The sequence below is a fragment of the Miniopterus natalensis genome, chromosome 22 (genome assembly GCF_054644295.1).
Source record: "Miniopterus natalensis isolate mMinNat1 chromosome 22, mMinNat1.hap1, whole genome shotgun sequence".
Taxonomy (NCBI): domain Eukaryota; kingdom Metazoa; phylum Chordata; class Mammalia; order Chiroptera; family Miniopteridae; genus Miniopterus; species Miniopterus natalensis.
Window position 1 is genome coordinate 5,389,256 of NC_142102.1, and position 280,109 is coordinate 5,669,364.

Here is a 280,109-nt window from a genome sequence, read left to right on the forward strand (position 1 = left end):
TTCCGCCCATAAAAGTATCCGGCCTAAGAGGCAGGTGGAAAGAGAACACTTCATGGAAAATTGGAGAAACGCATTTCTTTGTATTTGAATACTCCCAGGACTTTATGTTTGGCAGCAACCCTACCCAACCGTGAACTTCTCAGAACTGAGCTTTAAAATGCACAGAATAAAATGCATAGAATCGCAGTGGAAATGAATTATATTGAAAGAGGGTTATCGAAATATTTGTGATGTCCTAATATGATGTGCTTCTTTATCAGCATGTTAAATAACAAGATCCAGCATTGGGTCTAATTCCTACTGTTTTGAGGTGATGATAAAAAAAAAAAAAGATATCTCAAGGCGTTTGCAACAGCCATGAGGTGACACAGAAATCTCTGGGATTTTTACTGGTGACAAAGAAACAGGCGCTGTGAACACTAAGGTGGTTTGTTCCCTGCACTCGCCATGGAAGGAAATGCTGATTTCAGCTACAGGTTAGAAAAGATAAAGACATAAACCACCCACCCCGCCTGCTCCAATTTAGAAAATTCCAGGCCTTGCCAGTTTGGGACTGGGATTTCCATTTGAACCCCTGCATATACCTGGCTTATCTCTGGTGGGAAAACCAAGCAAGTCTACAGATTGGAACCAACAAAATGTGCCTGCAGCATCCTCACTTTTTTTAAGTGAACTGTTTTGTTGAGCCAGAACATATACCTGGAAATGTGCATGAGTCGTGAGCGCCGAGCTCCACACATTTCCCCACAGGGAACACACTCACTTAACCCACCACTCAGCCCAAGAACCAGCACCCAGCAGCTGCTCACTCCTGCCGGTCATCACCCCCCCAAGGTGACCACATCCTCACTTGTATCACCAGCCATCGGTTCTATTTTTGAATTTATATAGATGTCCCTCCATTCTTAACCAATATGCTGTCACCTGCAGTCCTGGTAAGGACCCTAGAGTCTAGAAAATAAGTCTTGAGTGGAAGGGGGAATTAATCCGCACAGAACTGTATCAAAATACAAGTGGCCTCCGTGGGGGAACCATACATAGAATTTAAATCCACTGCTTGGCTAACGACGGCCGTGCTGTGGACCTCACTCAGGGCTGGTCTCAGCTGTGAGAAAGACTGGAGGTTGGGGGGAAGAGGTCAAGCCCGGGGGCAGCTCACATGCTGGGTGCAAGTCCGGGGTCGCCTTCCCTCCCTCTCTGGCTACAGAGGGGACCCTCCCCTCAGTGTCTCCAGCCACCAGCCCAGAGATGACAATAGGGCTCCTGTGTGCCGCTGGCGGTTGGGGCGGGCATGGCCTCAGGCAAATGAGCTGGAGCACTCACAGATATAGAGGTGCCATACTCGGCTTCCAGTCCAGAGCTCACCAGAATGGAGGACAGCCTGAAGCAGGGCAGGGGGTCCGAGGGGGTGGGGGACAGCCAGGCTGTGGCAGAGCTGCAGGAGCTGGCCCTGAGGTGGTTCATGGAGACGCAGGCCCCCCTCATTCTGCAGGACGGAGCCCTGCCCCCCTGGTTCCATGGATTCATCACCCGCAAGTAAGGCTGCCCCCGTCCCCACGCCCAGCATGGCCCACAGCCCTCCCAGGATAAGATGGCCTGGGGACTTTGGGACAAGCCTGGCCCCTGCTCTCTTCCTGGGCTGGGCAGGGATCCCGGGGGGCGGGGGGCAGGGGAACAGACTGAGGAGCCCGGGGCCCTCTGCTCAGGGGGGTTATGCCTGGTTTCATGCATTGCTGTCGCTGTCTTGAAGTTACTTGAGGGGCTCCACATTTCCACTCAGAACTGGGCCCTGCACACAGTGTAGTTGGTCCTGCATAGAGCACACACTCAGTATTTGGTGAGTCTGTGGCTGGGGCACTATCTGGTCTCCGTGCTGCCAAACCAGGCGACAGCTGGAATTTCCCACCATGCCTGCAAAATACTTGGCACCACTTAGAAACATCCATAGCTGCCTGGGGCTGAAGGGGACATGCCACTGTGACCAGGCTCCGGACATAACAGAAACTCTTGGGCAGAGCACGCCCTACAGAACGGCACACAGTGGTCCTGAGCAAGGACCCCGCAAACCTGAAACTCTCCAGCTATATGGGTTCATTCTTGCTGCAGAGCCATTCAGGTGGGTGGTGAGGGTCAGTGGCTACTGTGCCTGCTGGTGAGGCTGCCGCGGGGGGTGGTACATGTGGCCTCAGGGCTCCAACCCAGAGCTGCTCAACTGGGCCCGGACAGACCACAGACCCGTCTGCAGAGGTTTGGAGGTCTGTGCACTGGGTCTGGCACCCAAGGGCATGGCCCGCGGGGACTGCCAGGTAGGTCTAACTCAGGCTGCTCCTACTGCTCGAAGGACACAGGCCCCAGCTCACGGCATGTCCTCTGCCCAGGCAGGCGGAGCAGCTGCTCAGGGACCAGCCTCTGGGCTCCTTCCTCATTCGCTTCAGTGACCGGGCCACCGGCTACATCCTGTCCTACAGGTAAGAAAGGAAGCCCTGGGTGTGGGGGCGCTCGAAGGCTCCCATAACCCAGCCTTGCACATAAGCACAGAGGCCCACCAGCCCGCACGCTGGGCTGTCCCAGGGCCCTGGCTCCCTCACTCCCTGGCCGCATATTAGGGTGCAGCCCCCGCCAGCAAAGGGGGTGAGTGAGGGGCAGGAATCAGAGGCGAACCCTGAGCCGGGGACAGAAGAAAGAATAGCAAGTTGCTAGGCAGAGAAGGTGTGGTTGGGGTTTAGGGAGCATTTCTACTTTTTAATTTATTTTTTAATTTTTTTTTTTAAATATATCTTTATTGATTTCAGAGAGAGGAAAGGAGAGAGAGAGAGATAGAAACATCAATGATGAGAGAGTCATTGATCGGCTACAGCTCGCAACCCGGGCATGTGCCCTGACCGGGAATCGAACCCTGATCGCCTGGATCCTAGGTCGACGCTTAACCTCTGAGCCCCACCCGGCCGGGCAGGGAGCATTTCTAGTAGATAGATTTGCCCAGGCAGGAGGCCTGTGCAGTGGGCGCGGGAGCTGGGCACCGTCCCTTCAGCACGGCTGGGGTTACCGTGGGGCGGGTGAGGCTGCCTCCTGCAAGTGCAGGTCTGACCTCATCTTTATTTAAGACTTTGATATTTTGTTTCTCATGGATTTTTCGGTATTAATTCTGACTTTCTAAAACAGGGGATCTTTAGTCTCAATGACCGAGTTTTGTGGGGCCCTTTATATTTTGCACCAAGCTGAGTGCGTCCCTCCCCTGCCCCCCAGGGTGGGCTTTGTGCTTCCCGGGAACCTCTCGACCCTGCACAGCCACCCACCCACCGAGAGCGGTTGTCAGATGTCCGCCCCCTCTGCGGAGGGACACACAAAGGCCCGAGTGGTCAGCCCAGTGTGTTGTGTTGCAGGGGCAGCAACCGATGTCGGCATTTTGTCATCACCCAGCTCCAAAACCGGCGCTACGTGGTCGCTGGGGACACCCGCAGCCACGGCAGCCTGGGCGAGCTCGTGCACCATTACCACGAGGTGCAGTTTGAGCCCTTTGGGGAGACCCTGGCCACTGCCTGTCCCCGGGTAGGCACCCCTCTTCTCCGGGGCAAGGGCGGTGGGCGGGTTGCCCAGGCCTGGGGTGTCCACCACTCGGGGCCACATGCCTTTCCTTCCCTGTTTCCTGCCATGCAGGGGCACTCAGCACTGGGTCATGGTCCCTGTTTGAAAAGGGGAGACTGAGGCAGTGACTTCCCCAAGCTCAGGCCGGTGGGCATGTCTCAGGCCCTCGCCAGCAGTCTCTGGCGAGCGGCTGGAGCCTGGGTGGGTGTGTGACCATAGTCCTGCTGTGTCCCCACTGCCCCCAGCCGAAGAACGATGATCTGTACGATGCCATCAGCCTGGGCCTCCACCAGAACAACCCGGGCCTAGGAGACCTATCTGCCGCTGTGTCCCCCACGGGGGTCCCAGACAAGGACGGCAGCCCCCGACCCCCTCCAAAGCCCCAGGTCTCCTTCCTCCACATGGAGAGGAGCCTAGATGTGGGTCCCTGGAACCTGTCTGAGGAGAGCGTGGAGGTAAGGAGGATGGGTCTGGGCCATCAGGGTCAGGGCAGTCAGACCGGGAAGGTGGGTGCCACGCCCACACTCAGGTCCTGAGAGGCCACACTGGCCAGTCCCTCAGGCTATGCTGCGTGAGCCAGACTCAGGGAAGTCCTGGTCCATCTTGGGACCCCTGGGCAGCTTGCCTGTGCCATGGCCTGCCTCTGGAGTCCGTAATCTCTCAGAGCCTCAGTTTACCATTCCTATGGTTCCTGTTATGCTTGAGAGAATGGATACAAGATGCCTGAAATCCCTCTGTAAGCTGCAGAGTGGGGTGCCTGTGGGTCAGTACTTTATGCTCTTCCACAGCAGCCCATGGAAGGGGCTCAAGAGATTTTTCTACATATCAGATCACAGCGTGCCAAGGGCTTCCCTGTGTTTACAGTACAGTCTGAGATCTTCCCCAGGGTCCACAAGAGCCTCACCAGATACCTTGCCACCTCCCTCAGAGGCCTCTGGGATCTTCTAACACCAGCTTAGTTCCCACCTCAGGGCCTTTGCACGTACTGTACCTTCTGCCTACAACAGTCTTCCCACCAGACATCCAAATGGCTCACTCCCTGCATCCGTTCTCTGCTTAAATGTCATCTCCTTGGAAAGGCACCTAAACTATAAAAAAAATAAAATAAATCCCCTTTCCCACCTGTGGTTCTCTCTCCAGTCACCCTTTGCTTGACCTCACTGCCCATCAGGGCCTGACAGCACCCTACTTGGTGATATGTTATGATAGGTATATGACATTGGCCTATTACACTATTTAATGGTGCGGGACATCGCCATTGCCATTGCCCAGGTTAGTGTATACACCCCCAACCAGAGTCCTTGGCACCTAGGACAGAGCCCGCAGCACAGCTGGAGCTGACTAAATCATCTATTGAATGAACACATGAATGATTAACCTGGCGGGGGGGGGGGGGGGGGGGAGACAACCAGTGAGTGGGTGAGTTAAGGGGGTTCGGGGGAATAGGGCAACCACCCTGGAGGCAGGACAAGCTTGGGTGGGAGGGAGACCCACCCAAAGTCTGTTGACCCCAGACTTTGAGTCAAGATAAAGACTCTCCTCAGAGTCCTGCACGGTGGGTGGCTGGGTCCTGAACACATGCAACCAACCCTGTGCTGAAGTCAGGTAAACTGAGGCTAAGTTGGGGGTCTCAGCTATCTAAGAGCACTTCAGTTTACCGGACAACCTTTTGGTGATGTGCGACCTTTATGAGGTTTTCTGTTCCTCTCTCCCCAGCCCCCTAGCAGGGTGCCCCCCCTCCCTGAGAGGAGTGCCTCCCTTCTGGACCAGTCTTTTGGAAGCTCCAACGACATCATCTACACAGACCTTAAGAAGATGAAGCAGGCGCGGCTCGGTCTGGGCACAGAGGTGTCTGGCAGGCATGGGCCAGTTCCAGCTGGCAGCCAGGCCAGCTCCCTAGGCAAGGAGGCCCGGAGGAGACCCTCAAACGGAAGCCAGAACAGGCCCGATGGCCCAGGGCCTGCCCTCCCTGTGGGGAGCCCAGACCAGGGCCCTACAGTGTCTTCCACTTCCCGGGGCCTCCTCCTGCCTCCCAGTGGTGAGGATCCAGGATCCTCAGCTGCGACCCGGAGCCAAGGGTCTCCAAAGCCCGGCCAGGGCACTCAGCTCTGCTCCGGGCGCAGTTCTGCAGACACCTACGCGCTCATCCAGACAGAAGGCTCCCTGCAGGACGCTGGCGATGTGCCGGACCGGAAAGAAGACAGTACCTATGAGCAGATCCCAGTCTGCTGGGGTGGCCCAGCCAGGCCCCTAGTTCCTGAGGCCAGTTTCACACATGGCAAACTCTCCGGGCCCACAGACTATGGCTATGAGAGTTTCACGGGAGCCCCGGAGCTCCTGGAGCCTAGGAACACCTATGAACAAATCCCAGCAGCCAAGAGCAAGGACGCTGGACGGACACACAAGGTGGGTTCTGCGTGTGTGGGGGGGGTGGCTGCCAGCCCTCAGGGAGCAGCTGGTGCTAGGAGGGACCTGTGACCTTCAGGCAGGGGCAGGGCAGGTCACCGCCCCTGCCCAGAGGTACCCAGGGTTTTCCAACCCTAACATCTGCTTGCAGGTGGTAGGAGAGGAGGCCATTAGATTTGGGTGTAAGATGGGGGCTCCCTGTCCCTCCCTCTTGGTCACTTCGGGTGTCTCAGAGCCCTTGAGGGGGCGGGAGGAGCTCCAGGTCTGACTTATCTCGGCTCAGCCACTCCCTGGCCATGTGGCTCTGGGCAAGGCAGTTTTCCTAGCAACTAAGGGTCACCAGATTTAGTAAGATAAACTACAGGACACTCAGTTGCTCTGATTCCAGATAAGTAATTTAAGCATAAATATGTTCCATAATTCATTACTTATCTAAAGCGCAAGTGTAACTGGGCATCCTGTATTATTCAGCAACCTGCCTGGGACTTGCATCCCCTCATCTACAGAAGGGGCTGGTCTTCAGGCTTCGGTCCAGGGGCAGCTGCCTAGAGCAGTGATTTTCAACCACTGTGCCGCAAGAATTTTTAAAACTTGCAATATCTGACTACGTAGGGGTACTGACCTCTTTTTCCTGAAACTGTCAAGTAAAAAAAAATGACAACAGCCAACACAATAGCTGTCCGGCGTGAATGAATCAAAGTTACACCTTTTTTTTTTTTTTTTTGGTAAGATTGGCAAAAAATATATATTTTGCTGTGCCACCGAATTTTGGTAATTAGTTTATGTGCAGTGAGATAGAAAAGATTAAAAATCACTGGCCTAGGAGATAGTGCTAGACACCTTCATAGGCTCAGGACACAGCCTCCTGAGCCGGAAGGGGCAAACCCTTCACCCAAAACTGGAGAGCTGATGGTGGAATTTCCACCGGGATATAGGGCTTGGCCCCCAGCCCCCAGCCAATGCTGAAGGACCCTGCGGGCCTGGGTGTCCCCTTCCCCGTCCAGGGACCCCAGGCTCCAGCATCTTCTCCCTCCTTGCAGCCTGACAAGCTCCGGAGGCTCTTCTTTGCAGACAAGAAGCACAGACCCTGACAGCCTGGCCTCCAGCAGCCTGCACTATGGGTTTCCTGGTACCCGGGCCAGGATGGGGGTCCCTGGGAGGTCCTCAGCTCCCCCGAAGATGCCCCTAAGACCCACCCAGCCTGCGATGGCACCAGGCTGAGACCCAGCGGGAGGGGCCTTCCAGCTGCCTGCAGCTCCTGGCTACGTCCTGTTCGCCGGGGCCTCCAACCAGCCCAGAGAAAGAGACCAAGGCCTGAGAGGAGGGGGAGTCACGCTCCCCACATGAGACCCAGCCCCAGCCAGGGGGCCCTGCCCTTCCAGGCCTCGCCCAGCACCAGCTTGGACGCAGCGCACTAGATCTCTCAGGACAGCCTTCCCTCAGTTCAGGCTGCTCTGCCTGGACGCCCTTCCCTTGGATTCTTTGTTCTGTCCCGCCATGTCCCCACCTCCCTAAGGGTGACCGTCAGCTTGCTGCTTCCCACCCACTGCCGCAGGCGTAGGAGGTGCAAGACAGGCTGACCGTCCCTGACAAACACCGTGGCCCCTCCCTGCCTACCCTGGGCAGAGTGGGCCCGTTCACTCTCCCCTTAGTGGCCTCCCAGCCATGCAGCTCCTCCCTCTGAGAAATGGGTGAGTCCCTGCCTCCCGGGGGGCTGTCAGGACTGAGTATGGCCAGCAGCCTGTGCCTGACACACAGTGAGCCCCATAAACGTTCACCGAGCCCGCTGCTGTCGTGAAGGAAATGCGCAAAATTCTCACCCAGGGTCCATCCTGCGTGGGGCTCACTTGAAGATCTGGGGTGCAGATGTGTCTTCCTCCCACAGGCACAGGCACTGAAATAAAAGTCAGGCCCTGGCTGGTTTGGCTCCGTGGTTAGAGCATCGGCCCTCCGACTGAAGGGTCTCGGGTTCGATTCCAGTCAAGGGCACGCACCTCGGTTGCAGGCTCGACCCCTGGCCCTGGTTGGGGCGTGTGCGGGAGGCAACCAATTGATGTTTCTCTCACTCTCCCCCCTCCCCCATCCACTCTCTCTGAAAAAGCAATGGAGAAATACCCTTGGGGGAAGATTTAAAAAAAGGCAGGGCCTGAACTCAGCGCTGAGCCCAGAGGCGACGTGCTAATGGTGGTTTACAGGAATGGGGACTGGGAATGGTTCCTGACAAAGGCAGACACAGGCGGCGCGGGAACAGGAAAGTGTTTTTCTACCAGGAGTTCACAGATTTGTGGACAGCACACACCAGTGAGGGTTCCACCTGGTTGGGAAAGGCGCACACGGGGACAGAGGCTCACAGGGGGAAGGGTGGGGAGGCGGGGACAGGCGGGGACAGGTGGGGGGGCTGCAGCACAGCTGGGGGCTGGAGGCAGGGTGCATAGTTCATTAAATCTTGTCCTCTTTTGCTCCCTTTGCCCCTGGGCGACCAGGGTGTGTCTCCGGCACTTGGACAAGTCAGTACCCTTCCCCTCCCAGGGGGCATTTCTGATTGGGAGAGGACCGGGTACAGGGGAGGTCAGGGGACAGAGGGAAGGTCTGTGAAGGGCCGTGGGTCCTGGGGCTGAGCCACAGGGGGCCTGGGAAGGGCCCTGCTCCTCAAGTCCCCTCCTTCCCTGGTTAAGGATTTTTTGCTGAAAGGGCCAAGGAAATGTTCGCGGGTGTAAACCCGGGCGGCCACAGCTCCTGTCCTGGAAGCTTGGAGGGCGAAACTGTGTAGACAGCAGAGGCGGATGGTGGGCTTCAGGGCCTGAGATCCTGGCCGTGTCCTCAGATCCGGACGTGGAAGGTGCTGGAAAGAGAGGACGGGCAGGAGAGGGTGAGACGACTGGGGGGGTAAGGGCTCCGCAGCCAGAAGTTTGACCAGGCCCCGCCCGGCCCCGCCCCGCCCCCCCCCAGCTCCTCAGGGAGCAGGCTGTTAATCACCGCTGAGGGAGGGGTGGCTTGGAAGGTTGGCTGTGCCCTGGGGTCCACCCCCAATGTCACCAAAGGCCCCCAGGACTTTATCCCTCATCTGAGAGCTGGCCCTGCAGGGGACAGGGGACTTCCCAGTCACACACTGAGGGAGCCGGGCTGGGATGTGACCTCGTGCCTCCCGGCCTAATGGGCCTGCAAGACACCACTGTCATTATGTTACGAGCAGTGACAGGGCCTGGGCCCCCGTGGGGTCCCAGGAGGCCAGGCCGCTGGCTGTGGGCCCCACCCCAAGCCTGCCCACCCCAGTCAGGCCCGGGCAGCACCTGAGGAAGTCGGGGGCCTTGGCGATCATGTCCTCGAAGTCGGAGAAGCCCAGCTTGCCGTCGCCATCCAGGTCGGCCTCCTCGATGACCTTGTCACATACCAGCACCACCTCGTCCTCCTCGAGCTCCGACTTGGTGAGCCGGGCCAGCGTCATCTCCAGGTCCTCCTTGCAGATGAAGTTGTCGGTGTTGAAGTCTGGGGGGGGCCCGGGGACGCTCAGACCAGGGCTGGTCGCACCATGTACCTCTACCGGCCTCTCCACACACACTCTGGGGACACTGGATTCTTGTCCCCAACAGGGAGGGACCAAGGGGCTCGCCCACACGCAGATCTGTACACCCCATGCAACACTCGCAGCCCCACAGAGGCCCACAATGACCGAGACACTTCAAACACCCGCCCCTGAGGCTTCCTGGGAACCTTGGTCCTCAGTGACCCCACGGTCCTTCTAAAGCTAAGGAATTCAAGGCCCAGAGAGGCCGAGTGACTGAATCAAGGTCAGAGGGCTACTGGGAGGATTCTGACCGGGCCTCTGTGACGCTAAGACCGCATTTTCTCAACTGCACCCGTTGCCTCTGGCCTCCAGCCACAACTCACTGGTCAGGAGACGCAGGCGCCCATTAGAGGGAGCCCATGGCTGGCCTGTGTGCACACAGACTGGGGGATGTGGCTTGATCCTACTTGGCAACAGGCCCCAAGCACAGGCATGGCACAGCGACCTTAACACCCTTCTGGCAGTTTTCCCACCCAAGGAGCAGATCTTCGCACAGGACGCTTCTGCCTAGAGGGCCCTTCCTGTGCATCAGTCCAGCAGAATCCTATTTAGCCTTCAAGTTCTGGCTCAAAGATCACCTCCTGGTGGGGGGGTGCTTCCTAGACATAAGGGCTCTGCCCTCGGAGCTCCCCCTCCCGCTGGTCAGACCCTGACACTGTGGTGGTGACAAAGGGTATAACTGCTCACGTGAGCATTGCAGGCTCTAGCTCACCTAATTTTCAAAAAATATCTGTTCAGTAGGTACAACAAGAACGCCGCTGCACAGATGAAGAAATAGAGGCTTGGAAAGGACAAGTGACCTGCCTGAGGTCATGTCCCTGGTCAGTGCTGTATCTCAGACAGGTGCCCACCCTGCCCATCTCTGCACTCGCCTGTGGGAGGGGCGCCCAGTACACTTGGAAGAGATGACGGCCTGGGGAGATGGGGACTCCTGTGTCCGTTTTATATGGGGAGACTGGGGTCCAGGAAGGGGTGATCCTTGCTAGAGGTCAGACTCCCACCTCCCCAAGTCCACCCCAGTCCAGGCGAGCAAGGGGGCCTGGGTCCTCCCATCATGCACGTGACCCCCTCTCTGCAGACAACAGCCCTTCCCAGAAGCAATGCCATGGAGTTCAGGACTAGAGGGGTGGCAGGTGGAATTCAAGAAGCTTTTTATGAACCAGCGACCATAGTTGGTAGGCAGTGCGGGTTCTGTCGCTGATGTGCAAACGTGGTGGGTGTACAGATGCTTCTAGACCCTAGTCCTCTGAAATAAACATGACAAACGCATGTTTGAGGGGCCCTGGTGCCTGGCTGATCTAAGTTGCTGGGGACAGGAGGTCTGTCGGTGGCTCTTAGCCCCTCCCTGGGCCTCCCTGTGTCCCAGGGTTGTAGAAGAACCTAGGTTCTGTGGTGTCCGGCGCCCTCTGGTGGCTGGTGGGGCAGCAACTAGGGGGCTGGGCTGGCCGCACCTCTGGGAGCCTCACCACCTAGCCCAGGCCTCCTCTCCAGCCCAGGCCTCAGCTAATACCGCCAGGATGCTGCAAGACCCTTCTAGAACACAGAGCTGTCCTGCCCCCCCCGAAGGCCTGCAGTGGTCCTGGTGGCCTGGGCACAAGGTCCAAACTCCTCAGCTGGCTCCCCACAGCCTGCTAACAGCCTCTCCCACCCTGTCGCACCTCCTTGCAGGGCCCTGCACATTCTGCGTCCTGAGTCCTCACAGGCTGCTCCCTCTGCCCAGTGCTCACCACTTCTCCTGTCCATGGTCTCCTCTTGTCCTCCCGGGCACCACTGAAATGTCACTACATGGGAACTCTCCTCACCCACCTAGGTGGGGTGGGTCTCTCCTCTGCTCTTAGGACCCTATGACGTCTCTCATGCACTGGCCACCCTGCTGAACAGGCATTCTTCTAAGTGTTCTCGGTGTCCCCAGCATCCCCCAGGGCGAGAGCAGCAGAAACTGGGTGGCCCAATGCACGCACCCCCGCATCACGCCTCCTCCCCAGGTCCTCGTTACCGTAGATCTTGAAGGCATAGTTGGCCTTGAGGTCCCGGGGAGCCGACTCGCAGAGCACAGAGAACATGTCCACAAAGTCATCGAAGGTGAGGTTCCCCTCGCCGTCCTCAGAGAAAGACTCCACAATCCTTTCCTTGAAGGGATTCTCCTGGAGAGAGGACCACAGCAGTCACCTAGGGGCAGGTTAACCGGGAGGACTCCAGGGCCTGACAGCTTACAGCCTATGGGACCCTGGACAAGCAACCTAATGCCCCAGGGCCTCAGTTTCTCCATCACCCACTTAACTGGGCTGTGAGAGAACGGAACGAGTTAGAGTGTGGAAGGTGCACCAGGCCAGCACCTGTACGAGCTCATTACGTTGCTTTCAGATGAGCACAGGGAGCTTAGCAGAGCCAAGGTGCGCTCCCTGGAGTATGAGCTCCAGTGAGGCAGGAGCAGGGATCAGTCCCGGTGCCCAGGGGAGCGCACAGAGGCAGCCTCCTGCCTTGATGGGGGGAGGGGGCAACATCGCCAAGCGTGGGCAGCCGTCCGCTCAGGCTGTGTCAGGCCAGCACAGTGGGAGGCAGAAGTGGGGCCACAGAGAACCAGATAACTGGACAGGACAAGCAGCAGGAGTCAGCCTGTCAGCCCCCAGAGCAGCAATCATCCAGCTCCTGAAACTCCTAGACCAGTCCAGAGGCCACCGCCATCTCCTTCCTCTAATCCTGGGTCACTCAGGGCCACCCCTCCTGGAGGCTCAGGGACAACCCCATGGTTCCTGCCCCAGTGCCCTACACACTCCAGTGACCCTGACCCTGGGCTCAATCCCTGTCCAGGCCAGGCTAGTTGACTGCCCAGGGCCGAGACTGGCCTCACTGTCCCTGAGGACTGAGGTCACGACAGGGACACAGGCCCGAAGTGGATACCAAGCAGCAACCCCAAACTCACATGTCCGAGGCCTGGAGAGGAGCTGTCTGCAAAGTCCCACAGCAACAGTTGTGCCCCAGAAGCTTTCTCACTGGCGGAGGGCACTTTGTGTGTACTACGGGTGAGGAACTCATGGCTGAAACCTTTATGTCAAATATAGACGTGGTCTGAGGACCAGCGGCATCAGCCCTACCTGGGAGCTTGTTAGAAAAACACAACCTTGGTTCCCCCACACCTCCTGAGCCCTGAGCCAGCCTTTTCACACGATCCCCAGGTGATTCCATGCAAGTTAAAAGTCCAGAAGTGATGCTACAGGCAACCATGCTGTGAGAGGCCACAGCCAGGTAAGGCGGGGGAGAGAAATGATCTAAAAACAGACAGAAGGGCTGCGAAGGACAGCAGACTGGCCTTTTAACAAAGGGAAAGCGGGGCCCTGGCTGGTTTGGCTCCGTGGTTAGAGCATCGGCCCGCGGTCCCAAGTTCAATTCTGGCCAAGGGCATGTACCTTGGTTGCAGGCTTGATCCCCAGCTCCAGCTGGGGCACGTGCAGGAGGCAGCCACTCGATGTGTCTCTCTCACATCGATGCCTTTCTCTCTCTCTCTCTCCTCTTTTGACTCTCTCTGAAAAGCACTGAAAAAAATATCCTCAGGTGAGGATTTTTAAAAAAACAGGGGCTAGTGTGGTGAGCACAGGCCAAGAGGCGTGCAGACTGGGCAGCACAGGTCACAGCAGCCTTCCAGAGCCCCGCATGTAGCCTGTTTATTCATAGTTAAGGAAACTGAGGCACAGAGAGGTGAAGAGTCGAGCCTCTGCAGCCCTGCCCCATCCAGAGGGGCAGGCTCCCTGTCCCTCCAGCCCACCTGCCCCACCTGTCCCCAGATGCTTCTCCTGCTCTGCCAGAAGCAGGGGCCTCTCACCTACCCGGAGCTCCGGCATCTGGATGATGAGGCTCATGGGCACGTGGACGATGGGGCTCTTCCTGTAGTCCATGGGGACAAGGTTTGGGGCCAGCTCATAGAACCGCGCGTGGAGCCTGCGAGGGGAGCAGAGGGAGCGCTGCAGGGGGCACGACCCCGGCCCCCAGGCCTGTGCACCTGCCTGCACACGGCTGCCGGGCCGCAGGCTGTTCCAACACCTCTGGGCGGTGATTTAGCACAAAAAGAAAAATCAAAAGCTTTAAAAGTCTATCCCTTCGGATCCAGAAGTCTCTGTTAGAAATTTACGCCAAGATCTAACCCCAGAGGTGTGGGTTGTATGTCACGGTGTCACGAGGATACTCACCCCAGTGCTAATATCACGGTGGAACACTGAAATGTCCTACTAAGTGAATTAAGGAGGTGGTGAGACCATTTTCCCATATCTATTTTTACCATTTGCCTAAGGAAAAGCAATTTTAAAGAAATGACAAAACAACATGATCCAAATTTTTGATAAATACGCACGAAGGGAATATACTAACAGGCTATGTACCAAAGGGTTCAATATACAGGAAAGTTAATAGTCGTTCTTTCGGGGGTGGGGGGAATTAGAGGTCATTTTTTTGTCTCTTGACTGGCTTTATTTTCTAATTTTTCTATGGTCATGTATCCCGTGTGGAACAAAAAAATTAGGAGTAATTAAAATAGATGATACAAAGTTTTTAAAAGGTTGAAAAAAATAAGAGACAATAAGGTAGCATATAAGCAAAGACCCAGGGCTGCTTGCTGAGTGGGCTTGTGTGTGCCCACTAACTGGGAGCTGGAGAGTTGGGGAGCTGAGCTCTTACCTATAGGAACAAAGGTGGCTTCATTGGGGGCTGCCCACTCGGGGTCAGCGTGGGGGTGGAAGGGCTGTGCCCCAGGGAGCAACGAGATCCCAGGGTGGGGGTGGAGGGAAGACGTTCCGATGGTTATCAGTGAGTCTGACTCAGTATCATTGAGCTGGGCCCCAGGCTGCAAAGAAGAACCTACAGCTCACCTTTCCTCCTTGCCATCTGGTCAGTGCTCAGGGTGCAGCTCAGAAACCCATCTGGGTGGGGGTAGAGGGAGGTGGGAGTGGCAGCACTGAGAGGACCTTGGGAGCAGGGGCCTGGGTCTGGGGCCCATTTATCAAACCCCATACCCTCGAGTTTCTGCCTCTCGGCAATGCCGAGGGTGGGGTCACGATCCCTGTTTTATAGAGGAACCTGAGGGTCAGATCTCAGCCAAGGCCCCAGACCTGGGAAGTGGGAGCAGAGCCCAGGTCTGCTGATGCCAAGGCCTGGGGGGCTTTGCCCCTCACCCTGCCTTCTCAGGTGGTGGAAGTGGGGTGTCTCTACCCACCAAGGGGACAGGGAGGAAGAGCAGTGTGTGCAGAGAAGGAAGACCGAGGGACACTGCCTGTCCGAGCGGAGTGGTCAGGGCAATGACCACCACAGCCCTCTTGGGAAGCTGTAACAGGCTCTCGCCCCAGCCTGCCTGTCGACCTCCAGAGAAAGTGATCCTGAGCCCTTGCTGCGTTTAGTGCCACCTGATAGCTCAGGCAGGGGCCAGGTTTCCTGGCATTCTCTGTGTCCTGCTTACTGTCTGGTCCTGGGGCTCTGAGGCTGCCACCCCCTTCATCTCTCCTGTTCTAGGCCCTGTCTCTCAACGCCCAAAGAAAGGAGTTGTCCTAGGAAGGGAAGAGACACTTAGTGAACAGCTCAGGGCAGTGGGGCACTGCAGGCAGTGCCACTGGCTTTCAGACCTCCCAGGAGTCAGAGGTCATCAGCACCGGAGCCAGAGGGCCCTCAGGGACCCATGGTCTGACCAACCAGGACACCTACTTGGACAGGCTCCAGGATGTAGGGAATTAGCAAGGGGCCTGGAGTCAGAGGCCAGGTTTTCAGTGCTTGGCTGTATGACACTGGCCACACTAGGGATAAAACTGGATTCTCCCACTACAAGGTAACAGTGAGGATTAAATGAAAGTGTGCCTGAGACCACCCACCCCAGGGCGGAGTACATGGTCAAGAGATGCTCAAAGCCTGGCAGAGGGATGTGGGAGGTTTTTGAGGTCACACCACAGCCTGCACTTGGCTCTTGACAGAGACGACGCTCTTCCTGGGCTCAGCTAGTGCGGCCAGCCCACGAGGGGTGCCAGGCTCTGCCCCGCCAAGTCCCAGAAGCCACACTTACTTGAGGATGTCTTTCTTATTGAAGAATGTACAGTCCTGTAGAGAAAACACACACAGTTGGTTGTGCAGCCCTGGCTCTTCCTTCCTCAGACCCCCACAGGGACAGCCCTGGACAGTGCTGGGGGCAGAACAGTCAGGACCATCCAGCCCACTGGGGACAACGGTCCAGTGGGTCGAGAAACCTCCTGAAGCTCTGGATCTGACCCAGGGGACTGTGTGCAGGTGCAAGGACTGTGAGGATGAGCATTTAGGGAGTAGAGATGGATGCCACTGATCTGAGGAGCCAGATGGGTACCCTGTGGGATCAGAGGGTCAGTGGCTGGGAGACAGCCCAGGAATGAGGACTGATAGGGCCACCACCACAGGGCAGTCCCTGAGAAGGGAACCCTGTGGAGCTGTGCAGTGTGTGTCCGAGTGGCGGGGCAGTAGCCTTGTGCTCAGAGACTGAGAGTACCAGGCATACAGACTGGTGAAGCTCAGCACCTTCCTGGCACCTGAAGCCACAGGAATCGACAAGATCACATCGGGAAGGCAGTGGAGAGGCTGAGGGGTGGTGGTGGTGGTAGGAGAAGGTGGCAGGGAGGAACTGGCAGCATCTGGACAGGAGAAGGGCATCAGCCATTTTCAAAGCCACTTGGGTGCTTGCTAGGTGCAGCCCAAGCTGAAAACCACACCACATTGCCCGTGACTGCCAGGGGCCTGGTCTGAGGGGGCTCTGAATATCCAATCTGATTTAATCTTCCTCGCTAACCTACGGGGACAGGCATTGTCTCCCCAGTTATAGATGGGAAAACTAAGGTTCAGTAAACTGCCACTCTTTGTCCATGGAAAAAGCTGTGAGAGTGGTGATGCTTATTGTGTCTATTGAAAGAACGAGAAAGGAGGGGGGGAAGGGGTGGAAGGAAGGGGTGGGGTAAGAAAACTAAGGGATTGTGGCAGAAGGTGTGTGTGGCTGGAGGGGGCAGGCAGGAGGGGTTAGTCCTTCAGTCTGATGAGACTGAAGAGGCCTGGCCAGGGCCCTGGCTGTGAAGACAGAGGAAGGATCCCCAGGGGAGGCTGAGTTACAGGACTTGTTCTTTACTGAACACATGGCTGCCCGACAGCAGAGTTGAACAGCTGAAGGAGCAGCCTGGGGTCTGGGAAGGCAGCGAGCAATGTTTTAGAGTTTGAGGGGCCTGGGCGATAGATCTGGAAGGCACAGAAGTGGTCTGCAAAGTAACCTGAACCTTGGATCACTGGCACCTGGGGAAGGGGAAATGAAACCCTGCGATTCACTTGGGGAGGGGGTGGCTACAACTTGGGGTCACCCACAGACCCCACGGCTGGCCTGTAGCCGGCTGGAGTCAGAGGGCTGTGAGGCTCTCAGGTTTCACAGCTCTCATTTCTCCCACCCCACTGGTCTGCGGGGTCTAGCCAGGCTCTGGCAAAGGATCAGGACTCAACACAAGGACTGGCTCCAAAGGGTAACCCAATGCCAGGCTGGTCTGAGTGGGAACCCAGGCTCCCTGTCCCCACGGAGCTACTCTTCACTCCTCAGCCTGGTCTACCTGCTCCCCTGAGCCCACCTCTAAGCATTTACCCAAGCTGTGCCCTCCACCTGGCTCGCCTCCTGTGGGCCCTGCTGGGCCTGCTCCAGTGATGCATTATTTCTGAACCTTCCAGCAAAGCAAAAACCCCCTTCCCTACTGGTCTCCCACTCCCACTAGTGCCCTCCCCTGGTGCACACCTCCTAGCATGAGGCCACACTGGCGAGGTCTGTCTCTCCAGAGGACGAAGAGCATGCACAGCCCCCCATCCCCAGCAAAAGGAGTGAGCCTCGGATTAGTGATTCAGATTCCCACTGGGCAGGGTCCTGAGCAGCTTCTCAGCCTTTGTTTATCCGTCTAAAAAATGGGGCCAATAATCCACCAGACTGTGATCAAAGGAGTTGACAGGAAGCACAGGAAGTACAGTGCCTGGTACGCAGCAGGTGCTGCATGAACGTGGGTCCCCATTCTCTGTCAGGGCCTCATGCAGAGCTGGAAAATCTGTTATGCACACCTAGGGCTCTGGGGAGGAGAGCCCAGGGCTGTCCACAGCAGAGGACCCACATTTCAAGTCTGACACCAAAATGCATATTCCTGACGGCGTCCGAAGGCCGCTGTGGAAACCCTGCTGGTGTCATGTCCCCACAGTGCACTACACAAAGGTGACAACCCAGTCAGGTCCTCAGCCTGAGGGAGTGGGGAGGAGGCACCCTAGTGGGGCCTTGAGGGTGAGAGATCACCTGGAGGGGGAGGCGTCATCTAAAGCACTGAAAGGTTTTACATGGGTGGGAGGGCCCTATGGTCACCTATGTGGGGCTCCCTGGCTCCCGAGGTAGGGGACCTGGCAGGGTCTAAGGGCTGCAGGGGGCTCAGGGAGGTGACCATGTAAGGCTGGTACCTGGCTGGCCTTCTTGCTCCATTATTTCCATGCTGGGCTAGAGAAAGAGACCCCAGGATAAACAAGACACCCCAAGCTACAACCGCCTTTGGGGGCTGATGTACCTGACTCCCAACCCAGCGGGCCCCGGCTCGGCTCTGCTTTACGGAGGCTCGCGGTCCGGGTAAGGCTCGGAGGCCCTTCCAAGGTCACGCTCAGAGGCCGGGCTTGACCCGGGGAGCCGGCCGCGACGGGGAGCCGAGGGGAGGGGCGCGGGCTCACCTGGTAGTTGTCCAGCTGCTCCTCGGTGAAGATGGTCTGCTTGTTCCCCATGGTGCGCGGGGCCACCCGGGCGCCGCCTCCCACCGCGGACTCCCGGCTCCGCGCGCATCCCGCCGCGCCGTCCCCGGGAGGGGCGTGGCCTGGAGCGTGGCGGGCGGAGTCAAACGGCGGGGCGGGGCCAGAGGCAGGGCGTGGTCTGAGGGAGGCGTGGCCAGATGGGGGCGGGGTCTGGCTCGGGGCCACGTGGCGAGGGTTGGCCTGAGAGTGGGGCGGGGTCGAGAGGCGGGGCGGGGCCTGCGGGCGCGCCGCCTCTGCGCCATCCGGTCGCCCGAGGGCGGAAGAGGGCGCTGCTGGTGGGTCCCGCGCCGGCGCCCGGGGGTTTGGGCGCGGCGGACCCGGCGCTTCCCGGCGGCTGGGGCGCTAGTGTACACACCTTCCGGAGGTGCAGGGGGAGAAGCCGAGGGACCCGGAGCCCCTGGCCGCGGGGCTGGGGAGCCTTGACCTGTGGGCGGGACCCAGGGCAGGCCCTTCTCCTCCGCCCCTCCCTCTCGGAGAACGGAGGGTCGCTCGGGCCGACTCCTGAGGCCCCATCAGGGCCAGGGCCGGGCATCTGCGGCCCTGGGCCTCTTAGGGAGGAGAATAGGATTGGCTTGCCTGTCTTTGAATCCTTGGACACACGCGTGAAACTTGACACGATTTAAAGGACTTACTGTGTCCAGAGACTTACTGTGACAAAGGCCAGGGCGTTTTCTGAGGCTTTTAAACAAATACTATCACGGCTGGGAAGTGGCCGAACGTGGCTGGACTCAGAGGCAGAGTCCACCTCCCCATCCCTTCGTTTTTATTGGACACGTAGGGTAGGAGCCTCGTCCATAGGAAAGAAATCGTGATATGTGACCAGGAATTCCGAGATTGTGGAATTTTAGAGCAGAGACAGGCCTCTGGAAGACTGTCCCCATCTGCACTCCCCCTTTCTCTCATGTTACAGTTGGAGAAATCAAAACCTCTCCAAACCACACAATCGCTTTTACAAAAATTCTTCCCATCTTAGATTCCACATGCCTGTGAATGGGCCAGTAGTCTGCGTTCAGATCCTGCTCTGGCCCATTCTTTTACAATAGCTGATCTCCGTGCACTTGCATTCCAGCCTTCCAGGTAGAAATGCCAGAATTTCTGCAGAAGACTGAGTTTTCAGTTCTGGGAGTCCCTCCTCCCACAGGCGAAAATTAGAAGCACCAACCTGACTAGAAAACTCCCAAAACAAATCCTTCTTTATTGCTATTGCCGGTGCCCTGAATGATGTTCTCTCTTGAACTAATACAATGCTGTGAGGATCAAGGGGTACAGTTCCCATTTTACAGATTAGAAACCCTGGGCTCAGAGAGGCAAAAAGACTTGCCCAGGGCCACCCAGCTAGGAAGTGGCAGAACAAGACTCCATCTCATTCTCTCATTCCAAATCCCCTGCACCCGTGGGTCCCAGCTGTTGGGTGTGGCCCTGATAATGACAGTGTGTGCATTTGTTTCCAGGAAGGGTGGGTAGAGGGGAAGAAGCATTGATTACCTGCTCTGTGCCCATTTACTGAACGTTATTTCACAAACACGTCTTAAGTCCATAGAGTTTGGTGTCATTATCCCATTTCACAGGTGAATAAATAGTCTTAAAGAAAGTGACTTACCCATAGATGGTAATAGGTGGATTTAAATCTGGGCCCTGTCTAGGGCAGGGGGACCTGTGTTTATTTCTATAGACCTTGGGAATACAGCACAGCACAGAACAGAAATCCTGCCCCCCTTGGAACTTACCCCTGGGGGAGGGAGGAGACAAACAGTAAATAAATAAGTGAAATACGCATGGTATGCCAGGTGGTGAGAAAAGTGCTATAGAAAAATAGAGCAGGGAAGGGGGATAAACAGTAGGGAGGTGTTGCCATTTAAAATAGAGTGGTCAAGAAAGGCTGTATTTACATTAGCCTTCAGGAAAATGCAAATCAAAACTGCAATGAGATACCAGTTCACCCACTCCAGGATGGCTGTGATAAAAAAGGCAGATGGTAAGACGTGACTAGCGCGAAGAAGGCGCAGCGCCACGATCGTACCTAATTGGTGAGTCAATGAATGAACAGCCAGCTGGCGGAGCCGGCAGGGAGACCCGAACCGCGCAACTTCCGGGTCGTGGTTGCGTACGTCAACGTGGAGCGAGCCTGGCGATTGGCCAGCGGAGGCTGCCCGAGTCCCGGCTGGCACGGAAGCTGCGAGGAGAATCCCCTGGGCGGGCTCTGAGGCGGGGCTTCCAGGGCCCGGGCTTCCAAGGGGCGTGGCCAGGCCCCGGAGGAGCGACTGCGCACTAGAGCCGCGCTGTCGCCGCGGTGAGAAGAGAGACGCGATGGCGGGGCCCGCGTGGATGTCCAAGGTGAGCGCGGGGCGGGCGAGCGGCGGCCGCGTGGATCGGGCGGGGCCGATGCGGAGGCGGCTCCGTGGCCCGCGCGCTGCGCGTGGGCAGCCAGCCCTGGGAGGGCCGCGCTGGAGGGAGATGACAGGGACGAAGGGGGGCGCGGCCCTGCCCCAGTCTGTGCCCCAGGCCGGAGCCCAGGCCCGCGTCCGGCGGGACGGCCTGAGGTCGGGCCCGCGCTGCGCTGACGGCCCGGCCTCCTCAGGTCCGCTCGGCCGGGCCGGGTCAGCTCGCGGGCTGCGGTCACCGGGCAGGCGAGGTCCGGTGGGGGAACCCAGGCCGCCTCCTGCCAGGTCTTCGCTCCCCCCTCCGCCTTCGCCAGCTTTCCCCCGGGTCTGCCCCTGCGGCTCTGTCCCCTCCGAAGGACAGGGGCACCTAACACCTTAGAATTGTCCCCTGAACCCTCGGAGAGGGAATCCGGCAGCTCCTCCGCCTTTTTGGTGACGTTCTGCGATCTGGAGAGCTTCCGCGCTCCTGACAGCGGGGATATCGGGGCTGGGCACGGCTCAGACCATCTCTGGGGCTTCTTGGTTCCTGGATGGCGCTCACCAGTGCCTTTAGAGGTCATTCTCAAGGTCACGGAGGAAGTCGGTGTCAGACCGCGAGAGGAACCCAGGCTCCCCAGGCGGCTGGGTGTTCCCAGTTATTAGTCCCATTCTGCCTGCTCTGGGACCAAGGTCACACCACCAGCTATAGGCACAGGGAAGAGAGGCCCTCAGGTCTGCTGGTGCCGTCAAGAACAGTCCCCTAGAAACCTACCATAAAAAACAATCGTTTTTCCTGTAGAATTTGATACTCCAACTCCTTTTTTGAGTTTAAAATGACGTTCACATGCATTTTTTTGTGTGTGAAAAAAGCTCTACATTGGAATATAGCAGTCTTTTGGTTTAAATCCTGACAGTGCCACTGATTGGCTGTGTGACCCTGAACAAATTACTTAACATCTCTGAGCTTTAATATGTCCATCTGTAAAATATCTATATTTGCTTCACAGAGTTGTTTCAGGCTTAAATAAAATAATGTGAAAGCACCTGGTTCCTGCAGAAGGAACACATGCTGAAGCTTTCCTGGCTATCAACAGATTTATTTTGCAGTCATCAAGCACACCATGGTTCATCGACATCAGTAATGGTTTTATTCAGTAACTGGGTTCCGCATATTACCTCTTTAGACCTGGATTTGTGTGTGATGCTAAAACACATAGATGCTGAGAGTGTTGGGTTGTGGAATCAGATGATGAGGTTCTCCTGTGACATGGACTCCCCATGTGACCTTTGACAGCATTTGACCTCTGTGGGACCAGTTTCTCCCTTTAGGGATTGGAGCAGGAGGTGCTTCAAAGACAGGTCATCTGAGGGAAATCCAATGACTGACCTGAAAGAGTATAGTTTCATTCTACCTTCAACATCTTTTGACAACTTACATTCATAAAACTGACTTTACAGTATATAGAACTTAAGTTCTCAAAGCAGAAGGTAATCTGAATATTTAGGTTTCCAGATCTGAGACAGCTTGCCACATTGAGCTAATATATGAGAAAATACTCCTCGGAAGTTCCCAAATATCTCTGCAAACTTGCAGCGTTAGCGGCTGTCAGAAATGGCTTTAACTTTGCCTTGTAATGCATGTGGTTTAATTCTGTGCGTGACATTTCTTTGTTGATATTAATATAGGTCTCTCGGCTGCTGGGGGCATTCCACAACCCAAAACAGGTGACCAGAGGTTTTGCTGGTGGTGTGAGTATAATTATATCTTTTATTTTTTCCTTTTAGAAGTTTCTCAAGAAAGATGCTCTAACACATTATGTAGCCCTTTATATCCATTTATTTAAAATTAGGGGAAATTGGCCATACTTATACTATATTTAAAATTATTGGCTAACATGCATAAATCTATTAGGTCACATTTAAAAGAATTATATTACAGCTGGCTATGTAAGCCTGTCACATTAATATCTGGAAGAAGCCTTGTTAAAAATAGATAGAAATTTCCCTTGAGCCTGTTACTTTATTTCACAATCTCATTTTGGTAAGACATTTTTTTTCAAAACTAGTTACAGGTCGAGAAAAAATTGTTGAGAAGCTTCAAAACCTGCTTTGCATTTTTATTTTGTGAGCTTCCCTAAAAGCAGTAAATGGGTTGCCAGACGGGGTTGCCTCAGACATCTGTAAGTCCTTAGGCTTATGCTTTCCTTATGCAGTCTTTATAGACTCATCTATGTCTCCTGAAACCTGCTGCTTTTGGAATTCCCAGCATTAGAGCCCTGTGCTTTAAAAGCTGATTCCACATTTTTAGAGCATTCTAAGAATGTGGGTCAGTGACTTCCTATATGCTTTTATTTTAGCCTTCTTCCAGAATCTGGGTTGGATTTCCTAATTCCTATACTCCCATATTGCATCTTACTATATGAGGCATTTGTAAGACCATAGTACATTTCTTTTTCCATTTACTTTCTGTACTGTGGAATAAAGTAGATTGTTTTGGTGGCTTGATGACATCATGCCATTTGGGAGAACAGGAAGAAGCCAGCCATTCTGGGCTCTGCTCATGTGAAGATTCCAAGTGTGGCTGCGCTTCAAGCTTAAGGACAGTGAAGCGAGCATTTCAACCGCATTTCTGAAAGCTAATGAGATGACCAATTGCTCTCTGCTGTTACTTAATTTTCAGGCTGTTCAATTAAAAAAATATATTGGCCTGGTGGGGAGGGGGGTATATTTCAAAGAAATATGAAGGGAAACTAATTTTTTTAAAGATTTCTTCAGTTGTACAAAAAATGTAGTTAGTCCGCCTACTCAGGGAGTATCACTGGAAGGCAAAAGACCAGGGAAATTTGAATCAGTGATTTTTTTAAAAAGTAGCACAGGCGGCTGGAACTGCAAAAGGCATGGGACCTTGTCTGGGACAAACCTCCAGGTAGGGGAAAGTCTCTGAGTAATGACGTATAGTTTCTGAGTGGAGAGAGAGGGTCTGAATATTACCTTAACTAATTTAAATCCTCTCATTTCCCTTTACACATTTTTTTCGTATGTTTGAAATGCTGGCTTCATTTTGTTTGAAGCCTTTGCAATAAATTGTTGATGTTACTTTATAAATACACTTGTCACTCTTAAGTGTAACTCAGACTTTGCAGGTATGATCGCATGAACTATTCTTACTGGTTACCAGTAAACTTTACTGAGTTTATTTCAATTACCTGTGTCATTAAAGAGATAGTTTTATAGAGGAAAAACTCAGGAAAATGGAGACCCTCTCTTAATGTGATGTCTTATTTTCTCTGAGTGATAAGACAGATCTCAGTGATATTCTGGAAGTGTGTCAGAAAGTGTTTCATGAAACTGAACAGGTTTGCATGAGAAACAGCTTTCTGGGACCCCGTGGAGAGGAAACACTGTGCTTCCTGAGAAGCCCTCTCTACTGTAGAGAGAACATTGTTGACATTTTTCAATTCTTTTGCTTTTACAGACTTGAATTAATGGGTCCCTTTGTAGCTTGTCCGAAATGAAATATCAATTGGGAAATCTACTGAGTAGTTTTAAGTTATTTTTACTTCATCTAAAGAGCATCACTTGAATTCTTTTCACAACCTCTTGACTCAGGTAAAGAGTGGAACTGTGGAGTCTCTTAAATTTTGCCTCCTTCGATGAGCCCTGGGGAAGTAGGTCTGTTTTCTTAATGGCATTTGGGTCTTCTTGAGACCCATGGATTTCTTTGTCAACGATATCCTTTTTTAAACCTTCAAAAATCAATTCTTATGGTGTTCTTTGATGATTTCTCACATTCAGGTTCAAACAGTAACATTAATTCCAGGAGATGGTATTGGCCCAGAAATTTCAGCTGCAGTTATGAAGATTTTTGATGCTGCCAAAGTAAGTGGACTTTAAAAATCCCTTTAATAGTAATTTGAAGAAAAGTTCTTTAGCCAGTTGGAGTCTGTGAACTCTTAGGATGAATTGTTCACATTTGTATGAAGTTGGTAAGGTCTGTTGTGAATCTTGACGATTTTAACTTGAACATTGGTGTTTGCTGCTGTGTTTTAAGCTGCTGCATTAGCATCAGTTCTGTGGAAAGTAATCAAAGCAGTTCCAAGGTATTCGTGGATCTCTGAACCCTGCCCGGGCTTAAGGTCTTGCAGCCCTGTTAAGTCACCTGTCTACTGCCTTCTGCCTTCTTGCCTAAGAGAAAAGAACTGATACTTCAAAACCCTATATAGGAGATTGAAAGATTAAAAAAAGTTCTGATGTGGTATTATCTGCTGTGAGGTATTATTCTAACAGCCCAGTGTTCAATGCAGGCAGATATTTTAAAACCCTTTTTGTTTTGGGAATTTAGGAAACTTGGACTTTGACATGATGCTTATTATTACTATCTATAGCTGCTAGGTGATATAATGTATAAGGCTAAATCATTGTTTTTTATACCACCAACAGCTGTAAGTTGAGTAATGCAATTTCTTTAAACCAGGGTGGGGGACCTTTTTTCTGCCAAGGGCCATTTGGATATTTATAACATCATTCTCGGGCCACACAAAATTATCAACTTAAAAATTAGCTATGAAAAAGGCTCCTGGATTTATTGAATTTCTAGTTCCGCTTGCAGTTGCCTTGGCAGGGTCAGACCAGGGTTGCCTTGGCAGGGGCGGGATGTTCCCCATCCAATTTAAACTACACATATACTGTTTTTCTATGTAAGCTTCTAATTAAAAGTCCTGCAGAGGAAATGATTTTTACACAGTACCACGTTCCCCAGGTGAACTTATATGTCATCACTCCCTGAGCTGTAAGGTCTTTGTGAACAGGAGCATGTCTTACTCTGCTTATTCCCAGTGCACACTTGGTGTGCCAGCTGCCAAATGTGTGTGTACACGTCTGAGGATGTGGGTGGAAAGAAAGGATGAAGCTGTGGTTTATGCCTTAGAGCTGTTACCTTCATAGGTTATGTACTATATTTTGCTTTTTTTAATAGCTTACTGAGAGGTAACTCCCATACTGTACAATTCACCCACTGAAAAGTGTAGAATTCAGTGGTTTTTAGTACATTCACAGAGTTGTGCAACCTTCACCACGATCTAATTTTAGAACATTTTCATCACCCAGAAAAGAAACCCCATACCCATTAGCAGTCACTCCCCATCCCCCATCTCTCTTAGCCTCCTTTCTCCCATCACCAGCCCGAGCAGCCACTGATCTACTTTGTCTCCATAGATTGGCCTCTGTACGTTTCTTATGAATTGAATCTTACAATATAGAGTCCTTTATGCCTGGTTTATTTCACTTAGCATAGTGTTTTCCAGGTTCACACATGTATCTGTTGTCTGTAGTATTTCTGTGAACCGTATTTCTCCGCTCCTGATGCTATTCTAATTATAGCCACTTTAAGAGTTGTGAGAAACTTAAGTGGGCAGGTGGCAGCTAGGAGTGACTTGACAGGGGTGATGTGGAGAGTCCCTCAGGGCAAGCCAGAGAATGACATCTCTTCTTGCATGCCAGGAACTTTCTGGACCTTTATCGTGTGTGTTTTTACCAGTTGCATCCCAAGATGAAGAAGTTTGTTGGTAATTGTGTGAATGTCACTCACGCTCAGTCTTTCCTGTTCACTGTGCTCTGTGGTGTGGCATCTAGGCGCCCATTCAGTGGGAGGAACGGAATGTCACTGCCATTCAAGGACCGGGAGGAAAGTGGATGATCCCTCCAGAAGCCAAAGAGTCTATGGACAAGAACAAGATGGGCCTGAAAGGTAGCTCGGAGGTGGACGTGATACTGATTTCTGCTCCCAGTGTTATGTTTTGAAAGTGTATACGTTTAAGCTAAATAAAGCTAGCCTTTAATGAAACAGCTTACTCATAGTCAGATGCTATTTTTTTCATTTTGGGAAATATTTTTCCCCAGTAAAAACATTAAGTATTACTGCTAATGTCAAATGAAAGTATACATTTATCTTTACCTAGTTTTATCTTTGCATAATTTTTATATTTTTATTATTTTAGTTAACACATGCTTAAGGTCATGATTCAAAATCCTAGCACATGACAGGCTTTAAATCCAGACAGATCAAGTGTGAAATCTCTGTCACTTAACTGCCTGGGAGGCCTGTACAAATTTCTTTCTCTTGCTTTTCAAAAAGAATTTTGGTTTATTCTTCCACTTTTAAGTGACAGTAATAGAGCTGAGACTTCATAGGGTGGTGGCAAGGATTAGATCATGTCATGCTTGGTCCTCAATCAGTAGGTGCTCAGTTAACATTCCAGAAATTTTCCCTGAGATGTCCTTCCTTTACCTGAAACTGAGGGGCAGCTAAAGTCAGGCAGAATGCACGTACAAGGCAGCCCAGGTGGGTGGGTAGACGACCATGGGAGTAGGTGCTGAAGGATTGCCTGTGGGTGACCAGCGGGATGGACTCATCCACGATGAAGAGAACACCCGACTCAGAAACAGGGCACCTGTCTGTCCTTTTGTCCCTTAGTTCATGAAGCAGCATGTTAGACATGTCATATAGCCACTGGACATTTGGAGAAAGGGCCCTGAGTACAACTCTGATGGAAAATTGAAACCAAAAAAATTATAATTTCAAGTAAACTTATGTACTTGTGTTTATAAAGAAAAGATGATCCTATTGTCATCAGGGCATTCTTCTTTATTACAGGCCCCCTAAAGACCCCAATAGCAGCTGGTCACCCATCCATGAATTTATTGCTGCGTAAAACCTTTGACCTTTATGCAAATGTCCGACCATGTGTCTCAATTGAAGGCTATAAAACCCCTTACAATGATGTAAATATCGTCACCATTCGAGAGAACACAGAAGGAGAGTACAGTGGAATCGAGCATGTGGTACGTTCCTTTCAGATACTTGTTATTCTTAGTTGAGTTGCTTGCTATGCACTTGGGTAGTTATTCAGATTCCCAGTGAAAACATCTCCCAGAAGTAGTTCACTTTGATTTCTGTGAGGTGTGGGCATTTGTCTTGGTCCTGGTCTCTGGCCCATGGTGCTCACACAGATACGCAGGGAACAGCACAGGCCTGGGAACATGCCATGCTTGAATTTTGAATCCTGACTTCACAGGGGTGCTCTTGGTCACATGACCATCTTAGCACCTCAGTTTTCCTCACCTGTGCAATGGGGCTTCTAATACCTACCTTGTAGGGCAGGGTCAACATTAACCCCACTGACACACTGTATGTGTGATGCTAGCCACGGTTGCTGGCACCATGCGAGCACACGACTAATGCTACTGTTGACACACTGACAGCCATCTAGGGCAGAGATGTTGCCACATCTGTTCCAGCAAGGCAGGATTTCCTGTCTTTCAGATCGTGGATGGAGTTGTGCAGAGCATCAAGCTCATCACCGAGGAAGCAAGCAGGCGCATTGCAGAGTTCGCCTTTGAGTACGCCCGGAACAATCACCGGAGCAATGTCACTGCCGTGCACAAAGCCAACATCATGTGAGTCCCTGCAGGGCCAGCACCCTGTCTTGCTTTGTGTGGGGAGCGAAGGTGGGGCTTTCCTACTTCAGTCCAGCTTGCTCACTGATTCGTGATGTCTCTGAAGATTACCTGTAACCACTGAAGGGTGTGGCACTTCCCTTGTGTCTCAGTCACCTATGTTATGTGCCTCGCTGGGTGAATGACTGGAGCAGTTTGGGGGAGTGCAGGAATTCAGGTCCTGAAAGTTTAAGGAGGGGCTTAGGATTATCAGAGGAGCTATAGCGTCTGAAACCGCAGTAGAAGTGGCCCAGTGGGAGTGTTTCTGAAATGGCCACATGCTTAGGGGCTTAAAATAGTCAGCGCTCATAGTGCTAATACTGTTGGTTGTATCATTCTAGCAGTTTATGTTCTCAGCCCCAGTCTGTTAAAGACCACCTGTGAGTGTACAAAGACACAGGACAAGTTAACCTTTTAAAGGAATTTTAGCATTTTCTTATTAATAGAGAGTTGTTAATCTTGCTGGATAACACTACTGCCTAAAAAATTTTACTGTAATTGAAATTACACATCTTGTCTTCTGGAACTTAATTTCTTGAACTTGCTTTACTTCTCTGATTTGATGCTTTTCTTTCTGCAAGTTTTTGCTTTCAACTGTTTTTATTAAATACAGGCGAATGTCAGATGGGCTTTTTCTGCAAAAATGCAGGGAAGTTGCAGAAAACTGTAAAGACATTAAATTTAATGAGATGTACCTTGACACAGTATGTTTGAATGTAAGTATATACTCATACTTATCTGCTCCTTTCTGTGGTGTATAGTGTGTCCATGTGCTATGCAGTTTTGATGGCCAAGTGCACAAATTTGTTTCTTGTAGATGGTCCAGGATCCATCCCAATTTGATGTTCTTGTTATGCCTAATTTGTATGGAGACATTCTGAGGTAAGTCTGGCCGCACTCTTTTAGCCTATGGTTTCTTCATAGATGCCCAAAAATTGTGTTTGCTGTAAGATATGAGTTGAGCTGTAACAACTCAGGTGGTGGTTTCAGTGGTTACATGTTGGTGGGTTTTCCTTCATTTATGTGCCACATCGGCTCTGGGCTTTTGCTCCCTGATCATGAGCTCCTGCTTCACATTCTTCAGAGTTTTATAGGTTGGCTGGTGGGTTAACTTCAATGTTTTCTGTATCACTGGGTAGGTGGGTAGACATTTTTTGTAACTTTTAACATAATTTCAAACTTACAGAAAAGTAGCAAGAATGTTACACAGAATTCCAGTGTACTCGGCCCAGAAGTGTTAACATTTTACCACATTTACTGTATTTCTCCCTCTCTACATACTCACACTCATGATATTGGCCAAATGGTGATTTTCTGAGTCCATCATTTCTTCTTAGATTCATTGGTTTGCATCCTACTACTGGAGTAAGCTTTTTCTTGTCTCGTATGTATCTATATCAATCAGTCAGGACTCACTTCTTTTATTCAGTGGTCGTGTCCATCCTATCATTCATATTGTTGTCCTGACTTGGCCGGGGGCATCCCTTTGGGCTGTCATTTGCTTTCTGGCACAGCCACATGCTCCAGGCTTGTCCTAACTCTTCCTAACCGTAGTCCTAGAGTCAGCCATTTCTCTACGGAGCCCTAGTTCCTTTCAGTGGAGGATGCTATTTAAAAACTGAAGTCTGGATGCTGGGGGAGATGTTTTGCTTTTCAAACAACACCCTGATGTTCTTTCTGCCCCCAGTGACCTGTGTGCAGGATTGATTGGAGGTCTTGGTGTGACACCAAGCGGCAACATTGGTGCCAATGGGGTCGCGATCTTCGAGTCGGTAAGGACCCTGCTGATACTCAAAGCAGAATGTGGGTCAGGATGGCATGAGAACCCAGGAAGGGGGAGCTGATAAATATGTTTGAACTCTTTAGGTTTTCCAGTTGTTGAAAGGTGATGCTTTGTTGAAGTTTTTACATAAGCCTGGTTTATTCATTCATTTCCGTTGTTTTGTATACTTGTATTTATATTTCCTCAGTTAAAAAATTTTACCAAAAGTTAACAGGAAAAGATGGTTAGTCCATAGTTTTGCAATTTAAAAAAAAATTACTTTCACCCTTTATTCCTCTGCGGCTTTATTTTTAAATATGTGTCTGATGAGTTGGGCACAGCCGCTGTTCAGGAATGTCTTCCACTGGTGAGGTTCCCAGAAGAGGGCTGCTTGCCCTGTCCCCCTGACTGTGCTGTTTCCCTGAGGCAGGTTCACGGGACGGCCCCAGACATTGCTGGCAAGGACATGGCCAACCCCACAGCCCTGCTGCTCAGCGCGGTGATGATGCTGCGCCACATGGGGCTGTTTGACCATGCTGCGCGGATCGAGACTGCCTGCTTTGCAACGATTAAGGGTGGGAAGGTACCGTAACACGTCCCTGTGCTGTGAAATGCTTGTCTTTTGTGCGCTTTACCTGAGAGGGGGCAGATGGTGGCGCTCAACAGCCCTGAAGGACTGATGCTGAACAGGCTCTCTCCTCAAGGGCCCCCAAGTGAATGCAGGGTGCGTGTGCACACGTATGCATTTCCTGAAGGGAGGATCCATATGTTTCACCAGAAAGGGCTGAGAAGCGCAGAGGTTTGGGAATCAGAGCCAGTGCACACCAAGTCTCCCGTTGGTGGCAATGTGATCTTGGCGAAGGCCTTTACTTTTTCCATGCAGCTTTTTTCTCCTCCCAACAAAAATCTCTTGTGTACATTATGAGGTATGACGAATACAACAAACTGAGAAATAAGAGGTCTTGGGCCTCAAGGAGCTCCAAAGCTAGCGGTAGATACAGATTCAGATGTGTCTGTGATACACTGGTATTATATGCCGTGTACAAGATGTATAAATGTAAAAGTATTAATAATGTCTAATAGTAATCAAATACCTACATTTTATGTTCTTAGCATATGTCATCTCAGCAAATCTTTACTACTCTGCGAGGTAGATCCTGTAAAGAATTTGATTTTATAGATGAAGAAACTAAGGCACAGAGAGATTAATTTGTCTAAGGTCTCACAGCTCCAAATGGCAGAGCTGGGTTCACACCCAGTCTGGCTCTTGCCCAACAAGCCTCACTGTTTCCATAAGCCCTTGTGGCCCCAGAAGCGGGGAGAACGGAGGAGGTGATGGCTTCACAGGCTGGCCCTTAAAAGCTGATTCATGATCTGAGGACTCTTCTTTTTTTCTTTTATAGTGCAGTAAAATACACAGAATATAAAATTTACCATTTTGGTAATTTTGAAGTGTGCAGTTCAGTGGCATTAAGTACACTGACATTGCTGTGCAAGCATCACCACCATGCATCTCCAGAACTTCTTCATTTTCCTAAACTGAAACTCTGCCCCACTGAACACAGACGCCCCCTGGCCCCAGGCACCCACACTTCTGCTTTCTGTCTCTACAATTTTAACCTCTCTAGGGACCTCACATAAGTGGAATCATATATTTGTCATTTTGTGACTGGCTTGTTTCACTTAGCATAATGTTTTCAAGGTTGGCTCCTTTTAAAAAAATTGTGTAATCTGAAATTACTTCTTACAGCCAAAATAAAGCAACCGAAGCTTGTTTTTAACAGCCTGATAGTCCTACTGAAGGGAGTATGATTTTGTTTATTTATTATTCTGATAGCACATTTGTGAATTTAACCTATAGAGCCCAGCAGAGGGGTACCAAATTACACAGTAGGCCCTTTTGATTTTGCAGGATGTGCTGGTACAAGAGAAATATATGGAGGCCTTTCTGGGAGTGAAGAGAGGATAAGCTGGTAGGAAACAGAGTGGCCGTATGGGAGAATTTCTTCCCTAAAGAAGGAAGTTGAAGAGTTAGTAATTTAAATGTAACCTTAGTATTTGCTTGCAAACCTCCAAAAACATCAAAATATGTCAAGTTTTTTTAAACTTTAGAAATTCCCTAAGGGATTTATGGTTCCCTTGCTTAGATATTAAATGTCCATAATTAGGTGTTTTCTTGGGGCCTGTCATATGGACAAAGGGCCTTTGCCATCCTTCTGGGATAGGTGGATGTGGTGGGAAGGGCCCAGCTTTTGACATGAACTAAATGAAAGGGCATCCAGGCAACTTGCTCATCTGGAATCTTACCAGGTGCTTTAAACGAAATGATCCTTGCTTTGACTTAGTACAAATACATTTTTACTTTTGCTTTTTTCTTTTCTCAGAGCTTAACAAAAGATTTGGGAGGCAACGCAAAATGTTCAGACTTCACAGAAGAAATCTGTCACCGAGTGAAAGATTTAGAGTAAGGCTTCTAGAGAAGGTGTTCGCATCAGTCACTCCTAACGATGCCACGTACAGCTGTATGAGAACACATCCTACTGTGTGCACTTGGTTTCCTTGTTTCCTGATAGTCCATTTCTAGATCCGGCCTTTTAACAAATCTGTGCAGAGGATGCAGGTGATGTCCCTAGGTCTGCTTTCAAAGAACTTTTCCAAGTGCTTGTTTTGTTTACTGTCTATTTGGTATACATTTTTTGTAAACTCTAAGCGGACTGTATCATTTGCCAATGTTAACCATTTTACACTTCAGTTAAAACAGTTTCCCTCAACTGTAAATATGGTACAGAATTAATAAGAAGAAACATCTAACTTTTTAAAGAAAAAGTTTTCCTTAGCTTATGAAAAATGTAATAGAAATTAAGCAGAATACTGACATAATAGCACAAGATGACATTCTTATCAAATGAACGGGCACGAGAAATTTCCTAGGAAAGATCACGTCAAAAACAGTGACTATGGTATATTTCTTTATGATATGGAAAATTAAGACAGATTTGTCCTTCATATGAATTACTGAATATGAATAAAGACTTTAGAACCAAGAAATATATGAGATGTAACTTTTGTTAAATAGATATAGGTAATATATTGGCTATAAAGACACAAATGTATTGTTGGTTCAACTATTTTGTTACCTTGAGATTGTTTGTGAGCTTTCCATGAAGTGAAGGGCCACACTTCCTTTTCACTGGACATATGTTAAGCCTTTGAGCCCCTGAAATGACTGAGTCGGACGTGGCAGCTGACCACTGTGTGCCGTCACACTCCTGCAGCACGCATATCACACTCCAGCCGATCCTGCTAAAAGGCCTGACCATGCTATTAATTTTACATATCTGTGGTCACCCCTCTCCCTTCCCCAAAGCACCACCAGTAAGAGATGAGGTTGCAGAGACAGCAGACTCAGCCTGGGCTGTTCACACAAATGTGCAGCTGGGTTTGGGCTCAGCCTTTGACCTTCAGGCCCCTCCAGCCCCCTGCTGCCCAGCATGATTTTTCTTAATTTTCAGATACTGAGTCACTATCTCCATGAACAGTTACCCTTTGGCTCCAAACCAAAGGCAACTTATGTTGCCCCTCATGCAACGACACAAACCCGTGCTTTGCATAACGTACCCAGGTCACAGGGATTTCTTAACAACAGACATCCCTATCTGGGTGCATTTTTAGGCTTGTCACCAGACTTACAATCTTACCTGTACTTTACTCTGTTTAAGCTGCTGCTTCCTGTTTTATTGGATTGTGCGAATTATTCTTGGGTTCAAACTAATAAAGAATTCCAAAACTGACTGAGGTGTGTGCTTTCTCTACCTTTCCCCGTTAGATGCCTTAGGGCACTGTGGCTCAGCTTGCACTAGGAATGGCTGCATTGCTTCCGGGTTCCGAGTGGCAAGGGTGGTGTGCTGGTGACACCTGTAGAGTTGCCTGCTTTGACTGGACCCTCTGGCACCTCTGCTTTTCCAGGCACTAATGGCCACTCATGTGATTGTGCACAGTCCTGTGGGTTAAATACCCACCACTGTGGACAGGTTCCTTCTTCTCAACTGACAGAAAAATCAGGTATTTGTTGACAGTTCTGTTAAAAAGTTTAATATCCAAATCACACATTAAATACAAATGGACAGCAGTTGTATGAAGCATCAAGTGAGTGGGCGAGTGCGTGGAGGAGAGCCTGGGAATCTCTGGAGTGACAGGTCAGCAGCATCCAGCAGATTCCAGAATAAGTGAGTGAGTTACAGCCACTGCTTTCCCTGCAACACACACAGTAACAAGAGCCGACTTCCCCTCCCTCCCCCACACAGTCTGCCGCTGGCAGCCCACTCAGGGAGCTAGCAGCCCATAAAATCTACCTGGAACTAATGCCAAAAAGTGTCAGCCCTTTACTTCTGGAAGGAGAGCTGGTCTGTCACCTACACAAAAAGCAATGCTTAAAACTAAAACTGCACACCTGAAGCTTCTCAGAATTGTTAGCTAGTGTTGGCATGAAACCTGGTGAACGTTGATGCTGGGGCCACACCTGACCTAACAGACCTGCCGGCAGAGCCCACCCCAGACTGCAGAGCATGTGGAGCAGGACAGGGCTTTGGGAGGCCCCTGGCTACTTTTTGTGCTCTAGGTAAAAGGAGTCGATGATGTCTTTGTACTTCTCCATAACTGCAAACCGTTTCAGTTTCATTGTGGGACCTAAAAGAGAAATCGGGGAAAAATGAGTGTGTGAGGTCTCTCAGAAATCTGAGGAGGTGTGTGGTCAAGATCTAGACTCCGTGAGTCCCGTGTCTGGAATTATGCCAGACAAACAAGTAGCCTCTGAGATGGACCTAAGCGACCCTTGCTACTCACATTGCACTAGCATTGGTTGAAGTGGCCAAGAGAACACAGACTGATGGACTGTTACTTCAGAGAATGGTTATGAGAGACCAGTTTCTCTCATGTACATAGCAGTGAGAGCCACATCCACCTTAGTCTTTACTTGCACCCACTTCTGACTATGGATTCAAGTGACCAGAATGGTAAGACAACAGGTTCTGCCCTGGGCTCTCAGGATCACTGTTTCTGGGGCAAGCCATATGGCGAGGCCACTGGTCTGGCCAACATCCCTGAGTGAGCGTGGAAGTGGCCCCTACAGCTTCAGATGGCTGCTGCCCAACTGACACTTGCTGGAACCTCATGAGAGACCCTAAGCTAGAACCACCCAGCTAGCTGCCTGGATTTCTGACTACAGAAATTAAGACAAGTGCTTACTGTTTTAAGCTACTAACTTTTGGGGTAATTCGTTACACAACTACTGTGCAAGTCCTGTCTGCATTTCAGTGAAAGTTCACACACTGTTGGGCATTATGCTTTGACTGCCTGTGATGGGGGAGAGGGCACCCTGCCGAGAGGCCTTCCCCCAATCACCTGTCTTGTCTTTAGCTCTCCTTCAAAAGCAAGGGTGGAAAAGGCTGAGATTCAAGGTGCTAGACAGCCGAAAGTCCATTTTGTGCTAACTCACTCTTGGCTGTGTAACTGGAGACTTCAAAATCAAAGTCATTTATATAAACTGCTTAGTGAGGACATCTGTCTGGCTGGCTGTGCTCTCAGTGTTAGCCAGACAGCCAGACACACTCCAGGCGACAGCAGCTAGCATTACTGTGGCAGTGCACCTGCATCCAGCCTTGAAGGATCTGAGGGCACCTCACTGAAGAAGCCATTGCCAGCTCCCTGTGCTATGAAAACACCCCAAGAAGTGACGTCATCCACCCAGCTGAGGCCACACCAGAGGCCTTTCCGGTTCTGTGGACCATGGTCCAGAGGGGCTTTATCACTGTACCTGCCACACAAGCTCACTCTGTGGAAGATTATGGTGGTCTCACCCCCCTACAGCCAGGTGACTCCAGACCAAACACTAACAGGGCCTTGGGGTCTGCCAGGTGGCCTCATGTTGGTCTCAGGACACAGTGGTCTCATAGCCAAAGCAAAGTCAAATGTCCTATGTTCAAATTAACAGGTTCCAGCACGTACCTTGTACACACAACAGGCTCTCACAGCCACAGCCCATGCACTGAGCAGTGTCTTCCCAAGTGAAGAGGGTGGGTGCTGGTCACCCAAAGTGCCGTCAGGGACTTCTGCTTGCCATGACTGCTTCCTGACAGGCACCTCCCAGGCTCCATTATGGCCTCCCACCACACAGTGATTGGAACCATGGGAAATAAAACCAAAACAAACCTACCCAACTCTCCACCCGAAATGGAGAAGTCCCTCTCGAGAATGGCCCATTTTTGGATGTGGTAGGGTCGGGCAGCTGCGTTCCTGTTCACTCGCTGGATGCCCTCTTCAATGGCTTGGTACACGGCCTCATCCTTCCTGCCCACAATCTCGGACACCGTGGTGGCGCTGCTGCCCACCTGCTGGCAGAACTCCACAGCTTGCTTGGTCAGATTATCGGTAGGGTCAGAGGTGTCTGGGTCCAGAGTGCACTGCAAACCAGAGATGGGATCAGCACACCTCCACAGCACACGCCCGACTTGGTCCCAGAGGAGTGTTACTGCTGGTGTCCAGGAGGTGGATCCTGTGAGCTGTGGTTCTGGGGTGTGGCTGCCACCCCGGGGGGACTGTGGTGGAATAGAGCTTACAGACCTCAGGCAATGAAACCATAATCGAGAGCAGGGACCATAACTCCTGCCACATCCAGCAGCTGCAGGCTGCGCACCAGCTGAGCAGACTTCGCTGAAGATGGGAAGGACTGTCACAGCAGCATGCTGCTAAGTGTAGCTCCGGGACAGCAGGAATTTCCCTATGGGACGCCTGCCCCCAGAGCAGGAGCACTGACTGCTTATTCCAGAATAAAGTCCTGACACCCACACATGTATGTACTGTCTGAAAGTGGCTTCTGCTTGGGCCAGACTCACAGACATACCTTCAATGTGAGCAGCATGGACAGGAACTTCCTCTGGTCCCCGATCAGCATGGCACTGCTGATGATAGGCAGCTCCGTCTTCACAGCCTCCTCAATGGGCATCGGGGGCACATTCTCCCCACCGGCGGTGATGATTAGTTCTGGGGAGGTAAGGCCAGGCTATGGTTGAACCAGGAACTCAAGCCTCGGCCACAGCCCCCTGGCCAGAGCAGGGGGCAGCACTGTTGGACCCAGGCGGAGGCCAGAGGTACCCCTCTGTGGCAGTGGAAAAGCAGCACCCCCCAGAAGCCCCTCATATCTGCTGGGGAATGGTGGCACTTCCCAGAGGACAAATGCTCACCCAGGGTTCCCACTCCTCTCCTCAGCACCCGAGACTCTGCCTGCTCAGACATTTACCAGACCCAGTTCCTCACTGACCCTCCTACCTCACCCCGAGTCCCCATGTCACTGCTTCCTGTCTTTGCTGAGTGACCACCACGCACCACTTACTCAGCACTCAACTGTGCAGGCACTGTGGTAAGTGCTGCATGTAAGTAACTCATTTGACGTTCACAATAGACCTATAAAGTAGGCATCCTTCCCATTTCACAGACAAGGAAACCAAGGCACAGTAACTTGTCCAAGGCCACATAGCAGAGCTGATTTAAGTGCAGTGCAGTTCCAGAGCCCGTGCTCTTCCCCACCCTGCCATGGGGCCTCTCACCTTGCTTACCCCTGCCCTATGGGACGTCCTCTCCCCTTCTCCCCACTTGTCCAACAGGCTGCCTATTCTGCAAGGACCAGCTCAGCTGCCTCCTCCAAGAAGCCTTGTCCGACTCTTCCTGTCCTCACTAACTCTTGCCTTCTCTGAGCTTCTCTCAGTGTCCATCCATTCATCACGGGTCCTTCTTTCATCCAAATAAATGTGCACTGAGTGCCTATGTGTGCAAGGCCAGAGCTGGGCCTGCCACGCTCTGGTCTGTCCTCTGTGTGATGGCTTCCTTCCAGGCTGGATGGTGATGCACCGGCACTTAATAAACACACCTTGACTGAATTAGCTAAACTGTACTCCTGTCCTCTGATTCTCTCTAATTCAACAAAGATGAGTTGGTCCCATTCTGTGCACAAGTCCTGTGTTGACATCAGGCACAGAACAGAACAAGACACCTGGCCCAGGTGTTTGTCATATCACTCAGGCAAATATAAAAATACATAATATTTATGCCTTCAAATTTTCTGGAAAGACTTGCCTTGTGTCTCTAGGGAGTCTGAATCCCAGCTCCACCATTTTCTAGCTAGGTGTCCTTGGACAAGTTACTTAACCCCTCTGGGTGTCCTCATTAGTAAGTAAAATGATGTCTGTCAAGGTGGTGGCACTTAAGGACTATTTGTATCAGGTATAAACGGTGGTAGCCGTGTAGCCTTCCCCTGTCCCTGCATCCTCACACCTTTGAGACGCCCTGTAATGTAGAGGAAGCCGTCACTGTCCAGGCGGCCAAGGTCACCGCTGTGCAGCCACCCATCAGCATCCAAAGCCTCTCGTGTCTTGTCCTCCATGTTCAGGTAGCCCATGAAGATGGTGCGGCCCCACATGCAGATCTCGCCAGTGCCCTCTGCATCCTGGTTCACCAGCTTCACCCGGCAGCCGGGCACCACCTTGCCAGAGCTGGGGAGGGGAAGTGTACAGAGGCCTGGTCAGAGGGAGCAGGTTCCTCCAAGCCCCAGAGGATCAGCCCCCGAGAGCCCTGGGATCCCCAACCTCTCAATCTTCACTGATGGCCAGAAGGTGTCCCCTCCCAGGCTTTTTGTATTAACAGGGGACCTACAGCTGAGAAGTAGGGCCAATCAAAGGTTTTTAGGTGAATGAATGAATGAATGAATGTCTGTCCCTAATGGGACAACTTTAGGCTCTGTGAAAGGTGAGCAGGTACAGGAGATATTTAAGCCCAAGAGATGATTCTTCGACTCACTCCCCAGAACTGACTGTCCTCTCTGCCCACCAGAGGGCTGGCCCTGTCCCCCAACTCCTACCCCACATGGCACCTGGACCACCAATAATGCTGAGGGGAACTCCTCCATCAGAACCCTGCTCAGGGGTCCCGAGGCTGTTAGTTTTCCACTACAGACCTGTGGGACATTGGCAGAGACCACCACAGTGGGACTGAGGCCTGGCCAGGGTTAGCACTGGGACCCCATAGTCCAGGGGCCCAGGCTCTGGGGCCCAGCCAGCAGACGGGCTCTGAGGGGTGTTAGCAAGGGCACGTGGGCATGCAGGCACTGCCCTGAGCGCACCTGTGCAGCCGGTAGTTGCAGGGGCTGGACATGAAGTGGGGGCCCGAGGTCTCACTGAGGCCATAGCCCGAGTACAAGCGGATGTTGAGGCCCAGGAAGAAGTGCTGTGTCTCCGCCGTCATGGGGGCTGCTCCGTAGAAGCTCTTCTGACACTTGGCAAAGCCCAGTGCCTGGCGGATCTTGGCCAGCACCAGGTAATCTGCCAGTCTGGTTGTGAAGGGCTTCAGGTCGCTGGTAGGAAAGGGAGAATGGGCCACAGAGGAAAACACACACACGCACACAAGCACTCATGTTAAAAGTTGGGTATTTTGTGGATACACACTGGCTGGCTGTTCTCTGTCCTGACTGGGTGGTGCTATGCGGAACCCGTTACTAAACATTTTGTGTCATTTATCCTCTCCTGAGGGTATTTTTTCCATTGATTTTTAGAGAGCATGGTAGGGAGGGAGGGAGGGAAACAAATGTGAGAGAGAGACATCGATTGGATGCCTCCCGCACATGCCCAGGAGGCCAGGGATTGAACCTGCAACCCAGGTACGTGCCACCCTTGACCAGGAATCGAACCTGCGACTCTTCAGTGCGTGGACTGGTGCTCTAACCACTGAGTAACACTGCCTAGGACACTAAATATTTTAAATACTGGCCCTGCCTATAAACATGCATGCACACATAGGTGCACATCTGTCTCGAGCCAGGAAGTCAAACAAACAGATTCAGCTGTGTACAGGCACAAAGGAAACAGCACAGTTGCACACACAGGAGTACACATGTGCAGAGACTGGAAGCATTCACACCTAGACAAGCCTGGACGGACATGTGTGAGCCCATCTGAAGCCCATGACTGAGTCATCATGGACTTTCACTTCATGTCTGTGCATGTGAAATGCAGGTGCAGACATGTGTACACATCTCATGAGACGTGATGCAGTGTCACAGACACTAGTCATGGAAAATATTTCTAAATTGGTACAGGCCAAATTTATGTCACCAACCCTCAGGCAGCAATCGAGAGGCCACAGGAGAGATCTGAGTGGTCATTTGGGAGGCTGGAAAGGCTGGAAAAGCCCCATCACTGAATGTACCTGGAGGGAACAAGTCAGTCCTCACAGTCAGAGCCCAAAGATGGGGTGACTCCTGTGGGGCCGGGGGAGAGGACGGGGCTCAAGCCCAACCACTGCATAGGGTTCCCAGACCTGACAGGCCAGTGGGGCCGGGATAGGCCTGCCTTAGCCGATCCTCGGTTGCATACTGAGGTTGTGACCCAGCCTTCCTACCTGCCCGGGCAGGTGAGGTTGTGCTCCAACATCACTGACATGGCCCACAGTAGCATCTTGCGCCGGATGAAGCCAGACTGAGCCGCCACCTCCTGGATGCGCTCCATGATCTTCTCCCACACCCGAGGCACCCCCATGTGGGACGTGGGCTCCACTTCCCGCAGCGTCTCTATCAGGCTCCCCTGCTCGCCGCCAGAGAGAGATAGGCCTGCTAGTACAGGGCAAGTGGGGAAAGGATGTCCTGTCCCCATGGTCAGCATGCATACACTACAGGCATTCTGCACACAAGCACACAGATAGGTGTGCACACACTCACACATACCTCAGGGCATAGGCTGTGGGCTTCAACTCAGCAGCCAACTGCTCCTTGCTCTTTTCTGCTAATAGAACCCCAATGTTGTTCAAATGCTTCCGAAGTCCTAGGTGGTGACTTCTCCTTATTCTAACTCAAAGGTGACAGATAGCCCATCCCCCCAAGCAGTGACTGGTTCAGGAATAAACATGTGACCCCACTTGGGCCAATGAGATGCCACATGGGGGGAAGTCAACTGGGGGGCTTCTGGGAAAGTCCTGATGGTTAAAATAAGTGCCCATCTGTGACCATCTGAGACCTTCCACTGAGGATGGCTAGTCTTCAAAGGTACTGTGGCTCCACAGAACTACTCTGACTCAACTTTCCTTTAAGTAATGTTGTCAGTTTCCCTTCTTGTTCAGTCATTGAAAGCTGTGTTGATTGCAGCTGAAATAATTCTGACTGATAAACACCCAGGGAGCTGGCACAGTCCCAAAAGCATGCCCAGGGCCCACGAGCTCACACATGGGTTCGCCCTGGCACACATACTCAGACCTCCACACGGGCAAAGGGCAGACTGACCTTTAGTGCATCAGGTTCAGCAAAGCAGACCTGGGCCCCCCACTGAATGCTTGTCCACAGGTCGTATATCTGGGCAGCAATGTGGCTGAGGGGCAGATAGCTGACCACCACCTCCTGCTGGACCTCTGCTGGCTGGATGCTGCCAGCCTGGCTGCCGTACCGTGCTGTCCACGTGATCTGGAGGGTGAATGGGTGGGCACGGAGTGTCTACATGTCAGCCCTGGAAGTGCTCACATCTGCAGGTACCCAGGGGTTTGAGCTATTTCTTTGGGGGACCCCTGGGGTGTTTACTCTCCTGGGCATCTCTGCAGGAAACCCCCAGAGACAGCCCCCCCCCCCGCTAGGTTCAGTCTATCCCATGTATCCCTGAGCGAAGGGCCAGAGAAGACTCCCCAGGGGCTGCTGGGGCCACTGCCCAGATCCACCTGCCACCCAGCCCACCCATAACGGGGCACTGGTCCTACATTGTCGTGACTCAGCATCACGCCCTTGGGGTTGCCAGTGGTGCCAGATGTATAGACCAGCACACAGCACTGGTTGGGTTGCTGGACATCAATGATGGTGTCCAGGTCCTCCTCGGGCACCTGGTCCCCCAACTCCATGAGTTCCTCCATCTGTGGCCGGAGGGAAAGAGCAGACCATCCAGGTCAGTTGGGCGGCCCAGACAGGTCCCACCAGATACCCAGGCCCTCTGCCTGTACCGTGTGCACGTTGGCTATCTTCTCCGCAGGAGGTTCTCGATACATCACTACTGCCTTCAGATGGGGCAGGTTTTTCCAGATCTGTGTTGACAGGAAAAGTAAATGAAGTCTCATTAAAAAAAAAAGAAAACAAAGTTACCTCCTGAGAAGAGCACCATCTCTAGGTGTCAGTCTGCCTGGAAGACACTTTGGGAAAGGTCACTGGGATCCCCAGCTCTGACCTTTGACCCAGCAAGACACTGGCCTTCAGGCAGTTTCCCCATCATAAGGACTTTAGTAGAGTGGGACAGGTAGGGATTGGGGTTGGGGCTGGTAATGACTCCCTGTTAGAGGACAGCCAAGCAGCCTGGAGCAGTTCACAAACTGTGAAGGACTCTCCCACAATGGAGAGCTGTGCCTGCAGAACAGAGGCAGAGAGGGATGGAGGAAAGAAAACAGAACTCAGGTTTCTCACTGACTTGAGGTGACAGAGATCTGAGTTCAGGAAAGCCAAGGTAGACAGAAATTCAATAGGTATACAGATGACATTATAACACTATCAACCTTCTTGACATCAACATTTATAGAACATTCTAGCCCACATCAGCAGAAAGCATATTCTTTAGTGTGCACGGGCGTTCACTGAGATGCAGGCCGGCCTCTGAGACACTGTAGGTCTGGTTCCAGACTACCGCAATCAAGTGAGTTGTAATCTTTTTGCTGGTGGAAGGTCTTGCTTTCAGTTTGTAAAAAATGCAACCATGGTGAGGCACGGATAAAACAAGCTCTTCCTGTGCACCATTATTCTGACGGCCACACCCACCTGCTCTATACCAAAGGGTGTTTCAGGTAGCAGAGCCCCAGGTGATGAGAGAAAAGGAAGTTCTTCCTTTAGAGAAGAATCCTAGCTGATGATGTGAAAGCCAACATTTTGCCATCGCTCATGAAATAATTCAGGCAAAGATAATGAATGGAGAAAGGTTGATGGACGAGCACATGGCCACCTAAACCCACAGATAAACTTCAGCATCTCCACAGGTGGTCTTGCCCAGTGAGGTAGTGCAATATAAAGGGTTACCTACCAGTTGTTCTTGACCAAAAATGTTTATTCTGAAATGTATGAAGCACATGACCTAACATGAACAAGCCCGTAGACAAATCCAGGTGTGGGAGGCCGTTCTGGAGGATGACCCAGATTCCGGAGACTCACACTTGAGCCATGTCAGAGCCACCAGGAGTGTGTTGAATGCAGCATGCTGGGCCCACACCCTGAGTTTCTGAGGAAGTGGGGTCTGGGGTGGGGCCTGAGGATCTGCATTTCTAACCAGCTCCCTGGTAATACTAACACTGATGGTTGGGACCACATGGGTCTGTGGCTTGAGGAACAAAAAGTGGAACTTTTATCTGAATGCAGACACTTAGGAGACACTGTCACATGCAGTATCTGGAGTGGGGTTTAGATCCTGATTCAAGCAAACTGACCATGAAGAGACACTACCCACATGTGAAAGAACTGTGTTACTTGTTTAGATATGACAAAATAACTGTGATTATTTAAGAGAAGTGTCCTTTTTTCAGAGATGCACATTGAAATTTTCAGGGGTAGAAAGGACGATGCCAGAGATTTGCATGCAAATATTTCAGCAGAGAAGGTGAACAGGTGATGAGTGTGATGAAATATCACAGATGATTATTAAATCTGGATGATAAGCAGCCCCCGACCCGGATCTGATGGGAGCACCATGTGAGGGGGGGTGTCACCTCTTGGCTGGGGCCTCTGGGGCTAGGAAGCCGCGACTCCTGAGGAAATCGGGGCCCCACTGAGATCTAGGGTGCCTGGCAGGTCAGTTACCTGCCACTACCCTCTGAATATTTGTCTCTCGTCTGTTTCGTGAAGAGCCTGGGGTTTCAGATGGGGAGGGTAAGAATGGGGGCTCCCAGAGCAGTTCATTCTGGGCAAAATCATCCACATTCCTATCTCCTCTCCCGATCTCAAGCACTGATTCAAGTCAGACAGACTGACACTCAGAATGGGAGGTCCTAAAAACACAGGGTTCAGAATGGGCGGAGATGGGCCAAGCAGGAAGGACTCCCAAGCAGGAAGACAGCCCCCTCGCTGGTTCAGTAAGCCCATTTGATAAACCCTTAACAGTAAAAAAAGCAGGTCCACCGTGCCTATCAAAAGACCCTTCCCCTGGCACAGGACCCCAGCCCCACAATGGGGACCCTGCCCTGAAAAAGTCACAGGAGGAAGCTGGCTGGCTGAGAGTTCTAGCCCAGGCCCTGTCACCCACTTCTTGGATGAAGTGGGGCATGTCCCAGTGTTCTGACTTGGCAAATGGGTCTGTAAGTGCATGGGGGTTATTGAGGATGAAGGGGACTCTGCAAAGGGGGTGGAAATTCCTTTGCAAGCTGGAGGTCCCTGAGTACCCCCCCCAGTCTTAACCCCCATGCCAGACCCTTCTCCCAAACCTTTAGGATCTTCTCCAGCTGCTTCTGTGTGTCAACCACGATGATGTTGGCACGGCAGTCATGGGCAATGTACTGGCAGGCCTCAGGAGAACTGGTTGTATAGATGCCAGTGACGATGCCTCTGCAGGGGACAGGAGGCCTATGTCTGGGCAGGCGCAGATGGCCACCCCACGGCCGAGACCCTGGTGCCAGAGAGCTCCCATGCCTGGACAGGTAGGGCTCCCACAGCAGCTCAGCACAGCCACCCCAGGCAGAGGGGGCCCAGGGAGAGATGGGATGTTGGGAAGGGATGGGGGCCTCTAAAAAGAAATAACGACCTTCACCCTCTGCCCACCTCCATCCCCTGGGGTTCTGTCCCCATCCCACCACTCACCCTGCAAACACTGTGCCCACTGCCGAGAAGAACCACTCTGGGGAGTTGAAGCCGAGGATGGCCACGCTGTGTGCTCGCTCCAGACCGAGCTCCAGCCAGGACAGACAGGCCAGGTCAGCCAACAGGGAAGGGGCCTCCCATTCCCATCAAGCCTCCCTTCTAGACCTCGGAACCCTATCCCAGGGTCCACTCAATCCAAGAAAGCCGTGGGGGTCTATCATCTAGCAGCCCTTGCTACCCCTCCCAGGGCCTTCCCAGGAGTTGGGCCTTCCCAGGAGTTGGCCCCTCAGCCCAGCACCCGGCTCCCAGCCCACCCTGATATGAATGTGACCACAAATGCAAAGCTCCTATCAGGTGCCTGGCACCTGTGAGGGTTCAGTACATGTGAACCTTCCTTGCGGGTCTGGTGGTGCTACAGTGAGTGAGGAGGAGGCCTGTGAGGGCCCAGCACTTGCTCACAGGAGGGCCTGGGGAGAGGAGGGCTGGCCTCGAGGGCCCCTCACCTTCAGGAAGCCCTTGGCAGCCTTGCGGGCGAGCAGGTAGTATTGGGAGTAGGTGATGCGCTCCCAGGAGCCCTGGCGCTTGAAGCCCAGAGCGTGGAGGTGCCGGTACTTGTCTAGGCCCTCGTAGAACATCCGATGCACGGTGTGAGGCGGGTGCTGCGGGCAGCTGGGGTCGATGCGCAGGCCGACCCGCCCATCGGCCTGAGTCGTCCACAGTGCCTGCTCTGCAGGGTGGGGAGAGCACAGCTGGCGTCGCCCTGGCCCAGGGCTGTCCCCAGCCACCCCTGGTCCTCCCCTGGGCAGAGCTGCCTGCCCTTTGGTCCCAACAATGCCTTAGGCACTACCCATAGGGGCTGGCAGACAAGCCAGGGGCTGGGATGGGTGGGAGGCTGCCTGGAGGAGGTCTGACAGCCTTGAAGGATGGGCAAGGAAGAGGAGAGGAAGCAACTGGAGGGAGGTGAACCTTTACCATTCAGCAGTTCCTAAGATCAGGGGTAAGTTCTAAGATATATTACTAAACCTCTTCTCAGCCACAAGGTTTTCACAATGACCTTTTTTTTTTTTTAATCACAAACAGTATATACTTGTTCTAAGAAATCCAAAGCAACTGAAAAAATATGACATAAAAAGGGATAGGCCCTCCTGAACCCTACCTCTCCAGGTCACCAAACTGACACTGGTGGGTGTATGTCATGCTGACAGAAATACACATACAAGGAGTTAGGTTTTATTTTGTTGCTGGAATTTTTTTATCCAAAGGGGGAAAAGAGGATCCCATTACTAATGTATTAACTGAGGGTAGCAAACCCAAAATGCCCTCAGGGGCCAGGTGGGTAATATATCCACATTGTAATAAATAATGTATAACAATCAATAATGGAAGAGTAAGTGGCCCAGGACCTGTGTGTGAAACTCAGCTGCACAGGCCTCGGGCTCGCTCTGGGGTTCCTTGAGACACATCTTTTGTTTCTCTGCTTCTGATAAAGACAAGGAATGGTGTGGGCTCTCACTAAGGGAAGCCACCATGCAGGGCAGTGGTAATCGTGCCGGCCCCAGCAAGTGCCAGGGAGACAGCAGGGAGTGGTGGAGACAGTAGGCAAGGACAGCACTTGCCTTGTCCACGGGGGCAGCTGCTGCACTAGGACCTGGTGCCCAGTCAGAAAGGAAACAAGAGTTACTTGCAATCTGGGTGTTTATGTGTAATCACCTGATTTAAAAAATATATATATCTTTATTGATTTCAAAGAGAGGAAGGGAGAGGGAGAGAGAGATAGAAACATCAATGATGAGAGAGTCAGTGATCGGCTGCTTCCTGCATGCCCCTGACTGGGGATTGAGCCTGAAACCTGGGCATGTGCCGTGACTGGGAATCCAATCGCTATCTCCTAGGTCCTAGGTTGATGCTCAACTGCTGAGCCACGCCGGCCGGGCTCATCTGATTTTTAAATGCTGGCTCAGACTTAAAAAAAACATTATGTGGACCAAGTCAAACACAGCCATGAGTGAAATCACTCATCTTCAGCTTCTGTGGCAGGAATCTCACTGTGTATGTGTGGTGGGGATGGGAGACATAAGACTCCATTGTTTGCCTACATCACAGTGTACTCAATACTTCCCCAATGACACTCCCATGATTCCAGCTCTCAACCCATGTCCCAGGCTTCCCAAAAGAATAAATTTCTCCAAGTGGGCTTACTGAATCAGAAAAAACACCATTTACAACTCTGATAGACAATTTGGACAGAGTTCCTTCATCTAATTTCCTCTGTCCTGTTATCCAACTCCTATCAGGCTGCAGGCCCTTGAATGCAGGGTCAATGGCTCCCTGGGCCCTGAATGCAGAGCTCGGCCCAGATCAGAGGTCGGGGGCCTTTGGGGAGGACAAGTTAGCCTCTGTCCCATCCCAATCCCAGGAGAGCTAGACCGAATAACTATGTGTGTCCAGGGACCCAGGCCTTCATCTCCCTCCAACACACCCACGTTGCTACCCAAGTGGGCCAGGCCAGGCTGAACCACGTCCTGCATGCCCAAGAGCCCCAGGCAGGGTGTGGTGAGGCCGTGCCCTGCTCAGTGTCCTTCTAGCATGAGTCCACTACAGCCCAGTGCTCAGGGGCCTCAGCCTCTGGTGCCAGTGGCTGAGCCCACCCCTGGGTGTGGGAGCTGCAAGAAGGGAAGCGGGGTGGGAGGGCTTTCCCAAGGTGCAGTGTGTACTTTCTCCCCCTCCCTCTCCCCTCTTTCTCTCTCTCATGTTGCTATCAGTCTTGGCCTGACCCAGGCCTGTATTTTATCAATTGCCCATTATGCTGAGGTGCCAGGGCAGGCAGGCAGCTGTGTTCTTTGGGGCTCTAGAATAAAAGCAGCTAAGCAACAGAGGAAGTCACTCATGATTAGCTGGGAGGGAGCAGAGGGAAGCTCGGGTGCTTGCTATATCCTGTGGGAAAGGCGTAAGCTCCACTCAATGTACAGAACAGAGGACTCTCTGGTCCTGGGCAAAGGTGACTCTCAGGACTGGGACAGATGTCTCTCTGAGAACACTCCTTCAGGACCCTGGACCCCTATTGCAAAGGCTAGTCTGGGACAAGTACCAGGAGGGTCCCTATGTAGAGAGAGACCCTGGAACCAGCTTGGTCCCAGGCCAGTCTCTTCTGGGAATGTAAGAGGAAGAAGCCACAGTGCCCTCAGCACAGGAGAGACAAGGACAAGGCCAGCCTAGGCCAGAACACTCTGTCTAGACCTTGGCAAAGTGGCACCAAATGTACCAGCTAAAAGGCTGTGATTCCGGTTTTTGTGCCTGCAGCCTCCTGGCAGTCGAGGGGAGAGACCCCTCCAGCTGCTGGCCCTCCCCAGCCTTCTCACCCGAGGGTCAGGAACTCTGAGTTCTGGCCATTAAGCAGGGTAACCCTGGGAGTACACCTGCCCTCTCCGGCATCAGTTTCCCCATTTGACTTAGACTGGGATGGAGAGATGGACAAGACAGTTTCCATGTGCTCCTGCAGGGTCACTGTTTTAGCTTTTTTGTCCTAACCCCCAGGATTGCTCTTGTCCAGGCTTGGACCAAGGTGGTGGTGGTGGTGGTGGTGGTGGTGGTGGTGGTGGTGGTGGTGGTGGTGAGGACTGAGCTGGGCTTTACCTGCCCCTGTGGGACCCTGAGCTAGGGGTCTACCCACTGGAGTGGACAGAGGTCTGGGAGAGGAATTTGAGTGTCCCAGCCTGGAGCCTGAGGGCACGTGTGCCTCACACCTGCCTCATACAGGCAGGGCCCCTTGGGGGGAGAGCCAGGTAGGGACACCCAAGCAGTGTCTGAAAGTCTTGGTCCCTGTGGGGCACCTCAATAGAGGTGCCCCTCCTCTAGGCCCCAGGGGAACTCACTGAGTTCTGCTCCCATGGCCTGTACCTCCTCAGGGCCCCCTGGAGCTGCACCCCAGCTGCCAGAGTCTGTACCCATGTTATTATGGCCATGAGCCCTGCCTCCTGACCCCTCCCCTATACACAGACCTGCTCAGCACCCTGGGGACAGACATGGGCAGCTCTGGGCCTGGACCAAGCCCAGAACTTGTCACTTGACAGAACTGGACATTTTGATTAGGAAAAGGTTTCTACCAGGATCCCCAGAGACTCCACTTTCTGGGGCTGGTGGGGCCAGGATGACCAAAGGCTAAAGTGACAGTGGGGCCTCTCCCTGCTCCCCAGTCTCAGGCTGTGAGCTCCCTGAGGACAAGTGGAGTATTTGTCTCCTTCCAGCCAAACACCACCATGCCCTTGAAGCATTTGGGAAGGGTAGAAGCGAGGGGCAGGGACTGGCCCAGCATACCCCTTATACTCACTGGGCTGGAGACCAAGCTGGGCTGAGCTCCCAGTGGGTGTGGGAATTATTGAGAAAAGTGGGGATAGGGAAAGGCCCTTGCCAGCCCTCACCGGCCCAGCCCCAGCAGCTGCTCAGTCTGAATCCCCTGTTCCAGCTGGGGTTCATGTGAAGCCTGGAGAGGTCTAGAGAGAAATGTGTCTCTAGGGCCAGCACAAGGATGCCTTTGTGTGGAGGTCAGATTCCAGCAGCTCTGTGGTCTGACTCAGTGGGGCTGCCCCCTGGGAGTGAAGCTACCTGGGGGCCAGAGATCGAGGACCCTCAAGCTTCTTAGGAACTCACAGAGACCTAGGTGAATTCGGATTCATGAAGGCAAGGCTCCAAGAGCTCAGCGAGTAGGAGGCAGAGCCTGGACGGGACCCCTCTGTGCTCTATGCTATCTAGGTTCCACAGAGGCAGTATGGCCAGTTAGGAGATCACCTTGCACGAGATATGTGCCTCTGAGAAAAGCACTGAACTTCTCTGAGCTGGTTCCTCAATCAAAGGAGAACAACAAAGAGCCTACCCCACTGCTGCTATGAAGATAAAATGAAAGAGTGCAAGGCAGGCCCGGCTGGCACGGCTCAGCGGTTGAGCATTGACCTAGGATCCAGGAGATCGTGGTTCGATTCCCGGTCAGGGCACATGCCTGGGGTACAGGATACAGGATCCTCGATCCCCAGCAGGGGGCATGCAGGAGGCAGCCGATCAATGACTCCTCATCAGTGATGTTTCTCTCTCTCCCCCCCTCTCCCTTCCTCTCTCTGAAATCAACAGAGATATATTTAAAAAAAAAGAAAAAAAAAAAAAGAATGCAAGTCAGCCCCTTAAGATTGTGGCACACAGCAAGTGCTCTTATTATGAAAGGGCAGTTTGAGGGGAAGGAGGACTTACCCTTCTCATAATCCCCAATTCCCCTCCCAGCAGCCTCTGCTATAGACAGTTGCCTTTCCTCACTCTTACAGAAAATGCTCTGTGAAAGGGCAGCTTCAAGATCCCTCCCCAGCTGTGCCTGCTCCAGTCTCCTCCCAGACCCAGAGCCTGGAGCAGCCTTGAAGCTGCTGGGGAGTCATGCAGATAAAGGATTCTGGGTCCCAGCACCAGGCTGGTGCAAGGCAGGCACTCAGTCTGTGCTGACTCTGGGTCTCACTGCAGTTGCACCCCAGAGCCAGATGGCCTGGTGTCACTCCCTTCCACCTCTTCACGCCTAGGTTCCTCACTGACAATGGGCAGGGTGGCCGGTGCCCTGTTACCACCCTCTAGCCGGACAATGCCTGTGACAGAGTACAACGTCCTGACTCTGTCCCTGCCCCCTAGGCCAGGCCTGCCCTCTTGGCTCTGAAGGAAGAGGCCTCAGAACACGGCCCCAGACCTCCGCCCCTTCCTCCATCTCTGGTTCTGGCCTCATCACTGCCTCATTCAGAGACCCTTGGCACTGGCCTCCCAGTTAGTACCACTTCAAATGCCACCACCCACGTCCCAGACCCAAACCCCTGTCTAACCATGAGGAGATGCCAGGGGCACCCAAATTGCAAGACATTTTACAACGTACATGATCAGTTCAAACAAACACTGCCCCAGACAGTCAGCTCCCATCCCCAACCAGCTCCCACCAAACACCCGAGGGAGTGGGGTGGCTTCAGGTGACTAAACTGCTTCTCTGAGCAGCCTGAAGTTGGGAGAATTCACAGCCTGGAAAACTGGCACCTGGGGGAAGCTCTTCATCCCTGACAGGTACAGGTCGGTGACCAGACGGCAACAACGTTCTGTGCCAAGGACAGCACGGAGAGCAGAGGCAGTGACCCTCTATGCCGGCACCATTCCCATTTATCTAAACTTGTGCTGTTGCTACAATATCATTATACAGCCAATAAAAATGAGTAAGGTGCAATTATCTGACAGCAAAGGTCATGAAAAGAGCATGTGACTGTGTAAGCCTCCAAAGCAAACTCTACCAGCCCCACTGTGCTCGGATGGCAATGCCAAGGCTGTGCTCTTCTGTGCCTCCTCCTGTCCTCAGCAGACCCACCCCAGCAGAGATACCGGCTCTGAGGAGGCCTCAGCTGCCCGCTATCTCTGCCTCTCCCCTTCCTGAACTTCTAGAAGAAAGTATCTTCCCCCACCACCTTCCATCACGCTGGACGCTGATAGAGGTCATGATGGAAGGGGTGTGATGGGAATTCCACCTGCCCTGTCCCCCAAGTTCTGTCCTGTTGCTCCCGCGTGCTTCTGCCTGGACTCTTGGCCTACCCTCAGCGCCCCCAGCTTGCCCAGCACAGCCTGGTTCTCCACTCTGGCAGGCCCCACCCAGGCTCCCAGCTGGCTTACCTGGAGAGCTGGACTGAGCATCCTTTGCCTTCTCTGGGGACAAGAGGTCAAGTGCATGGCTTATGGACTCTTTGGAGAGCGTGTGCCTGTCAGTCAGGGAGCTGGTGGGGAGGGGAAACAACTGTTAGAACATAGCAGACACACGTCTTGGCCCCAAGCTGGCCCTGGTGGCTGTGCCTCCCCATTGGAGTCAGAGGACCAGAGCTCGGTAGTTGCAGAGGCTGACCCCACCCCACCCAGCCTCTCTCTGCAGGTTCTAAGGGCTCAGCAGAAAGGGAACCAAGCCCGGCTCTGCTCTACTTTGCTGTGTGACTCTGGGCAAGTGCATGGTTTTCACTGGGCTTGTGTCCCCATCTGGAAAGGAAAGTAATAGTCTAGCACTGGAGGATTCTGGGCATCACCCCAGTGGAGTGCTGGCTTTCAGGGCTGGTTGGACTCCCCACCCCTCACTCCCCACAGGTGTTGAGAAGAGTCAGGTTCAGAAACTCAGAGTGGAGCAAGGACATCCCTAGGCTCTCACAGGTCCTGAGCAAGTCCCAGTGAGGACCTCTCCTCCTCAGTGGTGCCTGTGGGTGGGCCTGTCTATTCACTCATGCAGTGATTAGCATGGGACCCGGGAGGCCTCGGGCTCATGCCTTGGGCCCTAACACCTGGCCCAGACCCCCTTGCCTCCCAGGCCTGGTGGCCCTGGACTCCTCTTCTGGTTAGCACAGTCTAGGTGGTTACCAGGCCTCCATTATGAACTCAGCCTCCCTACTCCTTGGCACTACAACTGGGTGGACCACACCTCCCAGGTGGATGAGCACACACCTCAGGACTGAGCATCACACAACTCCAGGGACACTTTCATCAGCTGTGTAAACAGTCACTAGAGTTTGTGGTGTGCAACACGTGCAGCTGGTCCTGGCAGTCCTGAGGGCAGACCCAGGCTCCAGGGAGATGTCTGTCTGTCATGATGGGGCCCACTTCCCAGGCAGCTGGGCCAGTTACCTGCTTCTCACATTCGGCCTCGCGCCTTGCAGGTACCACACGTTCAAACTAAGTTTGCAAACACACCTGGGCCCACCTGGTGGCAGTCTGCTTAAGAACCTGAGATTGGTTTTAAAGCAAAAGACATCAGGAGGTTATGAAGGGAGAGGGATGGAGAGAAGGGGGATGGGTAGGGGATAAGCTGTCCCTTCTTATGGTGATTGGCTGAGGGGATGCTGCCGGAAGGACCAGACAGATGACAAAGCGTGCTTCTGGGGTGAGGCCTACTGTTCCAGGCAGGGGAAACTGAGGGTCTGAATGCCGTGGAACTTGTCTTGCTGACTTCAGACTGTCGGCACTGCCATTCATCTCTTGGGTTGCCAAGTAGAAGCCTCCTCCACTTTGAGAGGAAGGCTGTAACGTTACAAAACAGCCCGAGCTCTGGGCTCAGACAACCACATTGAGTGAGGGGACACATGCACAGCTGGCTGCGGGTCCCCACGGTGAGAGCCCAGGTGTAACATCATGCTCTGTCTTGGTCCGTCCTTAGGAGATACGGCTAGGCGCAGGGCAACCCCAGGGCTTAAAGCTGACTGGGCTTTGAAATCAGCAGCTGGGCAGTCACCCCCAAATTAGCAGAGGCCATCCTGGGCTGTAATCACTGTCTTACCTGCTTCTTCACAAAGAAGTGTGTTTTTAAATCCTCACCATCAAAAGGGACAGGCAGCATTTTTCCCCCTAATAAAATCTGTGTAACTGGTTCTAGTTTTAAAATGGCTAAACAAAGGCTAAATGAAAAGATAGCCACCTAAGGAAGCCAAGGCCAAGCGCCCTCATGACAATGAGAGCCTTCTGTTTATGAGGAGGAGGGGCTGCCAGAGGCACCTTCTCCCTGAGGGCCTTTCCTGGGGCATCGGGCACCCCTCCTGTGGCTCAGACATGGCTGTTGTCCACTCCTCTGCCTGTCCCTCACCTGCCTCAATGACAGGGTGGACTCTGCCACCCTGCCTGTAGTTGGTGTGACAGAAACAACTCACCCCTGCAGATGGCCCATAGAGGGTCTTATCCAACCCTCTCTGCCGGGTGCCTGAGGAATACTGGCTGCCTGATTAAGAAAAGGTCAAACCTAATTTTCCAAGTGGGTGAAGCCTGGCCTTCCCCTTGTCACAACCTTTCAGATCGAGTCCCAGTAATGGGATGTCACCCTTGCTCATCATCTGAAACAGAATTCACCAAACTTCCCTGTGACTTCCTGCTCCCTCAGGGTCATAACCCATTGCAGAGCTCACGGTCCTGGCTCGTGACCCTGAATGCCCCTTCCCAGTGTGGGCAGCAGCCGCACGTCATCACTGGTACTGCTGGTGGTTTTCCAGTTTTTAAATCCTCTCTTGCATCACTAGTGGTCAGCTCCTCCACTGTCAATGTGTTAGCAGCTCACCAGCCTCCTGCTTTATCGGTTCTGTTTGCAGCCTACTAAGAAATGAGATAAGCACGCTGGACAACCGAGCTTCTTAGGACTGCAGATTAATGCCGAGGACACAGCCTCCACAGTGAAATTTATAACATTTTCTTAAAAGAGAAGCACCTGAGGTTTGGGGAGCAGTCCCTACTATTCTTACTCTCCAAGAGCACATGGGGTCTTTCCAATTCTTGCTGCTATCCAGAAGGCACAAGTGGCCGGTACATTATCCCAACAGGTGAGGTGTGGCTCCATGACCATGAGCCTAAACACAGGGATGACCACAGGGGTCTTGTCATTCTGGACAATTAGACCCCTCCCGGAATGCAGGACTCTGGAGGCTGGCTGCAGTCCTGGAGCAAAAGCACCCAATATCACAAATGACAGTAATGGTGGGGAAACAGCTCGAGGAGGCAGCCTTGCCTCTGCCTGCTTTCTCATTTGTAGGAAGGAGGTCCAAAAAGGACCACCTTGCTGAAGACAGGTCTGCACCCCCCCCTCCCCCCGCAGCTCACACACACACTCGAAGGACCTTGCCTCACCCTCTGTTCACAGAAACAAACACTTGTCTAGCAGCTGCCCAGTAGCACAGGGAGCAAGAAAACACTCAAGGGCATGTCTGAGTGAATACGTTGTGAGGGGTGTGGGAGGAGGAGGAGTCTGAGACAGCCTACACTCTTCCTTTCTCTTTACTGTCCATGTTGGATGGGCTTCTCCTTTCTGCATCTATCTAGTCAGAGGAGCTGATGGGAACCATTTGAAGACAGAATCTGCCAAGCGTCCTTCAGCCCCTCCTACAGGAAGCCCTCCTAGATTATCCCCAAGACCCTCTTACCCTTGTGGCCCTTGGACAGTCAGGTTTGGTCTTTGAAGGCCACATGTGGCTCAGGAAGCTTCTTGAGAGCAGGGTCATGCCTGACTCAACTGTACTCAGGCCCAGAGTACTCACTGAGGTACATGACGGAGCTCAGTCAACATGTTGGATTTAAACCTTCTCAAGTTCTGTGTGTGTGACACGTAAGTCGAGGGGAGCTCTCTTTCTCTATGTGAACCCCTCATGAATGAGGAACCATCTCCTATTTATTTCTGTTGCTCTTTCTTTCCTAATTGGCCCTGAGCAGCCAGGCCACAACTCCATGTGCTGTAGGCACTCAGTAAGTGCTTTCTTGAGACAATAGGGCATTGAGGTTCACCAGAGTCGGCCTGTCTCGATTCAATTGGCTTGATTAGCTGTGTGACTGTGGGCAAGTCACTGTACCTCTCTGGGCCTCAGTTCTCTACCTAAATCCTACAGCTATTGTGAGCATAACGCAATACATGAAAAATGCTTAAGAGATAGTCAGCTCTCATCATTGTGACTGGTGGACTCCCACGGATCTTTTGGTGAGTAAGTAGAAGAAAATTCTTTAGTGAGATTAGAAGGGTAACTGAGCGGGCTGAAAAATCCCAAACCCAAGTCTGAGGGTTCAGGTTCCGCACCAGGCCCGGGTATACTCCGAGTGGCAGCGAGGGGGCTGGGAAGCAGGGGACCCTTGTTCCTTACATGGTCCTCAGGATGGAGCTGGTGGACCTGAGCAGGAGCACCTCCGGCATGGTCCCGGAGGGGTGGCAGCACCCTGCGAGCTCACCCAGGAGAAAGTCTCAGAGAACGTGTGCCGGTGTCCCCTGGGGGAGCTGCATCAGCCCCAGGGAGAACCAGTGCCACCAAACCGCCCTGCAACAGAGACACAGCATGAGTCAGGCCCAGCTGGGCGAGGAGGCAATCGCCCTCCTTCCTGGCTGTGACTCACTAGGCTGGGCACCTGACTGTAATTTACTTCCTCCTAAGCCCACACAGCCTCACAGGAGGTGGCTGCCTTTAGGCTCCCATCTCTCTGTTCCCCAGGGCCCATCGACTACCAGGATTTCAGACCACCCCTGGCTGCCCTCCCTGTTACTGGTTCCAGGTCATGCCTCTCTCTGCTTGGGGGGGAGCAATCAGGGGGAGACCCATCTCCCAACCATGGAGACTGTTTCCAATGCAGAGTGTTGCCCAAATACTCCCCGAGTCCTGAGAACCCCAAGCAGGGAGAAAAACAGCCCCTCCACACAGGCTGTAGCTCTAAGCAGCAGCCACTGAGTCTGCAAGCTGCTTGCATGCTGGCCTCTCCAGTCCCCTGCACTCAACCCATGCCCCTCTCTTCTCTCAGTCTACATGCCAGTGTCACCTCCAAGATCAGCCCCACCAGCCTGAAGACTCCACAGAGGACTCACGGGGGTGTGCCAGGAGGTCTGGCTGCCACCGGGTGCTCACCTTCCTCTTTGTGGCCAGCAGGCTCAGGGTTCAGCATTCCCTGTGCTCACTCAGCTAAGGCATTCTCAGTGTGGGAGCTGCACTGCCAGTGCCCAAGTTCGAGATAATGAGACAGTGGGGCTGGGCATGAATGGGGACCCACCCTAGTCTGCCTGGGGCTGCCTGTGAGGTGTGGCTCCAGATACCTCTGACCCACCTGGCATGGCCCCACAGCCTACCTGTGAGCCTTACCTAAGAGGGACCTGTTGGTGCGGCTGGGAGAGGCACGTTGTTGTGATCCTTGGCAGAGCTGTAGGAAGGCACTGTTGCTGCCACTGGGCCTTCCACCTGGAGCCGCCCCTGAGCCCCGGGAGCTGGGCAGGAAGCTCTCCTTGTTTTACCTTTTTCTTACTAAGTGCACTTACTGTGTTGGTTCCTTGCATCCTCTCAACAGGAACTTATAATGTTGGTTTAGTAATAGTCCCATTTTCCAGATGATATGACAGAGACCTTTAGACTTTGCAGTGTTACATGCCCAGCCAAGACAGAACCCAGCACGTGAGACCCAGGTCTCCAGGACCGGCTCTGAAACCAGGACTCCATGTACACTGGATTTATCCAGTATTTGCATCATAAAACTCAGCCAATCGTCTCACCCACTCCCCTGGAGAGCCCTACTCCACGGTAACAAACATCCCTGCACCGTGCCCTTTGCCCCTAATGTCCCCTCTACTTCCTCCCTTGTTGCAGAGACTCGCAGGCTTGTGGCATCAGACTTGCGTCTTCTAAAACTGGGCCTCTGCTTCCTGGATACCTCCCTCACAGCCACCCAAGAGATCCCCACCCTGACTCCAAAATCTCACATTGCCTCTGGGGTGAATGGGGTTGGATGAGGTGAAAAAGTAGAGGCAGCCCACAGGGCCTTAGGGGGAAATTTTAAGCCCCCATTTGAAGGTCAAGGCACAGGGCATAGTGGCAGGGATGGGGACAGAGGTGAGCAAAGGGAGCCTGGGCCCTGCTGCAAAGGCTCAGAGATTGATGGTCAATAAATAAAGATGCATTCAAGGTCACTATGGAGCCACCAGACCCAGGCTGGGCCAGGGGGCGAAAATTAAGTTGAAGGGAGAAAGTTGGCAAGGGGTAAAGGTGTGATTATTTCATGAGAGGCAGAGGGCAAGCATCTTGCGCAATGGGCAGTGGGAACAGCTGTGCAGAGGGACACAAATCCAAGGTCAAGTGACAGATCCAGGCTGTGGACCTCCCCCAGCCTTGGTCTCTAACTCACAGGGGGCTTGGCCATGGCAGAGATCTTCTGGGGACCCATGGTCTCTTGGAAAGGAGGGCAGGGCTGGTCTAAGACATATCCTCCCAGATCCACCAGAAGGGCTCTTGGCTGTCACTGAGGCCCAGTCCAAGACCCCAGTGGGAGTGGAGGCCTCAGCCCCAGAGGCTTCACCTTGGCGCCTGCCATAGTGGGTGGGGGCGGTGCAGCCAGCCAGCTCACTTCTAACCCAGCTGGCAGTGCCCAGAGTGTCCAACCCTATTAAGCCGAGTCATTAAGCCGGAGCAACAATCAGCAAGTTGCCCTGAAAGCCGGGAAGGAGTTGGCAACAGTGTGGTTGTGCACGAGATAACGTGCTCTGGGGGCTGGGACACCTGGATTCTAACCCAGGCTCTGCCTCCATGGGTTGACCTTGGAAAAGCCCCTGGTCTTGTCTGGGACTCAGTTTCCTCAGCTATGTCACAGACAGAGGGCTTTCTGGTTTCTGTGTGACTATGATGGTGCCTGGGCTGGCACCCCACTCGGTCAGAGACAAGGTTCCAAGGCAAGGTGTTGCCAGGCTCCTAGGCCTGTTGGGTAGGGGAAACAATAACAAAGCAGGAACAATAATAGTAACAGCTAGCAGCTGCCATGTACCCAGCACTCACTGTGTGCCCAGTAATGTTGTCCCCCAACTGACATGTTCAATCCTCACAATAGCCCCAACAACATAGCTCCTGTCACTGTCCCCACTTTACAGATGAGGAAACTGAGGTACAGAGATATTTATGTAATTTGTGCAAGGCCTTCTGATTAGCAGAGTCGAGATACAAATTCAGGTAAGGGTGAATCAGAGTTCATGCTCTTAACTACCAGGCTACACCCAATGGTCTCAGGACTAGGGAGTAATGGGAAAGCAAAAAGGAGATATACGAGGGGCATCCCATGGGCCTCTGCACCCATTGCCCATCATTTGTCAGCAGAGCCTGTTAGTACACCCCTCCCCCAACTATACTTTGAAAAATTTTGTGCGAAAGTAAGATACATGTAATAAGTCCTGATGACGCCATGATGTTTAGGTGGGCAGACCTCACCTTCAATGGTGGTCCCATAAGATGATGATGGAGCTGAAAAACTCCTGCCGCCAAGTGACACTGCAGCCATCTCAACACGTAGCACAACACATGGCTCACTGTGTGTGACGGTTTGGGTGCAAACGAACCCACTGCGCTGCCAGACACATGAAAGTGCAGCAGATACAACCATGTACAACATGTAGTACTTGATAATGATGATAAACGACTATGCTATAGGTTTGTGTTTACTATACTACTGTTTTTATCATTATTTAAGAGCATACGCTTTCTATTTATAAAACAAAAAGTTTGCTGTGAAACAGTAACCCCTACAGCAGCCTCATTACACCTCATGGTGACTGTCTCTTGGTTGCACCATTTTCTCCTGTGCTTGATGTAATGTTGTGTTGTTTTAGGCCCAGGAGCAGTCGGCTGTACCACACAGACTAGGTGTGTGTAGGGCTATCTAGGTTGGAACTATATCAACTCCAAGCTTCACGCTGCCCTCTTCTTGATGACCAACACACCAGTTGGCAGTTACCTGTGTCTGTCATCACTACAGTCATGCATCGCTTAATGGCAGGCACAAGTTCTGAGAAATGCGTCCTGGCTCTGAGAGGGCTCCTCTTAGCTCTCATTCTCTGGGCAGGCAGTGCAGGGGAGGCAGCTGGAAGCTAGGGGATTATGGTCGGTGCCGAGCTCACCAACCTTCCCCTGGGCCAGACTCAACCCTGCGGGCTCCCACGTCCTGGACTCCTGCCTCCATCTCGCTCCTACTCCAACACCACTGCCAGATTCACCTTCCCAAACCAGGCTCTCCCTAGGCTTCTGCTGCCTCCCCGTGTCCGGGGCTCCTCTCTGCTTGTTCTCTGGCCCGGCTGTCCTCATGCTTAGCTGCCCCTCATTTGGCCACACCAGCCTATCCAGACTAGAAGTTAGCCTGGCCCTAACTTGCCCTGTCTTATAGGCACATTACTACTCTACAACCACACCCTCAGTCCACACAGTGCTCCTGCCTGCCACCCCTGCCACCCAGGCATCTACACCTTCCAAACCCAGGAGGAGCCATCCCCCCTTCTCCAGGTCCTTTGAAACCCTTCCTCCAGCCTGAGCTTGTTCAGGCTCAGAGAGGCAGGTGTCTCTACTGGATACACTCAGTGGGCACCCCTGATGGATGGTGTGGTCTACAGCCACAGCCTCAAAGGGCACAGACTGTTGCAGTTCTGGCCCAGCTGGTTCTGCCTCTCCTAGCCTGGCCTCTTCCTTCCAGACACAGCCCATGCCCTTCGGCTCCAGCCCTGGGGCCAAGAGAGAGGGGCAGCCTGAGGTGGGGGGTCAGCTGGGAGGGGCAGAGCAGCAGTTGTCACTGTCTCTGACTTTAGCACAATAGAAACAAGGGCTCCGAGTTCTTTCCTCACAGCTACTCTGGAGAGCTGACAGAGCAAGCAGTATCCTCCCCATTGGATAGATGGGGAGACTGAGGCTTAAGAGAGTGTCTTACCCAGAGTCACGGAGAGGGGCTCCCAGCCTTCTGGGAAGAGAGTTCTTGATGCAGCAGGGAGGGCAGCCCTTGAGCTTTTGGAAGCAACTGTTGCACACCGGCTGCCCAACCTTTCTGCTAGGCCAACAGGGGCCAGGCCTTTTGTCTTCTTCTGCACAGAGGTGATACTGAGGCTCAGAGAAAGTCACTAAGCAAGAGAGCAGAGGACTGGCCCTGCAGCCCTGGGTTTCCAGTCTTCTTTCCCCCACAGGCCCTCACTTGCTTCCCTTTCCCGGCACAGGCAGAGCTCTACCTTTTGTGGGGTCTGCAAAGCAGGCCCAGGCCTCAGTGAGCCCAGGTGCCTAGCCTCCTCCAGGGTGTCCAGGCCCTCACCCACTGCTTGTCACCATGGGCCTGAGGCACAGACCTCAGAAACACTGGGCTCCTGACCCCACTTTGGCCCCTCCTTGATTGGGGCAGGGAACCTTGAGAACTAGCAGACCTTGTTACTTATTGTCCAGGACGAAGCTTTAGAGGCGTGCCTATGAGCACCTCGTGGGGGTAGGGCCTTGGTCTCCAGGGAGGAGGGGAGGTGGCAGGACAATCAGTTCTCAGAACAGATCCAGAACCCGTGGGTGAGGGAGTATCAGTCAGCTTAACTCAAGGTGCCCATTATCCAGGGAGGGGCTGGACTTCATGCTCATGGAGGCCTTGCCAGTGAGGAGCCTCTAATTCTGGACGGATAGGAGTCCACTCTGGGTTCTCTGCCCAGCCATGCAGGATCCTCTGTGTCTGAGGCATATTCATACTTACTCCCTTTTGCTCTGTCCTTCATTCCTTCCTCTAACCCGCTCCCCCCCTCCAAAACAATGGCCACGCATGCTGTGGTTCATGCACTGGCAACTTCTCCAAGTCCCTGCAGAGGGCTCAGAACCTGCATCCATCCCTGTTCTCCCCCCACTCTGCACTCTGCCACCCAGACATCTCCAGTCCCTGAATTTCCTGTCCTCCTTTGCATCTCCTCTCCCACTGCCAATACCTTTGACCATCCAAGGCCTGTGTCAAGTGCCCCTCGTGGGCTCAGGGGTTCCATGGGTCTGCCTCCTCCCTGCTCTTGGCTGGGGAACTCCAGGGCCAGGACCTTCTCAGGGTTCCCCACACCTTGGACGGTCAGGGCCTAGGCCTATTTCTTCTGGATAGCAGATTAGGACATACAGCAGAAGGACTGTGGGGAACCTTCATCCACAGTCAGGCAGGCAGGGAGGCTGAAGCCCACAGAGGGGCAGTGGCCTGCCAAGGTCACACAGCAAGCTGAAGCCAGACCTTTTGACTCCCCCTGTCCTTCTCTGTCATTGACTCCACATGCCCGATGAAATAGGGAACATTCTTAGTAACTAGAAAATTCTTCCTCTATCCAGCCATAGCCTCCGAATCATGTGAGTCATCATTCAGTGGAGTCCCCCTTGGCCACGCAGAGGAGTGGACACTGAGTAGCAGCTCCACACAACACACATCCCAGTCCAGTACTTAATCCATCCAGACCTTGCCTTCACGCCCAGATAGAGAAACTGAGGCCAAGAGAGCAAAGCAGCTTGCCCAGGTTCACACAGCAGAGTACAGACCCTGACTCCAGTCCCAGCAGAGACCCGACCGACCACTGACTTACCTGGTCGCCAGGTTTTCTTGGGTGGTCCCCAAGCTCCCATCCAGCCGGCAGTCCTGCGGGGCATCTCTGCTGTCTGGCATGCTGGGGTCCTTGGGGGGAAGCTGCGTTCAGCTCCAGAGCTGTGTGGCGTCTGCCTCAGGCATCAGCTGAAGAGAGCTCAATCTTGCACTGCTCAAGGCTGGCCTTGAGTGGGCAGTGGAGGCGGGCATGGGGCGGGGGGGGGGGGGGAGGCCACTGGAGTGGCCCAAAGAGGCCATTTTCTCTCTATTTTTAGAAGCTCACAACACTCCTCAGTGGTGAAGTTGCTCAGGATTGAAACTTTCCTTTTCTTGGTGGTTTTGTTCTACTCAAGCAGAGGAGAATTTCAATGAAGCCAGTGTTCTTTCTGATGCAAATCCACTCCCGCTCTCCCAGGAAGCCTGGCCAATCCTCCTCAGCACTGAGCTGCACCCCAACCCTGGTGGCTGCTCACCCTGACTGCCTCAATCTGCAGCCCTGCCTCACCATCACTGAAAGGGGCCTGGGTCGGATTTCACCCACTCGGCCCATCTCCCCTAAGCCCACGCTAAAAGCTGGTGGCCCAAGGGAGACCCCTGGGTGTTGCCCTCCAGGAGACATTCCCAACAGTTAGGACTGTTAGACAGGTGACAGAGCATGGCACTAAAGCAGACCTCCCTCATACAGAGTACCTAGGGAGGTGGCCATCCACGGGCACCTAGATACATGCACCATCTGTCTCCCAGCTAAAGGGAAGAGCAGTGTTAATGGTGGGTGTGCTAGGGTCCAGACACAGAGGAGGGGCGGGGAGAACAGCAGAAATCTCCACTCTAAGACTAACTGTGCTTCAGTCCCTGGGACAGCGGGAACAAAGTACTGGAGACTGGGGGGCTTAAAACAACAGAAACTTAGTCTCTCACCCTGCTGTAGGCCAGAAGTCCAACATCAAGGAGCCATCAGGGCCCACTCCCTCCCAAGGCTAAAGGGAAGACTCTCTTCTGCTGGTTGTCAGCAGTCCCAAAGTTCCTTTGCAAACGCTCACTCCAATCTCTGCTGCCATCTTCACAAGACCACCTTCCCTCCGTCACGTCTTAACTAATGATATCTGTAAAGACCCAATTTCCAAATAAGGTTACATTCCAGGATCTGGGTGGACATGAATTTTGCTCTTCCCTTTAGCTGGGAGACAGACGGTGCATGTATCTAGGTGCCCCTGGATGGCCACCTCCCTAGGTTCTCTGTATGAGGTCTGCTTTAGTGCCATGCTCTGTCACCTGTCTAACAGTATAACAGTATAATCCAGTATAACTCTATACAGAAGGTGTTGGTGGGGAGTACTATGTCTCCAAGAGGGGTCAGTGAGTCAAGCCGAGCTGCTTGGAGGACATGGGTTTCAGGCTGGAACAGGGTGTATTCTGGGGACCAGTAGAGTGTGGCAAGGTGGGGCCCAGCCCATGGTACACTCTCCAGAAACAGTCCATGGATGATACAGGTATTCTTACCTGGAGACTGGGTACTCCTGAAGTCGCAGGTAACATATGTGTACTGTGTATGTACTCGTCTGTGTGTATATGTGTCGCTGTGTGGTGTGCGCATGTACGTGCATGTCCATATTGTTTCTATGTGTGTCTATGTATATCTATGTGTGTGATGTGTGTCTTTGTGGGTGCATGTAATTTGTGTGTGTATTTTATAGGGGAGGGCTCCTAGCCCTTTGCAGATCCTTGAGGAGGTCTGTATGTGACAATGAGGAACCACAGGAAGTGGAAACCCCCAGGCTCTGGAGTTACACAGACATGGTTCAACTCCTAACTCTTCTGTGTATTTGCTGAGTGACCTGGGCAAGGGCATCCACCTCTGCACCTGAGCTCTGTCACACTGGGGTGGGTTAGTAATCACTGCTTCTTGGAGGTGTGGGTGAGGAGGGAACTAGGAAGAATGGGAGGTGCCTGGAATGGAGCCAGATGGCCAGGTGGCACTGCTTTATGTTGAAGTGGGACCCTGGTTTTTGGTGCTTGTCTGCCTCTTTCCCTCCACTGGTGTCTGGTAGGGACACTGTTCCACACGAAGGCAGAAACAAAGACTTCCAGAAGCTGCTGATCTGGACCTGGAGGATGCTGGGTGCACGCAGAGCTGGTTTTTCCTTTCCTAGAGATTAGATAGCGCGGCCTGCACGGAGGCGGGTGAGAAGTGAAAGGTAGAATGAGGGTATGTGGGGTGGGGAAGTGAGGGGGCCCCCCCTGATATGGGAGGAGGCTTTCCGCTTACTGGGACCTGCAGGCCCTCTGACCACACCTCCCACATCTCCTCCCCCACACCCAGCCACGCTGGCCTGCATTCTGCTCCTCTGCCTCGGGGCCTTTGTGTAATTGTCCCTTGGCCTGGGAGGCACTATCTCCATGAATCAGCTGACTCTCCTTCACCTCCCTGTCTTCACCTCAACATCATCCTCACAGTGAGGCCTCTCCTGACCACCCATCTGAACCCACACCCCACCCAGCATGTTCTCACCATTATTTCACTCCAGTGTACTGTGTATTTTATCACCTTTCTGTCCCCTAGAATGCAGGCTCTCGGAAGGCAGGCGTTTCTGTGGGTCTCTTTAGTTCCTTCTCTGACCACGGTGCCTGGCACAGAATAGGTACTCGGTAAACATCTGTCAGCGGAATGACCTGTGACCAATGACTGCAACTGTGGTTCAGCTGTGGACCCCTACCACTGTGGCACAACAAACAGCTCCTTTTGGAAAAGGTTCCTGGGTGTCTGCAGGCTCCATGTAACAGACGATGATTCAACGTGAAGATATGCTCTTCGGTTAATAATGAAAACAGGGTGATCAGGAACACCAAGAAAGACAACATGCAAAAGTAAATCATGGCACAAGTAGGAATGTGGAAACTGTCAGCAGTGAATTGGAAAAAAGAGAGTCTCTGTGTCCTCAGTGCTAGGCACACTGTCTCTGTGCCCCCATCCTATAGGGAAGGAGACCACCACAGCCACTCAGCTTAGCTGTCACAGCAAAGTCCTAGCTCACTCACTGGCTTTCAACTCTGACAATCAGGACCAGTTTTCCCATTAATCTCTGAATCCCCTTCATGACGTTCACCATATCTGCCTCTGGGACTGCACATCATTTAATCATTTTCATCACCTTGACTCACTTTTAAAATTTAAAAATTGGGGCCTTGGCCGGGTAGCTCAGTTGGTTAGAACATCATCTCAATATACCAAAGTTGTGGGTTAAATCCCTGGTCAGGACACATACAAGGATCAATCAATGGATACATGAATGAGTGGAACAACAAATTGATGTTTCCCTCTCTCTCCCTTCTCTCTCTCTAAAAATCAATTAAAAATTTTTTTAATTGATTCTAGTTTCATCCTAAGCAATGAGATTTGTGAAACCACAAATTGAAGGGCTCATAATATATACACATACATACACAGATATTTCCCAATGCATATTAAAATTAATACGAAACAATTTATTTATGTCTTAATTCAAATTATTTGTTATTATTTTGCTTTGAACTTCTTGAGCTACTTAGCGTTAGGTAGGAAGCTACTCTTTTAAATGTCCATGTACCACCTCTAATATTTGATCATAGGACACTTTTGGCATCTGCTATAGAAAAAGCTGGGAAATTTTAATTTTGTTTTCATTAAAGAAGGTAAATGTTATTCACGGTAACGTCATGGAAGTTCAGGAACGGCTGACAGAGAGTGGGAGGTAAATAGGTCTCTTGCACCCTCACCAGATGCTGAGGGCTGTGAGATACTGTGACAGTAGATGGAGCAAGAGGTGCGTGACCATACTGCTCAAATGCAGGCACAAGAACAGAACCAAGAGTTAAGGTGCAGTGATAGGGCAGGAGAGCAAAGGTGACGAGCTCATCACTGCACAAAGGTATCATTTATGGCTGGTCAATCAAGACCTAGATATAAACTTATGCTTTTTAAAAATATATACTTTTCATTGATTTTTAGAAAGAGAGGGAGGGAGAGGGAGGGAGAGAGAGAAGCATTGATGTGTGAGTGAGAAACATCAATCAGCTGCTTCCTGCACGACCCCTACAGGGGATGGAGCAACTGAACTGGCAATCTTTCCTTGCAGAGGACAACACCCAACCAACTAAGTCACATGGGACAGGGGAAGCTTATGCTTTAAAACTGTGAAACTCTCCTGGCCAATGTGGCTCAGTGGTTGAGCACTGACCTATGACCCAGGAGATTGAGGTTCAATTTCCGGTCAGGGCACATGCCTGGGTTTTGGGCTCGATCCCCAATAGGGGGCGTGCAGGAGGCAGCCGATCAATGGCTCTCTCATCATTGATGTTTCTCTCTCTCTCCCTCTTAATTCCTCTCTCTGAAATCAATAAAAAACAACTGTGAAACTCTCTCAAGAAAGATGTATTTAGAATAGAAATAGTTGAAAGAAAAAAAAAAAAAAGAGGTGCCTTGGGGGCTGGGGCGGGGGAGTACTGCTGTGTATTTTCAACATCAGTGATTCTAGTCTACTTTTTGTTACCATGTGTATGTAATGTAATTTTTATTATTTTTTTAATTTCGAAAAGCTGCAACCTGAGGCTCTGGCTGGAGGCCTCCTGGTCTAAGCCTAGGCTACACCAGGACTACAGGCCTCTGCTGGCCCCTGGTGGCCACAGAACATCCCACTTGCCCAAGTTTCCAAGGAAAATTCCCATGGAACTTGCAGTCACCATCTTCCTCCATCTGTCTCTCCCAGTCCGTGTTGTGCTCCCCTTCCCCCCCATGTGCCCCAGACATCTGATCCCAAGGCCCAACTGTGAGAATCCTGTGCACCTGAGGGCACTGCAGCCCTGTCCTCTTGGTTCCCTTTTTGAACCAAATGGGTGGGGTTTGGGTCCCAGGATCTTAGCTGAGCTTCCTCCAGCTCTACAGAGAACCCAAGGACTTTTGAGGCTCAAATCCCTCTCCCTAGAACTCAGATTCTCAGAGATTTAGGTCACCAGGATAGCTCTCCTGCAAGCAGGAGAAGTAGGCACATAGAGGATTCTAGTGAGTGGGGACAGGGCTGGGAGTGGGTGACATGCCCACCTAGGACCAGGCCCTTTGGGGCAGGAAATTTGGGTAGAAGAAGAGAAAGAAGGTGGCGCCCTGAGGCAACATCTTCCCTCACCTGAGGAGATCTGGATCGAGGGCCACATGACCTTCGTGGATCTGAATGGTACAGGGCAGAGGCTAAAGACACTGGATTACCTATGTGACCCAAGCCAAGTGTAAAATGGGGAATCTAGGTCGCAATGGCAGAAACCCTAACTGAAACCAGCTTAGCCAAAAGGAAAACAAAATAACTCATGCAACCCAAGATGAGGTTAACAACTAACTATGAGAGGATGAGGGATGCAGACTGGGGAAGAGCTGGGTCAGCCACCTGGACAGACTCACAGCTCTCCGCCTCCTTGTCCTCACTCTACGCTGGCTCCCTCCTGTGGAGACGTGGAGACTGGAAGGAGATAGCAGTCAGTTCCCTCCTTTCTCCCTCAGCGGAATGGTCTGAAGTACAGAGCCCCAGCCTGTCTACATGTCCTATGTGACATAGCAGAGACCTATGATCTCTTGTCAAACAGTGGGCTGCTCAGAAATGCTCTCGCCACCTTGTATCTGCGTTCCTCCCTTTCCCCCGCCTTTCCTTTTTCCCTTCACTTTGGTGCTCTGGGATCCACTCCCAACAAAGCCTTAGGGTATAAGCTTTGCTGTGGGCTGTTTAGGGAAACCTGGGACAAGACAGCTGCTCACAAGCTGTGTGACCTTGGATACATTACTTAACCTCTCTGTGCTTCAATTTTTTCATCTGTAAAATGGAATTATAATAATTTGTACCTCACTGGGTTCTAGTAAATTAAATACACAAAGAGCACTTACAGCAGTGTGGACATTTTCAATAAGAGCTTCTCCTATTTATTTATTTATTTATTTATTTATTTATTTATTTATTACTGGGACCCTACAAAGCTCTAAACTGAGACAGAGGCAGGTCACCATGAGGAAAATGGAGGTTTGGGTGACTGTCTCCTGGCGGCTGAGGGGGCTATTGCCTCATCAAGCTGGGTAGTGGGCTACAGCTGGGGATCCCAAACACCAGGGGCTTCTGCTCTGAGTCTGGGGACCTCTCCAGCTTCTGCCTGAGCTGGTTACATCTATGACCTCTCCCCAGGGATGGCCAGGAATGGGGAAGTTGGACAACCATCCAAAGCTTCAGAGTCCTGGCAAGTGGCCCAGGCAGAAGAGTCAGGGCTGAGGCAGGCTGGGGCAGGTCAGCGCTGCTCAGCATGGGAGCTGCAGATGCAAGCATGGCTAATCCGCCCTGCTCAAACCCCGCATCCTACTTAATGTCAGGCATCCACATCCACGTGCGTCATCATGGTGATTCTGTCGTTGGGGGACACTGGAGGGGGCTGGGACATGCCAAGCCCCACAGCTAGCCCTTACAGACAGGACTAGAGCCCAGGGCTGCCAAGCTGTGGGTGGACACTCATCAGAGGACTGGGCAAGGGTGGGGGTGGATGGAGGGGGGTAGGGTGATGGTGGAGGTTGCACTGACCAGGCAATGGAGTCTTCCCTGACTGTTCTCAGGGACCCAGTGGAACTTACAGTGCTGGGCAGTCACAGCTGAACGAATCGGCATTTTCTGTAATGTTGCCCAACAGCCTAAAAAACTATTTTTTTGTTTTTCCAAACAGGAATTTGACCACCTCAATAGACTACTGGTAGAACTTCAGGAACTTCATTCTTTATGGGGGCCTCTCTGAGGCAGAACGCAGACAGACCTTGACTCCCCACCCCACAAGAAGGCAGGGTGAGCCCCATGGGGAAGAGTCCCTACCCTGGCTGATTGGGAACAGGTGGGGTCAGCCTTGATCAACCCTTCCTGAGGACCCCTGAGTCACCCGGGGACTTTCTGAGCCTTTGTGACTGCTTCTCTTAGGGCTTTGCCAGTTTGTACAGGACTTTCACACTGCAGCCTGCGGGGTGATAAAAAGGGTCAGAGGGGTGGGAAAGGCCCAGGTAAAGGGGCTGGACATCCACTGCCTCCCCTCACTCCAGGCTTCCCTCACTCACTTCCTCTGAGGCTCCCTTCCCAGCTAGGCTGTAACTCCTTAGAAGTGGACCTCCTGTGCCGCCCAGTGTTCAGAGATGGATGAGTGGCCACACTGACTTGCACTCATCTGCCTGAGTCTGTGGTCAGACCTCAGCTGGGAAGGGAGCCTTAGACACCCTAACAATGAAAACAGGACTGTTTTTAAATCAAGCTTTTGCTGTATAAACAGGCTCTATGCTAAATAAAACATTTATGCACATTCTCTCATACAATCTTACACAACTACCACTACTACTACTAGTTATCATTATTTCATAGATGAGGATACTAAGACACACACAGGTAGCAAATAAAAGAGCTGAGCAGGGCCACCTGCCAGAGCCATCATCGTGTGTGTGACTTGGGGAAGGAGGCCTCTCTCCTTGGGAGGTCAGAAGTGGCTTCCTGGTGAAGGTAACTTTTCAGTGAAGGAGGGAGTGGATTGCAGGCACTGAGTTTTGTGGGAAAAACACTTCTAGAAACAAATGTAGGAGGTAGAAAAGTGCCAGGAATGTAGAGTAACCTAGGAGAGCACCTGGGGACAGGGGGGGACTGACTGAAAAGAAATATAAGTTCATAGGTTTCAGACCCTGACTGCTGGCTAAGGGTTTGGGGTTTGTGGTTGGCAGAATTATGGCCCCTGAAGATGTCCGCATCCTGCTACCACAAACCTGTGAATGTTAATTTACCTGTCAAAAGGGACTTTGCAGGTGTGACCAAGTTGAGGGTCTTGAGATTTGAAGATGATCTGGGATCATTCGGTTGGGCCAATGTAATCACAGGGATCCTTATAAGGGGTAGGGCAGAAGGGTCACAGTGAGTGAGGGAGATGTGATGATGGACACAAAGTCCGAGAGAGAGAGATCTGAAGATGCTTCGCTGCTGGCTTTGAAGATGGAGGATGAGGCCATGAGCCAAGGAATGAAGGCGGCTTCTAGAAGCTGGAAAAAGAAAAGAAAGGGGTTCTTCCCCTCCAGCGACAGGAAATGAATACAGGGCTCTGGGCGAGCACAGTGTGGGGTGCTGGGGTTTTCAGCAGCCTCATCTCACTGACATTTTATTTATTTTTTTAAAAATATGTCTTTATTGATTTCAGAGAGAAGATGGGAGAGTGAGATAGATAGAAACATCAATGATGAGAGAGAGTCATTGATCGGCTGCCTCCTGCACATCCCCTACTGGGCGTCGAGCCCGAAACCCGGGCATGTGACCGATCTCCTAGATCATAGGTAGATGCTCAACCACTGAGCCACACTGGCCGGCCCTCACTGACCTTTTAGAAAGCTAGATTCAATCTCATACTGATTTACCAAGAACCTTCCCTGTCCTAGGCACTGCTCTGGGCCATGGGGAGATTGTGGCAAAGGAGAGATGCAGCCCCTGCTCTGGGTGGAGCTACCGTGTCATCGGAGATCACTCCACCCTACACTGCATCAGAGGCCAGTGCCAAGATGAGGTGATTATCTCTAACCAGCAGCCTGAACAGAACCAGTTCCCACCTGGCAGTTGCAGGCCCTTTGCTTAACGGAAAAGGGAGTTATCTGAACGGCTCTGAGGATAGCATTTCTCAGCAGACGTGCCAGAGCCAATGGGCAGCCACTTGGCTGCAGCAGGTTTGTGCCCACTGCCCTTTCTCTGAAGTGCAGCCTGAGGGTCTCATGGGCACAAGGGGGTTCCGCAGGAGACTTCTCTATGATGGGGGGAGTGGGCTGGGGGAAGGCAAAAGGGGCAAGTCACCCCCAACCAAGCCAGCAATTCCACTCCTGGGAGTATATCCAACAGAAGTGTGAATGTCCATGCACCAAGACACAATAGAATGCTCACCACAATCGCCCCTGGAAACAACTCCAATGCCCATCAACAGTAGAATGGAAGCTAATGTGTGACATAGTCACACAACAGAGCACTAACTAACAATGAGAAAGAACTTTCTAAAGCCAGAAATAAGGATGAATCTCACGAACTTAACATTGAGCCAAAGCAGCCAACCACCAAAGAACACCAATTACATGACTCCATTAATATAATGTTCACAAAGAATACATGAATCTGTTTAAGAATCAGAACACGTGGGCTCTGGGAGTATCCTGCTGGGGGTGCACAGTGTTTGGGAGGTGGCACATGGGGCTTCTGGAGGACTGGTGATGTTCTAATCCTGGACAGGGGGTAAATAGGAGTGTTCGCTATGAAATACTTGAGCTGTACACTTATGACTTGCATATTTTTTCTGAGTACATTATATTACAGTGGGAAGTTAATTTTAAAAGTATTAATGGGCATGTTACAGTGATGGGTATTTTGATGGTGATGTGATGGAGGGGATGTGGCTGGGAGTCAGGAGGCCCAGGTTCTAGCCTCAACCTGCCTGGACTAAGATGCTGTGTGACCCTGGACAAGCTGTGTGAGCCTTTCTGGGTGTGTTTCCTCATCCCCAAATTGGGAAGGTGTATATGTGGATTATTTGATTTTTGCAAAAACTCTACAAAAACGCTTAAACTGTTGCTAACCTGACTCCTCATGTATAAAAAAAGAACCAAGACTTTGTTGGAACTGGAGAGGCTTCCTCTGCAAGGATTTATCTCCATGGCTAGTGGCCCAACTATCTGACCTTGGCGCAGAGGCAGGTATGTGATGGACTGGAAAGAACGTGTGGGCTCTGGGAGTATTCAGTCTGGGTTAAGAGTTCTGGCACGGTCCCCATCTTAATGGCAAACTACTTCACCTCTCTGAGGCACCGTTTCCTTGCTGGTAAGATGAAGATGATTATGCCCACTCTGCTGGGAAGGTGTGAAAAGTGCCCAGCCACTGGTAGGCAAGGTTGCTTTCCCTATGCCCAGTGAGGTCCCTAAGTTGGGGACGTTTCCTGCTGGGACCAGGCCAAAGACAACCCTGGGTCATTCTGACAATTTGTTGATCCAAACTAAACAAAAGAAAGAGCAGAGCCCTCTGCTAGAGGTGGTGCAGAGACTACGCCGTAAGGGCCTCCCCTGACCCAGGGGGCACTCACGTCTGCCCCTGCCCAAGAGGCCTTGGGAGGCTGGGGTTTGGGAAGGGATCAGTGTCCTGGGGGACCTGCCCTCACTCCCCGAGTGACCCTCCCAGGGCCTTGTGGACTTGCTAACAGCAGGTGCCAGGAGGTCCAAGCTCTGTACTGTGTCACATTTGGGCCCCACTCTGAGAGGGGCTGTGGACAAACCGGACTCTGGGGAGGAGTCCTGGGGCATGGGAAGGATTCTGACAGGGGAGTGACAGCTGGAGAAATTACTAAGGTTGGGCACTGCAGCTTGGAGAAGACTAGCGGCCTCAGGTCATCGGTTTTGCTAAACCACAGGCGCTCTGAATTTCTTGGCCTTCTCTGTGGGGACTAGTGTCTCCAACTCTCTCAGACAACCCAAATCTGCTTATTTTTAGACATTTTTCCTAGTACGTATATATACACACATACCCCTATATGCATATGTTCCTGCATACGGAAACGGAAATACATAGAAAAAGCAAACAAAGAAAATAAACATAGCTCATCACGTCATCCTCTGGAAGCAGCAGGTGTTGAGCCTAGTACCCAGGTGTCCCAAGGGTGGCAGTGCCTCTCCCCTGGGAGCCCCGGCCCCTTTGAACCAGCGGGGCTGGGCCAGGCTCCAGGCCCGTCATACTGAGGCAGGGCCTCGGGGAGCAGGGGGGAGGGTGTCAGTGCGCTGGGGTCTCAGAGGGCTCGCTGGAGGCCACTGGGAGGCAAAGAAGTGGCTCCCTCCCTGAGGCTGGGCCCCACTCCCGGAGGTGCCCGGTGCCCGGAACTGGGCGTAGGGCGGCTGGGAGCTTTCGCGGGGCTGCAGCCGGCTCGAGCTCCTGAGGAGGCACCGAAAGGCGCGGGCATCACACGCAGCCCGGCGCAGCGCTGGTGACCGCACAGAGGCCCCGGGCCGAGCCCCCGCACCCCCCCCCCCGCGCCGCAGCGGGAGGTCCGGGGAGGCGGGCGCCGAGCTTCCGGAAGGTTCTGGGCGTTTGTAGCGTCACCGTCCCCTTGGAAACTGCCACCCGCGCCCAATAAAAGCCGCCGCGGAGGCGCCGCCGCCCGAGGACCGGCTGGACCGTGACTGACCGGGCCGTGACGGTGACGGGATTGTGACGTGACGCGACCGCGCCATGACGCGGCCGTGACGCGCCCGGACCGGGACTGACGGGACGGGGACGGGACGCGAGGTGACCGGCCCGGGCGGGCGGCGGGGCGCGGAGCTGCCTCCTGAGCGGCGTCGCCCGCCGCGCCGCGGGGACAAGATGGTGAAGGAGACGCAGTACTACGACATCCTGGGGGTGAAGCCCAGCGCGGCGCCCGAGGAGATCAAGAAGGCCTACCGGAAGCTGGCGCTCAAGTACCATCCGGACAAGAACCCCAACGAGGGCGAGACGGTGCGGCCCCGGCGGGCGAGAGGGCGCGAGGGGACGTGAGGGGACGTGAAGGGACATGAGGGGCGTGAGGGGCGCGAGGGGGCGTGAGGGGCGTGAGGGGGCGGGGCGCGAGGGGGCGTGAGGGGTGCGAGGGGACGTGAGGGGGCGTGAGGGGCGCGAGGGGACGTGAGGGGACGTGAGGGGGCGGGGCGCGAGGGGGCGTGAGGGGTGCGAGGGGACGTGAGGGGGCGTGAGGGGCGCGAGGGGACGTGAGGGGCGTGTAGGGACGTGAGGGGCGGGGCGGGGCGGGGGCGCGAGGGACGCGAGGGGCGCGAGGAGCGCAGCGGCCAGGACGTGGGGGGACGTGAGGGGCGGTGGCGGAAGAGCGCTCCTCGGAGAGTCGCGGGCGCTCCAGTGGGAAACTGAGGCACAGTGGCCGTAGGTGCGCTTGCGGGATGACCGGGTGGAATTCCTTTGGGCTCCCCGCCCCTCCCCCGCTGATGCCCGAGCCAAGGACGCGGGCCCCTCTTGAGAACACTGACCGGGCGTGGCGTGCGGAGGATAATCCTCCCCGAGACGTTAAGCCTCGCACATCGTCTCACGCGAATGTTCCAGGCGCGCTGTGACAAATGACCCTCAGCGCCGGTAATGCTGCAGGGCGCCCTGCGGGACAGGGACCTGCACTTGCCGCGTTCGCCCTGTTCACAGCCGGCTTCTTATCCCCACGGCGGCTGCTCACCCACCGAGGTCATCGCGTGTCGGGAAGCATCGGGCGCTGTCCCCCGTGAAAGCTGGTTGCCCTCCCCACTCCTTGCACGCCTTGCCGTCTTATAAAATGTGGATGTCCCGCCCGGGCTGTTTGAGAGAGGTGGGGCTTTTGTAGAAGCTGGTAGCAGTGACACCCGGGCCGCTTTTGAAGTCACAGGTGATCCCCTTAGCGGTGAGACTGGGGGACCGATGCTAATATCAAAATACCTGTCTGCCTTAGCTGTTCCAAGCTGGGGGACAGGCTGGGTGGCAAGAGTGACAGAATATTTATATTTAGCCACATGTGCCAAATGTGGCGGTCACAAGTTCAAATGCTTTGCTGTGAGACCATTTGTCGGTGGCTGGCGCTCTTTCTCGTCTATATTTAGGTGGCTTACTGTAGCTTTTGAAGGGACTGGCTTTGGCCTGGGCGGTGTTGGTGATTCACAGACGTGCTCCCCACATCCGTGGGAAGCTGTTTCTGAGAACCTCCTGGAAGGAGGGCGCATCCAGGCTTCCAGTTTGACGTTTCAGAAGGGTGGCTACAGGCGGCATGTGGGAAAGCAGCTTTTTAAAGTTGGAAGTGACCTGTACTACATTTCTAGAGGCGTCACCCTGTACATACCTGTCTGAGCAGGTGGTTTGGTTTGTTAAGCTAATATTTACTTATAGCCAGGCACTGAATTAGTGTCACATAAGTGAGGCTGTTGGTGGTGGGATCTGGCAGGTCCTTCTCCACTTGGAATGTGCCCACTGCCAGGAATACTTTCCCCTGCCCACCTTCCACAAAAGTAATAAAACCCTTTAATTTTGTTGACAGGTAGAGCTTCCTCCAGGAGGCTGACTCTGACCCATAGATTGAACCACTGACCCATTCCTCCTCTTACTTTAATTTCAATTCCATGTTTGATACCTGCATTCCCCGCTGCTGTGGAAGCAGGGCAGGGACGATGGCCCCCATGCCCACTTACGGACCTGTGTCTAGTGGTAAAGTGTAGGTGCTAAGGTGTTTGTTGGCTGGCTGAATGAATGGAGAAATACAATTTAAAGAATTCTGTGTGGGAGGAGAAGAGAGACCTATAAAGGTAACTTAGAAGGGAAATTATTGCAGTGAAGGGGGAATTGGGAGATCAGTGGAAATTGGATTGGAAATCAAAGGGATGGTAGAAATTCTGTTGTGAAGTTCCCAAAAGAACTCATTCCTTCATTCACTCACCAAATACCTTCTAACTGGTCCTACTGTGTGCCAGGCACACTGTGTAGACCTTTTCTATTTTGTGCAAGACTCTGTGTAGTTCTTGTCCACTTTATCTGTCAATGGTGGAACCTTTTTATATTTTTCCTCCTCAGTCTGTCACTGTATTATTAATGGCCCTTCAAAAATAGATTAGGGCAGTCCTTTCCCCGCTTGCTCCGGGATAACTGAGACGGCTGTTGGTGTGTTGGTCTTTGTTTTGGGCCCCGTTGTCCTGTGTTGCTAAGCACTGGGCAAGTGTTTGTTGTCAAGCGCTCTGTATGGAGTCTGTACTTATCTCATCTGTGGCCGGTTTCAGTGAGTTACTTGGGCTGCAGGTCAGTAAGTGCATCCCTTTCAATGGCAATGATAGGGGTGTATTCTTGGCTATTACCCTGACTTTTGAGATGAGTTTGGTCTTTCAGCCAATTTCACTGTAACTTTTATTTTGAATAATAGATTTTTCATGAGAGTTTAAAAAAATCATAAAAGAACATAATAGTGCAGAAAATTTCAGAATATAGAGGAAATTACACGTCGCCCTGACTGCTATCACTATGCTTCCTTCCAGGCTTTTTCCAGGATGATCGTACTTTTTTTTCTTCTCGCCACTTACTATTTTATCACAAATACTTTTCCAAGTTGCTACACAGTCTCCAAGCCATTTTCCCCCCAGGAGCATAGTAATTTCATTAAGGTTCTATGGAAAATTATCCCATTCTGAAAGGTGAGCTGGTGAGAGCACTGATCTCCAACTGTGACACGGGGTAGAGGCAGGAAGCTGAATTAGACTCCAGAGCTATTTTTTCTCCCAGTGCAAGATCCAATCCAGGATCACAGATTAGTTGTCCTGTCGTTTGCAGAATATCCTTCAGTTTGGGTTTTCTGATTGTTTCTTCACAATTGGATTCCAATGATAACATTTTTGGTGGGAATGTGACACATGGGGTATTTTGTCTGTCTTAGAGTACTGGAGATACGTCTTTGAATGTAGCGCCAAAAGGATTTGTTGACAGATGAGATGGCAGGGAGAGGGTACATGAGGTTTTGGCCTTGCCAGTAACAGATACGGGGAAAACTGGGAGGGGCATGACTTTGGGGGAAAGTATAGGTTTGCACACAGTGTCTGCAACCTGCAGTGGATAGGTGCTCACAAGATGTCTGTAGTTGAATTTCATGCTAGTAAACTGTAAAGCAATCCTCATGAGCTGGGAAGCCAGCAGCAGCACCCAGGAGTCCTGGGCTTTCTCTGCTGTAGGTTGAGTCCTGGCCTAGGCTTACTGCCTCCTAGTTCCACGCAACTTTCCTCTCTGGTGCAGCCAGAGTAGGGAGAAATTTCCCTTCCCCACCTGCTCTCCCTTATTCTCTGCAGTGGCCCTGCCACTAGTCCCCTAATGTGTGCCCTGTGTTTCCCACCTTACAAGGGGAGTAAGTGGAAAATTTGGGTTCCAGATAATGGACAGACCAGCTACTTTGGGGGTTGGTGCAAAATACCTCTGACATTGCATTCATATGGTGGGTTTGCTTAATAACACAACTCAAACCTTCTCTCTCTTTAATTGCTCTCTTTTTCTTTTAAAGTTTAAGCTCATATCCCAGGCATATGAAGTGCTTTCAGATCCAAAGAAAAGGGATATTTATGACCAGGGCGGCGAGCAGGCGATCAAGGAGGGAGGCTTGGGCGGCCCCAGCTTCTCTTCCCCCATGGACATCTTCGACATGTTCTTCGGTGGTGGAGGGCGGATGGCTAGAGAGAGAAGAGGTAAATGCTTTTAAAGACCTTAAGCAAGTTGTATCGTTTCCAAATTGTCCGTTACTGGAATCAGGACAGATCGTGCCTTAAAAGGGTACAATTGTCATGGTTTGGGACCATCAGCTTTAACTACTTCATCACTTGTCTAGTATCCAGGCTATCTGGAATCTCTTAGCATATTTAGCAATAACCTGCCACCCTCCAAACACCACGTATAACGGAGCAGATGGAGTTGTGAGTAGAAAGGAGGAATGCCAACTTCATCTTGCCCTCATTTTTTCCGTTGTTGGGGTCAAGCTCCTGAGTGTCCTAAGGGACATAGTGGCACCTCCTGTGGTTATTAGTGATGCCTCTGCTAAGAGTGCTTTCTTCCCTCCCACACTCCCACCTTCCCGCGCCTCCTGACCTGGGCCTTCGGGCTCCACTTCTGCCTGGTGCTCTCCTATGAAGCCCGGCTTCATTTCCTTAGCCTGCTCAGGAGATTTTCTAGGTAACAAAATTTACTCCTTTATGTTTGAACATCTTTGTAAAAGAAAACTGCCTCCCTCTTCAGAAAGCATTAAGATTAGCAACTTAATCCCCAGTAAGTGAATGAGGGATTTAGTCCTGAGCTGAATGGCCCTAGGCAGTTGTTTTTAGAGTTATGGGCTTTGCTCTTCCTAATTGTTCTACCTCTTACCTCCAGACCATGAGCTGTCACCTCTGACCGTTACTGGTGATCTCTAACAGCCCCCATTCTCCTGTTCAGTTTACTGTTGATAAACTGCTTTGTATCTTGAAACCAGATAGATAGCCAATGTTACCACCAAGGATAAAAGCAGAACCAAAAAGCTGTGCATTCGGGTTTCCAAAGGGTGGTGTGGGTCAACAAGAGGCCTCTAAATAAGGCTGTACTTGGTCTCATGTTATAATTGACTTTGAGCTTCAAAATGCTTGCCTGTCTATTCTGTGAACAGTATACTGAAAATCGAAGTGTTTATGAGGGAAAAAATCCTTGCCCTGTTGTCTGGGTACATTGCCTGCTTGTATAATTGACAGTGTGGATGTGATTAAAACCTTGGGTATCTCTTGCCCAGTTCTCTCACTGTCTTGAGATGAACAACTTCTTGCCCGTAATTAAGTCATCTCTCAAAGGTGACAGCCAATAAACAAGGACAGCTTGTCTCAGTGTCTGCGAGCAGCAGCGGAGGCTCCTGGTGCTCTGGGCTCTGAGAGGCTGGCATAGTGCCAGAGCAGACAGACTCCCGCCCTGAAGACAGAAGGCCCACTGTCCTGAATGCACAGACAAGGTTTCGGCAGATGAAAGAGCTCCCACTTGGCCACAAATGACAGAAAGGCTCAGAGTGAAGTGCACTAGGCTCAAGGAAGAGTCTCAATGAGAGGTCCCGAGAATGGTTGTCATGTGTTCATCTGTGAGGAAAGGGCTCCTTTCATGGAAATTGTTAATCAATCATTGTAACATTGCTTTAGGTTCTCAGTGATCTCTGTGTTCAGATTTGTTTTGGAAATAAAGATGGAAAGTCTTTGTGGTGACATCTATAAATGATTACTTAGCTCAGAGCTAGAAGGGGTATTGTTCTCATCACTGGCAGAAAGCCAGAGAAACAAGGCAGGTGTAATAGCAGCATTGCTCCCCACAGGGAAGGGGACTGATGACACAGCCTCGAGTCTCTGGAGAGACTTCACACGAGTGTCATCTGGGTGGTGTTTAATACAGTGGCATATTTACTACAGTATTACTAATTGGGTTTTTTTTCTCCCTTTGGTAAGGCAAGAATGTTGTACATCAGTTGTCTGTAACTCTTGAAGATTTATATAATGGAGTCACAAAGAAATTGGCCCTCCAGAAAAATATAATTTGTGAGAAATGTGAAGGTAAAAATAAATTTTCAAATAACTCTCCAAGTTCTGATCCCTTAGATCCAAAAACAATTCTGATTATGTTATAATTCAGAGGAAAACAATTTATCTTTTCAAATGTGAGGGTCAGACAGATTGCAAAAAGGTAGCCTGAGAGACAAATTTGTTTCATTTGGCCCTGTACATTTTTTATTTTGAATACATATTTATTTAATATGTTGTCAATTATTTAAAATTTTTTTAAATCAAGACAGTCCACCCACCCTAGGGGTCAGCACACTTTTTCGGTAAAGGGCCAGAGAGTACAGATTTCAGGCTTTGTGGGTCATGTGTGCCCTGTCGTAACTATTCAACTCCTAGTGCAAAAACAGCTACAAACAATACATAAGAGAGTGGACATGCTTGTGTTCCAATAAAGCTTTATTTACAAAACCAGCAGCTGGTCGTGGTTTACTGACCCTTGACTTAAATGTGAATGTAATTCATGTAATTTTTTTAAGTCTGATTTTTCAAGAGCAATCAGATCCATATTGTCCCACGGAGAACAGGCTGAGCTGGGCAGCCACCCCTATGGACAGGGCTGTGTTCTCTAGTTCCCCGCAGCCCCCCTACTCGGTCACCTGTAGGCACGGGTGTTTTTCCACTCTGAGGTGGAAGAACACAGTTGATGGTGCTTTAGTAATGAATTTGGCTTGGCACAGCCAAAAACACAAATGTTTGGGATCCCATGTTAACATCTGGCGGTTATCTGCTTGGCTAGACCCACCCAGTCACTTCCACATTGCTTGTCATGTTTGTAAACAGTCAGAATTCAAACCCCAGTGTCCAAGCAGTGGTTCCTTACTCTCCTGCTGTGGCGCCAGCAGCTATGCTTCTTGGAAGAGCTCAGCTGGCACCTGTCCCCCCCCACACCCAGGTGTTGGAGGAAAGAAGGGCTCTGTGGAGAAATGCCCGCTGTGCAAGGGCCGGGGGATGCAGATCCACATCCAGCAGATCGGGCCGGGCATGGTTCAGCAGATTCAGACTGTGTGCATCGAGTGCAAGGGCCAGGGCGAGCGCATCAACCCCAAGGACCGCTGCGAAAACTGCAGTGGCGCCAAGGTGACCCGGGAGAAGAAGATTATCGAGGTGCACGTTGAGAAAGGTGAGGCTGCACACACGTAGCGCTCTGCGTGGGCTGGGCGTGCTCTTTGGTGCTCTGTACCTTCTTCAAGAGCTTTGTAGCAAGTGTGGCTCTGAAGAGAAACGGCTAATCAGAAAGGGATGATGTTCCATAGGTATGAAGGATGGGCAAAAGATACTGTTTCATGGAGAAGGCGATCAGGAGCCTGAGCTGGAGCCTGGTGATGTCATAATTGTGCTTGATCAGAAGGATCATAGTGTCTTTCAGAGACGAGGCAATGACTTGGTCATGAAAATGAAAATTCAGCTTTCTGAGGCCCTTTGTGGCTTCAAGAAGACGATAAATACCCTGGATGACCGAGTCCTTGTTATTACATCCAAATCAGGTAATGCTGCAAATGTGAGTTCCTGCTGCTGTTGTTCTGTATGTTTGGCTTAAAACCACTGGCCACTTGCTCGGCCCGTGTGGCTCAGTGGATTGAGCGTGGTCCCATGTACCAAGAAGTTGCCAGTTTGATTCCTGGTCAGGGCACATGCCCAGGTTGTGAGCTTGATCCCCAGTAGGGGGCGTGCAGGAGGCAGCCGATTGATGTTTCTCTCTCAAGGATGTTTCTCTCTCTCTCCCTCACTCTTCCTCTCTCTCTAAAAAAAATCAATAAACACATTTTAAAAAAACAAAAACCACTGGCCACTTAGCCTGGTTTCACCTTTAAGGTTGACTTCTGTTACACAAGTTAGTGACTTGATTTTCTCTTAAGTTTAGTCATCAATGACTTGAAAATTTATGAATTTTTAAAATATTCCCCTAGAAAAACAATTCAGACTGGGAGTGGGGGAAAGAGCCTCAAATAGGAATCTTGGAGGTCTAAAATTCTAACTGGAAACTGCCAATTTAACTTAAATTTTAAAGTTTATTTTTGTATAAGAAAACAGCAGCTATTTTTCTATCAAGTGGTTATCTGTGCTGATTTGTCCACATGTCCCTCTAGCCTCTGTTGTTGAATACATGTGAGAGACATTCTAAAATAGAATTTTCCTGAGAAGAGACCTGTCAGCTTATCCTTGCAGGCATCCACAGAACTGTCTGCACCCCCCCCCCCCCCCCCAGGAGCTGGAGGGAGCTCCTTGAGGAACCAAAAGGGTTCTCAGGGGCCTGAGCTCTCAGCCTGCTAGCTCATGTAGACACCAGGCTCCTAGGAGGGTGAGAGTCCATGTGGGCACCGGAGCAGCTGTTTAGAAGGGGCTAAGGGGACTGCAGGCAAATTGAAAAAGTGAGACCAGCCAGGTGAGGACCTTGCCTCGGAGCTGCCTCAGAGTAGGACTTGCGTCAGTTGTCCATGTCAATGTCTGGACAGGTGTGGGGGTAGCCGAGCCACCCAGGCACCCTCAACCCCTCACTGGGTGTGAGCAGTGATACACTGGGCCCCTGGCTGGCCACAGGCTCAGGGAACATTTCCTGCAGCCATCTGAGATTTACAGCTAGATGGGTGGGAGACGGACCCCTTCAGGCCTCCTTGCACCTCCGTTTCATAACCGAACCCTTTCTGCTGCAGGTGAGGTGATCAAGCACGGGGACCTGAAATGTGTGCGTAATGAAGGAATGCCCATCTACAAATCACCCCTGGAGAAAGGCAGTCTGGTCATTCAGTTCCTAGTAAGTCCATGTGTCTTGTTCTCAGGGGGCACATTAAATGGCTTAATTGGGATGGGAAGAAATAGCTACTGCTCTTTCCCACCTCACCCTTTACAGGTCATCTTTCCTGAAAACCACTGGCTTCCCCTAGACAAGCTGCCTCAGCTAGAAGCTTTACTCCCTCCTCGGCAGAGCGTGAGGATCACAGACGACATGGATCAAGTGGAGCTCCAGGAGTTCAACCCCAGCGATCAGAGCTGGCGCCAGCACCGGGAGGCCTACGAGGAAGACGAGGATGGGCCCCGGGCTGGGGTGCAGTGCCAGACGGCGTGACGTGGCCCTGGTGCCCACGCATGTGAACGTAAGGTGGCACAGTGAAAGTGGCCTCGCTTTAACAGCCTGTCAGGTGTCCTGTGTACGTGTTCAGCATTCTCAATTGCTGAGTGTCCTTTGGGTTTTCTTTTGGTTGTAACCTAAGTTATAGCTTAATTTATATTTAAATGTTTTAAATGTAAACCACTTCTAGTCTGCATATGGAATCTGTTTATTTACATGTTCAGGATCCATTGGAGGTGCCAGTGACCGCACAGACATGTTGTGCTTGCAGTGGCTTTGCTGTAATTCAGTCCCACCAATAAAGCACAGCCCAGAATGCAGCCCTCTGCCCCCAGCTGACCTCCAGGCACCTGGCCCATCTCTGGTCTGAGTTTCTCTCCCCTCCCTTCACGGTCCAGGTGCTGAGGGCATGATCTCAGGGCTGGTAACGTGAGTCTAGATTCTAGCTGGTCCGCCTAGAGAATAAAAGCACATCTGGGGACTAGAGTTGGCTGCAGCACCTGGGTCACGCTGACTGGGCTGCAGGGCCAACTTTGTTCTAGTATTCTGTACCCGAGTGAATGGAATGGAGAGTGAGTGTGTCTGACCACCTTTCTTGGAAGCTTCCTGAACCTTCCAAGCTTCATGAAGACAAACCTGTTTTAAATGAAATGCTGATGTAACTGTTTGCCTGTGCCCCCCGCACCTTGTTCTTTGTGTTTTAATGATTTTCTGTTGACAACTTTCGCAATGCTTTCCCACCAAAGTGCTTACCTGTAAAGAAAATGAAATCACCTGTGTCCCCAGCAGCTTCAGTGCAGCCACTGAAGCTGTGGGAGAATGTGGGTAGTAGGCCCCAGGGCACAGCCCGCTTCCTGGATGACTTGAGGATCTGGAGAGGTACAGGATGTGTTTTCCACCTCAATCTCCCAGACTCAGCCCCCTTCCAAAGGATTGCACCTCTCACTGCACAGCCATAAATAAGGGCTTCCTGCTCGTGACAATGTCTGTGAGACCTGCACTGACTGCTGCCGTCTGTGTGGATGCTCACTGTGAATGACAGCTTGTTGGGAGGGATGTCAGTCATTTCACTCCTGACAGGTAGACTACACTTTAAATTTCGTGTTACCTCAATCTTTAGCTATTACTGATCCTCTCCTTCCCAAAACAGTCCTGAAGGAAAAAACTACCTTCTCAGCTGCTGGGTTAAAGCAGAGGTCACTGTCACATCCACCCTGACTTGGCCATGCAGCACCTGTGGGTGTGGCTCAGGCCAGGACCTCCCCTGGGAGGTCCTCCCCAATTTGCTCAAAATGGGTATAGAAGAGCCCACCTGAGCCACTGTGATCACTGGTCAGGACAGACATAAAACCTATTCTTCCAGCCAAGCCCATGTGAACATCAATTTACAAATGGTCCACAACTGCAGGGTGTCCTGTTTCTGTGCTGTCACTTCCTAATGAATTATTGCTAGAAGACTGTCTAGTTGATGACGGGGCAAAATTACATCCAGCTCCTTCCTTGTCAAGTAAATGGAATTTGGAGGGTGTTGCTTAAAATTTATTCCACCTGTACATTTGTCACTTTAAAATTAAAGTTGAGCTGGTATGACAGACAAATGGCTGTGGTTTTTTATTTTCTGGGCCTCAAGGGAACCGGGTTAAGTGGCAGCTTGCCTCGCACTGGCCAATATAATGGAATGAAGTTTCCACTCATGGAGCTTCTATCTGGGGGACCAGTGCGAACAGCAGGTGGTGGTAACTGCTATGAAGAACAGAGTGATGGGAAAGGGTGGCAGGAGCGGCGGAGGCCTCTTCCCTGGCCTCTGAGCAGCTCCCTGAGTGCAGTCTGAGGGAGGAAAGCTCCAGGCTGAGGAGACGGCAAGACCTGTGTGGTCGCAGGAGGGTGAGCAAGACCAGGAGGCGGGGGAGAGGCAGGGGCACAGGAGCTGACTCACAGGCATGTGAAGTTCTGATCGATAAAAAGAACAAGCTCAGAGTGTCAGCTACACGTACTGTTCACACGCAGACCAGCCTCAGGCACAGGTGCTCCGGGGTAACGGGCGGGGCTGCGCTCAGCAACAGGCACCAGGAGTGCCTGTAATCACTGGGGCAGCAATGTCCACCATCGAGCAAGAGTCTTCTCTGAAATTAGGAGGGTAAACAGAGAGTGTGGTAAGGGCCATTATTAATACATCAAATAGAAGGATGCCCAGATGGGAAGGACTGCAGGACATCCCTAGCTAGTCAAACCCCATTTCCTCCAGCACCCCATTCTGGAACAGGTCAGCTTCCTCATCACAGCTTCTGCATGACCCTGGGACACCAGGGTGAGCCTGTGTCTCTAAGCTGGAAGTCCAGTAGGTACCTGGATCTCCATCTCCAAGGCAGATGCTTGCTTTCACACAACGGTGCTGACTCCCCTCACTGTGTACGGTTAATGGCACATGGAAACGGAGCATGTTCAAGAATTCAGGAGCTTACATTAAGAATACTTTATGTTAAAGTATAAGCAGCATTCCCAATAAAACATGAAAAGATTTACGTTGTATCTACAAAATTTAAGTTCTGCTATAATAAATGCTGTATATCTTTTAAACAAGCTAGAAAGATAAGGAATGTGTTCAGTCTGTACATTCTCTCTGCAGCATTGGCGTGGAAGACTTTGATGTTTAAATTGGACAGTCATAGATGTGAATTTCCTGATCGTCTCCAACAGACACAATTTTTGAGCCATTTCCATTGTATTTTACTCCCCAGACCTGTAAATAAAGTAAAAAGAAAAAGTTCTGCTAATGTCTTCAGTCTTTATGAACGAACGTCCTTACTCTGTTCTCATTACACTGAATCCAGAAAACCCCCGAGATGAGGATGTTCCCTTGCTTTCTGAACCAGTGAGGCATCTTTAACGACCACTCCCCTCACCTCCAAACTCCAGAAAAAGTATTTTCTAAACAGAAACCAAGGTATCTACAAACCTTTCAAAGACGCAGAATCCAGGGAGTGACTGGTGCCATGAAGATGGAGCCCATAAGGGAGCAGCATGGGCTCTCGGGTCTCCAAGAAGAAAAAGCCCCCCCCCCCCCCCCCCCCCCCGCCCGGAGGTCACTGCCTACAGGGATAACTGCACATGGGCTTCTCACCTCACTCCTGTGCCCGCCTCCCTGCCCCAGGGGCTAGACAGTTTGGCATCATGGGTCACTGAATTTATTTGCTATGTGTTGAATGAGCAGTTGTGCCTCCTTCCCAGACAGAACTGATGTGGTTGGAGTTGCACCAGGTCAGCGTGTCACCCGAAACCTGTCAGGTGTTTCAGCCCCGATTTCAGTATGCGATTGGGCCAGGCGATGGCCTCACCTCCACTCCAGACATCTGCCTGGGACAGCACCACACTCTGACCCCCACATGCCAGACAACACAGCCAGCCAGGAGTGGAATATCAAGGTTAAATCCCCTCAACTTTATTGGCAATGGTTTAAGATTAAATATAAAAAAACAGGAACAATTTCATTAACTTTAATTGCCTCCCAAAGAGGGGAAATCTGTGGGGTCACCATAAAAATCTTTAAAATATATTAAAAGCCAACTTTACACTGCCGGTGGCATTTATTTTTATATTGACTAGTTCCCCAAACCCTTGCTACTCAAAGTGGTTGGGACCAGCAGCACTGGCCGCCCTGGAGCTGGTTAGAAATGCAAACTCGTAGGCCCCTTGCAGGCCTCCTGGGTGGCACCTGCATGTTTACTGGATCCCCAGGGGGCCCCTGTGCACACCAGAGGTTAAGAAGCCCTGCGCAGAACATCTTTCCCACTTCACAGTTATGCTGGCAAAGATAAAGTCTCCTGTGAGCACAGAGCCTCCTTTCCTAACTTAAAGACTAGAACGAAAGTTATCACAAAAGCCAAACAACTTGCAAGAATTTCTGGCTTCACGTATATTTAAAAACAAAACAGAACAGAACAGAACAGAACAGAACAGAACAGAACAAAACAAAACAAAACAAAACAAAACAAAACAAAACAAAACAAAAAACAAAACAAAACAAAACAAAACAAAACGTCACTTCCTTGGACAGCTCCCAAAATGACAAATGATGACTGTTTAAGCCGCAGAAGTTACTGAGAAGGAAGGTCCTTTTAAGCCGGCCATGACCAGGCTGCATCCAGAAAAGGGCCCCAGGTACTGGCTGAAGAGTTAAGGCATTTCAAGGTTGTGCGAGTAGCACGTTTTCTGGCCTACACGTGCCCAGCCGCCACACTCAGTGTGCACAGGACATAGGCTGGCTAGATGTCCGAGCAGCAGCAGCTCCGAGCCAGGTCCACCAGCCCTGACAACTAGCAGCAAGGTTAGGAGAGGAGATAATTCAGCACAGTGGTCAGACAATGCTGGTGAGCCATGGACAAAGACTTTCAACATTACTGATCCATACCTGATCCTGGTGGTCGAAGAAGGTGTGAACACAAGTCCTCGTTCCAACATCCCAGACTTTCACACTTTTGTCAGATGAACTATTTTAAAAAGGGAACATTAGTATCAGAAAACAGTTTTCAGGCTGGTCTGAAGTTGGAAGGAACCTGACTAAAAATTCCAGACTCTTTTGACTGACCTGCCTGGCCCTCATCAGTGTTCTCATCAGGAGCCTCACATCCCTTAACTAACTGTAGGCAGAATCCTAGATTCATATGGGAAAGCTACGAGTTGGACTGTTCAAAAGAATCCATGTTTGCTCCAGCCAAGGGCAACTAACTTTACAACTTAAAAATGAAAAACATTGCAGAGGACAGAGGCTATCTGAATAAAAGAGGGTCACACCATCTCCCAATTTTAAGGCGATTCATAGGTTTTATGAAGTGCCAAGAATCCTAAGTACCTGGAAACAAAGTGAGTGTCGTCAGGACAGAATGCCACATTCAGCACCCAGGATGCGTGGCCACTCAGAGTGCCAGCTAAGTTGGCGTGTTGTCTGAAACGAGAAAATGTCAAACAAAATGGAGATGCTGTTAGCTTTGGAACAAGTCACTGAAGGCACATTACTAAATCTGCCTGTTCAACTGGACAAAATCTGCTATCCTTATAATACAGTATTAATCTATCAAAAACGCCCTTGTCAGGGAAGGGACATCACGCACGGCAGAAAGGAAGTTCCACAGCGGCATTAACCCAAAGTGTGTTAATGCCACCAAGAGCCAAGAACAAGATCCGTGACAAGCAGAGCTCAGAAGCTCAAACAAAAAGGAGCTGCACTCTGGAGGCTCAGCAGCCGGCTCTGAGGACGGGGAGACTGAGGACAGCAGCAGGTTCCACATGGCCCAGCGCCTCCCTCCAGGCGTCCTCTACCACGCACATGGCCTAGAGAACTACAGAGACCATTTTTAACCTCACCAAACACAAGTCTGATTGCTACAGCCATTTTCACTTTTTAAAAAGTGAAATCAAATCACCTACAGCAGGATAACAACCCTAAGGCGTGACGCACGTCTTCCTCCAAGACACTCTACACTCGCAGGTCGGGGAGGCATGACTAGGGCGACAAGAGTGTCCTGTATGACCTGGACACAAGTCTTTAACAGTAAGAGAAAGGCAGGCAGCGGTGTTAAGCAAGAAGCCTTGACTCTCAGCAGGCAACTTACACATCATAGATCTTGATGTAGCCATCGTCGGAAGCAGTGACGAGGAGCTGAGAATCCGGGGAAAAGGTCAAGGAGCGAATGGGCATAGCATGGCCTGAAATTCACAAAGGTCCTTGTTAACGTGGTGATCACCGTTTCCTGTCCCCTCACAAGGGCTTCCCGCTGGCTGTGTCCCTTCTGATGACACTGAGCTGCACTTCTCAGGTACTTCAGTCAGAGAGGAGGATACGGACTGGACCCTTCCTCCTCGTGTTCTAGAAACATCCATATAACCCAGGCCCTCCTCCTGGAGCTACTTCTCCTCAGGTCCCTTCCCTGACTCAGCACACATCACTCAGAAAGAACAACTCTGTCACAGATGTGGCCAACATGGAAATATAATCGTTTCTGATCACACAGAATGCTATTTCCCTACCATGCCCTTAGCTGTAGGATAAAGGATAAACTGAGGAGGTGACGTATTCACTTGGGAATATCTAAGAACAGAAGAGCCACCTCCCTCCACCCGACCAGTCCTCCTGCCCAGAGGCCACCAGTGTGGAGTGGGCACCACATCCACCTACCGTCCAATTACTAAAAAGGAGTTGTTTTCTAATCACGAAGTTCTTTAGAACGAAACAGGACAGAAATGAGACACTCATACAGCTGAGGCACAGTAACACACAAATAAATGAACAGCATTTAATGCAGGTACGAGACCTAATAAGTCTAGGTGATGACTCCAGTGATAAAACCTGGAGGTACTTCAGATTTCTGAGATTGGTAATTCGCAAATCTGGTGCTGATCCCCCATTTAGTGAGAAAATAATTCCTCCTCTGTGATCTGATAACCCATTCTGCACAAAATGAAAGAACATGCCATACCTTCCAGTGTGTGCAGCAGTTTTCCAGTTGCGATATCAAAAATATTGATAATTCCATCTATGGCTCCACTGGCCAGATACTTCCCATCAGGACTCTGTGCACAAAAAAAACAATAACGTGAGGATATGTGAGATGCCATGTCAAGCCAGCCCCACCAAACACCCGTGGAGCCTGCAGCGAGGGCTACAACAGGCAGGAGGAGTGAACGGAGACAATTAGAGAGATGAGAGAGAGCAATGTTTCCTTACATATGCAATACTAAGAATGAATTTTCCTCTCGTGTCCAAAGAATATTCCTTTTTCCCACTTTCCACACCAAAAATGTTCACTTTCCCCACATGAGTTCCTGTGGCCAGATACTGGGAATCAGGAGAAAAGGCCAAAGTCCAGGCATCCACTGAACAGAAGAAAAAAGAAGGGAAAAAATCACAGCGAGAAAAGATGTGAACTTAATTTTAAAACTTTAAAAATACTGTGGGAACATAAAATGGTACAGCTACTCTGAAAAACAGTCTGACAGTTTCTTAAGTGAGAACAAACACTTTCTATAATACCAGGCAAGGCCACTCCTAGGTATCCACCCAGGAGAAATGACTTCTACATGTATGTTCACAGCAGCTTTACTCGGAAGAGTAAAAAACTGGAAAGTATCCAATGTCCATCGGTGGTGAAGCCATGAACAAAATGTGGTCCATCCTCACAGAGGACTAGTACTGAGCAATAAAAGGGAACAAGCTGCTGGTCCATGCTGCAACACGGAGGAACCTCAAACACATCACGCTTAAGACAGATTGAAGAGGAGCCCAGCCGGTGTGGCTCAGCGGCTGAGCACTGACCTATGATCCAGGAGATCAAGGTTCGATTCCCGGTCAGGGCACATGCACCTCCAGCCCACACATCCTGACAGCTGTGATCCAGTGGGTTACACAGGCACTGGGCGTGTGTATTCTCACAAAGCTCCAGCCGTAAGAATCACTGACACGGAGCAGTGCCTCTGAAGGGATGCACTCAGGTTCCAGACCACCTGACCATGAACCTGTCATCTTCCCTAAAAGTGAACTCTTACCCGGTCCTGCATCTATAGACTTTATCTGTTTGCCGTTCTCCAAGTCCCAGAGACGAATGTGAGCATCGAGAGAACTGGATGCAGCGATAGGCAGGGTGTGGCTGATGTCTACAGACACCACGCCCAGCTGATGTCCCTCCAGGCTCCACTGCAGGTCTAGCCTCTCATCACGCCTTCAATGGGGAACAAAGAAATGGGTTTCTTCACACACAACCTACTGTACCCAGCATGACAGTCTTGGCCTGTGATCAGGCATTACCAGTGGTCTGTGAAATGGAGAATCAGAGAGGTGTGAGGAGCCACAGAGCACCCAAGGCAGCCAAGTTGTGACCTTGGGCCTTTTTGTAAAAAACCATCGGGCCTTACCACTAACAGGAAAACAAGGGAGAAATGAGCTGCCTTTCACACCACCACACTGCCGTTGCTTTCTTGCCTAGAAAGCAGTGAGTACTTTCCTGACTGCAACCTGGGAACCCAGAAACAAACCCCTATACCCTAATTCCCAAGGCTGTATGTTAGGGGTGAGGGTGCTCACCATTTCCAGACCTTCACCAGGTCATCCAGGGACCCCGTGACCACTGTCTCAGAGTTTTCTTTCTTGTTTGTCCCCCAGGCCACTGACCAAATGGCATCATCATGGGCTGGAACGGAAAGCACAACATTTAAAAAGTCTTCATGCAACTTCTAAATGGAATGTGCTAAATAAAATGGAACTAAACACTGTCTCAACAATTCTCAGGCAAATCCACCTGTATCTGCTTCTGTTTTGCAAAGTGCTTTCCCAGAGAGCTTTTATTACAACTGTGGAGAACTGGAGGTTCCGAGGAAGCTGCCTGCCCAAAGGACAGGTTGACCAGGTGAGGCGGCGGTCCTGCAGTCTGATGTCTATTCCACTCTGACATGCTGTCCAGCATGTATTCATCTGGAATGGATACCACCACTTGAGTAAAACCAGTGGGGAGCCCTCCCCTCACTGCCCAAAAGGAGACCTAAACTTGATAAGAGCTATCTCCTGGAGATCTCTGGAAACCAGTAGGCAGTTCACTGTAAGCAGCAGAGGTCTGAAAGTAAATACCTGATGCGGCCTCCACATGAGCTGCCTTTGCCACAAACGTGCGCTATGCTTATTGGGCCAGTTATTGCATTAATCCTCTGTAAGTACCATCTCAATTAATCACCAGCACAACCCCATGAAGTAGGCACTGTTTACGTCACCCTCATTTTATAGACAAGGAATCAGAGGCTTAGAGAAGCTAGTAGCTCACCCAAACTCAAAGCTAAGGAGCAGAGCTGGGATTCAAACCCAATCTCTTCATTAACTGAAGTCCACCTTAAATTCTAAGTGTGCAAGCTGCCTCTCCAGTGGGCCACACTGTCAGGCCTGCAGACCTGGTGCAGGTGTCTAAGTGTGATATGTGTGCATGGAGGCTCTCTTCAAGCCTGGCTACAATTCTCCAGGAACACCTTCCCAAGATGTGAGTGCAAGGGTACTGAACTGAAACAGCTGTGAGTTACACATTGCATCATGGCCAGGCTCAAGTTCAGCTCCCCAGATAAGTTGAAAGTAATAGGGTTCTGAGGCTCAAAGCATTTCCTTCTTTCACCTGGTAGCTGGGAAGCTCAGTTACATCTTCCTCAGCCTGGCGTTCTGCAGCCTATTATATGACTCCTTCTGTTTGGTGGTGGTGGTTGTTTGTTTTTAAGTGTGTTTATCTTCAACGGCCTCTGCTTACTTTTCTGCAAAGTCAGTATACTTGGGAATTGTATGTCTGGTCAGCATGACAAAAATTTTAAAGAAACCAGAGACGACAACATGTTCACAGGTGAATTTGCTTGGACAGGCAGGCTGCTTACCTTGCTCTTGTTTGAAGAGAATACTGTACTAAAAAAGAACAGAAGCCAAATTAAACCAATGGTCAGATTTCAGATGTATCACATCCCTTCCCTAAAACACCTGTTAGCAACCAACTCATCACCCAATTTCAGCAGAAACAGTCACCATGGTGTAAGCTCCTTCCTCTGTGCCACCCTGACCTCCTGCAAGCTCCTGGATTCCTGCTCATATAAGATTTGTAGAGTGATACCAGGAAAAACTAGTTCTTAAAGAAACTATAATTTTTTCACCCCCATAAAAGACTATTAAGTGTGTTTTTTCCTGCTCTGCTCACCAGAAAACTCAGAGTCCACTCTGCAGCTTAATTTTTGCAGTTATGTAAAACTGCACAGCCTACTGAATAACCTGTTAGCTTTGTCCCTGCTCTTATCACACAGATATGTTTCTTCTTTTCTGATCTTCATTTCTTTTTTGTTTTTGTGTACAAATTCTTTTAAGCTTCTTCAATTACTCTGTACACTGGTGAAACTCAGGTAACATAATCCTCCTCTTAGTGCTGTGAACTTCATGGACACCACCTCACCACGCTCTTCAGAAGTAGGGCAGGAAATGGATGCTAATTTCCTGACCACATCCAGACAACCTGACAAACAGACCAATTGGTGTTCCTCTTCTCACCACAGCCTTACCTGGTTGGTCATTTCCTTAGCCAAGGATGAAGGGCTAAAGGCCAGACAGCTCTGTGGAAACAACACCAGGGTTTTAGTAAGGGGGTGTCATCAGGACAGAGGGGACTACAGGAGGTTCCCCTCAACCAAGAAAATAAGGCAACTCTTTGCCACAGAGTTGTCCTGACACTTTCTATGGGTCAGTCCCCAAAGTGCCCTTCACAAGTCCCTTGGAGCCCAGGGACTCAACTAATACCTACCCCATCCCATGTTTTCTTCTCCCCAAGTCTGACTACAGAGGGGGACCAGTCTCTGTCCCTTGCTGCTCTTCAGAGAGATAAAACCACAGTCCCTTTTCAATTGGGAAGTACTGGGTTAGGGTGCTACATGCTTCTGGTAACAACCTTTTTTGTCAACCAATCAATACATAACTTTGTTCTGTTTAAAGACATCTTACTTACTATACATTGGTAATTCATTAATATTGAACTCCTGCCCAGCAGCATTCTATAAATGAAGCTTATCTAACACATATATTCTCTATAGGGAACATCATGGCCTTCCTGCACTGAGAGAGCACTTTAGCACTGTGGTTGGGGGCTAAACAGTGAAACCACCAGCAAAAAGCACAAATATGCAAAAATCATGACACTATATAGACTGAAAAAGGACACTTGTTTACGGTATGAGCTAAAACAAGAAGGCAGAGCATCTTCTTGTTCATCTATGTCATGTGTGCATCAGGTGACCTGAATTTCTCACCACTTCATACATGTCCTCAAAAGACCACAAAAGCACTGTAAGTACTGATTTGGGGACTAACAATAAATTCTAGCACATAGGTAATTTTGCAAATACAGAACCTAAAAATAATAAGAATTGACTATATGCTGAAATAATTTTATCAAAATACAAAAAATAAGTTTGTGATAGTGTAACGTGGTGTTTTAGTTATATATTATATAACGATATCTGGCAGCAAGTTGAGCAACTACCATAATTTTAAAGTTGTGATGCGCTTGCACAATATACTAAGATATGAAAATACCTGTGATTTCTGCTGGTGACAAAGTCACACTGTTAATATTGTGATCTGTCGCCTAAATTTGTAATTACAGAAAATGTTAAATTTCAGCTAGTGGTTTGAAAACATAAGGATGCAATACTTCTTCTCATCCATGTTCATGGACCCCTCAATTCTATTCATGAGCAAAAGAGATCACATAGCTAAGGCATCCAGGTTCAGGTTATTTGCTTTAAATTTGCAAACCTCAGAAGGCTACTGTGAAGGTTTTCTAAGAATAACAGGAAAAAAGAAGAAAAAAAAAGATTTCTAAATAATCCTTGCCAAGCTGATAGTGCTCAATTCAGCTGTGACCCAAGACATGGTCCTGCCCGGGGTAGGAAGGACAGGAAGGAGCTCAAGCCAGTTTTGCTGAAGTGACCGGCATTCAGCCTCTCTGCTCAGGCACCAGCCCTCTCCTGTTCCAATCCCTGCCTCACATGTAGCAACAGAGAAAAACGAGAAAGAGTAGGAGGGGGGGCTTGCAGGAAGCCAAAGTCCAAGAAGCCAGCCTCAAGACAAAGGTGTGCTTCCATCAAGGAGTGCACATTCGAGGATGTACCGAGTCGGGCCCAGGATTAAGTCCTATACACTTGGATTAGCTCAACTGAACCCTCACACCCCCATTTGTAGGTATTCTTATTATCACCGCCTCCTTCCTGACAAGGAAAGTGAGACTTATTGAGAGGTGAAGGAAGCTTCCCCAAAGTCAGTCTGACAGTAGGTGGACACAAGCCATGTATAGGCTACCGAGCGACATCACCTCTTGCGCCAGTCTCTGATAACAAGTGATTTCAGACCCCAAAGCCCTTTTCGTTCTCTTTAGGGAATTTCCCCACCATTTCCCACGCGGAATTCTCTGCTCGCTCCTCTGCGTTTCCAAAAAGCAACACACGTGTCTCTGTTGGGGCGCTCAGCCAGGAATGACCCACAGCGCAACATGGTATTTGCAGTAAAGAGAACCCAGGCTGAGCTTGTACCTGTCCGGTGACGGGAGGCTCGCTACCTAAGAAGACGGCGTGGCCCGTCTCTGGAAAGGTTCGGCGAGGACGGCCCTTCAGCCTACGCAGACAGGGACCTTTCACGCGGAGACACCGGCCCTCATCTCCAGCCAGCACAGAACATTCCCAGGATGCACCCGGACAGGCACCAGGGGAAACGGAGTCACAGAAGCCGCCTCGGGCCGACGGCCTGGAGCAGCCCTGAGCGGGCCTGCCTGGGGGCAGCCTCGGGCCCACCCCGGCTCACCCGCCCCTCCGCCCGGGCCATCGGCAGCCCCGACGGCGGCCACCCTCACCAGCCTCACAAGGACCAACTCACCGCCTCAACGCCCCGTCGCACAGCCCGGGCGCACGTCTGACGCAAGCTCGGCGCGACCGCGACGCACGGCGATGAGCTCACCAGGGGGCGGGGCATCCTGCCCGCTCCCCTCGGCGCGGGAGGGCGTCGCAGCGCCCCCTGCGGACGCCACTCCAACAACGAGGAAGGGCGGGGACAGAGAAGGAAACTGACCCCAAGGGAAGCAGTGAGTCCCTCAGGGTCTCTCAGCCAGCAGGGAGCAGACTAAAGTGGGAACTCAGGCCCCCTTTGGAGACAGCGGCTGTTTGTTTTTTCATTCCCAGTTCCGCAGGGTAAGGAGAGGGGAAGGCGGGGAACAGGTCACGGGAAGGAAAGGGGCGGCCGACAGGGTAAGGGCATGTTCAGGGCCTGAGGCAGGAGTCTGGGCTCCAACCCAAACACTCAGGGTGCCCGCTGCTCCTCCTTCAGCTGGACCAGGGGGCCTAAGCCAGAGAAGCTCCTGGAACTGGTTTTCTACCCTGGACAGTCTGAGCGGTGGAACCGCCAGCGTGGGGCTTTACCACCGATGGCCAGAGGGTGGCAGTCTCTGCCTGCTCTTGGCCACTTGGAGGGCGCTTACAGTTGGGGATGGTGCCGCTGGCACCTGATGATTACCTACTGCTCAGTCACTATGGGACCCCAAGCAAGGGCCTCCCGGGCCTGTTTCCTCGTCCAAAAAATGGAAGCCAAAACACCATGGCCTTAACCCCTAGAAAATGGGCAGGAGCTACTGTACACTGGGAGACCGAGTCACAAACCCAGGGGAGTCAAAGTGCAGCTGGAGGGAATAGGCCCTGTGCATCAGGAAAGGGAGGGGCTGGTCAAGCCCAGCGATGCCTAAAACTCTGCTGTAGCCACCCGCCGTGACTTTCCAGGCCTCTTTGGCATTTACCTGCTGATGTAGGAAGCAGCAGTCAGGCGGGTGAGCCAAGGAGGCCAAGGAGGTGGGCCTGCCGGGAGGGGGCTGCAGCCACCAATGGTGGCAGAATTGGGTGGGCAGCTCCCATAGTCTGCAGAGAATGAGAAAGGAGAGACTGGGGGGTGAAGAAGGTGGAGGGGGCTCACGTGGATGATGAGAGTCTCAAAGGAGCAGCAGGAGGAGGAACAGGGGTTCCAGTGGTGTGCTGGTAAATGTTTAATAACAGGCTCTTCAAGGAAAGAGCTAAACCTGGTTCACCACACATGTGGAGGACTGTAGTGTTCATATAGCTCTTGGCAATTTCAAGTTACTTGTGTGATATGGCTGACCGATACATACAATCTGCTATAATAAGCGGATATGCACCAGCTGCAGACACCCCCAGTGATTCTGACATATCGGTGGGGGTGTCACACTCTGATCCCAGAGTGCACAGGTGTGCACACCTTGCAGCGTCCACTCTACAGGCCACCAGAAGGGGTATTCTCTGGTGCAGAGCTAGTGTGAGTTGAGGCCCCGAACGTCCACTACTCTCCGCAGCCCCCTGCCCTTGTGGTACAGGTCCTTGGGATTGAGGAAGGTGGTCAACCATGACTTCAGGACTGCTGGCATTCCCCCCCCCCCCCCCCGCCGCCCCCCTAATACCATTTGCTCTGTATCTGCTTTCAGAAGGGCCTTGCCTTCTGGGTCTTCACTAAGGGAGGAGGCCAGGCCCAGTTCCAGGGAAGGTGAGGCCTGTGCTGGCCCTGTGAGAACACAGGCTGAAGGCGCAGGCTCTGCCCTCCAGAGGCTGGGGTGGCCCAGGTGCACCTCAGAGCTTTACACAGCATGTGGGAAAGTTCCACAGAGTGAGGGAAATGGTGGGAGGGTGGTCAAAAGCCCTGGGTCCAGCCTCAGCACTACCAATGACCTGCCATCACTTGGAGCCCATTGAGCTGTTCCTGGGACCTAGTTTACCTACACACACATACACACACACACACACACAGGCAGGTTCTTGGAAGTGGCCACAGTTTCAGTCAGCCCAGAAGGGCACTGAGCTCTGCCCTGGCAGGGGGTAATTGTGTCCTCACACAAGATGACAGCTTCTTGGGCCCAGCCTCTGGGGACAGGGGTCCTGCTCTGTAGTAGCTGCCCCTGCAGATCCCCTGTCAATTAATTTGGTACCTCAGTGTCCAGGGGCAAGTGGTATTTGAGAGGCATAATGTATCCACGTCAGAAATGAGTGATGGGATTCGCAGTGGGGCTGAGGTCATGCCTCCCCGCTCCCCCTCCCCCAACAGGCTTGCTTTGTCATGAGGTCCCTATGATTGCATGTGTCATTGCCCGGCTATCCCTAGTCAGCAGGTGGCCACAGGGGACTCATTGGAGGCCCATTATCGGTGCTGGTTGTGAGGGATGATAGAGGGCAGGCCCATCTGCACACACATTAGGCCCTTTGTTTCTGGGCCAGTGGGGAAGATGAATGAAGGCTGTCGCTAGGCTCCTGCTGCCTGGGGACATCCAGGGCTTGGGACAGACCTGGACTGGGTGTTGGGTGGAACCTGGACAGAACCAGATCAAACGGGCTTCCCCAGAGAGAGCTGAAGGAGGGAGTAGGAAGAGGAGCCCAGAGAAGCCGTGAGAGCCAGTCAGGTGGGAACTCTGCTTGACCCAGGCCAGTGATGCCTGCTCTTGTGGAGCTGGCCTTCCATCAGCATTGTGTTAAGTGCAGGCCAACAGAATTCTCAGGCCAGGTGGGGAAACCAAGGCCTGAGAAACCCAGGGATTTCCCAAGGCCTCTTCAGGAATCAGCAGATGGGCCAGGACAAGAACCAATGTGAGCAACTTCTACAGACACCCCCACCCTATTCAGCGTAGATCCAATTGCATGCCAATACCTGGAGTGGGCTTGCCCTCTGGAGGGTCTATGGTGAGCAGTGCTGAAGGCTGCTGAGGGGTGGGGAGAAGAGGTCCAGGCCAACTGAACTGGGAAAACAGCCTGGCAACCCAAAGCCACATCCACGCAGGAGCGGGCCGAGACCCAATCTGGACCACAGACAACTGGCAACTGAATCAGCACCAGGACTATCCATTCCGTTCCCCTCCAGAGCCTGGATGTTGTTTCTAGAGGCCCTTCCTAAATCCCACGTGAGGACTTGGGGCCTAGGACGTGAGCCTGTCATCAGGGTAGTCTGCCTCACTTTTCAAAACAAGCCCAGCCCAGCTGGGCGTGGCTCAGCGGTTGAGCATTGACCTAGGATCCAGGCAATCAGGGTTTGATTCCTGGTCAGGGCACATGCCCGGGTTGTGGGCTAGGCAGCTGATCAATGACTCTCTCATCATTGATGTTTCTATCTCTCTCTCTCCCCCTCCTTTCCTCTCTCTGAAATCAATAAAAGATATATTAAAAAAAAAGAAAAAGTGAGCCCAGTACGTAGATAGCAGGATGGGTGCCATTTTCAGGGTAACAATCCTGCGGTCTCCAAGGTGGGCAGCTCGGCAGTTCCCGTCCTTAATCATACCTAACGTCACACCCGATCAAGGGAGGGCCTGGTGTCCAAGTTGTACAGAGGTACGTGGCACGTGACGCCAAGTCTGCCCCGCAGGCTCCACCACTGCTCCCATAGCATTCTGTGGTTATGAAGAAGTGGTTGGGACAATGACAGAATTTCCCAAGCAGGCTTTTCCCTCTGCCACCTGACAACCCTGCCCCCACCCCCACACGGAGGGTGATGCCCCTAGGACAGCCGTGTCAGCTGTCCGGGCAATGATGTGTCAGGGCTGAGCGAGAATGGATCGGTCATAGTTAATGAGTTAGTGAGTCCCATCCCCCCTCGAGGGCTGGGGACCCATGGTTCTAATGACCATTGGGCCAGTCATCCCACTGCTATCCTTCATTTATGTCCCCCAAAATGACAGTGGCAGGGAACACCTCCCTTCCCCTCGTGATACCCAGTCTCCCTGTCTCTGAGGCACCCAGGCCAGGTAGGAACTGAGGCTTCAGAGCTTCATTAGGAACAAGCCAAGAGCAGAGTCAGCAATGGTGGCATTTCAAGGACTAGGAGGGCAGGAGGCAGGGAAAGGCCTCCTCAGCCCAGGTGGGAGGTCACCTGGGCCCTAAGAACCTTCCCTTGGCCAAAGGTAGGACCTTCCCCCTGAGCGCCTCCCTCACCTCGGGCCAGGGGCTTCCCCACAGACCCCCCCTGGGATCTTGTTTTGGCTTCTCCCCACCATGGGGCAGACAAAAGGCACAGTGGAGGCTGGGGAGGGGTCCTTCCTTCTTGGGGGTTATCCCTTGCTCCTGTGAGCCACTGGCCCTCATCAGGCCTCTGCTCCTGGGGGCCCCTCCAAATAGGCCCATTAACTAACTGTGGTCCAAATTCCACCTGAAATGTGGCCTCTGACTTCCACCCTCTTGTGGAGGGGAAGGGGACTGTGTCCAGGCCCAGAGACCCCATGATGGTGCCTAGTCCTGCAGGGGCATCGGGGTTTGGGCAGCTCTGGGGGATGTGGAGGGGGGTCAACTACCAGGAGCTGGCTGTGCTGAGACAGGACAGCACACTGGAGGGGGCCCGGAGCGCTCAGCTGAGGTAACAATATGCCCATGAATCACATTTACAAACACTCCAGTGAGCAGGAGAGGAACCATAATTAAATACTCGCATCCTGCGGGGCCTGCAGATCGGTACAGGGGGAACGTGACTGTGGGGCTGCCGGAATGCAGGCGGGTCTTATTAGGATGATTCATTTTCAAGTTATCGGCGCTAATGCAATCATCATCAAGTGCCAGAAACCCTCTTCATCGCTCGAAGCCCAGAAGGGCAGCCTCAGGAGGGAGAGGGGCACTGAGCTTGCCAGTGAGGGAGAAGCCAGCCAGTGCCCCAGCCCTCACCCACCGAGTCCCCTCAGGTGGGGCTCCCAGGGCTCACCCAGATGCCTCACTAATGGGGAGAAGGGAACAGCTCCCCTGGACATCTGGGAGGCAGAGCAGCTGTCCTGCCCATCGCCCTCAGGAGGAGCCAGGGGCTCTGATAGACCCCACGCCCCACATCCGTCAACCTCGATTAGGGAGGCCACAGGGAGCCAGGGTTGCTGGGGATGAGGGAGAGGAGGTAGGCGTCGCTCTTGTGTGAAAGACCATTAATCCAGCAGCGGTGACTGAACCCCGTGACCAGCAGGCATTGTGCTGGCCCGCACGCGCCAGTGCCATGCAAGGGACCCTGAGCGGTGATTGATCAGGCACCGATGGTGTCTCTTTCTTTATGGACTTTCAAAGGCACCATTTGGCATCCTGAGCGGGCGATCGATGAGAGGCAGCTGACCCCCTTGTGGCCACCTCCAGGCGGCAGGTGGATGGGCCCACGTGGGGGACGGTGGGAGGCCCGTCACGTGCTCTGCTCTGTTAGCAGGATGTGCCTTCCTGGTGCAGGGCTGTTGGCCATCAATTCACCTTCTCCTTCTGCACTGAAAGGGAAGCTGGAACAGTTGCCGTGTTTTCTGATAAATTATGGCCACCCGTTCCCCAGTCTTGCACCCAGAGGATCCCAGCACTTGTATAAATCAGACTAATGAAAGCTCAGGCTGTCATTTTCAAGAGCAGGCATTCATTCAGTAAACCTTCATGGAGCGCCCGCTAGCTGCCCGGGCCTGCACTGAGCACTAGCGACTTGGACACAAACCGGAGGTGGTCTCATCCTGGAAAAGGCCCACAGGCAGGTGGGGCAGGCGGCAGCGCCCAGGCAGCCTGGTGGAAGGAACCAGCTCCACCACCTCCTAGCTGAGTGGCCTTGGGCCAGTGTCTCAGCCTCTCTGAGCTCTAGTTCCCTTTCACAGGATGGTTGTAAAAATTTAATGACAGTGGGCCTGGGGCCTAGCCCAGTGCCTGGCACCTGGGGGCACAACGAAAAGTGACAGCCCCCTCTTTCTCACTGCTCCTACCACCTGTGGTGAAACCCACTAGGGGCTGTGGGAAGGCCAAGGAAGGAATGCTTGACCCCAGGGAGACAGGGAGGATTCACAGAGCAGGGGATCTTGAGGTGAGGCATCCAGGACAGAGGTTGGGGGGCCGACTGAGAAAGAACTCGTGCTGGAGAAAAGGTGTGCAGAGAGGAAAGAAGAGCTGAGAAGCAGGGAGGAGAGCTGGGTGCCGGGAGGCAGGGTGTAGGGGCCACAGTGGAGGCTGCACTGATTGTGAGGATGGATGGGGACAGGCTGAGGGTAGAGGAGCTGGACTGAGAAAGCGCATCGGTGGGCAGTGGGATGCTGCTGAGCCAGAGGAGGGGTGCATATGACCAGACAGGGTCACCAGAGAACACATGCTCATGGACAGGGAGGTTCTCAGACACATATGTGAGATAGCCACACACAGAACATCCCTGAGCATGCGGAGGCACCATGGAGAGATGGAAACACACACACACAGACACATGTGCACACTCAGACACACAGACACGAAGCCAGTTTGCAGACTCGCACAAGAGAGGATAGGTGTGCACAAAACACAACCACAGAGCACGTGTACCCAGTTCATCAGACTACACTGGAAACGGTGACCAACTCATGCCAGTTCGCCCAGGACACTCCCATCTCACCTTTCAAAGCCTCACATCCTGGAAACCCCTCGGTCCCAGGCAAACCGGGACAGTTGGTGAGCAGGACTAAAGCCCAGGTTGACAGAGACATGGATCTGTCACACCTCTCTGGTCCTGGTTTTAAGCAGAGTTGTCCTCGTTAGCATTCAGGGAGTCAGACATCCCAGGGGCTGGTGGGCAGGAGGTGAGTGCTCCCTACTGCTCCACAGTATGACCTGGGGCCAGGCATCCCCCCTCTGGGCCTCTGGGTCCCCATCTGCACAATAAACCCAGCAGAGGGGGTGGTAAGAGTAAAGATCTGGGGCCAGCCCACCTGGGTTCACCCCCAGCTCTGTCTTAACCAGCTCAGTGAGCTGTCCTCATTTGTGATAAGTATGGCTCCCAGGGCAGTGGTAAGGGCTGGATGGATGGATGCTCATGAAGCACCTACTACTGGGCCTGGCATGGTCAGAGCTCAATAAATGTTCACTACTTGTATTTATTCTCCTGTGGGCTCCCTGATCCCCAGGCCCCCCGACCCCCCACTCAGTGCACCTTCCACTCCATTAACCTAGAAGAAGCCTCCCGCCCTAGGCAGGGCAGGTGCGGCCCCACCCCCAGTCTTCCCCAGGAATCCGGCTCCTTTGTCCTGTTCTGCTGACTCCCAGATTGTCCCGGCACAGTGGCCCCAGCCCCCACGACTATGTCCTGAAGACCCCTACTGGGACCCTCTTCAGAGCCCCCAGCTTTCAGGACTGAACTCTGACCTCCATTCTTCCAGCCTGAATTCAGCCTGCCGGAGGGCACGGGGCCAGGCCAGAAGGCCCTGGGAGGCTGAGGCCCTGGCATGCCTCCAGAAGTAAGCAGCAAACCTCAGCAAAAATGTCCCCGACGGGGACAACAGGGAAGCAGGTCAGTGGCCTGGGAGGAGCTGGCAACATGGGGTCTGCAAAGCCAAGGCGGGAGCTGCCAGCAGAGAACAAAGGGGTCTTGGAGAGAGGGCCCAGGCCCGGCTCCCGCCTCTGAAATCCACACGGGGGGTGGGGGGAGACACCGGGAATTGGCTGCAACTGTAGCCAGCTGACATCACCAGCTTTGGCCTGGACTCTGGGATCCCCTGATCCTAAGGTGAGGCCACCTGACGCGGAGGGGAGCCCCTTCTGCAGGGAGCTCCTTGCAGATGTCCCCAGTGGAGCTATTGGGCTCAGAGCTCCTGTCCTCTGACTTGCTATTTCCTTTCCAGCAGCCTCTTCCCCCTCCTCTGCCTGTTGAGATCCTGGTCACCCTTCAGAGCCCTGCTTGAGCTTAATGTCACCTTCTCCAGGAAGGCTGGACACCCTAGAGGTTAGATACCCTCCCTGTCCCCATACATCACACTTATACATTGTCCCAAACTTTATCTTGGTCCTTCCCAGCCTGTGAGTCCCGCCATATCCTGGCCATGTCCTTTCACCTCTGAACCCCAAGCCTGGCCCACAGTGTTCTTCCAAAAACACTGAGCTAGTCGCTGAATCTACTCATGGATCTAATGTTCCAAGAGTCTCTCTGCTTCAGATATTCAAAGATCAGTGTTCCAGCCAAAACCAAAAGGGGCTCCTGACCGCAAGCATGTGTGTGTGAGCGTGCGGCACCCACACAGGGCGCCCTGGGAATATGTTAGGACGCACAGAGGCAGCTGCGTTAAGCCAAGAAGCCATCTTTGCCTGCCCGCCAGCGCAATCTCCTTTGACAAAGGAGTAAGGAGCCAGGGTTTATTTCCCATTCTTGGCCTCCCAGACCATGTGTCACCAGAATTCCATTTGTAATGCCAAGCCCTGTCACCAAGCCTCCCGCTGTCCCACCAGAGTTCCACTCTGAAGCCTGAGGTACCCCAAATTCAAATTCTGTGCTACGTGTTACCCACACCTCCACCCCATACCCGGCTCTCTCTATATCCCCCAGATACCCGCACTAGGGCAACCGACTCCCCCTCCTCCTAGAGGCCCTCCAGGATGCTCCCTCCTTGTTTCACTGAATTTCATGCGCTGAACAGTTCCATCTGTATGTCCCTATGAACTTGAAAGCTATTACATCCAAGGTGGACTCAGTGTCCTTCCCATGAAATTGTCCAGCACACCTGAGTTGGTGATCCCACCTTCCCTGTCACCTCTCAGCTAGAAACCAAGCACATATAGATCCTTGTCCTTTACCTGCAACATCCAGTCAGTCACCTGTCTAACTGATTTTACTGTCCAAACATTTCTCCAGCCGACCCCTCCTCAAGCTCGAGCCCTCTTTATCTCTTGCCTGGACTCCTGCGGTAGACACTTCATTGGTCTCCTGGCATCAGCTCTCCATGTCCTCCAAATCACCCTCCATCCTGGCCACCAGAGGGATCTGTTTAAAATGCAATCCGACCAAGTCACTGTTTTCCTTAAAAATCTTCCACGGCTCCACTGCCTTCCCGTGGAATTGAACACAGTGGGTTCTGCAGGGCACTCCACAGATGTGCAACTCAGTCACTCAGGAACCGCTGCACACCAAATGCACATCTGCTTTATCGTTATACTGAACACCTTCCCGCCAGCCCCCAACATAGGCACCCTTCAACTTCACAGGACTCCAGGCCTCAAGCCCCTTCATTTTCTCCCCACCTATTAAGCCAGACGCCTGGAGTCACGTTGGCCTCTTGCTCCAGTGTCCCCTCCCCTGCAGGTACAGCGGGTCATGGAAGATTGCACGGCCAACTTGGCTGTACAAGAACAATCACCTGGAAAGCTTGCAAAACACAGTTTCCTGGGCCCCACTCCTGACTTACTAAATCCACACCTCCATGGCTGGGGCCTGGGAGTCTGAATGTGGAGAGAGCTGGCCCAGGTTGCTGTAATGCCCAGCTCAAATCACAGGCTGGCACAAGGGAACCACCTTTCTTTCTCTTCCCTGTCCCTTTCCCATCTCCACTGCCACCACCACCACCCTTGCGTAGGACACAGGGCAACGGCCCCGCCCATCCCCTCTCCACACTAAAGGAGCGGCAACTTCACAAAAATGCAACAGGACCAGGGCTCACCTCTGCCCAAAACCCTTCCAGGAATCTTGGTGGCCCTGTGAGCTTAGTGGAAGGCTTCTGCTCACCCCCGGCCTCACCTCCTTCAGACCACGCGCTCCAGCCACGCTGAGGCACGAGGTCCCCCAAATACACAGCTCTGTCTAGGCACAAGCTGTTTTTTCCCACGCTGGGGGCCCACAATCTCGCGGGATGCTGGGTTCGAACGCCGCGGGCCCACAATCTCGCAGGATGCTGGGTTGGAACGCGGGGGGCCACAATCTCGCGGGATGCTGGGTTCGAAAGCGGGGGGGCACAATCTCGCGGGATGCTGGGTTCGAACGCGAGGGGGCCACAATCTCGCGGGATGCTGGGTTCGAACGCGGGGGCCCACAATCTCGCGGGATGCTGGGTTCGAACGTGAGGGGGCCCACGATCTCGCGGGGTGCTGGGTTCGAAAGCGGGGGGGCACAATCTCGCGGGATGCTGGGTTCGAAAGCGGGGGGCACAATCTCGCGGGATGCTGGGTTGGAACGCGGGGGCCCACAATCTCGCGGGATGCTGGGTTCCGCGCAGCTGCGCTGCGGGGGTGCTGGGGCGGGGTCCGACTTCCCTGCTTCTGGCCCCCATTGTCCCCACGCACGCAGCGAGTACAGATACGGAATGGGGTCCCGGACTGGGAGCAGAGGGGACCGGCTGGGCACACCCGGAGACACGCCTGGGACTGGGAGAGAGCGGCTCCCATGCCCTGGTGGCCCCACTACTTTACATTATGGATATTCTCACACAAAAGGGGAGAGAATGATAAAATGCTTCCCCAAGTTCTCGCCACACAGCTTCCACAATTATCCCCTCGTGGCCCATCTCGTTTCATCTAACCCTCTCCCAGCACCCACTTTAAGAATGGTGGCCCCCGGGGGTGGGGAGCAGAAGTGCCACTGCGCCCAGCTGGAGGAGAGCGGGTGCCAGGCGTGCACCCTGGAGACCCAGACGCCCGGGGCGCAGTGGGGGCCTAGGGGCTGGGAGCTCTCGCCTGGATGGGGCTGTGGGGGGCGGGGCCGGGGGCGGGGCTGCAGGGGGCGGGGTGGGGGGCGCTCTCGGTAGACTCGGGGCGCGCGCTGGGCGCAGAGCGCAGTCTCGGCCGTGCAGCTCTGAGTGCGCCCGCCGCCACCGCCGCCGCCGCCGCCACCATGCCCAACTTCGCCGGCACCTGGAAGATGCGCAGTAGCGAGAACTTCGACGAGCTCCTCAAGGCCCTGGGTAAGCTGGCGCAGACACCCCCTTGGAGATACCCCAGGCCCGCAGGGGGTGGGTTTTGGGGACGTCCCCCCAGCAGGAGAAAGTCCTCGGGGACAGACCCGAGAAGCACCCCACCTAGGAGCGGGAGTGGAACCCGAGCCCGAGCCCACCGCATGTTGGCTGGGTGTTGGGCGCCTTCCCCGACGGCTCCGCCTTTATCTCGTGCATGATCATCGTGAGGAGAGATTATTACTGGGGTCCGAGGAGGGTCACAGACTTTAAATTTGGGGATTCAGTTTGAAACCAGGTCCTGCCACGAATTCACTGTGTTTCCCAGGGAAGGCCACTCATCCTCTCTGAGTTTCTCATCTGGAAAATCAAGGCGAGGGCAGGGGGAGGAGCGGCTCCGTTTTGAGGCCGCTACCTGCAGTCAGAGGGTGTGGGAGGTGCCCTGGCCCTGGGACCCAAGCCCGCGGCGCGCGTGCTTCCCCGCAGGTGTGAACGCCATGCTGCGGAAGGTGGCCGTGGCAGCTGCGTCCAAGCCTCACGTGGAGATCCGCCAGGACGGGGACCAGTTCTACATCAAGACATCCACCACGGTGCGCACCACCGAGATCAACTTCAAGGTCGGAGAAGGCTTTGAGGAGGAGACTGTGGACGGACGCAAGTGCAGGGTGAGCCCAGAACCGGGTATCTCCTCGGTCCCTGCGCCCGGCCGGCGCACCGCGCAGCCCCGCGCACCCGCCCGCGCCCTCTCCCGCCTTGCAGCCTGTGGCGCGCTTTCCTGGCAGGCGTGTGCACCGGCGGTTTGCAGAGATCTGTGAAGCCGGGTGCCCTGGGCTCGGGAGAAAGCCCTGCCCCTCCCCTTCCCACCCCGTCCCTAAGCCGCCTCCCCAGGTGCTAAGAGCTGTGCCGCGTTCCCGCAGGGGCTTTTGCAGCGCTTTTGCACCCGAGTGAGGGTGGAGCGGGAGGTGGCAGGGCTGCCACGTTTTCTGTAGCAGGTAGATCCGCAGCTTTGGCGACCCGCCCCCTCGTCCCTGGGCACCTGGGGACGCTCTGGGTCTAGTTTCAGTAGTCTCGAGGGCCCCTGCACCTCTCCCGCCTTCACTGGTTCCTTAATGGTAATCTTTCCAAAATCAAGGCAGATTCCATCTGGGAATCGACTAAGTGCTCTCTGTCGTTAAGGGCAAGAGTTTTGTATTTCTCTGTATATCAGCCTCGGATGAACACAGGGGTGGGGTGGGGTGGGGTATGCAAGGGGCTGTACACTCCTTTTTTAAATAGGCAAGTTTGTCCCGGGTTTAATACCTGCCAAGAAAGGTACCTCAGTTGCAGGCTCCACCCGCCCCCCCCCCCCATGAGTGCAAGAGGAAGGCAACCAACTGATGTGTCTCTCTCACACTGATGTTCTCTCTCTCTCCCTTTCACTCTCTCTGATAAAGCAATGGAAAAAATTATTCTCAGGTGAAGATTTAAAAAAAAAAAAGGGCAAGTTTGCATTTGGTTGATCTCCAGAGCGGAATGGAGGGTTGGTTACTCGAGTACTTTGAGGAGAGATGAAAAATTATCACCCCTGCTACCACTCACTTAAAAAGTGTCAAAATGTCTTCCTTCCCCTGGTATTTAAAAAAAAAAGCTAGTAACATTCCAGAGAATGAGAAATTGTTTTCATCTTTCCAGATGATGTACTGAGTGGGGTCTCTGGGCCCTGGGCTTGGGACAGGGACAGAGATGCAGACCCAGGAGCTCACTGACCCACACAGCAATATTTGGCTCCTAGAGTTGGCACATCCTGAAATGATGTCCAGGTTTGGAAGTGGGGGGATTGGAGCCTCTGTTACCACACTGATTGTAAAAACAGAAGAGCGGGACATTGTAGTTAGAGGGAAGGTCTGGCAACAGGCAGGGCTCAATTTGGGGACATGGACAGTGGCTACTGCCAGAGACCATAATTCTGATAAAAGCCTGGAGAGTGGGGCTTTGTCCCCACCCTGCCTGATGAACTGCCGGTGTGTGTTAGAAAGCTGTATGTCCTGGGTCCCTAGTCGCCTGTGCAGCTCGCTGCTTTGTGCAGACACTGGGGAGACTTTTGCTTCCCACCTCCAGCAGCATGACCCTTCAGAGTGCTGTTTCATTAGATTTTTAAATTTTTTTCTAGAAGGATAGAACCTGGAAAGTGGCTGAGGTTTTATCCTCAGAGCCAGAGACACCCAGGTTTATCAGAGTGGGCTGATGAGGGCCCACAGAAATGAAGCCGTTATCCCCAAATCTGTGCAGGGAGCAGAGCTCCTGATCTGCCTGTGGATGTGGCTACAAACATGGTGTCTTAGCTGTTATAAAATTTTGTAGCTCTGACCTGAAGGTTCTTGCCTTTAAAATCCAAATTGCTTGAAAAGTAGTCCATAAACGAGTCATGGCACATGCTCTAAATTTTATTCCTGGAGATGTGAAGCCTGCCTGAGGCTTTGCTGCTTTGGCAAGTGTGTGTATGCATGTAATACCAGGTATATATATGCCCCATAAATCTGTGACCAGCGCCCTCAATCTGGACTCAGGCGCGGCAGAGAGGTCTGAGCCCTGCTGACGGGGACCATGTGTTGCTTCCCTGCACAGCAGTTCTCTGGAGCTCATTGTTGTCCGCGCTCCCGCTGCCGCGATCGTAATTAATGTCACTAATGGTTTTCCTGCCCGCAGAGTTTAGCCACTTGGGAGAATGAGAACAAGATCCACTGCACACAAACTCTCCTTGAGGGTGACGGCCCCAAAACCTACTGGACCCGCGAGCTGGCCAATGACGAGCTCATCCTGGTGAGTCCCTTGCCCCGGTTCCCCAGATTATGCCACACAAGCGCCATCCGCCCTCGCCCGTGCAGGGAGAGACGCTGTTTGCCCTGGGTTAAAATTCAGGCAGAAAGCCGAGACGACAGCTTAGGTCAGAGGACATCATTGTTCCATGGGGCAGAGTAGGGGCTGGAGGCAGGCAGCTGTCACCATCCCGGTGCTGACTCTGAGCCGGCCTCCCCTCCCGAGCTCCTGAGGCTTGGGCTCCGTGAGGGCCCAGAGTTCACTTTTTTCCCTTCTCACTCCCCACTTTTCTGCCTGGGAAAGATTTCAGAAATTTTAGCACGTCAGCTCTGGGAGTCTTAGAGAACATCTGCCACCCCCAACCCCCTCACCCACGCCTTACAAGCTCCAATGGCCTCCGGGAGCCAGGCAAGTGGTGCTAATTTGGGAAGTGTCTGAGTGTAACACGATGTAGAGGGTGGGGCCTTAAAACTGGAAGGGATGGGCTCTACCCTAAAAGTATTCCGATTAAAACATTTTAAATAGCTCTGGCCACACAAAATTTACCCGGTGAGGCTTAGAAGCTCCTGTAGTTTAATCCACCCCCACCCCCTTTACTGTAGGTATAGACCAGAGGACAGGACACCCCATTCCCCTCTCCCTCTTGTTCAGAACAGACCACACTTCTCTGGGAGCTACCTTTTGTCCCTCAGACTGGGAAACAAGCTGTTGTGGGTCACCAGGAAGTGACATGTTTGTTCTTTAACACCTCCCCTCTAAGACTGCCTGCCTGCCCTGCTCAGCAGCGTCACCCTGAAATGTCCGGAAAGGACTCACTGCCTGACTTGGGCATGGCCCTGCCCTTCCCAAGCTGTGAGAGGAGGGGCTGGCTAAAGTCAGATCCCTGGGGTCCCTCTCGGCCCTGAGATTACATGTTTGTTCTGTGAGAAGACCTCAGTGGCGCTGTCTCTACTACTTTAGCCAAGGCTGCCTGGTCTTTCTGTCCTGCAATGATTTCACACGCTTTCCCCTTTCCTAGAGAAAGGACTGGCTTGCCTGAGACGTGGGTAATGTTTCCAGGGAGGTGGGGGAGCAATTTGAGACATGGACATTTAGGTTAAAAAGACATACGTGTGTGGTTCACTGGTACCAGAGTTAGCAAAGAGGGAGGTGGCTTTAGAATTCCTGAGTGTGGCCGAGGGCTAAGTAGGCTCGGTTTGCTCCACGAGAAACTGATTTTATTAAGCTCTGTAGTATTGGAGCAGCCAGGGCACAGGCCCAGTTCTGCCAGGAGGGCTCCTCCACTTCAAAATTCCTGCTATGGCCCCACCCTCGCATCCTTCCCTGGCTGGGCAGATGTGCACGCGTGCCTCAAATGGAGCATTAATTCTGGGCATTTGGGGTATGAAATGAGGGCTCTTATTTCAAGGGTTATACTCATTAATATGTTCAAAGGTAGGGAGATGCTGGCTCGTATAATAAAAGGCAAATTCGTGACGTTGAAATAAGCTGTCCCAGGGCCATCAGTACATCACTCCCGAGCTCTAAGTTGCCTTCTTTTGAAAACTGAGTATCTGCCCTCAAACCACTCTGGAACATTCTACCATTTCTTTTGGGAGCCTCTCAGCATAGTTTCCAGGCTGAAAAGGACATTTCAAATGTGGTTGGAAACGTGGCGATTTCTCCTTGTGTCCTGAAGCCGTGTGTCAGCCTGGGTGAGGTGTCAGCTCCTTACAGTGCAGGTAGAGTCCAGTCCCCAAACGGCATTCCAGTTCACACTCCATGGTCGTAGAGTTCTGAGAGGTGTCAGTGGGAACTCCTGCCCCCTTCCCTGGCACACAGAATGGTGTGCTTTCCTCCCCAATGCAGAGATGATCAAGAGAGTAGGACAGAGAGGGGTCCAGAGCAGGTACAACTGTGCCAGTGTGACTAAGAGTTCCCTCCTTAGAAGACAGCAATGAGGATTCGCTTCCTTAATAACCATTAATGATTAGTGATTCCCTGAAACACGTGCATTGGGATGTGCTCTGTGAGAGCTTCCCACCACCAACCGAGGGACAACAACAAGGATCTGAAGATCCAAGCTGTCAGTCCAGGGCTGTTAACCTCGCTGGAGCCTCAGGCCCCCGAGAATCTGAAAGATAGGGACCCTCCTGCAGAAAAATGTCCATCTGCACACAGACACCCACATCAGGCCCTCAGCCTGGGGATTCTTGATTTTTGGTTTTGTTTTTTAAAATGCATGTTGGTTTCCCTGTTCCACTGCCTGTGAGGGCCCAGGGGAGCAGGCCCTGTGAGTCACTGCTGGATTGAGAGAGTTGATGAAGCTTACTTAGGGGCAATATGACTTCAGGGGCCAGAAGAAAACCATCCTCATTCTGTGGAATGGTTCGAGTCCTCCCTGCAGTCAAACAGAGCCATCACTCTTAGCTGGAAAGAGTCTGTGGGATCATCCTGTCCCGTTCCTCCTCTCCATCCAAACTGTCAGGAAAGGTCTGGTCTTTGGCTGCCACTGTGCTTTTTCTAGGTTGCAGGTGACTTGAGTGTTACTTCCACAGCATCTCAGGCCTTCTCGCCCGCTGCACAGCTGCTTCCTGGAAGGCACCTCTGCACCTGCCCTGCAGCCCTCCCATCTGGTGGTCAGCGCTGGACCCCAGGGCTCCAGCTGCCCAAGGCCGTGGCTCTCTTGAAGTTACTTGAAAGGAGACAGAAACCACTTCAGAAATGTCCAGTGTGACACTCTCCCTTTCAGTTTAATTTCAAAACCAAAGCCAGGGAACTTGGATTGCTATGTCAGCATTGGCGGGCTCCAGAAGCAAAGGAAAACTGCATGTAACATAATTCTATACCCCGGCTGCCTCTCTGCCAATACAGAGCTTAAGGGAGGAGAAAAGAAAGGAAAAAAACCCGTTAGCACTTAGCATGAGCACATGGCACAGGAAATTGAATGTCTGTTTCAAAGAGTTTTTAACGGGGCAGTAAGTGGCCTTATTAGTGATATGCTTTAAACGTTTTCCTTCCCTTCTGCAGACGTTCGGCGCCGATGACGTGGTCTGCACAAGAATTTATGTTCGGGAGTGAAGGCAGCCGGCTTGCTCCTGCTTTGGCAGTGCAGTGCATGTCCCCCTGAGGAATGTCATAGGTCTGAGCTGCCAGTGGACGTCCCCTTCCCCCTTTTCCCCTGTGTCAGCTTAGGTGATCCCGTTTCCCCATGCCCAGGTTGTAGTGGTTTCCTGAGGCCTCTGTGCCATGTCCCTGGTGCTCCATAGTTTGGCATCTGCACGGTCTCATCATTAAACTGGTTGGACACATCTCAAGGCGTCTCCCTTCTTTTCACTGCCTCTTGGTTTCAACGCGAGGCTGCTGTGCCCGCCATCCTGCCCCAGCCCTGTGCTGGCCTGGGCATGTGCTCACCCTCAGCCTGCTGCCCATGGCTGTGCTTGGAGCTATGGCAGGGGCTGCAAGCTAGGCTCCCTCCTCTGGATCCAAGTGTGTGGAGCTCACTGTGTTGTTTTTTCATTGGATTTGTTGGTATGTTGGTGGTTCCCAGCAGGAAGGGGGGGAGGGGGCATGCAAAAGGGATAAGTGATGAGAGCTCAGAATGAAGGGAGTATTTACGTGGATAGGACAAGGAGAACCACCAAAGCATGGGAGGCAGCACAGCCATACCCGTCCTGGCCCAGGCCTGAAGACAGAAGGGATGGGGCGTCAGTCACCAGCCCACAGGAGCTGTAGCCCGAGAGAGGGTAGCCACTGACACCATGGCCCCACTGTACGCAGGTGGATGGGTGGGTGTCTCTTTGACTTTGTTTGGAGCTGGGGGTTAAGGATCCTGACCTCCCACCATTCAGTCTCTGATCTACCTATTGTGCCCACTGGCCAAAGCCACCTGGAACCTAGAGGGCAGGAGAGTGTGTGTGGGTGGGGGGATGCTGCCCACGAGAGTCACCCTCCCAGGACATACCCAGGCAGAGAACATATCTGAACATGCAAGTGGACAATGCACAGTTGCCAACTTTTACTTCTGAAAGACAGGCGGTTTCACATAAAAATGTGAATTTCTTTCTTACCTACATTCCCACGGAAACAACTGGCCTGGCAGTGTCCCCCTTTTTACATGGAACTGTATACCCTCTGCCTCCACATGGACCCCATCGTTGCCCCCACCCTCATTTAGGTTGCCTGGCTTCCAGGTTGCCCTCGGAGAGCTCACTCTAATGAGGCAGACACCTACAGTCCGGCACCTGAATGAAATGACATGTTTACCAGACTCCTCACACCTCTGCAGCACAGAGCTCCACTTTGCTGGGGAGGGGGGGTGGGGGGAGGAGGCTCGGCCCCCTCTAAGACTCCACTACTCCCACTGAAACTCTACGGGGAGGGCTCTTATGCCAAATCTGGAATGCAGCTCACACCCTGGAGTCTGCTTGTTTGTGGCATGTGGCACCTCTGCTCTTGTCCAGAACCTCTCAAAACCCCTCATGAAAACAGCTCCTTCAACATCTGGTTCTATCCCTAAGACCAGGGGCAGGGGCACCATGCTATTCCCTCCATTCTGATTGTTTCTCCTGTCTGGGGCTTTATAAGTCGCCAGAAACAGCAAGTCCACAGCATTTCATATGGCAGAGAGCGGAGGAACTGCCGGATGGCTTCTTGGAGGAAGGGGAATGGAGCTGAACCTCTCAGGAGGGGAGGACCTGGGCTGGTATCTAGCATCAGTGGTTGCCACACACTCAGAACACAGTCTGCAGCCCAGTTCCCTGGACTCCTGTTCCTTCTTTATTTTCCAGAAATAAAAGGCAGTGTTTCTCACTCCCTCTTGGAGCATCTCTCAGGGCACAGAAGTGTTCCATGGAACCCAGCCTGGGACTTGCTGCTAAAATATTCAGCCTTTACATAGGTGTGTGGACACACATTACATATGATATCTGATATAAACACACGCGTAGGATGAAAACCTACACTGTCAATCTCGCTAAAACATTCTCTAAATCTCGCTGTAAACGTCTTACTCCCCCTGCTCAGCAATCCCCACCACTTACAGCAGAAAGGTCAAGCTCTTTGGTCTGGAATTCAACCCTCCAGGATGCGGCTTCATCGGGTACATCAGAGAGGACAGCGGCGTCCATGTCTGTCAGACCTTGCTTCAGCTCCTGGCCACAGCTTTAGGTATGAACCTGAAAACATTGCTCTAAGTGGAAGAAGCTGATTTTAAAGGACCACATATTGCATGATTCCATTTACATGAAATGTCCAGAGAAGACAAATCCAGAGACAGAAAGGACACTGGTGGTTGCCTAAGGCTGCAGGTGTTGGGGGAACACAGGAGGGACTGGTACAAGGGTTTCTTTTCAGGGTGATGAAAAGGCTCTAAAATTGATGGGGTGATAGTTGAAGAACTCTGTGAATACACTAAAAACCGCTGAACTGTGCGTTTTAAAAGGGCGAATTGTACACTATGTGAATTATATCTTAATAAAGCTGTTTTCTAAAAGCATTTGAGAACTTGCTCCCCAGCATGTCGTCAGTTTGGCTCAAATAAACTCATAAAAATTCAAAAGAAAAACAAAGTTTTTTTGCTTGGGGCAGGAACTGGGCCTCTGGGCCTGGATGCTGACGCAGAACCTGAGAGCCCTCTCCCGGGCCATCTCTTGCTCCATTGCGACTTTTGGTCTGTTGACCACTTATGGACCAATCACAGCTGGGTTAGGGCACGATGACTGGCGGGGCCAGAGTCATGTGACCTGTCCTGGGTCAGAGGCAGAACCTGCTAATCTATAGGTTCCCCTTCGCCTCGTTTTATTTTTCATAATGTATTTGTTGGAGAAACTGGTTGTCTGCCTTGTAAAGTTTCCCAGTCTGGGTTTTGATGACAACATTTCCATGGTGCTGTCCATCATGTTCTCCATCCCCTGTATTTCTTGTAAGCTGGTAGAACTATAAGCTCATCTGCTTCGGGTTTGATGTTTCTGGTGAGAACACCGCAGAGCCGGAGTGCCATCCTTCCCTGAGAGGACTCAATGTCAGATTGCTTCTCTTCCTGGGGTGTCAGCAGTCACCTAAGCCACAGGATCCGTGGTTCACCGGAGGTTGAAACAGGGATATTCTATCATTCCACCTTCATTCATGAGCTAGAATAGTTCCATAAAAAGGTACTTCCCCTCATCTACTAGGTGGTCAGTGCATACAGAAACGGCAGACTACACGTTCAGTTCTTTCCCTGTATTTACTAGTTTGTAAAGTAATGAATTGGTGCTCCTGGCATCCTTCAAAAAGGACCGATACATTTTTGTGGGTTTTGTTTGCTTTTCATTTTTTTCAATGTTCCTATGAATTTGTGGATGGAAATGCATTTGATGTGTTAATTCATTGCAGTTATTACCCTTATGGATGTTAGAAGTGGCCCATCTTTGGCCGGGGGAGCCTTTTTAAATGGGCTCTTGCATCTGTTGGCAAGGACCTCATCTTTGAGAACTTCCCTGCCATTTGGTGTGACAAGATGCTCCAGGCTCATTTTGCATAATTCCTGCTCCAGACCAGGAATCAGTCATTTCTTCAAAGGAGCCCAGTCCTTTTAGGAGGCAATGGTATTAAGAGACCACAATCCGGGGGCCAGGAAAGTGGTCTACTTTAGGTTCTAACATAGAAGCCAGCGTGTTAGGACCCACGAGGCAGGTCACAGCCAAGAGTTACTCTGTAGTCCTTTGTTCCCTCATCTTTTGGTCAAAACAACGCTGAACAACAAATGTTACCAACAATCTGGTCAGCTGTCTGAGAATGACATGTCTTCCATTTTACTCAGAAATCTGAGCAGTTTCTGACCAACCTCTTTGTGACAGGGGATGGAGGTGGAGGCAGCAGGAACTTGGAAATTTTTGTCTGCAGCTCAGCACCAAGCTCTGTGGGCAACTGCATTAAAGAGGATTTAACTTGATGGGCAGTGGTCACTTCCATTCGAACCTCTTACCTCATGGGAGGTGGGCTTAATGTTCCATTCTTTGGGAGGGATATTAAACATAATTTCTGGGCAAAGAGCAAATTCTCACAAGGATTCTGCAAACATTATGTGTTACACTTATTACAAGTGGATAATTTATCTTTCTGGGAAAGTTTCCTACAGACTTAGAGAAATTCACTTAATAAAAAAAATAGATGACAGTCACAATGTTATAATTCCATTTGTTTCCACAAGGGAGGAAAGCTCATCAATTATGGTGAATGAAGGAGAGGGGTTTTTGGTCTCTAAGGTGGAATTTGATCAAGGTCTTTCCAAATAGTCATACTCAGGGCAAGTGGGATTTCGGGATTCTAGCATAAAAAACGTTGGCTTCAGAAACAATGTGTAGGAAAAATATATTGAGTCATAAACTCTGACAAAGAACATGATGAAAAGTGAAAACTATGAGAAACTTTGGGGGGAAAATCCAATTCTCAAAAACACACAGAATAAAATTAACATTAGTTTTTTTTCTCTTCCCTGCTATCAGGGATAGGTTCAGAAAAGGATTATTAAGTTCTCTTTGACCACCTTTAAAAAAAACACGTGGTCATATAGTTTGATGCAAAGAGCATACCAGGAGATCAGTCGCAAGCCCTGGCTCTGCCACTAACCAGTTCTGTAGCCCTGGCCTGCTTGAGTCCCCTTCCTGCACCTTCACGTGCCCATCTGTGCAGAGCAGAGATTGCCAGACGTGGACAGAGGCTGGGTTGGCTGCATATGAATCACCAGGGAGAACCCAAAATGTCCACTAGGGAAACAGTTAACTCCATCACAACAAGCCACTTCATGGAATTCTCTGCAGCTGTCAAACGGAATGAGGCAGGCACATGTATACTAACGTGGAAAGATGTCCAGGCTATATTACATTTTTAAAAAAATGAGTGATGATCTTGTTTAACGGGCAAAAAATAAAAACTATATGGTTAGCTTTTTCCAGGAAAAACACAAAACCCTAGAGGACACCCACTGAGCCGTAATAGCAGTTACCTCTGAGGATCAGCTGTTGTTACTCTCATTATTTCAGTGCTGCTGAAATTCATTTAGAATGACCATCTATTACTTTTGTAATTTAAAACACAATTTCATTTAAAAAGTCAGAGATTCTGCTTCTCTAGGTTTGGGTTGGAGCCCAGGAATCTTAATTTCTGTGTTCCCCAAGTGATTTCTAATAGCACAGTTGAACCAATGGTCACAGAGTTCTTTTCCCATCCCAACACTCGGTGACCCCAGGAAGTTTGACTCATGACTTTGGAATAAGAGGGCCAAATAAGAGAAAGAAGAAAGCCAGAAGGCAGGCAGAGACTGGAAATGTGAATCCTAACCGCCAAGGTGCATGCTCTGTGCAGGTTCACGCGTGCTTTGGGTGAGATGTTTAGCAGTCCTGGGCACAGGCAGGGCAGGTATGATCAGTGTCCCCATTTTATGAATGGGACACTGAGGTTCGGAGAGGTTAAGTCCTTGGGTTAAGTCACCCAGTGTGTAAATGGCACAGCTGGGACTACAACCCTGGCAGTCTGACCCCAGAGCCAGTGCTTTTTCCACCGCCTCAGCCGTTAGAGACAAGAAATATTTTCCTTACTATGATCATCAGGGATTGCGTTTAGGGCTTAATGAGATCAAATAGCCTTTCATGGAAAGGAGGAAGAGAGGAAGCCTAACAGTAAGTGACATTTAATAAAGGCTTACTGCGTTCCGGGTCCTGCTCTAAGTGCTTTTCACACAGCATTGCTGTGAATCCTACTGATTTTACCCCCAGTGTACAGATGATAAAATCAAGGCTCGGAGAGGTTAAATAACCTTACCCCAAATGAAAAAAAGTTGGTAATGGGATTAAAGGCGGGTCTTCTATCTGAAGAAAAGACTCAGACAAAGAGAAGGGAGTGGGAAGAAAGTGACAGAGAAGTGGGTGGTTCCTCTGGTCCCCGAAGGGCTCCTATTTCTCAGGGCTGTCATCACTCCACATAGCAAGGGCTCTTGGGGGCCTTTCAGATGGAAAGCTCAGCCTCGCTGCCCAGCCCTGTGGGCTGCAGACCAGCCTGCCTCCCCCTCACAGTATATTTCCTTTGCCTACGTTGATAGGTGTCCAGTTTCATGTAGGGCTCCAAGCTCCTGGATCTGGTTTTAATCAGGAGCTAAGCACTGAGCCCTGGAGCAATTGTCTGGCAGCCCTCAGTGAGGCCCGGGGGTGCCCAGCGCCTTCTCTTTCCCACAGGCCTTGGGTGGTGGCCCTGTGGGTGCTCCATGCAAGGCCCCTTCCCATGGGCAATGTCTCCAGAGGCTGGGTGAGGGGAGAGAGCCCAAATCAAGCCAACAGCTCTCATTACCTCAGTACTTGTCTCCTCCAGTCCGAGGGACAGATCCTACCTGTGCACCTTTCCCTCCCAGCCAGAAGGCAGCTTGGACACCTCCCTGTCCTCATGGAGCCTGTCTTAGGCCAGGTGAGCAAAGAATCCCGACTGAGGCACAAGGCATAATTCTGTGGGTACGTGAGTCATCCCAGCCACTTCTCAGGGAATCGAGCATCTGAACTGGGAATGAGGGTGAGGGGCCGTTTTCCAGGTGGCTTTGAAGCACCGGGGAAAGAAGAGCACAGCGACTTTGCCAAGCCCAGCGATGTCCACGGCCACTGTGTGGATTAGGGAAAGGAACAGGCTCTGGGCAGACGCAGAAGGCACTGATCTCTCTTTGTGCAGGAGCTGCGCCACTGTTCGAGTGGCCCTGGGGCTGTGATAGCTAAGTTTTGTCTGCCTTCACATTTTCCTTTCCCCATCTGGGTACAGAACCCCTATTTTTTGACATGAAGTGATTCTGAGTGGTTACTGTGGGGCTAACCCTCGACCCTACTGGGGTCAATGTTTGAGTCAGTCATGGCCATGGGGATTGGTCCTAGAAAAAGGCATGTGATCCAAGCTGAGCCAGTCAAGACCCTTTGTGGGACTGCAGCCCAGCATTCCGAGAAGATCTGCCCTCTTTCAGCTGGTTTGCTGGCTCTGGGTATCAGTTAGGCCTACAGCTTTCAAGCCATCAGGTTTTACTTTTGGGGAGACTCTGCTTGAAAATGAAGCCAACACAGAAAAAAGCACAGCTGAGAAACTGAGATAGAGAATCCTGATACTGTAGAACAGTCTAGTTATAAGAACCAGTAATTTCCCTTTTTTTTTTTTAACCTAGTCTGAGTTTTTATGTCTACAATCAAAAGAACTAACCATTATGGAAAGAATTGCTGGGATTCAAGCCAATGGACACACAGAGCCTTTGAAAAGCCAAACTGAGAAAGTTTTGGCTGGGCCACAGGGATTTCTACACCAAGAGCTAGAGATGAGGGTATGGGCATAGGGACTGGCTGGACTTCCTTCAAACATCTCCCAGGTGGCATCTCCTTGTGTGCTCACTACAGTCCTGGGAGCCTGTGGGGCCAGGCTGCTGGGATGTGGCTTGGCCACTCAAACCCCGATCAGGGTGAGCCCTCCATGGAGGGACTGGCGTCAGCTCTGGGGCACAGCAGGGCCCTTCTGGTCCACCAGCAGAGGACCGCTGCCTGGTAAGCTGGCAGGAAGGATGTCTTTGGTGAGTTCCTAGGAAATCTGATGGGATTTACTTCATGTGATTCAATCTGCTCGAGTGCCCCTGGGCCTTTGCATATGCTGATCCCTCAGCCTGGGAGACTTCCTGACTTTGCCATCTGGCAAACTTCTACTCTACCTTTAAAATTTAGCTCAAGAGGTTACCTCTTTCAGAAAACCTTCTGTGGTAGTTTTAAAGCATGGCTACCAATTTTTTGGCCTCTCACCCCATGAAGAGGTAGATTCTGTGACCCTGTGCCTTGACTGCTTTGGCCAGCAAAATATGTTGGAAGTCCTGTCAGTGGCGTGTCCTCAGAGGCGGAGTCATAGAAGGTCATGCCACTTCCTCCTTGTTCACTGGGAATACACCCTCTGGAACCTCTAAGACACCATGAAAAAAGTTTGACAACCCTGAGACCACCATGCTCCCTGACCCCTCCAGGCTGGACAGTCACATGGAGGCACTTTGGTACACAGTCCCAGCTGAGTCCATTCTTCAGCCAGCCCAGCCCAGATACCTGACTCTGTAAGTCACCTCCAGCCATGAGAGTCACCTAGCTGAGGTCCCAGGCATCACAGAGCAGGGAAGACACAGCCCCATGGGGTCCTGTCCAAATTCCTGACCCACAGAATCTGCAACACACATGGTTGTCTTATGCCACAAAGTTCTGGGGCAGTTTGTTCTAGAGCAAGAGACAACTGGAACACTGTCCTGATTCCTCTGGGCAAATCTTAATGCGTCTTGCCTTACCTGCTCTTTTCAGAGCTGCTCATGCATCATCCAACAGAGCCCTGGCTATGCCGGGTTAGACTATAAAGTCCTGGGGACACAGGAGACCAGCGCTATGTCTCCTTCATCTCCATATTTCTATGCCCAGGAGCTGCACTTAGAGGACCTTTGCAGATGGGAGGCACAGAATGAGAATGGCTATTTCAGGCAACGAGAGAAGTCTAGTCAGGTGAACAGCCACCTGGTCCTACGGAAGCTGACACAAGGCAGGTGACACTCCAGGATGAAGGTCACAGTGAGGCCCACAGCAAGGATGACCTGCAATTAAGCCACTGAGATGAATGACAGCCTCAAGCTCCTTCCATCTGTATCAATCATCGAAGACTAGAGAGGGGCTGAGGCCACAACGAGGGTGAAGTGGCCTCTGTCACCCAGAGAGGAGACCTATGCAGCCAGGAGCCAGGCCTGGGACCTGTGCCTGGGAGACTCGTCCCAGAAACAAAGGTACACCTGCTCCATTCAGTAATAAACCTGGTTGCTGATTTAGATTACCCCAATCTGGAAGTGCAGGCAGGTATTGGGGAGCCAAGCAGGGCTCCAGTTCATCTGTCAGAGAATCGGATGGCCCAACCTTTGAGGAGCAGCAGGCTCCAGCTGAGAAGGGTTCTATTTCTCCTTCTCTTAGGAAAGTTGACAAGAATTTGGTTGGGAAAGCAGGCATGGAAATGTTAATAACAGAGAAAGTCAACCCAAGCTGTGCTCGCTGCCCTGAGGGAGGAGGGGAGGAAGCACACCTAGCAAATCTGGACCTAGGTTTGGGGCGGCCCAGCCACCGACAGCCCAGCACCCAGGCTGGCTGGCTGAGGCTTCTGTAGAGAGGTCAGCATTCTTGGTGGAGACTCAGGTAGCTGTGAGGTTTCAAGGTGAGGATACGATCCTTAAAGAGGACAAAGGAGGGGCCTCACGTTGTTAGACCTGTTACATGCCAGGTTTGACAAATTTAATCCTTGCCACAACCTTTTGATGTGTGCTAGTGATCCCACTGCATAGCCAAGAAAGCTAAGACAGAGAATTTCCAGAATTGCTGCCATCTCACGTGGGATTCTCTGAGGGGCAAGGAGGCTACGTGGAGGGGCAGAGCTCTGGGCCAATGCCTGTGTCCCCTCTGTGGCCTTAGTGTTCCCCTCTGCACAGTGAGGGCTGGGGTCACAACTCCGCCAGACACAGCAGAATCTGCCTTTGCCTATTACTAGCAGTGTGACCTTAGGCAAGTTATTTCTGCTTCCTGTGCTCAGATGCCTCTTCATTGAGTTCACAGGTCAATTTTCAAGTTGCAGAGGTGGCCCTGGACTTGTTCCTCCGCTCATCTTTATGGAGCACTGCACACAGACCATTCAGTCCAGGGTGGGGCCAAGAGGAGCCCAGGGACACCCAGGTTGCTCCCTGTAGGCATCAGGAGCTCTGGATGGTGTGTGCTGCTTCCTTGGGGGGGGGGGCGGGGGGTTACAGCCCCAGTGGGGGCAGCATCCCTGCAGGGAGGTGGTGAGCCCAGCGCCTGGCAGGCAGGCGGCTCAGGCTGTGAGGTGAGGCCTTCCATTGCCGACATTCTCTAGTTGTCTAAGTGGTTGCAGATGTGGTGTGAACCCTTCCAGCAGGCCAGCTGCTGCTGAGAGGAACAAGTCCTCGCCCTCCACTCGCCCCACATCCGCCTCCACTCAGGGAGGGGCAGTGAACAGAGGCATTTGAAGAGGACACTTGTGAAAGACATGCACAGGAAAAATGCTGAGCTGTCTCTGGGGGTGTAATTATGGGAAGTTTGGGGGGAAATTTTGCTGGCCCTTTTTTCCAGGGGGATGTTTTGCCATGAAAAGATAGAACAGCTTTGCCCTTTCCAATGTACTAAACAGGAATGCCAGGCAGGCATCTTGTTTCAAGGAGGCAATATATGCTCATGGTACAAAATTTAAAAGTACCAAGGGGAACCTAATACAGATGAGGTTTCCCTCCCTGTCCCCAACTCCTGGAGGCAAGCATGGTTACTCCTTATGTGGCCCCAGAGGTTCTCTGTGTTTCAGCAACACACACTGTGCTGTCACTGTCATGCTGGCTCACAGACCCACTCCTCAACTCCCCACCTGCCCTTCTCTGTACCCCAGGAGGCTGACCCTCACAGGCTACTGTTTCCCAAGGTCCTGGGTCAGCTGGCTCAGGGTTCAGGCAAGGCGAGGCACCTGGTGGGAGGTAAAGGGCAGGAGGGGAAAAGCACTCTGTTCCCCTCTGCCCTGTGGGACAGCCCTCTGTCTAGACCCACAGCAAACACACTGGCCTATTAAATTAAACGCAAAATCCATTGAGGGCATATTAACTCCCTCACTCTTCTGAATAAGTAATTGTGATTTATGTGTCCTGAAGCCTTTACTGCGGCAGCTGATGTAATTATACTGTGGGGACAGGGTGGTATTGGCTGAGTGTCTTAGAGGTGCCTTCAGAAGAAAAAAAGGAAGTGAGACTCCTGAGGAGGGTGAGTGGGGAGGAAAAAGCCGGTAGCTTTCTAAACAGGAGCTTCCCAAAGTCTGGGCCTCCGGCAGCAAGTGACAAGATGACAGCAGGTGACCTTACCCACTAAGATGCACGCCCCATTCCCAGCCCCAGGGCCACCTTGCATTGAAAGGGGTACTTCTCCACCCAGCCCTGTCACCCACTAGGCAGGTTACATTGGAAAGTCATTCATGTCTTTTAGCTTCAGTTTTCTCTCTAAAAGGGGGACAGTAATACCACCCTGTGCAGTCTCAGAAGCTTGTTATGAGGCTGAGTGAGAGTCTGTGGGGGATGCTCAGAGCTTTGCAAACACTGAGCTCCTGTGAAATCAGGTCCCATGTGGAGGGGAGACGATGTGGATGCAGCTGGAGATCAGGGCTGCTGTGTACAGGTGTGCATGCCTTTCACTGTTCAAGGGGGTCTAGAGCCCCTCCTCTGCCTGCCAAGCCACTTGCCCTGGCACAGGACTGCAGAGGAGTATGACTTTTTATAGACACACAGTGTCCTTGCCTGCCCTGTAAATGCAGGCCACCTCAGGTGTGTATATGGGGGTGGGGGATATGAACTTCCTCCTGCCTGTTCCCTAATGGGCTCCCGTGGAGCTCTAGATGATAATTATTAGTGAAGATGTAACCGCAACAATCTTGTTTCTGATGTTATCTATAGAATTTTTAAAAAGGGCATACAGATTTAAATACAGATGTAGGCCAGGGAGCAGACTGTCTGCTACTCAAGAGAGACGGCCGTGACCCGGCGTGTGGCAGAGAGATGTCACACTTGCTTGCATGACCACCCCTGGGCAGTAAGGTCACCCACAGCTGCCTAAATTCTCCTTCCTGGCTCTTTAAATCCCAAATATATTACTGTTTTCAGTACAGAAGGTTTGTAAAATGTCCACTTGCTCTCTCTGATGCCCAACGCTGAGGACACAGCCCTCCCCTTGGTGACAAGGGATGTGGCGGTCAGGGGTAGAGGCTGGCCAGCGGTCAGCCAGGGTGGCGCCTTGGGTCCCTGGGGCTGAGGGAATGGTGACTGTGGTAGGCTGGAAAATGCCCCCCCGCCCCCAATATCCTAAGCCTCGGACCCTGTGGATGTTCCCTTACATTGCAAAAGGGGCTTTGAAGGTTCGATTACGTTAAAGTGCTTGAGATGGGGCAATCACCCTGGGTTACCCTCATCACACCGGATGACGAGGCTGGGCCTGAGAAGGGATTCACCGGACGCGAACCTCCAGAAGGAATTTACCTGCTCAGATGTTCTCCCCGTGTTCGACGGAGGGCCCTAACTCCGTAAAGAGTAAGAGCTTACCAGCCATCTGCTGAGGGAGCTTGTGCCGACTCTGTGCACCAGAAGGAACGCCTCTTGAAGTCTTGGCTTCCCGCGCTATGTCCGCTCACTTCCGGCACTACCTCCCCTCACTTCCGGTGGCGGGTGCTCTGGTTTACACCTTCCGAGTCAACCCTGATGAAGGAGTTCCCCCTTCTTTCATCTTTCCGCCTTTAGACCCGCCGGGTCCAATCAGAACTGACCTCATTTGCATAAATTTGGCGGGGGACCTGGAATACAATTTAAGTCGATGCCTGAATCTCTGTCTTCCCGGCTGCAGCTCCTTTAGCTCAAATCGATGCTTTTTATTCTTTATTACGGTGTAAAATTAATTTTGGCTCACAAGGCCCTAAGCCAAGGAGCGTTGGTAGCCACCAGCCCACAGAAAGAACCGACCCTGCCAACACCTTGATTTGTAGCCTCCTGAGACTCCTGGATGCCAGAGGTGTAAGAGAATAGATGTGTGTTGTTTTAAGCCACTAGATTTGTGGTTATTTGTAAGGGCAGCCATAAGGCACGAATAAAGTGATTGATCTGGGGCAGGGGGCACCTCATGATCTCAAAGGCCCCAGGTGGAGCAACTGTGATTTCAGGAGCATCCAGACGCCCCTACTCCAAATCCTCACTCTCGGTGTCTGAAGGTGCAATGCTAACGGGAGTGATGGGCTAGCTGTATGAGTGCTTCCCATGTGCCAGGCCAAGTGCTTTACCATAAAGGCCAGCTCCCCTCAGCAGAGAGGTCCTCACCTCTGAATGCTAATTAGAATATTTTTTAAAAATCCCACAGGCACCAGGAAGAGGGGACAACAGGGGCAAAGGCTCAGAGGCAGAAAAGCAGCAGATATGTTTTCGAGAAATGGGGAGCTGTATAGTTTGGTGGTGCAAAGAGCTTGTTTAGGAGATTTGTGAGAGAGAGAGAAGGCAGTGCAAATAGGGATGGGATTGCAGAGCAGCTCGAATGCCAAATTCAGGACTTTGGACCCTATCAGTGGACTCTCCCCCTATTGCTGATTCAGGGACCGGGTTGGGCATGTTTAGCTTGAGAAGGAGTCAGATGGGAGTACAGGGTGTGCAGGGAAGAGCCCCCAGGCCTCATGACAAGAGTTTTGATCATCACGATTTTGGAGTGTCGGCTCTGGGTATGACCTGACTCTTTATTTGGACTCTGTCTTTGCACCCAAACAGAAGTCCTTCAGGTTCAACCCCCCAATTTTGAGAACAGGGACACAGGCGGAAAGGGTCTGCACCAGAGTACTATAGGGACTTGGGGAGAGGAGGCCCCTTCTCCTGGGGTTCAAAGTGCTACCTGCTACCAACTCTGCCAAAGCAGCTAGGGGCCAGTGGCCAGGTCCTGTTGGGCCTTCTCCCTTATGTAGGGCCAGCCCTTGCTCACTTTTCAGGATATGTCATGAGTTCACCTCCACTATGACCCTTCCAGTCAAGCCTCCATCGTGTCACCTGGAACAAAACAACCTCTTCCCTGGGCTCCCTGCTTCTGCTTTTCCTCCAAAGGTTACAGTCCTTTCTCCATCCACCAGCCAGAATGAGCTGTGACACTATCACTGCTGTGCTGGAGACACAAACCTCCCTGTGGTCTCCTACTTTGCTTAGAATAAGATCCCACCACCTGCCATGGTCCTGCATGATCCCCCCACCCCTGTCCTCCTTGGAATACCCTTCCCTCAGGAAGCCCTCCCTGACCATGGCCATGCCTCTCAATTCATTTTATCTTCTATATTTGTGTACATGTTTATGTCCCACTGGCATGCAACCTCCTTGAGGACAAGGTCTCTAAATTGTTTCGTACTTTTGAATCCTCTGGCACCTGGAACAGTGCCTGGCACAAGAAGGAGCTCAATCAATGTTTGCTGCTTGACCCCTGAAATGGAAGAGCAAGCTTATCAGTAAAGGACAGGGTCTGTAAGGGGCTGGGAATCCTTCCAAGCCTAGTCAGAATCTCTTTAGAGTTAAAAAAAAAAAAAAAGCTCCTAATGCAGCCATCCCCATCAATCCCACCGCTCTAACACACTTGGCAGAGGTCAGAAAGTGAGTCCCACTGAACTCCTTCCTCCACTGGCCTAAACCCGCAAACCCAGCAGAATTGTCATCAGCTACGTTGTGCCACAGGTTTATGAATGTGCAGCCTCCTGTCCCCCACCCCTCGCCTGCCTCCCTCCCTATATTTCCCCTGAGATGTCAAGGGGAAGCCAAGGAGGAGTGGCAAGGGCTTGCACACTAACTTATCTCCCTGCAGGGAAATGTAAAATTTGCCCATAAATAAACCACTTTATGATGTAGCTTGAACATTAAATTTCATCGGCATAGAGCACGTGTTTCATTATTTCAGACGCTAACAGGGGCTTAACAAGGAAATTGTGGAATGCTGCTGTGGCCTGCAGAATTGCAGCAGCGAGACTGACAGTCTTAGAGAGATGCTCGACCTCGCCTTCCATAACTGGCAATGTGGCACTTTGTGCTGATTGAACGGGTGCGACGGAGGTGGCAGAGAGGCTCTAAGGGTGCCTCGAGTTGCTTCTATCTGCTGCAGCTGGAAAATTAAGTCCTGCAGACAAAGCAATTAGAACTGAGTCCAAAGTGAACATCAAGACGCCCCGCACGGGTGCTGAGTGAATTCTATGCAAAAGAGGCCAAGACTTGTGATCGTGGTTTCCCCATCCAGGAGCCTTTTTTCTTCCTTCCTTCCTTTCTCTCCTTTGCTTTCTTCCCCTTTTGTTCTTGGCTGTGCTCCAGAGAAACGCTTCTCAAATGTTCATGTGCATGGAACCACCTGGGAGCTTGTTAAAATGCGGGTCTGATTCAATTGGTCTGGAGCGGGGCTTAGTTCTAATAAGCACGGAGGTGATGCTGACACTGCTGGTCTGTGGGACCGTATTTTGCGTGGCCAAACTCTAGAACTGCACCGTCCAATGCGATAGCCACCAGCTGCACGTGGCAATTTAAATTTAAGTTTGTTAAAATTAAATGAAATAAAGAATTTAGTTATTTGGTAGGAGTAGCACAGTTCAAGTGCTCATAGCCACATGTGGCCAGGGGTTACCATACCGGACAGCACAGATAGAGAACATGTCCTGGTCACAGCAAGTTTCCTGGGACAGAGCTACTTTCCACGGAGCTGAAGGTGTTGGAACTATAACCCCCAATGTTCCCTGCCCCACTGGAATGGTCAAGAGCAGACAAAAATCTCCTTGGGAGCCAATGTGTAAGCATGATGCATCGATCTGTCCAGATGAGGTCCTCAGGTTCATATTGCATTTTACCTCTTCCTCAGAACTGAGAAGGGCTGGCTATAAAGATGATAAAACAAATCGAGGGGTGTGGCAGTGGTCAGGGAGGGCTTCCTGGAGGAAGCAACATTTGAATTGAGTCCTCAGTGGTAGTGATAAGGAAGTAGCCCCTGAAGATTGAAGGAAGGGCATTCTCCTGTAGGTGCATCTTGGTCAGTAATGACCACGGCTGTCATTTCTGGGAAGTTTTTGGGAAGTGTGGGAGACATGATTCAGAGCAGCAGGGCGGGTTACAATGTGGTCCCCCTCCCCTCCCCCTCTGTACTTGTTAGAGGGTCTGGAATGTGGAGGCAGCTTTCCAGGGGAAGGTGCAGGGAACCTGAGGCCCTTTGTCTGTCACGTCTACTTCTCTGAGCATCTTTGTTCCACCAGGAGGTGGACAGAAGAGAAATTGCCAGAGAGCTGAGCTGATTTGCACACACTGGGGCAAGGGCAATAAAGCATGAGACCTGTGGCCTCCTCTCAGACGGATCCTAACAGGCAAGTGCTGCCACAATTCTCAGCACACACTTCTTTAGCAGGGGAGGGAGGGAGGGTGGAGACATTTCCCAGGAATGCCTTTCATGTGGACCCAGAGCAATTCTGTGAGCCAGGATCTGGGGTGTTTTCCCGGGCCCAGTTGGTGAACATGTGGCCCACTGTAGCAGTCACCCTGAGAGGCATGGGGCCTGGGGACCAGGAAAGCCCTGCTTCTCCCAGAGTTCATGACCCAGCAGGGCTGGAAGGGACCGGAGGACTGAGTCACCTTGCTGTTTGGCTGGGGATGATTGCCCCCAGCTAAGCAGCGAGGGGCTGGCCTGGAGCTGAACCCAGACAGCCACATTTCTTGGGCAAGGACTCTGCAGTTCACATCAGAACCACGGCCTTGCATCTATAAACTCACACTCAAGGCTGATGCTGTCCATCCCAAATATTGGCCTAATCCTTCAACCACCCAGGAGATTTGGAGCTGGCTACAGGCGGACAGAGGCTGTTGAACGGGCCAGAACTGGATTCAAAGGCTGCCTCTGGCCCTTTCCAAGTGTGTGACTTTGAGCAAGTCTCCTTTCCTCTCTGAGCCTCAGTTTACTTCTCTGTACAAGAAGAAAAATACCAATTTTTCAGGGTCGTTCAGCATTTGGTACTCAGTAGACCTCCCCATTCCATACTTACTGGGTGACAGGCACTGGGCAAACCTCGAGGCTGGTGATGGTGACACAGCCCTTGTCTTCATGGAGTTGATTGTGTGGAGAAGAACACAGATAGTAATCAAAGATTTATATGAAAAAGTAAAATGACTGTGACAGATGTGACAAGGAGTTACAAGGCATAATGAGAATGTGGACTGAGGGGACTGACCAAGGACAAGGAGGATGACTTCCCTGAGGAGGTGACGCCTGAGCTGAGCACTCAGAAGTTATAGAGGGTAAGTATGCAAGTTAGGGAGAGAAGGACATGCTAGGCTCCCAGAACAGCACGTGCAAAGGTCCTGGGGCAAGGGAGTGCTTGGCAGTCCATAAGGGATAGAAAAAGGATCGGTGTGGCTGAATGGCAGAGTCAGGGGTCACATGGAGGGACCAGAGTGGAAAGACAGTTGATGTAAAACCATGCCTCTAACTCCTGGGGCCCTGTGTTGGCATGTGGAGGTCAAACCAACTGTAAGCACCTCTGCCTCAAGGAGCTTACACTCTAAGGAATCATGATGGTAACTGCTGACGTTTCCCTTCAACAGCCTTTGGTGCATCAAATCTATTACTGCATCTTGGGTCATGCCCTTTAAGAAGCCGAGACAGTGTCCAACTTGTCCAGCTGGAATTTCTGAAACCATTGACCTCCCTCACACACACATAGCCCATGTGTAGGGAACCGAGAATGGCTGGGTCCGGCTTCCCAAAGAGGTCCCGGGATGGTTCTGGGAGACTGAATCCAGCCTGACCTGAAATGTCCCTTCTCTGCAAAGTGCCCCGGCCTCTTTCTTGCAAGGAGAGCTGGAATGTCCCCGTGAATCACATCCGTTTCCTCAGAGTACACAAATGGTTTGCATTAGTGACCAGAGGGCTTTGCTGCTTTCATTCTTTCCAGATGAGGGAGGAACTCCAGGCCTAATTGGATGAGTGAGTGTGGTGATTGGTGCCTCCCATCCGCCCCACGGACCTTCCGCTGCAGCCAGAGCCAGGACCGCACTGACTGGGAGAGACTCAACCCCAGGACCCGAAACCCCATGGGGAGCAGGGAGCCCCGGGCCCAGCCGTAGATGTGTCTTTTTCTCACCTGAGGTGCGCTGGCTACTTTCCTGCCCCTTCAGTCCTGGGTGGTTACTGTAACAGGAATGAGTCTTAGTCCACAAGCTCTTCATGAATCTGTAACTGAACTCAATCTCCCTGATGAGCCAAGTACTAGCAGGTGGTAGAAATTTAATCTCAGTCCGTTTGGGGTTCCCCACCCTACTTTGTTGGGATTGAGCCTAAACTCTGGGGAGGCTGGCGGAGAGCCAAGGTGTGGGGTTTGGAATCTGATCCTCAAGGATCCTCATGGGTACTGTCTGCCAGGGCGGCCTGGTCTGGGCGATACAGGGGAAAAGTCAGAGAACAGACCTGGAGCCTGGCTGCCCGGGGCCACATTCCAGCCGGGCCTTTTACTGGGTACGTGATTTAACCTCTTACAGTCTCGGTTTCCTCCCCTGTAACGTGGAGATAAGAGAAGGGTGCCTTAGGGCCTTGTTGTGAGCACTGGATGAGTTAATGCATCTGAAGTGCTTTAGAACACGTTCTTGTGTGGGATCAATATTTATTCCTCTGTAGATGGGGCTTTGACAGGGTTACCCTGTCCCCAGTGGTCTGGCCCCTCTGGGTTCCCAGGACACCCGGTCCACCTCCAGGCCATACTTGAGCACACAGGACCTCAAAGCGGTGCCAGCATCAAGCTGCACCCCGAGAGCTTGGGGAAGGCTGTCTCAGACCCCGATGGCCTGGACACCATCGGCCCCCACTCCACACTGAGCACTTGACCTACAAGGGGGCAGAGCACAGACTCCTGCTGGGCCCCCAGCCCCAGGAGTCTTCATTCCCCTCTGCCCCTCTCTGGGAGCTGAGGGCCTCGCCCTGTTATGGGGAGAAGGGGAGACCTTGGTTCTTGTCTTCAATCAAGAGACAAAGTGTGGAAAAGAAAGCAAGAAGTTGTTGACCACAGCAAAAATATACTTAGGACAGTGAAACAAGGAGGGGCACAGAAGACCAACAGGAGAGCCTAGGCTGGGCTCCTTGGCTCACTGGGAAGTCAGAGAAAAGGGGGCCTTGGAGGCAGGTTCAGGGGATTAGCCCAGGACGAGCTGCCACTGCCCATTGCTCCCCTAGTTGCAAGTCTCATGGGGTCCCTTAGAGGTTAGGGGATAGGTGCCTGTGTGGGGAAGGGAATGACATGGGTGTGCTCCCTAGAGGGTGAGGGCATTGGGACAGTCAGGGGTTTTAAGGGCTGGGCATTTAGGGGAGGTCTTAGGGGTGGATAAATAGAATATTCTTCAGTTTTAGGCTGCTAGACCAAAATGAGATTTATTCTCTTAATTTGTCTGCCCTTGGGTATGGTTGGCAAATGGCACTAATTGGATTTCTGTTATCTGTCTCCATGAATTGGGTGATTTAAGCTATTGACCCTCAGGTTGGGGAGAAAAAATACAAACCATTTATGCTCAAGTGTCCTTGGTTTAGGGGAGATAGGATTTATTAAGTGGCCACAAAATGTTGCTTATCTGTCTCAATTTCCCTATTCCACTTGTCCTGGAATTTTCCTAGCTTCTTACCATGCTATAACACCCCCACATCCTCATGCCTCATCCCTTCAATATCTCCAGGGCCCTGGCATTTGTGACTCACAAACTAAAATGACTCTTTTGTCCTGTGGGGTCTGCTGTGTCATTTCTTCCACCAAATAACTGGGAAGGATCCTTTGACTGGTGGCATGGGATGGGTCAGGGGCAGAAGGAAATGTTGGGGATTGGGGCTCCTTTAAGATGCAAGTGTTTTAAAAAAATTTTTAAAAATATATCTTTATTGATTTCAGAGAGAAGAAGGAAGAGGGGGAGAGACAGAGAAACATCAATGATGAGAGAGTCATTGATCGGCTCCCTCCTATAGGCCCCCTGCTAGGGATCGAGCAGGCAACCAGGGCATTGCCCTGACCGGGAATCGAACCCTGATCTCCTGGATTCTAGGCTGAGGCTTAACCGCTGAGCCACGCCCAGCCAGGCAAGATGCAAATATTTTCTCCCCATGCTGAGCTGTTACCTTGCTGGGGACTCAGCTCTGGGCCAGTGTCTGGCCACAGGAATGGCAGCAATGGTGGTGGCCAGCTCTGTGCTGGACCCTGACACTGCAAATGGACCTATAAAATTCTCTAGGTCAAAGGCAGGAGCGCCTGAGAATCCCACTGTCAGTGTGTCAGGAACGGTCCCCTCAGCGCACTCAATTAGTGCAGCCAACCTTGGCCCCCAGGTGCACCGGGCACCCCGAGCCTCCTGCCAGCTGCTGGTACTGGCCTTGAGAAGTGCTTCCTGCTCACCAGCCACTCAGGCTGTTTCTGATTACACAGCAGGACTCACCCGGCAGAAAGAGGACCAGCTTTACACACCCTCTGGAGCCAGTTTCCATAGAGTCCCTCTGCTCTTCCTTTCCAGCCACACTGTCCTCTCACTGGATCCCAAACACACCAAGCTCCCAGCCACCCCAGGGCCTTCGCACTTGCTGTTCCTTCTGTCCAGACAGCACTTCCCCAGATAGCCACATGGCTGGCTCCTCACCTCCGCCAGGTCTTTGATCAGTTGTTATCCTACTAGTGAGGCCTTCCCTGATCACCCTGTTTTAAATTGTTAACCCACCTTCCCTGGTTTCTCGTTTTCTGAGGCATTTAGCCCTGCTGATCCTATACATTGTCTCTCTTCCTACTCCATGAGGGCAGGGGCTTTGTCTGTCTTGCTCAGTGCTTTCTGAAAAAAGGACAGGATGAAAGGGCCTTCATGGGAGCTGTCTTCCTTCTCCCCACTGTACACATAAGCAATAAAGCCCAGAGAGGTTAGGTGACTTGTCCAAGGCCACAGAGCTATTAAGACTCAGAATCTCGCCCAGACGGTGTGGCTCAGCGGTTGAGCATCGACCTAGGATCCAGGAGACTGAGATTCGATTCCCGGTCAGGGCACATGCCCGGGTTGCGGGCTCGATCCCCAGCAGGGGGCGTGCGGCAGGCAGCCGATCAGTGACTCTCTCATCATTGATGTTTCTCTCTCTCCCTCTCTCTGAAATCAATAAAAAAGACTAGGAATCTCTCCTGGTTAATTTGTAGTGAACTCGTTCCCCAAACACATCCTGCTCTTTCCAGCGTTGCCCCTATGAGCTCCCACTGCGCTGTCTGCCTCACAACTGCACTCACCAGTCAGCCTCACAATCAGCTGCTTGTGTCCTAGGCCTTGAACAACCCCAGGGCCGGGGCTGCCTCCCCATCTCAGCGTCTGCAGTGTGCACTGGCCGTGGGGAAGGGAGTGGCAGAAGGAAAACAGTAGCAAAGGCCTGTCTGCCTTGCAGGCTGTGAGGCTCAGCGGGGGTCGCAGCCCCACCCCAGCTGTCCTGTGTGCCCTCCACAGTATCCGTTTGTTCCTGAGAGCTCCAGGGAAGGAGGAAGGGCTCGGTGACTGATTACCAGACCCAGGAATGAATGGAGGAGTGGCTCTCCTCGACCTCTCTCTAGATTATACATTCCTACGGGCGGTATGTGGTGATTTCTAGCAGCCCCCTCAGTCCCTGCCTCCGGGTTTGTAAGAGGTGGTCAGCTCCATCTCAAGTTCAGTGCTGGATTTGCGGATGAGCTGTTCAATCGATCTTTCCTGCCCAAACCCCCTTTGTGCCCCACGGCCCCCACCCCCAGTGGCTGGCGGGGGCCCACATCAGATGGAGAGGAAGGTGAGGGGCTGCAAACAGACCTTCCTGGCTCAGTCCTCAGCTCCCCCAGAGCAGCAATGAGCAATTCAGGCGCCTGCTGGCTGACAGCTGAGATGGGGCTGCAACCCCGGCTGAGCCTCTCAGCCTGCATCTCACATAATGAGCCTCTGGAATCAGGAAAGTGATTAGGAGCCCCGCTGGGGAGGGACCACCTACAGGCTCCGGAGCCTTCGCTGCTTCTCCTCCCGGCTCCCAGGAGGTCGGGCTCGCCAGGAAGCCGCATTTAGATGAGAAAGGGGGAACACACAGGCTCCACAAGCAGGGCGGGGCTTGAGGTTGCTGAGATGGAGGTGGGGACAGTGGAGGGTGACTCTAGGGTAAGAGGAATTCTAGCATTTACCCAGGGGCCGGGATAGAGCAGCGCCTGGAGGGACCCGAGCAAAGTCCCATCTGCCGGCCTGGATGTGTTTACTGAGTTCCTGTTTTAAAGCCAAGGCTGGAGAGAACTCGGGTTTCATAGTCAAGCTGCCTCCTCTGCAGGTGAGACCACCAGGGTGGAGAGAGGGAAGGTGGGCTGCTTGGGTCATCAGGCTGAGAGGGGCTCAGCTGGGCCCAGGTCTTGGCTCGTGTCCTGATGTTGTCTGTTAGCCCACCCTGCCCTCCTACCCTGGTTAGAGCCAGCCCGGAATCCCGCCGGCTCTTTCTTTGTCTGAAGCACTGAGACATTTGGGGCCCAGCCCCTCATGGGTGCTGGGGTTGGGTTGGGGTGACCAGTGGGAGCCCAGTGGCTAGTTACTGTGCTGGGCATTCCACATCCTCTCACTTACTTCCTAGACTGTCCCTAGAAGGTGGTGGGATCTGTGTTCTTATTTGACAGATGAGGCAACTATGGTTCAGAGAGGTTGAGTCACGTGCCCAAGGTCATACAGCTAGAGGGCAGTGGAGCTGTGATCAGACAGCTTGCTGGGCTCAGGAGGACAACCCAGAACAGTGGAAGCAGCTGTCTCTACTGATTTGGAAGAACTTTGGGAACAAGAGCCAGGAAGAGACAGAAAATTACATAAGATCCTTAGTCATAGACTCTGCAGTTTATTTATTTATTTTAAATATGGTTTTATTGATTTTTAGAGAGAGAGAGGAAGAGGGAGAGAGAGAAACATCAATGATGAGAGAGTCATTGATCGGCTGCCTCCTGCACGCCCACTACTGGGGATTGAGCCTAAAACCTGGGCATGTGTCCTGACTGGGAGTCGAACCGTGATCTCTAGGTTCATAGGTTGACACTCAACCACTGAGCCACACTGGCTAGGCCAGACTCTGCAGTTTAGCAAGATCCCAGATATTGGTTCACATGTACTTACAGTTTGACCAGGGCACACCTGAGCTCCAGCCCTGGTCTGAGTGCAGGTGGGTTTGCGGGACAGACAGACACAGATGACGATTGGGAAGTGGGCCGCGTGGTTCCCAATGTAGGCAAGGGCTGTCCTCAGTTCCTCATGATAAATGCAAGCCATTTCCAGAAAATGTCACCAAGAAAAGTAATGGCTTTGCCGAGCCTGCAAACATGCCCACCTAGATGTTGTGCATAAAGTAGATTTAAAGGCAATGAGACAGACAACAAACAGGCATTTTTCATACTCCACAGGAGGCAGCCAGAGCCCCTGAGAGGCAGGCAGGCTCCAACCCTCTGTGAGGCGGAGCTGATTTAAGAAAAAGCAGCTCAGGGTGGCTGCAAGCAAGTGAAAAAGCTGCAGAGGGGGTCCTGAGATGACAGAGCTGCTGAGACAGGAGGCTCGACCTGGGACCCATCATCGCACCTGCCCAGGTGACCTGGGCTTCTCCTTCTTTCCAGGGAGACCGGCATTGATGAGTTCCAGGAGGAGATGGCCGCAGATGCTAAGGCAGAATTTAAAAAGGCTTTACCTTCACAACAGCGGAGAGGACTTCCCTCCCCACCTCCCTGCTGGCTTCTTGGTGCTTGAGCTTCTACCAGACTAGCCTCTCCATTCCTTCGGTAATAGCTGGTGCTTAATATTTCGTGAAAATTTATGTGTGCCCTGCTCTGGGCTCCGTACCTTGTAGGTACATTTTTCATTTAATCCTTTCAGTGCTTTCATGAGGTAGGTGCTACTATCTTAGATTTTCACTGATATTTAGGTATTTACTAAATACTACTAGGTATTGACTATTCTACAGATGGACCACTGAGACTAGAAACTAAGCAACTTTTCAACAGTCAGCTGCAAATGTGGCAATGAAGAGCCCAGACCTCCTGCTCCAGGCCCTCCCCACACCTCAGGATTTTAACACTATCATGTGCCATAGGGACAGGTGAGCTAACATATATTGGGTGTCAATTAAATGCTGGCACTCCCCTCGTGTCTCTGTTACTCCCAGTGTGGTCCTCGACCAGCAGCTTCACTTGCAAGCTTGTTGTGCAAGAATCTCAGCTTCACCCAGATTTACAAACTGCACTTTTAACAAGGTCCCCCAGGATCCGCGTGCACATTATTGTTTGAGAAACGCCTGGTTATAAGTGCTTTTTCCCATAATGCTTCAAACCCCCCTCACATGAGGTGCATGGCTGCTTTCAGACCCTCTCTGGGGAGCTGGGTGTTAGGAACCCTGTGGGAGTCACCAGGTTCTAGAGGGACACCAGGGACTGAGAAAGAAATGTGTACCTCCGTGGCTGTTGCCATCGTAAACAGGTCAGCTTGGAAATCAGCCTTCCCGAGGTGAAGTTCTGTCTGCATTTTTCCCTGCGGATCCTGGGGAGCAGACAGCTCCTGCGGGGACCAGCAAGAAAGAGCTTTAAGAAAGCATTCCTGCGTCTCACCTGCCCTGGGCCTTGGCAGCCTTCCCTGGGTGAGGGTGACAGTCTGCCTGCCTCCCTTGCAGGTGCACTTTAAGGACTGTCAGGATGGGAAATGATTTCACAAGCCTCAGTGCAATCCTTATTCTCAGGTAGGCCAAGTGGTGCCCCCTCTGCCCTGCCAAAGCCTCACTGCAAGACCACTCCCAGTGACCCTGCCCCTCCCATTGGCCCTCGGCTCCTCACTCTAACCTGGGGGCACCTGGGGGCCCACTGAGCTGTCTTGATACCAGTACCAGAACAGAGTCCTGCCAATTTATGATCCGGCCCTTTCTCACAAACATGGTACTTTCAAGGCCTTTGATGACCATGCCTTATGTCATTTGTGGTCCCTGAATCTCAGACTGGATTCCAAAGGGATCTGAGAGCTCAGTGTTACCTATGTTTACAAGCTCAGGGCCATCTGGCTGGCGTGGCTCAGTGGTTGAGCATCGACCTAGGATCCAGGAGATCAAGGTTCCATTCCTGGTCAGGGCACATGTCTGGCTTTTGGGCTCGATCCCCAGCAGGGTGCATGCAGGAGGCAGCCAATTAAGGACTCTCATCATTGATGCTTCTCTCTCCCTCTCCCTACCTATCTCTGAAATCAATAAATCACAGCTCCACTATTTATTATCTACATGTTCCTGGGTGAATTTCCTCACCTCTCTGTGACTCAGTTTCCTCATTTGCAAAGTAGGAATAATAATAGTCCTTACTTTACGGGATTACTGGGACTATTAAATAAAATACTAGTTAAATACTCCGTGAGTGCCAACATTTAGTTGACACCCAATATATGTTAGGTAACCTGTCACCTATGGAACCTGATACTTTTCAAAGTCCTGGCCTGTGCTGGTCCTCACAGTAACCCTGAGAGGTCTTTGTGGGCAGGAGTGGAAGCTTGGCTTCCTGCTGTGTTTTCTTAAGTTCCTGAAAGCTGGGACTCTGGAGGGACCAGGTGCATGACTGAGACAGAGCAGGTGAAAATGGAGGGTCTGATAGGCCCGGGGCAGGCGATGGTCCCAGCACAGATGGCTCCGAAACAAGCTGACCTTACCACCTGCCGCGACCTTGCTGGGCCAACTCTGGTTTCCCCCCTGGCGGGCTGAGATGCAGGCCATCACGCATCGGCCCTGCCAACCTGGAGAAGCAGAGGGTGTGTGTTGGGGGAGGTCCCAGAGCTACTGCTTAGGCCCCTCATTTCACACCTGCCCACACGCAGAGCCTTGTGGAAGGAGGACCTCCAGGTTCAGCATTATTCCTTTGCCAAGACATCCACAGGGGCCCAGGGGGCTGCTTCAGACCACACTTACAGAGGCCCCTGGGAAGGTCTTTCATTACAGCAGTGAATTTGATGACTGCTTGGTTTTAAGAGCGGTTTGTGTTTCACTGGCTACGGTGAATTGCTGTAAGTTAGCTATTAAGCAATTCATCAGCTTTTAAACCTCAGTATGATGTTTGTGGTCAAATACGACTGTCCTCATAGACCGAGTGACTCCCAACCTTTCCCCCTCAGACACACAGGGTGGATGGTGTTTACTCACATGCTCGGTCCACTCCCAGGGGAAGAGACCCCTCAGATTGGCAGAAATTTTAAAGAACAGCAGTATGAAGTGTTGGGAAGCACTTTTATCCATTGTGAGGAAGACTATAAGCTGATAAAAACCGAATACATGACAATTGGGCAGCGCCTGAAGAAATGGAACATGGAATTTCAGTTGTATTCCTTATAAACCTGCAATTCCAGCTCTCCATATGTGCCTAGTCAGGTTCAGCATGTACACAGGAAACACTCTGCAGATACTCACCACAAAATGTTGGTAATCACACAAAGCTGGAAACAGCTCAGGTGTCCAGTGACAGGAGATTGGTTCAGCCAAGAATAGTATAGTCAGAAAATGGACCATTTCACAGCACTTAAAAGGAAATGAATTAAGCCCTGGCCCATGTGGCTCAGTTGGCTAGAGTGTCCTTCCATGAACCAAACGGTCTCGGGTTCACTTCCCGGTCAGGGTGCATACCTGGGTTGCAGGTTTGATCCCCAGGATCCAGGGTCAGGGTGTACACGGATAGCCGATCAATGTTTCTCTCTCTCTTCCCTTCCTCTCTCTCTCTCGTCAATGAAGAACATATCCTTGGGTGAGGTTTTTAAAAAAAGGAATTAAGTAAAGCAACATGCATTCATTGGTTGCTTCTTTTATGTGCCCTGACCAGGGATCGAACCCGCAACCTTGGTGTATCAGGACAATGCTCTAACCAACTGAGCTACCTGGCCAGGGCTGTAGTAAAGCTCTGTCTTTGCAGATTCCAGCAATTTGTGGAGCAAACACAGAGACATTTTAGCCAAACATCCAAAGGTCATATATGTAACAAGATCATTAAAGTGAAAATAATAAAAACCCAGTTATGATGCCCTTCTGGCTGACGGATTGTGTCAGCTCCAGTGAGACTTAAATCCGGCCTCTTGAGTCCACAGTATGGGCCCTGTGGTCCATGAGAACTGAGAGTTTGCAGGGACTGTAGGGAGACAGCGAGACTGTACGGGGACCATGTCTAAGTCTCAAAGCCTGTGTCACCTTGAGCAGGAGGCTTGACTGTCTGTGCCTCATTTTCCCACCCTCATAGGTGCACCCCCACCCGGCCCAGTTCCTACAATGAAATGGCAGCTCTCATCCACTCTCTCTCACCACTAACTCTGCCGAATCTGGTTTTCATTCCAGTCATCTTTCAGGGCCTCCGAGCAAGTTCCGGCGCCCTGTTTCTCTCAACAAAGATAACTACTTCCACCTGCCTCTGTAATTCGTTCCTGGGACAAGGAAAGCCCCCTGACAGGGCAGGACTGCCTTGCATGTGTTGGGTAAGTGCTTGAAATATGGGCCTCTTCCCTCCCCCATTCCCCCCACCTCTCCCAGGGCTGGGGGCTGAATGCTCCCAGTGCCACATGGTGGGGGGTGCTCTCCTTGTGCCTCTCGCTGCCTCTGATGAGCAATGAAGGACTGGGGTCTAGACAGTGTTGGGCTGTTTCCTGCTCCGTCTCCCACTCAGGCCATGGAAGTCAGCACCCACTCACTGCACAGAGGCCCAGAGATGGGAACGTTCTCCATGTCGCACAGCAGCTGATGGTAGACTGGGACGCAAGTCCCCGAGGTCTCAATCCTGGTCCAGCAAGTCCGATCAAGGGAGGCAGAAGAGAATGGGCTGTGGGCTCAGGCCCACCTGGCTCACTGTGTGTCCTCTGTATCCTCACTCCTGAAGTGGAGACAGTAAGAACCACCTCGAGGCATCCAACTGGAGAGAAGCCCAGGAATTGAGGTGGAGCCTCACTTGTGAAAGGAGAGAGTCTGAATCAGAACTGCCCTGGGGGTCACAAGGAAGTTATCCCTCAGTAATGCTGGCTTTTAAAAAAACTATCCTGTGCCCGGCCGGGCATGGCTCAGGGGTTGAGCATCAACCTAGGATCCGAGAGATCGGGGTTTGGTTCCCGGTCAGGGCACATGCCCGGGTTGCGGGCTCGATCCCCAGTCAGGGGGCGAGCAGGAGGCAGCCGATCAATGACTCTCTCATCATTGATGTTTCTATCTATCTCTCCCTCTCCTTTCCTCTCTCTGAAATCAATAAAGATATATTTACAAAACAAAACAAAACAAAACAAAACAAAACAAAACAAAACAAAACAAAACAAAACAAAACAAAACAAAACAAAACACTATCCTGCGATTGCCCTGGCCAGTTTGGCTTAGTGGTTAGAGCGTCGGCCTGAGGACTGAAGGGTCCTAGGTTCGATTCCAACCAAGGGCACATACCTCGGTTGCAGGCTCGACCCCTGGCCCCAGTCAGGGCTCGTGCGAGAGAAACCAGAGTTTCTCTCTGTCTCCCTCTCTCTCCCTTCCACTCTCTCTGAAAAGCAATGGGGAAAAAATATCCTCAGGTAAGGATTAAAAAAAACCCCAAAACTATCCTGTGATGGGTAAAGATAAAAAATCCTGATAACAGAGGGATCTCACAGGGTGTGGGGAAGCAGGAGCCTCCAGTGGTGTGGGCTCTGCGGGGATGGGGACAGTTTGACAAAATTCATCAAAATGAGCGATGTGCACCCTTTGCGGCCAGCAATGACACCAGCTGTGGGCTGTGGCCACTCTGGGTCCACCCTGGGTCCAATCAGCGGGGCCTGTGGATAAAACAAGCCTCACCCACTTGGGTTCACTTGGGATGGGTTGGAGGTCTGGGTGATACAACCTGATGAGCATTTTCAGTACCTTGCGGGGAAGAGTTTGGTGCCACTAGAGTTGAGGGCAGGGCTGGGGAGCAGCTCCTGGCCACAAGGGCTACCTTCAGTGCCGGGCTTGGAGTCCGGTGGATGTCACATTCATTGCAGCTCTGCCACCTACTAGCTGTTGGGTCTAATAGAGGTCAGGTTGCTTCTTGGAGCTCCTAGTCACTGAAGACGACACCACCTGCCATGAGGAAGGATGCCAGGGTTAAATGAAGTCCACCCAGTGCGCGGTCAGTAACCGGCCCAGGTGTTCTCTTCTCCCCTTTATCTATTATTGCTCTTCCTGTCTTGGTCCCTTCACCTCTTCCCTGGCCCTTTGCGGAGAGGAGAGTTAGCATGACTGAGTCCATCTTGAATTTGAGAGTTAGCATAACTCTGCTCTCCATACCCTTTGTAGTGGAAGCCAACACAGCCTACATCACACCTCAGCAGCCTGTAGGAGCAAACTTCAGACCGACCTGAACCCAGGAGGCAATTGCTCACATCTTCCCCTGAAGCTCCAGCCTGTCTGCCAGGCAGCCCTCCCTCCCTCTCTCCCCCTCTCTCCTCCCCCGTGGTCTGAATGCCTGGTACCCAAGTTGACTTGATCCCATCTTAGCCCCCTGGATTTCCCCCACTTCCTGCCTTGGCAGCCCCAGCCACCTCTCAGTGTGGTTTTGGTTTAGCTCACACCTCTAGGTCTGGCCTCCTTTCCCTGCCTGTGCAACCTCCCCGACCACACACCTTAGCAGAGGAGGGGAAAATTCAGACACTGTCTCCACTACTTATATCAACAGCAGTGTGCTTTTTCAAAAACCTTTTATTTTAGAATAATTATAGACTCACGGAAAGTTGCAAAAGTAATACAGAGAGGTTCTTTGTACCCAGCTTCCTCCTGGGGTGACATTTTACATAACAGCCGCACACTTTCCAAGTGTGTGTTTGGTGCTTGTAAACATATGGGCTGGGCTCTAGTGTAAAGAGATTTGGAGGTTTGAACCCTGTCATTGCAAACCTTCTGCCCAGCTCCCTGAAAGGTCTGGTCTTCCCGTTTTCCAGGGCCTTGTTCACTCATTGCTTCTGCCCAGAAAGAATTCCTCATCAGCCAGGGACTCAGGCAAGTCTAAGCCACGTGGAATTTACTGGGGGGGAAAATTGGGCTGCAACCACATTGACGGGAAGGCTGGGGAACAGGGCCAGAGCCTAGACAAGGACCAGGGCATCCAGATCCTTTGGCCAGCCCCGTGGGGTGCTGCCCTGATAAGGAACCCGCTGTTTGTTTTTTAAAAGTATGTTTTCATTGATTTTTTAGAGATAGAGAGGGTGAGGGAGAGAGGGAAACACTGATGAGAGAACCACAGATTGGCTGCCTCTTGCACGCCCCCTACTGGGGATCGAGCCAACAACCTCAGCACGTGCCCTGACCTGGAATTGAACCAGCGACCTCTCTGTGCATGAGACAACCTTCAACCAGCTGAACCACACTGGCCAGGGCCCCAGTGCTTTTTGTTTGTTTGTTTCATTTTCCTGTCCTTTGTCATCTCTTTTTGAAGCTTTCCCTCATCCGGCCACCAGGATGGCTTTCTCTTCCTCTGTCCCCTACCAACAGCCCTTCCCAGCTGGACTGTTAGTTTCCTGGGGGCCAAGTTCTCAGGTCTGTATCATCCATAATAGTCACTCACCATAGGAAACCAAGAAGGCTTGTAAGTAAATCACTGCTGGTGCCAGAGGCAGTTCATTTATTTTACCAAATTCTTTGATGTTCATTCATCACCAAAATGAGGGGGAAACCGCCTCCTTTCATTTTTTTTGCTCCCCCGCTTAATGGAAGTGTTAGAGCAGCCAGTGAGTGAATTTGGCTTTTAAAATCACTGACAAAGCTTTTAAAGAGCCCATGAACTTGCAAATAACAGCCACAGAAGGTTGCAATTAGCATGAAGTGGGGGGAAAAAAAAAGTCACTCGACCTCTAGGTGCCCTTCTTTAAAAAGTGGGATCACAGGAGTGGCCATCTGCCTGCTCACAGAGTATGTGTCAGGGATGAGACCCGGGGTGCAAGGTGCTTGGAGCACTTGGGATGTGAGGAGGAAAAGCTCTTTGAATACAAGCTGCTATAACAAGGATGGTTCTGGCCAAAGATCCCGTTATATCTAAACGCCCTCTGGTGAGCAAACTGTACATAATGCGTTTCGAATTAATTGGGCTCCCAGCCTCTCAGGAGCCTGGGAGTTGCCAATTGCAGTGGTTTTGCTTTTGCTATGACACCATGAACATACTGTCCTCTTGGGGATGCCCCACCATCTTTTTGATCCTTCTTGGCTGTCCCAGCGCAGGGACTTGGTTCCCTTACAGAAGTGGGACACTCCACATTGATGGCTGCTCTGGCTGAATGTGCCTTAGGACAGGGGCGTGAGCTGCGCTGGCAGAGTCCAGGGTGGTAAGAAATGGGGGGAGGAAGTAGGAATCACAGTGGGGACGTGTTTCTGAACACTGGCTCGGCCCCTTCCTGTCACTGGAAATCAGCATTTTCAGTGCTGCTGAGCACAGTTTGGGGAACATCATCGTCTCTGTCCTTAGATCTCTGGAGGGCAGGTAAATGGACACAGGAGGTGACTTATTCTGTTTGCTCTCAGAAAGGAAAGCTGGGACTGGTTTCAACTCAACAGAAAACTTCCTGGTCAGACTGTCCCGTGTTGAACAGGCACCTCTGGAAGTCGGGAGAGGCCTGTCACCAGACACTGAACCTGTGCTGGTCAGGGTCTTTGTTGTCGACATCTGAATCTACTCCAGTTAGTGGTTTTTTATTTAAAATTTTATTTTAATCCTCACCTGAGTGAAGATGTTTTTTTCCATTGATTTTTAGAGAGAGTGGATGGGGGGGGGAAACATTGATAAGACAGAGACACATCAATTGGCTGCTTCCTACACATGGGGACTGAACTCGTGACCTAGGTATGTGACCTTGACTGGGAATCAAACCCAAGACCCCCTGGTGCGTAGGCCGACGCTCTGACCACTGAGACACACCGGCCAGGGCACAAACATTATTTTAAAATACACTCAGTTTTACACATCACTTTCTCTAAGAAGCTTCTTTGATTTCCACCAAGTGGGGTTCATCTGTGCTTTAAAGTCCATGGGAATAATTCACAGGGTCCTGGATGTATGTCCATACAGGATACAGCCTGATGGTTGGCAGAATAACCCCCCACCCCCACGATGTCCACATCCTAGTCTCTGGAACCTGTGAATATGTTCTGTATGTGGCAAGAGGGAACTGAGGCTGCAGATCCTTGGACTTTGAAGTGGGAGATTATCCTGGATTATCTGTTTGGCCCAACGTAATCACAAATCTCCTTATAAGTGAAAGTTGGAGGCAGGACGGTCAGAAAGACATGGATGACCAAAGCAGATGTCTGTGTAATACCAGTGCTACTTTGAGGATGCGAGGGAGCCACACGCTGAGGAATGAGGGAAGCCTCTAAAAGCTTGAAAAGGCAAGGGCCTCGCTTCTCCCCTACAGCCATCAGCAGCAGTGTAGCCCTTTTGGCACCTTTTACCCAGTAACATCCATTTCAGACTTCTGACCTCCACAACTCTAAGATAATAACTGTGTTGTTTAAAGCCACTAAGCGTGTGGTAATTTGTTATAGCCATGTTATAGCCACTATTGGAAACTAATACAGCTGCCTCCCACTAAGATCGTTTCTCTGACTCTTTGGACACATGGTTGTCTGTTTTTTAGTGTTGTCCCTTACCCTAGATTAAGGAACAGACCTGGAGCCTTCCTAATGTCTGTGTCTCCAGCCCCTAGTACAGGGCCTGATTGAGATGAGCCATCACAGTAACAGGATGACTTTAACATGTGAACGGGTGGGGTGGGGGGGGCACAATTCAACTAACAGTACTTCTGAAATTTATGTTTCTATGTCATTTTACTGATGGTGAATCTTTTCCTCTTAGGAAAGGAAATATGAGTCTTTTCTATTTCTCTTCTATCTTATCACAGTTCCAGGCATATTCTTCTGCACTGCAAGCCTGCACTGACCTTCTTAATCTCACTTGCTGGCAACAAACTGGGATTTCACGTGAGTTTCTGAGAACTTTTCAAGTGTGGCCTATTCTTATCTGCTAAAAGGAAAAACCTCTTAGCTGCATTCCACTTGACCAGATGGGCAGAACGCACGGTTACCAGCTCTGGGTGTACAATGGTTCCCTTTGACTTCATGTGTTGAGGGTCAGCAGCCAACTCCTCTCACTTCACCTAGGACCAGGCTCGGCAGTGGCTCCTGTGGAATGGCAGGTGTACTTGTTTATTAAGGTTCTGATTTTTTTAAGATACGGTATTTGGAAACTGTCCTTGTTTACTGTGGTTTTGATTTTTTTAAGATATGGTATTTGGGAACTATCAATACCAATTAGGGTTGCCTTGTGTAGAATTAAAACAGGCTGGAAGAACATGGCAGCACTCAGGGTTTAGCCACTGAGAGGCCATGCTGAGATTTAGAAAGGTGTAGGTGCCTCCACCCACCCCTCGTGATACCTGAGACGTCTAACCACAAAGCTGTGGACGGGTAAGAATGTGGGCTCTAGAGTCCCACAAACTCCAGCTTGAAACCCTGCTCCAGTTTTATTTTTCAATTCTCACCTGAGGATATTTTTTCCATTGCTTTTCAGAGAGTGGAAGGGAGAGAGATGATAGAGAGAGAGAAACATCGATGTGAGAAAGATATATCAATTAGTCATCTCCTGCACATGCCCAGTCCAGGGCCAGGGATAGAGCCTGCAATTGACATACTGCCCTTGGCCAGAATCCAACCGGGGACCCTTCACTACTAGGCAGATGCTCTAACTACTGAACCAGACCCCCTAGGGCTCCAATTTTAGATTAAGAGATGGCTCACTTACCAACGAGGGAATTCCCCTGCCTCCAGATATGAGGCACTAAAAAGGACACAGCATCATTTATGTAGCATTCTGCCAAAAACAGACAATCTAAATTTAATCATGAAGAAACAATCAGGCAAGCCCAAATTAAAGGGCATGCTGCAGCTGGGCTGGTGTGGCTAGGTTGAGCAATTTTTTGTTCTATGCACCAAGTTCTATTCCCAGTCAGGGCACATGCCCAGGTTGCAGGCTTGATCACCAGTAGGGGGCGTGCAGGAGGCAGCCAATCAATCTTTCTCATGGATGTTTCTCTCTCCCTCTTCCTCTCTCTAAAAAAAAAAAAAAAAAAAAAAAAATCAATAACAACATTTTTTTTTTAAGGGCATGCTGCAAATCAACAGGTTGGTACTCTTCAAACATGTCAATGTCATTAAAGAAAATGAAGGGCAGAGGAATTGTTCCAGATTATAAAGAGACTAACGAGACAAGACAGCCAATGCGTTGATCGACCCTGAATTAGATTCTGGATTGGGCGGAAAGTTTCTACAAAGGACAATATTGGCGAAACTGGCAAAAACTGAATATGTATTATAAGTTTGATACTATTACTGTAGCAATGTTAAGTTTCCCGAATTTGATCATCACACCATGGTTATGTAAGAGATTTTCACGTTCTTAGGGATAACATGGTGAAGAATTTAAGGCTGAAGGAGCAGGGACCTGGGGAGAGGAGGTGCAAGGCCAGAGCCCCGGGTGCATTCAGCACCCGGTGCACTAAGCTGGGCAGAGAGGAGCAGGCCTGCAGAGGGGACTGAGGTGGCGCGCCCTTAGGGGCAGGGACAGAACACCAATGGTCTGCGGTCACAGAAGCCGATGTAAGGGTATTTCTCAACAAGGGGACAGCGAGTGGAGTAAGGACCGGGATGGGAGGGAGGCGGTCGGGAGGGCAGGGGGCAAGGGGAGGGGGAGCACGCGGGAGATGAAGCGGGCGGGGGGGGACCGGGGAGCCAGCCAGCGGGGGGACTGAGACAGAAGCCCGGTGACCCGACCCCGGGAAAGAGCAGGCAGCGGAGACACACAGGCTGCAGCAGCGCAGGGGGTGCGCTGGGTCCAGCGAGCCGAGGCCCCCTGCAAGCCCACCCGCCGCCATCGCGTCCCGGGCACGCGCGTGGAGGCCAAGCAGCACAAGCGAACCCGGGCCATCACCAAGGGAAGCGAAGAGACCCGCCCCCGCCCCACCCACCCCGCCGCGCACACCCCACCCACCTCAGAGCCCCCACGGGAACCCCGGCGCAGCATCGAGTAACGGATCGCGAAGCGGGCCACGCTGAGGCCGCCCACCACACGCCTCCCGGCGCGAGGATCGCGCGAGAACCGCCGGTCCTCTAGCTCCGCCCCCGCTCTTTCTTTGTTTCCTTGTCTGGAGATTTCGCGAGAGCTGGGCGGTAAATCTCGCGATCACGGGTTCGGGCCGGCTCTGCGGCTCTCGCGGTGTTTGCGCGAGACTGCGCCCTTCCTTCCTCCCGGCTAGGCGGCCGCTTTCCTCTCCTTCCCCGCCCGGTCTCCCCTCCTTCCCCGCGGCCCATCTCCGCGGGCTAATATGGTCTCCGGCCATGGACGCCCCAAGTGCAGGTCAGTTCCGTCTGCCGCCTGGGGTTTGGCAGCTGCAGGAGCTCAGCCCGGCGCCGGGTCCCTGCTTCTCTGTTCTGGAGTCGACTGGCCGGCGCGCGGGCCTTGGGCTCGGGTCGCTTCCCGGGCCTGCCCTCCGGGCCCACCCCCGCCCGGGCCCCTCCGGCCCCGAGCCCCGTTAGGGTCTGGGAGGCCCGTCGGTTCCACAGTAGGGCGGGGGCAGGGTCTCCGGCCCCCTCCCGGCCTCTTGGCCCCTGGAAGCGGAGTGGGAGGCGGTCAAGGCCGGGCGTCGGTGGGACAGCCCCGGACCACGTACTGCAGCGCCGGGCCTCCTCCGCGTCCCCCGCGCCGTCCCGACCCTAAGGAGCGGAAGGCGCCGCAGGTTCTGCCAGCGGGCTGTGCTGGTCTCCGTCTCGGACCCAGGGCCCCGCCATGCCTAGGGTCCTGGGCACCCACCGCCGAGTCCTCACAAAGGGCCGAAAGGTGCCTTCCCTCGAGGCCGCCTCCCGGCCCTCCCCGAGAACGTCCGGACCCGGAGGTCCCAGACTTCGTAGGGTCAGCTTCGATTCGTGCAAAACCAGAAAGACCCGTCTCATTTGGGGAGAATCTGCCCATTTACCTGAATGTTTTGTTGCTCACTTTTACCTTCGAACTCCAGACCAATATTGAGGTCACACCTGTTAAGTGTTGGGTTCGGTTGGGTTTTGATCTTGTCATGTTGTTGAATGCTTTACCCAAATCTTGCGTTTTGATTCTTTTTTTTTTTTTTAAATCATTCCCTGTAACATAATTGTGGCGTTCTCAAATTGCTGTCTGTACTTATGAAATATTCAGGACATGTTTTCCCCAAACGTGCCTATACATCATTTAAATCATCCTCATTGTATCTTTCCAGGTATTTGTTATCACAATTTGCACTTAATTCTGTTACCAGTTTTTACTTGCTAAGAATCATGGTTGAGAACTGGACTGTCCCAATTCAGTGGATACTAGACAGATTAAAATTAATTAAAAATTTAAAAATCCAGTTCCTCAGTCGCTGTAGCCACATTTCAAGTGCTTAGTAAGTCATATGGTTAATTGCACAGGGCAAATACACAACATTTTTATCATTGCAGAAAATTCTATTGGCTAAAGTTGATTGCCAGATATTTTCACTTTGAGTAAGTTACTTTATAGCTGTGTTTAATGAAAGTTTATTTTCTTTTCCAGGATACACCTTTGAGTACCTTATTGAAACATTAAATGACAGTTCACGCAAGAAGTTCTTCAATGTACCTAAACTTGGAGGCACCAAGTATGGTAATGTTGCTTAAATTTTCTTGGGCTTCTTTAGTTTCTAATAATAAAAAAATGCATTTGTCAAGCTGAGCTGAAAAAAATTGAAGTCCATTTCCACCATGTTATAACAGGTAGAACTACACATATCTCTAACATTTTAAAAACTCTTGGGAGAACTTTTATTTGAGAAAGATAAAAGGTCATACCTTAACTTTTCATTTAAAAATCTACATTAATTAAGCAATGATTTTTTTTAACCCAAAGAAACTACTAATGCAATTTTAAAAACCTGGCCGATGATATTCTATAGCTATTAATTGTACGCTTTAATTTTTCAAGTGACTGATGCCCATAATTCGTTGTCTGCCATCCTTTGCATAGCAATCATTAGTAGGGCCTGCGATTAGAGTTCTTTTTGGGGACTAGCCTTGGTTTGCCTGGTCTGTACACCAACACTTTGGCAGACCTTTGCAGGCACTTGATCAGGGCCCAGCCGTTCACTGAAGTTTCAGAAGAGTGAACTTGGCTGAACCCCAGGGTATTGGATGGAAGTCTTGACTTTATTGACAGTTGAGTGACTTTCTCAGTCGGGCCAATGAAGGGAAGACCTGCTTGGAAGAGTGATGATGATTGTCAGACTTTTTAGTAAAAGTGACTTGAAAAGATAAATGTCAGATATATTGTAGTCAGTTTTGGAGGGAGCTTTTCTTTATCTTGTCCTTTTTGCTTCTTGCATTATTTAAGATACTTTTGTTACTTTTTTTCTCGGTGGATTTTGATGGGCTGGAATATTCTAGACAGCCACTAGCAGTATTTTCTCACACATTGTGAGAGGATTTCGATGTTTTAGAGTATCTTAGAAGATCCTTATCTTAGAATTCTGTTGCTATTCAAACACAAACAGTTCACCACAGTGATTGCCTTTTTAGTGATGTGGGACTGCCTGTCTGGTATTCTAGTACAACTGACTACAACCTCAGAAATTTTGGGTGATTCTCTCAACTAGATCTTTGAATTTGAAAATAGACCTTTTTCCAAGGAGGGGAGAAATCACTGTCACCTGGTAAGAGAGGCTTTTCTGAAGTAACTGGGACTTAAGTTGATGTTAAATAGAGGGGTCACAGAGGACAATCAGCACCCAGGAAATGAGATTGAACAGCACGGTGGGAACATCAATGATGTTGAGTTAATGGGGGAGATAGTGAAGAGACTGTCCCGGCTGTAGTGAAACATTTTAGAGTGAGTGCTTTTGGGTGGTTGGCCCGTTAGCTGGCTTTGTCTCATCTTCTCTTTATTTCAGGTCGTCTCACTTGCCCTTTCTTTTATCCCTCCCTAATTTCTTGTTTTTTTAACCACAGCACTGATTAGTTCTATAGTAGACCCAGAACTTGGCTTTCAAATCTGAAAGAAAATCTTTAATTTTTTTGGAACATTTTTATGGTTTATAAGAAATTAGATTGGGTTTGAGAATCACAAAAACACAAGAACATTACAGGCAACGCAGAAAACCAACTCATTTTTATGTGTAGGTACTAACACATGTAAATGTGCTGCTTTTAACAAAAGGTAAGTGCTGTTCTGTAACGCTTTTTAACATATCATGAGCATCTTTCCATGCCACTAAATGCAGGTATCCCTTGATAATCGGGATCTCCTGAGTCAGGGAGCATAAGCTATTAGAAATAGGTACCTGTACTGCTTCTCATCGCTGCAGTGTTTCCTTTGTGAATGCCTCTGGGTTTAGTTAGCAGATGTTTGAATATTGAGGTTATTGCCAGCATCTTCCTATTTATAAGTAAAGTTGCTGTGCATGTGTAATATTTAAGTTTTGATGCAAGCTTATAGAATTGTTGGGTTGAAAGTGTGGTGTTCCCTCCACCCTCAACAAATGCTTTTCTTTTTATACTTTTACTGTATATCACCTGTTCCAGTCTTTACTCTTGAATATAAGGAACAAAAACTCATTTAACTCAGTACTCAAGTAAAGAAGTTGTTGCAGTTTGCTGACATCCAAAGACAGGAAGAAAGCACAGTCACGCCTCATGGGAACCAGAGTTTCTAAGCCAGAGTGTTCTGCTTGTCCCTTGAAGGCAGCCTGGCTTTATCCCTGAATCTTTGAATATCTGCTCTCTAGTCTTCTACCTACAGCCCATTTACTCTTTTGGGATAACGCCCAACATAGCCACTGCTGGCCATTCTTTGTATATTATGATTGGCTCACCAGCCAGTTAAGACTTTTCCACCTACTATATTAATCTGATTTGTCTGGGCTTGTCAGGTGTCTGTTGCTATATGTGATTGCTCCATCTATAGGAATTTCCACAAAACCCTTGTACAGTATCTATTTGTCTTCACTGCATTGCTTTGTGAAAGGCAGGGAAGATAATCCTATCTCCACTTAATAGAAATGAGGAGAGTGAAACTAAGAATCTAAGTAATTTGCCTAAAGTTACATATCTTCTAAGTGAAGAATGTGGTCTTAGACTCATATCTTCTGATTTTAGACCAGTACGCTTTCCCCCTTAATACCATTCTGTTTCCCAGATTAGTAATAGGAGTAGTAAAGCTGCCTGTGTTTATTGATTATTTACTATATTCATCTTGTAAGATAAGCTCTGATCTACTTGACTAGGGTGCCACTACCAGGTGCCATTACCTCCTCCATGGTGGAGGAGAAACTTGAACAAAGCTCTTCCTCTGAAGCCTCTGCTTGTAAAACCTACACTCCCAGGGGTTGCTGTCCTGTGTGCATGAGGACCACAGGGCAACGCAAACCAGGGGAATGGCCCTGGTCATAACTGTGGCAAACATGAAGGGTAAGGCTACTCAGTTTCAGCAGAAATGTGACGTCAATGTGTTGTAAAATGTTCTGATATGTGAAAAATTTCTGGATTTTCAGTTGGCAGTTACATTTTAAATGTTAAAATGCGGTGCAGAACAAAGAAAACGTCATCAGGCCAGCAGTTTGTGACCTCTGTCCTGCGCGGTGCTGTGTTGCCTAACCTCAGTAGCAGCCTTTTAGCCTTGAAGAGCAGGACCTGCAGCCCCGGAGGCCGGGACCTGCCTTCTCAGCTGCCTGCATGTGCAGTGGCAGCTTGGCATCTGTTTCCAGAGCCCCAGCCACCTGTTGGATTTTCCTCCACCAAGCAGTTGACCAAAAGGATATCTATTGTTATCAGCTCATTTCAGAAGTGTGATAACACGAACTATTATACTTTTCCAGTTTTAAGTTACCAGCTTGTCCTGGTTCCCACATGTCTTTTTGATTATCTGTCGTTAGAGGATTAGCTTCCCGGATTCTTAGAATTCTAGAAATTCCTGGTTAGGAGAGGCAGAATTAATCCAGTGCAGTTTTCTGCTTGGTGCATGACTCTCTCCTCAGTACTTTAATTCAGTCAGTTAACATTTATGGCAAATGAAAGATGGCTGAGGTAGCATCTTTGTGCTGAGGAAAGCACACAATTTAGTAATGGGGACGTGAACGGAAAGTATGTAAGTACAGCACTTTAGCTGTAGCAGTCTCCCATCATGAGATACAACAGAGGAAGTTTAACATAAATGATTATTAACTGATGAAAGAGTACAGTAGTCCCCCTTTATGTGCGGTTTCAGTTACCCACAGTCAATTGCAGCCCAGAAATACTAAATGGAAAATTTTGGAAATAAACAATTCATAAGTTTTAGGTTGTGTGCTGTTATGAGTAGTGATGAAATTTTGCTCCATCCTGCTCCGTTCCTTCCGGGATGTGAATAGTCCCTCTATCCAGTGTCTCCACGCTGTCTGTGCTCCCACCCTTTAGTCACTGAGTAGTCGTCTCAGTCACCAGATCGACTGTCCCGGTGTCGCAGTGCTTCTGTTGAGTTCACCTTACTTTATAACGGTCCCAAAGCACAGTAGTAGTGATGCTGGCAATTTGGATGCGCCAAAGAGATGCCATGAAGTGCTTTCTTTATGTGAAAAGTGAAAGTTTTCATCTTAAGGAAAGAACAATCGTATGTTGAGGTTACTAAGGTCTGTGGTAAGGATGAACCTGTGAAATTGCCTTATTTATAGATAAACCTTTATCATATGTATGTATATATTGGAAATAACATAGTCCCTCCAGGATTAGGTACTATCTGGTGGTTTCAGGCATCCACTGGGGGTCCTGGAATATGACCCAGCAAATAAGGGGACTGTCATTGTAAGATGTAAGGAAACGACATGGCACTTGGGGCTGGTGGAGACTACCCAAAGGACAAAGTTGGAAGGGGTTCTGACCTCAGGAGAAGGTACGGCTTAGCCCACTGAATAGCAGAAAAGTTGGCTGGTGTGACCTGACCAGAGCTGGTCTGGGTTGCTGGGCAAGCAGGGGACGCAGGGGCCAGCACTGGTGCTGTGGGCACTGATTGGAAAGATGTTGGGGCTGCAGTCATCTGAAGGCCTGACTGGGCTGGAGGATCTGCCTCCGAGGCAGCGTTGGGAGGCTGGCGTGGTGCTCACCGTTGGATGGAGGCCTTAGTTTTGTTCCTCGAGTGCCTCTTCCCTGTGCTGCTGGGTTGTCTTCACAAAGGCTGCCAGCCTCTTCGAGAGTGAGGATGCGTTTTATAATCAGCCTCAGCCTCACACACTGTCCTCTGCCATACTCCATTGGTCACACAGACAGCCCATCTGCAGTGTAGACAGTCACATGGCATGACTGTCAGGACCTGGGATTACTGGTGTCCTGGAGACTGCCACATAGAGAAATAACAACTCTGTAGGGGTTTTTGTTTGAGGGGAGAGGTTCTTACAGATTTGTATCTTTTCTTGAGGTAGTTATGGATTGAGACAAATTTGTAAAAGTTAGTGCTTTTTTTAAAAAAAATATGTTTTTATTGATTTTAGAGAAAGAGGAAGGGGGAGGGATAGAGAGATAGAAACATCAATAAGAGAAGCATCAATCAGCTGCCTCCTGCACACCCCCTACCTTGGGATCAAGCCCTCAACTCCTCAACCCCTCAACCCCTCAACTCCTCAACCCCTCAACCCCGGGCATGTGCCCTGACCGGGAATTGAACCAGTGACCTCTTGATTCATTGGTTGACTGTAAACCGCTGAGCCACACCGGCCAGGCACGATAGTGCTTCTTAAACACAAAATGTTCTGTTAACATTTGTGATTCACCTTTTTCTCATAATTCTTAATTTAATATTTAATTATTTTTTTAAATAATAGAGTTAAAACCTACTAACATAGTCCCTTGCCTACCTCCTATTTCTACTCTGAAGAGAATACTGTTTTTCAATTCTTTTGGCTATTTCTTTTGGTAATTTCTTCTATATTATTAAACAGCTTTGTTTATACAGTTATTTCTTGAGTTTCCAATTTTAGACAATACTTTCTTGTGTGGAAAGTGAGAATATACTTTTCTCCCCTCCATATACCCCATGTGCCTCGTTCTGGAATAGTTCCCGTAATTTTTGGTTAAGTCAGTATTTAGTGCTTATGCTATTATGAATAAATATTCTCAGCCAATCCATGCAGTAGGTGATTGTATCTCATTTCCCTTACAACTTTGTATTTTTTCTTGGAATTAATGATTGCCTTTTTTCATTTGCTTAGTTTTCTATGTCCTCATCAATAATTCATATCCGAAAGAACTGAACCCTCCCAGTATAATCAGGTAATCTATCAATTAACATTTCCCTCCTCTTGGCAGCGCCCCATCTGGACTTGGTCTGCTGCCCCATCCCGGCCTGATTGCACTCGGCTCGCACAGCCGCGTCCTCGAGGAGCCTCTGCTCTCTCGTGTTAGACTGTGGCCTGGATTCCATGGTCTTCTGTTCTCCATTTACCTGCTTGTCTTACACAATGTATCCTCCAGTAGCTAGCTGCCTGTGATTAGCTGTTAGTTTGCCTGGCTATGAATTTCTAGGTTGGAAATTATTTCACTTAGAATTTTGAAGGCATTGTTTCCTTGCCATCTACCTTCTCCCTCTCCTCATTTCGGTTCCTGTCTTTGTTTCTAATTGTGCTTCTCTATACCCTGCTCAGCCCATTGCCAGTCACCCAGCACGGTTCCCCAAAATTTTGTTAGTTTTGCTTCTCCCTGTCCCTATGGGTTTATAACTTTTTTATTTCTTTACTATTATTTTAGTGGGTTTCAGGAAGGAGTGGAGATAATTGCAGGTGTTTTTGTTACCATATTTTACTAGAAATCTGATCATGAAGATACTCTATAACAAAAATATTCCTGAATTGTTTTTCCAGAATAACCAGATACAGAGTTAACCTTGTATATTTGTCTCTGGGATATTTTTCTTCTCATTATTTCCAAATAGTCTATAAAAAAAATTTTACCCCTATAATTCTTCTTGGTTTGGGGGACTTCATTTTTTCTGATCGAGGTAAGGGTGGAAACTAATATTTAATACCTACTATTGGTCATAGTATATCTGAGGGTTTTAGTGTGCTGGGTGAGTGACGAGGTAAGATACTCCTCACTCCCTGTTAGGTAGCTGGCATCCCCATTTCAAATGAGAAAATGCAGCATCTTGAGTCCCTTCCATATAGTCGCACTTTATAGTAAATAGCAAATACAGGCTTTGATTCTAGTACCTCTGATTATGTCCTTTATTCTCTTTACTCACAACTTTATTCATCTTTAATTTGTGTGTTAGAATTTTCAAATACAAAAGTAGGGAGACAATAATACAATAACCCACCATGTATTTGTCACTTATCAACATTTTGCCAATCTTGTTCCACGTATTCCATTTTTAAACCTGTAAATATACTTCAGTGTACATTTCTGATGTTTGAAAAGGCTTAAAAAAACACCCATAATCTCAGTGCCTTTATTATACCTGACAATTAATAGTAATTCCTTAATGTGATATAAAAGCAGACCATATTCGTATTTTTCCGGTTATCTCAAATTTATATTTCTACAGTTGGTTTGTTGACAGTATCCAAACATGATCACACATAGCATTTGGCTGTTAATCTTTTAAGGCTTTGAAAAGTCTGTACTATCCCTCCTCTCCTTTTCCATACCATTCTATGTTGAGAAAGTCAGGTTTTTTATTCTGGGTTTTTCTGATTGCTTTTTTGTAGTTTCATTTTACTGATACACTGTCCCTGTATTTCCTGCTGACTGGACATAACAGGTGGATGTTTGATTAGATTCAGGTTTACTTGTGTATGTATTTGTTTTTGCAATAACACTTCATAGTTGGTGTGCTTGTGTTTGCTGTTCGATCCAGAGGTACATGGTGTCCACAGCGTCCCACTTTCGGTGATGCTAAGTGGCTGTGGTTTTTATCAGCTTGGTCCATCCATCAGAAGCTCCCAGTCACGTATCACCTAATGATTTTAGGCCCCCACTTATAATCAGGGTCTAGATCCATGACTTCGTTAGGGGTTGCATGTTGTGATTTTCTAATTATATCAACTCTTCTACATTTATTAGCTGTAATTCTTCTATAATGAGGAACTTTCTCTAAACTATTTCATTACTTGAAATCAGGAGAGACAGGATTAATGATTGACTTTCCCCCTTTATTTTTCAGATTTTGGGGTAATGAGTTGCTCTAGCAGCTTGCATTCATGATCGATGAAGGGTTTTTTAGAGTCATTATGAACCTAAGGGCTATTTTTATACATGATATATTTCAGTGAATTACAGTCATCATTCATTTTGATGCCCACATTGACCCATTAGTGTCCCCATTAGCCTTTGATGACTTGTTTGTTTTCTGACATGAGATGGTCCAGGCTCGCTCTGTGCATACCCTTCCCTAAGTGCGGCTGGCCATCTCTCCAAATGGAAAGAAACAGTGTTTAGAAACAAGCAAGCTGAATTGTTAGGGGGTTATTACTAGTGGATTATCATTGTTTCAGGCATTTTCACTGAACACAGCTAGGAAACATATTTTTAAGGTAGAGAAAAATAAATCCTAAGTTTGTAGCCATGATTCCAACTGAAATGTCAGGTTTTTTGTGTTGTTTTTTTTTAGGTTGGCCACTCTGATTTCTCACTTGTACATCATTACTCTTGAAAAACTTTGGGTCCAGGACATAGTAACAAAAGTACTTCCTGCTTTCTTCTCGTTATACAGGTGGGATAAAAGTAGGTTTATGTTGTTCATATGGAAAATAATACAATAACTAATACATAAGAATACAAGAATAAGCTGTCCGCATACTCACAACTGTAAACCTACTTTTGCCCCACCCTGTGTATATGACAATTTCAAAATGACAGTATCAGTGTTAATGCCCGAGTCTTTTTGTCCTTAGTGCATGCCCTGCTAGGAAGGTACAGCCAGAATAGTGTGGAATATATGCTGTGATTGTCAGTTTATCCTTTCATTGTTCTTTCGGGGGGGGGGGGGGGGAGTATATTTTTAATACTGAATATATTTAAAATTATATACTTAATATATGATAATATGTATTGTACTCTTTAAAACTCCCTTTCTTACTGAAAAGGCACACGTTGTAAGCAGTGTTTTGCACCAGTTTTCCTCCTGATATGTCCTGTTCATCACTCGTCAGCAGGCACAGGTCTTCATTCCTTTAAACAGTTCCACAGTCTTCCATCCTGTGGGTTGCATTTACTCAGCCAGCCCTGCGCTGAATCAGTCTTCCCTGGTGTGAAAGTTAAATATGGTTAAAAATTTTTTAATACTGAAATGTGATTCTTGTGGTAACACCAGTCATCAAGAGTGAAAGATGGTTTTCATGAAATGAGTTTTACTCATCCAAGCACCCTGGTTTACTCTTCAACTTAAACCTTTTTTGATGGAAATCTTTTGGATCTGTTGAAGATTTTTACACAGTTTAACCCATATTTGCCTTAAAGGGTTATTGTATTTAATTCAACTTTTTCTGTGGCTTTCAATATTTCTTTGCCTTTCCTGAATGTTAATTTGTACTTGTCAGTCGTATGTGCACAAATCAACACAATGCTCATGTGAAGGTTTCAGCTTTTTCAGGGCCTTGGCTTTTACATATAGGAACATCCGATTTATAGAGATCCTGGTGTGTTAACATGAATGGTGTTTTATTTTATGTTTCCTAGACTAAAAAGTTTTTTGAGTTGAGAAAATAGTGCATTTGTGTCTTGAACTTTTTGTTATCTAAACCTTTGTAATACATAGTTAGGACTTTTCTTAATAATAATATTTTCTCTTGAATCAGATGTTCTGCCTTACTCAATACGGGTCCTGTTGGAAGCTGCTGTGAGAAACTGTGATGGCTTTTTAATGAAAGAGGAAGATGTTATGAACATTTTAGACTGGAAAACCAAACGGAGCAATGTTGAAGTGCCCTTTTTCCCTGCCCGTGTACTTCTTCAAGATTTCACGTGAGTGATAGACCCCTTCATGAGAGAATTTTCAGTGTTTCCTTTGTGAAATTCCCTGATTTTAATTTTTAATATTAGCTTATAAATTTTATAAAAATTGTCCTTTCTAAACTGAAGCAATTCTTTAAAAAGTAGTCTCTTGTTTCTTTTACCATTTATTTCAAAATTACTTTTGTTTACCTGCCTACTTGTCATCTCCACCTACCTAATAGGCTTTTCAGACTTCATATCAAACTTGATGGCCTGCCCACTGCACCCATTCCTTCCCAGGCTTTTTCTGTCGCAGTGAATGGCACCATAGTCTCCCATTTGTTTAGGGCAAAATCTAAGAGTTACCCTTGATTCCTCTCTTTCCTTCATGTAATCCAGTCTGTCAGCAAGTTCTGTCAGCTCTACCTTTGAAATGTATCCGCCTCCACCACTGTCACCCTGATTCTAGCCTTTCTCTCTTGCCTGGACTACAACCGAAATTGTCTCTTAACTGGTATCCTTGCTTGCGTACTTGCAACCTATAGTCTTTTCATAGTAGATGAAAATGTTAATCAAGATTATATCATTTCCTTGTAGACCAGTTGGCTTCCATCACACATAGAATAAAACCCGAAGTCTTCTTGAAAGACTTTACCTGACCTGGGTGTCAGGGATTAATTGTTAGAAAAGGTCACCTTTAGCTGAGTTTTGCAGGAGTAGGAGTTAGCTAGACAAACAAGAACATCCCCTTCACCCACCCACATGGATCTGATTTGTCTGCCACTGCCCTGAACTCTGTAGCGCTGCTGTTACAGTACTTAAGATACTATTCTGTAATCACTGCTTTATCTTCCCTGCAAATTCTTTGAGAGCACGAACCGCCTTGTTCGGCCTGTGCCATGGGTGTCTAGCACACTGAAGGCCTTTGGTAAAAGCTTGTTACATAGTTGGATGGAGATATACATGTATCTATAGTGGATAACTTTGGAGTAGCAAGAAGGCACTGGGATGGGAGGTGCTGGGGCTAGGGAAAAGGGAGGGGTGGCATTAAATCGAAGGCAGGAGAAGGAATTCCACAGGCTATTACCCGAACTTCTCTTATGCCTCTGAAAATCATCTCTTGTGTTATTTTCAGCACATCTACCCCTGAGCACTCAAGTTTTAGATAATATTTAATGTGTATAATGTTAGTTCTCATTAAACCAGGGTGCATCTAACTTTGGATAACAAGTACATTGTCAAACACTAATGCAAACTAGAAAGGGATACTTTTTAAATATAGAAATGAGTAAACACGTATTAATAACCTGAGCATATAGAAAAGAGCAGTTGGACTATAACTTGGTCATTTTCTATTTTTTAGTGGAATACCCGCAATGGTGGATCTTGCTGCTATGAGGGAGGCAGTGAAAACTCTTGGAGGTGATCCTAAGAAAGTTCATCCTGCCTGTCCCACAGATCTCACAGTTGACCATTCTTTACAGATTGACTTCAGTAAATGGTACTTTAATACAAATATTATAATGACAGCCATGCAGGCTAACTGACAACCCATCCACTGGAAGTGTGCGGTATAGCAGGAAGGAAGTAGAGATAATTCATGCCAGAGTATCCTACATGTAGTAATGACTAATATGTAACAAGAAAAACTGGTGACAAGTTTTTTTTTATCGAATTTTTTTATTTTTTTTGTTTATATATATATATATCTTTATTGATTTCAGAGAGAGGAAAGGAAAGGGAGAGAAAGAGTGAGAAACATCAATGACGAGAGTGTCATTGATCAAGCCCGTAACCGAGCATGTGCCCTGACCGGGAATCGAACCCCAATCACCTGGATCCTAGGTCGATGCTCAGCTGCTAAGCCATGCCTGGCCGGGCAGGTGACAAGTTTATGTATTGGGAATTTTTTTCTACTCCATTTGAATTTAAAAGTTATTTTCCTGTTTATATTTCTGCTGCCATTTTTGGTAGAAATGTGTAGTAAGTCTAAAGCCTGCTTTTTGGAGTAACTATCTGAGTGCAGTCTTCATATTCCACTAAAGTGAGTTTTTTCACTTCCCTTCCAAGGAGTATCTAAAGACGTGCGCCATGGATGTCTTTAATTAATTGGTGATTGAAAACACTGAGCTCACTAGAGCTCTGTTTTCCTCCCACTGAAAATTTCTTATATTTAAAAGATCCCTTGACCACAGTCAGACTTGAGAAGACATGGTATTTTACATTCTCTTGAGACTTGGAATAAGACTGAGATTTATCACCACTCATGAGAGTGTTTGCCCTCTGGGTTAAAATTATGGCTCTGAACTTTTTAAAAAAAAAAATGTATTGATTTGAGCGAGAGGAAGGGAGACGGGGAGAGAGAGAGAGAAACATCAATGATGAGAGAGTCATGGATTGGCTGCCTCCTGCACCCCCCTGCTGGGGATCGAGCCTGCAACCCCAGGCATGTGCCCTGACCAGGAATCGAACCGTGATCTCCTGGATCATAGGTTGGTGCTCAACCGCTGAGCCATGCCAGCAGGTCTGAGCTTTTAAATTGTTGGATGAAAAAATCTATTTCAGTACTTGCTAAAAGTTACTTATGTTCTTATAGAAGTATATGAAAATGATTTTATTGGGCACTTAGAATTATGTTTTCTTCTCTATAAGTTTAAATTACCTGTTTTTATTTTTTGGTAACCTGAGAGTTGCTTTCGAAACTTGAGTTAGCCTTTAGACAGTTTTCCAGTACTTCCAGATAGCATTGCTGGTGTGTGTATTTTGAAGAACTGAGTTTCTGTCACTTTTTAACTGATTTTTTCTTTTTTTGGAATGATAGCACAATACAGAACGCTCCCAATCCTGGAGGTGGGGACCTGCAGAAAGCAGGAAAGCTCTCTCCACTTAAAGTGCAGCCCAGGAAGCTCCCTTGCAGAGGCCAGACTGCCTGCCGAGGGCCCTGCGATTCTGGAGAGCTGGGCCGAAGCTCAGGAAGATCATCTTCCCAGATTGAGAACACACCCCTTCTGTGTCCTTTTCATTTGCAACCAGTGCCTGAGTATGAGACTGTTGTTTTACTTTTTATCAGTGCGCCGTGGTTTTTCGGTTAGGGAAATCCATTTTCCCCCTTCCCTTCCTGACCCCTGACTCTGCCGTCATACTGATTGTGCTGGGTGACCTACTGCCATGTAGTCCCTATTGTCCCAACAGAAGCAAGGTAGTTAAATCTGTTTCTCTTCCTCAGGAAGGAAACCTTAAGATTTTTCTGTAAATATATTTAATTTTCATGACTAATGTAGGCAGAAAAATGGTATTACATCTTAAACTGAATTTTTAGTGAATTTGTGCCACTCACATGCTCATTATTTATTCATATTTCTTTTGTGAATTCCCTATTTATGGTTCTAGCTTTTTTTCCCCTACTAAAAGAGTTATTTTTTCTTACTGCGTTAAGAATTCCGTGTTAAAAGTATTATCATTATTATATTTTTTATAGCCTTATTGAGCCATTTTAGGTAAGTGATTTCCTATATGGTACCATGGAAAGTAGTAAGCCTGCCTAGTAAAGACTCCTATTTATAGGAGTTGGTTGTTTCCTAATAAGTAATTTTTTAAAATTAGAACTAATTTTTAAAATTTCAGCTTCATTGAGATACATAAAGCCTCAGGTTACAGTGACCTCATGTGTCCTTCCTTCTAAGAATCCAGCATGAGCTGTCGTCACGTTATATCTTATGCAGTTACTCCTCATTCCTGCTGCCCAGTTGTACTGATTGTTCGGGCGTGTTGCCTTTGAGGTTAACATCTCCTCTTACACAGAAAGTCATTTCCTGAAAAGGAGGGTTTATTGACTGAAAAATCATTGATTTTTTTCGTTGTTGTCTTTTTATATCTGGCAGAATATGAAGTGCTAAGATGGTATATTTTTATTTTTAAAAATCCAGTTTGGTGTAACATTTCCCTTCAGTTTTGACTCTAAATTACAAAGTAGTAGGATGGGTTATATTGCAGTCCCTGGCTGTGTAAAAATAATAACTTGTGTGCTGTGATGCATCAGTGGTGTTAATTACAGGCTCAAATAAGAAATCAAGGGGAGGAGTTGAAATCACTGTCTAATTTGAAGTCGGATTATGAGCTAATAAAGGTTTGGATGGCACTTTATAGCCACAGGTGCTGTGGGAACATAGATAATTGGAGTGGCTTTAGAAAGCTGCTCCCTGAGGTCCTGAGAACAATCTCTCTGAGATGTGCTGTGGCTTAGAGTGATCACTCAGCAATGAATTATTAACATAACCTTTGTTTTAAAAAAAAGTTGACAGTTGAACAACTATAATTATCTGGACCCTGGAGGACATGTATAATTTAAGTTGTATTGATATTCAATCAACGCTTAATCACCAGCTGAGCTGGCAGGTAAAATAAGCAACTTAAAACTGTTAGTAATAATTTTTTTTTTTTTTAAATATCCGTTAGATAAAAATAAGCTTCCTAAAAATGGGCATGTTTACTGTTTGGAGGTGAATTGTTTTTACCTCTGAGTTAAATAATTTATTAATTTACTTCCATTTTCCCTGGCACAAGGCCATGTGGTTGGAAATGTTCATGCTTATGGTTGAGTAAGTGACCCAATCCTTCTTTCTTGTGGAAAATCTAGCAAAACTTACTGCTTTGTTTTTAATACAATTTTAGCCAAATCTCACAGTAATGCACACTAAGTACAGTTTGGGATACTGTTGTGGACGTGACTTTAATATGCCCAGTGAAATAATGAGTCTTTGCAATAGCTGCCTAGTGTGTTATTTAAAGCCACACCTCCTTGTCGAAAAGAAGGTAATGGATTCTGAGAAGTCCAGTAAGTTGCTGCCACAAGAATTTTAAAAGCATAGTCGTGTGTGTGTGTGTGTGTGTGTGTGTAACAGCGAAGACTGGGAAACAAGGCAGATCTTTAATACATACATTTAATGCCAGCTCTTTTTCCATTTAGACCTGAAACAGTATTAAAAACTCAAGAAGTAGAATTCGGCAGAAATCGAGAGAGGCTTCAATTTTTCAAGGTATAAATGCTTTGGGGGAAATTTTTTCATTGAAATTTATAAAATATTCATAGGCATGGTTTTTATATCTTAAGACCAATAGTTTTTTGGGTTTTTAAAATACATATATTTTTAATATATCTTTATTGATTTCAGAGAGAGGAAGGGGGGGAGAGAGAGAGAGAGAAACATCAATGATGAGAGAGTCATTGATCAAGCCTGCTACCCGGGCATGTGCCCTGACCAGGAATCGAACCGCGATCTCCTGGATCCTAGGTCAATGCTCAACTGCTGAGCCATGCCCAGTCTGGCAAGACGAGTAGTTTTTGAACACTTCATAGTAGTGAGCTGGGAGGGCTCCCCTTCCCTGAGTCGTGGGGACACAGTTGGAAAGTACCATTTATCTGGACTTTCGGAATGTTTTTCTTTGACTTAATTGTCTGCAAAATGAGTATGTTTAGGTTTAGTCTCTGCACATACATGTGTTTTTTAATGCATATTTATTTTTAAGCCTGTAGTATAAACTTGGACCATATGGGACATTGGTAAAATATTTTCAGTGTCAATGTGTATATCGTGATGGTCAGCACAAATTCATATAATGTACTAACACTTGGATTTCTTGATACAAAACCTAGTGGTGTTCAAGAGTGTTTAGGAATGTGGCTCTAATCCCCCCTGGAACTGGAATGGCTCATCAAGTGAACTTGGAATACTTGTCGAGAGTGGTTTTTGAAGAGAAGGACCTCCTCTTCCCAGACAGCGTTGTTGGCACGGACTCTCATATAACCATGGTGAATGGTTTGGGGATCCTGGGGTGGGGTAAGTAAACAGTTAGTGTATTTCATTCTTTTGGGGAGAAGATGTCAGGAACATTATAAAGAACGCAAATAGCGAGACTTTTTCATCTATAATAGCGAGAAAAATAAATCTTATCAACTCAGGTGTTTGTGGACAGTGTGTTGTAAGAGGATTTGTGAAATTTACACAGTGCTCAGCACAGCACCCTGAGTAGAGTGGTTAGAGTGATGGTGACAATGTCTGTGAAGGTGATGTGGTTACTCTCTTGTTTCAAGTTCTCCTGTGGCTTCCTCAGATTCCTTTGCATTTTATACAGGGCCCTTCACAACCTGGTGCCTCTGGCCATTTGCCCACAAACATCTTTTTTGTTTTTGTTTTTTTTTAAGATTTTAAAGTTTTTTTTATGTGTTTGTTGATTTCAGAGAAAGGAAGGGAAAGGGAGAGAGAGATAGAAACATCAATGATGAGAGTCATTGATCGGCTGCCACCTGCTAACCCCCCACGGGATGGAGCCCTGACCGGGAATCGAACCATAATCTCCTGGATCCTAGGTCGATGCTCAACCGCTGAGCCACATCGGCCAGGCCACAAACATCTAAGAGACACTCATTTATTCCCCGAGCAGGTTGTACCCTTAGTGTCATGGCTTCGCACTGGCTGCCCCCTCCTGCGAACACACTTAACTGTTTTACAGCATGTTGTGACAACTAACTTTTTTTTTTTGTCTTTGCCACTAGGCTAAGCTTCTTGAGCTTGACAGGGACTGGATTCTGTTCATATCAGATCTTGAGCATAGTACCCTACTTAGCATAATAAATACTAAGTGTTTACTGAACTTAATATAAAGGTAAAAGTCAGTGTTTTCGAGTAGAGTCACTCTTGAGAAGACTTGAGTTATGAACCCACAGCAGTCGCAGTGAAGCAGCTTTGTAAGAGGAGCTCCTGAAATACCTCCATGTCGCAAGGATAACTCGAGTTATATCCAATGTCCTGTGCTAATAACGTGCGTCTTTCTTACTGCAGGGGTTGGAGGCATTGAAACAGAAGCAGTTATGCTCGGGCTGCCCGTTTCTCTTACATTACCGGAGGTGGTTGGGTGTGAGTTAACTGGCTCATCAAACCCTTTTGTTACATCCATAGATGTTGTTCTTGGCATTACAAAGGTACGTCCAAGGTGTGCGTTCAAGTTGTGCGGGGAAAACACTTCCTTCGTACTAGGAAGTGCAGGGCAGTTCGTTGTGTCATTGTTCACTTGACATGTTAACTCATTTTCATTACAAGCCTGTGAGATTGATACTGTGACATTGGTACATTTCCCTATCTTAATTCTAAGAAAACAGAGACAGTTATTAAATGACTTACCAAGGGGTCCAAGGGCTGAACAGGAAGTGGCGAGAGCAGCTCTCTAACCATGCAGTCAGGCTCTGGAGTCCTCTCTTACTTCTTCTGCCTTCCTGCCTCAGGAAGTAGCTGGTTGGCTCCAGGAATATTAGGAAAAGTCTAATCTCCTTTAGTACTTAATCGAATCATTTACCCTTTAGAAACCATTGCTCTACTAGATAATTGCAAACATAGCAACTGTAGAAATGTGATGGTGTCAGACTTTTCTGTTGGCCGTTCTAATGTTGCTCTAAAATACTGGCTGCATGTGTTCAGTACGGATACTGTAGGGTTTCCAAGCGAACAACTGTCTGTAGCTCCCATCCTGAGTTTCTGGTGCTCGCTCACTTCATGATAGTGATTAAGTCGCTTGAACCTCGGGGTGTTCCACATGTAATCCCAGTTGGATCCAGGTCTCAGCACTCTGGGTCTGTTTTAGTTGGAAGGCTTTCAGGATACTCTGAAGGGAAAGGAAAGGGTGTTGCCTCCCTAATTGGAAAAACATTTGACATCTTATAGAAATTATTGATTTGATGTATGGTCCAAAGATCAAGAAGCTAAATTGAGAATTACAGCATTATTCCTAATGGAAAGGGAACATCTCATTATGTTTTTACAGAAATCAGTCCTTGCCTTCAGATACTCTGAAAATTAATGTTGCTTTTTAGACTCCTCTGGCTGTATTTTTAAAATAATATATGTCTGTTTTTGACATTTTGACTTAGTGATATGAAAGTAAAATTTATTGTGCATAAATTTATTGAAGATTGAATTTGTTTGAGGCCCTATCTTATTCATGGTCTTTTTTTTAAAAAATATATCTTTATTGATTTCGGAGAGAGGAAGGGAGAGGGAGAGAGAGAGAGAAATAAATATCAATGATGAGAGAGTCATTAACCAGCTGCCTCCTGCAGGCCCCCAACTGGGGATCGAGCCCGCATCCTGGGCATGTGCCCTGACCGGGAATCGAACCTCAGTCTCCTGGATCCTAGGTCGATGCTCTACCGCCGAGCCACACCCAGCCAGGCTTATTTATGGTCTTTATAGGATTAATGATGTATTTTTCAAAATGTACATTGTGGTATCTCATTATTTTGGCAAATGCAGCAGCTTGGAATATCTAATCTGTCTTGCTCTCCTTTGCAAAAAAATAACCATGAATATAGGAGACATCTTTTTCTTAGGCTTGAGTTTCTACATCTATAAAAACAAGTTTGGATTAAGTGATCTCCAGCACCTCTACCATATGGGACTTAACATTATTCATAGGTTGAAGATTGTTTTGTTCTTGGCCACCCGTCAGGGTCTCTCCCTACACCAGTCTGAACCCTAAGATTGTACAGCTTTGGAAAAGTGAGCAGCTGTTTCAGTTACTTGGTAGTAACTAAGAAAAATGATTTTAGGGATTTAAGTATGGAGCTACATGTTAAATCCTATCAAAATGGAATTTATAATTAATATTGATGTAAATATTTGAACCAGTAGTTGGAATTCTAAGAATATTTATAGATAGTATATAATTTCTTATTTATATGCACAGTTGGATCAGTGTGTTAGTGTTTCATTAAATCCAAGATGCCATCAGTGGTTAAAGCATTATTATATTATGTACTGCTAAGAGCAAAAAGACTGCCAGCTAACACACACACCATCAAGTCTAAGCTACACCCCAGTTTCAGAAGTGTTAAAATGTGAATCTCAGCTGTTTCGAGCTTTCACGCCCTTTTCTATCCTAACAGTGATACTGGACCACTTTTCTATCTTAAAATACCTGCAAGACCACAGTGAGTTGATGTTTCATAAGAACAACAGAAGGCCTCTTTGCTTTATTGTTACTAGTGTCAGGTGAAAATTAGATTTTATAGTTTTCAGAGAATCTATGCCAACCTTATTGCTAATTTTGTGTGCATTTCTGTGTGTCCCTTTATATAGCACCTCAGGCAAGTAGGAGTGGCTGGAAAGTTTGTTGAGTTTTTTGGAAGTGGAGTTTCACAGTTATCTATAGTGGATCGAACTACAATAGCAAACATGTGTCCAGAATATGGTGCTATCCTCAGCTTTTTCCCTGTTGACAATGTGACATTAAAACATTTAGAACATACAGGTAAGAACAAAAGATCATTAGGATAAACATGTTATGTTTCTAATGTGTGTGTCTGAAATGTTTCATAATAAATCATAACCTTGTTTTGTTAATATTCATAAAGTTATTTGGGCACAGTGGCTTTCAAATAAACTGCATCAGAGTACTTTAGTGTCGTGCCCTCAATCCCTAGTCTCCTCTGACCCATTCACACACAGTTCAAAGGAATTACTCAAAGCCCTTCTCCCCGTAGTGAGGATGCCCCGCCCTGCTCAGGGTTCACATTCACTGCTGCTCCCTCTATGTTCAGAAGTTTCGGGGCCACCGGATAGAAGAGGCTGAGAGCCAGAGCTCTGTCTGAAGGATAAGAACGTAATTTTGTGGACAGCAGCGTAAGGTTACAGGTTTTAGTCTCTTTTTGTAGCCTGATTAACTAGGAACTTTGACCACTCTTCATTGATTTTTGTTTGTTTGTTTTTTAGTTTTATTGATTTTAGAGAGAGGAAGGGAGAGGAAGAGAAAGATAGAAACACCCATGATTGGCTGCCTCCTGCACGCCCCTTACTGGGGATTGAGCCTGCAGGGTATCAGAGCGTGACCTCCTGGTTCATAGGTCGATGCTCAACCACTGAGCCACGCCGGCTGGGCTTGGCTGTTTAATTTAAAATAGAAACTACCCGAAAAACCAGAACATGATAATGCTCCATAAGGCCCCTGAGGAAAAAGCAGGATCTCTTTTTTATTTGATACACTTCCTATTTTTTAGAGATCTTTGCTCTAATCAAAGGTATATTTGGGGCCCGGCTGGGCATGGCTCAGCAGTTGAGCATCGACCCAGGATCCAGGCAGTTGGGGTTCAATTCCCAGTCAGAGCACAGGCCCGGGCTGTGGGCTTGATCCCCAGTCGGAGGCGTGCAGGAGGCAGCCGATCAATGACTCATCGTTGGTATTTCTATCTATCCCTCTCCTTTCCTCTCTATGAAATCAATGAAGATACATTTAAATATATATTTGAGGGCTATATTCTTGTATTCTTCAGTTTGGGGGCAGATTATTGTCAGTTAATAACTCAGATGTCAAAATGTCCCTGGTGATTTGGAGCCTCAGAGGGAACGGCCCTTGTAGAACGGCCCTTGTATTGCTCTCAACAGGATTTTGGTTGGTAGAACATTCCCTGCATATTAAAATGAGGTATGTATTAATGATCTATTACTGTGTAACAAATTATCCTCAAACTTCGTGGCTTAGAACAGCAATAATCATTTATTGCCGTATGGTTTTAGTGGGTCAGTAATTCCCATGGCACAGCTGGGACAGCTTGTCTCTGCTTCATGGTGTCATGGGCCTCGGCTGCAAGACTTGAGAGCCAGGCCAAGGAGTCTCCAAGGCTTCTTCACTGCACGTCTGGCAGCGCGGGCTGGCTGCCGGCCGAGGTTTCTCCATGTAACCTGAGAGAGAGAGCAGGCAGCAGCCAGAAATCCCATTGCTCAGGTTCCAGGGGCACAAACACAGATGCCACATTTTCATGGGGGAATGTTGCCAGCACGTTGTAAGAACATGTAGCTTGGGGGATCCATTGCTGTGGCAGGCATTGGAACATGCAACCTTTCAAAGTTACTTACTTCCCATCTGGCTTACACATAACCTCCCAAATATTAAGCTGGAAACTTTCATGTTAATATCTAATTCTTTTCATATCTGGCAGATCTTTGTGCTCTGTGAAACTATTTTTAACTTTCATTTACTTTAATCTTTACTTGTGACTATTATATCAGTGTTGCTTATTGTTTAGGGAAAATAATGAATTTACTCTTCATGGTAGGTCGTAATTTACTATGTTCAATTTTTTTATTGGTTTTTCTTTTGCAAACAGTATTTTTTGTGAATTTTATAGAACTGGCTCAGTATTTCCGATCATGTCTGTGATCTGTCAACCTTTTTTTTTTTTTTTTAATATATCTTTATTGATTTCCAAGAGAGGAAAGGAGAGGGGGAAAGAGAGACAGAAACATCGGTGATGAGAGAGTCATTGATCGGCTGCCTCCTGCACGCCCCCGACTGGGGATTGAGCCCACAACCTGGGGCATGTGCCCTGACCGGGAATCGAACCCCAATCGCCTTGATCGTAGGTCGACGCTCAACTGCTGAGCCACGCCCGGCCAGGCTGTGATCTGTCAACTTTTAAAGAGGGAGCTGCTATGTAGTTTATAGAGTTTCTTGGAGGGTAAAATTTTTACTACTCTTAAGGATAATATCAAGTCCTAATTTGTAAAGAAATCTATTGAGTACTTAGTAATTTGTAATATTTATTTCTTGCTCATCATTGGAATTCCACACCCCAGAAGATTTCAGAATCCCTTACTGGATTTCTGTTTATCTTTTTAGGTTTTGACAAAGCCAAACTCCAATCAGTGGAAACCTACCTTAAAGCTGTGAAGTTGTTTCGAAATGACCAGAATAGTTCGGCAGAACCTGAATATTCCCAGGTAGGCACATAACCCACTTAGTACTGGGTGTAAATTCTGCAGCCTGGCCACCTGGGCTTCAGTTCCAGCTCTAAGACTTATTAGCTGGATAACCCTGGGCAAAGTATTTAGCGTTTCTGCCTCAGCTTTTTCAGCTCTAAATTATGAAGATAATATCTACCACATAGGATTCTTAAGAGATTAAATACAAATTCGTTAGAACAGTTTAAGGCGCATAATGAGTGCTCAATAAATGATAGCTATTCTTATCATTCTTTAACAAATGTTATGTGTGACCTTGCTTTATTAATTTTACATAGGTTTTTATTACAGTGAAACAGAGAAAAAAAAAGTTTACTAAGCCCACCTCCACTATCACAAACAGGCAGAGAGGGGCGGATTTGAGGCGCAGAGGCATCTGTGTTGTCATCAGGCATCTGTAAAGACTGTGTTCATGCTGTTGGGAGGACAGTTGGGGAATAAAAAACTTTATGTAGACTGCACAGTTTGTGTTGTGGTAGTTTGCATTCGCCTCTGCTAATTTCCATGTTTTATAAGTTAAATGGGGTTTTTAAATCTTTTATCTTTGGTGGGTGTGTTTCACCATTACAAGCTGCATTCAAAGAAATATAAATATGCTAATTTTTTCTCAGAAAGTAGTGCTTGAATTGGAATCTGTCCTTATGAATCCTGATTTCTTTTTTCCTGTTTCTCTCCTAGGTGATCCAGATTAACCTGAATTCGATAGTTGCATCTGTCAGTGGTCCAAAAAGACCGCAGGATAGAGTGGCAGTGACAGAGATGAAAAGTGACTTCCGAGCTTGCTTAAGTGAAAAGGTAGATGACCTCACTGTCATCTTTGTTATCACACTGTGTGTGGACTAAGGAAAGAGCCAGCAAGGTGTCTCTCAGTGCATTGCTACATTTTTCTGTTGCAGCACACACCAGCGGCCCCCAATTCCTTCTCCATCTGAAGTGCAGGTCGCTGCTTTGGCAAGCTTGTTTTCAGGTCCACGCTGAGGATCAGAAGTTGCCTATGTCTACTTAAATTTCAGTTAAAAATATCGTTTTAGTCACAATAGCCTCATTTCAAGTGGAATACTACGTGTGGCTGTAGCTTTTATATCAGTGTATTTACACTATCACAGAAATTTCTGTTAGACAGCAATGCTCTAAACTATCTTGTGAATTCCCAGAGTAGAAGAAAAAAACTACCTGTCTGAGAATCATGGCTTCACTCTTGTCACTTTCTCTATTCTGAGAACTAGTAGCTGGTTTTTTTTTCAAAGCTTTTGTTTTTATAATTTGTTGATTGTCTTATTGTGGAAAATGTTAAGCTTATACAGGAATAAAAGAGTTTAATGAGTTCCCATGGCCTTTGCTCCAACAGTTGCCAGCTCTAGCAAATTCTACACACATGCACACACACACACACACACGATCATTGGGAAGCAGATCTTCAGGACCATTTGAACAAAAAGTTTGTCCCACGTCTTGCGAATGAATTGAGAACCAGAGCCAGAGCCAGGTGAGAGCTGGCCCCTCGAGCTTGACTGGGCTCGCAGTAGTTGAAAGCAGCAGACACCAGCAAACGCCTCGTGTGACTTCACGTTCACACTTGAGCTAAACCACAGCTATAGGATGTTGTGGGCCTTTAGCATCTCACACATGCTTAGAATTCCAGGTGTTAAATTCCCAAGTGTCAAGGCTCTTCCTATTTTATATTTGTGTGCAAATTTCTCCAGGTTGGCTTCAAAGGCTTCCAGATTGCAGCTGAAAAGCAGAGTGATGCCGTTTCTGTTCACTATGAAGGAAGTGACTATCTGCTGTCGCATGGGTCTGTGGTCATCGCGGCAGTTACCAGCTGCACCAATAACTGCAACCCATCTGTCATGCTTGCCGCAGGTAGGTGGTGGCTTAAGGCTGTACATTGTTTTTCCCTGAATTATTTGTACCTTTCTGTCACACTCATCTTCTGTTTCTTAGATGGTGCATGAGTATTGGTGTGTGTGTTGGACATTGAGGACGTTTTGAGGTTTTAATTAGGTGTTTAGGAGCCTAAGTTTGATTTATGTTGCCAGTTTTCTTTTTATTACACAGAAGGTACATTATTTTGTTATAACTTACATGTCTGTTAGTTTTAGGTCATATCTGCTTGTTAACTTAGACCTGTTAATTAGAAAATCTTTGATAATTTGCTGGGAGTTAGCGTAGCTGTGCTGGATTCCATTGAGAGTGTGCGAAAGGGAACATTACTGACAAAGGTTGCCATGAAGTCAATTGTGTGTACCTGGAGCAGTTGTTAATTGTAGGAAATCATGTATAATGTTGTTACTGTTTATTAAGATTATGACATTTAAAACGGTTCAGTTAATGTCGTGTGCATAAGGCAGTGCTCTCAGATTGTACCTTAATTTATAATGTAAGTGATACTATACTTACTATAATTTTTTGTTTTAAATGAAACAAATCAATAGAAAAAAATGGATAAAATAAATGTATGAATTTGGACTTTAACCCTCATGTAAATGAGGGAGATTTACCTGTTTAATAAGCCTTTCTTGTTCCTACTTTAATGTGAGGGAAAGAGCGCCTTAGTAATCATGGCTTGTTTACTGTGCAGGCCTTTTGGCTAAAAAAGCTGTTGAAGCCGGTCTGCGTGTGAAACCATATATAAGAACAAGTTTATCACCAGGCAGTGGAATGGTCACACATTACCTCAGTTCCAGTGGAGTGTTACCGTATCTGAGTCAGCTCGGGTAAGTGACAGTTATCACTATTTACATTGTGGTTGGTCAGCAGTGATTGAAGTTGCTTGTCAGCACCTTCCATATACAAAGAGAAGATACAAAAAAAATACACTTAGTTCTTGTTACCTTGCTATTACCACGCGATATCTGACGCCTTATCCCTCAGCAAACGCTTTTTGGGCATATTTAGTGTGAAAGGCAATGTGTTGGCTAGAGAATGAGGTGTGATCTCTAGTTGCAGGATAGAAAGACAAGACAAATAGGTAAAATCAAGTAACAGTGACAGAGACAGTGTAAGGGATGGTACCAACTATTATGTACTTTGTGTGAGTCGTGTAGGTCAGTTTTCAGAAAAGAATGGAATCTTACAGGTTGTATTATTAACTGAGTAAATTGCCTTAATTGAAATTTTGTGAGTTTCCTGGGTCTATGAAGCATAGGTTAAGTTGTTTCTGAAATTTGGAGATAATAACATTCACATTTCTTACGTACTCTAAAAAACGGTTGATGCCACCATTATTTTCATGTGTACCTCAGACATATTATCTTACATAAATCATCAGTTCCTTTCAAGCCGGATGAATTTTATGTATTTTTTTGGATTTAAAAGAACATCTGAAAGTAATTTTGTGGATTATATGTATACTTTTTTAGTTATGTCATCTTGAAATTTTTGTCAGGGACTTTTCTTGGCTTAATTGGTTGAGAGTTGAAAGATTTACTCCTATTAGTACGCAATCACAGTGCGTCTTTCGGGGCCTTTTGTCAGATTATACCCAGGTCCTCTTGATACTTTACAGTTTAAACCCCTTTGGGAGGAAGTGCAATATCAATTATTTTGTTTTTTGTTTTTATTGGTTTCACTTTTTAAAAAATATATTTTTACTGATTTCAGAGAGAGGAAGGGAGAGGGAGAGAGAAACATCAATGATGAGAGTCATTGATCGGCTGCCTCCTTCATGCCCGCATCCTGGGCATGTGCCCTGATCGGGAATCGAACCATGACTTGGATCCTAGGTCGACACACAGCTGTTGAGCCACGCCAGCTGGGCTGCAGTATCAACTTTTTGAATCACTATATTACATTCCTAGCAAGGAGTGTTTGAGGAATTTTCTTGTGCAGTGTGACAGCTTCCATGTCAGATGTAATCAGACCCAACTCAGGGTCAGCCTTGACATTCAGAAGCTGGGAAATGAACATACTGACAAGGTTAATCTGTGCCTCACAGATATCCTTAAGTAATATGATTACAGCAAGGAAATGAAAGATAAAACCTGCCCTTTCTTTACATGTGTTGTGATGATCTGTCCAATCTGATTTCTTTCCTGACACGCAGATTTGAGGTAGTTGGCTACGGATGTTCCACATGTGTGGGAAATACAGCGCCCTTGTCAGAAGCAGTTCTGAATGCAGTGAAGCAGGTAAAACAGGGCTCAGCAAGACAGCCACCGGCGTTTCCTTTTAACTGTATTTTGTTATTAAATTATAGAAAACATATATTGGTGTGTTTATACTTCTGTAGTCCTTGCACCTCTTGGAACTGTGATTCTCTCTCATCGTTGATGTTTCTCTCTCTCTCCCTCCCCCTTCCTCTCTCTGAAATCAATAAAAACATATTTTTAAAAAGAAGAATGTAAGGAGTTATTATCACTTACTTTCCGAATTGATAGTTTGTGTTTCATAATTGGTAACATGCTTTTTTGTTATCTTGCCCTAAGGTATATAATCTTTGAAGCTGGTTTATGATTACCCAAATTGGTACCATCTCTTGAACTGAAAATATTTATGTATATTTTTCTTTCAGGGTGATTTGGTTACTTGTGGAATTTTATCTGGAAACAAAAATTTTGAAGGTCGTCTTTGTGATTGTGTCCGTGCCAATTATCTTGCCTCCCCACCCTTAGTGGTCGCTTATGCCATAGCCGGCACCGTGAACATAGATTTCCAGACAGAGCCTTTAGGTACCTTTTTCTTTGTATATGTACTTACATACCTGCACGCGGGTATTACATTTGTTAGATATTTGTTATATTTTGAAATGCTGCTTACGCTATTTTTTCTTTGAATTATTTCAGGAAATTGCACCCTAATGCATAGTTACTAATTTCTATATCTGTAGAAAGGGTATAAAACGTGCATGTAATTAGTTCTTCCAGCTGCTTAAATCTGACACACTCTGTTGTTAAATAATTTACTTGGTTTCTCTGATATGTCTTTGAAATGACGTGAACATCGTAAGGGAGTTGTTTTTTATACCAAATCTCATTTTTTAATTTTTTAACCAGGTACCGACCCCACCGGCAAGAATATCTACCTGCATGACATTTGGCCTAGCCGAGAAGAAGTCCATGAGATAGAGGAAGAGTGTGTTATAGTGTCCATGTTTAAAGCGCTCAAAGAGAAAGTGGAGGTCAGACGGTCGCTTGTTTCTTAAACAGTGTGATAAAGCAGCAGCGTTTATTCCATCTGCCTGCTTTCTGAATAGGGTGAAAGTTTACCTCCCATTACTTTGAAGGCACAGTGATGGTGGTTTCGATGGACTGAACGAGTGATGGTTGTTTTGTATCTGGAACCTCGTATCTAAGAGAATGGCTTAGAGCCCTAGAATTGATTTGATTACTCACTAGAAGTACACAGCAAGCACTTACATTTGGCATCCTGAGTAAGGGTGCATGTCATTGAAGCTGTCCTTGCCTGTCACTCTTATTTAAATGGCTCAAAATTCAAAACAAATGAGAGCAAACAGTGAAATCTCTTCCCAGCCACCTACATCCCCTTCAGAGGTGGCCAGTGGTGCCAGTTTCCTAAGCTGCTTCCAGCGATATTTTATGCACATACAAGCATAAAAGAGAGAATATAAATATGAGGGCAGAAAAAACATTCACTTAGCAAATATTTATTGAGCTCATGATGTGTTTGGCATGTTTCTGTAAATGAAACAGTTCTCATGGGGAGAGGCAGACAGTGAACAGTGCACAGAAAAATTAGGTAAATTATACAATATATTAAAAAAGTGATACATGCTATGGAAAAATCTAGATAAGTTTTGAAGAAGGTGAGCAAGTGGGTCCCATAGCTGGGCAAAGAGCAAGGCTTTCCAGGCAGAAGGAACACTGCGAAGGCTTCAGGAGGGAGCCTCAGTGAGGACTGTGACTGCAGCACAGGAAGGAACAGTGGCGGTAGGAAGCGATGTCAGAGAAGGGGAGGACCAGAGCTTATAGTGAATTTTAGGCCATTATAAAAATATCTTTTACTCTGAAGTAAGATGGGGAGCCATCGGAAGATTTGGAACAGAGTGTCATAATCAAAAGGATTGCTCTGTCTTTGTGCTGAAATGTGTGGGGGGGAGGCAGTTGGGTAAAAGGATTGAAGCAGGAAGCCTAGTCAAGGCCAGAGTACAGGTGGTAATGACAGGGGCCATCGCGGTGCAGAATAGCAGTGACATTGGAATATAGTTTGAAGGCAAGACTAATACACAGTGATATGGGACAAATACATTGAAAAAAGCAGGGAATTTTCTCCATTGTCATATCCTTCGAGATTAACAGCATATCCCCCCATGTCCCCAGCACACTTAATTTCTCTTTAGCAACATGTATAGATCTAAGTTCTCTAGCTTTTTTTGGATTCTATAAAGTTTTGGTGTTTTTTTTTAATTTTAATCCTCACTCGAGGATATGTTCATTGATTTTTAGGGGGAGAGAGAGACATTTGATGGGAAGGGGGATTGGACCCAAAACCTGGGTATGTGCCCTGACGGGGAATTGAACCCATGACCTTTCAGTGTACAAAATGATGCTCCAGTCAGCTGATCCACCCCACCAGGGCAAATTCTGTAGTCTTTTGTGTTCTGTTTATATTAAAACTTAGGGTGTTCCTGAAAGGGTGGTGTGCTGGTGTGCTGAGCATATCTTTATTCCTTTTACGAATGTCATTATTTTTTAAAATGCGCTTTCTTACATTTCTTTGGAAATGGATAAGACCTTTTTTTATCCTAACCTAAGTACTGTTTTATTTCCCTGATCATTTTTATAAGCCGCCTTTTCTGACTCTGTTTTGTCTTTCTTTGGTTCTCAACCAAAACCATATTCACAGATGGGTGATAAGCGGTGGAATTCCTTAGAAGCACCGGATTCCATTTTGTTTCCGTGGGATTCAAAGTCCACTTATATCAGATGTCCCTCATTTTTTGACAAGCTTGTAAGTACGATTTTACTCTTTGATCTTTTAAAGGTTGTTATGAAATAACAGATCTCATGAAGGGTTAAATACCTTCAACTTCCTTTTCCCTTTTAGACCAAAGAGCCAGTTGCCCCCCAGCCTATTGAAAATGCCCACGTGTTACTGCATCTGGGAGACGCAGTTACAACAGACCACATCTCACCTGCTGGGAGCATCTCCAGGAGCAGTGCTGCTGCTAAGTATCTGACAAACAGAGGGTGTGTATGAGGACCCGGAGTCCTGTCTTCTTTCTCCGGTTGCGTTCCTTTCTCCAGTGAGCACATGCTGTCCGAGGTGGCTGTTGGCAGCGCAGTTGACTGAAGCAGTAACTGTGGTACCTGTTGTACCTGCCTTTGCTTACAACTTTAGAAATTGAAACTTCTACTTTAAGTAGAATCTTTGTAGTCTAAATAAAAAATTGATAGAAAATAAGACTTTTCTTTTTCAATGCTGCTTTGTTGAAAAGCCAGGTTGGTTTGACCTGCCAAATAAAAGTCTGATGATTTGGCTCTAACCAACCACTCTCCTGTTACCGGAGTGTGAAATTTAAATGTTTTGTGGGCTATACAGTGTACATTCGTGAGGCTACACTTGACTTGTATCAAATCAAAAGACAGCCCTGGCCGGTTTGGCTCAGTGGTTAGAGTCACTCTGCCCCGTGGTCTAAAGGATCTCGGGTTGGATTCCCGGTCAGGGGCAGGTACCTCAGTTGTCAGGCTTGATCCCCAGCCCTGGTTGGGGCGAGTGCAGGACGCAGCCGGTCAGAGTATCTCTCTTACATTGATGTGTCCCCCCCACACACACACATACTCTCTAAATAAATCGATGAAAAGAATATCCTTGGGTGAGGATTAACAAAAGAAACAACACAAGACTTTTTTTTTTTTTTTAAATCCTCACCTGAGGATGTTTTTCATTGGTTCTGGAGAGAGGAAGGGAGAAACATGGATGTCAGAGAGAAACGTTTAATCGGTTGCTCCACATACACACCCGACTGGGGATGGAGCTCGCCAGCTTTCTGTGTACAGGACGACACTGCAGCCAACTGAGCCATGCCAGCTCAGGCAAAAGACTTTATCAAGCCACTTGATCTGACACCTGGTTATAAGCACACGGGACAGAACAGCATGTGAAATGAGAGCGATGCCACAGCCTCGATACAGAAAACTGATGAAATACAAGGGCACAGAAAGAGATTAATGTAAAGATTAAAAGAGACTTGGGACCAACTGAATGAATTTATGAACCATATTTGGATCCTCAGTTGAACAAATCAACAAAAATGTGTGGAGATAATCAGGGACATTTCAGTATTAACTGGCTATCTGATGTTAAGAAATTGTGATTTCTTTTGGGATTTTTTGTTTGTTAATAGTATTTTTTAGGAGTCCACATATTTTAGAGAAACAAGTTGAAACAAGTTGCTAAAATATGCTGAGTTCCCTGGGCATTCACTGCTGTTTTCTCTACTTTTATATATGCTTGAAGTTTTCCATAATACAGCGTTTTTGAGTAAGTTTTACTATTCAACAGTGTGTGATTATTTTCCATCTGAAATGAAAACTGGCTTTCATAACTTTCTTGTAGCCTTACCCCTCGTGAATTCAACTCCTATGGAGCCCGAAGAGGCAATGATGCTGTGATGACAAGAGGCACTTTTGCAAATATCAAGCTTTTTAATAAGTTTATTGGAAAACCGGCTCCCAAAACGATTCATTTTCCCTCTGGACAGACAGTAAGGATGTATACAAAGTATTTAGACAAGTGCTAACTAAATCAAAATTTGTATGAATGATTGTTGTGTTTGTTTTAATCTACAGCTAGATGTATTTGAGGCTGCAGAGCTGTACCAGAAAGAAGGCATCCCATTGATAATTTTAGCAGGAAAGAAATATGGTTCAGGAAATTCCAGAGACTGGGCTGCCAAAGGACCATATTTGCTGGTATTGATTCTTAGATTTTATCTCCTTAAACTTCAGAGTTTTAAATATTTAGCAGCAGCATCCTATCAAAGTTTATTTTACTCATTTGGATTTTTATGCTTATTTCTGTCTTTTAATATTTGTAGGTTTTTAAAGTGACCTTACATATTTTAGACTAAGCTAATTGCAATACTCTGAATTTGATTGAATCTCTATCAGTCTTTTCTTATTTTAGGAAATCAATATGGTAGACTGAGAGAAGATAATAATTTGTACCCACTGGTAGTTTTACATGCTCTCTTTTCACTTTTCTTGGATTTGCTCCATTGGGATTAGCAGACTCAGAGGTGTGGGCCAAGTTTTACCTTTTTTTCCCAGATAGATGATGGTCCCTGGCTCTCTGCCAGGAAGACATTTCTCCTGAGACCTTTCCTCTGTTGACAGCAGCAGAGAATCTGCTGGCAAGAACAGTCATGTGACATGTGTGACACGTGTCTTCTACCATCTCAGATTCATAAGTTCTCCACTTTCCGGTTGTGGTTGTAAAAAGGTGGGCCAAACACAGCCATCCTAGCTGTCATATGCATATAGGCTTTATTTTTCAATCTTTAATCTCCCCCCGAAAAATGTAAATAGTCTGAGGAATTGTAGGAGTAAGCCAGATATTCTCATGTTTCTGAGATATTAGTTATAAGTATTGTGAATATTAATTATAAGTATAGGTTTCCTTTTTTCTGAAAGTCTTTTAGTCTTTGTTTTTTATGCTCTAGGCTTTCCTCCTATAGCAGGTGATCCTTGATTGTCCATTTACTTAGACATTAAAAAACTGATTGCAAGGTGTGGGGTGGGCTGGGTTTTGTCAGTCAGTGGGCTTTACTGTCAGTGATTGGATGGTAAGCTAACTTTTTCAGTGAGAGGCAGCCTTGTGTGTCAGGATCTGTAAGTATTTCCTCTGAGGCCATTCAGTTTCTTCAAGGATGGAGACCCATTCAGGACACAGGCTTCAACATTGCCCTTATTTCCAAAGGTATTCTCACCCCAGCCTTCCCCTGTGCCCAGTGTTTCTCAGTCTAGAGCACTCACTTTCACACGGTGATGGCACTCCCAAGAGGTGAAAATCAGTTCTTGGGTGTTAAAAAAAAATCTTACTTATTTTTATGTATAAAGTACAGGTACACATATAGTACATAAACAGATACACTATATATTTGTGGTATTAAAATTTTAGGGATGGGCAGTGAGGGAAGAGATGTGATTAGGGGGAAATATCTATAATAGGCTCCTAAGGGCAATAATTATTTTTTAAAGTTGAGAAACATGCATCTAAAGCTCCTCTAGCTTATTTTCTCCAGAAAATATACTTTCATCTTCTGGAGCAAGGACTGACCAGCAGATCTGACTGCTGTTTAGACTTCATGACCAGCACTCGGTGTTCTGAGAACCTCAGGCCTCCGAGTCTCAAGCCTTTTGTAGGTTCTTTGTTGTATGTGGATGGACTTTGACTTGGTATCACTATCTAACTTTAGTTTTATCATTCTGTACTTTCAGCATTGTCTGCTAAGTCAGTTACCTGTGTCTTCTCCTAAATAGTTACAGAGTTCACTCATTCTGTTCCCTTTGTTGCTATGGGGTTACATCTTTTCTGTTCCTTTATTTTAGTGGCATTTTAAGAGGGAGTGTAAATAAGCACATGTTAGATCCACTATGATTGATTAAGCAAACCCTCCTGAGCCCTCTGAGGTTCAAGCAGCTATTTACAGAGTTCTTACTGTGTGTAGGTACTGGCAGGACTGAGCTGTGGAGGATCAGAGAGGCAGTTAGGCAGCTACTTTAACACACAAAAGTCTATAAAAGACTCTCTAAATACTCTGATACAGCATTGATCTTTAGGATGATGTGTTAGGTGAAAAGTTTTTTACAGAAAGTCCAAACGTAGAATTTTTTTCCTTTAAAATGCTCACTAAAGCAACTTTCAGAGATGATTGAAGGAAATAAAACGCACGTTTGTTACAGGGTGTGAAAGCTGTTTTGGCTGAAAGTTACGAAAAAATTCACAAAGATCACTTGATTGGAATTGGCATAGCTCCGCTTCAGTTCCTTCCAGGAGAAAATGCAGAATCCTTGGGCCTCTCCGGCAGGGAAACATTTTCTTTAACATTTCCTGAAGAGCTGTCTCCTGGAGTTACGTTAAGTGTGAAGGTATCTCTAAAATTCTGAAATATATGATTGTATATTCTATATTCAAGTAGATGGTTATAAGTTGAATAACAGCAATTACTGTGACTTGCATACTGATGGCAGGTGGGAACATCAACTAGTTTAAGGTGGCTGTGCTTCCTGTTGATGCAGTTCTCTGAGGAAAGGCAGGAAGCACTGGGTAGTCGGTCCAGGAGGAAGCAGGTGTGTCAGCTGCCTTCCTGCTGTCAGCTCTCTGTTCTGATTTAATTGTAATGCAGGCATCTGAGCCACACCAAAGGAAGGCAGAGCTGTGAACACTCAGTGTTAGAGGAACACAGACTTGACAACTAAGAAAAGAGGAACAGATATCCTGTGCAGTGAATATTTAATATAAAATGAACGTGAGTAGTTAGAACAACTTTCCTGATAAGGAAGTCAGAATCTAAATGACTCGTTTTAGTGTTCCAGGTAATATAATACTTATCATTGAGAATTGGGGGTGAAAATACCTTTACTTAGCTGTGAGGCCCATGGTTGGTATCTCAGGTGGTTCTCAAGCCAGAAGAAAGGTTTCTCAGACAGAATATGTGGCACAAATGGTCTTGACCACTAAGTGACGCTTTGGAGATTTTTCCACTCATGCGATTTTGTTTTTTATTTGTTTAAAGACAAGCACTGGGAAAGTGTTCAGCGTGATTGCTTCATTTGAAAATGATGTGGAAATAACATTGTACAAACATGGAGGATTATTAAACTTTGTGGCACGAAAGTTCTCATAGTATCTACTCACCATGGATACCTTTCCAGACTGGTAACTGCAAACCAAGCCTTTTGTGCTGGACCCAGGAAACCTCACCGTGGAGCTACAGATAGTCCCAGAAGCTCACTTATCTCATCCATGGGTGACATGAATTATGAATCAAGTAGTGACAGAATGAAATATTGATTTTAAATACTATCGAATGGTGCTATTAACATTGCTAATATCAGCGTGTGAAGTGTGTTGTGGAAGAGACTGGTAAGTATGAGGGGTGTTTTATCAGACTGTTTGTAAATAAAGGCAGAATTTGAGCTTGTGTTGAAGATTCTTATATGAATAACCTTCCTGAAGTTGTTTGTTTAGTTTTGCATCTATAAAACTGTATACGACTGTTTGTTGGTTTAAGGGTAGGAGATTAAAACATAAGAAGCCAGATTAGACTGTAAAATGTGGAAGTTGGAATCTGATTAATAAGTGGACTTCCGGGTATATTAATTCCTTTTCAGAATTGTGCTGGATGTAGTTGCCTCTCTTAGTTTGTAACATAAGCCAGGGTTACCCTCAGTCTCAGTCTAACTTGTAGGGATAGAACCTGCCCCAGATACAGTCACTGTCCAGTTCAGCAAAATTTCCTCCACATGCGAGGATGAACTATGACAGGACACCAGAGAGTGTAGCCCCCTCCACCGCAGGTTAACAGCGACATTGTGTCATGTTTGCAGGCCTTAATTATTCGGAGACCTCTGGCAGGACTCAGCTGGCATCAGCTTTAGTGGATTAGATTATTTTGCTCACCGTACGTGGTACTGTCACTTTCTATGACCTAATATTTTAGGTGTTGTTAACCAAAATTCCACCCTCATTTGGAGTTGCTAAAGAGAGCTGTATTTAATCGTTAAACACTAAAATGATTTCCTCTAGATTTTTAAATTATCCTCCCTGAATTATATGGTTGCTCAGCCCTTTAAAACATTGGTTATTTCTTAATTATTTAGGTTGATTTCCTGTCATTTTGAATCATTGTTTTACCTGGGGTGTATGATTCTGTTCATGGTGTTACGCTTTTTTTGTTTTAATCAAAGCTGACCATCAGGATAAAACACTGAAGTTGTTGCTCAGCACCGTATTTTCTCTAGATGCATGTCTATTTACCACCTCGAATGCTCTGTCACCAAGAAGTTCAGCAGCTTTCAAGAAAAAGGTTGGATAATGAATTCCAGAAAGTCCTATTCCCCTTTTTTAATCAAGAAATTAACTTTCATGGCAAAAGGCAATTGCAATGATTTTTTTTTACATAAAGATCTTCAATGTGACCTAATTAAGTTACTGCAATTCAGCATTAGTTCACATTGCACAGAATAAAGAATTCCTTGTTTTAAAATGCTGAAACTGTGACACCAGTGGGAGAAGACCACTGAGACCTTTGCACATAATCATACAATCTTTTCAAAATATTCTGCAAATATGTGTTTAGACAATTAGATGGGCTAGGGTTTAACAATTTCCCTTTATTTAAAATTTTTATAAGTATTTTCTGTGGTACTTTCATATCAAATTGTGTTCTTGATATTTTATTTTTCTGTGTATTTGTCAGTGCATGTGTTTCTAATTTACATGAAAACATGAGTTAAGGATGGAGAATTTCCAAGTTGAATGTTGAAATACCTGTGATAGGCTTTGAAGAAGTGATAATTCCAGATCAGCGGTCGGCATCTATATTATTTTTAAGCATATTGTAATAGAGAGCCTATGGGCAGAGGCATGGGCTTCGTGATAAACCCTGATCCAGGAGATGAAGATGATGAAGCTAGCTATGAATTAAACACTTGAATTTCCAGTCTGCCTAGTCCAGTAATTGTACAAGCAAATCTTATATTTCAGGAACAGAATCAAGGGTCTCTTAATCTCTTGCTTATATACAATGAACCAAAAAGCTTGATAAGCATGGATATCAATTGGGAAGGGGAATCGTGGGTGTATGTCCCAATGTGTACCTTATAATTCTGCCTCTTGCCAAGTACTGTTTGCAAAAATGTGGCATATGTTGGTTTTTATTGTTTTATCTCCTTTGTTATCTATGTCTGGGTAATATGTTTAAAAAATATATTGTGGAAAGGTCATATAATGGTTACATAAGAGAAGAAAGTAAGTGTTGTAGAGTTAAAGCACATTATGCTGCATACCGTTGCCATATTTCATGCCTCTGGGTTTTGTTACTCTTATGAAATGGAATCAGTGAAAGTGGCATCCAACCTCTGAATTGCCATAATTATACCTAAAGTTTCCAGGCTGGCAGTTGTCATTATTTCTTGTCGTACCTCCAGATGTCCAAGGCGACATTTGCATGAGTGGTATTAGGATCCCTTTAGTCAGATTGCTCAGTTTTCGCTGGTGATCACGCTTCAGTGGTACTAAAGGGGAAACAGTGCAGCTAAGACCTAGATCGGAGTCACAGTCATTCGCATACAATGGTAACAGTGTGTGTGCATTGCCTTCTCGGTGATGAGTGACAGGTGGGGAGAAATGAATTCACTGACATTTTTCTATTGAATTAAAAGACACCTTCCTTTTGCCTTTTGGTTTAGGAGAAGGTTCTAAGGTACTGGGTGTCAACTCTATCTGAGTTTGATTTGGAATAGTGAAGAGAGGGGAAGGAGATGGACTTAGGTTTCTTCAGTGGCCTTCTCCTAAGGTGTGATAGTGCCGATGTTTCTATCAATTTTACACAGAATATGTGACTATGAAAACATGTATCTCACGTAAGTAACTACAAATTGTCAATTATTTAAAGCCAACAAAACAGTGTAGCAGTTTTAAGTTCAATGATGTTAAGTATTGTATAGAAATATATTGGAGGCAAAGTTCAGTTCATGACAATTGTGTATATGTTATTGATGCTGTAAATTATTTTTAATAAAGAAAATTGTATTATCACATATTTGACTCTTCTAATAAAAATACTTTATGGTATTTTTAACACACAAAACACCTAACTTAGAATGGCATCCAGAAGATTCTCTCCAAACGTTATCTAAACGTTCAGACATGAGTTACGACTGCTGCAGTGTGGACCATGGTCATTGTCATTCGTACCTCGAGCACTTCCTTTCTATTCTGGGCCCAGTGAGAACGAAAACCAAGGTGAAAGTTTGAAATAGTGGGGACAGCCTGGATGGAACAAGTAAGCTATTCAAGAGTGGTTCTAACACGTCTTATATTCCGGGAATCAGGTTTTAGAGTTGAAAAGACTAATCTCTGACCCAAAGGAGGATCCCTTGTACAAATACCATCTAACTGGACAACCTTTTCTTAACTATTCAGGAGATGGAGCCTGCTCTCCTCGCCAGGTCACTCAATTGGTTAGATCGTTGTTCCAATACGCCAAGGTTGCAGGTTTGATCCCCGGTCAGGGCACACACAGGCATCAACCAATGAATGCGTAGGTGAGTGGAACAACAAATTGATGTCTCTCTCAAATCAATAAATAAAAATTAAAAAGAGAGAGAGATGGAGACTGCTATGCTGGGCAACCCATCCTGTTGACTGAAGTTTGAATGGTAAGGTAGCCTTTATTTCGAGCTCAAATCTGTCTCCTGGTAGCTTATATCTATGGATTCTAATTCTCCCTATTTTTACTGCGCCTCTTAAAGCACTTTGGTACAACTAAACATTAAATGTATATTTAATGAATAAATTGGACCTTCCACAAATACTGCATGTAACCTCCATAAAATAGATCATTTATTACAGAAATAAACTTGTTAAAGTGGACATTTAGGACTGAGTTGGGGGGTTCAGGCTTTAAGTTGTGTATTACAGGAGGAATGGCCTTTTCTTGATGATGCAGGAGGTGCTATGTTTTCATGAGCCAGCTGAAGGTGCCACCTCCTCCCTCTGCGCTGGCCATTCATTAGTGTTCCCATGAAGCATCTTCCAGACCTGGGACCCAAGACCATGGACCTCTAAAGTCATGTTTTGTAAATAACCAGCTGCTCATGGATCTAAAAATATCTGCCTTTCTTCCCACTCTTAATGGCAACCTAAATGGGTGATTAAAGATTATTAAAATTTGGCATTCATAAACCAAAATTGATACATTAAGTTTTCTAGGGATTCTAAAGTTTTTCAGCATTACAAAGGCTAATCCCAGCATAACACATGCTGATAGTGTGAATACTCGAGAGTTTTTGAGGAAACATCAGTGTTGCATTTTGTTGGCTTGCAGTTTTCACTTGATGCCAGTTTTGCTTTTTAATTATGTATTGGTTTAGCCTAAGCTTATTCTTTCTGGTCTGATGTGAGTTTGGCTGATAAGTTTTTCAAAATATCAAACTAATGTTTGTGTTTAATATACTTCAAAAATGGAACACCTATTGCAAAAGCAGGTGTGTGAGTAATCCCCACAAAATTTGCTTGTCTGATGACAGTTGTCACTGAATTTTGTGTTTGCATGATGTTGACACACAGTTTTGAGCATTTTAAACAACCTGCAATGTACTGCTAAAGGAAGTATAAAACTACTGGGCTATTACGTTTTATAGTATAAAATCACGTCTATAATCTCACTTCAAATTTCATTTTGCTTCACTCTAGTTTTTGATCACTGAATTTCCGAGATCCACATGTCTCGGTGGCCAAGTAAAGAAGAAAAACTGTCAGTGTGACAATGACGTGATTTGTCTATCAGATTGGTGGAACTTTTCTCATCGTGATATCCAGTATTGCCATTATTGAGGAAAAATATGATTCAGATCCAGTAATGGGACCGAACAGTATCTTAAAGACATTAAAATGCACAAAAGATTTATGTATGGGGATATTCTTAAAGGCACAGAAATGCTCAAAGTGCATAGGGGAAGTACAGTATTTCCACAGAAGGTGAAGTGAGTGGAAAGAGACCTGCCGAAGGAAGCAGTTGGTCTAGTAGCCCTGTCTCTTCAGTTCTCACCAGTTTCCAGATTTCAGTCCTCATTTCCATTCCCTCATCCCAAGGAGAGGAGGGGGAAAAATGGACAGAGTGAGAAGGGGGAGAGAGTTCAGGAGCTGCCTGCGGGGACAGCATGTAGAGGGACGCAAAGGGGCCAACAGGAGTCAGATTCTAGTTGCAGAAAATCAGTCTGCCTAAGGAATGAAATGTTAAGAATGTCGCCCTGGGGCTGTAAAAAGGGTGCTTCTTGGAGATTAGAAGTGAAGCAGATAAGCAAATCTGAAGGGGGAAAGCGGCCATCCCTCAGTGGAGGTTTGGGAAACGTCCAAGGCTATCAAGGTGACTAGATAACCGAGTCTGCTGTATCCTGATAGGGAGAAAAAATAAAAGCATGGGGGAGGGGGAGTGTGCATCTACAAAAAATAAGGACCGAGTTGCAGACGTGAGTGGCGGGTGCCTAGATCCCTCCTCAGTAGAGAAGTCCTGCGGGCTGCAGAAGTGCATCCAGCTGTCCCCCAGAGCCTGGTGCCTTTGACAAGGAGGATTACCCAGTGACCCGGCTGTTACACCGTGATTCTCAGACAGCCTCCTGAAAATCACGTGCTTCTGCACTTTCCTGCAGGGAGAGAATCCTCCGACTGCACTAAAGATTCTGACCAAACCGCTAGTTCCTCTTGCTCAGTGTAAATGAACCACTTATCGCTCCAGACCTAAGCTGTGGTCACTCACTCCTGGGAAACCTCCCGCTCCCTTTCCATATGAACTCAATGGCTTGGGAAGAGGACAGAAAACTGGGTGCTGTGTGTGTGGTCGAGGCTCTGCGCCCCCTGAGCTTCAGTTCCCCATCAGCACTAGGAGGTGCAGACCTATTCTGCAAGGCCATTTCACTTTCCACTGGGAATGTGGGAGCTCGGTTCTGTGCAGAACGCAACCAGCCCGATCGCCGGGAACTCCAACCAGAACTGTAGTTCTGGGCCTTGGATGCGAAGGCGGCCTCCGGGATGCGTGCTACCTGCAGGGAGGGAAGGAAGGAGGGGAAGCAAAAAGGGTGCCAGTTGTGCCCAGACACCTACGACCCCTAGAAAAACGGTCCACGAAGCCTCCTACGTGGACTGGGGGGACTGCGCATTGCCTCCCAATAGCCTGAAGCCTGCAAGGAGCTGCTCACCAAGGGGCGGGGCAGAATCTCGGAGAACCAATCAAGAACCAGAAGCCCGGTTCTGCCGGAAGGCATCCAGATTCTGACGGGATAAGCACCGAGAGAAGGCGGGGCCGGATTGCAGAAAGCCAATCAGAAGCCTGGCCTCTGTTTTTTGTGTTTTTTTTGTTTGTTTGTTTGCAGCCTCCTAGGGCAGGCCGGGGCGGGGCCTCGCCCCGTTGCCTGTGCTGATTGGCGGAGGAGGATTCTCGAGGAGCCAATCAAGAGTCAGAGATCTCGGGCTCTGAGCCGGGCTGGACTGAGGCGCAGCTGTCAGGTTGCGACCACCCCACGAGAGACCGGGCCGCGCGAGACGCCCCCGCGCAAGCGCCAGACCTCAGCTGCGGCCGCTGCAGAGCGGAAGCCGCCTCAGGACCGCGGGTCGTGCAGGGTGAGCGGGCGGGGAAGCGGGGGCGAGCCCGGGCCCCTGGGGACCGCCCCGAGCGCGCAGAGGCTCGCTGCGAGCCTGCGAGTCGGTGCCTCCGGCTCGATTGAGACCCGCTGGTGCCCGACGGCCGGCCCCCTCCTTCCGGACCCCAGGCCTGGAGCGTGGAGACGCGCAGGGGGGCGGCCCCCGCTGGACCTCGTGGCGCCCTGGCGCTGGGACCCCGACCTGGGTGACGCCCGCGTCTTGGGTCCGCAGACGCCTGCAGCCGGCTCGGCCCCCGCTGCCACCCACGCAGCTGGAAGCCCCTCGCAGCGCCCTGCAGGGCATTGCTATCGCCCTTCAAAATCAGGCTCCACTTTCCCTTTCTGTTTCCGAGCCCCTGGAGAGGAGGCAGGGACCTTCTTTCGTCAGTGGCACCTGGGCCAGGTGCAGGGGTGGGGACCTCTGCCTGCAAAGTCCCCGCTCGCCAGCCTCGAAGGGACGGGGCGGAGGAACGGCAGGAGCAGAAGGGTGGGTGGCTGGGAGCGCGAGCCGAGGCGGAATGCACTGGACTTTGGAGTGAAGGAGAGGGAAGGATGTGTCCGGTGTCCCTTGCACACAGTGCGGAGTTTAAGGTCCAGCCCCGTGGTTGTAGAACAAAGGTTGTGGGGGTTCGGGCCTGAGGCTTGGAGCTGGAAAACATATGCTTCCTGGGCACTTTCTCAGGAGCGAAGTGAAAACCCTGGGGCGAGGAGCACAGCCCAGCTGCCTGTAGGATTTGGACGTTGGGTTGAACGCCTTTCTTTGCATTTATTTACTTTCAGGAACTCACTTGATCTGTATTAGTTCCATGATTTGGAGTCTTTGTATACACAGCAAAAACAAACAAGCAAACAACAACAACAACAAAAATATGCAAATTTAAGCTCAAAAAGAAAGAATTTTACAAGCATAGAATGTTAGAGCTACAGGGGACTTTTAGGGATGATTTAATCCAGCTCCTCATAAGGTAGTAGAGCGGGGACTAAAATATCTTTTATTTCTCCCAGTGTAGTAACTCTGTTTCCTCCATTTTTTTTCCTATTTTGATAAAATACATTTAACTAGCACAGCAACTTTTATTACACCAGGCTGTCTTTTGATGGCTGGAGCTGCCAACAGTGCTTTACACTGATTTAGAAAACAAGACTGTTAAGTGGAAGCTTAGCAAGCCCCGTTCAAGGATGTTATAGGAGCATTTTGTAGAATGGGAGGGAGATTGGCCTTCACCAATTGCCTGTAAGGCTCCTTCCAACTTTAAGGACATAATTCATAACAAATTCAGAATTATTCTGACATCCTTAACACGTTATTTAAACATTTTTTTCCCCCTTAACACTTTAGGAATTGAGAAATTACTCCAGGATTTCATTTTGGAGTTAAAGCTTTAGTTCACATTACATTCTAAATACTGGCCTTACACCAGTTTATAAATCTCCAGAAGGAATGTTAAAATTCCATGTGAAGTCTTAAGGCCAAATTCGGTGTGACAGGATATACTGGTTCCCAGAAGTTTCAGATGCAAAGATTGCTATGAAACCCCATTCAGGCCTTGTCACAATATCTTTCATGAACAAAATCTGAACGACTTAATTTGCTCCTGAAAGCAATTGCTCTGGTCGGAAAGTACACATGAGAAGTGATTGGCAAGAATGCAGTGACTGTAACAGGTGGTGGGAACGGGCTATGCAAGTTTAGAGGCAGAGAATCGCTTTGGGTAGGAGGATCAGGGAAGGTGGGGATGCAGAGGGGAGTGGCGGTTTATGCTCTTAACAGCACTGAGCCAAGTTTACACGGAATGAGATTTACAGATCTTATGCTTACTTAAGTTTTAAACTACGTTTTGGCCAATGTGTACCTGTGTAACCAAAGAGCCTAGTGGAGATATAGGACATTTTCCTTCCAGAAAGTTCCCTCACTGCCACCTCCCTGCCAGAAGCAACACCTGTTCTGGTTTCTATCAAGAGCTAACTGTTTCTGAGATTCATTTTTATATAACCCTAAAGTGCAACCCGCCCCCAAGATGTTATTATTTATAATTTAGTATGAAGGAAAGGTTGGAATAAAAACTTTTGGGAAAAGAAGGAAGTGAGATTGCAAGGAACTTAAATATTTGGTTCCAAAAGGATGTCCAGAAGCCCAGCTTTGCCATATATATATATTCCAGAAATATACCAAGTGTTCTATCAGTTTATTACTTACTGCCTTATAACTTGGTGGTGGTGTTTGTTTTTTTGTTTTGTTTTGTTTTGTTTTGTTTTGTTTTGTTTTAACAGCTTTTAAGTTGTTTATCATTTAGGATATCTGTGACCGTGAGTTAACTCTTCAGCTCTCTTAGCTCATCTTCATATATACTAGAGTATCTCACATCAGTCAACACTTTTATGTTTGAAAGTATGCGTGATAATCTAGATGATTCTTATAATTTAACAAAACTTGTGGGTAGAAAAGTAGCGTCACTGTATCTGAAATTACATTTTAACCCAAACTAATAGTAATAGAGTCCAAAGAACATCATCATGAATTAGAAATCTAGAGAGCTGAGTTCTTGCTGTGACTTGGTCTGTACTTTTGGGCAAGGCACTTAACTTCTCAAGACCTAAATTTCCCCTATAAATAAAGTTGATAGAGGTGGGGTAGGGGAGGCATTGGACTAGGTGATACCAAAGTGCTTTCTTGGCCTGCGTTCTGTCTCTGGAAACATACCTTCATTTTGCAAAATGGGTTTAGAAATAATTTATGGTGTGAGGATTTTTATTCACCTGCAAAACATCTACTTTATCTTATTGACTGATTTCATTTTTTAACTTTATGAGTGAAAATGAATAATCAGAAGTACAGAATCAATGTTGAGAAACACTGGCCTGTCTTAAGGAAACTCACTTACATAAACATATTCATTATATGTCCCCTTTCTAGATTGTTTTCCCTAGACATAATGTCAAGTGGAGATGACCAGCGATCCCAGGCTTCTGCCAAACCTGCTTTCAGCGAGGCGCAAGCCTGTGCACTAGTGGAATCGGTATATGGGTTCAAAGTTTCCAAGATCCAGCCACTTCCTAGCTATGATGACCAAAACTTTTGTGTGTGCATTTTAAGAACTGAAGGCACTACAGATGGCCCAACTGAGTATGTCTTCAAAATAAGCAACACTGAGTCTAGCAAAACCCCAGACCTGACTGAGGTGCAGACCCACGTCATCATGTTCCTGCAAGAGGCTGGATTTCCAACATCCTCTGTGTGTCGTACCAAAGGAGACAACTTAACCTCTCTTGTGTCTGTAGGTAAGAGACCACTACCCCACCAGTCAACACCAGTCCATGTACATTACTGAATTTTGGTTCCAAGTAGAAAGATCAAGAACAGGCTGGTTATTCCAAGTGGAGACACGGTTATTTTTCAGCAGTTGGGAGAAGCCACAGCATCACCAAAGGGGTGGTTGGGCCTCTCATTCAGAAGTGGTGAGAGCCAGGATTTGGTGTAACCTGATGGATAAGTAAGAGGAGACATGTGGAAATTGGGAATGTTTTTGTTGTTTGTTTGTTTCTGAGCAGAAAAATTAAAAGTAAATACTTTTATTCATCAGACCAGCTGTATATTTTAGTGCTGTGGTGTAATAGAAAAAAACGCAGAACAAGAAATCAGGAATTTTAGATCCCAGCACTGCCGTTACTGTCTATGTGACTTGGGCACATCACTTACATTCCTAAGGCCACAAGTCCTCATCTGTGACAACTGATCCCTTTCACTTCTAAATGCTAAAATGTTAAGTTGTACCTAATCGAGTTGTACCAAACAGCAGGCCGAAATCAACTCCTAGGAATTTTTTAAGGTTTCGAATTTTAACTGTTTCTCTTGTAATTATTCTCGCATTCTGTCTTTTGCTGTTGTTAATCCTCACCTGAGGATATTTTTTCCATCAATTATTTGTTAGAGAGAGTGGGAGGGAGGGGAGAGGGAGACAGAGAGAGAAACATTGATGTGAGACCCAGCCAGGGTCAGGGATCAAACCTGCAACCCAGGTATATACCCTTGACTGAGAATCAAACCCTCGACCCTTTGGTGCTGGGTGACGCTCTAACCACTGAGCAACACTGGCCAGGGCTTTCCCATTCTTTCTTAATGTGCATTACCCTGAGCAGCTGAGGTTTTACAGTCCCTGAGGGGTAGTTATTGTCCTGTGTTGCAAACAGCCTGTGCCTCGGTTTGCTCCTGCAGAGCCTGTGATTCTGAAACAGTCATTTCTTTCTATCACTCTTTCCCAATTGTAAACTTATGAAAAGTCTTTTTCGGCATTCATTTACCAGAGTGGGTAACGTGTGTGTAGAGCGGAGGCTGGCAGAGTTGGGGCTATAATTTTGGTGGTAGGTAAATGGCTGATTCCCATGTTCTGAGGTTCATCTATCCCACCTTCTTGCTCCCCCCTCTCAGCCCTGCCTCAGGGAATCCTGCTGGTTGTTTTAGGTTAGCACATGTTTTTTGTCTTCTCCAAGTCCTATTATATAGGCAGAATAACCTCAGATTTTTTGCGAGATGACTCGACAGGATATATCTTTCCATTCATCTAGATGGTGGTTCCGAAATCAAGAGCTACTTGGTGAGGCTGCTGACCTACCTCCCAGGGAGACCCATAGCTGAGGTTCCTGTCAGCCCGCAGCTAGCGTATGAAATCGGAAGGCTCGCAGCCAAATTGGATAAGACACTGGAGGTAAGATTTGGTGTTTCCTTTGGTTTATGAGAATTTTTTATTTGTCTGGGTTTGATTTATTTCATTTCTAAAGTAAGTCCAGTGTCAGGCTCTCTTTTTACATATGGTGCCTCCTGAAGTGTTATAAAGGAAACAGGATCCCAGGTATGTGACTTTATGACAGAAAGGCTTCTTTCTGCCCTGGTCTGTACTTTACTGGTATATTGGCAAGATTCCCTACATTTTTAGAAATTCATGATATTGTTTATGCTGCTCACTGAAAACAGTCTTTATTCACAAATTAAAACCTGCAGTTTTCATCCAGATAAGGTGTAGCCAGACAGTGCTCTATATGAAGCAATGAGTGGGTTAAAATGACTTGTGTTAAGGTTTTTGCCTCTAGAAACGATATCATGTATGACAAGTATCCCCAGACCCACCTACAAAGCATCTTCATTTATTCACATATGTTCACCCCATACCCCTGGCTTGCCTAAAGACCTGGTAGAAATGAGGCACTGGCCATTTGGATACCTGGGTGAGCATCCTAGGAGAAGAAAACAGCAAATGCAAAGGGCGGAGGTGGCAACATGTCTGGATGGTTCTCTGACCTGCAGGAAGGCCAGCGTGGCCGGAGGGGAGTGAGCAGAAGTAGAAGATGAAGGCAGAGGCAGCAAGGGGCCCAGGCAGAACATGTGGGGAGAACACCCGTCTATGGACAATTAAGAGGAACAAGTGAGATGGGAATGTGCTCTCAGAGCTGTGGGCCTGTACAACATGAAATGACCCCCATTTGTGGATGTGTGTGAATGGGCACTGCCAGCCTTCTCCCTAAGGCACTCCCCAGGCCCGCCCCTCGCAGGGTGCTGTCTTTTAACACAGATCTCTCAGTCGTGGCTGCTGTGACTGCCAAGAGTCTAAGAGTTTCTTGCTTCTGGTTTAGAAATTCCATCACCCAGAGTTAAGCTGTCTGCGTCGGGAGAACTTCATCTGGAATCTGAAGAATGTTCCTCTTCTGGAGAAATATCTCTATGCCTTAGGCCAGGATAGAAATCGTGAGCTTGTGGAACAGGTCATCCGGCTGTTCAAGGATGAAGTAATGACCAACTTAAGTCATTTTCGAGAGTGTGAGTATCCCCCCAGTCAAATGAGTATTTTCCTTGGTATTTAAACTGTCCAACTTGATTCTTATAATATGAATATATATTTTGCATTCCTGGCTGGGGCAGTTCTCCTTTTCTCTTTACTCCTCTGGTAGCCAAATTGGGTGTTGGCAGCAACTACACCCTCCTCCTGCTGACCGTGTCCTAATGAGAAGCAAAAGTGAAAACACCACCAGAATTAGCTGCTTTTGTCCTTTACAGAGGAAATTCTTTTGCTTCAAGCAAAATAGGGTTTGGCTTTTTTTTTTTTTTTTTTTTTTATCTCTAACTCTTCATCAAATTATTCAAATGGCCACGCCTGAAAAAGCAAAATGGAAAGAGAACGAACTGGGGTGTTAAATGACTGTTCTTGCATAGCTTGACTCTTCTCCTTTCAGGTATCAATCATGGAGATCTTAACGACCATAACATTTTAGTAGAGTCCAGCAAGTCAGCCTTTGGAGATGCCGTCTATCACGTGTCTGGGATTTTAGACTTTGATGACATGAGCTATGGCTACTATGTGTTTGAAGTGGCCATCACCATCATGTACATGATGATTGAAAGCAAGGATCCTATACAAGTAGGTGGTCATGTCCTTGCAGGGTTTGAAAGTATAATCCCACTCACACCTGTGGAGAGGGGTGCTTTGTTTCTGCTTGTGTGCAGTCGTTTTTGTCAGTCCCTTGTCATGGCTACATACTCTTGCCAGCTACACCCAGAGAACGAAGAATACCTCATGATTACTGCAAAAACTGGGTGGAAGCACTTACAGCAAATGTTTGACATGGGCCGGAAGGCTGTAGAAGAAATCTGGTTTAACACCGCCAAGTCCTACGAACCTGGGATCTCCATGTGAGTTGGATAAAAGTCCGTATGAACTTGGGTCGTTAACCCAATAGGAACAAATATGTCTATGAAGGGTTTTCCTGCACAGTTTAAAATGAACTGATGGGCCCAGCCTGCGTGGCTCAGCAGTTGAGCATCGACCTAGGATCCAGGAGATCGCTGTTGGATTCCGTCAGGGCGCAGGCCCGGGTTGCTGGCTCCTCGATCCCCAGCAGGGGGCGAGCAGGAGGCAGCCGATCCATGACTCTCATCATTGATGTTTCTCTCTCTCCCTCTCTCTGACACCAAAAAAGATATATTTTTAAAAAAATGAACTGATGGAACACATCCAAGCATGTGAAGCCACTGAGGCCTTCAAACCTCATGACGATATTTTAAACTAAAATTCCACGTGAACAGTCATGGTTTTCTCTGGGTCTTGGCCTTGTGTATGAAACATGCAGAATGATATATTGAATCAGATAGTCCCTCAAGGTCTATTTCAGACCTCGTCAGCCTTCTAACCTCCCAAAACACTTAAAACACGAATAGTAGATAGTTCACATAGAGAATGAAGCTAGAAAGGAGCGATGGATGATGAACACATTAAAAAAAAAATGAGTTTCGGTAAAGAAGAGAATTGCTGTTTGTGTGGTGATGGTTCGTATCGCTTTAGGTTGGCGGAGACTCGGTATGACGAGGTGAAAGGTAGAGGAGGAGACTAAGGAGCCGTGAGCAAGGTTTGGGGTCCACACTGGTGCCGTCCCAGGTGACAGTGCTGAAGGGAAAGTGAACACAGCGTGAAAGTGCAGAGGATGAGCTGTTAACTCCACTCTCCTTCGCTGGGGTCTTCCTGCGCTCCCCGCACTGTATGGAGCCCAGTCCTCAGGCTGAGGACCCCGCCAGCGCCGCTGCACCCCGTCTTTCCCCTCCCACCGGGCAGCATCTCCGCCCCCTCAGCACTTCCGGGTCCTCGGCCCCGCCCCTGCAGGACTTCCGCGTCCTCAGCCCCGCCCCCGGTGGCTCTGCGCACGCGTGGGGGCCATATTGGCAGCGGACGCTTGGGTATCTGGTGGTTTCCTCTCGTGGGGTGGAACTCTCCGCGAAGACCTCAACTCTAGCGTCTTTTCTCCGGTGAGTCCGTGTTTCCCGGCACCGCCGAAGCTTGGTCGCCAGCCCCGAGGGCGGACGTGTGGGCGGGCGAGGGTCGTGGGCGCCGCGGCAGAGCCGTTCCGCCTGGAGCCGCTACAGCGCGATGACTGTGCGCTGCTCCTGGGTGACGGGCTGGCCCCTGCCGGCCGCCGTCGGCCCGGTGCGGAACCGACACGCGGGGCTGGGACCGGGGGGCGGCGGGGGCGACACCGAGGAGCGCGGCTTCTTTCCGGGGAAGAGCCGCACTTAGCCAAGTGAGCGCCCAGGGGTGCGGCGGGCCCCGGCGTGGGGCTGGGGGTGAGAGCGAGCCCGGCGGCCTCGTCCCTGGTCCCCGCCCCCGTCAGTGCCAGGCAGGCCCTGAGGCCCCCAGCCCACCATCACCCACTGGAGCCCCTTTTGCCTAACAGAAAACTCACGGTTCTTATCTGGGCGCGCGCGCCCCTCAGACGTAATGCTTGGTGTTTCGATTTCGGGATCTGGCCTTTGGAGCCTGAGGTCTAGCTTTTGCCCTGAATCACGCTGAGCCCCGACGCGTCTTTCGCTGGAATAGAGGTGATGGTGCAGAGACTGCCGCCCCGCCGCCTTCCACAGTGCAGGGCCCATCCTGACCCTCTTAACGCTCCATTCTAGACTCTACGTGATCGGAAGGGACACTCGCTTAGCTTTCTAGCTTCTTCATGTTCTTGTTTTTTAGCTTGAGCAGTTTGTCTCTTGCCCATGAGCTGCCCTGCCTCAGTGTCCTTTGCTCAAACTGTTTTCCTCTGCCTGGACTCCCCCTCTTCTTCCCCAATTCGTGCTCTTAGACCTGCATCTACCATCTCTCAGTGTCCTTTGCTCAAACTGTTTTCCTCTGCCTGGACTCCCCCTCTTCTTCCCCAATTCGTGCTCCTCCTGCATCTACCATCTCTAATTTGGGCTCATTGTCTGTTTTGATTTTTCACAAAAGTGCTTTCTTGATTTTCTTCATCCCTCTTCCCACTCCATCCTTGGTGCCTCAATGTCCACAATGCTTTTGTAATCGTCTGTGTCTGCCTCCCTCACCTGACCACCAGACTATAACCTCACTGAAGGGAGTGAACGAAATATTTGTTAAGTCATGGAAATGCTATTTAAATTGTAAATTTCATTTTAATAAGTGTCCTATTTTCTTTTTACAGGAGCTATAAAGTTCAGAAAACATGGTAAGTTATACACCTGTCAGTAAGCTATTGCCTGATGGTGTATTGCTTGTACTCAGCTTACAGATTTGCATGAGAGAATTGGAGTGGGAGGAAAAGGAGGTGGAATGGTGTCTCCCACCTTATCAGTTCCCTCCTACACCCTGGACTTTGTGTGCCAGTATTTTTTATAAGGTGATTGGTGGGCTTGCAGGAGTTACTTTCAGTGAATAGGAATGACTTGTGTGTTTTTCCTTTGCAGTCTCGAAGATATGACTCCAGGACCACTATATTTTCTCCAGAAGGTAAAATAGAAATTATCTAATTCGTTTCAAAATTTTTTTTAAGTGTTTGACATTTTGGGGGGTGAAAATCTGGCAAGCTTTTTTTATAGTGGTTCATTCTCTTTGTGCTTTGAGGTAATAATGGTCACCGGGTTGTAACATGCCACATGGGAGAATGAAAGTGGTGCTCTTGTGTGTAGCCTGTCCATGTCCCTGCTTATTTTCTTGGACCTGTGGTGCAAACACCCAGAGGGGATGTCTCACTGTTTGTGTTTTGCAGGTCGCTTGTACCAAGTTGAATATGCCATGGAGGCGATTGGACATGCAGGCACCTGTCTGGGAATTTTAGCAAACGATGGTGTTTTGCTTGCAGCAGAGCGACGCAACATCCACAAGCTTCTTGATGAAGTCTTTTTTTCCGAAAAAATTTATAAACTCAATGAGTAAGTGATCTCTTGGGGAAAAGAGTTTAAATATCTTGTGCTCACATAAGTAGGATCTGTCATATTTTGGGAGGGCTCTTCCATGTGACATAGTAAGATTGAAGTGAAGAGTTTATTGTGTTTTTACTTGTGGAAATTTTTAATTTTTATTGTATTTGAAACCTCCTTGAGCCTTAGGACTATGTGTTACTCCTTTTTTTAAGTGCAGGGCCAGGCACTTAGTGGAGAAATAGTATTTGGTATTGCTAAAGTTGTAGGCATGATAGTCACACAGATTTGGGTTAAGTCTACACGCTACTGATACAGGCTGTGTGACCTTGCACCAATTGTGTAACTTCTCTGGGCCTTAGTGCTTCCTAGAGTGGTGGGAGTTTAATGAAATAGAATAAAATGAGTGAAATCCACTAGCACAGTGTCTGACATGTAGCAGGTCCTCAAAAGTATTGTTCAGAATGGCTACCCAGGAATTTTGTTGAAGTATACTGAATCCTACCTCCTGGAGGTCTGGGAACCGTTTAGATGAGCCCTGTTAGTTTCCAGTAGTTGAGTGTGGCGGATTCCCTAGCTATCAGAGAGCTGGATTTGCCCATGAGAGTCTTTCCCCTGAGTCTTGGGCCAAGTGAATGCTGGTTATAGGGCTTTTGATACACTTGTCCAAGGATGTGTCATCCCTCCACAGAGTCACTGCTGGCCCCACTCGAAAGCTTGCAGGCTTGCCTAGGCATAGTGACAGAGGGTGTCAGCTATAGGGGAGTTGGGGCAGCCCTTAGAGAATGGGGGCAAAGAAAGGAAATGCACCCTTTGTTGAAGCCTAGCCCTGAGTCCCCTCACTTTACCCCCATCAAGCCAGGCCTTAGGAGGTGAGAATCTTTACTACCCAAGATCATAGGGTAGTCTTGCTTCATGTCTAGCAAAACCTGTTTCTGAATCGTCTCGGGATTTCCTTTAGCTTCCTAGTATTCATTCTCTCGCCCTATTCACTGTGGGGTAGTGATAAATACACCTATTGAAGCACTGAAGGGGGGCACTGTTTATCTTTTATGTTAACTGATGTCCGGTTTATCCTACAAGATAAAATTTCTATTCAGACAAAACGTCTGTAGCCTTTGAAGGAAGCATGGTAAACTAATAGAACTTGGCACTTTGTAATACTTTGTAAAGGACCCTTTAAATCGTCTTCCAGGCTTATGCATCAATATGTTCCTTTTCCTCCAGGGACATGGCTTGCAGTGTGGCTGGCATTACTTCTGACGCCAATGTTCTGACTAATGAACTGAGACTCATTGCTCAAAGGTATGGTCATAAAGAGCATAATTGATATATAAATTAGTTTGAAGTTTCTAAGCAGAACTCAATTTTGCAAAGATTGAGGTCTTTACAAATCTGTTAATTGAAAATTATTTTCTTTTTTAATCCAAACTTGTACAATGTTATTTACCATAAAAATATTAGGATGTTGACATTCTCCTGCTCCCTCCTCCCCTTTCAAATTACAAGCGACTATTGTGTTGTCCCATGGCATAGCTTTCTTTTCAGAGAGTATTTTATTTAGAATACATATGTGTTTTAGAAAAAGATACTAATATGCCAATTTCTTCATCCTAGGTATTTATTACAGTACCAGGAGCCAATTCCTTGTGAGCAGTTGGTTACAGCCCTGTGTGATATCAAACAAGCTTATACACAGTTTGGAGGTATGGGATTTTGGGCAAATTTTATTCCAGAAAGTGAAAATATTCTCTGAGTAATGATAATTTTGAGATGCTAAAAAGAAATTGAAAATTAAATCAGTAAGTAAATACTTTTTGTACATTTCTGCTTCATGAAATAACTGACTTCCATGATGTAGATTATCATGTTTTATTAATAGACTATTGAGAAACCAAAATAACATTTTCAAATCTGGAAACAAATTGCTTTTTACATAATAATGAAATTCACCATGATCTTCTGTGTCTATTCTGTCTCCTGGCTGTGCCCAAATCCCAGAAACAAGGCTGTGTCCAAATCCTTGAAACAAAAATGGACATTTTGGTGGAACATAAAGCAGTTTATGAATGCTTAGCTTCACAGAGAAGGGTTTCAGCTACATTCAGTGAGCTCAGGTAACTATAGCAATACTAAATTAGATTGTTGATACGCTTGACTTTTTGTCTCTGTCAAAGGAAAACGTCCCTTTGGTGTTTCATTGCTGTACATCGGCTGGGATAAGCACTATGGCTTTCAGCTTTATCAGAGTGATCCTAGTGGAAATTATGGGGGATGGAAAGCCACGTGCATTGGAAATAATAGCGCCGTGAGTATTTTTGCGTTGCTATAAAATCTAGCAGGTCTAACAACTACCATAATTTTGAAATAGTGAAGAGTGCAAACAGTATTTTAAGATAGCTGCAACAGCCTTAATATCTGTGATTGTTACTGGTAATGAAGTCGCAGGTTCTGCTAATGCTATTGGGGTAAATTGCCTACATTTGTAATAAAGGAAACGCTAATTTTCAATGAGAAATGGTGAAAATAAAATGTAATTTTTTTTGCATCCTGATTCACAAAGCCCCCCCTGAATTCTATCACGGATCCTTGGAGGTCTGAGGCCCCAGGTTAAAGACTCCATTCACAGAGCATCAACACCCCCCACCTCTACCCTATCCCATGTCTTCCGTCCCTAACATCAAAGTTGTTTGTATGGGTTATATGCCAATAATAACCCAGGCACTATGTTTCTGTCCAGTTTATATTCCTAAAAAATGCAAAAATTTAAAGGAAATTCTCTTTATTTTTTTTGTTTCATAGGCAGCCGTGTCCATGTTAAAACAAGACTACAAAGAAGGAGAAATGACACTGAAGTCAGCACTTGCTTTAGCCATCAAAGTCCTCAATAAAACCATGGATGTTAGCAAACTCTCTGCCGAAAAAGGTAATTTATGTTCCCTCCTCTAATTTGTGCGCTTTCGTGAGGGAATTAATTGAGCAGCTACTGTGTTAGGCTTTTAACATCTGTTCACTGAAACTGCAACCTTGTGAGTTAGGTGGCCTTATACCTATTTCCTAAATAAGGACACTAGGGCTTGGTGAGGTTAAGTGACTTGATGAAGGTTAGCAGCAATAAGTTGTTGAGCCATAAGCCCACATGGTGTTTCAAGCTTAAGGACTTGAGCTTGAATGTACTCACTGGTCAGAGTTGGAGATCTGAACAGTGCTACTTTCAATTGATAATTATCTTACCAGCTTCTTGACAGTGATGTCTACGTTCATGTATACATATGAACATATATGTAGTTATTTATATGTATGTATTGTGTAGTTTACCAGAGATACAACATGTGCATGTGTTGTGGTATCTCTCTGTTCTTCTCAGTCTACTGATCTCATATGCTAAGCCCATGTTTACAATTTTAAATGCTTTATTTAGCTTAAGTTACGTAACCAAATAAAATATTTCTAAATAATGCTTTTTAAAAGTTGTAAATTAACATACTGATTTAGTTTAGGATAATGTCACTCCTGGTCCTCCTTAGAAGATGCCATTTATGTACACATTGCCCTCTGTTATACTGCTTGTTTTCAATTTCTACTCAGTTTCTCCCTACTCAAAAAATTCCTTCTTTTGAAATAAGTCTACTTTTCTTGTCCATAATCATGGAACCTGCTTTTCATGCCTTTGTTTTGAAAAGAGGTTTGAAAAGTCCATGAAAAGTTAGTGTAATTACTCATTAAAGATTCTGCCTGAGCCTTCAGAGGTTCCAACAAGGAAATTGCAGTTCCTTCTGGTCAGCACAGCCAATGGAAGTTTAGCTCGAGCAATTGGCTGATTTTACTTTTTCCAAGAAAGTGACAAAACGGCTCATAAGGTTGGAATGGGTGAGAAGGAAGATACTTAAGTAAAAATGTTAATAAAAGTATTACAAAATTGAAGGTGTTTTGTTCCCATGAAAGTATCCATGAATTGTATTGAGCATGAAGCGTGGAAGAGTGGTGCGTGAAGGCCGAAATGCGGGGATGCGGCTGAGCTGCGATTGCCATACAGTTTGCAGATGTGCCTGCCCGTAACACATGTGTGTTTGCTTTTAGTGGAAATTGCCACCCTAACAAGAGAGAATGGGAAGACGGTCATCAGAGTTCTCAAGCAGAAGGAAGTGGAGCAGTTGATCAAAAAGCATGAGGAAGAAGAAGCTAAGGCTGAGCGGGAGAAGAAGGAGAAAGAACAAAAAGAAAAAGACAAATAGAAGGCAAAATTGGGGCATTTATAACTCTCGGGGCCCCCTGGCAGTGGGAAAGCTGTCCTCTTCCATGTTGGGAACGCGTTGGCCTTTTTCAGCCTGGATGTGGGAAAGTAGGATGGTACCATCTGATTGGGCCCTTGATTATTCTGTCCAGTTGAATGATGATTGCTCTTCATGGACCTTTAATACCCCCTCCCCCTTTTTTGGAATAAAACTTGGAAAGAATGGAAGTGTTGAAGAAAAAATTGTCATAGCAGTAATTGTTAGATGCCAGGATTGATAGGTCTGTGGTCTTTCATGCTTTGGTGTACTGTGGCAGCCCTTGCAGTTACATTTACACAGGTTGTTAAAATTGACAGAAATGTGAGTATTATAAGGAGGGAAGGATGGGAATTGTGCCCTGAAGGTTTCTGTTGCTGTGTCCCCTACCATCTTGGGGAACCCATGGCCCTAGGCCTCTGATGGGAATGTCAGGTGAGGCCCATCCAGTGAAGGGAGAATCACACTCCTCTAGGTGTTGCCAGCCTTTGATGATGATGGATCTTCCTACTGGACTTAAAATTGTGTGGGGGTGCATTTATAAGCATACATTTATACACAGATCACACAGACGTGAAAGGCCCAATTAATGTGAAAGCCCTGTACCCACTACCCATTCTCAGGAACAACTTAATCAGTACTTTTGAAGCCCCTGTGTGTCCCTTTCAGATCTCATTTCTCTCTACCCCCCAAGAGATAACTATCTCGAGTTTATCTTCCTCTTAGCTATGGTTTTTACAGTCTGGTTTTCTGTCCCTCTACTCCAGGTGGGCACATCCCTCAGGCTCACCAGGTGACCTGTCTCTGTGTCCGGGGATTGGTTTGAGAATGAACCTGTGGGCTGAGCCAAGCCAGAATTGTGTGGGTGTGAGGAAAGAATGTTGAGGACCCTGCCGCTAGAACAGGCCCACACAGGCACGTGGGAAGTGTTGTGCAGGAGGTTAAGGCCTCCGGAAAAGTGGGACCAGTCTTGGCTGCAGGGAGCTCCACTGCCGAGCTCTGTCCAACCTGAGGTTGCTGTCTGTCGCTCTGGTAGCAGTGCTGTGGAGCAGCGCATCCACCTCCAGCATGGCCTGGTAATTGGCTAGTCCTGCAAATTCTGGCGTCCCATCCCAGATCCACTGAATAAGAACAGATGGAGCCCAGCCATCTGTTTTATCAAGCTCTGCACTAAGATTTGAGACTCGATTTGCTGCAGATTAGAATCAGCTCGAGAGATTTTAAATCTCTACACAGGGTGTGCTCCCCAACAATCAAATCAACCTCTGGGATGGGACCCTGGCATTAGCATTTCTTCAAACCTCCCCTCCCCCCACCATGAGTAACAGGCAGGGGATGGGACCAAACCATAGCTGAGCCCTTCCAGCTGACTCCTCCCTCAAGGGCTCCAAGGAGCAGCAGTTCCTTGCAGTCTTCCATGGTGTTCAGGCCAAGGTATTTCCAAGCCCCTTTGACATAGTGCTTTTTAATCTAAATTTTCCTTTCACTCTGTACAGCTTACTTTCATTATTCAGGTAGCTATGTTCTATGAGGTTACCGTGAACACAGTTAGCAAATGCCAGGCATTGCTCCCAGGGGAAGTACAGGGCTAGGTTCCTTTGAGCCTCTGGTCGCAACACTCATCAACTGATCAATGCATAACCTTGTTCTAAGTGTTTCTGTTTAAAAACATCTCATTTAAAATACTTTGGTAATTAATATTGAACCCCTGGCCAAGAGCACTCTATATGGCTAAATGAAGTTACCTAACATGTATTTTATTCGTAGGGCACATCTCAGCCTTCCTGCACTGTACTTAGGGTCATGTTAAAAAGTGAAAACAAAAGCAAGCACAAAAATGTGGCACAAAAGAGAGCAAAAGGAGAACAAACACTAAGAAGACAGTAAGTGGATACGATAAAGTACTTTTAAAATTTCCTAATGTCTCTTGTTACTGTTTTGGCCTGAGACCAGGTGGAGACTAATACAGCTGGTCGGAGGAAGAACTCTTAAGCAACGTTGCACAAATGAGTGAAACCATGTCAAATGCTTTTTTAAAATTTCCAGATGCTGCTCAGCTGTATTCTTTTGTACACTGTTTGTCCATCTTCCTTGCCTGATTTTCTATCAGAGCACTTTTTAAAAAGTTCATGTATGAGCTTTGTCACCTGTGTTACAAATGTTTTCCCATGTTAGCATTTGCATTTTTGTCTTTAATGCTCATATACTGAGGGTTTTGTGTGTGCTTATGTAGGCAAAGCTAGCGATCGTTTACAGTTCTTATTAGTGTAATGCATATAATGATACTTCCCATGCCAAAGTACATAAATATTCTGCTAGTAAATTTGTGGTTTCATCACCTTTATCATGCACAGTTTAAAAAATATAATTGGTATCTATTTTTAAAAGGTAGCATTTAAATTAACCATGCAAATTTTATTTCATTGTTCAGATTACTTAAGAATTGCCCATTCCTGAACAAATTCAGAATTACATGAAATAAGGTAGTTATTTACCTTTTTTGGTTTATTTATATATATATTTTTGGTAACAGCTTTATTGAGATATCATTCATATACCATACATTCACCCATTTAAATTCTGCACCCATCCATCACCACAATCTTGGAACGTTTTCATCACCCTAAAAAGAAGTCCTGCAACACTTTGCCATCACCCCTGAGACTCCCCCAGCCCTAGGAAACCACTAATCTACGTTCTGTCTTTGCAACTTGCCTGTACTGGGCATTCTATATGAATTAGCTTCTCTCAGGGAGTGTAATGTGTTCAAAGTTCTTCTATGTTGCAGCATGGATCGGTCATTCGTTTCTTTGTTTACTAGATGAAAGAAATAACAGCATGAACGCATTTTTTTTATTGCTGAATAAATATTCCTTTTTTTTATTACTGAATAATACTCCTCTGTCCGGCTATATCACATTTGTTTACTCATCAGTGGATGAACATTAGGGTTGTTTTCATTCCTCTTGGGTATATACCTAGAATTGGAATTGCTGGGTCATACCTTGCCGTATTTTTAATCCATCTTTATATCATACATTCATATTGTCAATACAGATTTACAAGGAGTCCACTTTCCTCTATTTTATCCTATGACATTTCATAAAACTGAGAACTGGATTTACTGTTGGAGTAAATGTATTTGAATTTGTTGGTTTTCATTGAAGTAGGTCTTGCAGTTGGAGAGGATTTTCACTTCCTTTTCTCTTGTCAGGAAGAACCTGTTCTCTAAGTTCCTTTATGCCCAACACTAAGGAAGGCCACGTCTCTGATTTCGTACCCAAGAGCCTTATGTGATAACATTCTCTGAGAAATTCTTTGTCTGCAGAACTTTCCCCTATCAGCAATGGGAGAATCCAGGGTGAACTGGCTCCTGAGTCCTGAACAATCTAATAACTGACTTTTTCTGGTCACAAAAGCAGTCCATGTTCACATTGGAAAATACACAATAAATTAAATAAAAATCGCCTACCCTATCCCATCCAGAGTTAGCCACTGTTATACCTCACTGGCTCCGTCCAGATGCTGAATAAGCGTACTGGTGGACTTTGGCAAAAGTACAGATAAACTACTTAAAAATAGCCTTAAAGGAGAATTATTATTTTTCTTCTCATTGCTTTTCTAAAGAATTTTGCAGCCCTGGCTGGTTTGGCTTAGTGGTTAGAGTGTCGGCCCTTGGACTGAAGGGTCTTGGGTTCATTTCTGGCCAAGGGCACATACCTCAGCTGCAGGCTCTATCCCCAACCCTGGTTGGGGCACATGCAGGAGGCAATCGATGTCTTGCATCGATGTTTCTCTTTCTCCCTTCCACTTTCTCTGAAAAGCAATTGAAAAAATATCCTTGAGAGAGGATTTAAGTAAATAAATAAATGCCTGATATTTAAAAAAAAATTAAAAAATTGCAGCCTTAAAAAAACCCTGTTTCTCTCTACAACAGAGCAGAAGAAAACATAATTATAGCACTCAGTTATTGGGGGCCCATCATGTGCTCTGTGACTTAGGGGCAACTTTCTATGATGTAGTTGAGAAAACTAAAGCTCAGCAAAGGTGAGTAACTGCCAAGTCACACAGCTCCAGGGCCACGGTTCCGGTGCAGGTCGTCACTGTCATCCCTTCCCTGGGCTTCTGTGGTGGCCTCCCACACTTGTCCCCCTCCAGCCCACCTCCCCTTGACTGCTAGAGTGATCCTAGTACATAATTCAGAGCACGTCTTAACCCTTTCATCGGTTTCCCATCAGAGAATTTCACAGATTTGCTGCGAAGTGAGTGAAGCTAAGTTTCAGGACCCCTCACTTGCAAGGCCTGGGAAGGGACACTAACAATGTGTTCTGTGCTCATGTGCTTTCCGTCCAGTTTGAAAAGTTAAGATGTTTTACCTGCAATTGGCACTACCGTGTGTTTCCACACAGACTATCCCTCCTTTTGGAGGTGGGGAGTGGTCATGCAACAGAACATACTTATTCGCAGCCACTTCCATGTGTAGTGAGGTTATTGTTAATCGTTCCAGTGTAGAAATGGCTTCCAGGACTTTTCCCTCCACCCACTGAGCCAACGTGCCCAGCATGACAAGGAGGTATAGGAATAGAAGTTGTGTCACCGTCGTCGGAAGTTCCTGGACAGTAGAAGAGAAACAAGGCTTGGCATGTACCAAGTCAGAAGCACGTCTGTGGCAAACTCTTCAACTTTAAAGTGTGCAAAATTATAAGCTGAAGATTCAGTTCTCATCATGCCAAAAAAGCTGTGGGGGGGGGGATACCATACAGGTGTGTCAGTCCATCAAACTAGTTTTCTAGATACTCTGGTATTGTCCACTTTAAAAAAAAATTTGTAATTTGTTGAGTTCTTTCATTCTAATAGCCAATTTCATACCCAGTTTTGTATTTATATTGTATTTTTTTTGCTTTAAGAGGATTCCCCACACATACCCAAATATAAACTTGAATCAGCCCCTGCTTTCCATGGTCCTGAGAATAAAGTCCTTTGTCTTCATTCTGACCCACGACTCCCTGCTGCTCTGCTGATGATGCTCTCTACTGATTCCTGGCCATCCCTCACTCTCATCTCCTCTCTGGAACGCTCTCCTCCCTGCCCTCCGAGACACTGGCAGTTTCCCTGTCTCGGGAATCCAAATACCCTTTCCATACAGGTTACTTCAAATACTCCTTTAATTTTCCAAAAATTGAAAACATCAGAAATTAACCAGGCATGTTATAGAAGTGAGACATCTGTGGAACTGGAAATTACCAAACGATTTCCAATTTTGAGAGACTTGGATCAGGCAGCTGAGAATTAGGTTAGAGATAATCAATTCTCTGGAACAATCAATGGCATCCATTACTCTAACCGTCAGAGGGAGCTTTTGGTGTAGCTGAAAGGTTGCTCACCTGGTCGTCTTATCCGTATAGAAAACTTGACATGCCCAGCCAGGCTTGGCTGCGGTTGAGCGTAGACCTTTGGTCCAGGAGATTGCAGTTCGATTCCCGGTCAGGGCACATGCCCAGGTTGCGGGCTCGATCCCCAGCAGGGGGCGCACAAGAAGCAGCCGATCAATGACTCTCATCATTGATGTTTCTCTCTCTCCCTCTCCCTTCCTCTCTCTGAAATCAATAAAATATATTAAAAACAAAAGAAAAAAGACGTGAATTAGCATGCCACAGGAGGTGATGGGAAAGTGAACCCTGGCTAAATAAATGAAAAGCGTGGGTAATCAGAGCAGACTTCCAAACATTCGGGAAGCAGCTCCTCCTTGGTTTTGTTTAATCCTCCGGTCCCTAAAAGCGTCACAGGGCAGTTTACAAATTACAAGTGGAAGCGAAATATGTTTAATTTTGAATTCTCTTGTGTGTTTTTAAGGATCAGAATTTCATACTATCCCTTGATCGAAGCGGGAATGATCTGGGAACAATTAAATGGCTGATCATTAATTAAATTCTAAGATGGTAGTTCTCTTGGTGCATGGCCACAAATTTCTGGAGCATTTTGGTCTATAATTTATTTTTTGGACTCATTTTTGGTATATGGAGCAGTGTCTATAAATACCTCTCATTTCTGGACTAGAAAGTGAGATGCAGGCTGTATATTTGATAAAAATAATTCCTACCTTTTCCACAGAATCAAACATTTGCAGTCGTGTCCTGCAGAAGTTAAAATAAGGGCATATGTTTCTTTTTAAAATTCATAATAGTATGTCATCTATGAAGAACAGATTGCTTAATGCAATAAATATATATTTCTAATAAGCTGTGTTAGTATACAAAGGTTGAACTTTTACATATTAAGTAATTGCAAGTCTGCTGCAGGAATTTACCTACAGAAATTCGTATTTATCTTTGTTTTACTGCAGAGATTGCTTTTAGCAGCTTTGAGATATCATTGACATAAACATTGTCTATTGAAGGTGTATAACTTGATATTTGATATATGTAAAGGTTCTGAGATGATCACAATCAAGCACGTGTGTGTTTTGAGAAGATTTAAGATCTATCCTTTTGCAAATTAGAAGTACACTACAGTACTGTTCATATTTCATGATTCAACACTCTCATATGTAAAAACTTTTCACATTTAGGGAGCATAGGCTATTGTGCTGCACTTTCTTAAGGTGGAAAACAAAATCTTTCTTTGTAACAAGAGCTGGTATTTGCCCAGGATACATTATAATATTTACTCTGTTCTGTAGTGAATCGTCATTTCCTGTTCACTTGTGTTTTTCTGTTGGTAATTGGGTCTGCGACATTGTGCTATATATGCTATTATTAAATTCTATTGAGACAGCTCAGTTTTTTAAATGGTTTATATTTTTGTGATATGATTTTATGCGCTATTTAGTTATTACAATCTAATAAAATATGGCCAATTAATTTTCTTTCTTAAAGCTCTACATTAAAATGTCTGCACTTTTACATTTGATGGCAGCCGTAGACATTGTCCCTGAAAGAGACCTTTTGCTTTTATATAATTCTCTTTGAAGGACTGAATTTTAGTAACTTATCAATACTTGTTTTTTCCTTTTCATCTGTGAAAATGCGTTTAATTTCAACAGTAAAATTGACAACATCCATTTTTATCTTTAATTAACTTCTCAGTTTGGTTTCATCTTAAAGGCTCACAGCAGAATTTATCACCAAGCCATAATGGAAATGCTGAATGGAAGATTTGGAGACTCTGCCCAGCTCTGAATTTAGCTCAGAAGAGTCAACAACTACATTGATATAAAAGACAACTCCTTAGGTCACACCACTTGCAGATGACAATGTTTATTTTTTATTTCTGCTGTTTAGCTGGCCTCCTAATTCCTTTCCCACTGTCTCTCTCTTTTTTTTTACCCTCACCAAGGATATGTTTTTATTGATTTTAGAGAGAGGGGAAGAGGGAGAGAGACATCAATCAGTTGCCTCCTATACGTGCCCTGACCAGGGATTGAACCCAAAATCTAGGTATGTGGGTGAACCCACAGCCCTTTTGGTGTAAGGGGCGACACTCCAAACCCACTGAGCCACCTGGCCGGGGCCCCACTCTCTTTTAACTTGAAAGCACCAACTGCCCTTTGGTTAAGGGTTTTGTAACTGCAAAAGCACATCAGAAAATAATTGCTACACAAATAATCACCGCCACCACCTATTAAATACTTGGGTCCTGTGCTGTGCACTTCCCAGGCGCCATCTCCTGCCATTTTAAAGATTAGGGATGGGGCCTGCGGAGAGAGATTTCGTTTTTGAAGGCAGGACACTTGGGTGTGCATCCCTGCTCGTCAGTTTTTAGCCCACTAGCTCTGAGATCTTGGGCAGGCTGTTTAATATTCATTCATTATCCAACAATCATTTTGAGCATGTACCGCGTGCTTGCACACACCCGGGAATTGGACACACACCCGGGAACAACAGATGCAGCTGCTGGAGCTAATTTTTATGGGGGGAATTAGACACACTGAAGGGTAGGTAATTACAAATCGTGACAAGTGTGGTGAGGAGAGGGGACAGAGCCTGGCAGTAACAGGCAGAGGGAGTGGAGGACCCAACTTAGACCCAGCTTGGTGCTGTGATAGGAATAAAGTTAAACTGGGAGTTAGTTCAGAGAAGGCTGGCTGGTGGGCAAGTGGCAGTTGAAATGGGTCTGAAGAAAGGGTGGGTTTGGATATTCAGGGGAGGGGAGAAGGAGCAGAATGTGCAAAAACAGGAGTGTGTAATGAAAAAAATCATCAGAGGAGCCCCGTCCGTGTGGCCCAGTGACCTAGGATCCAGGAGATCACGGTTGATTCCCAGTCAGGGCACATGCCCGGGTTGTGGGCTCCATCCCTGGTCAGGGGTATGCGGGAGGGAGCTGATCGATGATGACTCTCTCATCATTGATGTTTCAATCTCTCTCTCCCTCTCCCTCTCTCTGGGATCAGTAAAGATATATTTTAAAAAAAATCATCAGAGGAAAGTGTGTTTGGGGTGCTGGCTTACCATAAAGACCGTATGACAATCCTTTTGTCAAATCTCCAGGTTGGTAGACAGACACTGCTTTAGGGGACTTTTGTAGGTGGCGACCACAGCAACAGAAGCAGTTCTCAGTGTCATTTGTTCAGCCAGCGTCTCCTGGCAATGTGAACAGGCCTGTAACCCAGTCAGGTGCAAACACCACATCCAGCTTCTAAGAGTGATTGGTGTATCCTAGAAAAAAGCTAGCCAAGATACACCTGTCATATTCTAAAATTATTTGCTTGGATTTTAATGAGCCCAACAAATTACACACTTTGCCTTTCACTTAAAAACAGTAACAACTAGTGCTGCTCACAGGTTATGTAAATGATCATGGTTTTCGTGGTTATGTATATTTTTAACACTGTATGAAATTGCGTGTCATCCTAGTGCAGGGGCCATGCTAATCTCTATTGTTCCAATTTTAATATATGTGCTGTGGAAGCAAGTACTCGTGGTTACTGATATAACACTCCAGGGAGGTCTAGGAGTTCAGTTATGCTTGCTGTGGCTGAGCTGACAACCATTTAATTCTAGTTTTTCCACTGAGAGGTACTGTGACCTTCAGTGTTATTCAGCCACTTAGTTGCAAGTCCCCTTGCTGTAGAAGGGCAATAACACTCTACTTTCTGCAAACACTGTTAGGGGGAATTGCATAAGTGTCTGTGTGCCCCATAAATTCTTTAGAGCAAAATAGAAACTTGCAGTGAAGGGACAATAAGTATTCTTTCCTTCCTGTGCAGAAGTGTGATGAATGACTAACCCAGTCATCCTCTTGTGTCCCTTTTCTGTTACCCCTTTCTTTAAATCCAGCTAAGCAGACTAATTTCAATGGATTTTGTTTCCATTTTCCTTAGACCTAGGAAATGAAGTCCATCAATATTTGCTGTTTAGAATCTTTGCAACCAGGTTTAGGTTTCAAACAGATTTGCAAAGTGGAGCTTGGAGTGAAATTTCTGCTCACAGGGAGTCTTAGAGGTGTCACCTCCGTAAAGCTCTCTGTGAAGAATCAGTGACATGCTCTGCCACTGAGGCTGAAAGGTATTTCACCTGAATCTTTTCAGCCAAATGAAACTTCTTGATCAATTATGAACAGAAGAGATGAAATGAAGGGTCTAGCAGGGTGCGGATGGGGCCTGTCGCCGTCCACACTGGAGTCACAAATGTCTGTGTCAGATGGAGTCACTGGTATTTACAGATGTTAATTGGTGGCAGCACAAAGGGGACTGTTTCCATCTGAGGCCATTGCATGTCATCTCTTTGGACAGCCCTAATGAGGTCAATCCACCCGGTTACCTGCTTGGCTTAAGAGCGAGGAAACTGGCCCAGAGGGAGGGTACTTGCCCAGTGGCCTGGCTGACCTGGGACCAGGCCTCCTGTGGGGTCACAGAGCCCCACGAGGTCGCAGGCTGCTGGGAGACATCGTTGGCGGGGGCTGAGCCAGGGGCACCTACCACCCCTAGTGACTGTGTTAATGTCACAGTTTTCTATCTGTCCATCTGTCCCCTCTCAGTCAAAGCACTAATGAACGACAGTTATTCCTAGGTGTGCAGGGGCTTGTCCAGGGCTACTGGAGGGCCTCCAAACCTCCCGCAGCTCCAGGGTCGCATTTGCCCCCTGCGGGCTCTGGAGGCCGGGCAGGTGGGGTCAGACCAAAGGCGGGGCCAGGGCCCAACTGGGCGGGGCGGGGCGGGGGCGGGGCGAAGCGTAGGCTGCGGGCCCGGGGGCGGGGCTGAGTGGACGGGGCGGGGCCAGAGCGGGCGGGAAGGGGCTAGATGCAAATGAGGCGGAGCTGAAAAAGCATTAACTGTAAGCCGACGGGGGGAGCTAGGGGCGGGGCCAGTGCGGAGGAGGCGGGGCTTGGGCGTGGCCGGGCGCTAGCGGCTCCGCGCTCCTCTAGCCGGCCAGTCCCGGAGGCTGAGGTGGCTGCCCCGCCGGAGCCGCTCTCCTTCGCCCGGACCCACGCTCGCAGCTCCGTCCCCGAGAGCGCGTTCCCGCGCGGCCGTCGTGAGGCGCTCCGGGGCGATGGCGGCGCGGGGGTCCCGGCCCGAGGTCCTCCGCCTTCTGCTCTTCGTCCCGCTGGTGGCCGGGCGCGGGGGTCCGGCGGGCGCGAGGGGCGGCGCGCCGGGAGGTGAGGCTGGTGGGCGGCCGGGGGCGCGCGGCTGTGGCCGCCGGGAAACCGGGCGGGGAGGACGGCTGCGCTTTTCCCCTCGCGGCCTGGAGCGACGGGTCCGTTGAAATGCCCAGGTGGGCACCTGAATGCGGGGAAAAGGCCAATTTGTGTGTCCCCTGAGCGGCCTCGCGGGGCCATGGGGGACAACTGTCAGTCAGAGACGCCGTGTGTGTGTGTGTGTGTGTGTGTGTGTGTGTGTGTGTGTGTGTGTGTGTGTGTCTGTGTGTGTGTGTGTGTGTGTGTGTCTGTGTGTCTGTGTAGCCGGGCTCCCCGCTGCGTTGGAAAACCCGCGCTTCTGCTCCCGGAGAGCGTGGAAGTGGAAGTCCGGGCTGCGGGGCGACCCCCCGCGTGGGCCCGTCGGGCGCACCCCGAGTTCCCCCCCTCCCTCGGGCCCCCCAGCGCCGAGCGGTGTCTCAGCCTAACGCAGACAACACGTTTCCGTCAGGAATTGCTAGAAAAGGCTTAGTTCGCCCAACGTCAGCCGCTTCAGCAAGTTTCAGAGCCGGTCCCCTCAGCCCTCGAGGAGAAACACTACCGCGTGCGGAGCCGGGCGGGCGAGCGGGACACAGGGCAGGAAAGAGTCCTCCGAGCGGGGTTCAGGCGGCGTTCGCGACGTCAATATTTCCGGTTTTATAAGTGACGCGTTTGGTGTTTGTCTGTTTTTTTAATCCTCACCCGAGGATATGTGGTTTTTTGTTTGTTTGGTTGTTTTTTCTCCAATTGATTTTTTTTCCGGGGGGGGGCGGAGAGAAACATCCCTGACCGGGGACCCTCGACCTCATGGTGCACAGGGCGACGCTCCGACCAGCTGAGCCGCTGGGCCAGGGCTCTAAGCGATGTTCTTAGAAAGAGGAAGCGCTGAGCATCGACCTAGGATCCAGGAGGTCGAGGTTCGATTCCCACTCAGGGCACATGCCTGGGCTGCGGGCTGGATCCCCAGCAGGGGGCGTGCAGGAGGCAGCCGATCAGTGACTCTCAACATTGATGTTTCTCTCTCTCTACTCCTCTCCCTTCCTCTCTGAAATCAATTAAGATATATGAAAGAAAGAAAGAAAGAAAGAAAGAAAGAAAGAAAGAAAGAAAGAAAGAAAGAAAGAAAGAAAGAAAGAAAGAAAGAAAGAAAGAAAGAAAGAAAGAAGGAAGGAAGGAAGGAAGGAAGGAAGGAAGGAAGGAAGGAAGGAAGGAAGGAAGGAAGGAAGGAGAAAGAAAGAAAGAAAGAAAGAAAGAAAGAAAGAAAGAAAGAAAGAAAGAAAGAAAGAAAGAAAGAAAGAAAGAAAGAAAGAAAGAAAGAAAGAAAGAAAGAAAGAAAGAAAGAAAGAAAGGGTGGCTGAAAAGTACTGTCTGGAGTCAGGAGACCTGTGATTACATTTTCATGAGCATATCGCTTGATCTTGCTGATCCTTCATTTCTCCCTCTTGGTGTTTAGGTCTTTTCAGCCATAATTACTTTTACATTTAGAGTTTTTTTCATATTCACTTGAGAGTTTTAATAATACCTCTTCCTTATGGTTTTCTGTGAGGCAATCTCTAGGAACATGAAAATGCCTGTTCTGCCAGCAGCCATACTTATTTGGCTGATGAAAGGTCACATAGCCGTGAAAGGTGGCTCAGGAGGCAATTTTGTCTATAATAAAGAATAGGTAATTAACTATTATATTAGGATAATACAGACCTTTTAAAGTGATCTGGCAGTGATTGGGAGAGTGATTTATGGAAAAGAGATAGTTACTAGTCAGTTATATTTCTTATTTGTGTAGCTGAATGACTTTTTTTTTTTTTAATATATCTTTATTGATTTCAGAGAGAGGAAAGGAGAGGGAGAGAGAGAGATAGAAACATCAACGACAAGAGAGTCATTGATCGGCTGCAGCCCGAAATCTGGGCATGTGCCCTGACCGGGAATCGAACCCTGATTGCCTGGATCCTAGGTCGATGCTCAACCTCTGAGCCACGCCCGGCCAGGCTGAATGACATTTTTAGTAGTTGAAACTATTTTTAGTTCATGTAGTAGCTGAGTGCTGTTTCATTGAAAGGAAAAGAAAATAATTAATTTATAGAAAATGAGAACTATGAAAGATTTTTTTTCTTCTCACCTTTAGTCATTTTCATTAACATTTCAGAAGCTAATAGACATACCCACAAAGTAGCTGTCATCTCTACTTTTAAAAATTTATTGGTTGATTTGAGAGAGAGAGAGAGAGAGAGAGAGAAACATGTATCTGTTGTTCTACTCACTCATACATCATTGGTTGATTCTTGTATGTGCCCTGACAGGGGATCAGACTCGCAAATTCTCTGGATCTTTTTTGTTCATCACTTTATTTTGTTCATTAGATTGCACATATAAGTGAGATCATGTGATACTTGTCTTTCTCTGACTGACTTATTTCACTTAGCATAATACTGTCCAGGTCCCTCCGTGCTGTCTCAAATGGTAAATGATCCTTTTTTACAGCTGCATAGTATTCCATAGTGTAAATGTACCATAGCTTTTTTATCCACTCATCTACTGATGGGCACTTGGTCTGTTTCCAGATCTTAGCTGTTGTAAATTGTGCTGCTATTAACATAGGGGTGCATATATTCTTTCTGACGGGTGTTTCTGGCTTCTTAGGATATATTCCTAGAAGTGGGATCACTGGGTCATATGGCAGTTCCATTTTGCATTTTTTGAGGAAACTCCACATTGTTTTCTATAGTGGCTGCACCAGTCTGCATTCCCACCAGCAGTGTACTAAGGTTTCTTTTTCTCCACACCCTCGCCAGCGCTTGCTGTTTGTTGATGGCAGCCATTCTGGCAGGTGTGAGGTGGTACTTCGGTGTCATTTTAATTTGCATCTCTCTGATGATTAGCGACATTGAGCATTTTTTCATATGCCTCTTGGCCATCTGTATGTCCTCTTTGGAGAAGTGTCTATTCAGGCCCTTTGCCCATTTTTTAATTGGGTTGTTTGCCTTCCTTTTGTTAAGTTGTATGAGTTCCTTATATATTTTTGAAATTAACCCCTTATCAGATGTATCATTGGCCAATATGTTTTTCCATACAGTGGGCTCCCTTTTCATGTTGATTCTGGTTTCTTTCACTGTGCAGAAGCTTTTTATTTTGATGTAGTTCACATTTTTTCCTTTGTTTCTCTTGCCCTAGGTGATGTATCAGTGAAAATTCTGCTCTGTGAGATGTATGATATTTTGCTGCCTAGGTTTTCTTCTAGGATTTTGATGGTTTCATGACTTACATTTAAGTCTTTTATCTATTTTGAGTTTAATCTTGTGTATGGTATAAGTTGGTGGTCTAGTTTCAGTTTTTTGCATGTATCTGTTCAATTTTCCCAGCACCATTTATTGAAGAGACTGTCTTTACTCCATTGTATGCTCTTGCCTCCTTTGTGTGACTAAAATTTTAACTTAAATGTCCTGTTTCTATTTTGGGGAGGCATGATATTGTTTCTCTTGTGTTTAATTCAGTGACCTTATGCTCTTCCCTTCTAAAGTAGCGTTATAAAATATAACCTTTTATCAGTAAAAATAGGAATTAAATAAGAATATTTTAATTCTGACAAAAAAAGACAATATGAACTTTTGATATTATTTTTATTCCTTTTTATTTTACCATCAACGCTATATATATAGAATTGGAAAAAACTATTTTTCCTCTAGCTCAGGGTTTCTCAGCCTCTGGGGCTGGATACCTCTTTGTTATAGGAGACTGTCCTGGGCTTTGCAGGTTGTGTGGCAGCATCCTTGGCCTCTGTTCATAAGATGCCAGTAGCACCCACCAAAAAATGTCTCCAGTTATTGTCAAATGTGCCTTAGGGAACAAAATTGTTTCCCTAATCACCACCTCTTCCCTCCTTGAGAATCACTTCTCCAAGTCTTGTAGAACAGGGCTTCTCAAAGTGTCAGGTGCATAGGAGTCCCCTGGGGCTGTGGTTAGAATGCAGATGCTAGTTAGGCTAGAGGTGGGGCCTGAGATTCTGCCTAAAAAGTGCCTAGGTAATGAGGTTGTTGCTGGTTAGAGCGCCACACTTTGATTAGCAAAGTCCTAGACAAGTTTCCCATTCATATCAATTGGATGGATCCTCAAGAGGATCCAATAACTGTAATTGTGGAAATAGAGAATTTACAATGAGCTGTAGCCCAAGCAGCCTAAGACCAATACAACTAATAACAAGCATTATCCCACCAGTCTAACAAATAGTGGCTGTCATTACATTTCCATGTTTCCTTCCGGTCCTCAGGATTCATTCACAATTGGACAGTTCCAATGGGCAACTTTGCAAGAGTCTCATCAAGGTCATATAGGTTATAGGAACTGAGGCAATTTCATGTACCTTCAGGTACATGAACAAGCTCATAATACATATTTATTGCCTATGGCAAAGTTTATGGTATCAAATTACGATAGTGAACTCTGCATTTACTTAATCCGATGCTGCTCAAACTTTTTATAAAAGTGTGCAAGTTGTCTTGTCTCCTTGAGAACTATTGACTGGACCTAAATTTAACCTTGCCTAAGGTCATCTTCTTACTGCAAGTGTCCCGAGAGTCAGGGCAAGGTTTAAAGTAGGTTTACTAAAGCATATCCACTCCAGAGAAACTTGATCCTATAATTCTGTGATAAAAATCAATAGAAAATATAATGAAAATCCTGGAGTGGAAAAAAACCCCCTCCACATTTCACCTATAATACTTAAAATAGTGATTGGTAAGCATACTTGTCACATTGAAAGTGCTGGATATAGTACACATTTCTTCTCGTTGACAAAATGGTTGATTATGTTCACTGCTGTATTTTGCTATTGCTTAAAATAGTGCTCCTGGGACTGCTGCGGAAGGATTTAAAAAAAAAGGAATACAAGTCACTTTTTGTTAACTTATAAAAAGATACAAGGAGACTTAGAGGGGAAGATTAACTTCAGAAATTCCTTACTTACGAGTTGGGGATGTATAGCATGATACCACTCTTACGAATTTTTTAGATATATTATCTTATTTTATTCTTATACCAGCTGGTGAAGAAGAAGGGGGAGGCTATTGGCAAGATTTAAAATGTGTATACCCTTGACTCAGCAATTCTAAGAGCCAGTGCCATAAATTCTTGCATAAGTGTGGGAAAATGGATGTACAGGGATGGTAACTATAGCATTTTCCATTGTAGTGTTGTTAGAAATAACCCCAAACTGAGGGCTATAGAGGTGAAAGCTTACATAAATTATGGTACCCATAACCCAGACCACATGGTGATGTATGAAGAAAGACTGGTGATGGATAGGCATATACTGACATTGAGTATTGAATGAACAAAGCAAGTCGCAGAACTTGAAAAGAAAACGTTTGTTTTTCCTCTGTGTGTGTGTGTTTAAAAATGTCTATGCATCAAACTTAACAGTGGTTACCCTGGAGGAAGGGAGATGGGGGGCCAAGAGGGAGAAATCTTCCTCTTCTTGTGATTCTGGCTTGAATTTTGATAATGATCGTACGTTACTTTTGTAATTAAAGTATTATTTTGAGAAAAACAAAAACAAGTTTGGGTCCTAGTTCCACCTCTGCTACTAATGTTAGACCAGGGGTTCTCAACCAGTGGTAGGTTTGTGCCCCACCCCTGCTTTCGTGATATTTTGCAATGTCTGGAGACATCTTTTGGTTGTCACATGGGGCGTGGGGAGCTTTATGTAGTGGATGGAAGCCAGGGATGCTACCAAACATCCTATAATGCACGGGACAGCCCCTCCACAACAAGGAACTATCCAGGACAAAATGTCAGTAGTGCTGAGTTGGGAAATCCTGCGTTAGACTGCAGAGCTGTAGCTGTGTTCAAATATGCAGGCTGTCTACCTTACAATACCAGGGGGTGCCATTCACATTGCGGGGTGTTCTGTGCACAACCATAAAATTTTATAATTATGGTATAATGAGAGTAAATAAATATGTGAAACAGTGTGCAGGAAGTAGACCCCAGAGTTTTCTGCTTTACCTGTGCACCTGGCACAGAGGCTGGCACATTTGTTGAATGAATGGGTGAACTGAACCAGATGTCACATGTTAGGCTCTAATATACCCAGGTTGTAGCAGATGCTAAAGATTTAAGGAGAATTTATGGAAGAAACTTAAAATTATAACAGATGTTGTCTGTTAATTAATATTTATCTGAAGATTGGCAAAAGACTTAATATATATATTTAGCTGCAGGACACCTTAGTTGACTTTTCCCAATGCTTTTTGATAAGAAAACTATGATTGTTTATAGAGGAATACCAATAGGGGACACTATCTTGTCTTATCTTCCTAGAGTTGGTTTTAAAAACCCTTAGCTGTCGCCCTGGCCACTGTTGCTCACTGGTTAGAATGTCAGCCTGTGCACCAAAGGGTGGTGGGTTCGATTTCCGGTCAAGGATTTACCTGGATCATAGGCCAATGCTGAACCGCTGAGCCTCGCGGGCCAGGTGGCTTTGTCCTTTCTTAATGACCATACTAACATGAAGGAGCAAAGTGACATTTCTTTGCAAATCTATGTGGTTTCACTAAATGACTCAAAAGTGAAACGTTTGAATAAGTCATTCTTTTAATTCCCCAAACTTGAGCCAGTACTAGAATATAATGATATTCAAAGTCAAAACTGAATTTGTAAGACCCAAATTTAAATCCCTCAGAATGTTAATGACATTATACATATTTATACCTTTTATGCATTCAATTTACTTTCTCCCTTGTTATTTGTATTTTTAACCACTTCAGCAGAATTGCCCCATTTGTTTTTAATTTTTGTTCTTACCCTGTTTTTAGTGTGCTTCACTGCTTGAATCCCTTTACTTTTTTAAAATATGTGATTTGTGTGCTATCACTAGGCTGATATTCTAATTATTATTATTAGCTCTAAAGGATATAGACTTGAGGAGAGCTTTTTATTGAACCGTCATTGTGCTGTGTGGAGAGTGCCGGATTCCAGACAAGTTCTTCCTTTGTATTTTGCAAGATTCCGTTGCCCCAGGTAATCTGTAGGGAGATGACCTTTGTTGGGCTATGAGGGAAATTTTAGGTAGATATCAGTAGCTCCGCAGGCAGTGATTGCTTTTGTTGCAATATTTTTGCCTTTTGAGGTCTATCAGTTACCATTACTCCAGCAATTATTTGTGAAATAATAAGAATGACCCTGTGCTGGAACTTAATGCCCAATTTTATTTAATTCTCACCATAGCCTTATTAGGTAGGCACTGTTTCACACGAGTTTTACAGAAGAAACATCTGTTATGCAAAGAGGTGAAGTGACTTGCCTTCAGGTCAGACAGAAAGTATTCGAGTCCGGATGGAACCCAAAGCGTCCAGCTAAAAATCCTGAGATCTTAACCCGTAGGCTCGGTTGCCTCTCTTCATACTCAAATCTGATAAGACGACATTGCCAACTTCAGGAAGCTGAGTCTAATGCCTCCTAATCCTTAACAGCACAGTTCTGCAGCTCTTGTGAAAGTTGTTTCACAACCAAGGATGAAATTCTGAATTATTAGAGAGAACAGGGAATTGTCAGGTGGTACAGACTCACTTATTCATTCATATATTTATTCAACCAACTGAGCCCCTACTATGTGTCAGTATGTGGTTAGGTGCAGGGGTTATTATGATGACTAGACACTACCTGCTGTCATTAGTTTACACCATAGTGGGTAAAATAGACTTTAATCAAATGCATCCAAGGTTGTATAAGTATACTGCTGAGGAACCCAGTGTACTTTGGAGGCAGAGAAGAATCTGGAAGGTGATGCCTAAGTTGAGATCTGAAGGATGAGTGAGAATTGGGTAAAGGCGGAGGGAGAGCATCTCAGACCTGGAAGAAAAGCACTCTTTCTGGGAGGGAGTAGAGCAGGCTGTTTGAGAAGCTGAATTGTCAATGTGCCCGGGGCAGAGAGCAAAGAGGAGAGCCATGGTCATGGCTGGAGGGGACTGACTGAGCAGTGTTGGGCTTTAGGGATTTTGGTCTATCCTTAACAATGGAAAGCTACAGAAGGTTTTTCTACAAGGATGTAACATCAGATCTGTGTTTTGAAAAGATTACTTGGGTATCTGCACAGAGAACCGATTGGAGGGGGGCTGAAAAGCTGGGTGGACATCGCCTAGGATAGTAGGGGCTTCCAGTAGTGCTGATGACAGATGCAGATGGCTTATGCTAGGATGGTGGCAGTGGGGCTGCTAAGAGATGGATGGATTTGAGAAATATTTGAGAGTAAAATCAATGTTTTCTGTTGGACTGGATATGCAGTTGGTGTGAAAGCTGACTCCTAGGTTTTTAAATTGTGGAACGAGGCCAATGACGGAACCACTCACTGAGATGGGGAAGACCATCAGGGATCCTTTTGGGGAAGATTGTGAATTCGGTTTTGTACATATTTAAGATATTCATCACTAGGTAGACTGTTGGGACTAATTTATCATTTTATTTATTTATACTCTATCTACTTTCTTTCAAACAAGATTTGAGGTGACAATTCAAGCTAGTATTTTTTTCCCCTAAGGCAAAAGGCCCTTAGATGCTATTAAAATACATTTTATTTGTTATTTTTATCTTTTAAACAACACAAGCTTTTGGTATTTCAGAAGCCATTCAACTTTTAAATAGGATTAGAGGAGGAGAAATGGTTCAGTAATTCTATTTTAACTCGAAGCTATAAAATCAACAACTTTTAAACATTACAAAGAGTGGCTGTCCAGTGTATAATATTTTCATTGAATTGGAATATCTCCAATGCTGTGCACTTCAGCATAAAGAGACTTTAATGGAAGGCATGGTACAAACTCCATGGTATTTGTAGATTAAATCTAATATCTTAAATTGCACTGGCGGCCCGCAGACTGAAGGGTCTTGGGTTCAGTTCCGGACACGGTCACATACCTTGGTTGCAGGCTTGATCCCCAGCCCCAGTTGGGGCTCGTGTGGGAGGCAACCAATTGATGTCTCTCTTTCTCTCTCTTTCTCTTAAAATTAAAAAAAAAAATTAAATTGCACAGGGAAGCAAGATATACACTCTTGAGGAAAATGCACTATTGATGAAGAAATAGATAATGAGAGAAAATTAGGGAATGGCTTTCCTGCAGCTGGAGTAACCAGGAACTCTTTAATAGTTCTGCCTAGACAACATGGTCTATCATAATGGGAAGAGAAGATTTTCCGAAAGTGCTAATTTTGTGTCCGACCATTTCTTTTGGGTTAGATGATGACCATCACTAGCTACTACAAATCCCTACAGGTGTACTTTATCATAAATAAGCCAGTGACATTCTGTTTTAAGTAAATGTTTTTTCTTTGTAAAATCATGAGTGTTGAGTAAATGTCATGTTTGAATTTTACACCTTTTACAGAGTCCATATGACACTGAAAACTCATTTCTTCAGAGAAGTTTATTTAAGCTCAGTAGATGTATCAACATAACTGTGACCACAGATATAACCAGTCTTTGGCTATGGCTTCTAAAACTTTTAAATTTTTGTCTTTCTTTTTTTAAAATCTCAGACCTTAAGATAGTTTTATACAAATGTATAGCAAACAAAGGTATGACAAATCTGAATAATGTATTCAATATATGTTTATATATTAAAATCATGTAAATTAAAGCATGTTTATTTTACATTGACAGTTGATAAATGAACTTTTACTTCAGCATATCTGTTTTCTAGGTTTGAAATTTTATGACAAGCAACCCCCCTAACCCTGATAATTTAAAGACTTTTGTTACTTAGATTTTAAATAACTCTGTGTTAAGTACTGAGTGCTTCTTAAGGAACTCAGTGTGTTTCCATGTGACTAAAGTGATTTACCTAAGAAATATATCTGAACCAGAGTGGTCTTTATTGATCACAGACATTTGTATTAACATTTCACTTAAATCACTATTAATAATAGCCTAAGTAATAGTTTGGCTTATTAACAATGATGAACTTTTTTTTTAAAGTAGAGGTATTTGGTAGGAGAGAAGCTAATATACTAACTTTTAAAAATTTGTTATACAGGATTAGCGGAACCGTTCTTTGTTGCCAAACATGAAGATAGTTTGCTTAAGGATTTATTTCAAGACTATGAAAGATGGGTTCGTCCTGTGGAACACTTGAATGACAAAATAAAGATAAAATTTGGCCTCGCAATATCTCAATTAGTGGATGTGGTAGGTGTGCATGCCATTATGTATTTGATTTCACACTCCCGTGTGGTTAAAACGGCTCTCTGGAACCTCGCTGTAAGAGGGATGCCACGTGGTGTCCCCAGGACTCATTTTCCCCATGCTGGGGCCTCACAGCCACCTTGGTCTCTGGGGACGTGTTTCCTTTCAGCCTCCTCCGTCCTTCTGGGTCATTCGCCTGTTGTTGGGATGGGACAGGGGATGGGTGCCCTCCAGTCCGCTGAGCTGTTTGTCCTTCTGTCCTCTCCCCTGCTGTGGGGACTGCTCACACTTCTGTGGGTCTCTGCTTAGCGCTGTATCCTACACAGTGTATTGTGGTTGGCGATTATGATCTTTTACTGGTTCAGTTGGCTCCGTGCTATTTCAGTAAAATTTAACGGAAGAGATGTCACTTTCACTCGGCCTTGAAAATTCTGTGAATGACTGGCATAAGCAAAGATATGACAGCATGAGGCATACGTGGCAAGTACCAGAGACCCCTGAAACTCTAGAAACGTGGGGTCTGGAAGCTTTATGAAGCTGCCATCCAAGGCTGTGACCTCAGTATTTTTTTCTATGTAGCAGCTTCGCAGAGATTCAGATCTGTGCCTCAGCAGAGGCAAATAATGACAGGTTATGGTCCCTCTGGAGTGCACTGAAACACTGTATCTCACTAGGATGCACACGTTTCTTCATGTTAGCACTTCTGAAATCAAGATGTGTCTTATAATCAGTGGCAGCTCTAAAGTCCTTGTCAGCCATGCTCTTACTTAGTGCCAAGTACATAAAGTAACACTGTGCTTATTTCTTAGATTTTATCTTAGATTGGAGGAAATATAGTAGTTAAGACAATGAAAGTTAAGTCTAAAAATGCCAGTGGTGTACTTTAGGGCCATTTATCTGAAATACAGAATATATTGAAAGGCATAATGTGAAATTAGGCTGGAAAAAAGGTCCTGCGTTTCTGGACAGCTGGACTGAGGAACAGAATGTAGATCTACATGGGGAGCAGTGTTTGTATAAAATTGTTCTGTGACTAGAACAATCAGTCTTACTTAAATTTTTGTTTTATAGGATGAGAAAAATCAGTTAATGACAACGAATGTCTGGTTGAAACAGGTATGTATAAAATTCAGAAGGCCACTTAACTAATGACTGGCACGAATGTTATTACTGGGTCTGCAGCACAAAGGGGCATGAGTGAGGAGTTGGACTGGAGGATGCAGACAGCTGAGGAACATGGAGTTCTTGCATTTACTCAGTTGATATTATTTGAGTTCCAGGCACTGGGGAAACAACAGAGCACAGAACAAACAGAAGACCTGTCTTCAAGGAACTTCATTCTAGTGCATGTGTGTTGGGGGGAAACAAATAAGAAACCGATAAGCTTGGGGGAAAATACACTGGGAAAGAGGCTAAGATGTGTTGGGGTCTGTATTTTTAAAAAATATATAGCTTTATTGATTTCAGAGAGAGGAAGGGAGAGAGAGAGAGAGAGAGAGAAACAATGATGAGAGTCATTGATTGGCTGCCTCCTGCACACCCCTGCTGGGGATTAAGCCTAAAATTGAGGCATGTGCCCAGATCGGGAATCAAACCTTGACCTCCTGGATCATAGGTCGATGCTCCACCACTGAGCCATGTCAGCTGGCCGGGCTGGGGTCTGTATTTTTTTAAAAAAATATATCTTTATTGATTTCAGAGAAAGGAAAGGAGAGGGAGAGAGAGAGATAGAAGCACCAATGATGAGAGAGTCATTGATAGAGCCTGCAACCCGGGCATGTGTCCTGACCGGGAATCGAACCCGGATCACCTGGATCCCAGGTCGATGCTCAACCGCTGAGCCATGCCCGGCCGGGCATGGGGTCTGTATTTTTAAATAAGATGGTCTGGGGAAGTATCAGTGAGAAGGTAATGTTTGAACAAAGTTTTGAAAGAGGAGAAGCAAGCCACGTGAATATCTGGGGGAGGGCTGTTAGGCAGGGGGACTGGCAAGTGCAAAGGCCCGGAGGCTGGAGTTTGCCTGGTGTGTTTAAGGAACAGCAAAGAGGCCAGTGTGGTGAGAGGTGAGTGAGCCCCGGGAAGGAGCATTGGAGATGAGGTAAGAGAGGCAATGGGAGGCTGATGGTATAGCAGCTCGTTGACCGCTGCAAAGATTTTGGCTTTTACTCTGAGTGGGATGGGAATGGGCAATAATGAATTACTTTTATGTACATAGTCCCTTTTATATAAAGGACTTTTGTTTTTCCCTGGGTCATCATACATGTCTCCTTGACTGCTGTAGAGTGCTTCCCTTTGTTCTTTCTTCACTATCCCTACTTTTTAAGACCTACCACCAGTTCCCTAACCCCTAACTCCTAAAAGGCATGTCTGCTTTTCTTGGGGTGCAAGTCTTAGCTTGATATGATCACAGAATTGTTACTGTGTGGAGATTGGACAAGGTATTTAAATATGTGGAATGTGTGATAAATCCAGCTGTTATTTGCATGGACCTGTCCAGCCAATCATTGTCGATACAGTTGGAAAAAAGAATGTTTCCCTTGAATCTGGACCCTAGATGCCCGTGGCTGCAACTCCTGGGCATGGCTAGTGGCTGGAGAAGGGGTGCTGAGCAGAACCATGTACACCCCTCAACCTGGTCCTCACCGTGTCTCATGAGGACCATGCACAGAGCCACAGCACCAGGGGCCATGGCTGCTCCAGTGCCCACAGGGAAGATATGCAGGTCATTTTCTCTGTTGGGAGTAGAGATGATTTCATGTCTAACATTTCTGAGTTTGGCAAAAAGAGTGCAGTTTTCAGTACTTATGATTATTAATTTCACTGCAATTCTTGTTTTAAAGGAGTGGAGAGATGTAAAATTAAGGTGGAACCCTGATGACTATGGTGGGATAAGAGTTATACGTGTCCCTTCAGAGTCTCTCTGGACCCCAGACATTGTTTTGTTTGATAAGTAAGTTATATTCCAAATACCATTTGATGTTTCAAAAGAAGACACTTGTATTTCTATTAGGCACTAGTAATGTTTTCTTCTTTCTGAAAATTGTGTAGCTATAAAGTCAAATGACTTGATTTCACATTGTTTGGTTTCAAATAGGTTCTGTGGGTCCCCTCCTTTTTGTGTGTGCACATATTGTTTTCTGATCATAAAAGTGTTTGATTTCTAACATTTGTAACACATTTGGGAAGTCCAGAAAGAGGAACGGAAGCAGGGGGAAGTCACCAGTGATCAACGCCATCATCCAGCACTTGGAGGAATCACTCAGACAGTGAACTCACGCTGCCTGGCAGGATACTCAGGGCCGTGTGTGCTGTTTGTTCAAGTCCTTCAGCGACCTCCCGAGCTGGGCACGGTTACATCCAGCTGACAGATGAGGAAGCAGAGGCCTAGGGTGGTCACACTTCGTCTGAAATCACATGGACCAAGAGTGGCAGGGTGGGGTTCTGACAGCCCATTTACCCTCTTATTTACTGGGCTACATATTTGGCAGACTGCCTTCCAGATTCTTTTGTATATTTTTGAAGTAGTCGAGGCCATACATTTTTGAAGTAGTCAAGTGCACATCCTTCTAATTTTGCTTAAATACTGGATTGTAATTATCCCATGATGAAGAGCGTTGAGTTAACGCATCTTTGCAGGCATCCTACCTAGATGTGTTTTAGGATGGTTTTGAACTTGGGGAGAGGATAATTCTGGGTACCAGTTTCATTTTTTCTAGGACCACTGCAGAGCAAATCTGGGAATCTGTGCTTGTCCTAAAGTACTTTGTATTATTTGCAAGAAGACATTTGGCATGAACACAGAGTACATTCTACACAAAAATATCTTTAGTCTTTTAAAACTTTTACCTCCATGCTTCTCAATATGTGAAGAGCAAATGAAGCATAAGGTAGCATGATGCAGCTTCCTGGAGCATCCTTTTATTCTAAATCATTGAAAACCTTTTTGCATTAAACATGGATATGTTACAGAACAGTATGCAAAAGTCACATGAAGTTTAAGACACAGCACAATATTTCAAAGAAATCTTATGTTGGTGGGCAGTTTCCTGATAATTTCTCCAGAATATGAGTTCACTTGGTGGGAGAGTTTGGAAGGCACCACCGTCTGTCAGAGCCATGGCCGGCTTGGTGCCCTTTTCCCGACAATGTACAAGTATCCGGTGTTTGTGATGGAGGGAAGAGCACTGTGCGGGGAGCCCAGGATTCAGGTTCTGGCTCTGTGCACATCCGTTGTACAGATCATATTTTGTGTGTAAAGTGAAATCTTTTCAACCATGAAAATGACAGGATTCTGTGAAATGTAGATCTGTTGGTCTCGGCATAGATGTGGAGGAAGGTATCCAGCTAGGAGTTAGGTATTTAAGATGTCCTTAAAGCAGAGTCCCTACGTGAGCAGGCACATCTCAGACGTAGTCATTTAAAGAGTATTTCGTGCTGAGATATAGGCTTTCTTTTACATTAGGCTTGTAAAATACATGCTTGGGTTGCTTAGTTTCTGCATTGTTATTGTGTGCGTGTGTGTTTCAGCGCAGATGGACGTTTTGAAGGAGCCAGCACGAAAACAGTGGTCAGGCATGACGGTACCGTTACGTGGACTCCACCGGCAAACTACAAAAGTTCCTGTACCATAGATGTCACGTTTTTCCCATTTGATCTCCAAAACTGTTCCATGAAATTTGGTTCTTGGACTTATGATGGATCACAGGTTGACATAATCTTAGAGGACCAAGACGTAGACAAGAGAGATTTCTTTGACAATGGAGAATGGGAAATTGTGAGTGCAACGGGCAGTAAGGGAAACAGAACCGACAACTGCTGCTGGTACCCTTACGTCACTTACTCCTTTGTGATTAAGCGTCTGCCTCTCTTTTATACCTTGTTCCTTATTATCCCCTGTATCGGGCTCTCGTTTTTAACTGTACTCGTCTTCTATCTTCCTTCCAATGAAGGGGAAAAGATTTGTCTCTGCACTTCAGTCCTTGTCTCTTTGACTGTATTCCTTCTGGTTATTGAAGAGATCATACCCTCATCTTCAAAAGTAATACCTCTGATTGGGGAGTATCTGGTGTTTACCATGATTTTCGTGACACTGTCGATTATGGTGACTGTCTTTGCCATCAACATCCACCATCGTTCTACCTCAACACATAACGCTATGGCTCCGTGGGTCCGCAAGATATTTCTCCACAAGCTTCCAAAGCTGCTCTGCATGAGAAGTCACGCAGACAGGTACTTCACCCAGAAGGAGGAAGCCCAGAGCGGCAGGGAACCAAAATCTTCTAGAAACACATTGGAAGCTGCGCTCGATTCTATTCGATATATTACAAGACATGTCGTGAAGGAGCACGATGTTCGTGAGGTCTGTGATGTGTCGTATTACAGATGCAGGTCCTGACCCTTCCAGACTAAGCATAGATTGAGGGCCAGACATATTGACATATGTTCTATAAAAGATCTTTACTAAAATCTGTTCTAGGTAAAACATCCACAAAATGGGGCACCTGAACACAGCCCACTTCTCAATTTCCCCCTCGGTACCTCGGATGATTTTAAAGGAAATAGTGTTGTGCGGACTGTTATGTTAGCCTAAGGCAGGGGTGGGGAACCTTTTTTCTGCCAAGGGCCATTTGGATATTTATAACATCATTTGAAGCCCATACGAAATTACCCACTTAAATATTAAGTAGATAATTATGAAAAAAGCTCCTAGATTTATTGAATTTAGTGGGTAACTATGAAAAAAGCTCCTAGATTTATTGAATTTCGATTCCTGTCTGCTGTTGCCTTGGCAGGGCCGGACTGAATGATTTTGCAGGCAATATACGGCCCACGGGCCAGACATTCCTCACCCCTGTTCTAAGGAATGACGATCCTGCCATGTGTTTGGAGCCTCTGGTGCTCAGGGGCTGGTATTTTGGATACAAAATATCCAAATAGTATAACTATTCTAATTTTTATTAAAAATTATCTAAATAAGAGACTTGTAAAATACTACAAATTGATGTGTAAATGAAATTGTGTAGTGTCTCTGAGAGGCCCTGTTGTAACAGTGAGGACAGGATCTGGCCCTGAGCTCTGACCACAGGGTGACTTAGTGTTGAGGCAGCAGAAACTGTTATATCTTAAAATAAGTACACAATGTTAATATGAATTTAATGTGGGCTTTTTTCTTTTCTCTTTTTGCAACAGGTTGTTGAAGATTGGAAGTTCATAGCCCAGGTTCTTGATCGGCTATTTCTGTGGACTTTTCTTCTGGTTTCAATTATTGGCTCTCTTGGGCTTTTCGTTCCTGTTATTTATAAATGGGCAAATATAATAGTTCCAGTTCAAATAGGAAATGCAAATAAGTGATGCTTCCCTAGGGGTTGAGTAGGAATTTAGTTACCAAAAGACCTATGTACCTTATGGCACCTATAGAATTATGAAAATGTCAACTGTGTTTAAAATTTCATGCAAGCTTTAACAGATGAACAGTTGCTAATATCAGTTTATCTTACTAGATTTGTCCTTTAGAAAAGCCATCTGCATGACTGAATAACATTTGACCTTCTAAAAATAGCAGCAAAATATTCTCTGACCTGTACTAGTAAAAATCTAATGTTTGTACCCTGGTTAATAATACTTTGTCATTTGTAATAGTTTGTAATCAACAGTGAAGCTCATGTTTTGATGTGTTGGAGAATTCCTGTTGTATTTGAAGACGGACTTCAAAACGTTTTCTGCATTTGGTAAAGGTACACATTTTAAAATTCTTTCTGTCCTGTATTGACTGGGCAAAGGCTAGTCTTCAGTACAATATTATGTCACTATATTAAATAAGCTTACTACTTAGTATGATAATGATTGGATGTGATGCTGGTTTTCTATAACCAACTTTTGTAAAAAAATGAAAAATGGGAATTGGGATCTTCTTTAAGGCTTACTTTATTCTTTAGACACTTAGACTGAACAATTATATTATTTTTATAGCTTACCTTCCACTGTGAGACCATACAACAGACAAGTCCCATGGACACACGGCGGCACATCCTTAACATTAATTTCAATCCCCTTGTCCACGTTTGTCACAAGCAATAGAGCCATCTTCTGTATAAATTGTGGTAGCATCTCTTTATCCTTGATCTTAGATGAGTCCATGACAATTAAGAGAATCCCATTTTAAAAACATGTCGATGGATACTACTAAATTGTTCTGTGAGAATACCATCTTCTGAAATTTAAGATGGCAATCTAATTCAGTATGAGCACATCATACCTTTTACAAACCTGTAACCTTCCAGTTTTATCTCTTTCATTCCAACATTCCAATACTAGAGTCTGAGAGTTGCATGGGCTTTTAGACAAAATCTAGTTTTAGCCTATTACTACTTATGCAGTATAGTATCATGTATCTCAGGTAAGCAAGTTAAATTTATCTTTAAATATCCCTGGTGCAGCTGTGACCAGGAAGAAAACTCTGATAGAACTCTTGGACAAGATCTAGAACTCTTAGCTCTCGAGAGAACAAATTCCTCATTTAGTTATAGTATGTAACCCATCTGAGTTCAAGTCAATGCTCTTTAGAAGGTAGAGGGGACCCTAATTTGTATTTTATTGTAGACAATGCCATATAAAGAGTGAAAGTCTGGTTTGGTTCATTTAAATTGCCGATTAGCTATCTTAGCATGTATATTTCCCTGATCCCTCTTCTGTCTCCATTACTGTGACAAACAATTTTTATATATAAATAAATTTTAGAGAAATTTTCCCTTTGACCTATGAAATATGACTCACAGTGGGCTACAATATTGTCTGTTTTATTTTTGCATAGGAAAAACATTATGATGACTAGTGAGCAGGTGAAAATGTTCACTGTGAACCTCACCTCTTGCCAGTGGATTCTGATTCAACACTGTAGTATGTGATGCTCTCTTCTTAGTGATTTGCCTACAAGCAGTAGTTTTCAACCAGGGGCAAGTTTGCCCCCGAGGGGACATTTAACAATGTTTGGACACATTCTTGGCTGTCACAACTGGCAAGAGATGGGGGTATGTTATTGGCATCTAGTGAGTACAGGGTACCGTGCTCCTAAAGTTCCTACAGTGTACAGGACAGTCCCCTTCTGACACGGAATTATCTGGCCTAAAACATCTCTGTTCTAAAACTACGTTAACAATGAATGTGTGACTAGGCATTATTTCTCACAGTACAGTTTTGAATTGTGCAAAAGAAATAGCTGAGGCCCTCTGCAGTGGAGACATGTCTTTAGACTCTGGGAAAACAGTAAAGAAGAAGTGTGTGGTAAGAAACAGTGGTAGGGTATTGCTGAAATAGTATAAATCTTCAAGATTATGGGCTAAATAAGAAAAACCACTGAGAAGTCTGCTGTGATACTGAACCAAATGATTTTCACATTTCTGAACAGTGAGTTTTTCTGTCCAGTTATGTTTTAACCACTGGAACAAAAGGGAAACAGTTTTCATATTTCGCCCATTTTTACATGTTCTGTCACTATGGAAGAATTATATTCTGACATTTCTTTACCTTACTAAAAAGGCTGGTTAAATATTCATTTACTTGCAATATATACTATTGACGTTTTTCTTACATGAATCTTCTTTAACAAAAATCAAGACAACTGGATAATAAGAAAACCTTAAAATGCCAGAAACAAAGACAGGAGCCTCATAATACAAAGTGAGTTACCATTAAGAAAGCATCTAAAATAATAAAACTCTTAGACGAAAACAGAACAAATGCTTTGTGACATTGGATTTGACAGATTTCTTAGATATGACACAAAAGGCACAGGTAAAAAAGAAAAAAATAGACAAGTTGGACTTCATGAAAATTAAAGTTTTGCGCATCAGAAGACATTATCAACAGAGTGAAAAGCCAACCCACAGAATGGAAGAAAATATTTGTAAATCATATATCTAATAAGGGACTAATCTCCAGAATATATAGAGAACTAAAATGTAACAACAGAGAAAAACAAACAACCTGATTCAAAAATGGGCAAAGGACTCAAAGAAGGATCCAAAGAAGATATATGAGTGGCCAATAAGCGCATGAAAAGATGTTCAATGTCACTAAAGAGAAATGCAAATCAAAACTACGCCTCACACCCATTAGGATGGCTATTATCAAAAAACAACAGTATTGACACAAAGAAGTTGGAACTCTGTGCGCTGTTGCTGGGAATGTAAAGTGATGCAGCCATGGTGGAAAATAGTGCGGTGGTTCCTCAAAAAAGTTAAAATAGCATTACTATACGATCCAGCAATTTCACTTCTGGGTATATGCCCAAAAGAACTGAAAGCAGGGCCTCAAAGAGATATCTGCACTCCCATGTTCACTGCATCATTATCCACAATAGGATGGGAACACCTGAAGTGTCTATCAGTAGGTGAATGAATAGCAAAATGTGTTCTCTACAGACGGTGGGATATTACTGAGCTTTGAAAAGGAAGGAAATTCTGTAATATATGACAATATGGATGAACCTTGAAGATGCTGTGCTAAATGAAACAAGCCAGTCACAAAAAGACAAATACTGTATGATTCCACTTATACATGGTGCTTACTGGAGTAGTCAAACTCAGGAGCAGAATGTAGAATGGTGGTGGGGAGAGGGGAAATGGGGAGTTACTGTTTAATGGGTATATAGTTTCAGTTTTACAAGATGCAAAGAGTTATGGGGATGGACAGTGATGATGACTGCACAGCAATGTGAATGTATTTAATACAACTGAACTGTGAGTGCAAAAAGTGTTAAGATGGTAAATTGTATGTTAAGTGTGTTTTATCACAATAGAAAAAAGAGCCCCTCCCCCCCAATATACCTCAGGCTGATGCACCGTTCAGTACTTAGGTTTCATCCCTGGCCATCAAGGGCTGCAGAAATAACCCGGCCGTCCCTAAAATGCACACCAGGATGAAAACCCACAGGAAAATACGATCAATCACCATGGCCACATACTTCCAGTCATCTTGAATCTGAAAAAAAAAAACAAAACACAAAAAATCATGAAAGAAGAAAAAACAAAGCATGAAGGAGAAGACGGCGTGACTACATTTTCAATCCTGAACATGTAACAAACACGTTGCAGCAGCAGAAGTAGCCGTTCCCACTGAAATGCAAGGAACCTTTAATCCCCATTGATGTAGAGTCTGAGGAAATGTACCACTGTCAAGTTTCTCTTTAGGCACCAGAGAAATAGTATAAAACATTTGTCGCCCAGCAGGTGTGGCTATAGGCCCTGTCATTCCCTCCTACAATCTGCTGGATCGGTCTATGATCCAGGAGATCGAGGTTCGAGTGCCGGTCAGGGCACATGCCCGGGTTGCAGGCTCCACCCCCAGCAGGGGGCGTGCAGGGGGCAGCCGATCAATGACTCTGTCATCATTGGTGTTTCTCTCCCTCTCTCCCTCTCCCTTCCTCTCTCTGAAAATCAATAAAGACATTAAAAAATAAATAAAATAAAACATCTGTCACGTTGAATCTGCTTTACATCAGAAATTTCTCAACGTGTACATAACGTACTTTTTCTAAGTTGAATTCCAATTTATAGTTAGTGAAGCCAGTTCGCTGACTTCCGCCTCCGTGGAGGATTCTGGGCGTGTGTTAGAACAGCGAATACAATCCAGCACCATTTACCTTTGTTTCAAAGTACTAGCTCTTACCCAGTTTTAGGTGTAATTTACTTTTAACATCCAAAAATGAGATCAGCGTATCAGGGCAAGTCCTTCATTACTTTCTCTCCCTCGTGCCCCCACCCCCACCCCAGCAATGCCTAAATAACCAAATATCACCTTCAGTTATAAGCCCAAAGTATCATGGAATTCTGTGCGGTTATAGAACAGGCTGAAAATCAGAAATAATTACTGGTTAGAAAGTAAAAGATGGAAGACAGAGCAGGACTCATTGTACATAACATCGCTCCAGTTGAGGCTGGAGCTAGGAAGGGGGATTGTATGTTCATTATACTCCTAGACAACTCAGAAAGCAAGGAAACCATAATTGAATTGAGAAGAGAGAATCCATGAATCAACTAATTTGGAAAAAAAAATAATCGCATCACAAAGAGGCAGCATGGATGCAGTAATTTCATTAAGTGACCGAAATGGGGTTGGGAGACAGGGTTTATTTCACCATGATGAGCTGCAATGCATGTGTCCTCTTGATGACACTAAGGAGTCATAGGTAAAATTGGGATTCTGCTGCATTTGCCACATGGTATTTTATTTGAGTTCCTAAGATTTTGGTTTGTAAGTGCGTCTAGTACACAATAGACCCTGTCATTCCCCCCCCATCTCTGCTGGGTAAACCTCCTCAGGCCTGGGAGACGGGGGTGGGAAAGCAGGGGCGTGGAGACCGACTTTGAGTACAGCTCCAGCTCTGCTCCTTTCTATCCTGAGAGTCTGGGTAACTTATGTGACCTTTCTTAGCCTCAGTTTCCTCATCTGTAAAATGGGGATAAGGACAGTACCTGCCACAGAGGTGGTTATGAGGATGAAATGAAATGATGTGTCTGACCCAGTGTTCTTAAGGAATGATACTTTTGTATGTTAACGCTGACTTTAAAATGCCCGGTATCTAAGTATAAATCTCCCTCTGACGGCAGTTCACAGGGTTTAGCCTGGTGAAGAGAGACTTGGGTCTTACACCTGAATACAGTGCTTTGAAAAGAGCTGAGTAAAAATTAATCTTGTGTTTAAATTCTCAAAGTCTTTAAGATACAATGATAGTGGCAATTCTCTGGAAAGTTTGGAATTAAAGTTGAATAACAAGTACATGAGTTTAGGCAAAATTGTGGGCAAGCTCCTGGCTCCCTTTCCCAGCCCAGCTCTGTCCCAGAAGACCTGGGAAGGTGCAGCCTGGTGAGTATGAGCTGGGTCTGGGGAGGGGAGGGTCTGGGAAGGGAAGGGAAGGGTCTGGGGAAGGAAGTGTCTGGGGAGAGGAGCGTCTGGGAAGGGAAGGGTCTGGGAAGGGAAGGGTCTGGGGAAGGAAGGGTCTGGGGAAAGGAGGATCTGGGAAGGGAAGGGTCTGGGGAGGGAAGGGTCTGGGGAGAGGAGGGTCTGGGAAGGGAAGGGTCTGGGGAGAGGAGGGTCTGGGGAGGGAAGGGTCTGGGGAGAGCCTGGAACTGCGCTCTTTTCTCCCTGCCCTCAATTGGTTCAAGCACTTTGGAAACCTTACAGTACCCACTAAAGTTAAAAATACAGCTCTCCAGTGATCCAGCAGTTCCACTCTTAGGTGTACATTCAAGAGAAATAGGTGCATATGTTCACATGTATAAGAATATTTATAGCAGCTTCGCTCAAATTAGCCCCAAACTAGAAATCACCAAATGTCCAACAACCATAGAATAACAGAGGGCAGGCGGTGCGGTCACTGTGGCATACAATAAAAAAGGGTGCACCTCAAAGACATTTTGAATGAAGGGAGTCAGATGTGAAAGAGTTCATACTGTGTGATCCCACTTATTTGAAGTTCAAGGATCAGAGGAGGGAGGGAGGGAGGGAGGGAGGGAGGGAAGGAGGGAGGGAGGGAGGGAGGGAGGGAGGGAGGGAGGGAGGGAGGGAATCACTGACTGGGAAGGGGCATGAGGCACTCTCAGGGACACTGAAAATGTTTTATATCTTTATTTGGGTCACGGTTCTATGGGTGTACACATAATGCAAACATTCATTGAGCTGTACACTTAAGAGCTGGGCACTTTACATAAATTATACCTAAAGGGGGAAAACACACACGATGAGAAAGTAAAATTAAGAGTCTAAGCTGAGCTGATCAATACTTATTGGAGATCATTCCACCCTATCTCCTGATCTACTCTCTCGACCCCGAGTGCTGGCAGCCCAGTGGCTAACTCAGGGCACTGTATGCTCGCGAGCTCTATCACCCCAATTTACACATGAGAAGACAGGCTCATCAATTTACAGATGAGAGGGGAGGCGACATGTCCAAGGACATGTAACTGGTGTTGGAGGAGCTGGTCTGAACACAGGCCGCTGACTCCAGAGTCTAATTTCTTAACCCAGCCCTATGCCCTGCCCCACACGAGCCAATATATGTTTGTTGAGTGAATGCACAACTGATGTAATGACACGTCCTTACCTCTTTGGCTTCATTTTGTGCTTTCATATTTTCAGCAATATACTTGACACTCTGGATGGCTTCTTTGACTTCCGGCGACAAAGCAGAAAACGAGAGCACGGCGTCCACAGATTCAGTGCTGGAGCTTCTCGTGAGGTTGGCGGTGAAGTTTGAGACTTTCCTCCTGTGGTGGTGGCAGTAGCCGCACAGCACGTCCTGGCAGGGGTGGCCTTCCTTGCAGCCTTTGGACCCCACCCGGCTGAAGCAGTTCAGGTTGGAGAGCTCACCACTGCACACGGGTCTGGGCCTCGGGGCACTGCCTTCATTGCCTGCCGGCCTGGTCATGAACATGACCCTGGGAAGCAAGTTCAAGAACAGGGTCCTCACCCACGTGGGCATCGTGTGCGTGGTGGGGGTTCTGTAGTGCACGTTGAGCACGAAGACAGTGATGACGATGGACAAGGTGACGAAAATCATGGTGAACAGGAGGTACTCGCCGATCAGGGGGATGACCAGGGAGGTGGATGGGATGGTCTCCGTGATCACGAGCAGAAAGACGGTCAAGGACAGGAGCACGGAGATGCAGAGGGTCACCTTCTCGCCGCAGTCCGAGGGCAGGTAGAAGACGAGCACCGTGAGGAAGGAGATGAGCAGACAGGGTATGATGAGGTTGATGGTGTAGAAGAGCGGCAGGCGCCGGATGTACAGCGAGTACGTGATGTCGGGGTAGATCTCCTCGCAGCAGTTGTACTTGATGTCGTGCTTGTAGCCCGGGGCTCGGATGATGGCCCACTCGCCGCTCTCCCAGTAGTCCTTGAGGTTCATGGAGGAGCCGATGAGGACCAGGTCGATTTTCGCCTTGTCGTAGGACCAGGACCCGAACTTCATGGTGCAGTTCTGGTAATCAAACGGGAAGTAGGTCACGTCGATTTTGCACGAGCTCTTAAAGATGGCCGGAGGGATCCAAGTCACTTCGCCCGTGTACTTGAGCAAAGCCTTGGTCTTGTCATCCACCTGGAAATCCCCCACTGCGCTGCAGAGACAGGAGGCGCGGCCTGGTCATTACACACACAGCAGGGCAACGGAAAGGAGCGGTTTCTACAGCTGTGGAATGTGACAGCTCAAAGTGCTGTGAAAGGTCACTTGTTCAGCCTCCACTTTACATTTACTGTGCCCTTAGGTCCCCACAAAAAGATTATGCTCACCCTGGCCAGCTCGGCTCAGTGGTTAGAGCGTCGGCCCGCGGACTGAAGGGTCCCAGGTTTGATTCCGACCAAGGGCACTCACCTTGGCTGCAGGCTTGATCCCCAGTCGGGGCATGCAGGGGAAGCAACTAATCCATGTGTCTCTCTCATCAATGTTTCTCTCTCTCTTTCTGTCCCTTCCACTCTCTCTGAAAAGCAATGGAAAAAATATCCTCGGGTGAAGATTACAAAAAAAAGATTATGCCCGGCTCCTAGCTCCAGGAAGCAAGGGGAAAATATGAAGTAGGGTGGGGGTGAGGACCCACATGCCCTCAAGTGGATTCAACCCATGTTCAACACCCAGGAGCTTCTGTGAGGCTGGCCTACATAGAGGATTAAAAAGACCCCTGGGAAGAGAGGCTTCCAGAACAACTTCCCTTATGGCATCCTAGACCCCAGAATGTCAGTACAGTCAGGGGCCTTAAGAGCCCAGAGTCTAGTCCAGCAGTTGGCAAACTGTGGTCCCCAGGACTGCCCCCTATTTCTGTAAGTAAATTCTTACTGGAGCACATAGCCATACCCACTCATTGTCTGCTATTATCTACGGCTACTTTTGAGCCACGAGGGCAGGGTTGAGTCTCTGTGAGAGACGCTGTGGCCCACAAAGCCTGAAATATTAATCCCTGGCCCTTTAGAGAGAGAGTGTGCTGACCTCTGCTCTAGTCTGATCCCCTCATTTGACTGCAGAGGAAACTGAAGCCCAGGGAACAGGACTGAGCTGCTCAGGGTGCCATGCAGAGTTGTTGGGAGAGCCCTGACCAACCAGAACTTGGGTCCCCAAGTGAGGAGTCGCATAACCCCATGTGCTCAAAGGCCAAGCGTTGGAGGTAAGCTTATTTTGGTTGCTGACACACATTTCCCCTATTTTCCAGGGATCCCCACTGTGGCTGCTGCCACAACCCTGGCTGTGTCTGTCTAGACCAGAAGGCCTATTTGCTGACCGGGGCAGTGTCTGCAGCCTGTCTCTGACACCAGGAGACCGAGAAGATGAAGACCTAGCTGGGGACTGGGAGCTGGCACAGCAGTAGCCACACAGAGGGCACTTGGTAAGCATTTGTTGACTGAATGGATGACCAGAAAATAAATGAAGATGTCACCGTCACAGGGTGCCCAAGAGATGGCTGCAACAAGGGACAGCAGATGTGGGAGGGCTCTGAGCCAATGTGCTGCTAAACCACAGGAGTTAATCAGAAAAAGAAAAGTCCCGCTGGCTGCATAGGACTGGCTGGGGTGTGGCTTTAACAGAAAGAAAGGCTAAGAGCTTAAGAGGGGAGAGTGCGGGGAGTGGTGGGAGAGTGTGCCGGCATCAGTGTTTTATTCCTCCAAATCCCCTCAGAAATATAGGGCATGTGGGATAGAAAAAGGAAAAACCTACTGACCACACGGTCAACAAAGGTTATATGGGACCCTGAGAACCTCAGAATATGAGCGGATGGGGTAGAACCACCAATACCAGCAGGACCTGCGCGGGAACATGTGGAATTAGCTGCTGGTGGAGGTGCCAAGGGCAGAGAAAGGGGAGTTGTCATGTCCTAGGAGCCCCAGATAGAAATCATCAAGAAGTATCTGCCCCTCAAAAAAGAGGACCCACCCCACTCTCTGTTGAATCTTCAGGGAAAGAGGAGAAAAAATTCTTTTAAATCAGAGACAAAGAAAAAGAATTTGAGAGAAAATAATAGAGAATGTAGGTAAAGAAGTTCCAATATATGTAAAAATGGATTTCCTGGAGGGATAATCAGCAGTAGAAAAGAACAAATCTTAAAAACTATAATTTAAAAAAACTTCCCTGGAATAAAAGAAGGTTTCTTAAGTACACGGTACAGAGTAAAACGACTAGACTTGAAAGGCAAAGGCAAAAAGAACAACCTGCCTATAAGTCAGCTGACAGTACGTCCCAGCTTGTCTAGGACAGTCCTGGTTTACATCTGTGGTCCTGGGACACTTACTAATAGTGTCCCCTTTCTCTCCCCAAAGTCAGTCAGTTTTACAAGAACAAGAAAATTAAGCTGGCATCATATCCTGACAGCAACACTTTGTACCTGGACACAAGTCAGCATTTTTGAGATTGCCATCAAAGGGAAAAAAGTGAGCCAAGGATGTTATATCCAGGTAAGTGACTGCAAAGTATCACCTAAAAAGGCTGCAATGAGTTACCAACGTGTGAGAACTTACGGTATATTGTGAGCGCTTTCTGAGGATTCTGTTAGAAAGTGAATTTCAGAAAACAAAAGATCATGGGAGAAACTTTGGCTTAAGAAGGTAAACGGTGTTTCTAGTGTTTAAATGAAGAGAAACCCTCAACAGAGGATCGATCCTGAGAAACTGAGGTTCTGACTTGAGAGATGAGTGGATGATTTTTCTCTAAATGTTATTTTCAGCTTCAGATTCTAAGGAAATTACTTATGACATTTGCTTCTCCCAAAGCCAGTTTGAAGCACTTTACTGTGCCTTTCAGTATTGTTACAAGCATACATCCTAAAGATTTCCAGGAAGAAAACAGCCATAATATTTAAATCGTAAGATTAAAAATTTTGCCGTGTTCTTATTTCTAGCTTAGCAAAACTTCTTAACACCCTGCCCAGCTCCCTCAGAGCCTTTGGATAAGAAATTTCCAGGGCAGCTCACATTCTGCAAGCCAGCCAAGTTTACCCTGTGTCCAGCTCTTTAAGTACCAATTTACAAATTGCATGAAAGAATCATGCAATTTTGAATGCTGCGTTTTCCTGGGAAAACAGTAAATAAAACACGGACCATCTCTGGAGTGGTTAAAGATCCCCCTTCTTTTAGCCAGTGACCAGAAAGTGGTATTCAACCAAAAGCATAGCTTCTCTAGTCCTAATACTAATAGTAAAATATATTAGTTTGTACTAATACAGCATAAAACCCTAAACACAGAATCTTTTTATTCATTAAAATCAGATTAGGCTAAATCTATGTGGAATGTTGTGCTGGAAAATGCTGAGTGGTTAAAACATTGTAACTAGAGATAAAGCACAGGTGGAAAAAATGATGTTTTCCAATACCAAGAATGAACTAGCATATACTGTAAAATATCAGTTAAAATTTATGTCTGCGTAATAACAGAGCTTAAGTGTGGGAAGTGTCCGATTTTTAGGAAAGAGAGGTGCTATGATGCACAGGCTCAGAAGGGGAGACCTCGGAGGCTTCCTGAAGCGGGTGGGGAGGTGTGTGTGGAGAGAAGGTCAGGGAGGGTGGGGCGACTCACCAGGTGAGCAGAGGAATGCCACCTTCCTGAGGTCTAGCCTCAAGGGGCCCACTGGGACCTGACTTACAGGAAAGGTCAGTCTTGGAAGGGCCGTGGTTGCAGATGCTCCCCCCGCCGCCCCCCATGTAGTTCCCTTCCTTGTCCTCACTCTAGTCTGCAATTGCACATTTGGATATTATAACTCAGGCCTGTCTTCCCTGCTGCACGACAGCCTCCTGGAAGTAGGAGGCGTATCTGCTCTGTGCACCACTGTGTCTCCAGCAGTTGGTGTGCAGTAGGTGCTCAGTAAATTCCTGTGGGATGAGCCAATGAATGGAGCCCTGTCGGAAAAGGTCCAGCGAAGGCCAGGCTGCCCTAGAGGGTGGAGCCACCTGCCCTTACTTGTTGTAGAGGACGATGTCAGGCTTCCAGATCTTCTGTGCAGGGACACGCAGGAACTCCGCCCCGTCATAGTCAGAGGGGTTCCACTTCAGCTTGTAGTCATTCCAGATCTGGAGGGAGGAGCAGCAAAAAGACCAGTGTGGTTTTATTTCTCTTGACACCCATCTTGGTGAACTCCCCACCCCTGCCCCATGTCACAGAGCCGCCTCCATGCTGCAGACCACATGAGCCTAATGTCTTGTGTAGGTGCTAGTAGGGAGAGCACTGGGCTGTGTGCAGGCCACCTCCTGCTCTCTGGTGGCCATTGCCACTGTGACTGTGGGCAGGGTCACCCCCTTGTCAAACATGTAAGAATTAAAAGTGCTTACTCTGACCAGGTCCAGTTCATGCCTTCATCTGGTGTTGTTTACATCCCCTGAAATGGCTCTCCAGGAGCTTTTTCAGACATATTCCCCAGCAAGTCCCCCAAACAGGGTGTTAATCACACACAGAGCCCTCTCCCATCTCTAGGTTGAATGGGGTTGGCCTCTGAAGGGCTTTGGGAAAGGAGCCAGGGTCCCATCAAGGCCCAAGAAGTGTTTGGGTGCAGAGGCTGAGAGATCTGAGTCCTGAGCCCCAGAGGGGAGAGGCAAGCTGTGGCCTGAGGGAACATGTGCCATAGGGCACCGAGTGGGCACTGTGTCCACCTGGCTTTCCAGCTCCTGGAGGAAGGCTGGAGAGCTGGCCTGGTGGAAAGGTCACCATCAGGCCAGTGAGTTATTTATCCAGGTCTTGGCAAAACCTCCCTGGGGAGGACACGTGGAAGATGATTTCTTTAGCTTCAATCTGAACAGGAAAATCCAGAGCCCCTGCCCCCATCCTACCAACAACGACTGCAGCATCTGATTCCGACTTAAGGATGAGTTTTGGGCAAGAGGAAGGGAAGGGGGTGGTCTCACACCCCACCCTAGAGTTTGGGGCCAGGGCTCCAGGCTCAGGTCTGTCCCATTTTATCGTGTGACTGTGGAAAAGGCTCCTCCTTCCAGGCTGCACTGTCATCTGTGACTTGAGGGATGGGGCCCTGCAGCCCTTCCTGGGGGAACCTTGGGACCCAAGTCCAAGAAGAGACAGATCAGCCAGTCAATGGACCCCAGCCTTGGTCTACAGAAATGAAAGCCCCAGCTTGGGGTTCGGGTCCTTCTTCGTTCACCCACAGCAAATAATGCAGTCACCACCAGGGGGCAGCAGTGCTCAGGGCTGGTCTCTTACTTGCTTGAGCCACAGGTTGGTCTCCATGATCTGGTTTACTTCATCCTAGAAAGGTAGATGAAAGTAGATGTGTGAAGTACCAAAACAAGGCTCTGGGAAAGCCTTTCCCAGAAGCCCTGTGCCCCACAGCCACGGCTTATGGCTCAGGGACTCACCACCTTCACCAGTTGAGACATGGACACCTCAAACTGGACGATGACAGCGTCTGACACGTTGGCCACAGGCCGGATGATCTCATTGTAATCTTCAAACAGCCGCTCAAACAGACGGTGCTCAGCCTCGGAGCCGCTGGCCACTGAGGAAAGGAGCCCTGTTAGACCCTTAGAATCTTTTCCTTTCAACAGGGACCCCTGCCAGCTACAGCCTCTTCTCCGCCCATTAGGGGGACTCTGTGGAACTGCAGACTTTCAGACTGGTTTTGCTCCTTCGAGTACAGACTGAGAAACTGAGGCCCAGGACAGATAGAGATTCCATCAGGCAACACATTCATTGAGAAACAGTGTGTACAAGCCTGGGTTCTGAGTTTGGATAGATCTGGTATAAATCCTGACAAACTACTTGTGAGCTGTGTGAGCTTAGGCAAGTGGCTTAACCTCTCTGAACCTCAGTTTCTTTATCTGTAAAAACAAAGACTATAAACATATCCATGTTGTAGGGTTGTTATGAGTGATGGGCTCAGCTCAGTGCTAGCATATGGTCAGAGCTCACGAACTCTCCATAAGTTCATTGTTACAATGGGGCAGGTGTGTAGTCTACATAGGTACATCCACTCACTGCTTCCAGGATGGAGATGACCAGTCACTCCCAGGGCCACGTGTTTTGCCTCCTAGCCTCCCAGTGGGAGACTAGAGTGCAGGTCTGGGGCTTTCCTTCATCCCACTTGGACCAATCCTCTTAGAAGATGGGCATCTGCATGGCTCCCTGATCTTCCAGTGTGACCCAGGGTTCCTCCTGATGTTGTCCTCACATCCTGATCAGAGACCCTAACCTCTCTGAACCCCTTCCAGGAACCCCTTCCAGGAACCCCTTTACACCCCAGGCATCTTGAGTCAGCTGTCTGATGCTTCCCACTTACAATCTGGAGAGGGGATGAAGGGAATCCCCGGTGAAGTCCCAGCTTCTCCAGCTCTTGAAATGGGATATGCCTGCTCCCTTCCTGTCCTCGCCCCCCCCCCCCCCCAAATAAATGAAGGGCTACAGGCAGGAGCTCCGGGGAGTGCAAGGTGACGGAAACGGTGCTCTGAGAGCCCAGCCACATCGCGTTCTCCCAACAGGCCCCCCCTGCGGCCATGCCAAACCCTCGCACCTTTGTACAACCAGCCCTCCCAGGCCAGATACTTCTGGCGCGGGGTCTGGGCCACTTCTCCCGAACCTGAAAGAGGCGGGGCGCGCGCTCACGGCCGGGTGGACAGACCGCGAGAGGAGAGGCTGGCGCGCACACTTGGCCCCCGGGTCCGAAACGACTGCCCTCTTTTCCAAGGGGGGCCTTCAAGTCTTTACCGCACTGGCCTCAGTTTCCCCACTTGTACGTAAGGCGAGTCAGTGTGTGGGATGCAGACAATGGAGCCGACGCCCGGGGCACGCCACTCGGGAGCCAGCGCTCCGAGCCGAGGCCTCAGGAGGCAGAGCGCCGAAGGGAAACGGGCGTCCCCACCCAGCTCGCCGCGGGCAGCAGGGAGTGCGCGCGGGTCCGATCCCCGACTCCGGCAGCGTGCTCCCGCCGCTCGGACCCCGCGTCCCCTCTCGGGGCATCCGTCCCTCGGCCCACGTTCGTACCTGATATCAGCTGCAGCAGCAGCAGAATTGGGTGCACCCGGTGCGAGTGTGCGCCCATGGCCTTTCGGCCGGCTGCCCGGAGACCCCGATCGATCGGGAGCGGACTCAGTGTGGCGGAGGCGACTAGGTCCGTGGGGCTCCCCGCGCAGCGACCACTCGGAGACAAACCGGGCGGGGGAACGCGGGGCTCGGGGCTTTTCCCCGCCTCCCGCCAACCCCACCCGCCGAGCGCTCGGGAGTCTGGGAGGACGCTCTCGGGACTGGCGGGGTCTGGAGCCAGGATGTGGCCGCGCCCACCAATCAGAGGAGGGCCGCCCGTGCGCTCCCGGGGACGGCTCCACCCCCCCAGTCTGGAGCCTGGCTGCGGACCCCAGAAAAGGGCACCTCGTGGGATTCCGCGTTCTGGCCAGTCCTGCGCGTTCCCGCATCAGGTTGTAGGTCCACCTGAGGGCCTCTAACACAACTCACAGGTGCGCTAATGGTATTTGGTGTTTCACAGCCCATGCAGTGTGGGAGGAGGATTGGGGTCCGGATCCGATAATGGTTGCGGCTCAGTCAGGAGTTGCTGGAGGTTTGTTATACTGTTTACTTTAGAATCTTTGAAATGCTTGTTAGTAAAAAGCGAAACAAAAGAAAGAAAAAACAAAAACAGAGATACCGAGATGGGCCCATCAGAGAGGGCACTGGCTTCCAGCCACTGGCCCCCTGCATCACCTCTTCTGCACCCCACCCCATTTACACCTCTGGGGACTTCAGGAACCTGAAGTGACCAGGCCACCCGGGGGGGTCCCCCTTGGCCTCTCCGGCCACCCACCAGGTGGGGTGGGGCACCTGCACGCTTCCTTGGGGTTCTTTCATCACAGGACAGGTGAGTCTCCTTTATTATTTCAAGAATGGGCCTCCTACCCAAATTAAAACCAGACAAAAGGAGACATTTTGCAGGATCAAGAAAATGTTTGTAAGAATTGGGGCCTCCCTCTCAGGTCCCCAGTTAGCACATTCTCATTCTTCTGGCAAAAAGCCCTTCTTTTGGAAAACACTGCCAATCTTATACCCTACTGAGGACTTGTATCCAGAAAATACAAAGACTCCTGAAAACCCAAAAGTAAGAATAGATAAGTGTGAGCAGGCTTGTTGGGGTGATGTAAATGTTCCAGAACTGGATTATGGTGATGAACTTACTAAAACTCCTTGAATCATACACTTAACATGGGTGGATTTTAAAATATGTAAGGTACACCTTAGTAGAATTGTTTTTAAGTCTTACTGGACAATAAGAAAACTAAAACCCAATTTTGAAAATGAGCAAAAAACTCAAACAGATACTTCACCAAAGAGGATATATAGAAGGCAAAACCATCACAGGAAAAGGAGTTCAACATCACTTGCCATTGGGGAAAAGCAAATTAGAACCAGGATGATGTACCCCTTCACATCCACTGGGATGGCTAATGTAAAAAGTACAGCCAATACCAAGTGCAGGCGAGGACACAGAGCAACTGGACCTCTCCTACTTGGCTTGTGGCAATGCAGGATGGTATAGCCCCTCCAGAAAGCAGTTTGACAGTCTCACATAAGTTAAACATACACTCCCCATAATAATCACACTCCTGAGTATTTACCTGGAGAAATGAAAACTTTTGTTTTGTTTTTGTTTGTTTGTTTTTAAATATATCTTTATTGATTTGAGAGAGGAAGGGAGAGGGAGAGAGAGAGAGAAACATCAATGATGAGAGAGTCATTGATCGGCTGCTTCCTACATGCCCCCCCCCCCCCCGAGGGTCGAGCCCTCAACCCAGGCATGTGCCCTGACCAGGAATCCAACTGCGATCTCCTGGATCATAGGTTGATGCTCAACTGCTGAGCCACGCCCAGCCAGGCGAAAGGAAAACTTTTGTTTCTATAGCAGCTCTATTTATAATTGCCCCAAACTGGTAACAGCCTAAATGTGTTCAACATCCATGTGACAGAATTCTGCTCAGCAAGACAAAAGAACAAACTATTGGATGATTCTCAAAGGCGTTACGTGAAAAAGCAAAACTACTCTCCAAAGGTTGCATACTGTGTGATCCATGTAAGTGGCATCTTGAATAGACTAAATTACAGTGACAGAGAAAGATGAGTGGGTGCCAGGTGCTGGGTATGGAGGGAGGCAGGGCCGTAAGGAGTAGCACAAGGGAGTTATTTTGGGTAATGGATCTCATATGTTATGATCACACAAACCTATGCATGTGCTACAATGTATTTTCCTGGCCAAGAGAAGACTTTTTGTATAAAACTATAGTTTTAAAAATATGACTTTAAAATAGTTGTCCTCCATTCCACAAATATTTTGAGTGCCTACTATGCGTCAGATACCGGGCAAAAGATAGTATGTGGCGGGGCCAGTCAGAGCATCTGTGAGGGAGACACACCTGAACCGGGCGACGGTGTAAAGCAGAATGGGACCTGGGCTGCAGAAGAGGAGAAGGCCATCACTTTCATGTGGGGAAACCAGGAGTGGCTTGAAGGAGGGATAGGAGTCATTCATTCAACAAACATTTATTGTGTCGAGCTCTGTCCTGGGCCCTGGGGATACTGCAGGGAACATGAAGGGCCAGGTCCCTGCTCTCATGGAGCTCACACTCTGGTGGGTAGATGTGGGCCATAAACATGCCAGCAAATAAGAACCCCAGGAACTGAGGAGCACTTAAGGGAGGTGTCGGGTACCATGGCCATGGGGGAGAAGGCTTTAGAGTGGGTGACTGGGGAAGACCTCTCAGGAAGGTGACATTGAAACACTGGGTAGATTGGAGTCCTGGATGATGCAGCCCAGGGAAGAGCTGGGAGTTCCTGGGGGAGGAAGGCTTGGCTAGAAGGGACTGTAAATGCACGGGTTCAGAGCTGGAAAGGATCCTGAAGTGTGTGAGGGACTGAAGAAGGCCAGTGAGCCTCGGAGACAGGGGGAGTGGAGGGAGACAGGGTGCAAAGTAAGGTGACGGGCACATGGTGGGTGCTGCTCTTACGGCAGCCCTTATCCTGATGCAGGGAAGGAAGGCTGGCCAGAACTAAGCTTCCTGAAGCCCCTCCAGCTGGGCTTTCCTGGGTTCCTGCAAGGCCTCAGAGAGGACAGTCCAGGCCCCGATCCTTGCCCCTCCCACGCCATGGTTGTTTGATGGGTTGACAGGTGATGGTGTCATATTCTGTTAGGGCCTCAGCAGCTGTGACCCAGAATGAAACATGACACTGCCCACTTGCCCGCTCACACCACCCCACCCCACAATCGGGGGCCCTGGGACATGCGGGGCAGCCTAGGGCCCCCCAGAAGGTGTGTGGTTCTGGAAGAGCGGAGGCAGGAAGAGTCCCACGGTGCCCAGCATGCACACAACCACAAACACCCACAGGAACAGTCGGTCGACCACCATGGCCACGTACTTCCAGTCCTCCACGACCTGTGGGCAGACAGAGGCGGGTCATGAGGGCAAGTGTTGGGGTCCTCCCTGCTCTCCCCTGATCCCCAACTTGGGTCCGCACTATCTTGAGGGACCCCACGCTACTCAGAACTTGGAGTGGCATGTTCTGAGTGTGAGGCTGGTCCCCCAGCTGGGCACATCTGTGTCTCTCAGGTCACTGGTGAACCCCTACCTGCCCCTGTGGCATTGCAGTCACTGGGAACTCAGGCTGTGCAGGTTAGGAATGTGACTGAAAACTAACCCTGAGTTTGAATAAGGGGACGAGGCCTGAGGATCCCAGGCCTTTCTCTTATTATCACTCTAAGCCTTCTGAGCTGGCTCCACCCACAGTTAGATTTGGGACCCCCTTGCTGAGTGGGGGTGGGCACTGGGGATTGCAGGACACCTGGAAATAGTGCTGTTTAGTTTGCTCAATTCTGGTAACAGCAGTACCTGTTAGTTCCTGTAATTAAGACTCAGCCTCCTCTACTGCATCATCTGAGTGTCTCTCTCTCTCAGAGCCGGGTGTGGGGTTGGCAGGCACTTGGCTGGCCTCCAGAAATGTGCCTGTCTCCTTTGCTGGGGGAGACACCCCCAGAAAGACCCGGCATCCTGGCCTTCCTCCCCATGCCTGTGTTCACACCCTGGCCCATCTGAGTCCCCCTGCCTCCTTTCCCTGGTGGAGCGTGGCCAGACCAGAGCTCAGCAGAGGCTCCGGAGCTGGAAGTTCAGATAGCAGTGGGCTTGCTGACATCAGTGACCCAGTTTGTCAGGGCCCCATCATCAGTGTGTGTCTACCCTGGATAATCCTGTGTTATCCAGCCCCAAATACCCAGTCCCCGAGACCAGCAGGCACCACATAGCTGTCTGCGTGGCTCTTCATGAGAGCTCTCCTCAGCATTCTGGGGTCTCTTTTTGACAGCCCTAATTTCAGATGACTTTTTTTGTGGTCTGCGTGTGCCTTTTTGTTTTGTATATATTTTGTGCTATTTATAGTGACCAGCTAATCACCAAGGATGGTGAAAATGATGAGGATTGTAAGTACAGCCCGGGCTGGCTTAGGGGTGGACATGTTCCAGAAGGGGAGAAAACATCTTTTTCCAGCTGGATGCGAGAAACGCAAACAACCAAATCCATCATGTGCTCAGTGAAGGGCAAGCTCTGGAGACAGAGCTAGGGTCTGCTCTGTGCCAGTTGTGTGACCCTGAGCAAGTTACTGAGCATCTCTGAGCCTAGCTTTCCCATTGTACAGCAAGGGTTTGAGTAAATGCCACTTCACAGGGCTCCTGGGAGGGTTAGCAGTGATGCACGTCAGGTCCTGGCAGAGACCTAATGTGTGGCTGGAGCTCAGTGAACACTGGCAGTTAAAACAACAGTGGGTCCTGCCTGGGTTCTTCCCTAAAGAGACTTTCAATTAATTGACTTAGAAACCAGGAGGCCTGTGAGTGCCAAGGGGGCGGTGAGCCCGTTAGGAGAGAGAGCTCAGGGTGGATGCCAGCTCAGGCAGGGCTACAGGAGCCCAAAGCTTCTCAACCTGCACGTGCACAGGGATCACTGGGATCTGGTTAGAAATGTGACTCCTATACGTGTCCCAGAGACCCTGGCCTAGTCCTGGTGGCCCAAAGCTGTATTTTGAAAAATTGCCAGAGTGGTTCTCATTTAGCCAGCAGGGCCCCAGACTACGTAGTAACAATTTGGGAGCCAATGAATTCGGTGATGCTGAGCTGCTGAATGGTTTTAAATGAAAGAAAGCACGATCAAAGTAACCTTTTACAAAGCAAAGTCTGATGGGCCTAGGAATCCCCTGGGGACCTGGCGAAATGCAGACTTTGAGCCAGCAGGTTGGGGTGGGGCCCAAGAGGCTGCTTTTCTAACCAGCTCCCGGGCTGCCGGGACCCCACTCTGAAGAGCTTCAGTCCTACATTCCATTTGTTACCAGTCATCTTCTTTTTTCACAGTGTAATTCTGGAGCTTTTCCAGCCTGCTCCTTTCTCTGCGTGCTAACTAATGGACTCCCAGCGCTTTCCCTTGAGGACGGGTCTGCTGGAAAGAAACTGCAGAAAGGTAAGGAGGAGATGCCCCCCTTTCCCCGTGCAGCTGTGTGCTGTGAGGTCAACACCTGCCCAAAGGATCTGCTCTGATAAGCTGTTGAAATGTGAACATTACCAGGACTGTGACACTGTTCTGCCTGTGGAAATGTATGCGAACATGTCTAACTGTTACCGTCATGTTCTGTGTGCAGTTACAGAACTGTCCTTTGAAACTTTATTTGTTGGGAGGATTCTGTGGAGACATCTACCCTCTAGTGTGCATCACTTTGTCCCATGAGAGTAAACATAATGTCTCTTTAAAAATCTATAACTGGAGTTACCCTACTTGATCATTTATTACCCTGGTAGCAGTAATTTTTAAATTGATGTTTCTGTACTCCTAGGAGCCATAATGTTTGCATGGCTTCTTGGCAAGCTTGACAAAGGTGGGAACAGTTGCCCGCAGTGCCCTGGCCACTTGTGTCCCTAAAGACTGCAGACGTCATTTCCACCTTGGGTGCCTGCATCTCTTCCTTCTCTGCCCCGGGGGGATCTCCAGCACCCAGGGTGCTTGCTGCACAGCCAGCTGCTAAAACCAGAAAGTGTCACTCACAAGGGATGGGAGCTGAGGGGCAAATACCTGCCTCCCTCCTAAGGAGGGATTTGGGGCTCGTTTCCATGCATCCGCAGAAGGCCTTTGACTGGGCTGACCCCCCCCCCATGCCCACGGCAGTATCCTGCTCATCAATACCCATGTTGCTTTCGTCTCCTCCCATGTCACTGTCCCTCCTTCCTCACTGTGCCCTGAGATCCCTTCTCACATAAACCGCCTTTGCCCAGGTCCTCATCTTAGCATCTGCTATTGGGGAACCCAAGACACAAAAAGGATCTCTGGTCCTTCCTTCCTCTCCCCCGATGCGTGAAGCTATAATAGAACTCAGCTCCCTTTTGGATTCCTTAGTTCAACAAAGGGTTTGCGAGCCCTGGTCCAACAGGAATGAACTGTGGGCACTGGGGAGCTGGCTGCGCTGTCTGAGCTGCATCCACGGACAGCTGGCGGGGGCTGGGCTAGCAACTTACGCTCTGGTCCTGATCGTCACTCTTCATGTGCTGGGCGATGAAGCTGACGCCGTCCAAAGCCTCCTGCACGTCCTGCTGGAACCTCCCAGAAGATCTCAGCCGGAAATCCCTGGGGATCCCCACCAAGTCGGAGCCTGCGGGAGACTTGGGAGCTGCAGAGGCAGAATTCATAAAGTACATGGAGCTCCCATAGAGATTGGAGGAGCTGGCAGGGCCCTTGGCCACGGTGGTGGCAGCGGTGGCCTCGGACTGGCTGGGCTGTGGGGCCCTTACAGGGTTGCTGTCAGGCCGCTTCATGAAGAGGAAGGTGGGCAGCTGGTGTAGGAAGCAGCGCTGGACCCAGGGCGCCATGGTGTGGGTGCTGGGTGAGCGGTGGTGCACGTTGAGCACGCACACGCTGGTGACGATGGAGAAGGTGACAAGCACCATGGTGAACATGAGGTACTTGCCGATGAGTGGCACATCCAGGGAGGTGGGTGGCACGATCTTGGAGATGAGCAGCAGGAAGACGGTGAGCGCCAGCAGCACAGAGATGCACAGCGTCATCTTCTCGCCGCAGTCGGATGGCAGGTAGAAGACAAGGACGGCCAGCGAGGTGATGAGCACGCAGGGAATTATGATGTTGATGGTGTAGAAGAGCGGCTTGCGCTTGATGATGAAGTCGTACGTCACGTCCACGTAGCTGGGGTCCTGTGGGTTCACCGTCCTCCGCCCCGGGAGGGCCATGATGTCCCATTCTCCACTGGGGGTAAAGTCATCCATGCTGGCAGTGGGTGACTTGAGGACCATGTCGATCTCTGTGTGGTCGTAGGTCCAGGAGCGGAACTTGAGGCTGCAGTTCTGCTGATCAAAGGGGAAATGCTTCACCTCAATCTTGCAGGCGCTCTTGCAGATGGCCGGGGGTAGCCACATGACGCTGCCATTGGCCCGCACCACCGCGTTGGTGTAGAGAGACACCTCGTAGGTCCCATCGGCACTGGAGTGGGGGCAGGGCCCGGAGGAGAGCAGGGTGAAACCCACAGACAAAAGGCCAGGCCTACTGTTAGAACTCACCAAAGACCCTGTGGGATGATTCTCACTGGGCACCTCCTGCCCCTGTGCCTGCACTGGGGAGCCTGCTTTACTTGGCAACCGCAGGAAGGCTTATTGTCCCCATTGTACATGTGGGAAAACCGAGGCTCAGAGAAGTTAAATGACTTCTTCAAGATCAGAAAACTGGTAAGCAGAACATTTGAACTCAGGTCTGCTGTCCTTAGACCACACACTCATAATCATTTCATGCTTTTGCTGGTGTAACTATAACCTGGAGAGAGTCTCTTTAGCTCCCTCCACACACCTAAGATAATAACACATGGTAGCTAAGTCAGTGCTATTACCAACACCCAACACTGACCAAGCAACGGAGGGTCAGAAAGAGCACTGGTCTTGGGGTCAGGGTGCTAGTCCTGGTCCCAGCTGTGCCTGCATGTGTCTCTGGGCCTCCAGTTCCCCATAAGGGCACTGGCTCTGCTCATCTCTAATTCCTCTTCCAGCGTGACGACCAGGAAGTTGGGGTGGAGCACAGATGGGACTCGGGGCTGGACTCGGGGCTGGGCTCAGGCCTGGAGGACCCCAGAGGCTGGCCCTAGTGTCCTGACCTGGCCCTCACCGCCTCCACCCACCCCACCACTCACTTGTTGTAAAGCACGATGTCCGGCAGCCAGATGCGCTTTGCAGGGATCCTCAGGATCTTCACGCCCTCGTAGCGGGAGCTGTTCCAGGCCAGGCGGTAGTCGGTCCATTCCTGAGCAGACAGGCAAGGCCCTGTCACTTGTAGGCCCATCACCACCAATGGGTAGCTTTGGAGGAAAGGCCTCCTGGGCTGGGGACCCTCAGGGCACTTACCTGTTTCAGCCAGACATTGGTTGTCATGATCTGTTCTCGTTCATTCTGGAGAGGGAGAGGGGCTGTCAGTTCACCAGATGGGAGGAGCCCTCACAAACAGACCTGAGTTATCACTCAGAAGGCTCTGAGCTCTGGGGTCAAATGGCCAACTACGTACCCAGTCTCTTGGGTGGCTTGAAGGTATTTCACACCCAGGGAGTCTGAGACAAAACTCAGGTTCTTCACCCAAACCCAGTCCTCCATGGCATTGCCTACTTAGGGAGTCGCACCCCAGACAGGTACCATGTAACTGTATCTATTTTCCACCCCTTTTCTATCATTTGTATCGATGTTTTCTATTGGCCTCTCTTCCAGTTCCTTACCCTTCTCTTCTGCTATGACCAGTCTGCTATTAAATCCAACCTATGACGCGCTTTAAGGTCTCCCTCACTATCATTTTCTTGAACGTATTAGTGGCTATTTTTTTTTTAGAAAATATATTTATTATTTGTTTATTTTTAATAGTGATAAAATTCATATAACCAAATTTACCACCTTAATGGTAGTTTTTTAAAAGTCTGTCTGACTAAATGATCTGTATGCCTTTTTCTATTGTCTTTCCTTTTCTCTTGGTCTTTTCTTATTTTGTCTTAACTTACTGGGAGCCTAACCAATTTTTATCTGACTTTGTAGTCAGGCGTCATTTACCAATAGGGGTACTTTCTGAGAAATACATCGTTAGGCAATTTCATCATTGTGAGACCATCACAGAGTCACTTACACACACCTGGGCTATGTGGTGGAGGCGGTTGCTCCTAGGCTACACCTCTGTCGATCGCATCACTGTACTATGTAAGCAACTGTAATACGTTACGATATGGCCTGATGGCTACGATGTACTAAGCGACTGGAATGTTTTAACTCCATTATAATCTAATGGGAGCACTTTCATATATGTGGTCTGTGAGTGACTGAAATGTTATTTGTGTGTGAATGTGTCTGTCTCCAGGGAGTGCTGTCATTTGCTTTAAGGCAGGCAGTTAGAGGAGGGGCAGATTACCTCAAGCTAGTGACTGAGCTGGTTCAGAGCAGATTTAGTTTCTGCAAGGGCTGGTCTTTCTCTCTATATATATTTTTAAAATATGTCTTTATTGATTTCAGAGAGAGGGAGAGAGATAGAAATATCAACAATGAGAGTCATTGATCAGCTGCCTCCTGCACACCCCCTACTGGGGATCGAGCCCATAACCCCGGGCATGTGCCCTGACGGAATCGAATAGCTATCTCCTGTATCGTAGGTCAATGCTCCATCTCTGAGACACACCGGCTGGGATGCCTGGTCTATTTTTTATTTACTCTTAGGGGTGGTCCTTTCAAGGTCTCCAACAAGGCCCCATCTCCTTAGTGAAGCTCAGACTCCAATAGGTGCCACCCCAGCGCCGTGGGAGTGCCAAGCATTCAGCTAGGCCTCCCAGCTTCTTAGCCACCTCTCTGTGCTCAGCTCCTTAGCCCTGTCCCTCTTTACCAACCCACAAATGTGGGGAAGAGCACCATGAACCATCCGGGTCACCTCCTGGAACCTGGTCCCTCAAGTCCTGGGTGAGCTCTCTAAGACCTTCAAACTTTTTTTTTTTATTCCGGAGGAGGGGGCATCTTTTCTACTTGTCTTGTGGAAAGATGCATCTGCAACAAGCTACTCTGCAACACTGAATGTGGAAAACCTTCATTCGTCTTTTAAAAAATATTTTAAACTTGAGGTATAATTTCCATACACTGAAATGCACAGATCTCCAGTGCACAGTTTGATCAGTTTTAACAAATGTGTTACCCACGTAACCTACGTCCTTTCAAGTGTAGAATATTTCAATCATCCAGAAAGTTCTCTTGTGCCTCAACCTTGTCCCTCATTCCCCTTTACCCTTAATTTATTCACATGGAAATGATCACATGGAGAGTCTGGGACTTTGTGCACAACTCCAGGCAATGCCAGAGTAAAAGCTAAATCACCCAACTCCCAGGCCTGCACACTGAACGGCTACCCCTTTCACCAAGACGTGGCCAGGGCGCTGAAAGCCCCCCACCCCCCGGCCCCTACCCCCTGCACCGACCACGCTGATAAGCTGGGCCAGGGAGAGCTGCAGCTTGATGGAGATGAGCTGTGAGGAGCTGGCGGCCGGGCGGATCAGCTTGTTGTAGCGGGTTTTGTTCAGAAGGTCATCCATGAGCCTCTCCTCGGCGTTGGCCACGCGGCAGTCCCCTGGGAAAACACACAGTCAGACCTGCTGGCCGCCTGCCAGTGACACCCCCTGCAGCCGATGGGAGTGAAGGGGAATGCTTCGAGGGCCAGGGAGCACAGGGGTCCTCAGGACCCACTGCAGAGCTAAGGTGCTGGCAGGCCTGTCCCTCCTCGGGGACTTCTAATGAAATATCCTGGACAGATGTCAGTGGTCCTCTCACGTCCCAACTCTCCCTCCTCTCGCTCCTCTAGCAGTGAGTGACACCCCACGCTCTGGACTTCTAGTCCAAAACCTGTGTCTTCAGCTGGCCGCTTGGTTCTGTCTATACTACCTTCCGAGTCTCTCAGTGGGTCCTCCAGCCCTGCCTGGGCTTTGGGGGGAGGGGCACCTTGGAAAGAGGGACACTCAGAGAAGGGTTAGGGACCCCTGAGTAGGACAGCCCAGGAGTGGGGAAAGAGATGGGAGTGTGCAGAAAAATAGTATAGGGGTCGGAGAGCAAGTGCGAGAGGATAGGTCGTAAGGGAGGCTGAGGAGGTGGGGATACCTGGAGGGGCTGCCAGCTCACTGGTCTTACCAAACTCCTCCCTCCGGGTGGGACCAGGGGCCCTAGTGTGAGTTGCTCCCACTGAGCAACTGTGAGGCCGATTCCTAGGTGGGTGAACACCAGGCATGGGAACGGCGGTCACCCTGCCTGCTACATGCACTTTCCGACTTACTGCCTGTATGGAGCAGATGCCACGTTTAGTGCCCTGTGAAAGATGCTCCCAGAGCACCCGCACTTCCATCCCTCCCCCATACTGCCTCAGGCTGTCCAGACGGGTCCTCTGGTGCTTGGCCTAGATTCTGAGCCCTGCCTCTCAAGCCCTGAACCCCCTCCCAGAGGCCAGCTGATGAAATGCCCTGGAAGCCAGTCTGCAGCCCCAGGCTACAGCTGGATCCCTCCCACTGCCCCTCTTTAGTATATATATTTCGGCTGACCAGTCATTTTAGAAAAAGAGGTATGACTTGTCCAAGCCCATCTGGCATGTGTGGGGCAGCTCTGGGGTCTGAATCTACAGTTCCTGGCTCCAGTCCCTCAGTCCTGGGGAAGGCTAGATCCCACATCTCTGCAGCCCCAGGAGGGTGGCCCACGTGAGTTCCTGAGAGGCTATGGCTGCTCTGCACGCTTCCAGATCTGAGCTCACCTGGGATGCTCAGGTTGTCCACCTTTGGGCCTGTCCTGCCTCTCAGGCATTTAGCTGGTCCCAAGGGACCCTCCCCCATTTGAGGACGAGCTATGCGCTCCTGAATTAGAGTCTCCAAAAAACCTCAGCTGGGGAAACTGAGACCAAAGAGGGGAGGCACTTACTCCAGGACCCCTAGCAAGTCAGAGGCAAAGCCAGGTCCAGGATCCTCTTTCAGACCCAGGCCATCCCCGGCCCCTGGACCTTTTTCCCCCTGCCCTGCTAATTTCCCGTAAGGAGGCCGGTCCCGCAGAGGCTATGGGGTTGAGCCCAGTGTGTGTTTGCATGCCTTTACTTGGACTTGTATTTGAGCGTGGGGGTTGAGGTGGTGATGAGCAGCAGGGCTGCTGTAGGCTGGAATGCACTCCCAACCCCCAGAAGAGTCTAGAACAACAGACCTTTAGACTTTCCAATCTGCTGCTTTGTGTGCATGAGGCTTGCCAGACCCCTCACCCCAAGATGACAGGGCGGCCCAGAATGGGCAGAAGCTTCTGGGCGCAGCCTGCATCTCAGCCCTGGGGCTGACGCTGAAACGGAGAGCCGGCCACCAGGGGTCAGTCACGACCCAATGATTCTGATGGGGAGTGGGCCGACCGGCCAATGTCCAGGGCAGGCCTTCTCTGTAAACACGGCTCCCCAGCAGAAGGGGGTTAACAATCCAAGAAGCCCAGGGCTGGAATCCTAACCTATGCGAGCGTGGGTACAGTTTAAAAAAGCATAGCCGGTCTGAAGACCTATGTTGGAAGAATGGAAAGATAATCTCTAGTTTGGAATGAAACTACAGAAGGGAGTTTACAGAATGTTTTTGGCAAGTGGGCACCCAAAAGGCAGTGATTTTCAGCTTGGGGCAGGGGTGGGGGTCCTTTACTGAGGCTGATAACAGGAGATCTGTATCTATTAAAAGGCAGCTATGAATTTTAAAAAAAAGTTGGGGGTTTATACCTGTTACAAAAAGCTAAACTTTATGATCAGTAGCTTCTCCGGTCATGTGTAAGACATCACCGGGATGCTATATAAATGCAGTTCCCAGGCTCCATTTCCAGAGACTCTGACCTGTAAGCCTAAGGCGGGGCCCAGGAATCTGTGCTGGGTGATTCTGATCCGGGACCTTGCTTAAGAAACACTGCAGCTGACTCACACATCTGAGTCCCCACATCTGCAGGCCAGGCATTTCACCCCCATAGAACAGAGGGGAAACTGAGGCCCACAGAGGGGAAGGGAATGGCACGGGGTCACCGGCAGGTGGCCATGGAGCCAGGACCCATACTGGGCGCAGTCCCTGTCTTCGGTGAGAGCTGCGCTCCTCTTTCCTACCTCCAGCGCCCCTGCAGCGTGTCTCTGTCCCAGGCGGGTATAACCCTGGTTCTCGGGCTGACCAGGACTCAGAGGACAGGCTTGGGCCGGAGGGTAGGAGCTGACAGGGTCCTCTGTGCTCAGGTGGGGAAACTGAGGCCTGGAGACGGCAATCCTCACCACAGCTGGACTCTGCCTGGAAGGGCTGATTGGGCGTCCCTCCTGGATGTCAGTCTGCAGGTTCCTGAGTGGCCCTCGGCCGAGGTGGCCGTCCAGGCCCGCCCCAGGGTGGGTGACCAGAGGCGGTGGTGTTTCCCAGGAGATCCACCCCAAACGGCGCACATCCCAGGACTGGCTGGTTGGGGCAGCCCCCTCCCATCAGGGCTCAGCGTCGGGCCTGCTCCCCGCGTCCGCACCTCGCGCGGAGGAACCTGCGGGACCCGGAGCGCGCGTCCACCGCCTCCCTTCGCGCTGGGCTGAGCGAGCTGCCTGCGGACGGACGCGGAGCCGGTGCCCGACTTGCCCCCCGAGGGCACTGGCTCCGAGAGGACAGGCCTGCACCCCAACCCAGCAGACCCGCCCCAGCCCGGCCAGGACAACCTTGGCCACACCCCTCCCACCTGTGGCCCGTCCGGCGGGCTCAGGACCCGGAGCCCTCCCTCCCTCCCCGAGGAGGACTCACCGCGCCCGCAAAGGGCAGCCAGGGAGAAAAGAACCAGGGGGTGCGCGCCCCTCATGGCGGGCGGGGCCCGGGAGGCGGCGCCGCGAGCTCTTGTGGGACCGCTGGCCGCGGGTGGCTGGGAGCCGGCGAGAGGGCAGGTGTGGCCCTGGAGACTGAGCTCGCGTGGGCGCTAGGACCCCGCCAGCGTCCGCCCAGCCGCCCAGGCCAGGCTGTGGCCCCGCCCACTCGGGCCTGGGGGCGGGGCTGGCGGCGGGGCGGGGCCCACTGGGGCGGGGCCCGCTCGGGGGCGGGGCCGAGGAGAGTCCTGCTCCTCCGGCCGGCGCTGAGGGCCCTCGCCCAGGGGTGGTCACTATACCTCCTGACCTCCTGAGGACAGCGCCTGCGCCCAATGTACAGCTGGGGAGACTGAGGCCGATGCCTGCGCAGAGCCCCTGTACTGTGGGGGGAAGTGGTGTGCTCCAACCCGGAGAGAGAATGATCTGAAGCCCGGGTCCATGGGGTTTGCTGGAAGAAACGAGCAGGGCAGGGAGGGGCAGTAAGCCAGCCGGACTGGGGGCAGCTGTCCGCAGGCACTAGGGGTGGAGGGTGCTTAGGGAATGTGTGGCCTCTGGGAGGGTGCCATTCAAGGGAAAGACTTTGGCACCCTTGAATGTGCCTCAACCCTTGGGCTGAGAATGTGAATCAGTCCTTTGAAGAATGCCTTTTCGAAGCCCCTTGGAAAGACAAGAGTAGAGGTTCAGAGGCAATAGACCCTTTTGAAAAATAAAAATATCATAAACACATTTCATGCCGGCAGTATTTCATCTCTACTTTAAAATGTTTTATTACTGGGGATTTGGCGCCGGGCCGAGTGAGCTGGGTATGTGGTTCCTTCTGGAGTGAGATGGTTTGGAACTAGATAGAGGTGGTGGTCACACAGCTTCGTGAATGAATGTACTAAACACGCCGAAGTGTACACTTTCAGACGGTGAATTTCACCTCAATGAAAACAGACATTCTGTTATTTTAAACACATTGTTCCTGGCTCCGAGGCCCTCTCTACTGGGTTGAGATCCTGCAGTGATCTGAGGCTGCATTCCATGAAAGCACAGAGGGGAGAGACCACTCTGCAGGAGGAGTCAGGGAAGGCTTCCTGGAAGAAGTGATCCTCGAGCTGAGTGTTGAAAACAGGCTGCAGTTGTCAGACTTGGTGAGGGGGTGGGCAGGGAGGGGGCTCCAGACAGTGGAAGCAAGGTTAACAAGGGTGGGAGGTTGACTTGCAGAAAGTGACACAGTGAAGGAACCCCAGGGAGTTCACTGTGGTTTAACTTTGAGCATGAAAGGCAGTGGTGAGAGCTGGAGGCTAAAGATCAACCATTGTGGAGGTGTAGTTGGCTGGGAATAGAGTGCTTGTCTCTGAAGCAGTGGGGAGCCAGAGGAGGTCTGGGAGTGATGAAATTCAGCTCAGATTTGCACTCTGCCTGTTTGAGATACAGCTTTGGAGCCTGTAGGCTTGGAGGTGGAGCAGCCAGGTCTGGCTGGGGTGGGGGTTGTGGCAGTGATCCAGGGGAGCAGAAGAGGGCTGTGAGGCTGGGAGGAGCCCCCTTTCCTAGATGCCTCCCTGAGCTCCTGCCAGGATGCTCCCTTTTCCTCCAGGAAGCCGGCCCCCCCCCCCCCCCCCCCCCCCCCCCCCCCCCCCCCCCCCCCCCCCGCCCTCAGCAGCCTCGCTGAGACTTGCCTCTTAGCAGAATTGTTTGTTAAAAGGGTCAGGTCTGCCCCCATACTAGCCTGAAAGGGTTCTAGGACACGCCTGGGCCTTGATTGTCTTTTCTCAGGGCACGTGAGGAGGAAGCCACAGTGTGCCAGGCCCCTCCTAGGTGCTAGATACTTTACAATTCTCATTTTGTCCTCAGAAGAATTTATCGCTCTCACCTTATAGCAGAGAAAACTGAAGGGGAGGGAGGTCGGTGCAGCTGGGGTTTGAACAGGACTACCAGGCAGCAGAGCCCACAGCTGGCGCAGGAGGTGGAGCTGCTGTTTGCACCCCCATCTGGCCTCTGTTGGGTCCCAGTGGCCCTTGCTCCCTGACCCTGCCGCTCTCTGTTCCTTCCCTTCCACCTGCTCCCTCTGCTTCGGGCACAGCTCGCTCACCAAGTGCTCATCGGTGTCTGGGCACACAGCAGCTGAGGCCACAGAGCCAGCAGCGTTGGTGGCTCTGCAGCTGGGGCTCAGGGACGTGGGTCAGGGCTGACTCAGACCAGAGACTCTGTGAAGGCAGACCTGAGGGGTTTGAGACAAAGACCACCAGGCTCCCTCCGCTCAGGCCGGCCCCACCCCAGGCATTTCCGAGGCCTCCCTGTCTGGGTTGGTGCTGACTCAGTGCCCACTGCTGGCCGCTCACCTCGTTGAGTCTCAAAGAATTGTCCTCTGTTACACAGCAGGACAGTTTGGAATGAGTTTTCTCCACTGTCCTTCTATCCTTGGACTCCATGGCTTTGGTGGCAGTTAAGGCTGTGAGGCCGACACACATGGGTCCCCATCTTGCTCTGACACTTGGGGCGAGGTGACTTTGGACAAGTTCCTTTCTTTTTTGCCTCAATGTGGGGCTGCCCTGATGATAAACGAGGTCATGTGGGCAAACATGCAGAACAGCATTAAGCACTTGGTAGGTGCTCAGGGGTGCTTGTGGCATGGGGAGGGGACAGAAGGAAGATGCAATCGATTTTTGGTCAGATCAACTTGGGTTCAACCACCACCTTGGCCATTTAGTGTCTGTGATGGGTAAGTTACCCACCTTCCTGAGATCTGGATTTTTTTTCACATGTAAAAAGATAGTAGATATTTTGTTTTTCAGCTTTGACCTGGGCTGATCCTGAGGTCGGGCACATCCCAGGAGACAGGGTGCCGGGTGGCCCCCCTCTCCGCTGTCACTGAGAGGCCCACCCTGCTCAGGTGAGCCTCGGCATCCCCACGCCTCCCTCCCTTGCTCTTTTTCACGAGTCACTGGGGATTCCGTGAAAATGCAGGTTGTGGCATCAGGGCCGAGTGTGTCCAAGTTTCAAATTTCTAACAAGCCCCAGGTGGTGTGGATGCTGCTGGTGCCCTGGCACACTTTGTACGGCCGTGGAGGTGGGAGTAGGGTGGAGGGGGCAGAGAGTGGAGAAAGGGGGTTGGTTAGGTCAGGGGGGCTGTGGTGTATGTGGCATCTTTGGGGGGAAAGCAGCTCTTCCTCGCTTTATTCCAGGCCGTCCTTGTCTTTCTTCCCTGCTCCCGTGAATTGTCTGTCATTAGAAACCTCTCATAACTCTCTCTCATCAAGACTATAAGGGGAGTTAGTTGAGCATCAGGACATCTGCATTCTTATCCTGCCCAGGGGAATCCACCTGACAACCAGGACCCCGGGTGATGGCAGGCACACTCCCTCCCTCCCCCTGCAGCCCCATGACTCTAACTCGAGGACCCATGCGGGCATGGAGATTCTGCAGCTGGTCCCCAACATGCCCATCGTGGGGACAAGGGAGCAGGTGGCCTGTGGGGATGGCAGAGGAACGGCCCTTCCTACTTCCTAGAACCTCTGGCCTGGCCCACGGGGCCCAGAGTTAATGAAGTCGCAGGGATGGCCTCCTCCTAATGGGCTTTTCAAGGCCTGTGGGCTGGGGAGGGAGAAGCTGGGCTTTCCAGCAAGGCCAGGAACCTCGGGACCATGGCCCCTGCCCTTGGTTCATTGTAAACATCCTCTGATGTCTGTTTGGTTTTTTTTTTTGGTTTGTTTTTTTTTTAAATATCTTTATTGATTTCAGAGAGAGGAAAGGAGAGGGAGAGGGAGAGAGAGAAACATCAATGATGAGAGAGTCACTGATCGAGCCCGCAACCCGGGCCTGTGCCCTGACCGGGATTCGAACCCCGATGGCCTGGATCCCAGGTCGACGCTCAACCGCTGAGCCACGCCCGGCCGGGCTCAAGCAGCATCTCCGAATGAGAAGTTGTCTTCCAGTGAAATTGTAAGTTCCAATCAAAACCCCAAAGGAAATGTTTGGGGGAGCAAAGTGACAGTGAAATTGATAAATTCATTCTAAACATCAGTGGTGAATGGGAAAGAATAGTTAAATACTGAAAGCAAAGAGAAAGAGTGATGTGGGGGCTGATACTTATAAAAGATGCACATTGTGGAGCAGCAGAAAGCCCAGAAGTCCCCAGCGCACTTCAATATTTAGATTATAAAAAATGTAGCGTTTCAAAACGGGCAGGAAATTAATATAAAGGCTGAGAAAAGTAACGGTTTGACCTTTCCCAACGCATATACCAACATTCATTCCAAATGGGACAAGGAGTTAGCGTGTAAGAAATGACCCAGAAAAGGCGATGAACTGGGGAATATTCGTATCATGTCGATGTGCGGGAGCCTTTCTGAGTTTCACACCAAAGCAGAAGCCACAGAGGAGAGACTGAAAGTGGGACAGCCCAAAGGTTTTGGACACGAAGAAAGGCTAAACGAAATTAATAAGCAGCTTGGAGAATTCAATATATATCTGACACAGGGTTAATACCGTTACAGATGAAAGACATCAGCACAGCTATGATAGGCACGGTCCACACACATGTGTAATTTAAAAATAAGGACAAATGAGCAGGAACTGTTTGAAACCATTTAACAATAATAGAAATAAAAGAAATGAAACCGAAGACAGGGGCACCCTGTTCTTGCTGAACCAGCACCCATCAGAAAGATATTTTTTAAATGACAGTGGGCAGGGGTGAGTTTGAGTAAACAGACCCTCCCAAGCTGCTGCCGGGACTGTGAGTTGGCAGAACTGCCCAGCAGGGCAAAGCTATAGAGACTTGCAGTGTGTTTGCACCAGAAATTCCATTTCTAGAAACGGGTCCTAAAGAAACAACCAGATATGCAAAATGAAGGCGTTCATCTGGGTGCCTGAGCGTGCACCCCTGCGTGTGCACACCTGGCCCCAGATCTCCCCAGATCTCTTCACCACAGTCCTGCACCCCAGCTCTCAGGACAGGAGCTCCTTTGCTTTCCTCTGAAGGGTGGGTTCCCAGCGTTTTCTGGCCGGGGCCTCACAGTGCCCCCTGGTGGCACTCAGGGCTGGGCCCAATTTAGCTCTTTCCAGCGGAGCTGATGTCCCACCAACAACCAGAGTGCGGCCCAGGGAGCTGGTGAGGGTTTAACTTGGACCTTGTTTCTTGGCCGTGGTGTCCAGAAGGAATAGAAACCATGTCCAAGCCCTGGCCGTCTGGCTCAGTTGGTTAGAGCTCCGTCTCCATATGCCAAAGTTGCGGGTTTGATCTCCAGTTAGGTTACATACAAAAAGCAACCAATGAACGCATAAATCAGTGGAACAACAAATAGGCCTTTCTCTCTGTGTGTGTCTGTCTCTGTCTCTCTCTCCCTTCCTTCCTCTCTCTAAAATTAATCAATAAAAAAAAATTCTTTTTAAAAGCATTTCCTGTCTCCTTAGGGACCCCCTTTCATTTCTCAGACCTGCTTCTTACTGCTCTTGGGCCATGTGGTCTGTCCCACCCCTCACCCTCCACACACGCGCACACGCATGCACACGCACCCACACGCACGCCATGGCTGTCTGTCTGGTGGCACCTCCAAGGTTCTTTACACCCTGATGAGGTCCTTGCCCCTGCCTCCTGCTCCTCATATGGACTCCACCTGTGCCCCTGTTCATCATGGCCCGGCCACCTCAGCCCTCCTCCCCCAGCTCACTGCCACCACCAGAGTGACCTTCCAAAGCTCAGATCTGCGCGTGGCGCTTCCCTGCTTGAGCTTCTCCGTCGACCTTTAGAGCAGCAGGATCAGATCTGCAATCCTTAGCATGACATTCAAGGCCTTTTGAGAGCTGGACTCTGCCTGTGTGTCCAGCCCCATCTCTCTGTGGCTTCTTGGTGAGCCATGCTCTCCTGGATGCCCCCCAGGCTTTGTCGGCGCTGGCCCCTCTGTCCCTAGATGGTTTGAAGTCATCTCTTGGGGGTGGGACAGTTATGCCCCCACTTGGTGCTTCCTTCCATGTGGAGGGACACCCAGTAGAGCCCTGGACTCCCATCTCCCCACTACCCATCACGTCCCAGGTCACCTCGCCCAGAAAGCCTTTGGTGACTGCCAGGCTGGCTTAGGTTCCCCCTGTCCTCCACAATCTCCTGCATCCTGAGCTTTCTCCCAGCTGAACAGCTCATCCCCTGCATCCACTGGGGGGGTGGGGGGGGCAGCTGGTGAGTCCTGCCTCCTCTGGGCTTGCTGCCTCCCTCCCCCACCCTCTCTGGACCCAGGAAGGCTGGGGAGCAGCCTCCCCTCGTTCCAGCCTCCCTGCCTCTTTGCTGTCTCCGTTACTAGATTGACTGTCGTATTGCAGCGCTTGTGTTCAAGTCACCCGCATCTTCCAAAGCCAGGGAGTAGTGATGCCGGCAATTCGGACATGCCAGGGAAGCCCTAAAACGCGTCCTTTATGTGAAAAGGTGAATCCAGGACGATAAGGTATTTGGAGAGAGACCACCCCCACATTCCTTTTATTATCCTCACCTGAAGATACGCTCTTTTATTTATTTTTAGAGAGAGAGGAAGGCAGACAGAGAAACACCGATGTGAGACAGAAACATGGATCGGTTGCCTTCCATATGGGCTGCGTTCGGGGATCGAACCCGCAACCTTTTGGTGTTCGGGACGACGCTCCAACCAACTGAGCTCCCTGGCCATGGCCACATTATTTTTGTTACAGTTTATTGTTATATATTTTTTCTATGTTACTGTTGTTGTTAATCTCTTACTGTGCCTGATTTACAAATTAAACTTCATCATAGGTTTGTATATATAGGAAAAACACAGGGTATTTAGGGTTCAGTAGTATCCACAGTTTCAGGCACCCATGGGGGGGCCACTGTGTATGGCTGGGATCCTGCTCCAGCCCTGCTTTGCTGTGTGTGGCCTTGACCACGTGGCCTCTGGTCTCTGGTTCTCGGTGCTGGACATGATCCCCCTAAGGACTGACGTCTGTGTCTCTTTGAGTCTAGATGGGGTGCAGCTCTCGTCATACTCCTGCAAACATCTCTGGACACAGTCTGGACCTGGCATCTCCAGAAGTGAGAGAGGTGGTTGCCTCCTACTAAGCTAGCCCCCAGCCCCCCCCCAGCCCCCCCCCCAGCCATCTGGGCGGAGGCGGCTGCCCTGGCTGGGCTCCCAGGAGGGTGGGGTGGAGTGGGGAGGACAGGGGTGATTCTCATCAGAGCCTTAAAACCTTACTGTGGCCCAGGCTTTGCTTCCACAGAGGGAGACCCGGGTGGGAGGCGGCGTGGGCACTGACAGCTTCTCCAGAGGGGCTCTGTGCAGTGGGGCGAGATGCTGAGGGCCAACAGGTGGGGGGCACAGTCGGCTCTCTGAGCACAGTCAGCAGATAAATGCAAGGTGTCTGGGGCACCCTGAGTGCTCCAAACACTTAATACCTACCGGCGTCCACGGCAGCTGACTCGAAGGCGCTCTCAGCGAGGGGTGTGTGCAGCTCCAGGGAGAAAATGAGGGTAATTGAAATTAACTTGGCTCCTGTCGTTTCTTCCTCCTTCTAATCACCGGAAAATCTGCTGCTGGCTGGGCAGGATGGCCGAGGGCCAATGCCCCCGGGAGTCCAGGGCTCAATTAAGCTGTGGCAAATTGGATTTCTGGCCACGAGGCCATGAGCTGCCAGATGGTATTATGCCAAGGGCTGGCCAGATGGGCCCAGCAGCTAATTCAATCTGGCTTCCCAGAAACAAGGTGTGGGCCTGAGCTGTGGGCCTGGAGAGGGCAGGCCCTGTGTGGGGGGCTAGGCTCCCCCACGGCCTACCCCAGGGAGTCCTGTGCCTGGCCCCAGCCCCTGCAGCCAGCTGGGCACTAAGAATCCTGACAGCCAGTGGTGGGGGGCAATTTGGTGCAGGCCTTGGGTTCCCACACAGGTACCAGCTTCACCAGCAGTGTGTTTGGTCCTTTCTCTCTCTCTTTCTCTCTCTCTCTCTGTCTCACACACACATTCTTACTTCTCTGGCTCTTATCATCCAATGCAAAAAGGCTGAAACAGAGAAAGAAAGAGGGTCTCTCTGACCCTCAGTCTCCTCCTCTGTCATTTGGAGGTAATAGCACCCACCTCAAAGTGCTGGGTGATGCCCAGCCGGGCGTGGCTCAGAGGTTGAGTGTCAACCTAGGATCCAGGTGATCGGGGTTCGATTCCCGGTCAGGACACATGCCCGGGTTACAGGCTTGATCCCCAGTCAGGGGCCTGCAGGAGGCGGCCGATCCATGACTCTCTCATCATTGATGTTTCTATCTCTCTCTCTTTCCCTCTCCTTTCCTCTCTCTGAAATCAATAAAGATATATTTTTTAAAAAGGGGGGGGCTGGGTGGTAATTAAATGGGTCAGTCTGAAGGGGGGGTGTCGTCTGTGGGCTCTCAGCCTCCTGGAAATTATTGCAGATTGAAGGGAGAGGGGTTGAGACGCGGAGTTGGAGAAGCTGAGGGCCCAAATTGATCCATTTGAGGAGAGATGGAGAACCCCTTGTGGGGAGGGGAAGAGACTCTGGGAAACTGAGGAAGCCTCCCAGGCCCAGCTTCAGGTTTTGGAGGGGGCAGGAGGAAAGAAGAACAGAGACCCGGGCAAGTGCTGAAGGACTGGTCTGTGGAGGGAGGTGTGGGGGAGAGCTGGGGTGTTCTGCCCGGCGCTGTGAGGCCGTAGCCCCTCGTCCACACCCCCAGGAATCCACCACTGGCGACTGCTCACACTTCACACTCGTGGTGAGACGCCGTCTTTGCCCAATCGCGCAGCGGCCTGGTTCCCCTCGATTTTCTCGGCCTTCCAGCTTGCGGTGCTCTCTCAGCTCGGCGGTGGGCCTCTCATTGCCATGTCGCCTTAACGGCTTTGTAAGCCCTTCTGCGGAGGGAGGCGCCTCAGAAATCAGGGCTTTGGACTGCAGCCCTGAATGGGGAGCCCACTCACAGGATCGGAGTTGAAAGTGGGTCCTGATCAAGACAGGCTCCGCCCTCACCCCCCTGAACTCTCGCTCCCTCGGTCTCCCCTCGGCTGGGCTCCCTGGCAGCCACAGGACAGTGGGTTCAGTCCTCCTAGGCCACTGTGACAGCTGCCAGTGGGACAGTCCCAGGAATCCAACCAGGGAAAATCCTACCATGCCCGGTGGGGTGCAAAAATGTCCCTCCATGGGGAAGGTCCCAGCAATGGTGCAGCAACCCTGGGAAGGCGTGTGGCTGTGTGTCCCTCCTCCAGCTCTGGCCCTCAGCCAGTGGGGGCCTCTTGGGGAGCAGGCCTGCTCCCCACAGCCTCAGGGGGAGGGAAGCGTGGGTGCCCAGCCCCAAAGTCTAGGGACCTGCTTCTCTTTCCCATTGTGTCTGACCCACCAGCGAAGTGGGGGCTGCTGGAAGGCCAGAGAGAACACATGCCAAGTGCTTCACAGGGACCGAGCCCTGGCATGGCTGCCTCAGTGGGCCTCGCGTCCCAGCCCGGATTCCAGGGACACCTGTTCTTAAAGGCAGCTTCCCGTTTCTAAAACTCCCCTGTCCTGGGCCGTCCCAGGTCTTGTCCTGTGGCCTCTGCAGAAGCAGGGGGCTGGGGGGGGGGGGCACCCTGTCCTCTTCGGGTGGCACATGGTGGTAGCAGGAACTGGTGTGCCAGAGGGGGGGTTCTCCCTCCACCATGCCCTCCCCCAGGGCAGTGAGGGCAGAGCTGGCCACCAGCTGGGAGGCGGGAGGGACAGGGAGCAGAGAGAAACATGAGTTAATGTCTCAAAACTTGCTCCCGTCACCATTATCTGCGTCTGGGTGTAAATGTGTCGCCGAGCGGTCCTTCTGCCTCACACGGTGGCTGGGCCATGGTGTTTACAAAGAGATGAGTTTGCCCGGCCAGTGTGGCTCAGCGGTTGAGCATCGACCTAGGATCCAGGAGATTGTGGTCAGGGCACAGGCCCGGGTTGCGGGCTCGATCCCCAGTGGGGGGGTGCAGGAGGCAGCCAATCCATGACCCTCTCATTGATGTTTCCATTTCTCTCTCTCCCTCTCCCTTCCTCTCTCTGAAATCAACAGAGATATTAAAAGAGAGAGAGAGAGAGAGATGAGTTCAATGGGTGGGGAGAGACAAGGAAGTGCTCAGAGCCTGTCTGGAGGATGTTTCTTAGGCCACATGGGGACAGGCGTGGGGACCATCCCCAATGACTTTTCATCTTTGAAGCCAGTTAGCTGAAAGCGGTATGGGGTTTCTCAGCGGGGCTCCCGGCCATATGGCTCAGAGCCTCCCTGGGGGGCACCCAGAGTGAAGTGCAGGAAGGTCAGGGAGTGACAGATGTGTTTGGTGACATTCGGGAGATGAATACTTGCTGCTGGGCCTTGGCATCAGGAGGGCAGGGGTGGCACTGAGGACAGGTGTGAATTAGTGATCACGATCATGGGCAAGTGTTGTGTCTGCTGGCTCCAGACTCAAGGGCCCTTTCCACAGAGCAGAAATGTGTTTCCTGAGGGTTCACTATGGGGTAGGGGGGCTCCTTGCAGAGAAGGCACATTGGACTCGGAGCTGGAAGAAGCAGAATGGAACCTGCCACTGGTTGTGCAAGTCACTTCCGTCTGAGCTGTAGGTTTCTGACTGTGAAATGGGGATAACACGGCCTCTCCTAGCTGTGCAGATTAAATGAGATCCTCCGTGTGAATTCTGGAGCCAGCGCCTGGTGCAGATGTAAATGCTTCATATGTGCTGGCCCCCACATCCCCTCCCTGCCCTGAGCAGCAGCGGAAGGAGGAGACAGCCCCCCATTCCCCTTGCAGGGAGTTGCCCCTTGGCTGCGCTGAAACTGAGTTTGGAAATGAGTAGGACTTCAGGAGGGAGAGAAAGGGGGAGGCAGGCCCACTGTGCATGGCAGGAAGCTGCCTGGCAGGGAGTGGGGCTCCCTGTGCATTCACTGCAAATGAGAACAGAATGAGGGGTCACAGACCTTAGGTGTGCTGTTCAGAATATGAACTTTATTCTGTAGGCAATGGGGAGCTATTGAAGATCGTTGAGGGGGTGAAGAGCTGTTGTGCGGATGGAACCAATAGGTCTTGGAGACTATGGCAGATGGGACTGGGGGGTACCCTAGGATGATGCCCAAACAGCCGGTTAGGAAGTTGGGGAGGGTGTGCTGGAGTGGCTGTGACACTGAACACGGGGAACAAGCAGCAGCAGGGTGCTGAGTTCGTATTTGGACATGGTGGGTTTGAGGACCTAGTGGGCTATCCAGGCCATGACCAGCAGGATCTGTGGGTCTGAACCTAGGGATATATTATAGGTGCTGTTTGCGGTCCCCTTACCAAGCTCAGGGTGCTGTTGAGGGGCTTGGCTGTGCAGGGGCAGGGCCAGCCGGGGAGGAATGCCCTGTGACCTGACTCAGCTCCCTCCTCTAGCCTCCTGTGCTGGGTGCTCAGCCTGGCCCAGGACAGGGCTTTCTGAAGGGTGGGCCCTGCTGTTCTGTCACACCCAGGGCCTGGGCACCATGGCTCTGGTCCCCCAAGACCCTGTACCCACTCCTTGGCTGCAGAGAATGTCCCTCAGGACACCTCCCACCCAGTCTGATTAAAAAAAAATAATTTTTTTTTAAATCAGAGTGGGTGATTCTGAGGGACATTCTCAATTTCCTCCTCAGTCCCATTAAACAAACAGAAAACTATTTAAAGATAAACTTAATATTCTTTATTGGATCCCATGATTAAAAATGGAATTGGATTTTTGATATCCGTGCTCCCTGCTAGGGTAAACTGTGCAAAAATGCTCTCGAGGCCCCGGCAAGGGGTTCTTTAGGCCTTCACCAGTGTTACTGGAAGGAGCCTGCTGTCTCTGGGAAAGGTGACGGTCAGTATTCATCATTTGGGATTTCACTGAAGAGAGTATCTGGGAAATTACCATGAACCGTGGGTGTTCTAACCACACACACATTCTCTCTCCCTCCCCGCCCCCTTCCTCTCCTTAGATTTCATAATTCTCATTCAACGGTCATCCATTCGACAAGCTCTTACTGAGCATCTCCTTGTGTGTCACAGGCTTTGGGGACACAAATATGAAGAAGCAGTATGCCACATGATGAGCCTTGGCCTGGGGGGACCTCAGAGCACTGAGTGTAGTGCCACCCCTTGGTCACCTGGGCCTAAACCAGTGAGGCCATGACACAGCCCCCAGCCTCAGGGATTGCTTCAGAAGTAGGGACTTGAGCTGAAGAATTATAATCAGCACGAAATCAGCACTTTTGTTGAGTGGTCAAAGAAAAAGGAGTTTTCTTCTTCCAGATGCTACAGAGGCTAGGTGTGAGACCTGGAACTACTGCAGTCATTTGGTAGCTATGAAGGAAGCTGGGTAGAAAGGGAAGCAGTTACACAGATGAGCAGAGCCCAGGGAATGCAGAGACGGAGCCCATGCCCTGATCAAACTCTGCCTGAAGCCTGACCAGTTGCCGGATTTTGCAGTTTTGCCTCCTTACACATTCCTTCTATTTAAACCAAGTCAGCTAGGACCAAAGAGTTCTAACTGAAATGTGCATGTGTTATGTGCCTGCCAGTCACACGACTAATTCAGTCCTCACAACAACCCTATAATGTAGAGACTGGCAGCCCCATTTGACAGATGAAAATACTGAAGCCAATGGTTAAGCCACTTCCTGAAGTCACCCCATTAGTGGGGTTCGTTCCAACCAAGTAGTTTGACTTCAAAATCTGCTTTCTACAAAACAAGGTTGACTGCTGCGTTGGCAGTCCTCAAGTTCTCTCTTTGAGGATCTTCTGGGACTGTTTTCCTGGTTTTCTTTTTGGAACTAAGACTGAGTGATGTTTCTTGACAGAAGACGAAGGGGAAGCAGCCATCAGGAGGAGGGGCCATGAGCTGCAGCCCCAGACGCTTGCAGGCAGCTTGGGGCAGGCTTTGGAGGGTGTACGTTTGCTGGGCTAGCATTTGCTAGATCAGACGAGGCAGGGGCCCAGGGGGCTCTGGGTCGGGAAGTATAAATCAGAGCTTTGTAGATGAAACCTCTGTGCCTTTCCAGGCAGACAGCCTTTCTGCAATGATGAACATCCTCATTTTTGCTTACAGAGCAGGCTTGCCATTTATATAGATTAATTCCAACTTGACATTTTGACCAAAGGAGCTGTTAACCCATGTGCTCCCAGAGGAAAAATAGCGTGTGGAGCCTGACTGGCAGGCTACCCCAGGAGGCTGCTCTGGCCCCTTCTCTGGCTCCACATCTGGCCGGTGTGGACGCCTTGATGACTCCAGGGGTTACGGCCCACCCAGAAAAGTAGCTGTTCTTTCCTCTGCTCATTTTTCACACTGGCTGGTTCTGCTGGAGATGTAGTCAGAGCTAAATCTCAATTTGCTGGGCAGGAGGGGCAGGTGGTTGCCAGCCTGTACCTGGGCTGTTCCAGAAACTTCCACATGGCCTTTGGAAACCAGATTCAAGATGCAAAAGGAAAGAACTTTATTTTGCTGTTTATCAGACTCTCCCTACAGCCCTGCAAGGGGACAGACGTGTCAGTATCTTTATTTCACCCTAAGAGGTCAGTTTCCCTAGTTGCTCAGCTGGTCATTGGTCAAGACAGTGCTTTCAGCCCCTGACAACTAGTGTTAGTTGAGGACTCAGGTTTTGAAATAAGATGGCAAGAATTCCTTGGTGTTACCCCACTGCCCCTTTGAAAGAGGTGGGGTGACAAAGATCAGAATAACAAGAGAAAGAACCGCTTGCTCATAGGGTTTGGCAGCAATCAGAGCTTTTTCCCCCTAGGGGACTGGGCACCTCATCTCTTCTGGTGCAGGGTCTGAGGGGAGCAGGGAGAAGCCTCCTACAACACCAACTTCTGGGGGGAACCCTTTTTGTGGGGGAATGAATCTGGACTCTCTCAGCATCTTTGTTCAGGGCTACATCATTTCTTAAAACCAAAGTTATTCCCACTTTCCAATGTATCATGTAAATTGGGCGCCTGCAATTCAATCTTGTGATGACTCATTTAGTTCTGGGATGGCTCCTGCCTTTAGCCCTCTTTTCTGTCTGGCCTGGTGCCAGGAAGGGCCCACAGATCCCTCCCATACCCGGAGGGGTTCCCCTCACTTCACTGTCTCCTGCACCCTCACCCATAGGCCCCCGAGTGATGGGGAGGGTTTGATCCACACCCTCTGGTCCTCACTAGCCAGGAGATGTTTCCCTTGGCTACACCCTAGGAAGGCCCTGCTCCATCCATCCATCCATCCATCCATCCATCCATCCATCCATCTTTCCATCCATCCACTTGTTCATCCATCCATTTGTCCATCCATTTATCCATCCATCCATTTGTCCATCCATCCATCCATCCATCCATCTATCCATCCGTTCATCTATCCATCTGTCCATCCATCCACTTGTTCATCCATCCATTTGTCCATCCATTTATCCATCCATCCATTTGTCCATCCATCCATCCATCCATCCATCCATCCATCCATCCATCCATCCATCCATCCATCCATCCATCCATCCGCCTGTCCATCCATCCATCCATCCGTCTGTCCATCCGTCCGCCCATCCATCCACTAATTCATTCCATGCGTATTCAGTGCTTCTCATATGCCAGGCCTTTCCCTTCTCACTGAAACCTCAGGGCAGTTCTGTGAGCTCTAACAACAGGTACTGGAGTTGGAGACATTCCCTGTACGGTGAGGGAGGGTTACGTGATGAAGTTGATATTTGGGGGGTGGATCTGGTGTCAGTGATGGGTGGGAAGGGGACATATGGCCCAGAGTGCAGACTTCAGGCCATGCAAAGGGACTGTTGTCCCCCCTGAGTTCCCGTGTGGAGCACCGCACAGGGAAGGGATGAGCTAGAAAATGCAGGTGCCCCTGCCCATCACCACAGCATTTCCCAGCCAAGCTTGTCAACAGAGTTCCTGGGGTAGGACAGTTTCCAGTCTTTAGCTGCAGAAGGAAACTTGAAGCTAATTTCATCTAGAACCCTGGTAATTTTTGTGAGAAAGCTGTTGAGCGCCTCTGTTAGTTGTCCGAGCTCACAGGACCCCGTGCAACAGAACTGAGGGGAAAACCATCTTTCTTGAATTGGCTGTAAAGGGCATTCAGCTCCATCTCAACCTGTTAAGACTCCAAAGACTTTCTCCAGCCTTCTAGATGCCGAGGGCCAGCATGACGAGATGTTATGACGGATCATGCCTGTCACTGGGCCCATCTCCTCTCACTGACGAGAAGGAAAATTCGGTGGGGCACATTGCAGCCCTGTGTCCGGCAAAAGTCACAAGATATGCAAATAATTATTATTTAAAACTAGAGAGTCTTATAACTTATTCATGAAGGCCACACATTCTCTATTAGTCCTTCTGGCCCGATATTTTATTTTATTTTATTTTATTTTATTTTATTTTATTTTATTTTATTTTATTTTATTATTTTATTTTACTTTATTATATTATATTTTATTTTATTTCATTTTATTTTTAAAAAATATATCTTTATTGATTTCAGAGAGAGGAAAGGAGAGGGAGAGAGAGATAGAAACATCAATGATGACAGAGTCATTGATGGAGCCCACAACCCGGGCATGTGCCCTGACCGGGAATCGAACCCTGATCGCCTGGATCCTAGGTCGATGCTCAACCGCTGAGCCACGCCCAGCCGGGGTGGGGGGCCCGATTTGGTTGTATACTTTAAAGCAACTTTATAATATCAGAATTATTCAGAGAATGCCCCCAGGCTAACAGAAGGAAACACATTGACGACAGAAAACATTATACTCCCCTGTGTGGTGTGGGGGTGAAATGCTCTGATTCAGACCACCTCGGTTCAAATCCTGTCTCCATCACCTTGAGCAAGTTTCTTGGCTTCTCTGTGTCTCAATTTCCCCATCTGAGTAGTGGGGATGACAATAACAGTATCTACGTCTTAGAGTTGTTTTAAGGATTAAATAATATATGTACAGTACTTTGAACAATAGCAGCTGCTATAGTAGGGTTTACTCTTATTTCCACATTTTAGATTATAAATGCTCTGTTATGTTGTCCAAGTGACAAGTGTCCCTAAGCTGATGACCTAATGAAGAGCTTTAAGGTCCCTTCATTTCCCATCAACTTATGAGGAAAAAGTGCCACAGGTAGAGATGAGCTGAAGCAGGTTTAACACTGGATGGTTTAGGCTTCTTAGGCTTTTGTCTTCTAAAAATTTCCCAATTTCCCAAGCCCCTTGATATGAAGATTTTTAATATCAATCTCGCCAAAAAAGACCAATACCCCACAAGACATAAGTAAGAGAGTAATAAAAAAATATATATGGAAAACTAGGGCAATGAAACCTAAGTCACTGCCAGTACACACCAGCAACACGGATGAATTTTATGGGCATTGCGCTGAGTGAAAGAGGCCGGCCACCAATGGCACCTACTGTGTGATTCCAATCGTATGCAGCCATACGTATTTCAAGGACAGGCCAAACTAACCTATGATGATACAGGTCACCATAGTACTCTTTTTTTTTGGTTAATCCTTGCCCAAGGATATTTTTCCACTGATTTTAAATAGAATGGAAGGGAGAGAGGGAGTGAGAGAGAGAGAAACATCGATTTGAGGGAGACATATCAAATGGTTGCCTCCTGCATGCACCCCAACTGGGGCCAGGGATTGAACCCATGACCTTTCAGTGCTCTGGACAATGCTCTAACCACTGAGCCACACAAGCCAGGGCACAATAGTACTCATTTTTGAGGAGGGATAGTGACTGGGAGGGGGCACAAGGGAGCCTTCTAGGGCAATGGGAACTTCCTATATCTTGATCTCTGTGGTCGTTACATGGGTGCTTGTGTATGTAAAAAGTCACCAATGTCCTGGCAGGCGTGGCTGTGTTATAGAGTGTCAGCCCATGCACTGCGCTGAAGGGTTGTGGGTCCAATTCCCGGTCAAGGGCACGCACCTAGGTTGCAGGTTCAATCCTGGCCCCACTGGGGTGCGTGCGGGAGGCAACTAATCAATGTGTCTCTCTCACATCGATGCTTCTCTCTCTCTCCCCCTCCCTCCCTGCCACTCTCTCTAAAAATCAATGGAAAAATATCCTTAACAACAACAACAAGAAACAGCAAAAACAGTCACCAAGTTGTGCACTTCAGATGGTGTACTCGCCATATGTAAAATATACTTCACTAATACAGTAACCAGTTTTCCTCTTGCTTACACATTTCCTCTTACATATTTCTGAGAAAATTTCAGTAAGGAATGTTTTATTTCTCACATTATCTACTTTATTCAAATAAAGCCAAATTTCTGAGTTGGATATTCGATTAAGACTGAGACCCACAGCCATGGAATAACACAGAGAGACCCATTAATAGCTGTGAAATTCATTTAAGGGCATGGTTTTCCACTAATGACTCCCCTAGACACATTCATTACTTGGGCACCTATAAAGCAATAAAATCAAAAGCGAGAAAAGTTTGAGCCCTTTTAGAAATGGACGGATGTTTATGCGGCGATTAAGTGAAAAGAGCACAGAAGCAAGGACTCAGTGGCATGCTTTTTGGGGGCTAAATGGAGTAATGGGATGTTCTTGTAAATATAAGAACCCTGCTTAATGGGACTTTCCTGTTTGCAATTCAATAAGCCAGCATACTTAAATTCAAAGAGATACAGGACACAAGCACTCGGAACAACATTACAGGAATAAATTTAGTAAGGAAGGCTATAAGAGGCATGAAAGTTGAGGTCACTGTTCCACATCTGACATTGTTAACTCTTGCATCATGGGCATGGTGTCCCAGAAGCTAACACCAGACACTGCTGTGGGTGCAGGGACTCTGTTCAGACCTAAAAAGTTAAATAGCCCTGGCTGGGTTCAATTCCGGGTCAGGGCACATACCTAGGTTTCAGGTTCGATCCCCGGTTGGGGTACATCGATGTTTCTCTCTCATATCAATGTTTCTCTCTTTCTCTCTACCTTCCTCTCTCTAAAAATATCAACAAACATATCCTCGGGTAAGGATTTAAAAAAAAGAAGTTAAATACATGCTGCGAGGTCTAAAATATCCCATTGCAGTGGCATCTTCAAAGACAGTGACAGTTGTGGAAAGAGAATAGTGTATTTTTTTTGTTATTTTTGTTTAAAAAAAAAAAAAAAAGATGAAAAGAAAGAATGGAAAAAGTGGCCTGAGGGTAAGGTGAAAACAGGTTCTGGTATGCCAAGGATGGGTGAGTTTACACCCGTTGTCCCCAAGCAAGTATGAACGGTGTTCCTTCACTTTCTGGAAAGCATCCGAGAGGGTCTGGGCGTGAGTGATAAATCGCATGATCGTCCTACCAAAGGGGAAATTAACCAGGGAACCCCCCCCCCCATAGATGTGGATAGGCCTCCAGCCACTGCATGAGGGCGGCCCTGCCCCTTGGCCTGGGTCCGGGGAAACCCAGGCTCAGCTCCACGCGGCTCTGGTGCCACCTACAGGCTGCCTGGAGAAATGTCTCTGCCTTCTGCTCCCTCCACCCTTCTCCTGACAGCCTTGAGCTTGGCCAAAGACTTCCTTCCAGAGCAATGAAGCTGGACGCTCTGGGGGTATGGGCTGGACGGGAGCCAGGTAGTGAAGCCGGGGTTATGGGATCCCGTGGGCCCGGCTGGGACCAACAAGGCCAAGGGCCTCCTCTTGCTACGCACCTCATTCCTGCTTAATATGGTAAATGGGAAACTGAGGCCCAATTCCGATTTGAATGGGTAGGATTGCGAAGCATATGGCTGGAACCTTCCTGGTGCCGTCACTCCCATGCCTGTTTCCCCCCATCTTTAACAAATACATTTAGATAATGGGGAATGCAGGGACTGTAAACTTACTGCGCTCCTACTATGCGTTGGGCGCAGAGTAGGCAGGACACATACCTTATCTCCAGCCTTATAAATGAGGTGAGAAGTCGGGGATTACACAACAGGGATGTAGGAGCAGAGTGGGCTAGTGACTTGCTCACGGGCCCTCAGCTGGAGTTTGAACCCAAGGGTCTTGGATTCCAAAGGTGCTGCTGTTTGGGTCTCTGACTTGAGCAGTGTTTGCAAAACACAAAGGTTCCCATAGAAATCTAATGTTGATCCTTAATAAGACTGTATGGCAAACACAAACAGGGAGTGCCTTTCCTCTGGGTGGAATTGTCTCAACAACAATGTTACTCTAGGTGACAGGGGCTGTCTCCCAGGAAAAGAAATGAAGCATGGTTGTGAGTGCAGTTTGTTTGATCAACAAGCTCTGTCAGAGCCTGGGGCCTTGTGGGTCCATCACTTCCCCCACCACAGGTCACCCACCTTCCTGAATCTCCTCTTCCTGGTTCCCTTGAGTTCCTTTTTGTTTGTTTAATTGTGGTGAAATACACATAACGTAAAACTTACCATCTTAAAAAAGTTCGGTAGCATTAAGTATATTCACGCTGTTGTGCAATCAGTGTCCAGAACTCCCATTTGTAGCCGGAGTTCATTCTTCCTCCTGCCATGTGGCAACACCAGAGGGGACAGATCCTGCGATCTCTATGCTCTGCCAGCTGGGATAACCACTTGGGAAACCGTTTGGCCCTATCTGATAAGGTTACCTATTCTGATACCTCACAAACCAGCCATTCCAGTCTACATCCGAGAGAAATTCCTGCCCACATGCACAGGAATGTTCCTGACAGCTCTGTGCCCAGCAGCAAAGCCCACAGCTCATCGGCTGGCAGCAGATGAGCAGATGCGGTGCAAGCGGTTTTCATTCCCCTCGGTTCCCACTGTCGTATGACATAAGCAGCCTCTGTGTGGTTGGCATGGGGAGCGCTGGATTCTTGCAGCGACTGAGGCTGTGGTGTGGGACCTGCTCAGTGCCAGGGTCATCGCTCCCACCCAAAACAGGGGTGAGGGGGCTGAAGGCTCCAGAAAAGCGTCAGGGGCCTTCAGGGGTGTGGATGGGGAAGGCTCGATCTCTAAGACACAGCAGCAAACACGTCTTACCAAATGCCTCTGCCCTGGGGCTGGACCCAAAGGACACCCTCCCATGCAATGAACCGAAGCATCTATGGAGTGCTTGATAATGTACTGAGCATATCACGTGTTATTGAACACTGACTGTCACCCTGTGAGCGTGTCTGGTGGCAAGTGCTTCATACATAGACCTGTTATTATCTCCTCCCTTCCCAGGTGAGGAAGCCAAGTGTCTGCCTCCCCAGGCAGCTTCCTGACGCCGCATGGCTGGAGAGCGGCCGAGCCTGGACTCCAAAGCTCGTGTTCCCGTAAGAGAGAAATGTCTGCAGGCTTAGGCCGGCTTCCTCCCCACAAATCTTCCTCTAAATGTTCTAACCACTCAACCACAGATCCATCTTCGATAGAGCAAGCAGAACTCACAGCCCTTTCATTTTAGAGGGGGGAAAAAAAAAATGTGAGTAAAGCTCTAGGCTACCCATTTTATTTCCACATATTTATAAAGCAACTGCTGGAGCACCTCCCTGCACCAAAACTGTCTCCAGGGGCACCTGTGTCTGTGGATAGGATAGAAGGACTCTGCAAGCTGTGCGTAAGGGCCAGGCCTCAGACAAGGTCACAGACAGCCCTTGGCACATGCTGGTGCTCAAGAAACAGGGCAGAATGTCAGTGCCATTGGTCAGTAGAAGTGACAGCTCAGTGTAAAGTAAACCTGATACTGCCCGGGCCTCTGGACAGAGGGCTCTGAGCTAAAACCCCAGCCCGCACACACACGCACCTGCCCTGCTTGAGGACGCAGCCCTCTCCCGCCTCCCTAATGCAAGTGCTGGCGCCATGATCATAATCGTAGCTACTAATGCTTGAGGATGAACCGTGAGCCAGGCTATGAAAGTTTTCGCGAAGACCACCTCATCTAGTAATTTTTATTCTTCATATCAAGAAGGTGAGGCTTAAAGCCGTCAGGCATTTTACAGCTAGCAACGTGGCTGAGCCATAACTGGAATCCAGGCTGTCTCGCTCCAGGGGCCTGGCCCTCAGCCATTACAATAGCCAGTGTCAGCAACACAAAATTCATGTGCACACGTTTTCAATTACATTTTAAGAGGATGACTTTGTGTGTGTGTGTGGGGGGGGGGGCATTCCACTTACAAAGGCCATTGAGCTAGATATTAACTGAGGACACATAAAAACTAATGAACTTTGGAAAACACGAGCAGCGTGATGTCACTGCAAGAGACATAAGAGCACATTGCTTTTTGGGTTAACATTTTGCTGACAGACCATGAGCTAATAATCAGCCTGAACTCAGCAGTGCCCTGTTCCCTTGGGAGACACACACACACACACACACACACACACACACGCGCCAAGTTGCTGGCCTGTGCCACAGAAGCCACCTGGATTCGTAGGGGGGAAGCAGCTCGTAAGAAACAGAAATCAACTGAGAAAGCAAAGGCCTTAGTCGGAGACCAATGGTGACCTAATGCAGTTGTCAGCATCATCGAAACATCCAGAATGGGCCGAATGTGACAAAGACAACAAATGGGTATCAGATGGTACAAAAGTCCATGGGCGACCAGCAGGAGCCTGGGCCTGCCGTCTCCCGTGTTCCTGCCATTACGTGGGAAGCCAAGATTCAGGTTGGGAAGTAGAAAGCCCATCCAACAGTGGTAGGCCTGGGCATCTTAGGAGTGCGGGCAAGGCCAGGTAAGGAGGGAGGACTAGCCAATTTGGAAAAGGGAGTAGCCACTGTTCCCTGCTCTCTGGGCTGGCAGCTCCCCCTAAGCCCCCAGCCGCCCTCCCCTGGCTTGCCGGGTGCCCCAGAACCCTGGTTACGAGCACAGATGCTGGAGCAGACTGCCTGGGTTCAAATCCTCACTCTTTCTACTTATCAGCAGTGTGAGCTCCAGGTGTTCCCCACCCCCTGTGCCTCAGTTTCCTCACCATACAGTGGAAATGACAGCGTCTCCTTGGTAGCATTGCTGGGAGTATTAAAGGAATTCACACAAATTAAGACCTTAGCACTGCTCTGTTCCTGCGCGTCCCCCCACAATGACCCCTTTATAAATTATTATTGTGTTAATAAGCCTCCCCTTGAGTTGTCCCAGTCAAAGTGTTTTCTCTTGGGAGATGTCTTCTGTTACAACCTGATGGAGCCCTTTGCCCAACCCAGAGAAAAAGGGATGCTACGTCTCTGCTAAAAACAGGACCAGATAGTGCATTGGGTAAAGAAGATACCATGTAGCAGGGGGTTCAGAAAAGGAGATGGCCAGAGGCACAACACCAACTGGGTCTCTTCCTGCCGGGGTCATCATTCTAGCCAGATCTGGAGTGCTAGGCCAGAGCCAGCACCAGATCCTACCCTGCCTCCGTGTAAGTTAGAAGAAGGCGCAGACTCTGGAAGGAAGCGGCCCCCAAACGCAGGGCTCAGAGCGCTGAATGTGGGCTGGCTTTTGGCCACCGAACCAGGCACTGTCTGCTCCAACAAAACCCACAGTCTGAACGCAGCTGGTCTGCGCCGGGCTGAGCAAGGTGGCGGGTCGCTCCGTGTCAGAAATGTGACCAAGTAGGCATGACCCTTGGAGGAAGCCCACGATAGCTCAGATTTTGTGGAAATGCGATATTTTTGTTTGCAGGATGATCTTTTTCACACGTTTCCTCCTAGTTGCCTGCATGTGGGAGGAGAGCCCTCGCTGGCAATAGTCCACATAGGTAGTGTACTAATCCAGTTGGGCCACAGGATCTCTGGGGCTCAAATGCTTCTTGCAGTTCTGGGTATAATTGTGCCGCCCCTTGAAGCCCATCAGACCCCAGGCTGCAGGGCTTGTGACTTAGAGGGCCAGTGGGCAGCTAGGTCTTTCTGGCCAGAGCTGGGCACCACTCGCAAAGAGGGTGCACTGATCCCTGAGGTGTGCTGGGGAGCAGGGAACGCATAGTTCAAGGAGCAGGGTGGGGAAACGAGGTGATTTGTCAGTGTGTGATTCAGACCTTCCTGTTGTAGAGAAATGATTTTGTTTGATGTGAATTCCCAGAATGCCTGACACCCCCACATTCCAGCCAGCCCGGACCCATCCTGGAGCCTGTGCTAAACTAGCAGAGAGTTTGCGCCCACTTGTCCACTCAGCACCATTCGGAGGTGTTGAGAGCTTCGGGGATGGGAAAAGGTCAGGGACTTGCATTAAATGGACTCCATGGTTCTCCAGTCCCCGGAGGGAAGTTGATTCAGGAGGATCTGCTTCCTGTCTGCCAGAAGCTTGGCCCGTCTCAACTTCTCTTATTTCTTAATCTCCCAAGCAGATCCGTCAACGGCTGGCTTAGTGGTGATGACAGGGTGTTGGCTCTGTAATCAAACCAGAGGTGGAGAGGCTGGGAGGATCTGGGAAAGGCGTCGCTCTTTCTTCTAGAACTGGAGTCAGCACAGAACGTGGTCCCCATGCACTTGGAAATCTGAGACCATGATCTCTTTGTGTGAAGGAGTGGGACACTGAAGCTCAAGGACAGGTATTATTGCTGAGGATGACCCCAGGACATGTCGAAACCAGGGTCAGAACCCAGGTGTGTGGCTGTGAGCCCAACGTGATTTTCTGCTCTGCTGTGCTGCCTCTTCAAGCAGCTTCCTGCCCAGCCAGTGTGGCTCAGTGGTTGAGCATTGAACTACCATCCAGCAGATCGGGCTCGATCCCCAGCAGGGGGCGTGCAGGAGGCAGCCGATCAATGACTCATCCTTGATGTTTCTCACTCTCCCTCTACCTTCCTCTCTCTGAAATCAATTAAAAATATATTTTTTAAAAAAGTAGCTTTGTTATCACCCACTCCTTCAGCTGTTCATCAAAGGCCTGAGGCAGGTCAGAGATGTGGGTTCAAAATAACTGAAAACAGAACCCATGGCCTAGAGTATCAATGGTCAGAAGGAGAGGAGTGTGAAATGGTTTGGGCGGGTGGGCAGAGTCCGATCATTGAGAGCCTCGGAAACCTAGACCTGATCCTGACAGCAGTGGGTAACCAGCGAAGGGCTTTAAACGTGGAAATGTTATGATCAGATTTTAAAAGATCACGGAGAAGACGGCGCTGGTGGGGAGCAAAAGTGGATGCAGAATGACTTCGCAGGCTGTTGCAACAGCTCGGGTGGGAGCAGACGGTGGCCGGGCCCAGGGCAGGCGTAGTGCGTGTG

At 48.8% G+C, this 280,109-nt stretch overlaps 13 protein-coding genes, 2 long non-coding RNA genes and 1 other non-coding gene across 22 annotated transcripts; 8 read left to right on the forward strand and 8 right to left on the reverse strand.

Moving 5' to 3' along the window:
• The first annotated feature begins 1,369 nt into the window (after window positions 1-1,369).
• On the forward strand, window positions 1,370-7,082 carry SH2D7 (SH2 domain containing 7). Its single transcript, XM_087829083.1, has 6 exons — window positions 1,370-1,536; window positions 2,379-2,468; window positions 3,384-3,549; window positions 3,831-4,040; window positions 5,302-5,991; window positions 7,032-7,082. The coding sequence occupies exons 1-6, from the start codon at window positions 1,370-1,372 to the stop codon at window positions 7,080-7,082; spliced, it is 1,374 nt and encodes a 457-aa protein (XP_087685209.1).
• Window positions 7,083-8,235: 1,153 nt separating this feature from the next.
• Window positions 8,236-18,355, reverse strand: CIB2 (calcium and integrin binding family member 2). The gene is made up of 6 exons (XM_016209594.2): window positions 18,278-18,355; window positions 15,594-15,628; window positions 13,381-13,492; window positions 11,553-11,700; window positions 9,282-9,477; window positions 8,236-8,833 (listed from the first exon to the last, which is right to left on the reverse strand). The coding sequence occupies exons 1-6, from the start codon at window positions 18,326-18,328 to the stop codon at window positions 8,812-8,814; spliced, it is 564 nt and encodes a 187-aa protein (XP_016065080.1). The 5' UTR covers window positions 18,329-18,355; the 3' UTR covers window positions 8,236-8,811.
• Window positions 18,356-20,662: 2,307 nt separating this feature from the next.
• IDH3A (isocitrate dehydrogenase (NAD(+)) 3 catalytic subunit alpha) lies at window positions 20,663-32,882 on the forward strand. The gene is made up of 11 exons (XM_016209592.2): window positions 20,663-20,689; window positions 22,402-22,464; window positions 24,511-24,594; window positions 26,347-26,461; window positions 27,368-27,555; window positions 28,037-28,170; window positions 28,823-28,925; window positions 29,027-29,091; window positions 29,897-29,981; window positions 30,402-30,554; window positions 32,356-32,882. The coding sequence occupies exons 1-11, from the start codon at window positions 20,663-20,665 to the stop codon at window positions 32,437-32,439; spliced, it is 1,101 nt and encodes a 366-aa protein (XP_016065078.1). The 3' UTR covers window positions 32,440-32,882.
• Window positions 32,883-34,047: 1,165 nt separating this feature from the next.
• On the reverse strand, window positions 34,048-55,751 carry ACSBG1 (acyl-CoA synthetase bubblegum family member 1). Its single transcript, XM_016209591.2, has 14 exons — window positions 55,457-55,751; window positions 51,486-51,586; window positions 45,317-45,540; window positions 44,814-44,902; window positions 44,441-44,561; window positions 41,990-42,070; window positions 41,753-41,902; window positions 41,289-41,465; window positions 40,415-40,596; window positions 39,141-39,371; window positions 38,297-38,514; window positions 36,870-37,009; window positions 36,183-36,429; window positions 34,048-34,657 (listed from the first exon to the last, which is right to left on the reverse strand). Exons 1-14 carry the CDS (start codon window positions 55,504-55,506, stop codon window positions 34,572-34,574), a joined length of 2,097 nt encoding a protein of 698 aa, XP_016065077.2. The 5' UTR covers window positions 55,507-55,751; the 3' UTR covers window positions 34,048-34,571.
• A 6,142-nt stretch (window positions 55,752-61,893) lies between these two features.
• On the reverse strand, window positions 61,894-65,658 carry LOC148090714 (uncharacterized). 2 transcript variants are annotated; one of them, XR_015716366.1, is made up of 3 exons: window positions 64,213-65,658; window positions 63,168-63,834; window positions 61,894-62,770 (listed from the first exon to the last, which is right to left on the reverse strand). It is a non-coding gene; the product is annotated as an uncharacterized LOC148090714 (long non-coding RNA). The 2 variants fall into 2 exon arrangements; XR_015716365.1 differs by having other exon boundaries at window positions 64,177-65,658.
• A 7,120-nt stretch (window positions 65,659-72,778) lies between these two features.
• Window positions 72,779-83,765, forward strand: DNAJA4 (DnaJ heat shock protein family (Hsp40) member A4). Its single transcript, XM_087829127.1, has 7 exons — window positions 72,779-73,192; window positions 76,734-76,914; window positions 78,676-78,780; window positions 79,682-79,909; window positions 80,043-80,273; window positions 81,441-81,541; window positions 81,638-83,765. The coding sequence occupies exons 1-7, from the start codon at window positions 73,061-73,063 to the stop codon at window positions 81,851-81,853; spliced, it is 1,194 nt and encodes a 397-aa protein (XP_087685253.1). The 5' UTR covers window positions 72,779-73,060; the 3' UTR covers window positions 81,854-83,765.
• Window positions 83,766-84,314: 549 nt separating this feature from the next.
• On the reverse strand, window positions 84,315-94,295 carry SKIC8 (SKI8 subunit of superkiller complex). Of its 2 annotated transcripts, none has more exons than XM_087829128.1 (11): window positions 94,281-94,295; window positions 91,919-91,969; window positions 91,250-91,277; window positions 89,931-90,036; window positions 89,396-89,568; window positions 88,578-88,726; window positions 88,330-88,423; window positions 87,466-87,559; window positions 86,706-86,798; window positions 86,265-86,343; window positions 84,315-84,596 (listed from the first exon to the last, which is right to left on the reverse strand). In XM_087829128.1, exons 2-11 carry the CDS (start codon window positions 91,928-91,930, stop codon window positions 84,507-84,509), a joined length of 918 nt encoding a protein of 305 aa, XP_087685254.1. In that variant the 5' UTR covers window positions 91,931-91,969; window positions 94,281-94,295; the 3' UTR covers window positions 84,315-84,506. The 2 variants fall into 2 exon arrangements, with proteins under 2 accessions (XP_087685254.1, XP_016065073.1); XM_016209587.2 differs by lacking the exon at window positions 94,281-94,295 and adding an exon at window positions 93,941-94,142.
• A 10,650-nt stretch (window positions 94,296-104,945) lies between these two features.
• CRABP1 (cellular retinoic acid binding protein 1) lies at window positions 104,946-111,134 on the forward strand. Its single transcript, XM_016209583.2, has 4 exons — window positions 104,946-105,054; window positions 105,529-105,707; window positions 107,728-107,841; window positions 110,848-111,134. Exons 1-4 carry the CDS (start codon window positions 104,985-104,987, stop codon window positions 110,896-110,898), a joined length of 414 nt encoding a protein of 137 aa, XP_016065069.1. The 5' UTR covers window positions 104,946-104,984; the 3' UTR covers window positions 110,899-111,134.
• Window positions 111,135-133,311: 22,177 nt separating this feature from the next.
• LOC107534473 (uncharacterized) lies at window positions 133,312-145,521 on the reverse strand. 3 transcript variants are annotated; one of them, XR_015716355.1, is made up of 6 exons: window positions 145,441-145,521; window positions 139,293-139,490; window positions 136,581-136,727; window positions 136,094-136,177; window positions 134,864-134,968; window positions 133,312-134,078 (listed from the first exon to the last, which is right to left on the reverse strand). It is a non-coding gene; the product is annotated as an uncharacterized LOC107534473 (long non-coding RNA). The 3 variants fall into 3 exon arrangements; XR_015716354.1 differs by having other exon boundaries at window positions 136,089-136,177; XR_001602948.2 differs by lacking the exon at window positions 145,441-145,521 and adding an exon at window positions 143,480-143,565 and having other exon boundaries at window positions 136,089-136,177.
• A 178-nt stretch (window positions 145,522-145,699) lies between these two features.
• On the forward strand, window positions 145,700-182,898 carry IREB2 (iron responsive element binding protein 2). Its single transcript, XM_016209582.2, has 22 exons — window positions 145,700-145,806; window positions 147,016-147,105; window positions 156,251-156,416; window positions 157,750-157,887; window positions 159,208-159,426; window positions 161,353-161,422; window positions 162,040-162,223; window positions 163,226-163,365; window positions 165,515-165,686; window positions 168,051-168,151; window positions 168,851-168,967; window positions 169,876-170,035; window positions 170,754-170,889; window positions 172,218-172,302; window positions 172,686-172,842; window positions 173,167-173,291; window positions 174,977-175,081; window positions 175,178-175,320; window positions 176,690-176,837; window positions 176,923-177,045; window positions 179,038-179,223; window positions 179,871-182,898. Exons 1-22 carry the CDS (start codon window positions 145,788-145,790, stop codon window positions 179,979-179,981), a joined length of 2,895 nt encoding a protein of 964 aa, XP_016065068.2. The 5' UTR covers window positions 145,700-145,787; the 3' UTR covers window positions 179,982-182,898.
• Window positions 182,899-188,743: 5,845 nt separating this feature from the next.
• On the forward strand, window positions 188,744-193,318 carry HYKK (hydroxylysine kinase). The gene is made up of 4 exons (XM_016209564.2): window positions 188,744-189,777; window positions 191,062-191,201; window positions 192,124-192,307; window positions 192,721-193,318. Exons 1-4 carry the CDS (start codon window positions 189,315-189,317, stop codon window positions 193,179-193,181), a joined length of 1,248 nt encoding a protein of 415 aa, XP_016065050.2. The 5' UTR covers window positions 188,744-189,314; the 3' UTR covers window positions 193,182-193,318.
• Window positions 193,319-194,200: 882 nt separating this feature from the next.
• PSMA4 (proteasome 20S subunit alpha 4) lies at window positions 194,201-203,339 on the forward strand. The gene is made up of 9 exons (XM_016209581.2): window positions 194,201-194,284; window positions 195,460-195,483; window positions 195,722-195,764; window positions 196,024-196,186; window positions 197,402-197,479; window positions 197,792-197,880; window positions 198,352-198,482; window positions 198,977-199,100; window positions 200,255-203,339. Exons 2-9 carry the CDS (start codon window positions 195,481-195,483, stop codon window positions 200,407-200,409), a joined length of 786 nt encoding a protein of 261 aa, XP_016065067.1. The 5' UTR covers window positions 194,201-194,284; window positions 195,460-195,480; the 3' UTR covers window positions 200,410-203,339.
• Window positions 203,340-209,257: 5,918 nt separating this feature from the next.
• LOC148090715 (U6 spliceosomal RNA) lies at window positions 209,258-209,359 on the reverse strand. Its single transcript, XR_015716399.1, has one exon. It is a non-coding gene; the product is annotated as a U6 spliceosomal RNA (small nuclear RNA).
• An 11,789-nt stretch (window positions 209,360-221,148) lies between these two features.
• Window positions 221,149-230,229, forward strand: CHRNA5 (cholinergic receptor nicotinic alpha 5 subunit). 2 transcript variants are annotated; one of them, XM_016209580.2, is made up of 5 exons: window positions 221,149-221,227; window positions 222,296-222,340; window positions 224,065-224,174; window positions 225,752-226,583; window positions 227,414-230,229. In XM_016209580.2, exons 2-5 carry the CDS (start codon window positions 222,314-222,316, stop codon window positions 227,573-227,575), a joined length of 1,131 nt encoding a protein of 376 aa, XP_016065066.1. In that variant the 5' UTR covers window positions 221,149-221,227; window positions 222,296-222,313; the 3' UTR covers window positions 227,576-230,229. The 2 variants fall into 2 exon arrangements, with proteins under 2 accessions (XP_016065066.1, XP_016065065.2); XM_016209579.2 differs by lacking the exons at window positions 221,149-221,227; window positions 222,296-222,340 and having other exon boundaries at window positions 223,961-224,174.
• Window positions 227,074-242,316, reverse strand: CHRNA3 (cholinergic receptor nicotinic alpha 3 subunit). 2 transcript variants are annotated; one of them, XM_016209577.2, is made up of 7 exons: window positions 242,178-242,316; window positions 240,557-240,696; window positions 240,402-240,446; window positions 239,154-239,263; window positions 234,324-235,335; window positions 231,049-231,202; window positions 227,074-227,513 (listed from the first exon to the last, which is right to left on the reverse strand). In XM_016209577.2, the coding sequence occupies exons 1-6, from the start codon at window positions 242,233-242,235 to the stop codon at window positions 231,074-231,076; spliced, it is 1,494 nt and encodes a 497-aa protein (XP_016065063.2). In that variant the 5' UTR covers window positions 242,236-242,316; the 3' UTR covers window positions 227,074-227,513; window positions 231,049-231,073. The 2 variants fall into 2 exon arrangements, with proteins under 2 accessions (XP_016065063.2, XP_087685242.1); XM_087829116.1 differs by lacking the exon at window positions 227,074-227,513 and adding an exon at window positions 228,131-229,475.
• Window positions 242,317-245,349: 3,033 nt separating this feature from the next.
• On the reverse strand, window positions 245,350-256,097 carry CHRNB4 (cholinergic receptor nicotinic beta 4 subunit). Its single transcript, XM_016209578.2, has 6 exons — window positions 256,017-256,097; window positions 252,690-252,838; window positions 250,603-250,647; window positions 250,392-250,501; window positions 248,719-249,694; window positions 245,350-245,608 (listed from the first exon to the last, which is right to left on the reverse strand). Exons 1-6 carry the CDS (start codon window positions 256,069-256,071, stop codon window positions 245,468-245,470), a joined length of 1,476 nt encoding a protein of 491 aa, XP_016065064.2. The 5' UTR covers window positions 256,072-256,097; the 3' UTR covers window positions 245,350-245,467.
• Between the last annotated feature and the right edge of the window lie 24,012 nt (window positions 256,098-280,109).

Coding starts and splice junctions, on each gene's coding strand:
- HYKK (XM_016209564.2), top strand. CDS start 189,315: ATGAATAATCAGAAGTACAGAATCAATGTTGAGAAACACTGGCCTGTC. Junction 189,778..191,061: donor AACCTCTCTTGTGTCTGTAG/GTAAGAGACCAC, acceptor CCATTCATCTAG/ATGGTGGTTCCGAAATCAAG. Junction 192,308..192,720: donor CTTAAGTCATTTTCGAGAGT/GTGAGTATCCCC, acceptor TTCTCCTTTCAG/GTATCAATCATGGAGATCTT.
- CIB2 (XM_016209594.2), bottom strand. CDS start 18,328: ATGGGGAACAAGCAGACCATCTTCACCGAGGAGCAGCTGGACAACTAC. Junction 13,493..15,593: donor AATAAGAAAGACATCCTCAA/GTAAGTGTGGCT, acceptor CTCCCCTCGCAG/GCTCCACGCGCGGTTCTATG. Junction 9,478..11,552: donor CTATGCCTTCAAGATCTACG/GTAACGAGGACC, acceptor GGCCCCCCCCAG/ACTTCAACACCGACAACTTC.
- CRABP1 (XM_016209583.2), top strand. CDS start 104,985: ATGCCCAACTTCGCCGGCACCTGGAAGATGCGCAGTAGCGAGAACTTC. Junction 105,708..107,727: donor TGGACGGACGCAAGTGCAGG/GTGAGCCCAGAA, acceptor TCCTGCCCGCAG/AGTTTAGCCACTTGGGAGAA. Junction 107,842..110,847: donor CCAATGACGAGCTCATCCTG/GTGAGTCCCTTG, acceptor TCCCTTCTGCAG/ACGTTCGGCGCCGATGACGT.
- CHRNA3 (XM_016209577.2), bottom strand. CDS start 242,235: ATGGGCGCACACTCGCACCGGGTGCACCCAATTCTGCTGCTGCTGCAG. Junction 239,264..240,401: donor CCAACCTGTGGCTCAAGCAA/GTAAGAGACCAG, acceptor TCCTCCCTCCAG/ATCTGGAATGACTACAAGCT. Junction 235,336..239,153: donor GACATCGTCCTCTACAACAA/GTAAGGGCAGGT, acceptor CTGTCTCTGCAG/CGCAGTGGGGGATTTCCAGG.
- ACSBG1 (XM_016209591.2), bottom strand. CDS start 55,506: ATGCCGGAGGTGCTCCTGCTCAGGTCCACCAGCTCCATCCTGAGGACC. Junction 51,587..55,456: donor AGCTCCATCCTGAGGACCAT/GTAAGGAACAAG, acceptor CCTCCCCACCAG/CTCCCTGACTGACAGGCACA. Junction 45,541..51,485: donor TGCTCAGTCCAGCTCTCCAG/GTAAGCCAGCTG, acceptor CCCACCCTGCAG/AGCAGGCACTGTGGACGACT.
- CHRNA5 (XM_016209579.2), top strand. CDS start 223,972: ATGATTTCATGTCTAACATTTCTGAGTTTGGCAAAAAGAGTGCAGTTT. Junction 224,175..225,751: donor GACATTGTTTTGTTTGATAA/GTAAGTTATATT, acceptor TGTGTGTTTCAG/CGCAGATGGACGTTTTGAAG. Junction 226,584..227,413: donor AGGAGCACGATGTTCGTGAG/GTCTGTGATGTG, acceptor TTTTTGCAACAG/GTTGTTGAAGATTGGAAGTT.
- CHRNB4 (XM_016209578.2), bottom strand. CDS start 256,071: ATGAGGGGCGCGCACCCCCTGGTTCTTTTCTCCCTGGCTGCCCTTTGC. Junction 252,839..256,016: donor GGCTGCCCTTTGCGGGCGCG/GTGAGTCCTCCT, acceptor GTGTTTTCCCAG/GGGACTGCCGCGTGGCCAAC. Junction 250,648..252,689: donor TGGCCCAGCTTATCAGCGTG/GTCGGTGCAGGG, acceptor CTCCCTCTCCAG/AATGAACGAGAACAGATCAT.
- SKIC8 (XM_087829128.1), bottom strand. Junction 88,424..88,577: donor TCATTCTTAGTATTGCATAT/GTAAGGAAACAT, acceptor TTTTGTGCACAG/AGTCCTGATGGGAAGTATCT. Junction 87,560..88,329: donor ACTGCTGCACACACTGGAAG/GTATGGCATGTT, acceptor TGTGAATTTCAG/GCCATGCTATGCCCATTCGC.
- IREB2 (XM_016209582.2), top strand. Junction 165,687..168,050: donor AAAACATTTAGAACATACAG/GTAAGAACAAAA, acceptor TTATCTTTTTAG/GTTTTGACAAAGCCAAACTC. Junction 168,968..169,875: donor GAGCTTGCTTAAGTGAAAAG/GTAGATGACCTC, acceptor AAATTTCTCCAG/GTTGGCTTCAAAGGCTTCCA.
- SH2D7 (XM_087829083.1), top strand. CDS start 1,370: ATGGAGGACAGCCTGAAGCAGGGCAGGGGGTCCGAGGGGGTGGGGGAC. Junction 1,537..2,378: donor CATGGATTCATCACCCGCAA/GTAAGGCTGCCC, acceptor TCCTCTGCCCAG/GCAGGCGGAGCAGCTGCTCA. Junction 3,550..3,830: donor TGGCCACTGCCTGTCCCCGG/GTAGGCACCCCT, acceptor CACTGCCCCCAG/CCGAAGAACGATGATCTGTA.
- DNAJA4 (XM_087829127.1), top strand. CDS start 73,061: ATGGTGAAGGAGACGCAGTACTACGACATCCTGGGGGTGAAGCCCAGC. Junction 78,781..79,681: donor AATTTGTGAGAAATGTGAAG/GTAAAAATAAAT, acceptor CCCCACACCCAG/GTGTTGGAGGAAAGAAGGGC. Junction 79,910..80,042: donor CGAGGTGCACGTTGAGAAAG/GTGAGGCTGCAC, acceptor GATGTTCCATAG/GTATGAAGGATGGGCAAAAG.
- PSMA4 (XM_016209581.2), top strand. Junction 196,187..197,401: donor AAAATTTATAAACTCAATGA/GTAAGTGATCTC, acceptor CTTTTCCTCCAG/GGACATGGCTTGCAGTGTGG. Junction 197,480..197,791: donor CTGAGACTCATTGCTCAAAG/GTATGGTCATAA, acceptor TCTTCATCCTAG/GTATTTATTACAGTACCAGG.
- IDH3A (XM_016209592.2), top strand. CDS start 20,663: ATGGCGGGGCCCGCGTGGATGTCCAAG. Junction 22,465..24,510: donor CCAGAGGTTTTGCTGGTGGT/GTGAGTATAATT, acceptor TCTCACATTCAG/GTTCAAACAGTAACATTAAT. Junction 28,171..28,822: donor GTGCACAAAGCCAACATCAT/GTGAGTCCCTGC, acceptor TATTAAATACAG/GCGAATGTCAGATGGGCTTT.